We start from the raw sequence: 245,720 nt of genomic DNA, 5'->3' as shown, positions 1-245,720 counted from the left end.
TATTCTTGAATATGGCTCGAGTGTTGGGAATCCGTGCCAGGCCGGACTAAAGGAAGACGTTTAAGCAGTTCAGAAGTGGGCTGCTATATTTGTTACTGGTAGCTTCACACAAGACATAAATATTATGAAGATGCTTTGGGATCTCAAATGGAAATCCCTGGAGGGAAGGCGATGTTCTTTTCGAGAAACGGTACTACAGCCGCCTACATACACTGCGCATAAGGACCATGAAGGTAAGATATAAGAAATTAGGGCTAATGCGGAGGTAATAGTCTTTTTCCCTCGTTCTTTTTGCGAGTGGAACAGGAAAGAAAATGCCTGGTAATGGTGCAGATTACACACCGCCACTCACCGTACGGTGACTTGTGAAGTATCTGTGTAGATGTAGATGTAGATGTAGAACAGACACGATCACAAGCCCAGGAGAAGCACTGCAGTTATAGTCGTGCTGTCAGCAAAGGGATTCTCGTTGGTTGTCTGCTTCGACAGCCCATTAACTGTCCTAATAGATACATTTGTCATACATCCCACACTGATTTATGTGGTTATTTCATGAAGAGTTGCTTGCCTGCTAGCACTGAGAACTCTACGCAGTGGCTATCTGTCGTTAAGTGAGGGCTGTCGGCCAATAGACCGTGGTGAGCAGTAATGCCTCAAATGTGGTATTCTAGGCACATTCTTGACACTGTGGAGCTAGGAATGTTGTATCACCCAATGATTTCAGAAATAGAATATCCTATGCGTCTAGTTCCAACTACCATTCTGCGTTCAAAATCTGTTTATTTAAGTGGTGAGGCCACAATCACGTCGGAAACCTTTTGACATGAATCATCTGAGCACAAGTGACAGCTCCGCAAATGCACTGCTCTTTTTTGCCTTGTATTCTTCATGCCACTGCCATCTGTATATGTGTGTATTGTTATCCCATGCATTTTGTCACCCTTCAATGTACCCCTGTAAGTTTCACAACTGTTACCTGGTCTAAGATCAAGAACAGTGAACTTGGTGACGAAAACTAGTAGGAAATATTGACCGAAACATTCCTGTCAAAAAACCCATGATGTTGATTGTTGGTCTGCAGTAAGTTCAATGTAGCAATGAGGCTTAGGTTCACTACCAAATTGATGTATTATATTTAAAAAGTAAATGTGTCGTAATGTGAAGATGCAAACGCTGTGACCTACTTGTGTTAAACAATAGTAAACGTTTCTAATGCACAGTTCTTGCTACAGTTGGTATTGCTTGTTTAATTTTGTACATCTCTCGACCAGTAGTCGTCATCCATATTGAACCAATGTTCTAGCGCTTAGAAACGACAGCTAAATTCAGTGTCAGTAACAAAATACTTGTGAGAGTACTGAATGACAAGATTTGCATGGCAAAATACTTCAGTTTGTGACTTCACAGCGAGCTACCATCTAAATACACATATAGTACCACAGCTCATAGAAAGGAAGGCATTTTTCGAGCTGGCTTAGGAGAACCCTTAATAAAATCATCCTTTTGCACAGTCATAATTATGCCCAATGCACCTTGTCTTCTAGCTCACTGCAGTTCAGATAAACTCTTGTGTGGGCACACTGCTAATATTTTCACAGCAACAATCTAGTATGTGCAGCATGCAGGACTGTTCTGTAAAGGTTCGATGAGAGACACCTGTACGTGAAGTCAGGATAGTTGCTGGGAACCTGTCAAGCGTCAACGACGCTAACAAAACGTTAATAGATTCAATTATTTATTCCTAATCTTTCCAAGTCGTCCGTCTTTTGCACCAATCTCAGCAGGTATGTGTAGAATTATAGCAGATGCTTGTCCAGTCATCTAGCGATCGTACATTCAACTGAGGTTTAGTGACAGTTGGTGCCATGGCGGGTCACCAGCAAAGAGGTGCAGCCATTGCCCATCATGAAGTGTTCTCTGAAATGTCCTCAGTCCCACTCCAAATTCTGCGATGACCCTTGATGATCCAACTATGATGCACCTGGTGTCGATAGTCATGTGGCCGGTTGATCTTCTCCCCATCCCTGATAGGTTTCAGCACCTACAATTACCTGAGTGCTGTTACCTGTTGCTGGCTCCTGTGTTGAAGTTCAGTGCTGGCAGCACCTTGTGATGTGGTGTTGTTGAAAGAGAGTCAGTTCCCTTCCATCAGTACATGTTAGGCAGCGAGGAGGATGAAGTTCATCAGCTGAACGTCATCATCTCAAGCTCATCTTGAGCTGTTTCACAGACTGTGTTGGAGCATCTAGGACGTAGATTCTCTACAGTACAGCAATCATGGAATTGTGAATGGTGCTAATACCAACGATCAACTTGCGAGTTCAACGAGATTTGTGGTCTTTAAAGGAGACTGGCATTAAGTTTCTTTCATGAAGACTGCATATGTCTTCTGCTATATTTACTTAACAGGCTGTTAACTGCTGCTTGCTACGTGCTCTTGTGAAATAGAGTGAGCTTCTTGGAACATGTATTATGAGCTAACAAATATGCTTGTCTCATTCGTTTGGTTTTCTGTTGCAGCTTCCTTTCTGCTGAATGTGTATCCACAGTCGGCAGACAGTGTCATGGTTTAATGATCTGTTTTTGATATACTGGCTCGCACCTCTCTCTCTGGTATGCCTTGATTTTGCCTGTGTCAGTATGAATGAGTTTTAATAAAAATTTCCTAATTTCTTTCCCTTACTATTCTGTGTTGTTTAGGGGTATATTTTCGACATGTAGAGCTACCCGTACTTAATAAATATTCAAACACCCACTGAGAATATACTTGAACGGTTTATTATTTGGTATTACAGAAAAAGAAGCGCAGTTGCTATAGGTAACTTGTAAACAACAAAAACAGTAACCAAGGAAAGAATAAACATAAAAAACAAAAGCTATAACTCCAAGCAGTAGGCAACAACGTCATTCAGCGCTCCAAGCGGCGTATTCAATCTTGTCCGTTTACGCCATTCATTTGTTGCTGTTCAGTTATTGACTTTACCACACAACTGTATCTATGGATGGCGCGGACGGAACTAATGAAAGCGGACACAGCAGCTGACGTGAGTAGCGGTCGCTACAGGAGCCCTCTTGCCCCCTTGGTGAAAGCGGAGCGTGGTGCGCCTTCTCTGAACCTGGCCGGAAAGTGGACATGTCGTCCGGAGTGGGTGGTGCGTGTAGGTTCTGCATAGGTTGTTGTGGCGGCGGTGCTGGAAGTCGAGGTGTTGCATATGTCAGGCGTTGAGATCTTGACCATAAGGTGGGTGATGCCTCCTTGAAAATGTAAGCTGGCTTCACTCTGCTAAGAGACATGGTGGCCTGTTTGCGATTTACTATGGTGACCATGGTGTGTGTGTCTCTGCGCAAGACGCGATGGGGTCCAGTATTCAGTAGCCGAGTAGTGGCTGGACACAGTCTGTACGTAACAACTTTCGAGGTTGTTATGGACAAAAGTTGTTGGGCAACTATGGCTGGAGGCCTTTGTGGTTTGATTTGGCTTACATGTCCCCGTAACTTGCGAAGGAACTCTGGTTGGTCGTCCGTTTCTGACAGTAGGCCTGTGTCGACAAACTACCCTGATAGGTGCAGAGTCTCGCCATAAACCAATTCAGCTGCCGAGGACTCTATATCTGGTTTGTATGTGGCTCGTAGATCCAGCAGGGCTATGGGTAGTGCAGACGTCCAAGATGTCCCATGGCACATTAGGGCAGCCTTCAGCATTCGATGCCCACGTTCAAGCATGCCATTGCTGGCCGGATGATAACTGGTCGTTTTGTGATGGACGTAGCCAAAGGACTTCGTCAACTGTGTGAACAAAACGGACTCGAACTGTCGGCCTCTGTCGGTGGTGATATGGAGCGGACAGCCGAATTTCGCCAGCCATGTCGATGTGAAAGGAGTGGCTATTGTTTCCGCAGAGATGTTGTGCGTAGGTACTGCTTCAGGCCATCGCGTATATCTGTCAGTCATCGTGAATATGTACCGCTGGCCATCCGATGGAGGAAGTGGTTCTACCACATCAAGATGAACATGGGCGAAGCGTGAAGGAGTCTCCGGGAACTCTCTTAATGGGGGGTGAATGTGGCCAGTGATTTTACGAATTTGGCAACGCTGGCAAGTTCTCGTCCATTCGCGGCAGTCTCTTTCTATCCCTGGCCACACAAACTGCCGTGGCGCGCACAGCCATGCAAAATACAAAGGGCGGCTACCGCTGCAGAATAAGCCGCACCGGCAACGTAGTTCCGGCGCGTTCCGCCAGCCAGCACTAGAGGAGTTTCCCGCCATACATGAAAGCAGCCGCGGAATACGCATGCGCGCGAACCCTTTTTCCGACGCGGATGGTAATACGATGACATCAACATCCGCCAATCGGGTATCGCCAACGGCCGCCAATCGTCACGACAGAATCCGCGGAGGAAGACTAGAGCCGCCGGGTTAAATAGCCGGCAGGAAAAGAAACCGGCGTCATTCGACCCGCCGCGGACCGCCGCCAGGAGGAAACATCGCCGCAGCCGGATCGACCAGGTGCCCTCTTCAATACGCCAGTCTTCGAGCCGCAAGCGGCGCCCGTCTAACTCCTCGACATCCGTTGGAGAGCATCGAGAGAACACTACCAAAGAACGTAAAATCAGTTCAGTTATAAAAGTCAATTTTACTAAGGTTGAATATTCGTTTTTTGATACTAAATTTTGGGGCAGGAGAAAAGCCTTTTTATTTTCCAAAGAAGGTTAACTGTTGTAAAATTAAGTGGTGTCCTGGCTACACCTAATAAAGCAAATTTTATTATCACGTGGGTGTTGATCAGTGTATATAACACAAACCTTTGAGACACTTGCTTGAATGTCGACTGGACTCCTGGAACGCAAAGATTATGTAAAGACTCGAACACTGGCCACCGAAATGCAGCGGGAACAAAAGGGCGTGATCTGCCATGTGACACTTCACAGTACAATTTAATGTTCTCGCAAGGAATGTCGACTTGCTGTAACTTGAATGTTGCAGTGTCGTCATGCAAAATGGTGCGTACCTCGGAATCTTCTTTTTGCGCCCGGGAAAGCCCCATCATGTCCACAGGCTGTGAGACACTGGCGTCTCTAGAGAGGCAGTCCGCATCCACATTAGTGATGCCTAATATATGGCGGATGTCTGTAGTAAATTGGCTGTACTGCAGTGGAGATCAAGTGTCGCTGTTTCTCTTGAAGGCATACGTTAAACGCTTATGGTCGGTGTATATCACAAACTCTCGTGCTTCAACCTGTGGTCGAAAGTACTTGATTGCTTGATATATGGCTAAAAGTTCCCGATCATATGTGCTCCATCTTTATTGTGCAGGTGACAGCTTGTGTGAGAAATAAGACAGCGGCTACCAGGTATCGTCCAACCATTGTTAGAGGGCTGCACCAATGGCTAACTGAATGGCATTCACCACAAATGCCAGTGGAGCTTCGAGCTTCGGGTGCGCCAGCAGTGCTGCTTGGCTCTTTTTGGTAACTTCGAAAGCCGCATTCATCTCCTCGGTCCACTGCACAGGAGAACTGCTCTTACCCTTGGGACCAGCCAGTGCTGCCTTCAACGGCGCCTGTTGTTCGGTAGTGCGTCGTAAATGACAGCAGTAAAAATTGAGCATTCCTAAGTATCTGCGTAGCTCTTTTATTGTAGATGGTTTGGGTAATAGCAGTATGGCTTCAAATTTCTCAGTGAGTGGTAATGATCCTGATGAAGACATTCGATGACCCAGGAAGTCTACCTGATGTTGGCCAAACACACACTTAACTGTGTTTATCACCACGCCGTACTTCTCAAAAAGCTCAAAAATTTTTCTCAGGTGCTGGTCATAAGCTTGCTTTCATACAACCCAAATGGCGTTATAATAGCGGTCTTTGGAATGTCCTCTGTTGCCACGGTAACCATGGACTACTTGAGGGTCGGATGATACCTTCTCGTAACATTGTGTCGAATTCTGTTTTAGCAGTGGCGAGGCGTCGTGGAGCCAATCGTGTCGGCTGACAAGACGCAGGCGGCCCGTGCATAGTTTCTATGTCATTGACCGTATCGTGCAAAACTTGCTGTGGCAGGCCTGGAGGCCTCGTTAAGGTCGGTTGACTCACGCAGCAGCGAGCGATACTTCTCGTCCGCAACCTGTATAACCTTGATGTTGCATGTTCTGGCATCACGATGGCGCCCAGTGGTAACATTGTCTATTAGGCGGGAATTCGCTACAGCCGGTAGGAGCTGATCGTGAGCTAATAAATCTGCACCGATTATAGCTTCGGACACGTCTGCTACAGTAAAGACCCATGTGAATCGACGGAAGAGCCCAAAATTCAATTCTTCACGCCACGTCCATACGTCGCAATTGCCGAATAATTTGCGGCAGACAGGCTAAATGCAGTGGGTGGCCTGCAACTGTGCAGTGACGCTCTGGCCTGGATACTAAGGTCGGGCCCTATGTCTATTAAACACCTCCGGCCTGATACCCTGCCATTAATGAATAGGCGCCAGGATGTAGTTGAGCAGTCGGTGGCGCCTACGTCCGACCGCCGTTTGCATTTGGGTAGGAGCACGGGCTAGGGCACTTTTTAGCTTGCTCACCAGATCTTCTGTGGTACCAACAAGGGGTCGGACCAGCATCTGATACCGACTGAGTCGAGGAACGGCTCCTTGACCATTTGCAGCTACGTCCTATGTAGCAACTAGGACCTCCTTGTGACAACAGTGCGCCAATCTGTGCGCTTAGTTCATCAACTTTGGCGGACAGAGTCTCGTAATCTGCGCGGGAAACGGGAAGAGCCACGGACGCAACACTACCAGGCATTGTCACAGCACTGACCTGTTGGTCCGGAGCGATGGCATCTTGGGTGCGGTCGGCCATTTCCGCAACAGCGTCCAGGGACATCTCTGTCTGCGATGTTACGATTGCCTTTACCTGCGGCGGCAGACGGCTGCTCTATAGCGTACGCAGGATTGTCGGACACTGTTCCAGCTTACTGCGGAGGTGACGCAGGTACTGAGACGTTTTTCTATCGCCTATATCTACCTGAGTCAGCACTTGCCTGATACGGTCTTCCTGTGATGGTGCAACTCTACGAATAAGCTCAGTCTTTAATCTTTCGTATGCATTCTCGATCGGTTGTGCCGTGATTATGTCTTGAACTGCGGAAGCGTGGCGTTGCTCGAGCTGACTCACTATTAATACAAACTTAGTCGCATCCGCTGTAATTCCGGCATAGCAAAAGCTGGCTTCAATCTGAGCGAACCATAGAACCGGATCATGTGCCCATAACGGTGGGAGGCGAACATCCAGTCTCGATGTATGCAGGCGATTCCATTCTGTAAACGCTTTTGTCCCGGGACCGGTTTTCTCAGCGCAAATCACTTCGGGGTCACCACTGATGGGTATAATTTCGTCTTGTAGAGCTACCCGTACTTAATAAATATTCACACACGAACGGATAATCTACTTGAACGGTTTATTACTTGGTATTACAGAAATAGAAGCACAGTTACTATAGGTAACCTGTAAACAACAGAAACAGTAACCAAGGAACAGAATAAATATAAAAACAAAAGTTACAACTCGAACGAGTAGGCAACAACATTACTCAGCGCTCCAAGCGGCGGATTCAACCTTGGCGGTCTACGCCATTCATTTGTTGCCGTTCAGTCACCGACTTCGCGACACAGCTGTATTTATAGATGGCGCTAACGGAACTAACGTGTGCGGACACAGCAGTCGACGTGAGTAGCGGTCGCTAGGCTGTAAACATCCCTCCTTTAAAAAAATGCATTGTGATTTTTCTCTTTCTTTCACTTCTTATTAATTCACCGTTACCTGCCTTGTAATTGTACAAGAGTTACTTTATAACTGTTTTCTGGGTTGCTTCTCAACCTAAGTCTTGGCTTAATTAATCTATTTTGTTATTCCATCCTGGTTACATACATTGCTTACACTTCCCACTTATTACTAATTCATATCCATTCAACAGGTATCCGACAGATAGTTGACGCAGTTGAATGAGATATCTTAAGTGTTGTGACTTGGCAAGACAGCCAAGTCACTATGAGAGGAAGCCGAAAGTCACGCGTTAAGCTCACGCAGACTGGCGTGAGGTCTGGAACAGTTAAGGGAAATTTTAGTAGCAAATAAAGTACGCAGTTGATGTAATACTTAACTTTAATCCATAAGTGGTGTACATCGGTCTGACGGTACAGGCATAGCTATTGATAATGGCGCCTTGCTAGGTCGTAGCAAATGACGTAGCTGAAGGCTATGCTAACTATCGTCTCGGCAAATGAGAGCGTAATTTGTCAGTGAACCATTGATATTAACGTCGGCTGTACAACTGGGGCGAGTGCTAGTAAGTCTCTCTAGACCTGCCGTGTGGCGGCGCTCGGTGTGCAATCACTGACAGTGGCGACACGCGGGTCCGACGTATACTAATGGACCGCGGCCGATTTAAAGACTACCACCTTGCAAGTGTGGTGTCTGGCAGTGACACCACATTCCTCCCCCGCAAATCGGCGTATGGTTGTGTTATAAGGCTTCCGCCTGCCGTGGGGAGGACGTATGCGACGAGGTGGGGAGCCTAACAACAGGCGAGGCTGTGCCACCCGCACCCAGCCATTCGGTCCGAGGGAAGCTAGGAAACGCCTGAAAACCTAGTCCAGGGTGCACGCCAACATGCGGTGTATGCGCCCGTAGAGAGACAGGAGGGGCCGAAGGGTCGACCTCTATCGCGTCGGGCGAAGACGACACCTGGTCCGGAGCGGGCAAGAGTTCCATATCAGAGGACAGCTGGTCACGGGAAGCGATCGGCGGCGCGTGACCCATGGAGGCGCCCGGCGGTTGCAGCGACGCGTCCTTTGCGGGCGTCGCCGGCGGGAGAACAGGCGGCGGCGGCGGCGGCGCGTCGCAATGAGGCAAAATGGAAGGCAGCGTCGGTAACACCTGGGGATGAGACGAGCCAGTAGATGGGTCCCCAGGGCGCTGACCGAACGGCACCGTCGCTGAAAGCAGACGGGGAGCCCCAGAACCCGTGCGACGACGGAGGCGCAGCTGATTGAGATGCCGACGCACCTCACCTGAGGCCCCCAAAACCAGATACATAGCGCGGCCGAGGCAGCGAAGAATGCGCCCTGCGAGCCAACGCCGTGAACCGCGATAGTTGCGATAGTATACAACGTCGCCTGGAGCAAAAGCAGGTGGCTGCCGCTGCACAGGAACCTGAGGCGGTGGATGTAGCAAAGACATCAAGGTTCGATGAGGACGACCGTGGAGCAACTCAGCCGGCGGGCGACCATCGCGGGGCTGAGAGCGATACGAGGACAAGAAGAGCAATAACGCGTCCTCCCGAGAATGCGACTCTTTCAATTTCAACATCTGTGACTTGAAAGTCCTGACCAATTGTACAGCGGCACCGTTCGACTGTAGCGAAAACGGCGCGGACGTCAGATGTTGAATACCAATGGCCTTGCAGAATAACTGAAATTCTGCGGACATGAATTGTGGGCCATTGTCGGAAACAGTAGTCTGTGGAAGACCTTCAATGCAAAAGATAGCGGATAACGCTTGGATGGTGGCAGATGACGTCGTGGAAGACATCCGGACAACAAAAGGAAAATTACTGAAGGAATCGACCACAACCAACCATCGAGCATTCCAGAATGGACCAGCAAAATCGATGTGTAAGCGTTGCCAAGGGGAAGTGGCTTTCGGCCATGCAAAGAATTTCCGCGGCGGTGCGGATTGTTGTTCGGCACACGCCATGCAAGAAGAGCACATATTCGCAATCGCAGCATCGATTCCGAACCAAGTACAGTGCTGACGAGCAAGTTGTTTCGTGCGCACTATACCCCAATGTCCTTGGTGGAGAAGCCGTAAGACAGAGGACTGTAATGAACGTGGGACCACGACCCTGGACTGATCATTATCAGAACGCAACAGCAAAACACCACGTCGTACAAAAAGTCTCTCCTTGTGAGCAAAAAATCGGCGAACCAACGGATCCTCGATCCGTGACTTTGACAAGGGCCATTGCGTAGCAACAAAACGCAAAACGGTAGCAAGGACAGGGTCAGCAGCTGTGGCTGTAGCTACACGACGAAAATCAATCGGAAACGATTCGACCACGTCATCGGTTTCCGAATCAATGAACTTGCAAGCAAGTTCGTAAGAATCGAATGCACTATCCGCAGCAACAGGCAAACGGGACAACGCATCGGCGTGTCCGTGCTTAGCAGTGGACCGATACAAGATATCGTAGCGGTACTGCGAGAGGAAAATAGACCAGCGAATGAATTTCTGCGCTGTACGTGGAGGTACAGGCTTCTTCGGATGAAAAAGCGATGTCAAAGGTTTGTGGTCTGTGATGAAGGTAAAGTGACGACCATACAAGAAATCATGAAACTTAGTAACACCAAAGACGAGAGCCAAAGCTTATTTCTCAATCGGTGAATAATTTCTTTGCGCAGACGAGAGCAATTTGGACGCAAAGGCAATAGGGCGATCGTGCGAACCATCTTTGTGCGCAAGCACAGCACCGATCCCGAAATCCGATGCATCTACCATCAACAAAAGGGGCTTCTGGGGATCGAATGGCGTAAGGCAAGTATTGGAAAGCAACGCCGATTGCAACTGGCGAAAGGCGCGTTCGCATTCCGTCGTCCAGACGAACGGAACACCTTTACGGCGTAAGCGATGAAGCGGAGCTGAAATGGAAGAGGCATGTGGCAAATATCTGTGGTAATAATTAATTTTTCTCAGCACACTCTGTAGCTGCTTCAAATTCTGCGGCGAAGGCAATTCTTGTATGGCACGGAGGTGCTCGGGACTTGGATGTATGCCTTGGGCATTGATTACATGTCCAAGATAAGGTAAGTCACGAGCAAAAAACACACATTTGTCCTACCGCAAGCGAAGACGATTTTGTTGCAAGACCTGAAATAATGTTCTGAGATCGGCCAAATGTTCTTCTTCCGTATTTCTGGAGATCACAATATCGTCCAGATAGTTCGCTGCAGTAGGGACCGACGCACAAACAGTTTGCAGATATTGCTGAAACAAGGCAGGGGCGGATGCACACTCAAATGGCAGTCTTTTGAATCGGTACAAACCAAGATGCGTGTTAACCACCAAAACTCGCTGGGATTCGTCGTCCACTGGTATTTGCAAGTACGCATCTGCTAGGTCCAACTTCGAAAAATATTTACCCGGGCACAGTTTGTCAAAAAGATCTTCCGGGCGGGGTAAAGGATAAAGTTGCAATCACTAGTTGTGGATTCACTGTAGCTTTGAAGTCCACACAAAGTCTCAATTTACCGGAAGGTTTTGGCAAAATTACTAAGGGTGATGCCCAGAGAGAAGCCTGCACACGTTCAATTACACCTTGTGATTCCAAATCGTGTAACGTTCGTGCGACCTCATCACGCAATGCGTGGGGAACATTGCGCGCTCTGAAAAATTTCGGTTGCGTGTTTACTTTCAGTTCCAAATGTGGTTTATAGTTCTTAGCGCAACCTAGGCCTGGTGCAAAAATGTCTGCAAACTCTTCACATAGACGAGAAACACTAGCTGAAGGCACAGTCTGATTCACTGATAGGACCTGATTGACTATAGACAAGTTAAACAACTGAAATAAATCTAAACCAAACAAGTTCACTGCAGAAGAAGAACGAAGTAAGTAAAATGACACAAGTTTTGTTTGTCCCTTGTATGTTGCAAGAAGGCTGCACTGTCCTAACACAGGGATATTCTGACAGGAATAACTATTTAACTTAACATTTGCGGCACGCAACGGAGGTGTGCCCAGTTGTTTGTACGTGTCTTTATTGATCAATGAAACTGCAGCTCCGGTATCGAGCTGGAATGGGACCACGTTGCCATTAATGTCCAAGTCTACAAAAAGTTTATTGTCCTGCTGACGACAAGAGCGACTGTCTCGTGCAACGTGAACAGACACTGGTACAGAATCACTTGCGACTTGACGTGATTCCCTGCGACGTCGACGCTCACTTTTTGTGGGACGAACACACTGTTAGAAAGAGTGGCACTGGGCGGGGTGGAATTAACTACATGAATGTCTATGGGCGAAGGTTCACGAGCCTGAGTATTCTTGGTTCGATTCCAGCGCGAAGCAAAGGGCCTGGAACGGTTGTGAGTGTCCGATCTAAGCTTTTTCTGGCAAACACTCTGAACATGTCCTTTTTTATGACAGAAAAAGCACATAGCTTGGCGTGACGGACAATTGTCATGTGAATGTCTAATTGCACACTGCGGACATGATTTTAGCACTGCATTTGCTGGCTTGCACGGCACATGTAGCGGAGAGCTCGGCGGCAGTTGCGCGGACGGGCGCGAGGGCTGTTTACTACTGTTCCGTGCAGCACGCCCGGTGGGCCGGTTAATGTGACACACGGCTGGTGAAGTTTCAAATGATTCCTGAGCAAAGTCAAGTGTGTCCTGCCAATCCAATATGTCCATCACTTGTTGAAGGGAGGGATTGACTAGTTTCAAAATCTGTTCCCGTATATGAACATCAGAAACGTTCTGTGCAATTGCATCATGTACCATAGTATCTGAATAAGGGAGGCCATATTCACACTCAAAAGCACAATCCCTAGTAAGGCCTTGCAATGTGGCAACCCACTCCCTATTAGTTTGACCGGCTGTATGTTTTATACGAAAGAACGTATACCGTTTGGCAACTACATTGACTGAGTCTTTGAAATATGAATCTCATGCAGACAAAATTTCTTTGTAGGACAGAGTTGCTACGTCGCGTCGGGGAAACAATTTCACTATCACTCGGTATGTGGGTACACCGACACATGCTAATAAGAAAGGCTGCCGCTCGTTACCTTGAATTCTGTAGGCGGCGAGATGGAATCCAAATTGGCGTGACCACTCTGTCCAGCTTTCCAGTGCCGCAACAAAAGGAAGAAAAGGCGGTGCAACTGCGTGTTGTGGCTGTGGTAGCGGTGAAGCGGCGGCTGCCGCATCGTTTTGCAGTGCACGTTGACCCTGGACGAGCTGTCCCAGGGCATCCAATAAGGCCTGCGTCTGCTGATTCTACAAGCGATAAAATTCGGATAGTGTCTCTGGAGATTGTGGCGAAGCCATGACACAAGTAATTTAAGCAAGTATAAAGAAGACGCTTTTGAGACTCGTCGCCAAAATGTTGTGACTTGGCAAGACAGCCAAGTCACTATGAGAGGAAGCCGAAAGGCACGCGTTAAGCTCACGCAGACTGGCGTGAGGTCTGGAACACTTAAGGGAATTTTTAGTAGCAAATAAAGTATGTAGTTGATGTAATGCTCAACTTTAATCCATAAGTGGTGTACATTGGTCTGACGGTACAGGCATCACAAGTTAAATATCTATTGATAATGGCGCCTTGCTAGGTCATAGCAAATGACGTAGCTGAAGGCTATGCTATCGTCTCGGCAAATGAGAGCGTAATTTGTCAGTGAACCATTGCTATTAACGTCGCCTGTACAACTGGAGCGAGTGCTAGTAAGTCTCTCTAGACCTGCCGTGTGGCGGCGCTCGGTGTGCAATCACTGACAGTGGCGACACGCGGGTCCGACGTATACTAATGGACCGCGGCCGATTTAAAGGCTACCACCTAGCAAATGGGGTGTCTGGCGGTGACACCACATTAAGCTTGAAACAAAAGTAAGTTGCATAAATGAACACTAGAACTAAGATTATTCTTGTCTTTGATACACTGAAAATAACTGTATTTTGTCTGCGCTTCTAGCGACGTTGTATCACATGCTGCATTACTTGATTGACTGAAATTTCGGCCTTTTTCTGAAGTTAGTAGTTCGCCTATGGCTACTAGCAAAGTAGAATCTAAGGTACTTCCTCCAGCTAATACAGCATTGGTCAGGACAAGTTAATTATTCTTGTGCCATGGTGGTGGCTGCTCTTTCACAGCTGGTCCTATTAGTTAACAATCCATTGCCCTAGAATTCTATTTTCATTACCTTGATTGGTTTACACTTTTTATAGCCAGTGATAATTACTGTTTCAGATGTAAATGTAGAGAAAATCCAATGACTTCCAGTTTTCTGGAATTCTGGCAGAAAAGCTAAAACTTTTTTCTTGCACGCTACTGCTGCCATTTTTCCTGAGGAAAACCGCATTTTTACATGACTAGCTATTAGTTTCTATCACCCTTCTTGGACAAATAATAACATTACTTTTAATACAGTCTTTTAAATGTGCTACAGATATAATGCAATGAGCATCTGTCCACCTAAAAACTAATTCTTCGTTGGTTTTTATTTGTATCTATTTTCGAATTATATGGATTAAATTTTTGATATCTTCATCATTCACTGTTCCAAACACAATGTTAAGCAGTTCTCCTGTTGCATATAGCCAACCTCATTTTCTTGTGTATCAGCATTTGTGGTACTATTTTGTTAACTGTTGCAATTGAGTTTTCATTTTCTGATACAAGAGTTGTAGTTCATGAGAGAAAAGGAAGCGCCAGCAATCCTCTTCCTCCTTTATACTAGTAAACAAACACAGAACTTGACAAGTGAAGAAAACTAAGAGTAACCTACTCAGCTAGCAAAGACCATAAATGTATTTACTCGTGCATTGCCCAATATGTTCTTGCTTCTCTAAAGCTTTTGTTTTGGCACGCTTTAAGCTTTGCTAAATTTCTCTTAATTTTTCACCCTGTGAACCCACCTAAGGTTGAACTACATGAAAAAGTGATTGTATTGCTCACCAATATATTAAATCGTACAGTGAGAGGCCAGTTCTGGCATGAAACTTGGTATTATATGCACTGACGACAAAACTTAATTATGGACTCCAATCTGAATGTTTTGCTTGTATGTAATTGTTCAAAAAATGGCTCTGAGCACTATGAGACTTAACTGCTGTGGTCATCAGTTCCCTAGAACTTAGAACTACTTAAACCTAACTAACCTAAGGACATCACACATATCCATGCCCGAGGCAGGATTCGAACCTGCGACCATAGCAGTCATGGCGCTCCAGACTGTAGCGCCTAGAACTGCATGGCCACTCCAGCTGGCATGTATGTAATTCCTTAGCATTTTGGATAAAGTACGTTGACCATATTCTGGCTATGCATGTACTTCAGAATGGAACGAAATGGTATGTAAGTTCTTCGCTTTCAGTAAGCGATGTAGCTGTTTCATCAGTTCAGATACAAAATTAGTTCCCTGGTCTATAATAATGGTTTATGGCAAGATGGCGGTCTGGGGTGGGGGAAAATATCAGGAAAAGGACTGTGCCTGTGCTGGACATGAGTCTTTATTTTTCAGGCAATCTCTCCACGATGAGGTCTAGAGTCAAACTGACCTAGTACACAGTACTGCCACCAGAGTGTACTGTCATCCCTCCTGTGATGTAATCCAAGATGGTGCTCTGGATGGGTAAAATGGCGCAAAAATGACAGCCTGCGCTGGGCTGCTGGGGGCACTAAGGAGGGTGTACTCTACTTATTTTGGAACAATTTATTTAGGGATGGAGTGTATTTATCACACCGATACAGAACACACGTTCTGACATGCTTGGGGTCACGCCACACAGCCCACAGACCTATAAACTACTCCTAAAAAACACTAAGCAGCTCCTAAATTACCGAAATAATTTCAGTACAGGCATGCTAACTCCTCTTAAATAACGCATACTTCGCAAAATAATGCAACAGACTAGCAAACAATGTACACAGACACCGCCCACCACCCCCTGTCCACTAGATTACACAGGAGAATACTGACAGCCCTGCAAAGTGACACGGCCATCAGCTGTCAAACCACACACAGGTGCCCATTCGAGTCCTGCATGCATGAGGCAGTGACATCCCTTTCATACTTGGTACTTGAGAAATGCCTCTCGAAATATGTGTTAACCTAGTTACCGCTGCTGACACGACCAAACAGCAGCGACGACTTATTTAAAGAGTGCAGACGCTCCAAGGTGGGCTGCACATGAATGGGTTCGCTGCTACCCTCCCTCTACGTGCGGTCCAGTGAAGACACTGCAGAAATCCGTTCCAGAATAGCACAAGCGATTCTAACGGATCATGGGTGAAGTGTGGCTGATGCATCTCTACACATAGCTACTTACCATCACAAGCGCGTCTAGCAAAGTTCTCCATGTTATACTGAAGCCACATGGCTATCTAAAATATTAAACAAGTTGAACTGTAGTAAACTGCGTAGTCTCTCACAAATACTTAACGTGAGATTTTGTAGGAGATTTTGTGGTGTTTCAGCTTGTATGAACGGAAATTCTTGCCCTAAGAGAAGCTATTTATGAAAATAGCGCAGAATAGTATCGAATGCACTCTTCCCAGCGGACCAAACATGATACTCCGTACATCACGATTACCTTTCCTGCTTTTAACACACACAAACGTTCAGACCACTATGTAGAGACTCCTATATCCCAGCACAAAGGATGTCTTATCAATGAATCAAGCATTATGATTGGCTCTTATCTAATTTACCAACCGAATTACTGATGCCGCCAGTATCGAAGACCTACCTTTCCTTTCTCTCTGCAGACGAGACTTTCAGTGGTAAAATTATTTTGCACAGATCGCTAAATTGCATTGACAGTTAAACCTATAAAGTTGTCTATAGATCATCAAAAACAATATTAACATATTTACCAGTGTAACTGTTGTTGTTGTTGTTGCTGTTGTGGTCTTCAGTCCTGAGACTGGTTTGATGCAGCTCTCCAAACTACTCAATCCTGTGCAAGCTTCTTCATCTCCCAGCACTCACTGCAACCTATATCCTTCCGAATATGCTTAGTGTATTCATCTCTTGGTCTCCCTCTACGATTTTTACCCTCCACGCTGCCCTCAAATGCTAAATTTGTGATCCCTCGATGCCTTAGAACAAGTCCTACCAACTAGTCCCTTCTTCTTGTAAAGTTGTGCCACAAACTCCTCTTCTACCCAATTCTATTCAATACCTCTACATTAGTTATGTGATCTACCCATCTAATCTTCAGCATTCTTCTGTAGCACCACATTTCGAAAGCTTCTATTCTCTTCTTGTCTAAACTATTTGTCGTCCATGTTTCACTTCCATACATGGCTACACTCCATACAAAACCTTTCAGAAACGACTTCCTGACACTTAAACCTATACTCGATGTTAACAAATTTCTCTTCTTCAGAAACGCTTTCCTTGCCATTGCCAGTCTACATTTTATATCCTCTCTACTTCGACCATCATCAGTTATTTTGCTCCCCAAATAGCAAAACAGCTTTATTACTTTAAGTGTCTCATTTCCTAATCTAATTCCCTCAGTATCACCCGACTTAATTCGACTACATTCCATTATCCTCGTTTTGATTTTGTTGATGTTCATCTTATATCCTCCTTTCAAGACACTGTCCATTCCATTCAACTGCTCTTCAAAGTCCTTTAATGTCTCTGACAGAATTACCTCGAAGTTTTTATTTCTTCTCCATGGATTTTAATACGTACTCCGAATTTTCCTTTTGTTTCCTTTACTGCTTGCTCAATATACAGATTGAATAACATCGGGGAGAGGCTACAACCCTGTCTCACTACCTTCCCAACAGCAGCTTCCCTTTCATGTCTCTCGACTCTTATAACTACCATCTGGTTTTTGTACAAATTGTAAATAGCCTTTCGCTCCCTGTATTTTACCCCTGCCACCTTTACAATTTGAAAGAGAGTGTTCCAGTCAACATTTTCAAAAGCTTTCTGTAAGTCTACAAATGCTAGAAACATAGCTTTGCCTTTCCTTAATCTTTCTTCTAAGATAAATCGTGGGGTCAGTATTGCCTCGCGTGTTCCAATATTTCTACGGAATCCAAACTGATATTCCCCAAGGTTGGCTTCTACTAGTTTTTCCATTCGTCTGTAAAGAATTCACCTTAGTATTTTGCAGCTGTGGCTTATTAAACTGATTGTTCGGTAATTTTCACATCTGTCAACACCTGCTGTCTTTGGGATTGGAATTATTATATTCTTCTTGAAGTCTGAGGGTATTTTGCCTGTCTCATACATCTTGCTTACCAGATGGTTGAGTTTTGTCAGGACTGGTTCTCCCAAGGCTGTCAGTAGTTCTAATGGAATGTTGTCTACTCCCAGGGCCTTGTTTCGACTCAGGTCTTTCAGTGCTCTGTCAAACTCTTCACGCAGTATCATATCTCCCATTTCATCTTCATCTACATCCTCTTCCATTTCCATAATATTGTCCTCAAGTACATCGCCTTTGTATAGACCCTCTATATACTCCTTCCACCTTTCTGCTTTCCCTTCTTTGCTTACATCTGTCTTTCCATCTGAGCTCTTGTAACTACAATTGTAACTATAAATAAATATTATGACCGGTGCTATAGAGTGCAGACGCTCCAAACTGGGCCGCAAATGAATGGATTCGCTGCTACATGCGGTCTGGCGAAGACACCGCAGAAATCCGTTCCAGAATAGCACCAGCTCCTTTATCCCTCGCGATTGTCAAGGACCATGGGTGAAGTGTGGCTCATGCATCTCTACGTGTAGCAACTTACCATCGCAAGTGCATCTAGCAACGTTCTTCATGTTATACTGAAGCCACATGGCACAGGTAATGTCTCCTCGTGATGGTTGTGCTTGTGGAACGACTCTCAGTATCTATAGCACACATAATTTTCCATGTAAAAATTCTCTCTCATATCGTTGCAGTTATTGATGTGCTGAATATATATGTCCCTCACGATAGCACACACATCTTTTCTTGTCATGCCACAACATAAACCACAGTAGCTTTACAATACAATATATAAATATTTTACACAAACTCTGCAGTTATCGTTTATATCAGTTCAGAACTCAAAAAAAAAATAGTATGCCTATACTAATACCGCCATATTGCACCAGCAACTAAACCGCGCAAAGTGCCGCACATATTGTGAAATATGGAAACACTCTTACTCAAATAACTGCTCTCCTACTGAGAAGGGGAGCCTGAATATTAGAGTGTGAAACCGATCTAAAACCCAGCAATATATCACCACATACCGTGTCTATGTAGTAAACATACAATTCATAGCCTCCACCATACAAAATCATCCCTTTTACATCAGAAAGCCATCAGTGGATTGAAGTAACTCTCAGAACTGTTGTGCAAAGACTGGCCCATTTCCCCCTAGACACAAAAGCATTGCTGTTTCTGGTCTGACCCTGCTTCCCTGCTTGCTTTTTTCTATACCCATCTCCAGACTCTGGGATTACAAGAACAAGTATATTTTCGCATGGTTTGCACACGGCAGTATCCTATAGATCGCTCACTCAACATAATTCCGATGATGCAGACACGGAATTATGTGTCTACAAACCCGAAACTTTAGCTATGTGGAGTGTGATCTAGACCATTGAGTAACTGGAAAATTATCCCGTCTGAGAAGACCTTTACTCAGCAACTCGACACAAATAGAGGAAACTGACATTTCCACTCTCGAATACCAATTTCGGTGATGTAGTGGATTTCATATCATCCCTATAATTTACAAGGTCAATTAAAGTGTTTCTCATGTCTAGAGAACTGGCAAACATGTCTTTCATATGCTAGATGCACACACCACAATCGATCTCCTCTCAACTAACTAAAGGCGCGAAATGTGCAGAAGCAGTTAGCTGAACAAATTACATGGGCGGGAATAACGATCCAGCGCAAACGCACCTCCATATTGAATATCCTCAAATTTCCATGTGATCATGAAATCTATCCAACACATACTAAGTATTAGTTCGCTATTTGGTCATTTAGAGGACAACACAATTCATATACATTCATACTCTCCAACAGGCATCTCCTGTCTGACAGCTCCTACCATTAACGGGAAACGTGAATCACCCCAGCACAGGTCACCGGCACTGCAGGCCGAGCACGTACAGGTAGAATGTTTATCTTAAGAAATCGGGCACACATATATTACAACTAAAAGTTTCGATTGTGGTCTCAGCTGAACAACATTCGACAATGGGCGAAGCAACAGAAATGCAATCTGTTGATGGCTGGGGCTCTGGAAATAGAAATATCAGTACCATTCTTATGACTTGACTTACTATTCCCGTGCTATCACAGTACTCCACGTCAAATCCATACCTTCCTTACGACTGGACATAGTCATTTCCTTTACACATGTTGGAACGCAAACAAATAGTATATAAGCCTGATGTTCACATGTGAACATATCACGCATCCCCTACTGCTAAGTATAATACTTCGCCAATAACTGATTACCTACGATACAAAGTAATACTGAGAGAAAATCAAACCATGAGTGGACATGTCTCATAAGCTTTTCTTGCGAGTGGCACCAGTGTGTCCTAGAAAGATAGGTTTAACGGGAATATGTTAAAAAAACCTCTTTCCCACAACTACTATGTGTTACTGTTACAAGCGATCATGGTTCTACAGGTACACACAAGTATTCATGTTAAAAACTATACAGGCTTTATAAATCGAGGTACGACATTACCTCTGAATGAGGTGGTCTTTTGTCCAGACAAACACCGTGACGGCGATCACAGGAGAGTATAGTATCAGACCAGCACTCCGATTACACGTCGCCTATGGTGCAACCTCCTAATAAAATCCCTGAATTTTAGAAGTGAATAGGATAAGGAACGTGGTATATGAGAGGTATTTGCGTCACCCTCACGCCATCCGAGCTAGATATTTCTATAGTACGTTCAAGTCTCGATTTTACACCCAAGATGTGACAGGGGGGATGGAGTACATCGTATAAATCAAAGTTCGTTTACAGGAATGTGTTAAGTTTCATCACACATGGGATGGAAGTCCTCTGATGCCCGACAGATTTGCCATTAACGTTCGCAAGTAGACAGTGCTTTAAACTACTTAACGAGGTTCAAATGGCTCTAAGCACTATCGGGTTTAATACCTGACGTCATCAGTCCTCTAGACTTAGAACTGCTTAAACCTAAATAACCTAAGGCCATAACACACATCCATGTCCACGGCAGGATTCGGACCTGCGACCATAGCACAGTGCGGTTCCGGACTGAAGCCCCTAGAACCGCTAGGCCACCGTGGCCGGCTTAAACCACATGCAGAACACGTGGCTGTATACGAGTAGAATGCGGGCTATGTCACGCGACTGATGCATCCAGACAGAACAGTGGAAAAATTGACTTGCAGAGGCTTCGCCTTCTCTAGAATGCATCAGTGAATCATTAAATCCTACCCCGTTACAGTTCCATCTCAATCAATCACCCAGTCCACTCTCTGTTATCCTTTAAAGCAGACGGAAGTAAGTTTAGAGGTAAATGGTTGTCTGTCTTCCTGAAAAGCATCAAATACAGTAGTCAACTTGCATGTATCACTGGTACCTCAATAGACATACAGTATAATGCTGCCTTGACGGAAAAAAAATTACTGTCTCCCTGATTCCCTTTGTTTCAATGTCGACATTTTCACAGATTCATCAGGTTGCCACATATTTGTTCCCATGTACGAGGTGCATTCAAGTTCTAAGGCCTCCGATTTTTTTTCTAATTAACTACTCACCTGAAATCGATGAAACTGGCGTTATTTCACGACGTAATCGCCCTTCAGACGTACACATTTTTCACAACGCTGACGCCATGATTCCATGGCAGCGGCGAAGGCTTCTTTAGGAGTCTGTTCTGACCATTGGAAAATCGCTGAGGCAATAGCAGCACGGCTGGTGAATATGCGGCCACGGAGAGTGTCTTTCATTGTTGGAAAAAGCCAAGTCACTAGGAGCCAGGTCAGGTGAGTAGGGAGCACGAGGAATCACTTCAAAGTTGTTATCACGAAGAAAGTGTTGCGTAACGTTAGTTCGATGTGCGGGTGCGTTGTCTTGGTGAAACAGCACACGCGCAGCCCTTCCTGGACGTTTTTGTTGCAGTGCAGGAAGGAATTTATTCTTCAAAACATTTTCGTGGGATGCACCTGTTACCGTAGTGTCCTTTGGAACGCAATGGGTAAGGATTACGCCCTCGCTGTCCCAGAACATGGGCACCATCATTTTTTCAGCACTGGCGGTTACCCGAAATTTTTTTGGTGGCAGTGAATCTGTGTGCTTCCATTGAGCTGACTGGCGCTTTGTTTCTGGATTGAAAAATGGCATCCACGTCTCATCCATTGTCACAACCGACGAAAAGAAAGTCCCATTAATGCTGTCGTTGCGCGTCAACATTGCTTGGCAACATGCCACACGGGCAGCCATGTGGTCGTCCGTCAGCATTCGTGGCGCCCTCCTGGATGACACTTTTCACATTTTCAGGTCGTCATGCAGGATTGTGTGCACAGAACCCACAGAAATGCCAACTCTGGAGGCGATCTGTTCAACAGTCATTCAGCGATCCCCCAAAACAATTCTCTGCACTTTCTCAATCATGTCGTCAGACCGGCTTGTGCGAGCCCGAGGTTGTTTCGGTTTGTTGTCACATGATGTTCTGCCTTCATTAAACTGTCGCACCCACGAACGCACTTTCGACACATCCATAACTCCATCACCACATGTCTCCTTCAACTGTCGATGAATTTCAATTGGTTTCACACCACACAAATTCAGAAAATGAATAATTGCACGCTGTTCACTTAAGGAAAACGTCGCCATTTTAAGTATTTAAAACAGTTCTCATTCTTGCCACTGGCGGTAAAATTCCCTCTGCCGTACGGTGCTGCCATCTCTGGGACGTATTGACAATTAACACAGCCTCATTTTAAAACAATGCGCATGTTTCTATCTCCTTCCAGTCCAGAGAAAAAAATTGGAGGCTTTAGAACTTGAATGCACCTCGTACAAATTGTTCTGCGAAAACCAGAAGATACGCAAGTCATTCCTCAATTCCCCAACATTTTGAAGTATATGCGGGCAATATATACCTATTCCCTCGTTATTTTTCGCAATTCTGCCGACTTTATGTCAGATCTATCCATGTGATGATGACATAATCTCTCGTTCTGTGTTCTAAAATTGCTTGCAAATGTAGCACAGCTGCCAACGCCTAGCCCAAGTGCACTGATAGGGAGGTATAATATAGAACTGTACTCGACTGTATCAAGTCATCTCCACATTCGGAGAGAGTTTGCACTGTTTTCTGTATGTCTGTGTATATGCATGCCTCGCAGGCAGCTCCCAGGATCCAGTCCCCTCTGTCGAGGCAGCATTACATATATCTAGTAACAGTGATACACGCGAGTTGACTACTGTATTTATTGCTTTTCAGGAAGACAGAGAACCATTCACCTCTAGGATGGCCGTTGTGGCCGAGCGATTCTAGGTGCTTAGGTCTGGAACCGCGTGACCGCTATGGTCGCAGATTCGTATCCTGCCTCAGGCATGGATGTGTGTGATGTCCTTCAGTCAGTTTGGTTTAAGTAGTTCTAAGTTCTAGGGGACTGATGACCTAAGATGTTAAGTCCCATAGTGCTCATAGCCATTTGAACCATTCACCTCTTAAACTTACTTGCATCTGCGTTAAAGGATAACAGAGAGTGGATGGGGTGATCGATTGAGAAGAAACTTGACACATTCCTCTAAATGACCTTTGATTTATGTGATGTACTCCATCCCCCCTGTCGCATCTTGGGTGTAAAATGGAGACTTCAGCGTCATAACTATGTTAGCAATAGGTGCTTGTGAGGCTCTGCAATCCCTGTGTACACATTTACCTGATAGATGTGCTGCTTACAGAGTTAGTGACGGAATGGCTTCTAATCTTCACATGTCGGACACTGCTACTATGTGTTTATCTGTTTCCTTGTAGGCGGTATCATCTGCTACTAACGACCATTTTATATACGCCTGATGCAGGCATCGTATAATTTCTGAACCACGATCGAATGTGAACAGTGGACACTATACGTCTCTGGTAAGCTATATTGTGCTCTTATCAGGCAGAATAAATGTTTTACGGATGTGGTTTTTTAGTTTTACGGTTCGATAACATAGTTTATCGTAGAGAAACCGGGAAGAAGGATGTACATCATGCGCTTGAAAATTCCATACGACTGATAGGTTGGCAACGCAGGCGGTCTAACATTATAGCCCGTTTTAAGTGTAGCCTTAGCCGAGAGGTTCTAGGCGCTACAATCTGGAACCGCGCAACCGCTACGGTCGCAGGTTGGAATTTTGCCTCGGGCATCGATATGTATGATGTCCTTAGGTTAGATAGGGTTAAGTACTTCTACGTTCTAGGGGACTGATGACCTCAGATGTTAAGTCCCATAGTGCTCAGAGCCATTTGAACCATTTTGTAGCCTTAGGAGCGCGTGTGTTTATGTTCTCTCTTACCAATACCCTCCAGGTACCGATCCTAGACTCTAGAACAATACTGGAGCTCCATCGAGCATAAAAATCATTCGTTTCTTGTTCTTATCAAACATCAGCTATTACATCGCAACACTCTGAAATGTGTTACTATAATTCGATAAGGAGTGCTAAGCTCCTCGACATGGGCGCATCTCGAGAAATCTCGATCACTTGGATGGGTGAGGACTCGGAAACCTCCATTCATTCACGAGGCATGGAGTGTATCGGTCTTCTTCTGATCGGTTGCAGGTAAATTGGGTAATGGTGCTTTAGGGCGGGTTGGTCAATGACAGTGTGATGGGGGTCTTTCACTCTCTAAATTTACTCTAACACAGCGAGAATGCTCTGCGACTCTCATACGCAGAGAGATAGATCGTAAGTGCTGTCTGGTATACTTTGATGATTTATGTGTTTCAGAATTAACATGGAATTGACGTACTCTGCAGTCACCTATCTGCATTCGCAATGATGCTCGCAAAGTAGAGATGGGGCGGTTTAGCTATGATACTGAAATTTGGGAAACATGCTGTCACATCATAGGCTGGTGTTGAAATTACTGTACAATTGGTAAAATGTTTCACGCTATCAACTGTGATGCTTATTATTACAGTACATTGGTGGTGTCTTTTCCATCCCTGACTGACAGCGCTTGTTTGAGTTGGGGAAAGGGTTTTGGTGGATGGATAGCACCTTCTGGGGTGCATAGCACCAAAACAGTGATCGCGTACATGAGTGCAATATGAGGAATCAATCGAAATGGGACGCAGAGCTATCATCTGTTCCATCATTGTGACAGATGAGTTTAAATGTAAAGTTCGTCAATCACTTTCGGACTGGAAACTCTCCACAACGTCGCAAAACTCTTTTAATTTTCTTATGTCGTAACTTATTATTTAAAGCCGCCCAGTGTGTGGTGTGTTATGGTAGCCGCCGTAACAAAGTGGTTTACAGCGTGCCATGTCTAGTTTTCTGCTAGAGGCCTTGGATCACATAGTATTAATGTTAGTTTAGGACCTGACACACACCTCGAAGTCATAGCAGAAAAAGAAAATGTATGGCAGTGTACAAAGTGTGTTAGAGAATAATGTTTCAAACAACGACACAGGGTCACAAGGAGCGTCTCTTGCGACTTACAGTGTAGCCTGTGGGATATGGATCAAAAGCTGTATGTTTAATAGGATCGTTCTGCATAGGCAGCAGCAGCAGATTGACAGGTAAATTCTATGATGGACAGGGTATCCCATTAGGAATGCTATTCTGGGGAGGATCGCGAAATCTCTCTCTCCACGCTGGACCACACCGCAATTATACATCATCGCATGAGCGATGGGGGCTATAAGTGTTCTAAATCGCATGAAATTAGTGCAGTTTCTATAGTTCTTAACTTCTCTGTTGGGGGGGGGGGGGGGTAGAGAATAACGATGATGGCATGTTGGGATGTTAGATTTCAACGGACTCAGATCTGCTTCGGATTGTAGTATCTGTATCTACTTTTGGACATACCACATTGCGCGCATTTCCAATGAATGGTCAAAACACGCTCCTGTTGCACTAACTCAGTTCGTTCTGTTTCTACACGGGTTGTAGAAGGTGGTGGATATGTCTTTCTCAGACTTCTGCTAAGTTCTGACTTAAATTGGATCTACCCCATGGGGAAAGCTGTAGAAATGGGAGCAGTTGCAAAGATGCATAGGCGATGACTACACCACATTGGAATTTTTCTGTAGCAGCCACGTTCGAGAACAAAAAATGGTTCAAATGGCCCTGAGCACTATCGGACTTAACTTCTGAGGTCATCAGTCCCCTAGAACTCAGAACTACTTAAACCTAACTAACCTAAGGACATCACACACATCCATGCCCGAGGCAGGGTTCGAACCTGTGACAGCAGCGGTCACGCGGTTCCAGACTGTAGCGCCTAAAACCGCTCGGCCACTCCGGCCAGCCACGTTTCTGAAAGGTGAATCGTTTTGTGATATGAGAGTGCCAGAAATATGAGTGAGTAGTAGTTGTAATCATTAAATGAATTGTCAATAGGATCCAATTCGGGTACGTGCTTGAATGGAAAGACCTGATTCTAAATCATGGACATCATTCCCAGCGGAGAGTGTAACACTAGAGATCTGAGAATCTAGTGTACATTTTCTTATGACCTCAATCAGCAGATCATCTACTACTACTATTTGTGATCCCTCTCTATCAGTCATCGCCTATAAGTCAGTGCCTGTATCACCGAACCTCTGATATGGTATAGAGACAGGAAACGTTACAAGTACTATAGAAATATCTAGCTGGGGTGGCGTGAGGGAGTCACAAATACCTCTTACATACTAGATTCCTTAGCCGAATCACTTACAAAATTCAGGGATTTTATTATGAGGTTGCAGCACAGGCGATGTGTAATGAGAGTACTGGTCTGATACTGTACACTCCTGTGATCGCCATCACAGTATTTGTCTGGACAAAAAACCACCTCATTCAGAAGTAATGTTGTACCTCAATCTACTAACATGGATAATTGTGTGCACCTGTAGAACCATGAACGCTTGTGACAGTAACATATAGTAGTTATTGGGATCGAGATTTTTTTTAACATATTCCCATTAAACCTCTCTTTCTAGGACACACTGGTGCCACCTGCAAGAAAAACTTATGAGACATGTTCACTCAAGATTGATTTTCTCTGAGTATTATTTTGTATCATAGGTAATCAGTTATTGACGAAGTATTATACTTAGCAGTAGGGGGTGCGTGATATGTTCACATTTGAACATCAGGCTTATATAGTATGTGTTTCTGTTCCAAGATGTATAAAGGAAATGACTATGTCCAGTCGTAAGGAAGGTATGGTTTTGACGTGGAGTACTGTGATAGCACATTTAGTTGTAATATATATGTGCCCGATTTCTTAAGATAAACATTCTACCTGTACGTGCTCGGCCTGCAGCTCCGGTGACCTGTGCTGGGGTGATTCACGTTTTCGTTAATGGTAGGAGCTGTCAGACAGAGATGCCTGTTGGAGAGTAGAAATGTATATGAATTGTGTTGTCCTCTAGATGACCAAATAGAGAACTAATACTTAGTATGTGTTGGATAGCTTTCGTGATCGCGTGGAAATTTGAGGAGATTCAATATGGAGGTGCGTTTGCGCTGGATCGTTATTCTCGTCCATGTAATTTGTTCAACTGACTGCTTCTGCATATTTCGCCCCTTTAGTTAATTGAGAGGAAATCGATTGTGGTGTGTGCATCTAGCATATGGAAGACATGCTTGCCAGTTCTCTAGACATGAGACACATTTTAATTGACCTTGTAAATAATAGGGATGATATGGAATCTACTACATAACCGACATTGATATTCGAGAGTGGAAATATCAGTTTTCTCTATTTGTTTCGAGTCGCCGAGTAAATTTCTTTGTAGATGGGATAAGTTTCAAGTTACTCAATGGTCAAGAGCACACTCCACATAGCTAAAGTTTCGGGTTTGTAGACAAATGATTCCCTGTCTGCATCATTGGAATTATGTTGTGTGAGCGATCTGTGGGATACTGATGTGTGCCAACCATGCGAAAATATATTTGTTCTTATAACTGCATAGTCTGGAGATATGTATAGAAAAAAGCAAGCAGTCAAGCAGGTCCGGATCAGGAACAGTAACGCTTTTGTGTCTAGGGGGAAACAGGCCAGTCTTTTCACGACAGTTCTGAGAGTTACTTCGATCCACTGATGGCTTTCTGATATAAAAGGGATGATTTTGTATGGTGGAGGATATGGAATGTATGTGTACCACATCGCCACAGTGCAGGGTGATATATTGCTGGCTTGGAGATCGGTTTCACACTCTAATATTCAAGCTCTTGTCCTCAGTGGGAAAGAAATGTAATTGAGTAAGAGTCTTACCATATTTGACGATATGTGTGGCACTATGCGCGATTTAGTTTCTGGTGCAATATTGCGATAGTGTAAAACAGCTTTTTTACTGCTGAAAGTCACGTCTGTACTAAGACAGAAAAGGTGGACGGTGCTTCCCTAGGAGTGAGAAGAATCGTGACATACAGCTGGTGTGTGTGTAGGCATAATTTTTTCCGGTGCTGTACAGGTATAAAAGATAACTGCATTGTTTGTGTAAAATATTTATATATTGCATTGTAAAGTTACTGTGGCTTATGTTGTGTAAAATGTATACATATTGCATTGTAAAGTTACTGTGGTTTATGTTGTGGCATGAAAAGAGAAGATCCCTGCGTGTGTTATCGTTAGGGACGTGTAGACTCAGCACATCGATAACTGCAAGGGAATGAGAGAGACTTCTTACATGGAAAATTATATGCGCTATAGATACCGAGATTCGTTCCACATGCACAGCTTTCACGAGGAGACATTACCTATACATCGATCAGTGTTGGACTGTAGCAGCAATCGTAATATTTAAATGTAGTTACACTGATAAATAAGATCCTGGCTTCCAATACTCTTGTGAGTCCCGTATGTGTTTGGTGATCAGTAGAGAACTTTGCGGGTTTAGCTGTCAATGCAATTTAGCGATCTGTACAAAATAATTTTACCGCTGAAAGTCTTGTCGGCAGAATGAAGAAAATGTGGGTGCTTTGATATTGGCGGCATCGGTAATTCGGTGGGTAAATTGGATAAGAGCTAATCATAATGCTCGATTCATTCACAAGACATCCTCTGTACTGGGATACAGGAGTCTCTACATAGCGGTGGGAACGTTTGTATGTGTTGAAAGCAGAAAAGATAACACGTGATGGACGGGGTATCACGTTAGGACCGCTGGGAAGAGTGTATTCGATGCTATTCTGCTCTATTTTCGTAAACAGGTTCTGTAAGGGCAAGAATTTCCGTGCATACAAGCTGAGACATCACGAAAACTGCTACAAAAGCGCACATTACGTATTTGTGGGGGACTATGACATTTACTACAGTTCAACTTGTTTTATATATTAGATACTAATGTGGCTTCAGTATAACATGGAGAACATTGCTAGATGTACTTGCGATGGTAAGTAGCTATGCACGAGGAGGTGTCAGCCACATGTCATGCATGATCTGTTAGAATCGCTAGGGAGAAAGCAGCTTGTGCTATTCTGGAATGGTTTTCTGCAGCGTCTTCACCGGACTGCAGGTAGAGCGAGGGTAGCAGCGAACCAACGTTTGTGCGGCCCACTATGGAGCATCTGCACTCTGTAAATAAGTCTTCGCTCCTGTCCACTAGCGTCAGCAATGGTGCCTAGGTGAACATGTATTTCGAGAGGAATTTCTGAGGTACCAAGTATGAAATGGATGTTGCCACCTCATGCATGCGGGACTTGAACGGGAACAAAAAATGGTTCAAATCGCTCTGAGCACTATGGGTCTTAACATCTGAGGTCATCAGTCCGCTAGAACTTAGAACTACTTAAACCTAACTATCCTAAGGACGTCACACAGATCCATACCCGAGGCAGGATTCGAACATGCGACTGTAGCGATCGCGCGGCTCCAGAACGCAGCGCTTAGGACCACTCGGCCACTCCGGCCGGCCAAAGGGGACCCTTTGTGTGGTTTGACAGCTGATGGCTGCATCACTTCGCAGGGCTGTTGGTAACTTTCTGTGCGGTCTAGTGGACAGGTGGCAGTGGGTGGTGTCTGCATACATTGTTTGGGTCTCTGATGTATTGTTTTTAGAGCGGGTCTGTGGGCTGGGCTGTGCATTATTTGGATAGTTTACAAGTTGATTTTGTGTCTGCACATCTGTGGACTGCATTAGTTAGGTTGAGTTTGTGTGTCTGTGCTGAATTTACTTCGGTTATTTATGACCTGTTTGCGTGTCTGCAGAGCGCTTTTAGGAGTAGTTTACACGTCTGTGGGCTGTGTGGCGTGTCCCTAAGCATGTCAAAACGTGTGTTCTGTATCTGTGTTATAAATATACTCCATCCCTAAATAAATTGTTCCAAAATAAATAGAGTAGACTCCTTCCTTAGTCCCCCCAGCAGCCCAACACAGGCTGAGTCATTTTCGCACCATTTTCCCCCTCCAGACCACCATCTTCGATTACATCACAGAAGGGATGACGGCACCTTCTGGTGGCAGTACTGTGTACTAGGTCAGTTGCACTCTAGATATCTTGGTGGAGACACTGTCTGTCGCCATTTTCCACCACCATCTTGGATTACCTTACAGACAACAGCATCCTTTGGTGGCGGTACTGTGAACTAGGTCAGTTGGACTCCAGACCTTGTGGCGAACATACTTGATGGCTGTACTGTATGAATTTGTTTAAATAAAGGCTGGTGCATGCAAAATAAAGACTTATGTCTACCACTGATTGAGTCCTTTTCCCACGAATCCCTAGGAAGAGGTGGTGGTCAGGTGACTTAGGTTTGTCCAAATGCCCTTTTTTCTGTGACACTTTTTTAGCTTAGTAGAGATACACGAATTGACCTTTCTTTACCACCAAAATTCAAACTTGGCGCCAGTCCCTAGGAAGAGGTGGCGGTCAGATGATATAGGTTAGTGGGGGTAGCCCAAGTGACCTATCTTCCCGCGATTTTCTTAGGTTGGTATTGATAACCATGGTGTAATGCATTATCCTGTTCAAATTTGAACTTCCCACCATTTTCTGGGGGAGGGGATGGGTGTTACGTTAGTGGAGATAGCCAATTTGACCTATCTTCCCGCCAAAATTGAAACTTCCCATCAAAATCCGCCATCTTGAATGACATCATGGCCGCCATATTGGATGACGTCCTCTCTGCCATCTTGGATGATGTCATCGCCGCCATTTTGGATAATGGTACTTTTCGCCAGAAAATAGGTTGTCCCAATACTTATCCTGTGTGGACTCTAAGAAATCCCTGACTATACAAATGTTCAGTTTAATTTATAAATCATACTGTTGACCACTGCCTAGAATAAGGCTATTAAAACTATCCGATTTTTGTGTTGTCTGTCGCAGTTATCAAACCACAGAGGGTTTTGTTTTGCATTATATCATATGTGAGTTCCTTCAGAAGACAAAAGGTCACCTCATTTTCTTCGCGACCTGCAATGCAAGCACCCCAAAATCACAGGAAACTCTTGCAAGTAACTTCAGCATCAATGCAAACGTTAAAGGTCGATAGCTGACGACTGTAAAACATGTTGGAGTGAGTGAGCGTGGGCGTTCATAACACCTGCTGTGCTGATGGTTCATGTGTTACTTGAGGGCAACCATGTTGTAGCATCACCATCACAGCATTCTCCTGCTTCCTGAGACCCAACTCTCCTTTGGGCATAAAACGCAGCTTTTCTTGTCTCACTTCACATTTTGTTTTATCTTTTGGGCCGCATGTCGAACAAGTGTCAATTCGAGGGTAATGGCAGGAGTCTTAGGGAAACAATGTCTTAAAAATGATTCAATAAAATCACTGGTTGATGTCTGATTTGGGGTATAGTATTATTTTCTTGAAGATGCAGTACATACTCTAGATATTAAGATTAGGACTCAAATATTAGTTTGAAGATTTGTGCTGTTAATAGTGGCTTTCCTTCATAGGAAATGACGAAATTTGAGTCTTTAGAAGCTCACTGTCATGTTCAGTGTATTTCACTGAATGGATGTGGGTTTGTGGATTGTTACCCCTCTGATGTGAGAACGATCCCTTTTCTTTTGCTTTTTTTTCAATCAAAGTATAAACATGCTTTTGTACTAATACTAAGATATCTTTGAATATCTTCGCATGTACTTGAACGTGCCCACCATTCAAAGGTAAACAGTGTGTGACAGATATTTGTCCTTTGTTACGGAAGAACAGTCGGTATTAGGCAGATTTATTGGTTTTATCTGCACAATGTTGATTAAACCAAAAAGGAAATGAAGTTTAATTATTCAGTTTTGCTTGGAAGACACTGACTGCACCCTCTGTACGTGATTCTCTTCAAAACTATGTCAGCTACATTTCCATTTAGAAATGGCCTACACAAAAGAAGAATACAAATCGTTTAGATCATAATAAAACACAAAACCAGATGTTGCCACTGGATGTTACAGAGTAAACTTCATTACAGATGGCAGATAAGACTTACCAGTTTTTAAATAACAGACTTTGGAGATATTTTGTCGTACTAACAACCCATAGTACGTCACTACCGAATCAGTAACACTGTAATGAACGTTTGGCTATGTGGCAGGAGCTGTTAACTCAGTGACTTGTTGACTTACTCCCATATCTGTGCAAGCCCGAACAAAGTACAAGGGCCATCTTGCGCCTTTTGTAAGAACACAGTCGCTCACAACTTTGATATTCTGCCACTTCTATGCTGCTGGTGATGTGTCTTAGTACCATTTCGATAAAAAAACTCAAAAATTACTATTTTTTGACTTACTACATTTCCCATGTCAATGCCTCAAATGTGCTAAATTTGGCAGCAGTCATACACACGTACTGCCTCCTGTGAACTACACTTGATGTGTGTCGTGTCTTAGCATTACAGGGAACTGCTGAGATATAGCACCTAGTTTGGTTTCATTGTTTTTTTTTTAGTGTTCAAAGCTATGAGACATATGCATGAATGATAATCGCACAATGCTTTTGTTGCATAAGTGGACTGTAGTTTAACTGTTATTATGCATCATTATACGAATGTTTATAGCATTCATCCAATTTATAGCATTCGATGAGTGATATGCAAACCATGCAGTAATGTAATGGATGCTAGAAATAGGGGTGGGTATGTTACTTGTTGAAGTGTACCATAGATGCTTTTGGACAGATTGTGTGTGAGCCATAATGGGACATTATGTGCCTACTGTTGAGCCTTAAAACTGCGTTGTACCACCAGATGCGTACAGTGTGTACCAGCTACCAGATCATCATCTATCTAGGATACAATTTTTTTACCTGAAATAACAGTTTACAGGAGAAAATAACTAAAAGAATAGTTATTTTATGAGGAAATTTTAGACTTCACACACAATCACATCATTACTCTTAAACTGAATATTGTCAAACACTGATCTTCAGGAGTACTGAACCATTACTACAGTTTTTTCTGTGGTGGAAAATCTTGAGTTCGCATGATAATTATTGTAACACGATCCACAGCTAGAAAAGTTGGTAACTTTCTCGTCTCCCATTACCTTAATGTAAACTGCGTATCTACACAAATACAACAGTGTTTCTTGCAGTAAGTAGCTGCAACCATCCATCCCCAACGTTGATGGTGGTGATATTGTGACAACAAAGATTTTGTCTTCTGCGGTTCCTCCAGCATGTTGTGGAGTGCTGCATCGTGTCCTACTGCATGAGATACCTCTGTGATGACTTGTTGCCATCTACAAGAACAGCAACTGCTTGTTTTAGCACAAAACTGTTTACATCATCTTTAAATATTTGCAGGTCTACGAATAATATCCTTATTCTGAAAGGATGATAATGATGGCATTTAATCTTTTAATGCCATTGGATATGTAATGAAGCATCAAATGAAATGTTTCCTGTGCAAAGTGTTTGCAGACTACTTCTTCTTCCAAGTGCTTATGCATCAAGTAACCTGTACTAACATAATGCTAACAGCGAAAGTAACCCTTTCATGCACTCAGAGGCATGAATTGTGGTGGACGAGTGGTTATTCAGCATTCCTGCAACTGCCACATAGGTCCTCAGATGGATAAAAAGGAAGGGTAATACCCAAGTTGCACTTCCATGCAGCTGAGTAGAGTGAGAATCTTACTATTGCTGGTGGGTGTGGTCAAGGTGTGTTAATAACACATCATTACTGGAAATATTCCCGGTATTTAGAGAATCATGTAACATATATTTTTATACTGCATGCATATCGTGATCTCTGAGAGCTTCTCTGGCTGGTTGAAACCTGCAAGTGTTATGCTGGGTGCTTCCTGTTGGGCTGCTCCTATCTCCTGCATGTGGGCATATTCGGAACGCATGTATGTCGGTTAGCAGGCAGTGACCTGGAGGGGCCATTGGCGAAGATGACACAGGGAACAGTAACACCCCACCTCCTTTGCTCAGTGCTCCATCCGTGATTGTCAGCAGCTTGTATTCACTCTCGCTTTATCGGGATATGGCGCTCAAATGCTGAGGTTTTCTTGATAAGGTGCTGTAGGTCCTACATACATGAGAGACTGCACCAACCAATGTCTACCTCAGTCATGGCCCGAAGATGCCTCATGACAACAACTGACCTCAATTGTGTCTTCACAGATGGCTGCCAGGTAAGTCGAGTGTGGAGGGCTACGGTGTAGGTCTAAACTGGTAGATGTATCAAGTTAAAATTTATCTCTCATGCCAAGGCCTATAGTATTCTGGCAGTGTAAAAAATGTAAGCTTCTACATCAGTTCGCTCAAAAGACATGGCCACTTACATCCAATTTTTTGGTATCTTGTCATTATCGGTATCGGTAACAGGAAAAATTCTCGAAAATTTGGATTGGGGGAATGGATGAACCGCCTGTATACGTAATCAAGTTTGTTCAGATCCCTCAGTACGCGAGTCCTATTCCCAAGTATTAGAATTTTTTAATTTGTAGTAAATAAAGTGCTTGTCTGGTCTATTCAGCCTCTTTCTTAAAGTGCTCCTAAGTAGCAAAAACACCAGTCTTCAATAATCCCCTGCAGTATATTAGTGAATAACATCTCCATGTTCAGGAGACAGTTAATATCATACCTCCTAAGAGAACAGTAATGTATACATTTGTTCCTTTATGTTCTAGCTATCCTTGTACATTTTTCTTTCCACCAGACCTTCCTCATTTCACAGTATTGTTAAACGGTGCAGTCTCCTTAAATTTCCTTTCCCCACAAATCGTTATAGTAGGCAAAATTCATTTTGTACACCTTAAAATAATTTTTGTACCAGCCATTATCACTATTACTGTTATTATTGGCATTATTATTATTATAATTGTTATTATTACTGTCATCATTATTGTTATTGTTATTAGTATTATCACTAGTAGTAGTAGCAGCAGTACTAGCACAAATACTGCTAGTATTAACTTTATAAGCTCATAAGTCAATAGATACTTACCCACACTGTCACTATTGACATTAATTTAATACCATCTATTATATAAAAGTTGTTGTTTCCTAGGTAGCTATGATGAAAACTTGTGCTGTATGTGTGAAACCCCATCGGTTGTAACAGAGGGCCTGATGGCACATTCAGATCAAGTTAAATAAGAAAATAAATTATCATACTATATGTCGATACCACCCCATGGGCTATATAAGTTGGCAACTGAATTGCTAATATCAGACTGCGACTGTGGTCATACAGCACTCAGCAGATCCAATTTGAGCACACCTGCTGAGCCACAACTCCAGTGGCTCTGTACCATCAGCGCCCTCTGTCACCACAATAAAGGATGGCTGGCAAACAGCGAGATACTCCCACACGCAGTTGGAGAACTCTCCGCAATATGATGCTACACAGACACTGTCTAGTTGCTGCTGTGACACCGTTGTCTGTGCTCTGTTTAGAGAGCCTCTTACTTTTCCACATTGAGAGCTGGACTGTATTACTTGCTGCATTAATTGTAATGAGTCTTTGTCGACTTGGATAAATGCAAGTTAAATGAATCTTCTGTTTACAGTGTCAATTTGTTGCCTGACTATTTCTGCTCCTATTTGGCTTTCCTATGAGGACAGTCGCCACATGACTCCGTATCCCACCTCTCCTTACCACTGTGCACAAAGTTATACGCAGCATAAATAAAATAAATAAATACTCCCATCCTATGCTAGAAGTGGTAATGATTCTTGAATTAGATTTAGTACTTTTAGCAACGTGTTGTGAGTTCATTTTTTTCTCTATCATTTATTTACTAGTGCACTGCGGATGGTCTTCTACTGATGCACCATACACTGATAATGTACTGTTAATGCACACTTGCTATGTATTTTATGCAAATTGTTATTTATTTAATGTGGTATAGACCTGTATTTGCTATCACTATTTTGCAGAATACGCCATGACGTCATTAATTTATTGTATTTAACCACAAAATGCGACTTACCTCATAAACCAGTGTATATTCAATTAAACTAATTAGACACTTAGAGTTTTCGAGTAATTTCAAAGTCTTAAATCCATATTTTGAAATTAAATATTCTATTATTCCATACCTAATACAATTTTTACTAGCGCTTATACAGATGGAATATGTACTCTTCTCTTTTCCACAATAAAGCAATGATACAATAACAAGATGACAGACATGTAAGGAATTACTACCAAAAATATTGTTATTGCTTGTAGTTGTTAACAATGATTATACAATACATATGATTAACAACTGGAAGTTTGCAGTTTTCTTTTTACAGCCTTGTTTTTGTTATCAAAATTCCTCCTTCATAAATGATTTGGTAATGAGGAAATCTTATTGGAGCTAGTTACTAGTGTAAAATCTAAGCTGGTTATTTGAACGAAACTGACAACAGGGGTGTCAGTTGTTTGTCACGTTAGCCTCATCGCCTGGCAACACAGTAGAAGAGACAGGAACTTGGTCTGTGAGTGCTCTAATAACTGGAGCTCCATGTAACAGAGAAGACAAATATTCCATTGCAGTTTCAACCATCTCCAGTGCTGGTTCTGACCACGAGTAGAGTAGCCAGAGTAGCAGGCCATAGAAAAGTGTACGCACTATTACGTGCAACAAGTACATCCTAGAAAGAGTGTTATTTTAATTAGAAACTGTAGTTGCTAGATACTAATTACACTGAAAATATAATTACAGGGGGTAAAAAGAACACAGTTACCACATCTGTAAAACACAACAACAACAATAAGATTAACACAGTACCAATATACCATCCTCTGGTCCGGTGTAATCTGCAGTGTGGTGACCTATGGCGATTTGCTTTAGAAATGTTGTATTCCTAATTCAATTGAATATATTAATTTAAGTTACATAACTTGGACTATTTCCGTTGATATAAATTTATAATTTATCGTTAACTTTATGGGGAATGAAATGAAATTAGGAAACCCAAAACAATGGTAGCAATGGGAGTGGAACCAGAGACAATGAATTTTCAGTCAGTGTGCTTGACAGCTGGTCTTTGGTACTCCTTACGTGAACTGCCACTCGAAAATTCCTGATACTCCATTGCGAAAAACTTTAGAGAGATTAATCACTGTTGACACATTTAAGCACCTCGTCCTGTCCACTGTATCACTGCTGTGGATGACTTACTTTCAATATCAGTGAATAAAAACGTTTAAAGTATTTATAACATGAAATATGTAGCTCTTTGCGCTCTATCGTTTGCAAAAAACCTCGTTCCAATATACCGAGCCGCTTATGATATATGACGATTGTTATGACCACATGATTCCCAAAGTAAAGGAACAGAAGTGAGCGCGTAATACACAACTGGATACCAAAGATAAAAATAAATAACTCGATAACGAAGTAAGATATCGTTTTGCTCTCAATTATAAATAAAACTGTTAGATTTCATTTATAAGCCGGTCTCAGCACGGAATGCTGAGATCACGTCTGTGACAATTTTAGTCTTAAACTTTGTCACTAATAGTTCAATATTGCGAGGAAGATAGTAAAACGAAAAAAAAAGAAAGGAAATCGGAGCAGTGGGAATTGAATCCAACCTGAAAAACTGCTAGTCACTGCACTTATCCACTGGGGTATGGCACCGATATGTCAACCTTTTCTTCAAATCACCTCATACTCTAAGCTTGCACAATACTTTACGTGCAGTCCGTAAAGAAACATATGGGCCTGATTTTTTTTTTTGTGACAAACGTAACAGAAAATACGAGTTGCAGAGTGTGCTCTACGATATTTACGTGGTCACCAGCTGCCAGTGCTATGAACGAACAGAGCAAATGATTTTTCTTCGGAAAATTGGATGCATTGAAGTCAACAGAAACCACACTTTCCATCTATTCGTTACTTCTAGATAATGAACACTCACACAGCACAAGATCCACTCCACAGCACCAGCGTTCTGGATCGTCAAAGACAACTGTGGCTAAGAAGTTGGTAATTGCTGTATTATTAACTTGATTAAATAAGCGGGTTTTTAGTCTTGGATCAACAATTTCGGGCTACTCTTCAACGTAACGCACCTATTTTTATACATCTAAATCTATTTCATGCAAAACTACAGAGAAAGTGCTTGGTAGAGGCTACTTTTCTCTTTAACCCGCGTCTAGGTTTAGTCATGTTCCGCTTGCCGCGGTGGCTAAGCGTTTCTAGGCGCTGCAGTCCGGAACCGCGCGACTGCTACGGTCGCAGGTTCGAATCCTCCCTCGGGCATTGATGTGTGTGATGTCCTTAGGTTAGTGAGGTTTAAGTAGTTCTAACTTGTAGGGGACTGATGATCTCAGATGTTAAGTCTCATAGTGCTCAGAGCCATTTGAACCCATGTTTTATTCATATTCCACTTAACATTGAAAATGAGAAGTATGATCCGTTATGCTGTAAATGCCTGTTAAAAAGCTACTTTCAGTATTAAATTATTTATTTAATTTATTTCACTTGTCAGTTATTGCTGATGTATGAAAACGTTAGTATAGTGTACCAACAGCAAGGTTAGGTGGTACTGTCTTTGAAGCTTATGGCCTGTCATGAGTTTGCCTTGTAATGCAGTGTTGGCTCGAATGGAGCCGATAGCTGTGTTTGCTGCTCGGCGACACAGCTCGTGTTACTGAGGTTTCTCGTAGGCATTTCATATCCGCAAAGTTATTTCGTTTAACAATCGTGAGGTAATTGCATTATAAGGCTAAATTTTTACTCATTTGGGTATTAATGTAGCTCTGCCTACCGCGAGTGGAATTACTTTCGCATGCTGTTTCAAATTCTTTGTCTTGTGCTGTGAACAGCTACGAAGCCTGGCATAGAAATCGACTTGTCATTTAATGTGAAGCGTAGTAGACTTAACTCTTGACACTCTTTAGCACAGTGTAACTAATAAAATGTTTTGCTTCTTGTTGCGTATGGAACTTTGTTCATACCATGATCACGTATCCAACTTCTTCAATGTGTCTGTGCATTGCTAAGAGATCATGTAGCTCTCTGTTCACTTGACTTTTGATTCAGTTATATTACGTCGATTTAAAGTAATCCTTTTCATTTCTGATCCCCTGATAATTTATTTTATATTTAAAGGTATTAACACAATTTCTGTTGTACATACCGTACGTGAACGTGATTTGCGAAACACAACCTTTTCCCAATAACTGATTTGTGTGGTAATGCTCATATAATATTTTATATCAAAGATAGTATTTCCTAAACTGAAAAAGACATATTTTCCATTCTTTAAATGAATTTCACAACGCTGATGTAACCAAGAGATTCTAAGCGTGATTCCACAAAACTTTTTTTTATTCAGAGTTGTATATTTGGCCCTTATGTGCGGTTTACATTCCCAACGCACAGCAGTTGGCTTAGGTCGCATTGCTAAAACACATTCATTAGTGCTGGTATCTTAGAAAGTACTTTAATGTTGACCTGCATTGGGTGTGGTATTTTTGTACCTGTAATTTACCGTTCCGGTATTAATGGAAGTGTGTGCTGCTTAAAGAACTTTCATTTCTCACCTGTGCCATTCAAAGAACTTTCTTTTCTCAACCTGAATTCTGATTATTTTTTTGATGGGTCACAAATTTGTCTGTAGTAGGACACAGTTCTATGAATTCGAGGCTGTATGGGTTTTACTTCTAGTTGTAACCTCAATTTCTAATTGAACAGATGCCTTATACAGTCTCTGTGAAACCGATATGTAGAAACCTCAGAAACATTTGCAGTTTAATCACCGAAAATTCTCAATATTGCTACTTCGCATTTCATAATAAGTTTTTTAAGGTATTAGCTGTCAGTTTTGGCTTTCCAAAAATAAGGAAATACTGATGTTTAGTTTTTCATTGTCAGTATAGTAGTTCGAGAACAAGCCTGCATATTTTTCTCCATTTTGTGAACAAGGTGCAGTTCCCCAGTGAGATTTGCTTTAGCACTAACTGAGCATATCTATTCGCACCATTTGAAATTCTCATAGCTTTGATACCGTGAAGTGTTTGTATAACATAATTGGTACCAGATGTAATGTATGATGAACATGAATAAACAGGTGCAGGTGTCGGTAAGTACTTTCTTCGAAAAATTACCAATATAAACTAGCAAATACCAGTAACAGTTCAACACCAGATACATGTTAATTATAAGACTGTTATGTCCTAGCCAGTAATGCCAACCGAGCCCGCTGCCAAAAGGTTGGCAGCATCAAAGTTCGGACGCCGTCCGCATAAGCAGCGCCAGCGAGAGAGGAAATCGCCGCAAGTCTGCGCGCGCCACCGCTGGCTTCTGGCTTCTTAAGCGCTGGAGTCGCGAGCGCTAGGACAGTTCTGTATTCGCCGCTCAGTTGTATACTCGCCACCGAATTGTGTACTCGCTAGTCAGTTGTGTGTTCATCGCGGCAGAGTTGTTGTTTGTCGTCAGCCGACGCTGACCTAGCCGCTCCGACTCGAACCAGACAGATTTCTGTAGACACAGAGTTCACTACTGTGTTTCTGTATCTTCATGAATAAAGATAAGTACCGACTTTTACTTAATCTGAGTGTTTGGGCTTTCATCTTTCTGTTCACTGTTCCAGCGGACCGGTCGGCCCGCTATTAAAAGTGTGGCGGTGACTTCGTAAGCCATCTCTACAGCCAAGTGTTTGTCGCTACGAGCACCGCCACAAAACTGGCGACGAGGTCTTCCGAACTCGTGTGCAGGGCTGCTTCAACTTGTTCTTGTTATACTAATTATAGCGATAAACTTTTGGGGGCTGGTTTAATTTGTGTTCACTATGTCTGCCGAATTACAACAGTTGATCTTGTTACAGAGTCAGCAAATACAAAGTCTGGTGGACGCAATTGCCAAACAAGCGGCTAATCCTCCAACACAAAAGGAACAAGCACAGGCAGCACCACAGTTCCGTGCATTTGATTCATCCAGAGAAGAATGGAGCGAATATTTCGCGCAGTTGCAGGCGCACATGTCAGTCTACAAAATCACAGGTACTGAGCGGCAGCTTTATTTAATTTCCACTGCAGGCGTGGAAGTCTATCGACTACTTTGTAAGTTGTTCCCGGAATCCCAGCCAGAAGCTTTAGACTATGACGTTGTTGTTAACAAGCTTGCTGAGTATTTCGAGTCGAGAGTTCATGTGGCAGCAGCCAGATTCAAGTTCTTCAGATTAAAGAAACTGCCACATCAATCTAATAAACAGTGGTTAACAGATTTACGGGGCCTCACCCGTCAGTGCCGATTTAATTGTGTGTGTGGAGCTTCCTACAGTGATGTCATGCTACGAGACGCTATTACTCAAAACATTGCAGATTCTCGTATTCGTGCGGCTATCTTAAAGTTGCCTGACCCGTCATTAGAGACTGTGATGAACATCATTGAAGCCCAAGATACTTTTGACTATGCTGAGTGTGAGTTAGATCAGCCATGTATTTCTCAAATTGCCTGTGCTAAGCAAGTTATGTCACGCCCGCGGCCCCACCCGCAGAGTCAGACTGTAAACACTAGCCGGCCGCGGCGTGTTACACACATTCGTCAGCCGCGTGTGCAAAATGATAGAGTTAAATCTTGCCTCATCCTCGTGAACGTTGCCCGTTGAGAAACGCGGTTTGTCACTTTTGTCAAAGGAAAGGACACATCCAGACTGTTTGTTTGCGTAAACGCAAGAACAATTCTAGTGCTGCCCAGCCCATGGATATTCATGTTCTTCAAAGCCAGCCCGCCCAGAAGGTCGCGTTTAAAGACTCTTCCACGGTTCGTGTGGGTAATAAACTTGTTCGCAATAAGCCACCCACCCAGCCCTCTGCTATGCGACCCAAGCGTAATTCAAACGCTGTAAAAAGTAATGTACAGACTGCAAGTGAAGCGGGAGTTGTTGTTCCACCCGCCCAACCCACGAGTTGTCGTACGCAGCGAACACGCGCTAAACGCGCTGATTTTGTGTCTTCCGCCTCCACTGCACCGATCCAGAGACAGTGTAATAAACTATTTGTGAAGCTACGCATCCAGGATAAGACCTTCAATTTTCAATTAGACACTGGTGCGTCTGTGACTCTCATAAATAGTGCTACGTATGCGGCTATCGGCCGCCCTAAACTTTCAGCGGCAAAACATTCTTTGGCTACTTATAGTGGAGAACGAATTCCTGTGTTAGGTGTATGTAGCGTGCCAGCCACATTCCGTGGCAATACAAAAACAGTTTCATTCACAGTGCTCCGCGCTACAGACAGTGTAAACATTTTCGGATTGGACTGTTTTGATTTGTTTGGCCTGTCTATCCAAGACAATGTGTTGCAACTTAATTCTGTTGTTGTTCCTCAAGACAGCATAACCGATTTGTGTAAACGATACAGTGACATATTTAAAGACGAACTGGGTTGTGCTGCGAACTTTGCCGCTCATATTACGTTAAAAGATAATGCTCAGCCTCGATTTTGTCGTGCTCGTCCAGTGCCTCACGCCCTTCGGGCACCAGTAGAAGATGAACTTCGTCGTTGGCAAAACAACGGTGTTATTCAACCCGTTTCAGCGAGCCAGTGGGCTTCTCCCTTAGTTATTATAAAGAAACCGTCTGGCAAGTTACGTTTGTGTGCTGATTTTAAGTCGACAGTTAATCCTCAGACTGTCATTGATTCTTTTCTTTTGCCTAGACCGGACGAGCTGATGGATAAGTTAGGGGAAGCTCGTTTTTTTTCCAAAATTGATCTCCGTGAAGCATATTTGCAATTGCCCCTCGACGAGCAATCACAACAGTATTTTGTCATAAACACGTCGTTGGGGTTGTTCCGTTTTCTGCGTTTGCCTTTTGGTTGTGCGTCAGCTCCAGCTGTTTTTCAGCGTTTTTTGTCACAACTTCTGGCTAATGTGCCATCGTGTTGCAACTATTTAGACGATATTGTTGTGTCCGGTCGGACGCCTGCTGAACATTTCCGTAATTTGGAGTGTTTGTTTAAAGTGTTGTCTCAGGCAGGCCTGCGTTGCAACATCGATAAATGTTCATTTTTCCTTACGGAGATGGAGTATCTGGGACATGTTATTAATGCTCAAGGCATTCATCACTCCCAGTCACATTTGGTAGCTATTCGTGATTTGCCCGCCCCTCGCAATCTGCATGAATTGCAAGCAGTTCTTGGCAAATTGACATATTATATTAGGTTTATACCTAATGCATCACAGATTGCTGCACCGTTGCATCGTCTCCGCCGTAAGAATGTTCCGTTTGTGTGGTCAGCTGATTGCCAATCAGCCTTTCAGCAGCTTAAAGAGGCTTTATTGAATGATCGTTGTCTGGTCCATTACGACCCTAACAAGCCTCTGGTGTTAGCTTGTGATGCCTCTTCTTTCGGCCTCGGTGCTGTGTTGTCTCACCGAGTCGGTAACACCGAACGTCCTATTGCGTTCGCATCTAAATTGCTAAACAAAGCTCAGTGTAATTATAGCCAATTGGACAAGGAAGCGTTGGCTATTGTGTTCGGTGTCACAAAATTTCATCACTACCTCTATGGTAGACCATTCTATTTAGTAACAGATCACAAGCCCCTGACGTCACTGTTTCATCCGTCTAAACCAGTTCCTCAGCGGACAGCTCAGAGACTACAACGTTGGGCTCTTTTGTTATCACAATACCAGTATGAGATACTGTATCACCCTACGGCTCAGCATGCAAACGCTGACGCGCTTTCTAGATTACCGATTGCTGCGGATGATGTCTTCGATTCCTCTGAAGACTCTTGCCATCAGATTGACGCCGATGAGCATCAATTCCTCCGGGATTTTCCGATTGATTATCGTCAGGTGGCACGTGAGACAGCTACGGATCCTCATCTGAGTTTACTATTACGTTTTGTTCAACGTGGTTGGCCGTCCAAGGCAAAGGACATATCGGATCCTGTGGTTCGTCGCTATTATCCGCAACGTCATCTGTTGTCTGTTTCGCACGGAGTTTTGCTGTTACGCACCGAGAATGACCAGCTTCGTGTAGTGGTTCCCCAAGTGCTCCAATCCAAGGTCCTCGACTTGTAGCATCAAGGTCATTGGGGAGTGGTCCGCACCAAGCAGCTTGCCCGCCGTCATTGTACATGGATCGGCATTGATAAGCAGATTACGCAGATGTCTACAGATTGTTCGACGTGTGCGGAACTCCAAGCTGCTCCGCCTCAACGCTATTTTGAGTGGGCACGCCCTGCCGGTCCCTGGCAGCGAGTGCATATTGATTTCGCTGGTCCATATTGGAATTCTCGTTGGCTCATCGTGATAGATGCATTTAGTAATTTTCCGTTTGTGGTGCCCATGCAGTCTACAACGTCTGCACAAACTATACAGGCGTTGACTTCAATTTTTTGTATTGAGGGTCTTCCAGAAGTTTTAGTGTCTGACAATGGTCCACAATTTACCTCTGCTGACTTTGAAAGTTTTTGTTCTGCCAGTGGCATTCGCCATGTTCTTACTCCGCCGTTCCACCCTCAATCGAATGGTGCAGCGGAACGTTTTGTACGCACATCCAAGGATCATATGGACCGCCTTCGTGCTACGCACTCTCGTCAGCAGGCCCTCATCACGTTCCTGTCGTCGTACCGGACCACGCCACGCGACGGCCCTTCGCCTGCGGAGCTTCTCCACGGCCGTCGTCATCGCACCCGACTACGGTTGTTGCACCCCCCGGATCGACCCGCCGCTTCTGAGCATCGCACGCGTTTTCAGCGCAACGACGCCGTTTTTTTCAGAGTTTATCACGGTCGCCGTCGTTGGGAACGTGGTACCGTGATACGTGTCCAGGGTCGCGGTTTTTATACTGTTCAAGGTGCTACTGGGGTGCACAGGAGGCATCAGAACCAGTTGCGCCGCGCTGGCCGCCCGGATTCTGCCGCTCGTTCTTTGTCCACAGATTTGGTCCGCGGTGGGTTCCAGCCGCGCCTTCAGACTTCGCTGCCGCCCCCAGGGCAGCAGCAGCAGCAGCCGTCGCCGTTACCACGCCGAGAGCCCGTCCCGTTGATGCCTCCCGCGCAGCTTCATTCGGGAGCGCCCCAGGTGGTCGCTCCGGCGCCTGCGGTCCCTCTTCAGTCGCCACCGCCTTCGGAGCTGATGGACGTCGACCCTTCAGCCGGGCCGCCTTCCCAAGCGGTGGCTGTGCAGCCTGTCCTGCAGCCGCTTTCCTTGGGCACCCCCAAGGAGTCTGACACCGCAGCGCCTTGTCCGGCGCCCACTCAGCAGCCGTCGACGCAGCGTCAGGAGACGCTGCCTCTCTTCGTGGGTCCCGACGCCCCGTCGCGTCCAGTACCAGAAGCTGCGCCCGTGGTCACAGGCGTGCACCCTGACCTCGGTTTTCAGTCGGTGTTTCCCGAGGCCCCGCGCAGCCAATGCTGGGGTGCGGACCGGGGACTGCCACCGACAACAGTCTCCGCCCCGGTCTCTTCTGCTACGCCTGCGGCCAGACCCCTCCCCCGCCGTCGACGCTCGCCACGTCATTATTCAACGACGGTGCGGCGATTTGGGGGGGAGGAGTGTTATGTCCTAGCCAGTAATGCCAACCGAGCCCGCTGCCAAAAGGTTGGCAGCATCAAAGTTCGGACGCCGTCCGCATAAGCAGCGCCAGCGAGAGAGGAAATCGCCGCAAGTCTGCGCGCGCCACCGCTGGCTTCTGGCTTCTTAAGCGCTGGAGTCGCGAGCGCTAGGACAGTTCTGTATTCGCCGCTCAGTTGTATACTCGCCACCGAATTGTGTACTCGCTAGTCAGTTGTGTGTTCATCGCGGCAGAGTTGTTGTTTGTCGTCAGCCGACGCTGACCTAGCCGCTCCGACTCGAACCAGACAGATTTCTGTAGACACAGAGTTCACTACTGTGTTTCTGTATCTTCATGAATAAAGATAAGTACCGACTTTTACTTAATCTGAGTGTTTGGGCTTTCATCTTTCTGTTCACTGTTCCAGCGGACCGGTCGGCCCGCTATTAAAAGTGTGGCGGTGACTTCGTAAGCCATCTCTACAGCCAAGTGTTTGTCGCTACGAGCACCGACACAAAAAAGACGATATGCAGCAGCTCTCTGGAGAGAGGAAGCTGCGTCACTCAGTTTAACATACTTGCTGTGAGCATCGGTAGCACCCTGCAGTATGGTGTTACGTAATCCTGTGGGAAGCAGACATTATGAGAGTGGTGGCTGTAGTACAGTCTGCAGTTTTAAAATTCGAAATAGCAACCAGCCAAAAGTATGCTTCTAAAAATTATTTAAATCAAACTATTAACCAAGTTGGATATATTATAAATTCGTCTCTAATAGGTCGCAGATATCCTTTTCTTTACTGCTGCTGCTTAGTTTTATTGCCGTTTCTGGTACTGTGCACATGGGACTAGATTGCATCCTACATTAAAAATAGTAGGTATAGGCCCATATACCATATACATATATCTAAATACCATATATAGGCCCACTTTCCTGTATGATTTCCAACGTGTTCAAAAAGGATAATGTCAAAATTAGATTTTCCATCGACAATGAACTTCAATAACCCTACAGTAGTAGCGACTCCCAGACTCCGACGTTTTGAACTAATATCGGATGTGGCGAAGAAGAAAGTACTTTACTCTTTTCTTGTACCAGTCTTTTGTACGTAATGGAACAAAAGTGAGTAACACACTCGAAATATATTGATTTGTCTTTCAGTGAACTATGTGCTCTGTTAACCAAGTACTGTGGTTATCCGATACACCTTGTTGCAAGTAGGCAACAGTTTAATCAATCTCATAAACAACATGGACAGACTTATGTAGCGTGGGCTGCTGAGTTCAGGTTCTCGCACACCAGTGCAACTTCACATTTGTTGAATCTGCAACGTTTTCTGCACAGAATCGGTAATTCGTGATGTGGTTGTGCACCTAGCCCCCCACGAAAGTGAACTCAGAGTTAAAGCATGAGCCCCATCCGATCCTACTCTTAGTGAAGTTCTTAAGATTGATAAATGTTTTGACGTTGCTGCTGACACCCGTCACACTTTCACTAACGAAATGTAAGTGAAATAGTTATTCGCAACTACGAGCAACAGCCAGGTGATGACTTTTATTAATGTAAGTAAAGTCGTACGGAATGATTGTCTGCTAGACCTCATAGGGCAGGTTCAGCCACCTGCATTGGAAACGTGTTTACTATCCTACGCACACGTACGCACCTCTCCTTCATGAAATACTTTCGTTATGTGTTTAACTGTTTAATGTAGGTGTCTGTAAGCACCAAGGGGCAGCCAACATTAACGTCCACAGTCAATGGGGGTATCGCAGTCAACAGAGCTGCATGTCCTCACTCCACGAGACACTGTGAAGAGGTTCGGATTTTAACCCAGGACACTGGACAAAGACTGGTAATTGGGAGCACTGCGCCATCATCTCTCTTGTCTCCCTGCTGGAAAGCCAAAGGAAAAATTTCCAATAGCATACAGCATATGCGGTCAGTCACCCATCCAAGGACCAGCCATGGACAACTCCGCTTAACTTCATTGAAATGACTGCTACTGTTGCATCGAACGCGGCACTTCAATTGACATGCTTCTGATACATCATCTTCCTTTTACATCCTAAAGACTCACCAAAATTCGCAGTCGTCCAGATCGTAGGCATCTAGCGAGAGACTTAAGTATGCCGATGTTACTGTTCCCCCTCAGCATCGATTGCAACATTTAAAACCCTTCTGGTACCACAGAGGACCAAACGACCCCACAAGCACATCGGAAGTACATATCTCGCTTCTTTTAAAAACTATTATTTTCATAACTTATGACTTTCTCCCTGAGTCAGTTATATCTAATGATGTTTAGCTCAGTTTTATATTTACAGCACGTTAAGATTAATTCCGTATTTTTGGCACTGAGTACCTGTGGAGTCAATGTGATCCCATTATAAATTTATTTTTATTCATTGAATGTATTATTGATGAAAGTAAAATGATGAATGTTATATTGAAAATTGGAATATATGTTTTTATGTTAGTCCATTAAAATACAGCCGATATATCCGGTGTAAAAGGGCTAGTGTCTATATGACCACATTGGTATTCGGGGAAACAAAAATATCCTGGTAGAAGGAGGGTTAACACTGAATGGGAGGGTCACAAACGCCTTCGCCCTTCGACGTCGATACGTTGACGATGAAGCGCCAGTGATTGCCCGACTACGACAGACTTCATTCAGGGCGCTGTTGCCTATATCACGATACACAGTGTCATGTGGAAAGGGTCTGATACCTGACGGCTCTTTGTCAACAAGCTACTCCCCGACATGGACGAGTGACAGCACAATGCTCCACACAGCTGTGGCAGCTTCGCCAGCACCGCAGAAGCTGACACTAGCTCCTACTATTTCTTCCCATTCAGTGGAATTGTGACTGCACACCCTAGCTTTCATGTCATTAATCAGTGATGAAACGTATCAGCAGCTCACCTCACCCCTGGTGCAAGGATCCCAGTGACAGGTCGTACTGCCAAAACATTATTATTCTTCTTGGAAACAGTCGTTTGTGGTTAAGAACAAAAATGCCAAGCTCGTACCCACACTCTTAAAAGTGAAGTCGCCTAATACTGTTAACATTTTGGGCTTGCAATGAGGACGCATTGAAATAAGATTTTTGTAATTTTTTATACACTGACGGAAAAAAATCGCAATGCCAAGAATGAAAGTTGGCAGGTATAATTCTACAACTGAATGACGATCTCTATTCGAATTTCGCATCATTCTCATAATATTAGCGCTAGTAGCGTCACTAAGAGGTTGCAAATCAGCTTTGCTTTAAGTACACACTCTAACTGTCGTCATCGTTAGTTACTCACTCCACATGCCAGAACATTTTCTTTCATGCTGCTCTCATGATATATGATGCATTTGTAAACGTATGTATGTATGGTTGTGTGTGTGTGTGTGTGTGTGTGTGTGTGTGTGTGTGTATGTGTGCAACTCATTACAACGACACAACACTGTAATTTTGACTTCATGTGATAGACATAAGGAGACATGTAGCTTAAAATACATGTAAATGTGAGCGTTTTAAAAGATTTACGATTATAGAGGAAAGCAAATGCGGCTAATCTGACTAAAGCCATCAGAAAAAAAATCTAACACTCCTAAAATTGTACTATAAGATTTAAAATTAATATAAAATACATACCTCCTAATGTATCTCAAATCACTGGCTACGTTATCGACGCTCTCATTAAGAAGGTACAGCTTCGCTCCAATTAGCCCCTTTTTACAAAAGTCATACTGATCAACTTCATCAACATTAAAATAAAAGACTTCTTGATCCTCAGGAGCCATAGATGCATGCAGAGACGTAATATTTTTGTTGATAAATGTCCATTCGTGTACCACGTAATATCGCAACATGTTCTTGGCCGAATGTAAACGATTCTTTATGTGCACCAGGCTGGAAAAGCGAAGCAATTATCAGAGTAGATTTCTGAGCTGTAGTCAATTTTATCTGGATGCGCAGACATTTAAAATTCCATGTATAAGATAATGGTGGTAATCTCACGTATCTCAGCGACCTGATGGAAGTCTTAGTAGTGGATTGCGCTTAGGCGACTTGCGTCTCCCTAAAGTACCGCAGTTACGCTACCAGGAAAATGGGATCCACAGCTTAATGTGGAATGTGAATCTTCAAATCACTGACAGCTAAGAACTAGGTTAAAAACAGACTAAAATATCCATCAAAGATTCGATCGCACGATCTTTCTATTTCCAGTCTTGAGCTTTGAGATATATTTTCACTATTTCGAATTCCTTCCATCTTCCCACTGTAGCCGAAATCCGTGCTCACCACCTATGGCCTTCTCTAGTGTGCTGTCTCTATGAACATGTTCTTTTGCCTTAAAAGCTTCTTACTTAAATCGTCAAGCCGCCTGTTAAGTCCTTGTATTCCTTGGTTATCCCAAAATAATTAAAAGCAAAATCTCTTCTTTAACACTTCAGAACTCTTAGGGATCTCAAAGGTATTCATAAAATAATAAATAGAAATAAATATATAAACTTATCATTCAGAGATTAATTTCGAATCTTTACTGTAATTAAAAAAAGAAATAATCATTCTAAGAATTAAAAGTTCAGATTAACTAAAAAAAATTAAAAAAAGACGTATGACTACTTTTGGTGGAGGTGACAAGTTCTCTGCTGAATTAAAATCTTCCTGCCTACTGGTAATTCAACTGTAGAGCCAAGTTGGAAATTACATACGTTTTGTGTGTGGCCCTTCTGTTGATTCATAACGTTAAAAACTAAAATTGTTCTTAATAAAAGTTAAAAAAATCATATAGTACATTTACTTTCTTCTGATAATACAATTTCCAGGAAACTGTTGACCTCTCTTGTATTCTGTGTATTTTCTTGATAGTACCATGTTCTTCCGATAGGTACAATATGAAAGCTTGCTTTATTCCCATTTCTGTCTTCTGTGTGTAAGACACATACTGTCCAGTAATTCAAATGCAACTATGGATTTTTGGTTCACAGGATATCTGCAAAAAAACAAAAAAAAAGACAACTCCTCCGGAACAGGCCATGAAAGTCCAACGCTACCGACCGGCCGCCGTGTCATCCTCAGTCCACAGGTGTCACTGGATGTGGATATGGAGGGGCATGTGATCAGAACACCACTCTTCCAGCCGTACGTCAGTTTCCGAGAGCGGAGCCACTACTTCTCAATTAAGTATGTAAGTAGGCTGTTTATGTTTTCTCTATGTAAGTAGGCTGTTTACGTTTTCTTATTGGCAACGTTACGTAGCGCTCAATATGAAAATCACTGGCTGTGCTGTGTGCAGTCTGTGGCTAGTTTGCATTGTTGTCTGCCATTGTAGTGTTAGGCAGCTGGCTGTGAACAGCGCGTAGCGTTGCGCAGTTGGAGGTGAGCCGCCAGCAGTGGTGGATGTGGGGAGAGAGATGGCGGAGGTTTGTAATTTGTCATGAACTGATATATATATTATGACTTGTGATGATATTAAGGTAAATACATTGTTTGTTCTCTATTAATATCTTTCATTTGCTAACTATCCCTATCAGTAGTTAGTGCCTTCAGTAGTTTGAATCTTTTATTTAGCTGGCAGTAGTGGCGCTCGCTGTATTGCAGCAGCTTGAGCAGCGAAGATTTTTGTGAGGTAAGTGATTTGTGAAAGGTAATAGTTTAATGTTAGTCAGGGCCATTCTTTAGTAGGGAATTTTGAAAGTCAGATTGCGTTGCGCTAACAAAATATTGTGTGTCAGGTTAAGCACAGTCATGTAAAATTGTTCAAAGGGGACGTTTCATATGGCGACCCTGCCAGGACGACACAGTGCTGTATTTGTACATTCTTGCTTGTTAGTTGCACGATTACGTAACGACTATCAGGCTTACATACTTAGGACACATACTATATTGGTACTGCTAATGAGATTTTAATGCAACATTTTGGTTTACTTGAAAATACATTCTGGGTTTAAAGTACTTTCTGTGAGATACCAGATGACACAGAGGTTAGTTTATGTGACAGCTACACGATTTTTATCACGACGCTACTAATGAGTGACAATTTACAATGTTACTTTTGCGGTGTATCTGTTTTATATCTGCACAGTTTTCTGAATTCTTCTGGAAAGAAAAACATGTTTTAGTAGTAACTTTTGTGGTATAGCAACAATGAGACAGCCTTTTTCGTGGCACAACATTACGTTACTGTACAGTACTTTCTTCATCACGCCAATAAGCATTATAACTACGATATCTATACGCAAAGCATTTCACTTTTGTTTATCATGAGGTAAGTACATTGGCTTCTGCAGAACTTAGCTTTCGGAGGACGATAACTACGACACTTCCACAGAGATTATGTTGCAACAAGACGCACATTTAGCGCTACAGGACACGCATTTCAGTGATTAATTTTGTACTTAAAACATTTATTTTTAAAGATTTTTGAATTACAAAGAAAGTTTTCCGTGATATATTTCATTCCATTGGTGTAATCTGTAACACCTGAGGGTATAATTACATTAATCCTCAGGGGGGTACACGCTTACTTTGTGTACCATGTGTGTGGCAACCACAAGGAACCCTAGCTAATATGGTATTTGCTTATACAACTTTACACGTCGGTACCATATTTCTCTAACACAGAATTACACAGCTATCTGATTATTTGACAGAGAAACAAACATTCTTTTTACTACATCAGTGACACATGTTTACGTAATTACACCGTTGGATAACTTCACACTTACGAAATTGTATTTTGTCTGTACTGTGTGAACTCTTCATATTTTTTTGGAACCATTGTGATACTATGAGAGCTTTGAATGATGTATTTGGTAAAGGGATTATGATTTTTAAAGTACGTTTGAGGCAGATGACACTTTTGACATGAGCAGAGAATTTTTTTAATTATTGGAGGAAGCTACGACGATTTTGAGATTTGACTGAGGTGTTATGATGTTATTTTTACGACGACGATGTGTATTATGCTGCTGAGGTATGTTTACGATTAATAGGCTGAGGCTACTATATGAGTTATTTGATTATGCTTCATATTTATAATGACGAAATATTGACGAGTGTCGATGGATACGTATATGTGTAATAAGGTATGGAGTAATGAATAGTGGGTAGGGACTCTTGACTTGTGAAAAAGGATGTTGGAAACCAAGAATCGTACTTTAAGAGTTATGACATGTGTGAATGTATCACAATGCCACTGAACATTTTTTGGACACTGTTATATTTATAGGGTTTTGTTTCTACAGATTTGCAACGCTAATTCTTGACCTGTGAAATATTTTTATGTGAGGCTGTCACTGTAGCGGTAAATATTTCCGTAAGAAAGTTAAGTGACCACCTGCACGTAATGCGTCGCGGGCACCCAGCTGTGTCAGACGCCTGGAGAAAAAGCCATTATTGCGAGCCCTTTTCAGCGGCACAGGTAGAAAAAAAAAGAAAGGGAAGGCCATTGTACGCGCTACTGACATCTCCTTGTTGAAAGCATACTGTGGAGCTCGTAATTTATGATATTTACTGAAATGCCTAATGAAACGATGAGAAACATTTAACAGCTATTGTCTTGCTAGTTAAGAAAAATGCCATATGGCTTGCTTTATGTATTTATTTACACATTTTGTTTAATATCAAGTTTCTAGCTGCACTGCAGCAATGGTTAAAATAAAATTTAATATATGTACTAATATAAATATTTTATGCCTACAGATCCAGTAAATAATTTTATGATCCATCCAAAACAAATGAGGGAGCACAAAAAGAAATTTCCCTTCACAGGAATTGCATAAATAATTTTTTTACGATTTGGTAACTTATCTACTAGCGTAAGTTTTTGTGATGCATCACTCTAATGTTAAGATGTGACATAGGTATTAGACATGGCCATTTTAGTGTAATATTTTTTCTGCTTGCGCTATGTCATGTTTAGGTATAAGTTGCTGCTGTTTGCCAGGCATAGTGTTATTGAATTTGACTTTTGCTCATTTATGCTGCTAGCTTTGCCAATTTGCATTTTTTTGCATTGCTGTTTGTGTTGATTTGTTATGTGATGCTGCATTGCCTCGTCCGTTAGTTTAGCATCTGAGCTCAGTAGATTTAAGTTAGCTTAAGAGGGGGTAGCCTCTAAGAGAATGAGTTGCGATGAATTGGAAGAAATGCATTGAGAAAACAGGTTTAGGTAGGATTTTCTTGGAAATAAATGTTGAGGTAAGAAATGTGTGAACAAATAAATACAGAAAGCATGCTTAGATAGAATTTTTTTTGGTGGAAACAAAGGATGAAATAAGAGGAAAGATATATGAAGTTTTGGGTTGGACTGCAGTACCAAACGTTACACTGAAAACGAACCCTGTCCTTTCCTATTGGTGTTATCCCACTATGTGTTTGTGTACCCTTGAGTATTTGTTTTCTTCCTGTCTCTGTGTACTGTTTCATAGAATTTTTTTCTCTTCTAATACTAAGCTATATTCACTATGAGGAGGAATACTGTTATCCTCAAATATAAGTTGCATTAATAATATGTTATTTTCTTTGTAAAGTTGTTTACAATTCTGTTCTGTTTCAATGTTCATGTGTGAAATTAATGTTTCGAAAACTATTCTCATTATTTTATGTATGTACTTATGTCACTATTTTTGTAACACTCATGTATATGTTTATTTCTATTCTTTTGTAAAGCCTGTACTACAAATGTTATCTGTATTATTATGTTTTTAATTATGTATTTTGTACCTTTGTAATTGTATTCTTATGTTATAAAATTGTAATTGTCACCAGTTCATGACATTATTAACTTGTTAGTTACATTTCACTGCACACGTTTCTGTTGGTCATAGTACATGGACAATATGTGAGAAGTAGGGACTGATAGTGTTTGCACGTGTGTTAATAATTCAGCAAGGGACTGGATAACAGCATTGCTGGTTCTAAGGACAATTCCAAAAACGTTGTGAGTGCACAAGTGGTGGTTTATGGACTTGCTATATTCTCTGCAAGACTCTTCGATGGTGATTGTGCACCTGCACATTTGCAACAGATGGCTGCTGGCCGTCTCTACAAGGACTACAGTGGGTCTACATCTTTGATGGCCCACCAATACCGTAATCTCTACCAGGACTACAGTGGGTCTGCTCTGTGATGACCTACCTACCAATATTCATCAAAACTTCGACTGACTCTGCTGTGGGTTTGCTCTGTTGTGGACCAATACTTGTCTGCATGTCGAGAGTCAGCACTGTCTTTCCGTTGGAAGGACAACACTACTTCTTCAAGACTGCATGGAAATCCACTACTTCTGTGTGCATTTTCTTTTACTGCTCAGACTTTGAGAAAAACACTGCTATTCTCCTGTTATGTACGATTAGGACTGTCTTTATGGACTGTGAGAAAATTTGAGCTTTTGACCAACATAATATCAATAAGTGTGTGCATTTGATTTCTTTGTTATTGTAATTATGAAAAATTTTATCAAATCATTATTGGCCACTGCCCAATCCCATTTGTAAAATTTTTTGTGGGGAGCATGGGGGCTATGTAAGTAGGCTGTTTATGTTTTCTCTATGTAAGTAGGCTGTTTACGTTTTCTTATTGGCAACGTTACGTAGCGCTCAATATGAAAATCACTGGCTGTGCTGTGTGCAGTCTGTGGCTAGTTTGCATTGTTGTCTGCCATTGTAGTGTTAGGCAGCTGGCTGTGAACAGCGCGTAGCGTTGCGCAGTTGGAGGTGAGCCGCCAGCAGTGGTGGATGTGGGGAGAGAGATGGCGGAGGTTTGTAATTTGTCATGAACTGATATATATATTATGACTTGTGATGATATTAAGGTAAATACATTGTTTGTTCTCTATTAATATCTTTCATTTGCTAACTATCCCTATCAGTAGTTAGTGCCTTCAGTAGTTTGAATCTTTTATTTAGCTGGCAGTAGTGGCGCTCGCTGTATTGCAGCAGCTTGAGCAGCGAAGATTTTTGTGAGGTAAGTGATTTGTGAAAGGTAATAGTTTAATGTTAGTCAGGGCCATTCTTTAGTAGGGAATTTTGAAAGTCAGATTGCGTTGCGCTAACAAAATATTGTGTGTCAGGTTAAGCACAGTCATGTAAAATTGTTCAAAGGGGACGTTTCAAGTAGCTCCTCAGTTTGCCTCACAAGGGCTGAGTGCACCCCGCTTGCTAACAGTGCTCGGCAGACCGGATGGTCACCCATCCAAGTGCTAGCCCAGACCGTCAGCGCGTAAGTTCAGTGATCTAACGGGAACCAGTGTTACCACTGCGGCAAGGTCGTTGATAGGATAGCTGCAAGCTGCACTCTGCATTAATTACATGGTTGATACCTATTGTGAGTAGGGGGTCAGTAGAGGAATTAGCACTGCCTCCATTGTCGCTGTATCTGCCAAAGTTCATGGGTCAAAGCGGCAGTGGTGCCAGACCTCTAGAAAGGTTCAATGCCCTTCTTGACAAATGTCCTCAAACATTTATCCTTCAAGGCAATGCATCAATGTCCTCATAGTATCATCCTGGGACTACTAAGACCCTTTTGTCTTCATAACTTTCATTAGTAATAATCTATTTTCCAGTTACTGTAATTAATAGCATACTACTTTTATTGTCATTATTCAATGAGCAACCATAATTATTTATTTCCCAAAAATGCTGATTATCCTACAACAGTCCAACCATCAGACTGACTTGTGTACTGTACATCATTGGACAGGGTTGTATGCTGCCCATCTGCACACCTGGCATATGTCTAGCAGCTTCTTAAATAATTACATTTTCTGCAGTTTGTAGCAGGTTACTGTGCCCAATGACATTTCTGCAAGCACCCTATTATATAAGTCGTCCTCCATCACTATATACAATACTGGGGATATTTCTTACAATTTTACTTATTTTTCTAAAAAATATCCACTCTTTTTGAGATGATAAATAAGTAAGTAACAAGTAATGTAGTACATCATTTAAACAATTTACATATTGAAACAGTTGACAACCTACTATGGTGAGAAAATTATTACTTTACGTGGATAGATATGTGTGGACCATGTGATTAGGTGTATGTTAAACGAAACAATGGGTGATACACTACCAGCTCACCAGAGAGAAGACAGATAGCATGATATTACTGTGTGTATGGAAATAAATCGAGAATTAGGAACATTTCTACAGCCATGTTGTACTCATGAAGAGTACACAGAACATCAGTATTATGATGATCATGATGCTCAGTTTCTGGGCACTCAACTGTGCGGTCATCGGCACCCATACAAACTCCCAATTTTACACAGTCCATTTTAGTCACAAATGATGATTATGATGAAATGATGAGGACAACACAAACACCCAGTCCCTGGGCAGACAAAATCCCCAACCCGGCTGGGAATCGATCCTGGGACCCCATGATCCAGAGGCAACAACACTAGCCACTAGACGATGAGCTGCAGACATCAGTGTTATGATTTGAATAGGAATGCGAGTGAAAACACGCACTGTTGAACGAGGCCTTGACTACATAATCCACTTTTACACTATGGTTCACTGTAGGGTAGGAAGGTTATGAAGTTTTTATTATGCTGATCAATGTACATGCCAGTTAGGGGCCCCCACTTACACAGTTGTAGGGAGTGAGTGGGTGCACTACAGCTCCCAAGAGCTACAACAGAACATGGTAGATTGGACAGATAGCACTTTGCCACCAGTTGACGCCCACCTGAGATGCTGTCACTCTCATGACCGTCATCTGTCACTTCGCATCTGAGCAACATAGCCACCTATGGAGTCGACTAGAGATTAAGTGTGTGGAACAATTCTCTCAATAGAGTGTCTAACAGCAGCGGCAGCTTTTCTGGGATGATGGTGGATGGTGTGATAATTCCTCTGTCGTCACTAACATAAATATCACACAGAGGTTGTAGGAAGGAAATGAGAGATTAGATCACATGAAAACAGTCACTTTTCCTTACTCAGTATTATGTAGGCAGGAGACCACTAAATCTGTGCAAATAGCCCTCCACAATGTACAATAACATGTTTTGTGTATATATGCCGAAAAGTAGGTTTAATGCTCGAGGTGTGCCTAGCTTATTGCTCGAGGTGTGCCTAGCTTAGCATTACTACACACAGATCTATGAGATATGTAAGTATTTAGTGTCATTTCTCCCACGTGCTATTTGATGTTGTGTGGTGCAAAGTACATGTAATGTTTGATCCAGTTCCTTGTTCCACTGGTATGGAAAAAAATTTGTAAAAAACAGAAAGAAGAAACAGAAAGGCCTCTGACTAAATCTATGATGTTGGAGAAAGTAATATACTCTCTCCAATACGCCCAAGAGGAAAACTCTCTCCAACTTATTGTACCTCTCTTGCAGCAGTAATCGACTGTTTAGCATGTCAGTATAACGTTACAATTCCATTTCTGTTTCTCTTCATTGGATTTGTGTGTGGCACTTTATTACCATTTCTTATTTGAGTGGTATCAAACACAGTAGTTATAAATGGAATACTATGTTCATCTTTAGGCAGGGCACTTTTATGACACTGCCTCCCAACCACTAGAGGCATACTACAGTTTTCTGGGCACATTGCACACAATGCTGCTTGTTAGTTTGAAAAATGCATACTCTCATGCTATACGTCGAGAGAGGGACTGGAGTATAAACGCTTAATACGATCCGAGTAACCACAACCAGTCATGCTAGATGATATTATTAGCAGTAGTTCAAAGGAGGTGTCAAGATTGCAGTGTAGTCTTATGCAGTATTAAACTCTCTGGATGTTAGCTGTATCTATATAGAATATCTGTGTGTGGTGTTTCACCTTAACAAAAAATACCCAAGTACTTTGGCCATATACATATAATTAAGCAGCATATCTTGCTAATTCCAAAACAGGATTTCTAATTCATCTTAAGCTATACAGAATATCCAAAACACACGCCTGTCTTGTATGTGTGTGTGTGAAGTACCTTGCACATATAATAAACACCACTAAAACTACGAGTTTTTCTGCATTTAAATCAATGTACAGCATCTATCCTGTAGTAGATACAAACTTCTTGTATCCCAGATGTTCCTCATTTTTTTCATGAATTAAAATTTTAATGTGTTTTTTCAAGATTTTCAATATTATTACAAAATCTTCTGTATTTTACATATTTCCCACATTTTCCTGTATTCTCCGTGCAAATGTACAAGAATATATCTGTTTTTATTGCTTATCCTAACATGTTTCCCCCATCAATATAGAAGGAATCCACAAAGTGTCTGAAAGATTACTTGGGTGGTACATTATAGCTGGTACGCTTACTAATGGACTTGTGTGTATTTTTCTTTCATGCAATGCAGACTAATACAACTTAGTGGAGTGTAAAAGTTGTTGCAGGTGCGCTATTACTACTTCATGAAGCACCTGTTAATAGATGATACAGCTAATAGTTACAACAGTATTGTGTGCAGAGTACAATAAAACATTGTTTTTAACCCTATGTGAAAAAAGAGGAAGTACTGTCTGCCAAGTCTAAATTCTGACACTGCAATCACAATACCTTAATAGTGGTCAGTGTAGGTAAGAATTATAATTAGTATGTTACAGATGGTTAATGTGATACCAGGATCAGATATTTTCCTATGTAATACACAATATTGCCGCATCAAGTCGCGGTTTATAAATAGCTTTTTTTTGGGTATTCTCTAATGTGCTAAACCTAAAATAAGATTACAACATTATCCATCAAAATCACTGACGTTTGTATACATTTAAGCCAGTTCTCCACAGTGGACAACAGACAAGTCGTGCATAATCACACAGCTTTCTTGATCATTTCCCCACATATATTAAGTAACTACACATCACCATTCCTTCAGTTAATGGAGGAGATTGCATGAAAGTAGAATGGACGTATCATCTGTTTAGTGGTCATGGTACGAGTCCTACAAAAATCCATGAGTTACCTAAGAGACAGAAATAATGTCATTGAGAGACTACAGATACCGATCAGTTGCCCCATAACCACCCCTGCTGTCACCGCTGGTTATACGAAATGGAACAGATCCCCTCCAAAATTGCATTGTCTTCGCATAAACATACTCATCTGCAGATCATCAGGGTGAAGTATTGTTTAATAGCGTTTTTGTGGGTATTAATGCAATGGTTCCTATGCTGTCTGAAACATACTGCCAGGCTCGTTAGAGTGAAACAAGGCTTATAGTGTTTCGTTGGAATGAAAGCATGTACACATCTGAAAATAATAGCCGTAAATAAATGTATTCTTACTCCTATTTGGTGAAGCGTGTTACAGAAGTTAGCATAGCTGGATGGCTTCTGTTCATCACGCTAGTCTTCCAACCCGTGATATGAGTTATGCACGTAATAAATCTTTCTGCTGTTGATGTGTGATACGAATATCTCATTACGCATCTGGTCAGCTTGTCAGGTGATATATCAGCCCACGGTGAAAGAGCGTGTTAGACTCAGTTGGTGCTATCTCTCGAGAAGCAGCGAGCCCTTGAATCAATCAGCACATGTGAGTGGAGAGAGCGGTTAGCCACCCAATGGCTACCAATGACAGCAGCCACTATATCAGCGCTCATTGAGTGATGAACCACACTGCTGCGCATGTTTCATGTACACCGTCACGTGTAGATTATTTTATTTCTTTCTCCCCAGTCGTAACAAGTGAAAACATATGTGAAACGTGGAGTTAATCCATTCCGTTAACAATATATCATCCTGTCAATATGAGTAATACATGTACTCAGAGTAGTATATCATCAGCAGACCGACATTACTTCTTGGTACCGGCAGTGGTGGTGGCAGCGGCAGCAGTGGGGGCAGGGGCGGTGCAACTGCGACCCGCATGGCCTGGAATCTGTAGCAAGTTTTCTCAAGACAACATTATTTCCGCCAGTTACAAACATCTTGGATCTTCATTGATATCCCTCTTAGCATCAGGATTTTTTTTTATTTCACGAAGTTTTGCTGGGGGTCATAAAGACCTCAAGTAATTTCCACCTGATGTATTGGATAATTATAAAGAACTAATATGGACACATACATTACGGTGGTTCATCGTAACACTCATCATTTTATTTCCATAAATGTTACATTCAGAAAACAGGAAGAAATTTAGATTAGGGTCATACTGACCCACCAGTGCTCAGTACAACAAAACACAACTTTTAACGTATGCTAATTACAAAACTGAACAGAACATTATTGGAAGCTACTGTCTCAGAGGAAGCAACGCATATATTTTCAAAGTAGTAGCTTTGAAAACAAGAGAGAGTTATATGTAAGTCTGCAGGCTTTCGTGGCCAGTGCCACTAAATTTAAAATCTTTTGTGTTGTTAGGAAGCGTCATATTTCTTTCTAAAAAAATAATCGACGTTTCGACCCCTCTGCTGGGACTTCCCACGGGGTATTTCGGGGCTCACTATAGCTAGAAGACTGTCACTGTCGCGTTCACTTGTAAAGGGGAGTTCCACCGAGTTTGTGACTGGTGGTTAAAATTCTTGTGGCCACCATTGGTGGGCCATCGTCACAGGTTAATATTCCCGCGCTGATGCAGAAGAAGGGGCGTTATTGGCTAAACTCTTGTGGATACTATTGGTAGCCCACCGTTATTGGATAGAAAGGCACTATTCTACACATACGTTAGATAATGGTTATTGGTTGAGATGACGCAGCGTAACAACCCAGAAGTTTTTTTAACTTTAGTGACAATGGCTACGAAAGCCTGTAGACTTACATAGAACGCTCGTATGAGCAAGAGGTTTCTACCACCAGCAGAAGACTGGAAAACCTCCACAGAAGAAGAGGTAAATTACTAAGCGACCTGGCCTTTCTCTCCCGGTGTCGTGATAGTGACGTTATTCCCAAACCCGCCAGAATTAGCCACCATGTGCCGACAGTAAAAGCCAGGAGGATGTACCAAAGGGCGAGACAAGTACTTCTTCGTGAAAGAATCCAGCAATTACTCAGAGACTTGAATTATGCTGGCTCTGTTTTAACTGATCTGTCTTTTCACTGGCGGCAGCTCTCTCACCCCAGGACTGGGATAAAGCGGACTCATTAACGTTTGATCATTCAGCAAGGTTTTCGGATTTCAGTGCTATGAAACAAAAAGAGAAGTTCGAAAAGCTAGCGGTTAAAGTGCGCAAGGAAGACGCCACTGTGGACCCGAAACGAGTAGTGGTGAATCCCTCGTCAGAAGTACTCCATGAAGCTCCTGTTTAACTTCTGGCGAAGGTCTGAATTTCGCAACAACACCGAAGAGAATACCTGTTGAAGAAATCGTAAGTGCCGTCGAAGCACCCTTGTTTCACCTTCCGAAAGTGCAGGCCGAAGAAGTAAGACACCATGTGTCGAGAGTTCTACGGAAATCGTAATCTCTCAAAGGCAAAATATAGACGCAGGAAGGGGAAACTGTCATTGATCTCATGAGAAACGAAAGCATTTTTGTAACGAAATCGGATAAGGGGAATGTTACCGCTGTTTTGGACGCTGTGGATTATCACAGGAAGATGTGTATCGCAAGTTGAAAGCCGATCCGGCGAACAGAATCATTTGGAAAGTCAAAACCTGATGTCTGACTCCAGATTGGACAGCCATATTGCAAAGAATGTAACACCTCGAATACCTGTGTCGTGTCACCCAGAACGAGTGGACTGCCCAAGATACATAAAGAATCGGTTCCTGCGAGGCCTATCGTAGTGGCATTGACTGGACAACTTATTTTGTAGCACGTCATTTAACTGGCAAAGTGAGACGTCTATTTGGTAAAACAAATGCTTTTGTCAAAGATTCGAAACATTTTTTAGAAATTATACGCACACTGAAGATATCTGCAGGTGACATTTTTATTAGGTTCGATGTGATATTTTCATTACTAACATCCCAGTATCAGATACAATGGAGGTCATAAGGGAGAAAGTTGCTCCAGATGTTTGTGACTTAATTAAATTATGTCTTCGTTCGAGCTGTTTCCTCCTGGTCAGTTCTATGACCAGGCTGACGGCCTTGCTATGAACTCACCCATATCGTCAGTTGCAGCTGACATTCTTATGGAAGTTTTTGATCAACAGGCATTAAGTAGTGCTCCCTTGGAGTCTTCTTGTTGCCTCAGCTATCTGGTTGATACATTTGCTATATGGCCACATAGCGAAGAAGAACTTGATGCGTTCCACAATTTCTTAAATGAGATTCGCCACTGCATCAAATACCTTGGAGGTTGAGAGTGACATCGATCCCTCTTTCCCAGATGTGCTGCTATACAGAAGATTTGATGACACTCTAGGTTACAGAGTGTATAGAAAGCCGACCAACACAAACAGATGCCACTTCGCACCGCCACCCAGCCCAGAAGCAACCAATGCTCAAATCTCTGTTACCACGTGTCTTCCATAAAAGCGATGACGACAACCTGGAATCGGAGTCAGAATTTTTAAGAAGGACAATAGAGGCAAATGGCTATGGTTGTTGTTCAATCGTCTGGGCTTTTAGGGGGAATATTAATCACGCTAATAAGAATGACGAGGAACAGCCTTCTCACTCCGTTAGCTTACCATTCATTTCTGAGTCACTGATCACATATGCAGAATTGTAAAGAAAACTGGTGTCCAGCTTTCTTCCTTCAGTCAAAACAAAATAAAAGATCTTTTCTGACGAAAAAGGTCTGCATCTGATTGCCTTCACAATGCAGGCTTCTGTGAAGTGATATGTGGCTGTGGAAATGTATATTAGGGCGAAACAGGAAAAACTGTTAATGAACGCATTAGGGAACACGAACGGCACATGCGGCTAAAACAAAGTGTGAAATCGGCAGTAGCGGACCATCATGAGAACTGTGGCTGAGGTATCGATTTTGATAACATACGTGCACTGGCTAAGGAAACGAACATTCATAGAAGGAAGGTTCCAGAAGCGGTTGAAATTTACAAGAATTCACCTAATTTCAATAGAGAGGACGGACATAGGCTTCCGGCATCGTGTCTTCCCGCTATCAAGGAAGTGATTGTGCGGCCGTGGTGTGTGAGCAGTACAAACAATACGGTGAAAGTCACGTCGGAGGACAATAATACTCTGGGTAAACATTTCCCCTCTCTTGCTCTGTCCGTTTCGCATCTAGCCAGTGCTGATGGGCAACCAAAAGTAGAAGGTGGAATTTTAACCAGTAATCCTTCTCCAGCGTGGGTGTGGAATAGTGCGTTTCTATTCTATGACGATGGGCTACCAATAGTATCAACAAGAGTTTAGCTAATAACGTCCCTTCTTCTGCATAAGCGCTGGAATATTAGCCCATGACGATGGCCCACCATTGTTAGCCACAAGAATTTTAACCACTACTCCACCTTTTCCAGCACAAACTTGAGAAAACGCTCCTTTATAAGAGAACGCGACACTGGTCTAGAAATATTGGACAACGAAATATCTTGAAGAAGATCCCAGCAGAGGGGTCGAAATGTCAATTATTTTAGAAGGAAATATGACGCGGCCTAACAAACCAGAAGATTTTAACTTAAGAGAGACATATATTTTCAAGGTGTTTATGGGGGACATCTTGTGCCCACTCATACTAGGAAGGGTACAACAACAGTTAAGGCAAGAAATCCTAAAAATAGGTACAAAAACATTCGGAAAATAGTAGTTTCATTGGTGCAGGCGTTTGAAATGGTTCAAATGGCTCTGAGCACTATGCGACTTAACATCTGAGGTCATCAGTCCCCTAGAACTTAGAACTACTTAAACCTAACTAACCTAAGGACAACACATACATCCATGCCCGAGGCAGGATTCGAACTTGCGACCGTAGCGATCGTGCGGTTCCAGGCTGAAGCGCCACCCCGGCCGGCGAAAATGTGGCATGTGCTAAACTTTTTTTTTCCTTTCATCATTTCTTGGGGGTCGTCAGCGAGAAGAAATTTCATAAAGTCTGAAATTAAGTGTGAAACTTGTTGCAAATTCTAGGTACTCTCATTCTCGAATAGCGGCGGACCAAACAATGGCTATTCTCGCTTCGTGACCGAGCCAGGTGGCGCAGTGGTTAGCACATTGGACACACATTCTGGAGGATGACCGTTAAAACCCACGTCCGGCCATCCTGATTTAGGTTTTCTGTTCTACATCTACATCCATACTCCGCAAGCCACCTAAGGACGTGTGGCCGAGGGTACCTTGAGTACCTCTATCGGTCCTCCCTTCTATTCCAGTCTCGTATTGTTCGTGGATAGAAGGATTGTCGGTATACCTCTGTGTGGGCTCTAATCTCTGTGATTTTTATCCTCATGGTCTCTTCGCGAGATATACGTAGGAGGGAGCAATATACTGTTTGACTCCTCGGTGAAGGTATGTTCTCGAAACTTCAACAAAAGCCCGTACCGAGCTACTGAGCGTCTCTCCTGTAGTCTTCCATTGGAGTTTATCTGTCATCTCCGTAACGCTTTCGCGATTACTAAATGATCCTGTAACGAAGCGCGCTGCTCTCCGTTGGATCTTCTCTATCTCTTCTATCAACCCTATCTGGTACGGATCCCACACTACTGAGCAGTATTCAAGCAGTGGGCGAACAAGTGTACTGTAACCTACTTCCTTTGTTTTCGGATTCCATTTTCTTAGGATTCTTCCAATGAATCTCAGTCTGGCATCTGCTTTACCGACGATCAACTTTATATGATCATTCCATTTTAAATCACTCCTAATGCGTACTCCCAGATAATTTATGGAATTAACTGCTTCCAGTTGCTGACCTGCTTTATTGTAGCTAAATGATATGGGATCTTTCTTTCTATGTATTCACAGCACATTACACTTGTCTACATTCAGACACAATTGCCATACCCTGCACCATGCGTCAATTCGCCGCAGATCCTCCTGCATTTCAGTACAATTTTCCATTGTTACAACCTCTCGATACACCACAGTATCATCCGCAAAAAGCCTCAGTGAACTTCCGATGTCATCCACAAGGTCATTTATGTATATTGTGAATAGCAACGGTCCTATGACACTCCCCTGCGGCACACCTGAAATCACTCTTACTTCGGAAGACTTCTCTCCATTGAGAATGACATGCTGCGTTCTGTTATCTAGGAACTCTTCAATCCAATCACACAATTGGTCTGATAGTCCATATGCTCTTACTTTGTTCATTAAACGACTGTGGGGAACTGTATCGAACGCCTTGCGGAAGTCAAGAAACACGGCATCTACCTGTGAACCCGTATCTATGGCCCTCTGAGTCTCGTAGACGAATAGCGCGAGCTGGGTTTCACACGATGGTCTTTTTCGATACCCATGCTTGTTCCTACAGAGCAGATTTCTGGTTTCCAGAAAAGTCATTATACTCCAACATAATACGTGTTCCAAAATTCTACAACTGATCGACGTTAGAGATATAGGTCTATAGTTCTGCACATCTGTTCGACGTCCCTTCTTGAAAACGGAGATGACCTGTGCCCTTTGGAACGCTACGCTCTTATAGAGACCTACGGTACGCCGCTGCAAGAAGGGGGGCAAGTTCATTCGCGTACTCTGTGTAACATCGATCTGGTATCCCATCAGGTCCAGCGGCCTTTCCTCTTTTGAGTGATTTTAATTGTTTCTCTATCCCTCTGTCGTCTATTTCGATATCTACCATTTTGTCATCTGTGTCTAAAGAAGGAACTACAGTGCAGTCTTCCACTGTGAAACAGCTTTGGAAAAAGACATTTGGTATTTCGGCCTTTAGTCTGTCATCCTCTGTTTCAGTACCATTTTGGTCACAGAGTGTCTGGACATTTTGTTTTGATCCACCTGCCGCTTTGACATAAGACCAAAATTTCTCAGGATTTTCTGCCAAGTCAGTACATAGAACTTTACTTTCGAATTCATTGAACGCCTCTCGCATAGCCCTCCTCACACTACATTTCGCTTCGCGTAATTTTTGTTTGTCTGCAAGGCTTTGGCTATGTTTATGTTTGCTGTGAAGTTCCCTTTGCTTCCGCAGCAGTTTTCTAACTCGGTTGCTGTACCACGGTGGCTCTTTTCCATCTCTTACGATTTTGCTTGGCACATACTCATCTAACGCATATTGTACTATGGTTTTGAACTTTGTCCACTGATCCTTAACACTGTCTGTACTTAAAACAAAACTTTTGTGCTGAGCCATCAGGTACGTTGAAATCTGCTTTTTGTCACTTTTGCTAAACAGAAAAATCTTCCTATCTTTTTTAACATTTCTATTTACGGCTGAAACCATCGATGCAGTAACCACTTTATTATCGTTGATTCCCTGTTCTGCGTTAACTGTTTCAAATAGTTCGGGTCTGTTTGTCACCAGAAGGTCTAATATGTTATCGCCACGAGTCGGTTCGCTGTTTAACTGCTCAAGGTAGTTTTCAGATAAAGCACTTAAAAATATTTCACTCGATTCTTTGTCCCTGCCACCCGTTATGAACGTTTGCGTCTCCCAGTCTATATCCGGCAAATTAAAATCTCCACCCAGAACTATAACATGGTGGGGAAATCTACTCGAAATATTTTTCAAATTATCCTTCAGGTGCTCAGCCACAACAGCTGCTGAGCCAGGGGGCCTATAGAGACATCCAATTACCATGTCTGAGCCTGATTTAACCGTGACCTTCACCCAAATTATTTCACATTTCGGATCTCCGTCAATTTCCTTCGATACTATTGCATATCTTATCGCTATAAACACGCCTCCCCCTTCACTGTCCAGCCTGTCTCTGCGGTATACATTCCAATCTGAGTTTAGGATTTCATTACTATTTACATCTGGTTTCAGCCAACTTTCTGTCCCTAGTACTATATGGGCGTTGTGACCGTTTATTAATGAGAGCAGTTCTGGGACCTTTCTGTAGACGCTCCTGCAGTTTACTATTAGCACATTAATATTGTTATTCCTTGTTGCATTTTGTCTACTCCTACCTTGCTGCGTCTCAGGAGGCGTCTTGTCGGGCCTAGGGAGGGGATTCTCTAACCTAAAAAACCCCCATGTGCACTCCACACGTACTCCGCTACCCTTGTAGCCGCTTCCGGCGTGTAGTGCACGCCTGACCTATTCAGGGGGACCCTACATTTCTCCACCCGATAGCGGAGGTCGAGAAATTTGTACCCCAGATCTCCGCAGAATCGTCTGAGCCTCTGGTTTAAGCCTTCCACTCGGCTCCAAACCAGAGGACCGCGATCGGTTCTGGGAACGATACTACAAATAGTTAGCTCTGATTTCACCCCGCGAGCGAGGCTTTCCGCCTTCACCAATTCCGCCAACCGCCTGTACGAACTGAGGATGACCTCTGAACCCAGACGGCAGGAGTCATTGGTGCCGACATAAGCAGCAATTTGCAGTCGGGTGCACCCAGTGCTCTCTATCGCCGCCGACAGAGCCTCCTCCACATCTCCGATGAGACCCCCGGCAAGCAGACAGAGTGAACACTGGCCTTCTTCCCCGACCTTCCCGCTATTTCCCTAAGGGGCTCCATCACCCGCCTAACGTTGGAGCTCCCAATAACTAATAAACCTCTTCCCCCCTGTGCCTGCTCGGACCTTGCTGAAGGAGCGGCCACATGTCCACTCACAGGCAGAGCGGGCGATGCCACACGGCCAGCCTCCACATTTACCCTCCGCCTCGTGAGCCGCGAACGCCGCTGAACCCGCCACTCCCCTTGGGGAGAAGGTGGGCCAACCGCGCCCGTTACCCGCAGGGACAGTGGGTGAAGCATGTAACGCCTGGGGTGTACCATGCGACGCACCAGACTCCCCACTGTCGCTACACTCCAAGGCAGCAGCCTGAAGACGGCTGACCGCGGCCATCAACACATTCAGCTGTTCGCGAACAGTGGCCAGCTCCTCCTGCGTCCGTACACAGCAGTCACACATCCTATCCATCCTAAGAAACCAATTTACTGTAGAGAGTTAATCAACTTTTAACTAGACTGTTTATTCACTAAAGGCGGCTGATAGTTGACTGAACTGTGGTTACTAGACACTTCTTGTTGAAAACAATGAGATTAGCACTACCTTTCTCTGGACTGTATTCAAAACAGACACGAACACTACCGTCACAATGGCTGACTACAGGGACTCTCTCTGACTGTATTCAAAACAAACACGAAATCTATGGAACACTATTACTAGCACTCGACAATTAAAGCTTCCTAAAAGCAAAAACACACGGAAGAAGAAGTGACAAGTAAAAAAAAATACAGTTAATACTTAAATTAACGTAGCTCGCTGTACAGCAGACGCTTCAAGAAATGCCTGAATGGTTCCTTTGAAAGGTAACGCCCATAATCAGATGGGACTGATGACCTCGCTATTTGGTCCTCTCGCCCGAAACCAACCAACCAATCTCGCGTTTAGGGCTACACTCCTTTTCCACACCCACCCCTATCGGTTTGATAGGAGGGTGATTCTTACTCCCACAGTGATCCTTTACAAATTGAGACTCACATGGCCAGGCCACGGTTTTCCGATACGGTCACGACCCCAGGACGGTCACTGCAATCTGTGCTGAGCTGTTAGCTGAGACACTCATCACACGTTCCACATTTTCTATGGTTATTTCAACCAGTGCTGTATGTCTGTTAGCACTGACAACTCTACGCAAACGCCACTGCTACCTTCGTTAAGTGAAGGCCGTCGGCCACTGCGTTGTTCCTGGTGAGAGGCAACGCCAGAAGTAACTAAGGGTGTTGCGTATTATTGAGAAATGTAGACTACTGGCTACACGTAAAAGGAAAGAAGAAGTGAGTCGGGAACTGGTGGGGGTAGGGGAATACAGTGAGGCATTAGTGTACGTTATTGTTTCTAGTGATGATGATGTGTGGACGACTGATTACCTATTATCGATAAGCCAATATTGGTAGTTGGAGATTAAGATCATACCGGCGGCAAGGTTATTGGATGCAGTGCACAGGCTAATGTTACCGAAGGAAAGGCCGTGCCGTTTCGAAACAACAGTCCTAGCATTTGCCAGGAACGATTTACGGACCTCAGATCCGCCAGAGGTGGGTGCCAAGGAATAGCTAGGTACCTAGAAAGCAGAAATGGTTAGAAGTATACGTAATCTGAGTAGCTCTGGTTTTTACAAACCTCACGACAGGTCTAAAAAAGGAACCTAATCATCATGAATGATCACAGTACAGAAACGCGAATATGAACCGCTGAGGCTTTGGCTGACTCGACTAGGCTGGCTCCGTTGCAGTTCCCTGGTGGCGCCTCGCTCACGTGCGGTCGCGGCGTGTCTTCAAGACGGCTTTGGATTGGCGGGGCAGTCACGTGGTTTCCTGTGAACATCGGGAGGCCCAGAGAGGTTGACCCAAGCCGCGGTATGATACTCCTCCTGTCGGGCCATGACCCTCTTGCTACACACTTGCACCGTTTTGGCCTTTGAGAAAGTGGTACATGAGAATGGGGACATGTCTTCGATCCCCCAGACACGTAACACTACCATGTGCCACCCTTAAACACACGTAAGTCCGATGACAGAGTCGACGACAAAGGACAATCTTTAAGGAATCCATACAAATGGGGCATGCTTAACTGCATCACCGATAACGTATCGAGAGCGCTACACAAGACTCATAAGCCGTAACGACCACATACATACAAGATCATGACCACCCACCCACCTTACACCATCACGTGATGCATGGCACAAAAGTGATTCAAACACCGATATCGAAACGGATGAATGTTCAGACACAAGTGATAACACGAATAATAAAGTGTCACGATATGCAGATAGGTATACGGCATAGTAGAGATCACAAGGCCACAGAAATACTGAAAGTAATACATACGTGGAATTTAGAAATAATTTAGTAATAAGAAACAAAAAAAAAGAATTTTCTGTTGTTACAAAATAAAACATGTAATTCTTTGGTTCTCCAAACCGTTATTTTCAAACATCTAAATGTGTAAACATGTAAACCATGTAAGATGAAAACTGAAAACTTGTGAATTTTATAATATCCAAAATAGAAATACGTATACAGTATAATAAGACGCAACTTGACGAAAGCCCATCATTGATAAGATTCGGACCCCCTCCATGAACCATGGACCTTGCCGTTGGTGGGGAGGCTTGCGTGCCTCAGCGATACAGATGGCCGTACCGTAGGTGCAACCACAACGGAGGGGTATCTGTTGAGAGGCCAGACAAACATGTGGTTCCTGAAGAGGGGCAGCAGCCTTTTCAGCAGTTGCAGGGGCAACAGTCTGGATGATTGACTGATCTGGCCTTGAAACACTAACCAAACCGGCCTTGCTGTGCTGTTACTGCGAACGGCTGAAAGCAAGGGGAAACTACAGACATAATTTCTCCTGAGGGCATGCAGCTTTACTGTGTGGTTAAATGATGATGGCGTCCTCTTGCATAAAATATTCCGGAGGTAAAATGTCCCCCATTCGGATCTCCGGGCAGGGACAACTCAAGAGGATGTCGTTATCAGGAGAAAGAAAACTGGGATTCTACGGATCGGAGTGTGGAATGTCAGATCCCTTAATCGGGCAGGTAGGTTAGAAAATTTAAAAAGGGTAATGGATAGGTTGAAGTTAGATATAGTGGGAATTAGTGAAGTTCGGTGGCAGGAGGAACAAGACTTTTGGTCAGGTGAATACAGGGTTATAAATACAAAATCAAATAGGGGTAATGCAAGAGTAGGTTTAATAATGAATAAAAAATAGGAGTGAGGGTAAGCTACTACAAACAGCATAGTGAACGCATTATTGTGGCTAAGATAGACACGAAGCCCATGCCTACTACAGTAGTACAAGTTTACCTGCCTACTAGCTCTGCAGAGGATTAAGAAATTGATGAAATGTATGATGAGATAAAAGAAATTATTCAGGTAGTGAAGGGAGACGAAAATTTAATAGTCATGGGTGACTGGAATTCGAGAGTAGGAAAAGGGAGGGAAGGAAACATAGTAGGTAAATGTGGATTGGGGTTAAGAAATGAAAGAGGAAGTCGTCTGGTAGAATTTTGCACAGAGCACAACTTCATCATAGCTAACACTTGGTTCAAGAACAATAAAAGAAGGTTGTATACATGGAAGAATCCTGGAGATACTAGTAGGTATCAGATAGATTATATAATGGTAAGACAGAGATTTAGGAACCAGGTTTTAAATTGTAATTTCCAAGGGAATATGTGGACTCTGACCACAATCTATTGGTTATGACCTTTATACACTCCTGGAAATTGAAATAAGAACACCGTGAATTCATTTTCCCAGGAAGGGGAAACTTTATTGACACATTCCTAGGGTCAGATACATCACGTGATCACACTGACAGAACCACAGGCACATAGACACAGGCAACAGAGCATGCACAATGTCGGCACTAGTACAGTGTAAATCCACCTTTCACAGCAATGCAGGCTGCTATTCTCCCATGGAGACGATCGTAGAGATGCTGGATGTAGTCCTGTGGAACGGCTGCCATGCCATTTCCACCTGGCGCCTCAGTTCGACCAGCGTTCGTGCTGGACGTGCAGACCGCGTGAGACGACGCTTCATCCAGTCCCAAACATGCTCAATGGGGTACAGATCCGGAGATCTTGCTGGCCAGGGTAGTTGACTTACACCTTCTAGAGCACGTTGGGTGGCACGGGATACATGCGGACGTGCATTGTCCTGTTGGAACAGCAAGTTCCCTTGCCGGTCTAGGAATGGTAGAGCGATGGGTTCGATGACGGTTTGGATGTACCGTGCACTATTCAGTGTCCCCTCGACGATCACCAGTGGTGTACGGCCAGTGTAGGAGATCGCTCCCCACACCATGATGCCGGGTGTTGGCCCTGTGTGCCTCGGTCGTATGCAATCCTGATTGTGGCGCTCACCTGCACGGCGCCAAACACGCATACGACCATCATTGGCACCAAGGCAGAAGCGACTCTCATCGCTGAAGACGACACGTCTCCATTCGTCCCTCCATTCACGCCTGTCGCGACACCACCGGAGGCGGGCTGCACGATGTTGGGGCGTGAGCGGAAGACGGCCTAACGGTGTGCGGGACCGTAGCCCAGCTTCATGGAGACGGTTGCGAATGGTCGTCGCCGATACCCCAGGAGCAACAGTGTCCCTAATTTGCTGGGAAGTGGCGGTGCGGTCCCCTACGGCACTGCGTAGGATCCTACGGTCTTGGCGTGCATCCGTGCGTCGCTGCAGTCCGGTCCCAGGTCGACGGGCACGTGCACCTTCCGCCGACCACTGGCGACAACATCGATGTACTGTGGAGACCTCACGCCCCACGTGTTGAGCAATTCGGCGGTACGTCCACCCGGCCTCCCGCATGCCCACTATACGCCCTCGCTCAAAGTCCGTCAACTGCACATACGGTTCACGTCCACGCTGTCGCGGCATGCTACCAGTGTTAAAGACTGCGATGGAGCTCCGTATGCCACGGCAAACTGGCTGACACTGACGGCGGCGGTGCACAAATGCTGCGCAGCTAGCGCCATTCGACGGCCAACACCGCGGTTCCTGGTGTGTCCGCTGTGCCGTGCGTGTGATCATTGCTTGTACAGCCCTCTCGCAGTGTCCGGAGCAAGTATGGTGGGTCTGACACACCGGTGTCAATGTGTTCTTTTTTACATTTCCAGGAATGTATTAAAACTGAAGAAACTGCAAAAATGTGGGAATTTAAGGAGATGGGAACTGGATAAACTGAATAAACCAGAGTTGTACAGAGTTTCAGGGAGAGCATAAGGGAACAATTGACAATAATGGGGGAAAGAAATACAGTAGAAGAAGAATGGGTAGCTCTGAGGGATGAAGTAGTGAAGGCAGCAGACAATCAAGTAGGTAAAAAGACGAGGGCTAGTAGAAATCCTTGGGTAACAGAAGAAATATTGAATTTAATTGATGAAAGGAGAGAATACAAAAATGTATTAAATGAAATAGGCATAAAGGAATACAAACGTCTCAAAAATGAGATCGATAGGAAGTGCAAAATGGCTAAGCAGGGATGGCTAGTGGACAAATGTAAGGATGTAGAGGCTTATCTCACTAGGGGTAAGATAGATACTGCCTACAGGAAAATTAAAGAGACCTTTGGAGAAAAGAGAACCACTTGTATGAATATCAAGAGCTCAGATGGAAACCCAGTTCTAAGCAAAGAAAGGAAAGCAGAAAGGTGGAAGGAGTATGTAGAGGGTCTATACAAGTTCGATGTACGTGTGGACAATATTATAGAAATGGAAGAGGATGTAGATGAAGATGAAATGGGAGATACGATACTGCGTGAAAAGCTTGACAGAGTACTGAAAGACCTGAGTCCAAACAAGGCTCCGGGAGTAGACATCATTCCATTAGAACTACTGACGGGCTTGGGAGTGCCAGTACTGACAAAACTCTACCATCTGGTGAGCAAGATGTATGAGACAGGCGAAATACCCTCAGACTTCAAGAAGAATATAATAATTCCAATCCCAAGGAAAGCAGGTGTTGACAGATGTGAAAATTACTGAACTATCAGTTTAATAAGTCACAGCTGCAATATACTAACGCGAATTCCTTACAGACGAATGGAAAAAGTGGTAGAAGCCGACCTCGGGGAAGATCAGTTTGGATTCCGTGGAAATGTTGGAACACGTGAGGCAATACTGACCTTACGACTTATCTTAGAAGAAAGATTAAGGAAAGGCAATCCTACGTTCCTAGCATTTGTTGACTTTCTAGCATTTGAGAAAGCTTTTGACATTGTTGACTGGAATACTCTCTTTCAAACTCTAAAGGTGGCAGGGGTAAAATACAGGGAGCGAAAGGCTATTTGCAATTTGTACAGAAACCAGATGGCAGTTATATGGGGTACCACATACCACTGCAACGAGAAATTGCAAGAGGACCATTCTCCACGTCACAAGTCTGCATTTGTTCAGCAGCGGCTCTCCACGATTGGCATCAACGTCATGGACTGGCCGCCACGGCCCATGGAAAACATGTGGGCTGAGGTCGCCAGAACATTAATAGAGAACTGGCCACGAAACCAACCAACTACTGCGGACGCTCTTTGGGACTGCGTCCTGGAAGCCTGGGAGAAAGTTGCTTCTTCAGGCTGTTACGTCCGACGGCTTACACATTCTATACCAAGACGCATGATAGAAGTACAAAATAATGAAGGATTCTGGATGAAATATTAGAGTCCTTAACATGTTTTGTTATGTCTTCTTTTTCGTCATTTTTCCACATTGGGAGCTAGTGGAAGACCGCGTGACAACAGAAAAGATACAATATGGGTTAGTTTTCCTAAGAGTTGCCCTTTTAATTCAAGTGGGTTTCTTTTGAATATACAGTTTGTTAAATATTCTACTTTGATTTCATTTATACCCTGTCTAGATACTTACAAACTAATCAGTGTAGATGGACTCTGTCACAGTAGTTTTGGTTATTTCAGACACATCTCTCTCTTCCCCTCCATCCATGAATACACCCTCCGTCCTCCACACAATACACAAACGATTTAATGTTATGTTTACTCGTTGTTAATATCTCCTCTATTCTCTCTCTCACACTCTCTCTCTGACACCATCGCCGCAAGTGCCCTTCTATTCCATTCCCCCAAAACTTTATAAACAAATCTAGCGGTTTCCATTGACGCTACATTTTCTCTTTTAATTTCTGCTGTCTTTACTCTGTATCATTCCTCTTAACACTTATGAAACCGTATTCTTTGATCTCCCCTTCCCTATAACCCATTCTTCCTTCGGAAAACAGTCCCTCCTTATCTCTCGGTCCTAAGATAAAACGATCTGTGGCCCACTTCTAAGTAAGCAATACTTCGCAAACATTTCACGCTTATATTTCACTTCTACACTTCTATCAGCCAGCCGGGCTGGCCGAGCGGTTCTAGGCGCTATAGTCTGGGACAGCGCGACCGCTACGGCCGCAGGTTCGAATCCTGCCTCGGGCCTGGATGTGTGTGATGTCCTTAGGTTAGTTAGGTTTAAGTAGTTGTAAGTTCTAGGGGACTGATGACCTCAGTGCTCAGAGCCATTTGAACCTTTTTTTGAAATCCACTCCCAGATCCCGCCCTCCTTCCTGTTACCCTTCCCTTGACATCTGCATCAACATTCCAAATGAATACTCTGCAATTCATAATTATGTGTTTGGCAGGGGGTTGTGTGGTCTGGTGGATTAATCTTGTATTGATGTGTAAAACGTGTAGGTTCACATCTCACGTCAGGCGTAGATTTTTAACACACACAAGTTTCTTCACCCCTAGTAACGCGAAGTGCAGAACGCCAGTAAGCTCCGTAGTTCTATATCCACAGTAAAGATAACATCCCTTTGCTGCCGACTGGGGCAGAGCGGCATTCGTTTGAGCTGTGACAATGGAGAAACCCCGGAAGGCAGAGACTCGGTCACCAGCAAGTCGTCGTAAACTAGAAAACGTATTTCATTTAATGAAGAAATGGCCATGTTAGTACACAAGGCTCTTACTTTATTTGAAACTGAGACGTTGGAAATTGTGGTTCTGGACTGGGATTCAAATTCGATTTCACTTTCCCCAAGATTGCAAACTCTTCTAGGCCTCCTCGAAAGGCAACTGTCTGGTTTAGAATCCTGATCAGCACAAAATTTTCATTATTTCATATCAAGAACTCCGAACTACTAGTGAAAACTAGTTGCATTTTCAACGTCTCTTCGTGCGTTGTCAGCTGTAACGTGTTCGTTTCACCTCACAGCCACATGATGAGCTTTTTATCACATCATTACAAGATCAAACGTTTCCTTACATCTTTTCAAATTCAAACATTCCTCTCCGTCCTACTGGCGAAAACTGACTTGGGTTTGACGTTGTGTTCGTTGTGATCACCAACGACGATATGTTGTGGATTCAACTTCTAACTAGCAGAGTATTTTCCATCACATCATTGAAAGTACAAACATGCCACTCCTAGCTATTACTGGAAAAAAAATTTGATAGTTAAAGAGTCTTCATGACCACGTGTGCAGGGTTTGAATTCCATGCAGCACAGAACTTTTCGTCGCCTGATGTCTAGCTAAACACGCGCACATCTCGCTACTGGTGAACCAACAATAGCTATTTATGGTCTGTTCCTGGCTAGAAAACGACGGCGCTAGATGCTGGGTTCGAATCCCATACAGGCAAAATCAATTCTATCGTCATTTAAGGTTCCAACATCTCACTATTGGTGAAAACATTTGATATTTAACTTCTGATTTTACGTACTTCGTTAACAATCCTATTAGGTGTTGGGTTCGCATCCCTGTTACAAGCTTTACATGATGGCTTTTCAATTTTAAACATGAGTATACCGATTCCTTGTGAATGATACCATATTAAACGTCGTTGGGGGTAGTTCCCAGGAAGGTAACTGTTATGACAGGATTCTCAGTGCAGTACAAATATTATCGTCATTTATTTTCAGGATCTGAATTGATAACTGATACTGATGCAAACGTCTATACTTCACGTCTCCTTATGCTTCGTTATCGGGTCTCAATAAGGTACAAAGAAAACTTAGCTTAGTTAGCAATGGCTATAGGTGCTGGGTTTGAATCCGGATCCAGAACGACGACGTTGGTCAGGTCATTTAAAGTTCAAATTTGTGTACACTTAGCTGTTGACGAGAACAATGATATTACTGGTGATTCGCTGTTAATGTTGAGATTTCCGTAGAGTGCTTGGCCGCGCGAGATTTGCCGAGCGGTCTAACGCGCTGCGGTCATGGACTGTGCGGCTGGTCCCAGCGGAGGTTCGAGTCCTCCCTCGGGCATGGGTGTGTGTGTTTGTCCTTAGGATAATTTAGGTTAAGTAGTGTGTAAACTTAAGGACTGATGACCTTAGCAGTTAAGTCCCATAAGATTTCACACACATTTGAACATTTTTTTTAGAGTGCTTGTTGCCGTTATTCGCGTTTTTTTACTGGTTCGTCCAATATCAAGTTTCCAGAGCAACTCGAAGTTGAGCGACGTTCAGCACGGGGATGGAAAACCTTTTTGAGAGCGAAAATTTTTTTTCCAATTGCCGTACAGCTCCATATATCGTCTCAAGTATTTAATTTTGACTAAGGATTACTGTACGATATATGTAAAATAATCCGTTTTCTCAGAGCTTTTGGAATATCACTTGTTGTAATTAAGGTTAGTTTATTATGAGTGTTATGGAGTGTCTCATCGCTAAGAACGTGTTTTGTAATATGTTTTGTATGACGATTTTAGTTGACGCTTAGACTGACTGCGATAAAGATCTTTGGTCTCTAGTAGTCTCTTGCGGTACCCAGTGTGTGTAGTCAAACGACTGTACCCCACGGGGTTTTGGTGTTTAGAGGACCTGAAACACAGCTACGTTATGTTGGTTGTATTCGGCAGTGACACACTTTTTTTCCTGTCAAGTGTACATCACATCTACCTGTTTCCGTCCCGTTCAGATTATTCATTCGTGGTTCGTTGTTTTTCTTTTCTCTTAGGTGTATTATAAAGAAATATAGACGACTGGCAGTCTGTTATGAAACATTCGATATTGAAATTCTAATGACAGATCATTAGAGAAGTGGCTCAACCCTGGATTATGAAACATTGGGGAAGGAAATTGGCGATAGCTTTTTCAAAGATCCCATACTGGCATTTTCCTGGATATCAGTATTTGGCAGCCTACTATCGATAAGTCAGCACTGGTAATTGGAATTTAACGTCCTTACAGAGGCGAGCTGGTTGGAGGCAATGTAAAAACTAATATTACGGAAGGAGGAGTGATAACGCCATGCTCCTTTCCAAGGCACTATCTTTGCATTTGCCTGGAGTGATCTACAGAAGCCAAGGAATACCTAATTTGGTAAGGCTGCAGGGGTATTTGAATCACCATTCTCGCAAACCCAAATTCAACTCTGCACCACCACGCTGGGTAAGTCAATATGGAGACTGATGAAGGGTGAGGGAGCGCAGGTGAGGGATCAGAAACGTAGCTTATTGGGTGATGGAGAACGCCTGCCTGTTATTAATATGTCAATTTAGAGATTCAAGATAGTAGAATAGTGACGAAAGGGGGAGTGAGTGTAACAGAAATGGGAAGTGTACCTTATTGTATTATTGCAAGTTGCAGACGATTATCTACCTATTATCAATTAGGCAGTTTTGAGAGTTAGAGTTTAAGGTCCTGTCGACAGTGAAGACAATGGTGTCGGAGAGCAAGTTTGGATTACAAAAGTATAGGGAAGAATACTGACTGCGCCCTTTTCATACTTGAATTTGCCTGCAGCTATTTAGTTAAACCACAGAATTCCTTTACCTGGATGGCCAGACATTTATTTGAGCAATTATTCTCCAAAATTCTGGTCCATTCTGCAAATCTCTGTCCCACTTCATTCGGTGAGCCAACATGGAGGTAGAAGAAGGAGGAGCAGCATTAAACGTGTCGAGTCAGTGCAAGTGAGAGATAACAAGTGTGTCTTTTGTATCTTCAATTATTAAAAACTCCAACTGACTGCCTACATGTTATCGATAAGTTAATAAGGAGATTGAAGACGGAAGAGCACCAATGCAGGGGGTGAGCAAGTGTTGTGAGAATTCAGAAACGTAACGTACTGTCTGATGGCAAAATGTAGACGGCTGGCTACCTTTCATCAATAAGTCGATATGCAATATGAAGTTGGAAAAGGAGTGAAGAAATTGGTTGTAGCAGTATCCAACACTTCCTAAATAGTTAACTAATTATGGTGAGAGACGGAATGGCCCTGCCATTACTCCTTAGTGTGTCTGAATCGTCGTTTGCAAACTGTTGCGTGTGGAGGGTTACTCTGAGGAATTTGTAGTCAATATGTCTAGCAATTTTCTTCTTCCCTATATCGGTGGAATGCGACGTTTTCTTACCTTGTGTATTCTAATGTTGTCAAGATGTCCCCATTCGCCTTCTCTGCTGGCTACAGTTGCTAGCTTGCGTTCAATTAATGAAATGACAAGTGAGAAAATCACAACGCCACTATGATGAGAATCTCAAAATAAAGGGGTGTGGTCTTATTTTATTCTCTATCTAGGTCAACGAGAGGGATAATGTGACAACTTACAGTACAAAATTTTAATCTACTGGTACAATGAAAATTTCCGTAATACTCAGAATTCTTATGAAATAAATATTGGATAATTCTATAGCTCTAATCGAAAATATTTCTGAATACTCTCGCAATACTATCTGTAAGGAGAACAGGGAGGATTACTGACTTGATCAATAGATACTGTAGAACACGAGTGTTAGAATATGAAACGGTTACATTCTTGTGCTACATATCTTCTTGCATTGTACATACAAAATATATGTTATCATTAACTACCGCCAGACACAATGCCGACTGATGGCGCTGCGCAGTATCGAAGGTATGTGTATGAGCAGAGCAGAGGAGAATGGCGAATCATCGCTAACGGGGAAATCCACTGACAATGGTCAGGTTGTTTCAGGCAGGTGGCTGGAAACGAGCTTCTGAGAAAAGGGGAAGCTGGGTGACTTATTCTGAGCTATAGTCGCGATCATCTGAGGAAAATGGTTGAGAAATGGAGAAGCCAGAAGTAGGCGACAAGATGTGGTCGTCAGCGCCTCACAGCAGAAAGTGGACATCTGATGCTTGCCCACTCTGTAAAGCAGGTTACGTGACCATATGTGGCGTATCTGACTACAGTGCTGGTACAGACAGGCGCAAGTGCTTCGGACCAAACTGTTCAGTGCACATCGGTGAACGTGAGGATCCACAGCAGGTGACCTTAGCGTTGACCAAACGACATTGTCAATTACGACGCGGGGGAGGGGGGGGGGGAGGATCATTGACACTGGATCGTACACCAATGAAATGAAAACATGTCACCCAATCAGATGTATCACGTTTGTTGTTTGTGGTAGTAGTGTTCAGATACGCCAGTATCCAAGCTAACAGCTGTTGGAAACTGCCACCACACCACGGATGTGGGATTATGGGTGCAGTATTATGCTATGGTGGACATACCATGGCACCTGTGGTACTAACCACAGGCACCATGACACCCATGGCTCACGCGAACATTACTGTATGCTGGATGTCTTCCACGATGGTCATGGCATCTATCAGCAGGGTGATTGTCCTGTTATGAGGCTAGAATAGTGGTACAATGGTTAGAGGGACAGGATAGTTAAATGCTGGTGTTTTTACTACCAAATTCACCTGACCTGAAGGCGATGAAAAATGTCTGGGATGGTGTGGGTGCCAGTTCCATGCCCTCTAACCACTGGCCCGTAGCTGACCGGACTTTCGTGACTTGTGCCTTGACATCCAAATGTCACTTACGAACGGAAACCTACCAAGATTCTTTTCGAATTCATGCCACGCGGAATATCTGCTGTATTGCTTTCTACATGTGGATGAAGTTAAGCAAGAGGTCATAACTGGTCCGGGGACGGGGCTCACAACCCGAAGCACACGCCACATGACACTAAGCACTAACGAAGGACTGGGTCCCTTACTTCGATTGCACATAATTCATTAAGGTCAATCCAGCACATTTATTTCAAATAAGATAAATGAAGCTACATTTGAATCTGTCTGACATTAAACAGGAATAAAAAAAAAACAATTTTAATATCAGCTGATTTAGTGCGTGAAGCGCGACTTAAGCCAATAACCAGATAAACTAAACAATTCTCCGTAGTTCAAAGAAAGAGAAAAGCAAAATTGAATCAGTACCCCCCCCCCCCCACTAACATATATCCAAAAAACCTTATATTAAATGCCTTCCAGGCAACCAGTAACCGTCGCAGGAGTTTCACGATTAGCAAACAGCCCCAGCGTAACAAGCATCACACATGTGCTTACGTCCGAGCCACAACTCGCCAGTCTCACGGGCCGCCCCAAACCGACTGCCTCACGCCGTCCCGTGCGCCCCAGCCGAAAACACAAAGATGCTCATTCTCGGGGACGCACCAAAGATGATCGCTGATGATCGACCAGCGATCTGGCTCAATAACGTTTTGGCACATCAGAATCTCATTCCTTATGAGCCTAATAAAGATTCTTCGTTTTTCCTTCAATAATGTTGTCAGCGCTTGCCATTTCCAAGATTTAATTTACGTATTGTCATATTAAACAGCCAAAGGCTCATAAGTTCCATAAACTTTAAAACTGGTGCCAACACTCGAGAATCGTGTTACAATACATAGCTCACGATAATGATACCAGGATGGTCCATTGGAGCCGGCCGCTGTGGCTTTAGTCTAAAACCGCGAGACTGCTACGGTCGCAGGTTCGAATCCTGCCTCAGGCATGGATGTGTGTGATGTCCTTATGTTAGTTACGTTTAAGTAGTTCTAAGTTCTAGGGGACTGATGACCTCAGATGTTAAGTCCCATAGTGCTCAGAGCCATTTGAACCATTTTGTTCCATTTGATGACAGTCTATCTAAAGTGTACTGCCACAGTATGACACTAAATCACTATCATGATGAGTACTTGAGCGTATGTGTTTATACGTACAATGGTTTCCTTCCACAAAGACGGATGAAGAAGTCGAGAATATGTGCAGGCAAGACTTCGAGGAAGAAGTGGCAGATTGTGTACCACACGACTGAAGTCGTCACAATTGGCTGACAATACCACAAAATTGGTCGTAGAGGAACCTCCGTCGCATTTATCCTCTGCAGATTCTTCATGACGCCTCCCCAGGTGACGTAGTTCTGACGACCGTTAGTTATGTTGCAAACATACGGATTCGGCTGCCTGTAACAAACATCAAGTTAGTGTTGATAGTGGACCGTAAATTGCCCCAGTCTTGGGATAATTTTCATTGTTAGTGTTTAAAATGCTATTTTTCTTTTTTAGTGTTTAAAATATTTTCTATGATTTTATCTACACTACCGGTCATTAAAATTGGTACACCGGTACACCAAGAAGAAATGCAGATGATAAACGGATATTCATTGGACAAATGTATTATACTAGAACTGACTAGTGATTACATTTTCACGCAATTTGGGTGCATAGATCCTGAGTAATCAGTACCCAGAACAACCACCTCTGGCCGTAATAACGGTCTTGATACGCCTGGGTATTTGAGTCAAACAGAGCTTGGATGGCGTGTACAGGAACACCTGCCCATGCAGCTTCAACACGATACCACAGTTCATCGAGAGTAGTGACTGGCGTATTGTGACGAGCCAGTTGCTCGGCCACCATTGACCAGACGTTTTCAATTGGTGAGAGATATGGAGAATGTGCTGGCCAGGGCAGCAGTCGAACATTTTCTGTATCCAGAAAGGCTCGTACAGGACCTGCAACATGCGCTCGTGCATTATCCTGCTGAAATGTAGGGTTTCGCAGGGATCGAATGAAGCGTAGAGCCACGGGTCGTAACACATCAGAAATGTAACGTCCACTGTTCAAAGTGCCGTCAATGCGAACAACAGGTGACCGAGACGTGTAACCAATGGCACCCCATACCATCACGATGGGTGATACGCCAGTATAGCGATGACGAATACACGCTTTCAATGTATGTTCACCACGATGTCGCCAAACACTGATGTGACCATCATGATGCTGTAAACAGAACCTGGATTCATCCGAAAAAATGAAGTTTTACCGTTCGCACACGCAGGTTCGTCGTTGAGCACACCATCGGAGGCGCTCCTGTCTGTGATGCGGCGTCAAGAGTAACCGTAGCCATAGTATCCGAGCTGATACTCCGTACTGCTGCAAACGTCGTCGAACTGTTCGTGCAGATGGTTGTCTTGCAAACGTCTCCATCTGTTGACTCAGGAATCGAGACGTGGCTGCACGAACCGTTACAGCCATGCGGATAAGATGCCTGTCATCTCGACTACTAGTGATACGAGGCCGTCGGGATCCAGCACGGCGTTCCGTATTACCCTCCTGAACCCACCAATTCCATATGCTGCTGGATCTCGACCAACGCGAACAGCAATGTCGCGATACGATAAACCGCAATCACGACAGGCTACAATCCGACCTTTATCAAAGTCGGAAACGTGATGGTGCGCATTTAACCTCCTTGCACGAGACATCACAACAACGTTTCACCAGGCAACGCCGGTCAAGTGCTGTTTGTGTATGAGAAACCGGTTGGAAACTTTCCTCATATCAGCACGTTGTAGGTGTCGCCACCGGCGCCAACCTTGTGTGAATGCTCTGAAAAGGTAACCATTTGCATATCACAGCATCTTCCTGTCGCTTAAATTTCGCGTCTGTAGCACGTCATTTTCGTGGTGTAGCAATTTTAATGGCCAGTAGTGTACAAAAGTTACATTCACAAAAAATTTCATAATCATTATAAATTATGTATTCTTTTGATGAACAAGGCCTACTATGTTGGTTAGTAATGTCTGCTGGTATCTGGTTAATATCTCTTTTTTTCTTTTGCCTTTCGCCAACATCTCTGCAGGTTTGCCGTGGCTACTGTTAGAGCTGGCACAGATCATTTAAGGGGGTGACAAGATCCCATCCTCTCGCTACCTCGTTACCGACCAAGTGGATAGTGTGTGCAGTTTTACCCATGTGAAAGTCTTCCTAAACATTTGCGAATCGTGTATCTGAGGCGAGACCTGGGTACCAGCCCATCATTCACCTCGTGGGATGTGGGAAACGCCCTTAAGACCACATCCACACTGACTGGCACACCGTGCCTTGTCCCAATCATGAAAGCAGGGTGCTACAACGTGCGACTATCCAGGCGGGGGATGATATGTGATTAACCATTGTCTGGAAACAATCTTCTGGTTTACATTCGAAAAAAAATCTTATTCGCATCTCATACTGTTACTCCGTCACATTCACAATGAGTATTACCCCAAATGGTATTCAGTGAAGGCGGCTGGGGAATGATCAATGATTCGATTGCGTGTGAATAATGGACCTTATAAACCTTTTATTTGTATTAATTATGTGAAACCAGGGCTTGGAGGGAATATGTGGCTGTATTTGTCCATAATAGTTCCCGTTATTGCGTATCGAAGATACTCTGTTCTTCTGCATAATGTAATCCTCATGTTTGATGGTAGTAATAATGTTTTTAAGCATCCAGTCGTCGAATTTTTGATATATTTAATGTTGCATTTTGAAGTTTACGGCCAACGCAGCACACTAGCTTCATATTCAATTTCAGTTGAAGAGTCTTTTCAAAAGTATTACCACTGCGGATTATAGAAAAATATGAAACGAAGGAGGAAGTGTAGAATTGTTGCCAAGATCTTTAGAGATTGTTGATGGAAGGAAGAAGGAGGAGGATTCGAACAGAAGCCTGAATTTTGAGCAAAGACCCAGCCAGGTACTCGCCTCTAGTCGCTTGGAATGACAGAGAACCTAAGTGAGGGCGGCTCCACGTTGATGTGATGTCCGATTACGAATCCACTGTTCTATCGACTGCGGTAACTATAGTTTATCCTCCATTGGTAGGAGGGCCTATACAAGGGCAATGTACTTGAGGACAATATTATGGAAATGGAAGAGGATGTAGATGAAGATGAAATGGGAGATACGATACGGCGTGATGAGTTTGACAGAGCACTGAAAGACCTGAGTCGAAACAAGGCCCCGGGAGTAGACAACATTCCATTAGGGCTACTGACGGCCTTGGGAGAGCCAGTCATGACAAAACTCTACCATCTGGTGAGCAAGATGTATGAGACAGGCGAAATACCCTCAGACTTCAAGAAGAATATAATAATTCCGATCCCAAAGAAAGCAAGTGCTGACAGATGTGAAAATTACCGAACAGTCAGTTTAATAAGTCACAGATGGAAATACTAACTCGTATTCTCTACAGACGAATGGAAAAACTGGTAGAAGCTGACCTTGGGGAAAATCAGTTTGGATTCCGTAGAAATATTGGTACACGTGAGGCAATACTGACCCTACGACTTATCTTAGAAGCTAGATTAAGGAAAGACAAACCTACGTTTCTAGCATTTGTAGACATAGAGAAAGCTTTTGACAATGTTGACTAGAATACTCTCTTTCAAATTCTGAAGGTGGCAGGGGTAAAATACAGGGAGCGAAAGGCTATTTACAATTTGTACACAAACCAGATGGCAGATATAAGAGTCGAGGGGCATGAAAGGACAGCAGTGGTTGGGAAGGGAGTGGGACAGGGTTGTAGCCTATCCCTGGTGTTATTCAATCTGTATATTGAGCAAGCAGTGAAGGAAACAAAAGAAAATTTCGGAGTAGGTATTATAATCCATGGAGAAGAAATAAAAACTTTAAGGTTCGCCGATGACATTGTACTTCTGTCAGAGACAGCAAAGGACTTGGAAGAGCAGTTGAACGGAATGGACAGTGTCATGAAAGGAGGGTATAAGATGAACATCAACAAAAGGAAAACGAGGATAATGGAATGTAGTCGAATTAAATCGGTTGATGCTGAGGGAATTAGATTAGGAAATGAGACACTTAAAGTAGTAAAGGAGTTTTGCTATTTGGGGAGCAAAATAACTGATGATGGTCGAAGTAGAGAGGATATAAAATGTAGACTGGCAATGGAAAGGAAAGCGTTTCTGAAGAAGAGAAATTTGTTAACATCGAGTATTGATTTAAGTGTCAGGAATTCGTTTCTGAAAGTATTTGTATGGAGCGTAGCCGTGTATGGAAGTGAAACATGGATGATAACTAGTTTGGACAAGAAGAGAATAGAAGCTTTCGAAATGTGGTGCTACAGAAGAATGCTGAAGATTAGGTGGGTAGATCATATAACTAATGAGGAGGTATTGAATAGGATTGGGGAGAAGAGAGGTTTGTGGCACAACTTAACTAGAAGAAGGGATCGGTTGGTAGGACATGTTCTGAGGCATCAAGGGATCACCAGTTTCGTATTGGAGGGCAGCGTGGGGGGTAAAAACCGTAGAGGGAGACCAAGAGATGAATACACTAAACAGATTCAGAGGGATGTAGGTTGCAGTTGGTACTGGGTGATGAAGAAGTTTGCACAGGATAGAGTAGCATGGAGAGCTGCATCAAACCAGTCTCAGGACTGAAGACCACAACAACAACAATATGGTAGAAGAGTAATGCAAGCACTCCAGCCCAGTAACAGGGTACAAGCGGTTGAGATACAGTATCGTAGCGGCTGTTGAGATGAAGCTCACATCCTGGATTCAGCACTGGGAGAGTACACAGTCTGAGACTGCCTCCTCCTCCTTCCCTCCTCCCCTTCCCTCAAATAGCATACTGTCGCCCTCTCCTTCAATGCGCCACAGATACCTAATTTATACTATATAAAATGCGCTCTTCTTTTTGTTTCTTTCCTTACTTGTTATGCCTAATTAAATGCCGTATTTCAACTTATCAGCTTGGTCTGAGAGGGTGCGTGATTAGCCGAGCGGTCTCAGGCGCTGCAGTCATGGACTGTGCGGCTGGTCCCGGCGGAGGTTCGAGTCCTCTCTCGGGAATGGGTGTGTGTGTTTGTCCTTAGCATAATTTAGTTTAAGTAGTGTGTAAGCTTAGGGACTGATGACCTTAGCAGTTAAGTCCCATAAGATTTCACACATATTTGAACATTTTTTGGTCTTCTCCTCTTCCCAAAACCTCTTAATTCGCTGTATGTGGTTTGTTGCGCCCATCTGTTCACAGCTTTACAGCAGTCTTTCCAGCTTTTCTGCGAATATTGGATTGTCCGCATGCAAAACACCTTTTGGTTATTTACTTTTCCAAAGTAATTTCAACGAAACAATGCCATTACCTCTTGTTTACTTCATTCTTTTTACTTGAAACTCATTGCAAAATTTCTATGTTTGCTGCAGTCTTTCTCATCATAGAGGATCACCCGTTTGTTTATAGAGTTTTAGTTGCTCTAACAACACAAAAAAATCACAACGTTTCATAGTGACAGTAATCCAGTTTGTCTGTTGTACTGTTCTACAAAACACATTATACTTGTCAAGTGCCACATTATTACTTCCACATCTAAAATGTATGCAGAAGCATGTAAGCATTGACATACAAAATGTCTACATGTGCATATCTACATATATACTCCGCTAGCCACCAAGTGGTGTGTGGCGGAGGGCACAATTCGTGTCAAAGTCATATTTTACCCCGTCTGTTCCACTCGCTGATCGCGCGAGGGAAAACGACTGTCTGAACGCCTCAGTACGAGCTCTAATGTCCCTTATCTTTGAATGGTGATCATTGCGCGATTTGAAAGTTGGTGGTAATAATATATGCTCTACATCTTCGGCGAAGATGGGATTTCGGAATTTAGTCAGCAGCCCCTTCCGCTTAGCGCGCCGTCAATCTACAAGTGTGTCCCAACTTTCTATGAGATTTGTAACGCTCTCGCGATGGCTAAATGTACCAGTCACGAATCTTCCCGCTCTTCTTTGGACCTTCTCAATCTCTTGAATCAGACCCAACTGGTAAGGGTCCCATGCAGACGAACAATACTCTAAGACTGGACGAACTAACGTATTGTAAGCTATTTCCTCTGTTGAAGGACTGCGTCGCTTCAGGATTCTACCAATAAACCGCAGTCTAGAGTTCGTCTTGCCTGTTACTTGTGTAATCTGATCATTCCATTTGAGATCATTTCGAATAGTCACACCCAGATACTTGACGGGTGTTACCGCTTCCAAAGACTGGGCAATTTTGTACTCATACATTAACGGGGATTTTCGCCTTGTTATATGCAGTAGCTTACACTTACTAATATTACCGGTCATTACACCACGCATTTATTTTCTGCAAATCCTCAGTGATTTGTTCACAACTTTCGTGTGATACTACTTTCCTGTAGACTACAACATCATTGGCAAACAGTCTAATGCCGCTGTCAACACTATCAACCAGATCGTTTATGTAGATCGTAAAAAGCAGCGGACCTATTACACTGCCCTGGGGCACACCTGAAGTTACGCTTCTTTCTGTTGAAGTCACCCCATTCAGGACGACATACTGCTCCCTGTCTGTTAGAATACTATCTATCCAACCGCATATGTCATCGGATAGGCCATAAGCGCGCACCTTTGGAGCAAGCGACAGTGCGGAACTGAGTCGAACGCCTTTAGAAAGTCGAGAAATGTGGCATCAACGTGGGATCCGGTATCTAGAGCCTGTTGGGGACAGCTGTGTCTCGCATGACCGCTGTTTCCTAAAACAGTGCTGGTTTCTGCAGATGAGCTTCTCAGAGTCTAGAAAGGTCATTATGTCTGAACACAAAATATGTTCCATGATTCTACAACAAATCTATGTCAGTGAAATTGCCCGGTAATTATGTGCATCGGATTTTTTACCCTTTTTGTAGATTGCTATGACCTGAGCCTTCTTCCAGGCCCGTGGAACTTTCCGCTGTTCCAATGATATGTGAAAGAATCTGGATCCATGTGGAGCACGTGTTGATCTCACCGCGGACTTCTACACTGAGCCACACACAACAGATTTCATCAAAGTGTACGGGCCTGAAGATGGCGTTGACGCAACGTCGAAACTAGTAGTGAAGTAAATAAAAAATCTTAAGTACAGTTGGAGGAATTTCGTTTTTAATAAACATTATACTAGCTGTGTTCCACCTTTATCCAGTTTAAATTAGGATGTACGCAGATAAAATCTTACCGTGATACCGTCTGGGTCAGATGCCTTCCTAGCGACTAACGATCAGATACACTAAACACTACGTCAGCCATCCTTGCGTTTGTTCGATAATTGAAAGGGGGAATGGTGCTGCAGTCCTCTACTGTAAACGAGTTTTTCAAAGCTAGGTTTAGAATTTTGGTCTTCTGTTTATCATCATCCGTTACATTACCCGTACTGTCAGCAAGATAAGGTACTGAATTGTTTGTAGCGTTCATTGATTTAACGTACGACCAAAATTTTTTATCTGCAGATAAAAAAACATTGCTTTCAAATTCGTTAAAAGAATCTCTCATTGACTTTCTGACAGCTGCTTTCATTTCGCTTAATTTCTGTTTGTCAGCGGGGCAGTGACTACGTTTAAAACGACTGTGCAAAATACTCTGCTTTCTCAGCAACTTCCTAATATGTTTGTTGTACCAAGGTGGATCCTTTCCCTCCCCTATATTATTGCTAGGCACATACCTCTCTAGCACATGGTGGACAATACCTTTAAATTCCGACCAAAGTTGCTCAATATCTTTGTGTCCCGCTATGAATGCTTGGAGCTGACTATGAAGATATTCGTTAATGATAGTTTTATTTGCTTTTCCAAACAAGAAAACTCTACGCTGTTTCTTTAGTTGTTTGGCAACTTCCACTGACATAGAAGCCACAACGACTTTATAGTCGCTAATACCTTCTTCTAGATTAACTTCCTCAAAAGGATCAGGTATGTTTGTCCTAAGATATCTAATATGTTCCCATCTCTAGTTGGTTTACTAACCAATTGCTCATGGTTGTATGTTGACGGCCCTCCTAGAATAACATCACACGAGTTTTTGCTTCTGCCCCCTGTGATGAAAGTGTAATTTTTCCAGTCAATGGATGCCATTTTTAAGTCTCCACCTGTAACTAATTTATAATTTGGATATTTATTCCCTATTTACTCAAGATTTTCCCTGAAACCTTCTGCGACGATTGTTGCGGATGCTGGTGGTCTATAAAAACATCGTAATACAATAGTCAATCCTTGTCTGATTGACAGCTTTATCCAGACTGTAATTATTCAGACTTTCCAGACAAGGAGTTGCCATGTTGATTAATCAGGTTTCTGCCAGTTATTCGTGTCTTTCCTGCACGATATTTCAGCTGCTTGACTCGCAGTCTTCTTCAGGTGCTGTCTCATACTGCACGTGAAGAATACTGCGAGTCACGCAGTTGAAATATCGTGCAGGAAAGACGCCAATAGCCGGCAGAAACCCGATGAATCAACATTTATCCAGATTATTTCACAGTCCGACCTAGTATCGATCTCAACTGCGTTTAAATAACTTTCAACTGCAATGAACAAACCACTTCCTTAGCATCGGTCCTTTTCTTCCTAAACATTGTCCAAACCGAGTTCAAATTTTCACTGCTATTTATGCCTGGTATCAATCAGCTATCGGTACCTAATGCAATATTGGTATTGCTACTGTTGATTTCGGAGAGTATCTCGGAGATCTTGCTACAGACACTTCGACAATTTACTAACATGAAATTTAGCATATTTAAATCCTTTGGAATGATCTGTTTAGGCGAACCAACAATTTTTAAAGTTGGCACTCCCACATCAGTGCCACGAACTGGTAATTTTTCACGCCGACGGTTTGATTCCCGCTGGGATGAAACTAATCTAAAAAAAAACCATGTGCAGGCCACAAGTACTGTGCTACCCATATAGCTATTTCCTGTGTGTAGTGCACCCCTGATCTATCGAGGGGCGTCCTAAAACCTTCCACCCCATAGCGTAGGTTGAGGAATCTGCAACCATTTTCGTCACAGCCTCTGGTTTAGATTCTCCACTCGATTCCAAACCATAGGACCCCGGTCCACCCTGGGTGCGATGCTGCAGAGAGATGGTGGCCCCCATCGCCAATATAGCGAGCCGTCGAAAGGACCCAAAGATTTCCTCGAAACCCCAACAACAGGCATCGTTGGTGCCGATATTTGCAACAATCTGCAGCTGACTGCACCCTGCAAGCTCGATAGCCACCGGAAGAGCGTCTTCCACATCCCAGACAAGGCCCCCCGGCAAGCACACCAAGTGGATGTTGGACTTCTTCCCCGCCCTAGACGATATGTTCCTGAGGGACTCCACGTCCCGCCTAACATTGGAGCTCCCAATAACTAACAAACGCCTAACCCCACGTGCCTGTCCGCACCTTGCTGAAGGAGCGGCCACTATCCTGGAAGAAGCTGCATTCTGATCTGGCTCAGCCCCCCCCCCCCCCCTCCAGCATCAGAGAGCACACTTTATCTATTAGCAGAGTGCATGGGATTTGGCAGGAGCCTGCATCCCCCATACAACCTTCACCTTGCACCTTGAGGCTCGAGACCTCGACACAGTCCGCCACCCACACTGAGATGAGAGTGGGCAGGCCGGCTCAGTCGCACCTGAGATCGGCTCAGTGGCAGAGAGCTGTGACATCCCCCCCCCCTCCCCCCCCCCCCCCCCCCCCGTGCACATCTAGTACAGCAGAGGCTGCTCCAGGCACCCCATTCCCACCCAACACGTGCACTCTGGAGCTTGTTGACTGTGGCCACCAAAGCTTCCAGCTGCGTTTGGACTGTGGCCAGCTCCTCCTGCATCCGCAAACAACAGACACAGTCCCTATGCATCAAGCTAATAACTACAGCTACACTGTAGTTGGCAGAAAGGACATTCAATAATGAAAAACGTTAAAAATGTATGGTAGAAGCTAGATCTGGTGCTTATTTTCCTGCTAGGGGCTATCTAGTGAATACTAAAGAATAAGACAGTGACCTAGAGTAAACTGCTCTGGGTTATCTAGTGAATATTATTAACGAATTAAACAGTAACCTACGGTAAGTTACACCGACTGATTATCCTCGTATTTATAATGTAAACAAGCTTTTACGTGCACGCGAAAATGACCTAATAAATCTATAAAAACTGATACCTTAAATGTACCAAGTCTAAATGACAATATACGTGAATACTGAGTATTGTACACTGACAGATGCATATACAAAACAAAACCTTTAGCTAACAATCAGAGTTCAGAATGTAAAGCACAAATACGAACTCTATTTTTTAGGAACTGATGGGCTTACAGTACACTAAAGCCCACAAAAGCTAAGGAATTTAAGCAGACGGCGAGGTGAGTTTTAGTTTTCTGCTAACTAAACCGCATGTAAAAGGGCTCAGAAATTGTATTGTAACACTTATTTACTGAGATATTGTAGTGTAATTTACCACGTAATTTACGTTTGCTTAACTGTTAACGGTCGCAGGTTGCGCTAGTCAAACGTATACAAGTGAGGATAGAATTCACTGTCAGTATCACTATTCCTAATAAAATGTATAAAAACTGCTACCTTCAATGTACTGAATCTAAATGACACTAATAAACGCGAATACTGAGTATTTTTTTACAGTAACTTAAACTGATTAACTCTTGTGTTTATAATGTAAACAAACGTTTTCGTGCATGAGAAGAATGACCTAATAAAACTTATAAAAACTTCTACCTTCAATGTATTGAGTCTAAATCACACTAATAAACGCAAATACTGAGTATTGTGCACTGATTTAATTGTTAATCTCGCGTATTTAACGTCAGTTAAGAATGCAAACAAACATTTACGAACACGTGGACTGTCCTAAACAGGAACTTCGCTTATCTTATTCAGACGCAAATGAAATGTGAAACCTTCAATTTATCACGTCTAAATGACACTAATGCACGTAAATACTATATAATAGCGAAAACTATTAATTACTAGCTAAATCACTTATCTCGTAACGAAGCAAGCGAAAAGCGGGGCGTCAGGGTTGACATCTATGTCGATATCTATGTTATTATAATGTCTAATATTTCTGTGAAAAACACGTACACACACACACACACACACACACACACATACACACACACACACGAAATGTTTACGTCAATCCTCAAATTATTGTTTCCCCGTCCAAATAACCACCATAATTGGAGCCTAAAACATGACTCCGATCTCTCAATTTTTCTATAACAATACAACACACACGCAGATAAAAATAACGCGCTAAGCATGCAACTGTCACTTCATTTCAGGGATAAATATTGTTTCCGCGTGCAGATAAAAATAATGTGTTAAGCATTCGGCTGTAACTTCATTTCAGGCATAAATTTGGCTATGTCAAAAAACGATCCTGATCAAATCTGTAGCTGTGCTAAACAAATGTTCTGTTAAGTGATAGTTGACACATGCAAATAGACACTCTGAATTACTCCTTCAACTGTCAGTTACCAGAACAGAGCATATGATGTATAATTTACACTTAATACATAAAAAGCACTGTGAATTACCAAATGAAGTGGCATAATGCTATTTGCGAATTGTCTGTAACAGTTATCAAAATATGTCATGGTACTGACATTTCGAATGCAGCCTTACTTGAGGCTTTGCTACTGTTGGAACTTTCAGCATCTGCGGTGTTTAGAAATTTTTTCGGTAATCCTTCACCTCACTGAACACCATTTTAGGTGGGAAGATGATGATGCATCATATTGTATACTAGGAAAATATAATCGATGTTATTAATTGGATTACATAGTTTTTATTAAAGTTGTTTGGAGTACCACCCATAGTTGCATGTTTATCCATGGGCAATATTTTCCTTCGGCACTTTGACATGACAAACCGTAGAAAAACGATGCATTTTGAAAAAATGTTTAAAGCGTTGTGCCACTGAAACTGCATTAGTTCTGATACTCAGGGATAAGGATGTAATGCCGCAATTACGAAATGTAAAGACAAATGTAATCAAAGAGGATCATGGAAAAGATTCCACAAAGAGAGAAAATTTCTATATCTCAACACCAAGATAAAAGTTTTTATCAAATACATAACGATTTCGAGTACAAACCACATGTGGCACTACTGTCACAACATACTCGTAAGAGTTCTGTACATTAATAGTGGACAAAATAACACATGCGATTGTAGCTGCTCTACTGTAACAACTTAGAGTTTAAGCTGCTCTTATCGAAGAGCTTAGTTCATTTATTGTACCACACATTAAAGAACCTAAAAATTGTCTGTATTATGTATGGAAGTACATAAAAATCGTTCCTATAACATTACAAAACACACATGCAACTCCTGCTGATCTAACGTACATAATGTTGAAGGGGATGATTGGGTGACTGGAAAAACACACTGAAAATTCAAATAGTTTATTTTAAACAGTAAATAAGTCTGATGAACGTTCACAAAAGAATTTGGCCTGCTCCATAACACAATGATAATGGACATTTACTTCGCTAATAAGATGTTAACAAAAATAATTTTTCCAAACAGAGACAAGTTAGCGACTGCAACCATAGTTGATAATATTATTAGCTTAGAGCAAGTATCTTGGGGTAACTATCAAATTTTAACCTTAAAAATTATCGAAAGCAGGATTCTGAAATCTATAGTTATTATAATACAATTTAAGAAAGGTTGACAAGATTGGCTACTAATCAGTTCTGGATATATGGTGTTGGAATATTAGTCTGGCCTTCCTGTGGAAGCTGTATTGATGTTCACGTTTTTTCCAAACACATCAAAAACAAGTCAGGTTCATGGCCATACCCTTTCATAAATCAATATGTTTAAGCCTAATGTGCAACCATTACCTGAAACACAAATACTTTAAAAACTGAACAGACAAACGATTCTCGCAGCCTACAAAACAGTTCATGCACAGCTATATCGATATTGCAAGACCATCTATCAAGAAGCACATGTAATTTGATATAAGTCGCAGAGCAGTAGAAAATTACCCATTCACATATGAGTAACGATTACAAAGGGCTTACAAAGCGTCGTCCACAAATACACATTACAGGAAGGACTCAGCAAATTTGGCCTGCCCTATATAAACCAATTAACAGTGACACGCCAAAACATACCATGAACGTCAAGTCGAGGGCCATGCAATACATCATTATCGTATTACATTACGTTTACATTACATTTATCGTTTTCCATGGATCCCTTGGAGAGAAGTTTCTGGGATGCGGAAAGATTCAAAGTTTTTTTTTTTAAACTCAGACAAGTGGATATTGTATAATTCTAATGCAGACAGAGTTATGAGCTATAAACCTTGTGAAGATATTCATCGATGGAGTGGAAGGAGTTGGCCTACAGGAAGTTCTTTAATTCACTCTGAAACAGATCTTTATCACTTACATGACCTTTGATATGCTCTGGTAAGTTATTAAATATTTGAGTACCCATGTATTTGACTCCTTTTTGTACTAATGTTAAGCTTTTATAGTCCTTATACAGATTGTTTTTGGTTCTGGTATTACAATCACCTTTTGCACTATTTTGTGTAAAAAGAGACATATTGGAAATGACAAAGGGCATCAATGTGTATATGTACTGAGAAGTAGTAGTTAGAATACCAAGTTTCTTAAAGAGGTGTCTGAATGATGATCTAGGACTGACACCAAATATAATTCTAATGACTCATTTCTGAATTTTGAAAATGTTCTCTTTGTAAGAGGAGTTTCCCCAAAAGATGATTACATAACTCATTAGTGAATAGAAGCGGGCCAAATAAACTAACTTATTCATTTTTAAATCACGTATTTCTGCTATCATGCATACTGAAAATGTAGCTGAACTAAGGAGTTTCATTAAGTCTAGAATGTGCGTTTTCCAATTCAGGTTGTGGTCAATTTGTAGCCCTAATATTTTGACACTGTCTACAGCTTTAATTTCGTTATTTGAATACATTATACCTATAGGGTCAGGTACTCTTAGTGAGGTACTAAACTGTATGTACTGGGTCTTGTCCAAATTCAGTGACAATCCATTTGCTGTGAACCACCCTTTGATACTTACAAATACGTCATTAGCTGATTGCTCTGTGAGATCACAGGTACAGTTTTTTGTACCAATCTGCAAATAAAACAAAATTTGCGTTTTGTGACTGCGTATGGAAGGTCATTAATATATAATAGGAACAACAAGGAACTTAAAATAGAGCTTTGGGGCACACCTTGTCGGATGGTTTACTATTTTGAATGACTATTGTTATGTGGTAAGCCTGATACAGACACACACTGTTTTCCATTAAAAAGATAGAATGAGAACCATGAGCCTGCTACTCCTGTTACCCCACAATATTTTAACTTTTGTAGATGAATATCATGCTTTACACAATCAAAAGCTTTAGCCAGATCACAATATATTCCAGGTGATGATAACTTTTCATTTTTTGATTCTAATGTATCATCTGTGAAAGTGAATGTAGCTTGATCAGTTGGCAATCCTTTCCGAAATTCAAAATGATTGCAAATGAGAATATTTTTCTGTACTATGTGTTTATAAAGTCTATTGTACATAACCCTTTCAAACACTTCTGAAAGTATTGCCAGTAATGAAATGGGACAGAAGATTTCCACTGATGATTTGTCACCTTTTTTGTGTAATGGTTTGACAATAGCATATTTATGCATATTCTGATTTCATCATAACCACTGGAGCATTTAATAGGGTAGCTAATAATATAAGAAATCTCATTCAGTTAGGTAGGATATAGTTGAATTTTGTCAAACTTCTGTGGCTATGCATTTTTTAAATATTTTAAGCTGTCTTCTGAGGAACTGTGTTCCTGAAAGGAGGAAGTTGTTGAAAGTGTCTGTAATTTTGGGGATATGTCTAATAATTATTTATATTTAACATAACCTCTGCATTTTACTGGTTAGTTTTTCCTGTTCCACTTTTTACTATGTTCCATATAGTTTATACCTTGTTATTAGAGGCATTTACTTTTTCTTGATAATAAATACATTTTGAGGTTCTGATTACTTTGTTTAGAACTTTATAATATAATTTGTGATTTGTTTTAGCTCTCTAGTCATCGTTTTCCCTTGACATTAAGTACAGTCTTCTTTTCGTTTTACAAGATCTTTTATTCCATTTGTAATCCAAGGTTTTGAAACATTTAATCTATTTGCTTTGATTACTTTCTTAGGGAAGTAGTTTTGAATGTGATCTATGACTGATTTAGAGAAACAGTTATAGTTTTCATTTATCCTGGGTGAATTGTATACATCTTTCCAGTCTGTATTCCTCAAACAGTTTTTTATACCTTCAATTCTTATTTCATTCATTATTCGTATAGTTTCCCACTTCCTGTTATTAGTTGAATCAGATCCCACTATATTAAATGTAAGCAACTGGGCATCATGATCTGAAAGGCCATTAATTATTGGATTTATACTATGAATTTCTAGTGTGGTAGTATCTATGAAAACGTTATCAATAGCGGTGCTGTTGGTACACATAATCCTGGTTGGGAACTGTACTGAAGGAATGAGATTATAAGAAGTGGTAAGAGACGCTAGTATGGATCTTGAGTAAATATCCTCCAGAAAATTAAAATTAAAATCTGCACTTAACACGAGTTCATTATTTTTATAAGTTAAGAAATATAATACTACATGAAGCTGTTTAGTGAATAGCTGGAAATTACCAGTTGAAGTTCTGTATATAATGACTATAATTATTTTTGTTTTGTGTGTTTCTACTTGTGTGGCACATACTTCAAAATGCTGATCTCTACAGTATTTAAGAATGTCAGTGTTTTTATAATTGTGACCCTTTATAAGGTAGATGGCAACTCCTCCTTTCTCTGTCTCTTTTCTACAATACTTTGAAGCTAAGATATATCCTTCCATATTAAGGATTTCAATTTCAGTACCTAAATGATGTTCAGCAATACAAATAATATCAACAGGATTTGTGGACTGCAGCTCATCTAAGCAGATCTGAAATTCATTAATTTTGTTTTTTAAACCTTTGATATTTTTATGTAGTATATTAACTGGTACTTTATTTTGTCTTCACAAGTATTATGCTTAACACTTTCAGATACATCTTCTTTCAATATTGAATGTGTAGATAATGAGCTTAACCTAAAAAACTAATACTCCCATGAGTTGTAGTTTCCTCCCTTGAAGAATTTGCTATCAACCTAGCCAGATATCCTTCCCTATTCTATTGAGATGCAGGCCATGAGAAGTAAAACCGCACCTACCAATATCATGAATCGGTAAGGACATAGCAGATGTCACCGCACCTGGTGTCCAATTATATATGGCATTGGAACAGCTATTATCGACCACAGTGGTCCCTAGAAACAGTCGCAATAGCAACCACACTTACGACTCATGCTGCTACATATGTCTGTCACGCTCTCTCTCCAGGAAGCGGCGTGTGATCCACACTATCTAGTCATCTGAGGTACATGAGGGGCTAGTATAAACAACTGCATAGCCACTGCAGTCGTAGTACCGGCCTGACTGCCAACAAGAAGACACTGCCCTCTCTCTCTTCATGGCACACTTCGCATGCAAGAAACACGATGCCCTCTCCAACAACACGTCTTCATCACGGATCTTACTGAGTGGTAGTGCTGGCCTTGGCACAAGGAGAAACACATGCGAACAAGCAGTGCAAGCACAGTGACAACTGGATACACGACGCATATGCTGGCAGAGTCTTAACTAGCTCAGCTGAAATATGGTGACAGAAATTTACAGACCTCTAGCAATTCGACTGACCTTTCATACTACGATCTATATGCATGCAAAGTTTTAAATTTCACAATTTTTGGTCTGTTAAAAGTGTGAAACAATAATGAAACTAAGTTCGTTGAAAAGAGCAGCTTAAGCGGTAAGCCAAGTCAGTAGTGCTCTTATGCATGCAATGTGTATTTTTTAATGTTGCAGAACAATTATGAAATTAGAGCCACATATATTTGACACTTGAAATCTTTACATGTTTTGATAAATAATACAGACAAAATTATATTGGAAAAATGATCATTATTTCCTTTACGATCAGAGAACAGTAATTACGCTTGAGCATTATAATAAGCAAATAAATGTGTTTTGTACTCGAAATCTGAATATGTTTGACAAATAATTTTATTTTCGTCCAAAGGTTGTATTTTCGAGGTATTGATCTTTCCTCTCTTTCAAAACTTATCCATCATTGGCCTGGTCCATGGTGTGTATCTCGAAACTGTAATTGGAGCATTACTGGTTTATCCATGTGGGTTACGAAAATATGTAGTTTAGGAGACGCAACGCGTTAAATATCACATGAAAACGCATCACGTTTAGTTTGGCTTTTTGTGATACACTGTCAGAAAAATCTCATGGCAGTGGTTAAACATGCTATCATAGGTGGGTCCGAGGTTAATTTAAGAAAAAGTTACGTTATACAGTCATTTACCTCAATTATATTTGGAAATAATGTCGAACATGATGCATTACTTCCTCCCCTCTCCCATAAAATGGTGCTTAGTGAGAGGAAGGATTGCTGAAAAACTTTCAAAAATATATATTCTCAAGTAGGCCTAAATTTGGAGCCTCAAATATATTACAGACAATTTAGAAATGGAAACGGCATTGTGGCATTTCATTTCACAGTCCATATTCATGTTTTAGGTGTCAGTTATAAGTTACCTTATACATTAACTGCCCACTTGCAATCGTTGACAGAGTACTGTATTCACTGTGTCTATTGGCGTGTGTCAACTGTCACAGGTAGCCAGTTTACTGTATTTTTTAAGACAATATGTATATAGCACAGCTATAGGCTTTTTCAGCTTCCTTTCTGTATGTAGTGTCAATCATGCCAAAACTGAAGTGTCAGCTGCCTGCTTAGCATACTGTTTTTAACTGCATGTGTTTGGTACAGTTAAGAACAATTTAGATGTGGAAAGAGCGTTGGTGCACTCAATTCAAGAGTCCACAGTCATACTTCACCGATAATAGACATGAAACTAATATTTTGAATCACCTTAATAAACAATGTGTGTGTGTGTGTGTGTGTGTGCAAACGTGTGTGTGCAAACGTGTGTGTAAGAGAGAGAGAGAAAGAGTTTGTGTGTGTTTAGGAATTTTTGTAAACATTTTAAATACGGCAATAGCACTGTGACAAGCACTGTGCTGTGTATGCAGTCATATGATGCACAGTGATGGCAGCAGATGGCACCACCATCTGGGCAATCTCCACAGCAGGTACCACTCAGAGCTGGTCTGTCGCCACATGCATGGTGCTCATAGATGGAACCTATTTATGCTTCTGCCATTAGATTTTCAAGTAGTCAGCTCCATACACCTCTAGTTTTGTCAGCCACAACAGAGGGGGCTGATATCTCCACCCAGTTTTTTCTCCCCCAAAATAGAGCACAGATGGACATTATTCTGCCAGTCATGGGTAATGCAGACATAAAGGCACACGCATCCAGTTGCAGTCCCACTTTGCCTATTTGGAATTATCAGTTGCATTTGATCAGTTTGCACATTTCCAGTTGCACAGCCAACACAGAGCAACAGTTACTACTATTACAGCCAGCCACAATAAAACAGTGGATAGTAAATGCGAGGTATCAAAGTAATATTCGTATTCAGATCAAGAACACAAAACTGTTGGTTACTGCATTCCATACTGAACTTCTACAGGTTAGATAGTTCTCGTTGACTATGGTAGGTTATATTAGTGAACAAAGTTTTACTACATAGCCACACATAAATCACCACTCAAAGCGAAACATTTCGTTGTACACTATTCTAATAAATGCTGCTATTTGTTTTACGTTGTGTTGCCCGTATCTTTTATTACAGATCGCATAACATGCAAACTAACGGCCGCAAAAAACAACACTTTTTTGAATAATATCAGTTAATCACAACATAACATTTTACATTACTAAATAAGCATTGGAGTTTATTAATTCAATATTCGAGGCCACATCATACTCCGCAAGCCATTTAATATTGTGTGGCGGTGGGTACTTTTGGTACCACTATCTGATCCCTCCAACCCCGTTCCACTCGCGAATAGTGCGTGGGAAGTATGATTGTCGGTAAGCCTCTGTATTGGCTCTAATTTCTCGAATTGTCTCCTCTTCATCAATAAGCGAGATGTATGTGGGGAGAAGTAATATGTTGTCCGACTCCTCCTGAAAACTACTGTTCGAAATTTCAGTAGTAAATCTCTCCTTGAGGCACAACGCCTTTCTTTGTTTAACATCTCCGTAACGCTCTCTCGCCAGCTAAACGATCCCGCGACGAAACGAGCCGCTCTTCGTTGGATCTTATCTGTACCCTCTATCAGACCTACGTGATAGGGATCCCAGATAGATGAGCAATACTGAAGAATCTGGCGAATAAGCGCCTTATAAGCCACATCCTTCGTGGATTAGTTACATTTCCAAAGATTCTTCCAATGAGTCTGAGTCTGGTATGTGCTTTCCGCATTATCTGCTATACGTGGTCATTCCACTTAAGGTCGCTCTGGTTAGTTACGCCTACATATTTTACGGCTGACGCTGTCTCCAGCTGTTTGTCAGGAATAGTGTAGCTGAACAGTAATGTATATCTTTTCCTATGTAAGCGCAAAATGTTACATTTATTTACGTTCAGGGTCAACTGCCTGAGTCTCCACCATTCATCAGTTTCTGCAGGTCGTTCCGTAAATTCTTACTATTTTCTGGCGTTGCTACTTTGGTACAGACAATTGCATCATCTGCGAATAGCCTTAAAGAGCATCTGACGCTTTCTTCTACATCATTTATATATATTCTAAACAGGAACGGTCCTGTCACAGTTCCCTGTCGTATTCCAGATATTACCTTTACATCTGGTGATTTTGTTCCATTAAGAGCGACGTGTTGAGTTCTATCCGCAAGTCTTGAATCCAATCTCAAGTCTGCTCCAGTATGCCGTCTACTCGAATTTTTTTATCAAACGGATAGTAAATAGGAGTAATACGTACCTCGTTACTGCAACATGCCACGCCACTATGATGATGGCGTTAACCGTGCAGTCGACAGGTATGAGGTCTGATGCGATGTTGAGGTCTGCCATGAAAACCCGCACCACACCTTTCCCAACAGCTACGAGGAAGCCGATTGGTCCATTCATATTCGCTGCCCAGCCTTCTAGCGGCTCCTTCCAGGTCGATACCACTGTCGGAAAGAAAGTTTTTCAAAATAGCTCTTTCTTCAACTAGTGTTGGGTGCTATGAAATATATCCATTAAAGACTTGTGTGTAGAAATGGTTACGGGTTGTGTGCTGATTTTCGTCTCTTTCATTGAGGAAGAGAAGGACAATCGTGTACGAAACGTAAGAGATGGAAGTGAACATTCGAAGCTCGTAGGGTACTTGACGACATCTTAACACAGCAACCCTCCTCCAACTCCTGTAAGCAACAAACCGGGTAAGGAAGACAGGCGCCATTTGACCAGTGAGACAGGTGAGTGTGAGGGAAATAAAAAAGGTTAGTTTTACGATAGAGAATAAGAACGACACCTCATTGTGACTACCGATCTACATATATCGCATACTAGCTGAAGCAAACCCAGCATTGCCTACGTATTCATGTTGCCAATATTCTATTAGAAACGGAAAAAATGAACTGTGATTGTGGTGAAGTGCCGAAAAAAATTATTTTTCATGTGTCGCTGAAACACCTTTGAGATTATGGAACAATCATACAGAGCAATATGATTAATGGACAAGCTTACGGGTGCAGCATCCATATTAAGAAACATGATTACAGACAACTGCTGTACACTAGGGCGGCTACATCGCGTGTCTACAACGCGTTTTGTGTCTCCATGGCAACGCTTCTTTATACCTTCGTATACAGCTATAGTTTTCGCCTACAGCAGGTTGCGCTTCGCAATTGTAAGCTGGCAAAATGGTTGGCAGGTGTCAGGTATTGCCTTAAGTTGAGTCGTCTGTAGCAGTTTCTCAGCAGTAAAGAATGAACGTATTCAAACTTCATGCATTATGCGGGATTTTTCCACTCATTTAATTATTTATGACGCCATATCTTTTTTTTGTGTATTATGATGATACAACTTGTTAGGTGCGTTCAGTGGGACGTGGATTACGAGATTTTTTCACATTTTCTGTCCCCAGTTTCGCATCCTACCGACTACCTCTTCGGCACCACCTGTGGATACGATGGAGCTGCAGCCAACCCCTTCGTCCGCCGTGAACCCGCCGCTGCCGTAGTCATCGCCGGCCTCTCCAACTTTCGTCGGACCTGCTCAGGAAAAGGGCGGGTGCCCTTCGGGGGTTATCTGACCGAGGCTCCCGTCAGAGCGCTGGACGGAAATTGGGGCGCGGCCGGGGCTTCGGTGTCGGTCCCAGACATAGAGTGTAATTAATCACCATGTGTTTATCTTTGTTGCGTACTGATTGAGATGGAATATTAGGATATGAATTTCACCTTTTTAAGATCTTTAAAAAAAATATAGTTTCCATATCGCCATCGATAAATTGTGTTGAATATATTAATCATTTTAGTTCTTTTCAGCTTTTCTGTCCAATCAGTTCTATAGACCACTAAGTATATACTATTATTCCTATGATGGAATTTAATTTATTCGAGACATATAAGTCTCAACATTATCTTCAATAATGACAGAAACTGAAGAAATGCATAAATATTTGTGCAACAGCTGGGACTTGAACCTAGGTATCCTGCTTGGCAGGCAGATGTGCTAACCGTTACACTACCAAAGCATAATAGCAGACACATCTGCTCCGACAACGCTAGTCCATCGCCCTCCCTTACGCAAACTTCAATTCACCCCTTCAGCCTCTTTTCCCCTTCTTAAATCGTCAATATTCCTGAGGCTCTCCCGTGATTGACTTCCCCATTACGTACAAAGCTAGGGTGCTACATCAATACTGGAGAGGCTTGGTAATAATGACGCTTTAACAAAGGGGAATTAGGCTAAAGGCGTGTTAGGGAGAGCATTGGACTAGGATGGTCAATCCAGCTATTAGTTACACTGGTACAATACATAACAGCTAGCGCATCTGCCTATTAAGAAGAAGATCCATATTCAAGTCCTGGCTATGGCCTGGCTATTTTAATTCGTGTCTTGATATTATATCATTGTATAGTAATATGTCATATAGTTCAATAACAAATTTTAAATGCTGATTCACAGGCATTTCACTAGAAAATTGCTCCAAAGCGATACTTTTGCTTGTTAGGGCTGCCACTACAGGTTCAGCCCAGTGGTCCATACAGTTTAAAAATGGTGATGTTCTACGCAGTACTTATCGATATCATTGCCACAAGGGAGTTCATGCAGCAGCATTTATACATCGCTGCCTGGAAGGGATACCGAAATAAATGGGCCTGTCACAAAGTGATCCAGGCTCCCACTCACCAATGGACGGCCTGGCAATGACGATCGGCAGCCGGTCGGAGTACCTCGCCACCAGCTCCTCTGTCAGGTTCTTCGTAAAGGCGTACGTGTTTGGTAGGTTCCCCAACAACCTGTAACAACATTTATTTACATTCACTAATGTGCACATTATTCCACAATCATCTAGCTTGTCAGGAAAAACATTGTGATCACCTGCTTGATAGCCTGTTAGTCTACATTTAAAACACAGTACATAAGTGATTCTGCGTGACTTGTATTCGACAATTTCTTTATAGATTTTCAGAGCTGTGTAGCAACCTACGTGTATTCGAAGATTTTGCAGTTCCCGTAAATTACGGGCTGGTTGTTAGTGGGTTTACAGCAGGCATGACCCATGGGCCTCATCCACATACTTATTTAAGTTCGAAGGGCCCTCTCGTCGTGCAAAGTGACAACAACGCTCCTAGCGCATAAAGTCAGAACTACACGTCCGTGACATTAACGTTTGTATCGTAACGCACCAATAAGAATAGAACCGCTTTCCCGACACCCAACACCAGCAAATTATGTCTCAAAAGACGCGTTTTTGAGAGTACATTGATTTTATGTTCACTCCGCCTGAAAATGATTGCATTTATTTACTGGCTGTGAACACTGTTTCTTCACTTATGACGGTTTACACTTGCTATCTAAAATTCTGTTGCGACATTCTGCAATGGCACCTGTAAAGAAATAATGCTCACAGAAAGTAAACAAATGTAAACATATGAGGATGGCATGGCAGCAATCTTGATACGTCCTCATAGGAAAATAAGCACATGTAAACGCAACTGGTTTTAGCTAATTAATTATAAATTGTCAACAGTTCCAGCAGTTACAATGTTCCAATCCGTTCACAAAGGACAAGATACATTTACTAATCTTAATACGAGAAAGAGTAGAAAAACAAAATATATCAATGAGATAGGCAGTCTTAGTGAAGAGGCCATTAGGAGTAACTTTACAATTTTTGGAAACAGTCAGGTCATTCGTATTTTTGATACTTTGCATGTTAATTAACAACCATTTTTAAAATATTTGTTCAAAAATACTCTTGATGAATGACTGTATATTCATAGGTGTTTTTCTGTTACTCTAGACAAATTAAGCAGTCATTTCCTTGTTCACTATAAAAAAAAGTCCATGTACAAATGGTTCTAATGGCTCTGAGCACTATGGGACTTAACTTCTGGGGCCATCAGTCCCCTAGAACTACTTAAACCAACTAACCCAAGGACATCACACACATCCTTGCCCGAGGCAGGATTCTAACCTGCGATCATAGCGGTCGCGCGGCACCCGACTGAAACTCCTATAACGGCTCCGCCAATCCGGCCGGCAGTCCATGTACAGGGTGAGTCACTAACCATTGCCACCTAGAATAACTCCGAAAGTATGACAGTAGCTGAAAAGATTCTGAGCCAAAAGTTGCATGGGACAGTGGGCCATTATAAGACGTTGCATTTAATCTGCACTAGGAACGGAACTAGCCCTGTAGTTACCAGTGGAATCGACCTGGCGATTGGAGACCTGGGATCTGCATGGCCACACGTGGTTTTGAACTCAGATCGTCCAGAACGCAGGCCCAGTGCGTTGATCACAGCAACTCCTCGCAACCACCATCAGATTTCACGATAGAGAGGTGACACTTGAATATGGGTAAGAATCACGGACAGGCTGTACACAGGGAAATTAACCGTGCGCAGTGATTAGCACACTGGACTCGCATTCGATAGGACGACGGTTCGATCATCCTGATTTAGATTTCCCGTGATTTCCCTAAATTGCTTCAGGCAAGTGCCGGGATGGTTCCTTTGAAAGGGCACGACAGATTTCCTTCCGTCCCCATCCTTCCCTAATCCGATGGTACTGATGACCTTGCTATTTGGTCCCCTGCCCCAAATCAACCAACCAAACATATGCAACTCTTTCCCTACCTTCAATGAAGCCAGTGTAAGCTCAGTACCTGGTCACATGATATAGTACCTCAAAGTAGCTACACAATGCTCAGGTGGTACTATTGGGAACGATATGGAAAATGATCATCTCTTCCTTCAGCACGTGGATCGTCAAAACCACGCAATCTGCAAATAAAAAATCCATTGAAGCACAAAATCCAGCTGACTGGGCAACGTTGCTGGACTTGTGCAAGAACTCGCCATCACCCCTATTAGCAGCAAAGACTTTATGGACAACCACAACACAAAGATAATTAATCTCAAACTTTGCTCAAAGCGTGTGATGCATACGCGCCATTTGTCACGGCGAGGGAGCGAGGATGCATTTCTCAGCTTTAATATTGTGTTGCATGCCAACCTTGTATAGGGCAGTACAACCGGTAAAATATTCCAAGTCCGAGAGCGAAGTTATCTCGCCGCGTTAAGGCAATGTCAACACGAGGCGGCCGTAATGGAAATAATTCACCACCGACACTCGATCAGGGCATAACACATAGGCGTTTCTGGTGAGCCAGACTGGAGGCTTGTGCAGAGAGTAGTGGGTCAGAGCAGCCAAACAGGGTCATGTAACCTTAGTAATGCGACGAAAGAAATACTAAGGCGAATGCAAAAAACGGTACCAAGAGCTTTAACGAACCAGTTCTACTCTATAACAAACTCGTTAAGCAAGCACAGCAGAAAGAAAACCGTTGATACCTTCGTAATAGCAAGCCCTGTGCGATCATGACGAATGACGTCGGGTAAATATTAGCCATTACTTCCCTCCGTAAGTATCCCAGCAGTTTAGCTCGCAAGGCCATCTGTCAGATGGATTGATGGCGTACCTGACGTTCGCGCTCGATACCCTGACTGCACCGAAGTGACGTACGGCACAAGTCTGTTGTAGATTTCCTACACTCTGTGGAAAACAACAACCGCTACTGGGACAGATGGCTACCTCCCCATAATCACCAGTTGCTGTGGTCAGCACCACAGTCTGCCTTCGTCACAAAAGGGAGGACGTGGAGGTCCCTCCTTCCTACCAGGATCAAGATATCAGCGCTCCGGCTGACTGAATAGCGCCTACCTGGGCGGCAGACGAGTATCGCCGAACTTCACGGGTATACGGCAACCGTCATCGCAATGTAGAGTGAGAAACAGCATGTGATCAATAGGTCAAAGAGGTAAGGTTGTTAATAGTAACACATATGCATGATACTTCTTTTTGGTTGTACGCATGTCCTAGATGAAAGGCACTGAAGTACAGTAACAGTTACAACAGCAAAACATCAGTATCATGCCCTGAGTGGAAGTTCCACTTCTATATTCCACCTCCCTCCAGAGTCAGAAAAACAGTGATGACTTCTTGCAAGCCCTTCTGCTAAATCAGAAATTAGTGGGGAAGGAAACAGTGTGTGCCTCATGTGAAACGCCTAAAAACAACTCCCCACCTGTTTCCAGATCTGTCTTTAAAGGCAAAACAAAATGTGGCAAGTACCGTCTTTTCAGCATATGCATTATATTTCTCTTCCACATATACAAAAAAAAAAAAAAAATAGAAAGCATGCAGAATCAAGGAAACTGTAACGCATTATCTAAATCATGCGTTATCACTGTTGTCATCATACTTCATTTCCACATACCAACCAACAGGAAACAGATATGCAGATTCAAGAAACTCAAATGTAAGTGGTGTTGCCTCTCTGCACGTCTGTGCTACATAGATTACACTGGCTGCTCTGCACGTCTGTGCTGCATAGATTACACTGCCTGGCACAGTTATAGTTTCACACTGAATCAGCGTCTAATTCTCTACAGCATACCAGCAAGTCACGCAAGCTTCGATGACAGCGACTTACCGCACACAGCATCTTGTCAGGACACTGCCGGCCACCCACCACAGCTTCCAGTCCGAACGATCCGTTACAGGAAACGTGGTGATCTACATACTAAATTTTTTTGTTAAGGAAAACTTATGCATGGGAAATCAATCATGGTGAACTAGATCAAACCAGCTGGAAGACCAACAGAGATGACATCCAAATATTTTCAAAACATCGACATTTGTTTGCTAGTAGAAATGTGTTACACACAAAGGAGACAAACTGTAATGCATCACAAAGAGACAAAAGTCCTTTACTATAACATGAGTGCATCAGTGTCAGAATAAAACTATCTTCCTGGCTAATTATGATGTCTGTGTGAATGAAATTCCTTTTGTAAAACTTTTGATGCTATGTGTGAGTGCATGCATTGTGGAAACTTATTTACTAATAGTTTGTGTGAATGAAGTTCCGTGACGAACTTATTGGTATAAAAAGGAGGGGTACACAGTGTTATCAGCAGAGAAACAGTAACAGCAAAATTTGCTCGGACATAGAAGTCAACTAATCATTGGATATCGTGTAAGCAGCAAACCCATCAGGCAAAATTCAATTCTATGAAAGGTGCCCACATCTGTTGATTATGTGAAGCGAAAACGAGAAGGAACAACAAGCCCAGCCACACCTGGTCCAGATGTAGTTGACACGGGTTCGTCGTAAACAACATAGTAAAATCAGAAGTTGGATATTAGCACAATGAGTATGCACAGGGAAGTAAAAAGAATGGGGTGCGACGGTCGAGCAGCTCAACATAAGCCCAACATTTCTGTAATCTGTGCTAATAGTACTTGAGGTGCTGTAAAGAGCGAAGCCACTGAACACTGGATGACTGGACAGGTAAATCGCAATACACTCTGTGGCAATCCTTTGGATAATGTTGTCTGCCAACAATGAATTACGGAGGAGAAGGTAATATTAAAGTATGGGCGGGGTTTTTTTTCTTTTTTTTTTGTAGTTAGGATGTGATCCCCATACTGCGCTCAAGAAAACGTTGAATACAGAAAGAGATTAACACATTTTAAAATATGGAAACAGTAGAGGAACAGCTTAGTGATTATAGCTGCTTTGTATCAACATGTCAATGCACCCTGTCATAAAGCATCATGTGTGAGGCAATGGTTTGTGGACAACAACATTTCTAAAGTGGACCGGCTTGTCCAGAGTCCTGATGTCAATCAGACCGAAAATCTTTGTTATGAGTTACATTGCCAGCTTCCCTCCAGGCCTCAATGTCCAACATTCTCAGGATTTTGCTCTTCACGAAGTATGGGCTGTCATTCTTCTACAGACTTTCAGCCACCTCATTGGAAGCATCTATAGTAGAGATCAAGCCATCATAAAGATGAAGTATGGCTTCACATACTGCTTATGTCCACTATTGTAACTTTCTCTGCAGGTTGGAGAGAAATTAGTTACAGTTTTACTCTCTAACATGGCAGCAATGGGGAAGTATGCGGCATTGCATCTGGGGAACCTATGGCAAGGGATGAGATTCAAATTGATTAGGGAATTGAAATTGCAGGCGGAATGGTCGCGCCAATGTCACATGTTCCACTTGGATTTCTAGCAGGGTGCAGTACGTGAGGCCATGCTTAGCTGGCGTCTGTCTCGTCACGTTTTCCTCGCAATCGCTGACAGGTGGTTAGACATGGCGGCTTGGATTTTCGTAGCTGGACTTAAGAGCGATAGTTACAATTTTTTACCGCAAAATTGTTTTCATCCACTGTCATGGGTGTACCACATAGATGGAAAGAGGCAACACATTATATATTTGAGTTCTTTAAATGCTCATATCTTTTTTTTTGCTGTTGGAAACATATTCGCACAACTTGCAGATTTGTAAACGAGTCTCGTCGTTTGTATCACAAAGCATGCATACCTCTGACTTCATGCTCCTTCGAAATGTGGAAAAGCGAAATATGATGCTTGTATCGATAAGAGGCGACTTGCTGACAAGTCACATTTGTTGCCTATCACAACTTTTTGGCTCTCGATAGTGGAGAGTTATAAAAGCTGAATAGTCATTACCAGTAGTTTGTCAAATATGTGAGCATTATTGTAGTCTTCATAGTCATTGTCATTGTCATTGTTCAATGTGTTATCTTTTTTTGGATACAAAACTTAGATCCGATATGAATCACATACCACTTCTACTAATACATTTCCTATCTTGCTTATCTGTTACTTGTTGTAATACGAGAGACTACGGATTCTTGTGCTTACATGTTATGCAGCTTAAGTCATCTGGGCAAAGGGAGGAGTAAAAGGTGTTGGTGAAGGGTGAGCGCCATCTAATACTGAGCGCAAGATGTGTCAATACCAGAGCAGGAGCACTGGTACTGATTTATGTCGAGGACTGCACAATATACTTGCCGTCCAGATTCTTAATTATCAGTGATAGGGAACTTGACTTTCTCAACACACCTGCATAGTAACCGTGATATGTTGTGAGAGAGTGAACAACAAGGACACAGCTGATTTCGAAAATAGTGATATGAACTAACATATTTCTTTCAAATGTGTCTAGCAGAAGAACAGTTTGTCCGGAAACGGCAGTTATTATTCGGAGTGTATCATGCAGTGGAGCAATAAGAGGTATTAAAATATGTTTTCAAAAAGAAGAACGTTGTGGCTCCTTGTTTAATCTGGAAGAGTGTTTACTTCTCACATGAAAGGTCATTGGCTTTCACTGCGAACCAAACGCTTTTTCAGAAATTAATGTAAAAATAATACACATGCTTAAAACCGCTGCTCTGTTCTCTTTTACTGTGGGAATGTATTGTATTGTTCACGTCAATTATAATGCTGAGAAATACTTTTACTAACACGCTTTCCCTACAGTTGCCTACATCCAGAACAAAATTTTCACTGTGCAACGGAGTTTGTCCTGATATGAAACTTCCTGGCAGATTAAAACTGTGTGCCGGACCAACAGTCGAATTTGGCACCTTTGCCTGCGGAGGCAAAGGTCCAAGCTCGAGTCTCGGTATGGCATGCGATTTTAAACTGTCAGTAAGTTTCATATCAGCGCAAACTCCGTTGCAGAGTGAAAATTTTGCTCTGGGAACGTCCTGCAGGCTGTGGCTAAGTCATGTCTTAACACTGTCCTTTCTAACAGCAGTGCCAATCTGACAAGTTTCACAGCTTCTGCTAAGTCTGAAAGGTGGGAGACGTGGTGTTAGCAGAGGTAGTGTCGTGCTTGGGTAGTTCTGTCGGTAGAGTACTTGCTTGAGAGAGGCAAAGGTCAGTGTTGACATTTTTATATACCAATACATTGTTGATAATAATAATAATAATAACAATAAGATTAGTACTTAAACTATATTGTTTTAAAAATCTTAATAACAGTATTATTATTATTATTGTTATTATTATTACTTTATACAGAACTTAATACATGATTTTTTTTATTTTAGTATTCACATATGATAAATTTGGAACAACAGAATGTTTTCCATGAGACTTCTTTCTTAGAAAGCATTAACACATTATCTTTCTTTTCATACTCTCTTGTTACCACATTGATTTCAGTTGAGACCCAAATAGTCACAGAAATACTGGCAAAATCATCAACATGAAACAACAGTTTTCAATTCAGGCCTTCATATTTGTAAGCACTGTACATGCGACTGGGGCGAAATTTGAATAGATATCATCTTTCAGATGTAGAGACAATCCTTCCAACTTTCGTTTATGTCGCACAGCTTCTTCTTGGTGTAGCGATTTTTTTTCCTTCAGTAATACATTACATAAAACGTGACACAAAATGCAGTACAGTGCCTGTGGTGTCACCGCCAGACACCAAACGTGCTAGGTGGTAGCCTTTAAATCGGCCGCGGTCCGTTAGTATACGTCGGACCCGCGCGTCGCCACTGTCAGTGATTGCAGACCGAGCGCCGCCACACGGCAGGTCTAGGCTAGAGACTCCCTAGCACTTCACTTACTACATACGGTCTCATTTGCAGAGACGATAGCTCAGCATAGCCTTCAGCTACGTCATTTGCTACGACCTAGAAAGGCGCCATATTCAGTTACTATAATTATGAACAGATAATATTGTGAATCATGTACCGACAAGAGCGACGTTCCTCATTAATGGATTTAAGTTAAGTATCAAACTAATTACCTCCGCTTTCTGATTTCTAATTCCTTGTCATGTTCCAGACCTCACGTCAATATAGTTCTTCCCTCCTCACGGCAGCCTGCGTGAGCAAAAACGCGTGCATTTCGGCCTCCTCTAGTAACACGGTGTTGGCTCTTCTGCTAACACAACAGTGCCATTTCGATTTTATTAAGGCAGATACAGATAGATACCTGTTGCGTAATGAAAATGTCTGAAGTATCTACGTAAATTAAAACGATCTATTGATTGCAACAGATCATATTCCGAAAATTGCTGAAAACGGTGATTCTCTTTGTACACTGATAAACTAAAACATTATGACCACCGCCAATTCCTGGTGGTGTTGCGGCCACGTGATGCGGTAATAAAGACATGAAAGCGGAGGAAACACGGACGGAGAATCATTCTAGCGAAGGTATGGTCTGAAAATGAGGAAATCCGTTGAAATAAGCGACTTTGACAAAGGGCAGATTATATTATGCAGATTCTGTGAACGAATATCTTGAGAAAGGCGAAAGTGGTCGAATGTTCACGCTCTACTGTCGTGAACATCTAAGGAAAGGGACAGGAGGACAGTGAAATAACCACTAGGCGATAAATGGCTGGACGTCCACGACTCTTCACAGAGCGTGGGGGCTGGATGCTTTTCTGCCCTGTAAAGTAAGACAGATGGTGATCTGCAACATGTTTATCGAAAGAGCACAATGCTGGTACACGCACAAGTCTTTCGGAGCGCACTATTCACAGCACGTTGTCAAACAGGAAGCTTCACAGTAGACCGCCCCTACGTGTTGACCCTACGACATTGTCAGTTACGATTGCAGCGGGCACGGGATCATCGGGATTCGACCGTCGACCAATGGAAACGTGTCTGCTCTTCGGCTGCATCACATTTATGCTACTCTATGTCGTTGGTAGCCTCCACAAACACCGTCATCGATGTAAACGGCTACTCGAAACATGCAGCGCGCCACGGGCGCAGGCTGCTGGGAGCAATGTTATGCTGTGGGAGACACTCTCACTCGCTTGCATCGAAGACACGCTGACAGCTACGAACAACACACATCACTTCATGTTTGATGTGTTTCCCACGGCAATGTGTCTTCTCAGCAGTGTAACTAAGCGTGTCTCGGCGCCAGACCTGTGCTACAGTCGTTTGAGGGGCACTGCAGTGAACTCATGTTGATGTGTCGGCGACCAAATTGGCCTGATGTAAATCCCGTGGAATCCATCTGTGCCGCCACCGGGCGTCATCAGCAATTACGCAAATCAGTCGCCCGTTATTCACGCGAATTACATGACTTGTGCGTAGACGTCTAATGCCACACACCTCCTCAAACCTACCGACAAACCGTCGAATCTCTGATACGTAGAATCAATTATTTATTTCGTTCCAAAGATGGACACACACGCTATTAAGTTGGTGGCTGTAACCTCCCCCTCACTTATCGACCTTAATGACAGTGAAAAATTAAACCGCGTGTACCTAATGGAAATTTGGGAAAAGCAATCGTCACCGAAGTTAATCTGTCGGTAAAGAGGGAGGAAAGGGTTACATCTAAATGAAAGGAAATATGCAAATGAAACTGGTGGAAATTAATTTTGAAAAGGGGTAAAGTTAATGAAGAAAGTAAATGTGCGGCCGTTACGTTAACAATTAACTAGCGGTAATTAGATATTTGAGATTTGGGGGAAATTACAGTCGCCAGTCCTAAGGACAATTACTATAGTAACTGAAAAAGAAAGGTAATTACACATATAATTAGCACTAGAAGCGTGGCAACTGAAGGTTGACACGTGTAGTGTGAAAACTGAAAGTTTGTCAGAAGTAATAACTTTCGCTGCACTCTGACTTAATTTAGCAAAAGAATTAATAAAACCGGAAAACTGAAAGTTAATTTAGTGACTGAAATTAATAAGAAGCTTTCTTTCTTAAGCACATCGAAATTCAGTAAAATACGGTTAGTCTTGGACTACCTCAACAATCATTTCAAAAGCTACTTGAATCTACGCAATTTAGAAATAAGAGATTTAGCTTTGAACTTGAATTAAATGATTCTGAACAATTAACAATAGTAAAATTTAGTACGTACCAAGCTGAGCTGCAGCCACAGGTAAGCTAAAATACGGTAACAAAACTCGCACTCTTAATTTGTGCTTGTGTAATCTAAATATTGTAGCCACCTATGAATACTTAAACTGAACTTTGAAATTAAAGCAGTGAAATGGAATGATTGTACTTTAATGCTGGCGTCTGAATTTCAACGACACTCGGGTTCATTTCGGAAAAGGATGGGACCCTGCTTGGTAATGCAATTGGGACAATGAGCAACAAAAGTTCATGCTAAGTTGCTGTAATTTTGCGAGGCAAATGGAACAGTTTGAAAAGCTGAGGTCTTCCATACAGTTCTGAAACTTTACGTGCTTTTAGTCTTCCTTGTTGGTTGATTGAAGGTTTGAAGTCGTCGATCGAGGAGGTGGCGACAGTCGCTCATTGTCGGCCGTCGCTGTTGCAGAAGCTGGATGTTGGCGCGCCTTCTTCTCGACACGGCCGCCAGACGAAGCGGGCTCTTGATGTGCGCCAGCTAATGCTTCCCGTCCGCGACACCATGTCAGAAACTATCATCGCAAGTCGAGCGCAATTACATGCTGCCAAACCACGAAAGCGCGGCAACTCGCGGGAGCTTCACACAAGACACCTGCTCCACCGCACCACCCCAGCCAGACCCCCACTGCTCTGCCCGCGCTCCACGCGGCCGAGTTCACACTACCAAAGATCCTACACACTTTCGTTCTCCACACGACCTATCGATGTATTCGTTCGATAGTATAGTTTTCCCTAGGCCAGACCCAGTGTATAAATACAAATTATATTCACAAAACAAACCAATTATACATCGACATAAATGCGTATATATACAAATAGTAAAACAATTACAATACACAAAGACACACAAATGTTATATATTCAGGTAACAACGCAAGGAAAAAATTTTGGTACAATAGATGGAAATAGGAGGATATGCATTTCCGGCGTTACACGTGCCCCACATTGTCTGAGGATGTTCGTGTAACCTAAACAGACTCAGAAAATGTCCCAAAAAAGAAACAGCGGAAATGAATATGCTCAAAACATCAACAAAATTTAGCATTCGTTTAATTAACCATAAACCAATTTTTTGACCGTAATAATTGAGTGGAGACACTCCTAATCTTATTCCACTCTGTCATCCAACTCTTGTGGGACGAGACACGACGAATCTTGCTCGTGCTCCCCATTAACATCAACTGTTTCTAGTAAAGTCTGCCGGTTAGGGCCAGAACTTTATATCATTTCACAAACACTATCTTCCTGCGGGACGAGACGCGGCAAATTCTGCCCGCGCTCTCCAGAAATACTTCTCCCGTACAGGCCCCTATAATCTCTTAGTTCGTCGTATAAGCGACCGAACTGCCTTAACCAGACCTCATCCCACTCTGCATCCCCTCTCTCAATGACGGACGTGTTATCCGACATCTGATCTTCTCTGAACAATTGCGAATCATTCTTAAACTCAATCTCCAGTTCCGCTGTGGGTATTACAGCTGCCACTTTATAATCGATTTCCGGAACACTACTTAAATTGTTCTCACTGACAGTGAATGTACTTCCTACTGCCGTGTACACAGCTGTTCTACTACTTGTGGATGCACTCCTTTCTCCTAACACTGGCACACTATCCCGCCGTTGGTTATTCCACACGGAATTTTCATAACGACGACACCTGGGTTTTCTCCTGTTATTGGGCCGCCAAAATTTCTCCACGCCCGGTCGGCCCCTCACCGGCGCAGCTAATGGTTTCCCTGTCTCGTCCCAGCAGATACGCTCCCCGGATGCTGCTGAGGCGGCTGATCACACCCTCTAGCGTTATTACTATTCTGTGAAGCCCTTATGACGTTAGTATGATACTGGTCTCTGTCATTTCTGTTATTATTTGCATTCTACCGATTGTTATTACGGTCCGAACCATTATTGTTATTGCCGCCATGGTTGCGGTACGCATTATTCCCATGGTCATCGTTGTTGTGGTTGCTGTGGTACCCGTTGTTGTTAAAACGGCCTCTACCACTGTCGCGATTATTGCGCCAATTGTCCTCGTCCTCCACTCTTTCCAGGAAATCATTTATTGTCCTGTAATTGCTTCCTACGTAGCGTTTTGTATCATCTGGAAGCTTTTTGTAGAGTTCCCAGACTATTTCGGATTCCGTGCGGCGATCACGCAAATAATCCAACTTGCGGATCCAGCCCTCACAAAACTCCTTCATCGAACCGCGCGAATTCGCATCGAAAGTCCTCGATACGACAAATTCGCGCCAGACACTTTGCTGTTTTTGCTCTGACCAGTATTCAGCTAGAAACAAATTTTTATACTCGTCAAAAGTCAGGTTCGTAATGTTGAGGTTTAAGCCCCAACGCTTGGCATCACCAGCCAACACATCAATAACCGCATTAATTTTTCTCTCATTAGTCCATGATCTGGGTAAAACTCTTTCCAGTTTTTAATGAAATCCGTCGGGTGTATCCCGCCTTTTTTCAAGGGGTCGAACCGCTCCTCTTTCGTCAACAACTCCGAACTATGTGCACAGATTGGCACATAGCTCTGTTTTTCGCCAAGTTTCCTTTCTAATTCCGACACCCTCGTAATCACTTGGCAAGTGGTTGTCGCAAGCGTTTCCACTTCCCTCTTTTTCTCTTCGCAGGTATTAGCCTGCTTCGTCACTTCGGTATCTACTTCGGATACTAAAGCCTTTAAAGTTTCCACCTTCTGTTGATCCTCTTTTGTCACTAATTGAATTTGTTCCGTCACCTTATTCTCGACGATCGGAGCAACTGCGTCTCCTACACTTTTCTCGATTCTGCTAATTTCGGAATCAAAACTAGTATTTATACTCGCAATTTCCGCCTGAACGCCTATCATTTCCTGTTTAAGATTACCGATTTCGGTATTAATCACGACAATATCGTCTTTGATTTTATCAACTTTTGTGTTAACAACTTCAACATTGTTGTTAACAACATTAATAGCTTTGTTCTGATTGTCTAGCATCCGTTCAATTTTTTCAGACTGAGCTTCTTGCTTGGCAGCCTGAGCTTCTTGCTTGGCAGCCTGATCTTCTTGCCTGGCCGATTGACTCTTGATTTCGTTAATCAAAACATTCAATAAATCAGTTAAATTCCCGGAAACTACAGGTTTTACTTCCGTAGAGGCTTCCTCTTTAATTGTCCCCCCCGTATTCGTCATCAAGGGATTCATATTTGATTTTCACTTTCGATTCCGAAACATTTTCTAAAGTTTGGAATTCCATTTCTGCTCTTTGTTGCGTTTCGGCGGTCGCGTCTTTCATGCTAGCCGCCTGCCCCTGAATAATGGGTTCTGCGGTGCGCGTTTCCCACTGTTCGACCGATTGTTCCGTATCCAAGTCTACCAAATTTTGGTAATTGTTGCCTTCACTCATTTTAATAATTTTCAATATAAATAACAAATCTCAAATCTAATTAGGATTCCTCCCACTAATATTCTCGCTGACGTATCGACCATTTCGTAACCAGTACTTTGTTACGAGATTTGCACAATGCAAAATTCGTGTCCAGAACAAATTCAAATCTGAAGATTGTCCTGTCACGGCCGCCACGTGTAACCTCCCCCTCACTTATCGACCTTAATGACAGTGAAAAATTAAACCGCGTGTACCTAATGGAAATTTGGGAAAAGCAATCGTCACCGAAGTTAATCTGTCGGTAAAGAGGGAGGAAAGGGTTACACTAAATGAAAGGAAAAATGCAAATGAAACTGGTGGAAATTAATTTTGAAAAGGGGTAAAGTTAATGAAGAAAGTAAATGTGCGGCCGTTACGTTAACAATTGACTAGCGGTAATTAGATATTTGAGATTTGGGGGAAATTACAGTCGCCAGTCCTAAGGACAATTACTATAGTAACTGAAAAAGAAAGGTAATTACACATATAATTAGCACTAGAAGCGTGGCAACTGAAGGTTGACACGTGTAGTGTGAAAACTGAAAGTTTGTCAGAAGTAATAACTTTCGCTGCACTCTGACTTAATTTAGCAAAAGAATTAATAAAACCGGAAAACTGAAAGTTAATTTAGTGACTGAAATTAATAAGAAGCTTTCTTTCTTAAGCACATCGAAATTCAGTAAAATACGGTTAGTCTTGGACTACCTCAACAATCATTTCAAAAGCTACTTGAATCTACGCAATTTAGAAATAAGAGATTTAGCTTTGAACTTGAATTAAATGATTCTGAACAATTAACAATAGTAAAATTTAGTACGTACCAAGCTGAGCTGCAGTCACAGGTAAGCTAAAATACGGTAACAAAACTCGCACTCTTAATTTGTGCTTGTGTAATCTAAATATTGTAGCCAGCTATGAATACTTAAACTGAACTTTGAAATTAAAGCAGTGAAATGGAATGATTGTACTTTAATGCTGGCGTCTGAATTTCAACGACACTCGGGTTCATTTCGGAAAAGGAAGGGACTCTGCTTGGTAATGCAATTGGGACAATGAGCAACAAAAGTTCATGCTAAGTTGCTGTAATTTTGCGAGGCAAATGGAACAGTTTGAAAAGCTGAGGTCTGCCATACAGTTGTGAAACTTTACGTGCTTTTAGTCTTCCTTGTTGGTTGATTGAAGGTTTGAAGTCGTCGATCGAGGAGGTGGCGACAGTCACTCATTGTCGGCCGTCGCTGTTGCAGAAGCTGGATGTTGGCGCGCCTTCTTCTCGACACGGCCGCCAGACGAAACGGGCTCTTGATGTGCGCCAGCTAATGCTTCCCGTCCGCAACACGCAACACCATGTCAGAAACTATCATCGCAAGTCGAGCGCAATTACATGCTGCCAAACCCCGAAAGCGCGGCAACTCGCGGGAGCTTCACACAACACACCTGCTCCACTGCACCACCGCAGCCAGACCCCCACTGCTCTGCCCGCGCTCCACGCGGCCGAGTTCACACTACCAAAGATCCTACACACTTTCGTTCTCCACACGACCTATCGATGTATTCGTTCGATAGTATAGTTTTCCCTAGGCCAGACCCAGTGTATAAATACAAATTATATTCACAAAACAAACCAATTATACATCGACATAAATGCGTATATATACAAATAGTAAAACAATTACAATATACAAAGACACAGAAATGTTATATATTCGGGTAACAACATAAGGAAAAAATTATGGTACAATAGATGGAAATAGGAGGATATGCATTTCCGGCGTTACATGGCCATAAAGTTTTGGCTGGTCAGTGTATGTTTCTACCGTGTGACAGCATAAGATCACAAGTGACATGTGCTGTAAGGCGAATACGACTGTGACTTATTGTATATATACACTGAATCAGCCAGAACATTATGACCGTCTACCTGCTATCGATATAAACCCGCCCAGGTGATAGTAGCAACATCTGGAGGGGAATGACTGGTACTCAGACACAAGCGCCTTGCATGTGGTATCAGTGAGCGTGCTGTCTGTGTGTAGAATGGGGAAGGCACACGATATATCTGACTGAGCGCACATTGTGATGGCCCACAGGCTTGGAATGAGCATTTTGGAAACTGTGTGACTTGTCAGGTGTTCAAGGAGTGCTGTGGTGAGTGTCTTGAACGCATGGCGAAACCAATGTGAAACAACATCCAAACGCAGTGGGTCAGACGTCATAGGTTGGACAGACTGATAAAACAGTACAGGTGGCGAACTGTCGCGGGACTAACATCAGACTTTAATCATGGACAGAGCAAAACTGTAACTGAACACACACTGTACCCAACACTCCTACCGATGGGCCTCTGCAGCGATGACCCATGCCTGTGCAAATGTGAACATCACGACATCATCAACTACGACTGAAATGGGCATGTGACCATCGGCATTGAAAGGTGACCAATGAGAAGTCGCGAATCATTGGTCTTCCAGGGGAACAGCACCTTGACATCTCTATGATGCCAACTCCCTCCAGCAGCTTACCAACACCTCATTGCTTCCATGCCACAAACTGTCTACTAGTTAGGTGGTCATAACGTTTGGGCTGATCAGTATATGAAAATAAATTTCACTACTGGCCATTAAAATTGCTACAACCAAGAAGAAATGCAGATAATAAACGGGTATTCATTGGAGAAATATATTATACTAGAACTGACATGTGATTACATTTTCACGCAATTTGGGTGCATAGATCCTGAGAAATCAGTACCTAGAACAACCACCTCTGGCCGTAATAACGACCTTCACACACCTGGGCATCGCGTCAAACAGAGCCTGGATGGGGTGTACAGGTACAGCTGCCCATGCAGCTTCAACACGATACCACAGTTCATCAAGAGTAGTGACTGGCGTATTGTGACGAGCCAGTTGCTCGGCCACCATTGACCAGACGTTTTCAGTTGATGAGAGCTCTGGAGAATGTGCTGGCCAGGGCAGCAGTCGAACATTTTCTGTATCCAGAAAGGCCCGTACAGGACCTGAAACATGCGGTCGTGCATTATCCTGCTGAAATCTAGGGGTTTCGCAGGGATCGAATGAAGGGTAGAGCCACGGGTCTTAACACATCTGAAATGTAACGTCCACTGTTCAGTGCCGTCAATACGAACAAGAGGTAACCGAGACGTGTAACCAATGGCATCCCATACCATCACGACGGGTGATACACCAGTTTGGCGATGACGAATACACGCTTCCAAGGTGCGTTCACCGCGATATCTCCAAACACGGATGCGACCATCATGACGCTGTAAACAGAACCTGGATTCATCCGAAAAAATGACTTTTTGCCATCCGTGCACCCAGGTTCATCATTGAGTACACCATCACAGGCGCTCCTGTCTGTGGTGCAGCGTCAAGGATAACTGCAGCCATGGTCTCCGAGCTGATAGTCCATGCTGCTGCAAACGTCGTCGAACTGTTCGTGCAGATGGTTGTTGTCTTGCAAACGTCCCCATCTGTTGACTCAGGGATCAAGACGTTGCTGCACGATCCGTTACAGCAAGGCGGATAAGATGCGTGTCGTCTCGACTGCTAGTGATGCGAGGCCGTTGGGATCCAGCACGGCGTTCCGTATTACCCTTCTGAACGCACCGATTCCATATTCTACTAACACTCATTGGATCTCGACCAACGCGAGCAGTAATGTCGCGCTACAATAAACCGCAATCACGACAGGCTACAATCCGAGCTTTATCAAAGTCGGAAACGTGATGGTACGCATTTCTCCTCCTTACATGAGGAATCGGTTGGAAACTTTCCTCGTGTCAGCACGTTATAGGTGTCGTCACCGGCGCCAACCGTGTGTAAATGCTCTGGAAAGCTAATCATTTGCATATCACAGCATTTTCTTTTTGTCGGTTAAATTTCGCGTCTGCAGCACGTCATCTTCGTGGTGTAGCATTTTTAATGGACAGTAGTGTATATCTGGAGTGTTTTTATGTCTTCGTACGCTATGTAATATATTAAAATTTAAGCATGACACGAAGGTAAAATTTGCTAATTGTGATGAGGATAATCGAGAAAATGTGACGATATTGTACGTAACTTATATTATGTTGTGCACACACATGTCAGATGAAATTTAGTGTTGAGGTAAAACAGTTTTTACAGATTAGAAAGACAGAGACATAGAAGACTTACTCCGATGTATAAAACAGACGATTATGAAGCATATGTTGAAATATTGTACGTAATTTTATAATGTTGTGTACAAGTCTGAGACAAAACTGAATGATGAAGCAATCCGGAGAGAAATAGGAAATGTACTGAGGTGCATAAATCAGACAAAATTTGATGGAGGAAATATGAAAGTATTGTACCGTACATATTTTTTTGGTGTTCTGTACAAAAATGTGATATGAAATTTAACGTTGAGACAGTACAGTAGTTACACAGTGTGTATGTATGTGTGTGTGTGTATGTGTGTGTGTGTGTGTGTGTGTGTGTGTGTGTTTGTGTTTGCGTACTCAGTTCATTCAGTTACTTGTAACATGGCGCCAATTCAAGTGAGGCCTCGGTACATTTCCTCTCAACATGCAAATAATGTGTATCTTTGAGGAAGGCCACATTTTATGCAGTCAGAGGCAAATATGTTTGAACATGACGTTATTTCTACGCTATTAAAGTGAAGCGTACGCAATTTTTAGTATAGAAATACTGCATATCTCTGAATGTTACTCCATTTTTACGCAATTCAAATGATCGGTTGCCCTATCTTATTACTATGGTGTGATGGGCTGTAAACAGGAGGAGAAGGGGAAATGTAGGACAGAGAGAGATGAGGCCTGTCGTATGACTATCATGATGAAATCACTGACAAGGGTAATGACGTCGCTGATAAGAATGATAACTTCATTGATATGGGGAGTGGGGCTTGTAATGTCATTGCTCTAGATTGTCGGGTTTCTAGACCATTTACACTTTTAAATGTCATTTAATTGCAAATTTGATCCTGAATGCTTATTCGTTTTCTACTCCTGCAATTAACTTTATGCAATCATTTCATTTAAGGTAAGTTTGCCGGGCCTATGCGGAGAATGTTAGATTAGCCTACTTCATGTACCTTTATCTCTGGAACTAATGAAGACAACACTGTACAATTTTTACAGCTGTGTTATCCATGTTATTTATGTCTTCTGAACCAGAATTAAGAGATTAGGTAAAAAAGAAGGAGAGATGTATATGTATTTTCCATTATGCTATTTTTATTAGAAATAATTGTACACATATTGGCCTAGATGGCCTTCGATTCAAGTTATTGCTATGGTTGTGCTTCAGTAGGTACAATATATTACAATGAAATAGGTGGCAAAGTTTCATATAGCTATCACAAGTAGGCTTTGATATAAAGGAACATAAAGTATAAAAAATGTCATTTTGAGAAAATCAGATTTAAAGTATAAAATGATAAAAATTGACTTGTAATTTTAAATTAAGTCTCAAAACACCCAGTAGCATAATCAGCATCACCATCTTTGCCAGCTTCCTTCTCCAAAAGCTTCTTTCTTCTGATTGATCTTGGTTCTTTGGTGGTGAACTGAGCTGCACGCTGTGTCTTGGCGAATCTTATCTTCTTCAATAACTTCAAGCCCTTTACAGTATGGTAGCCTGGAGTAATGTTAAGATGTTTTAAAACTCTTCTTCTTCCCATATTTCCATCATTAAATGTTAATACAGCATCACTATCTCCCCATTTTAGTGTATTGAGCCCTAGAAAAACATTTTTGGGCACTCGTGTCCAGATAATGTTATTGAATGATTCATTAGGATTCTGTGTTCGCCCGTGTAGACACTTTCGGAAGAGGTATGGGTAAGCTAGGTCCCTATAAATTGGTTTTATTGCTTCCATAACAGCTTCAGGAACAGAGTTATTGTGTTCAAAAGACACTCCTGAAACTTCAGCACGATTCAGGTCCAGGTGGGGAGAGTGCATGTGTCGGTTTTCTGTCGGTTGAAAGTTTGTGGAAGTATGTGGCCCAGACTGCTTTCCTCATACTTTCTAAATAATTTCAGATATTTCTGATGGCCGTTCCGTAATGCTTCTAGAGCTGATTATTGTTTTATCAGTCAGTCGACCTGTAAGTGGCTTGTCATGGTGGTGCGAAGAGATCGTTTTAATTTTCTGAGACGTGTGCCCATCCTCTTTTGCACATGCACAACACATTCCAATTTCTTTATATTTTCATATGAGTTTGCTTCAACAACACTCCTATACGCCTTAGAATCTCCATCCCAAAGGAACTGGGTGTATCGTACATACCTTTCCTGCAGTGATCTGTTAAACATTTTCATTGCGGCATCGGTTTCCATTCCTCCGCTAGTTCCATCATAGCCGGCCGCGGTGGCCGTGCGGTTCTGGCACTGCAGTCCGGAACTGCGGGACTGCTACGGTCGCAGGTTCGAATCCTGCCTCGGGCATGGGTGTGTGTGATGTCCTTAGGTTAGTTAGGTTTAAGTAGTTCTAAGTTCTAGGGGACTTATGACCTAAGATGTTGAGTCCCATAGTGCTCAGAGCCATTTGAACCATTTGAACCATCATAATTTTCTGTCAGTTTTCATCATTTTTTCCATTTTTGTCATAGGAACTACAGCAATGTTTTGTAAGTGCCTCAAAATTAATTACTTTGACTGTGTCTACACTTGTCATTGTGGCAACTGAGTTTTTTGACGTGTGACCACGGTTTTGCCTTGTCCCATCAAACGTAACTGGTATATCAGTTTTGCCTTCGTTCACTTCAACAGCTTCATTTGTTGCAGCCTTCATTGACAGAGAAGCGACAGATTCAACAGCTTCTCCTATAACTTTAGTATACCTCTGAATTTTTGAAGGTGGTGGTGGTAGATTCATAACCAAAAAGAAATACTGACCTGCACTAATACCATTTCCGATAGCTCTCGTGGCATAGCTAAGTCTTGCATTTACCCCATAAAGATTATTGTTGAATTCATTTGACGTTACAAATGACTTTTTGTTGTCACTGCCAGTGCAAATAATAGCTATTGTCGTAGTGAGTCCTATTCTTGCTGGAATATCTTCTTCAATAATTACTTTTCCGCCACAAATATTACAGCACAATTTATCACACAACACCTGAATTAAAATGTTCATATCACTCAAAACATAGCCCAGACAAGGAGTACTATTTTCTAAATTATCCTGCAGTAATCGTAGTTCCTCGAATTGTTTATGTAATTTAGTTTTACTTGCATTGGGTGAGGTCACATCTCTCTTGTTCTCTGGTGGCACATCAAGGTTATTTGATTTTGCACTGATTTTGGGTTCCAAATCTTGAACAACACACGGTTTTACACTTCTAGTGTGTTGGTTTCCACCAAACTTACGTTTCTTGAATAGACTAGCACTTCTAGACATGTTTAAATTACGTCAAACTGCACCAGATTACGTCGGAAGTCACTGTTTCACTCAAAATTAACAAACAATTGCCAAGCGACTGCGAAATAACAGTGTGACTAACATCGAGCCCCACGTTTTTTTCTGTCAGAGATGAAAATCAAAGCCTTCTATAAAATGTAGTTTCCGAGATATTCACATACAAACAGATGCACGTCCGAAATTTGGTGATCTCGCAGATACGCATGTAAGACTTCAAAATTAAAAATAAAATACTTCTAAACGTCACACACAGATAATTTATGCACTATTTTGTGGAGGAAAGAGTATGTAATATTCTAGGGCATGTTTTGCAAAACGTGAAAATTTTCGAATTTTTGCCAGCAAACTCCCCTTAATTTTCTCTGTACACATACTCGAAGATACTTTTATGATGTGAATGGTTCTAGCGAAATGATTGGTCTGAGCGATCTACTTACTTGTGCACATTGTGTTACATTTTTCAATGTTTTTAGGCTGTGCAGATCTTCCTGCTACAATTTACTTGCATTGTGGCTTCTGTGTGTATGACAGCATCTTCATCAAAATCATCATGGAACTTCTGACTAGCTATTTATACATACTGAGAAAAGTAACGATTCAAAACACTTCCCTGACGTAGATGCAACGTTAGTTTTATGTTTCCATTCAGGATGACAGGCAGTGTCCTGTTTGCTAGAAACTCAGCAATCCAATCACAGAGCTGGTCTGATGTTCTTACGCTTGTACTTTGTTCATTAGGAGGCAGTACGGAAATGTATCGAATGCTTCCAGCAGTCAAGGAAGACAGTATCAAGGAGGCAGTACGGAATTGTATCGAATGCTTCCAGAAGTCAAGGAAGACGGTATCAACCTGAGTGCCAGTAAAATGAGATCGTCATGTCATGGATCAATAGAGCGAGCTGAGTTTCACACGTTCTTAGTTTTCGGAATTCCTGTTGTTTCCCAGAGAGGAAATTTTTAGTCTCCAGAAATGTCGTAAAACGTGAGAATAGAATATGTTTCAAACTTCAACAGCAGGCCGACCTTAGATACATTTGGCTATAATTTGGTGTGCCTGTACACACCCTTCATAGAAATGGGAATGACTCTCGCTTTTATCCAATCACTAGTAACACTTGGCTTCTCCAGCGACTTACGGTACACTTCTGCAGAAGACGACAACAAGATCTTTTCAATACTCTACGTATAATCATATCGGTACTTCCAGAAAACGTCTCCACAAGTCAAGCAGACAGCTTGTTGGAGCCCGATCGCAGAAATCTATCCCTCACAGATCGCCTTCGCCCCAGTACAAATGCCAATGATGTTCGTATTATTACATACACGTTACTACTCAAGAAGAACTTCGCTGTGGTCAACAATGCCCTCATAGAAGAGACAAACATGATGGCTACTAACTACTCAAATATCTTCTCCTCGCTTATGAAATTGCTAATTGGATTCATTAACACTACCCAGGACTCACACGCGAATTCTCCTAAATTATTGAGGATACTGGAGGACAGTGGTGTATCGTCTCCTCAAAATTTAAGTCCTAGCGTTGATGTACGTTTTTCCCTCATGACTCAGTGCTATTTCAATCTAATCATAAAGCCTTGCTTACCATATGAGCTACCATATCAGTAACTCCAACAATTTAAGTGTAACAAACTAGGTTTTTGCACTATTTAGCTAAACAACTACAATCCAGTAACTTAGTTTTAAATCACCAATAAATCAGCTCAGTGTAATCATTTGACGACATGCAAGTCACTGCAAGATAAGCTAAAAACTATCGATCGAATGCTACTTCCCTGCCTGGGGTTTTTCCGTGGTTTCCACTGGCTGTAAGGTGAAGTGCATGAACTACACCAATCACAAGAGGCTGTGTCCTTTTCTGAAACCCTTTTCAGTCCGAGCGCTTCATTCTTTGTCTCCCGTTTTAATTTTTCCCTCCTGGTTCTTGTGCTTATTGTATATTATGACTCTGTAGCTTACACACACGGGAATTCTAACTCCTTATAGCACTTCACATTGTCGAACGCTTTTTCTAGTTCGACGAATCCTATCTCACTGTCGTCCAACAGGTCCCCAGTTTCATCTCAATAAAAAACAAAATATCATTACCAACTGTTAGTTCCATACTCCCTTCGCCTCCATAGCTGAAGTGTCGGGGTGTCTGATGGCCATGCAATTGGCAGAGGAAGAATTCCCGGTACTGTGTTTTTCAATTGTGCAAACACTGGAATGGAGAACACTCAGCTTCTCGATACCAGTTGACACTTGGCTGAGAAGCATCAGTTGCAGCTGACACTGGCGGGGAGAGTGGGGTGCTCATCTCACGCTACTTCATACCACATTCTGATGACGCCATTGGCGAACGATGGCACGGTGGCGGGTCGTCGTTCATGGTCCTTAAGGGCTGAAAATGGAACTCATGAAGTTGATCACCTCAAGGCAGTCTGTTTGTGACCGTCAACCGCCATATAATTTTGACCATAATGGTTTGTAAAAGCTCTGCACGTGCATCTCTTCTGGTCCAACGAAATCGCCGATGATAACAAAAGAAATCTCTGAAATGGTGTTAAAGTTATAATAATGAGTTCATTCATAAAACTGTTCATGTCATTTCTCCGTCTATTGTCGTAGTGAGATAGGTAGTTCTTGATGTATCTACTTACCTTCAGTTACTGGGCATGTCCCGTAAGAACAAGGCCTACATCAAGGGAAGGGGGCTGTCAGGACCACAGAAGAGAATTCCAGTTGACATCCTTCTCTTTACATTGGCCAGATCGTGGTTCTGTCAGATACATTTAGGATGTAATCGAACACCATTCCAGAGAACACGAGACACCTCTTCATAATACCTGGGTACTATGTGAGGTGAGTGCCAACATTCGAACACGTTACGCAAACTGGTATAAGATTCTATGTGATTGCTGACTCGGTGTGATATTTTGTATAAGTGTTTGTTGCTATCTTGAATTTCAGAGCAACCAAAAGCCCACTGGTGGGTGTTATAATGTTTGGCTGATGAAATTAATTTTAATTATTCTAGATTACTAGCTATTTCACAACTGGAAAACTGAACTGTTTTTATTTCCTTACTTTGGTGTTATAAGCTCTAAAAGGTCGTCGTCCATTGACGAAACAATATTCATAATCTTTTCTGGGTCTGCTTTTGCTGGGTACAATTTTTCTTCAACGACTTGATGGTCTGAGTGGCAGAAGGAGGTCGAGATGTACAGGAATACCTGAAAAACAATATTTTTAAACAGTCTATTGGTAAAATTGTTTTATCAATACATGTTGTACTTATAAAGCAGTACGTGTTCCTGAAATAAAGGTAATTTTAAATACAAACAGAATTATTTTATTTAAATGGATACTCTGCCTAATGGAATCCTAGATCGAAAGTCATAACATGTAGTTTACTAACTTCCTCATGCATCACTGACAGTTTACACAGCGAAGTAGTTATGGAAGTAATGCAAGCTTTCAGGTTCTCAGAAGAGAAGGCAAAACTGTGTACACAGTTCTCGAAAAGGAAATTAAACTGAATATTAAGTTATCAAATTTTAATCCATTATTTAGTGTTGAAGCATTTTAATTTCACTAGTTACAGCTGTCCACACATTTTAAATCAGAATGTTTTTTTTTCACAAAAGAAGTGTTGATAAGTATCGTATCATACTTTGTTCTGACTTACTCCTGTTAATTAGATAAACCGGACAGTTCTGGACTTAAGGTAAGATCTCAGGAACGGCGACTTGGGTACATTTTACAATAACTTATTGTCTGGCTGTTTGAGGATTGTTGCAAAGCCATCACTGATTACAGAAGGAGTTGAAGTTATTGTTGAAGTTATTGAGCTGGAGCTGCAGGGAATTATAGGACGAATGGAGGGTGCGGTGGACCGCAGGGAAACTGGCGTGGTTAGCTTACTGATGAAAAAACAGGGAAGAGGGCTCTTATGGGAAGTTGGTTTTGTACAGGAGATAGAGCAGGAGTGTCAGGAGCGGTCTTGACGCATTCCTGCAGCGAGGACGAATATACTGGGGTGGTCACTGTTCACTATTGCCTAACATGGGCCATCAGTTACAAAGGATGCAATTTATCACTTGTTGTCGATTGGAACTACGTACCAGAACCCACCACGAGATTTAATGTCGTTTGGTGGCTTTACAAACACGTGGCTCAGTAAGGAATCATTCAAAAGGAAATAAAGGCCGAAAATAAGGAAATCCAATAGCATAAGCGGCTATGACAGAGGACGGATTTTTATTGTCCGACACTTAACATTCAAACAGTTTACATTCAAAGTGAATGAAAACAGGAGAAAATGGTATAAAGATATTCATCAGAAAAGGTAAAACTATGTATGTGGAAGAGCAATACCTATGAAATTTGATGAAATTGAAATTATTCTCACCTCTTCTTCTGAAGTTAGGAAAAAAATAAACTCATTCAAAATTAGAAGCTTGCATGGAATTGATGGCATCTCCAACAAAGTACTAAATGTTTATTCTAAACAGTTAAGTAGGATTTTCAGCCACATATGTAATAGCTCACCGAAATAGGACATTTTTATTTGATAGACTGAAATCTACTGTTGAACCATTGCATGAAAAGGGGGATTGGTCCAAAGCCAACAACTACCGCCCAGTCTCACTTCTGACACCTTTGCCAAAACTTATTGAAAATGTAATATGTTCAGGAGTAACTTCAAGTATTTGAAAAAATAAATTACCAACAAAATGCCAGTTTGGTGTTCAGAAAGGTTTTTCAACAAAAAATGCTCTATATGCTTTCCCTGATCAAATTTTGAATGCTCTGAGTAACCGAACATCACCAGTTGGGATTTTTGTGGTCTATGAATGGCTTTTTACTGTATAAATCATGGAATTCTTCTAGATAAACTTAAGTACTGTGGTATGAGTGGGACAGTGCCTAAATGAATTGATACATATTTAACTAGGATAGTGCAGAAGGTTAAACACACAGTTCACACAATGCGCAAAAATCAGAAGATTTCTCAGATTTGGGTGGTATCAAGAATGGGTCTGACAATGTTTAATATTGCGTCCCTTTCGGTTCTTAATGTATGCTAATGACATGCCAGTCTATATTCATGATGATGCAAATCTAGTTCTTTTTGCTGATGATACAAGTTTAGTAATAACAGCCAACAAACAGGAAATCGCTGAGGAATTTGAATATAATGTCCTGCAGAAAATTATTAACTGACTGTCAAAAATTTTGATAGAACACAGTATATTCAGATCTGTACAGTAAATGGTACAAAACCATTAATATAGAATTTGAAAAGAAGTCTGTAGCTAAGGAAGAATATTGCAAAATTTTGGGTGGGCACATTGATGGGGATTGAATTGGAAGAAACACATAGATGATTCCATACATTTTCTACTTCTGTGATTAACGTTATTGCAAATTTTGGTGATAAACATAGAAGTAAATTAGCTTACAGACCTGTTTTCATTTTCCGCTTTCATGTAGCATCATATTTTGGGTTAATTCATCAATAAGTAAAAACGCATTAATTGCACAAAACTTGTACTCAGAATAATCGCTGGATCCAAGATCATCTTGCAGACATTTATTTAAGGAGCTATGGGTATTCACAGTAGCTTCACAATTATATATATATATATATATATAGATATATATATAAAATTGTGAAGCTCCTGTGAATATCCATATATATATATATATATATATATATATTGTGAAGCTACTGTCAATATCGGTGTAAATATATATATTTATTTATGAATTTGGCCAGCTATGGACCGCATAAAAGTTAAGACTTATGGTGTTTCTTTTTCTTCTGTTTTTACCAGTATTTCTTCATTTTCTCGCCAACTGCTCATCTCTGCTCTTCTGTCCACACTGAGTCGAGGTTTCGGCTCATCTTCTTCATAGTTTGCGTTTCCTATCAGTAGCCTGTAGTGATTCCTGTCACGTATTATTTCTTCTGTAACACCTATTTTGTTGGCGTCTTGCTTTACTACTTCTATCCATCCTACAGTTTTTTTCAGCTTACTAACGTAATTAAAAATTTTCTTTGTAATCCGTGTTTCTTCCATTCTTTTTAAATGTCCATAAAATTTTAGCCGTCTCTTCCTCATTGTATCTGTGATCTTTTCTGTATTTTTGTATAAGTCTTCATTTCTCCTTTTAATCTACCTATTTTCCTTGTTTTTCTCAAGACGTAGAATTTTTCTTAGTATTATGTTAGGCACTCTGGTCCATACGTTGCTTGTGTCCTAATAACTGAATTATAATGTCTAATTTTCGCTTGTATGGATATTGATTTCTTATTGTAGTAGTTTTGTGTTAATTTATATACAAATTCTAACATTTTATTCTTTCTTTATTTGTTGTGTTATCCAGTCCATTGGCTTGGTTCCACTTGCCTAGGTATTTGAATCTATCAACTCTTTTAATTTTTCCATACTTTGTGTTCATACACTTTTCTGTATTATGTTTGTGTTCTATGTACTCGGGTTTTACATAGGATGTTTTTAGCCCAGTCTTTTCAGCAGTCTCGTGTAACAGATCACGCATAACTATTGTGTCTGTTAGGTTTTCAGTTATCAATGCCATATCCTCCGCAAAGGCTAAACATTTCACTTCAAATTTGTTCTTTCCTTCGCCCATTCTTATACCCTTTAAGGCTCTGTTTTTTAATGTGCTTTCCCATGTTTTTACTCTTTTATCTAAAACCAAGTTAAAGAGAATTGGGGAGAGTCCATCTCCTTGTCGAACTCCTGTTTTGATTTTGAATGGTTCAGAAATTTCGCCTTGAAACTTAATTCTTGATGTCGTATCTGTGAGCGTTTGTTCAAGTCTTCTGGTGTTTTCATCTATCCCTGATTCATAAAGTATCTGGAATAGTGTTTGTCTGTTAACTGAGCCATAGGCCTTCTTCAAGTCCACGAAAGTAACTACTATATATATTCCGTTATGAAATTTGTTATTAATAACCCATCCCAACACAGAAGCAATTGGAAGACAGTCTGAATTCACTACTTTGGCACAGAATTGGGTAAATTTATCTGCCACAAAAATCTCTGGTCACTTACCAAATAGCATTACAAGTCTGATAGATTGGAAACCAACATTTTAAAAGAAATTAAGAGAATTTCTGAATGACAACTCCTTCTACTGCAAAAGAAAGACTTGAATGATGGCATGTACAGAAATCTTTTGTTAAACTGACATATTCCACATCATTACAAAGTAGCATATTCATGATCTATGGATTAAGTATTAATGTAATCTAATCTAATCTAATCTAATCTAATCCATTCATAAGAATGAGCGTCTCCGAAACGTCAAAGCTGATCGGGTGTTTCGTAGCTACTACTGTGAGCATCTATGGGAAGTGGTTGAAAAAAGTAGAACTCATGATCAGGCGACAGGGTGTTGGACTTCCATGTAATTTACAGAACATGGAACTCCGATGCTTGGCCACTCTTTGAAGCAAGATTGGTGGTGGGCGATATGTGGCAGACCTAACGACGGAGTATAATTCTAATACAAGTATGTGTGTTTCAGCCCTCACTATTCAGTGCACATTTATGAATGTAGTCCTCTACAGGCGAAGAACTTTACATAATCAGATGTCGACCAACAAAGTTGTCAGTTACCATTGCGGTAGTCACAGGATCATCGAGACAGGACAGCGAAATAATGGCAATGGCTCGGTTGATCAGCTGAAACACAGTTTCTTGTTTCCCTAGGGCGATGGTCATGGTTCTGTGGGGAACGGCTGCACAAAACATGCAATGTGCCATGGACACATGCTAATAGGGTTACTACAAAGCTATGCTGGTCATTCACATGGACTCCATGGGACATGTGACAGTACTGACAGTAATCGTAGGGTCCATGAGAGCTGTAGACTATGTGAACTTGAATGTGGAGCACCACCTTCCCTTCAACTATGATGACCTCCCCCGCCCCCTCCCCAATGGCAATAGCATCTTGCATCAGGATAGCTTCCTTTGTTAGAAGGCCAGAATCGTCCGACAGTGGTTTGAGTAGCATGATAGTAATCATACATAGAAGTTTTGGCCACCAAATTTTTCTTATGTGAACCTGTGGAAATACTTCTGGCTCACTATTGGGCCCACGCCTCACGCCCAGAAAACACCGGCGCGTAATTTAACCGCATCACCAATGAATAGGCCTACTGAGGTCTTGTCGAATCGACCCCATGCACAATGGCTACTTCATTGCGTTCCAAATGTGGACCATTATGGCATTACTCAGAAAAACAAAGTGCTTGACAAAAAAGTGCAAAACCCAGACTAGGAGGAGGAGGAAACGAAATGAAATTTAAATGGTTTAGAGGGTATATGACATCATTTTAGTGATTACATAGTCTAGTCATTTTTGCAAAGAACATGGCAATATGTGCCCACTTATGAGTATGATACCACTGGCCTGGATACACACACTAATCTGGTTGGGAAAGATGTCATAGAGTCATTGGATCCTTTCCTGGGGGAATGCGGCTCACAACCACAGGGATATCATGAATCCGACACTGTGATGGAGTTGACGTTTGAATTGTGTCCATATATGTTCTGTTGGGGACAGGTGTATGTCCACACATTTTCTGTCAGTGACATGTGTATGTTGTTGGCCGCAGGAGTAACTTACTGTACCACAGACAGTTCATAGAGACACATGCCTCATACGAAAGGTCGTTGTCCTGATGAAAAATGGTATCATGATACTTCACAAGAGAGTTAACACATGATGCTGCAGGATGTTCATGGTTTATAATTGTGCTGTCACATTTCTACGAATAGATACCAATCAAGACTTGATTTCATATACAATGGTTCCCTAACCCATGATGGCAGGAGGAACAGCGTTTTGCCCCTCCAATACATTGGATGTAAGGGACCTCTCCCTAGGTCGTCACCAACTCGCAGAACCGCACGTCACTCACTAGCAGTCCTTAATTCTCGGTCACAGTGTCACCCCAGATGTGGCAAGTTGTGCTGTGGTATTAACTGCAGCCTACGTATGCGACACTAATTTCCTAGTCCAAATGCTACTAGTCCCCAACCAATGATGTGGGTTGGCACCGTTGAAGGGAGCTTTTTACCTATTCTCTGCTTGTAGGTACAGATGTCAAGGGGCTATGATGTGCTTGGTGTACTATACCATGATCCTAGCATTGTGGGGGTCAGATGCTGTCCACAGGAACCATGACGATGAGTATTTCCACGCAGTCCAACATCAGGCCAATAGCGTATCCCAATGCCCCACAAATCTGGAACCAACATGATTCAACTTGGAAGCCAAATGGAGACCCACAATGAGGCCCCTTTCTAACCCTGTCATGTGGTGATTCAGCTACTTCATGACAGTACACAGCATCTTCATGTCCTTCACTGTGATCGTGCCCTGGTAACAACAGCAAACATGAATAAAACTAATGCACACTGGTGACCATTGTGCTGGTCAAAAAGAATTGTAACTCTAATCATTTACATATCCGCTGGTTATGTGTACATGTATCAAGCTACAATGATGTATCACCATGTCTACAGCATGCTTCAATTGTTTTCAATGAGTGGCTCTTGGCTCATCGGTGTAAATACACTACCTTACTCTAAGAGCATGTTACGGCGTTTTACACATTCCTCAGACCTGCAGGTTGGGCAGCTGCTCGGCCAGCTGCAGCATGCGCTTCGTGCCCACCACGTTGGTGTTGACGGCCTTGCGCAGGCTGTCGATGAAGCGGACGCTGGCGGCGCAGTGGAAGACGACGCTGACGTCACGCTGCAGGGCAGCCAAGTCCTGCTCTGCCAGCCAGAAGTCCGGCGAGCTGACATCGCCGGAGATCACAGACAGATGGCGTGCGAAGTCGGGCCGCTCTCCTCGAAGCTTCGAGAACAGCTACACAAACAAACGTGGCACTGCTGACGACAGAGCGAATTCCATGTATATTCCGGTAAGCTGATGGATCGAAGACCATATAAAAGAAGATCTAAAGTCCCTAATCAGATTTGGTTCAATGAGTTGATGAAAAAAGTTATTTTAAAGACTTCTGGTTGAGAAGGGAGCAGGAGCAGTGAAATTCACACTGAATCCCGCAAGCTTGACTATGCTAGTGGCACTGACCATCATACTCTATTCAATATAGATTGTCATCGTCCAGTTGCTGTGTAACAAATGCAGAGTGTAAATTACGTCACCAAAAAGGGAAATAATAGCCTTCAGCACTCTAAATGTCGATTTTCTCTAACACCCTTGAACCTTTCCACTCACAGTGATTACAATCATTCACATATTATGGCATCTATGATTAGTAACGGACATTTATTAATCTAAACCAAAACCACATGCCGAGCTACGTGTCAAGACCACTACGTGGGGCGGCGGACTGGTTAACTTATTAATAATCATTATTAATCACAGGAGGAAATTGGAATTGTTGTAGATATTGTTCGCAGTCTTTTACGAGAGGTTGGCAACTATTTCTGTGGTCAGCCAGAAAGTGATCATAGTTCCTGGTCTGCAAGTACACATTCTTGTCTAGCCAACTGAAAGAAATGTTTCAATTCTTTGTTTGCTCAATTGGATCAGGACTATGATTATATCATTTAGCACCACTTATTTTTTCCTTAATAGGATGTGTTTAGGTAAAAATATTGACCTAATCAGTCTGAGACTTGACAGTTTAAACATTATTACACTAAGGCATTTGTTGACAGTGTCTGAAAATGCAACTTCAACTTTTAATTTCATTGTTAATTATGGTGCAATACTGGCTTGCTGCGCACAAACATGTTATGGTGACGTGGCGCTACTAGCAGTGAACTGGGGTAAGACCCGGCACACTCCTTATCTCTATAACGATACAGCGCTTGTTTCGCCACACCATCCCTTATTTAGTTTTCTGGAAAAATTTATTTTTGAACAAAATGAAATATTAGAAACAAGGTATGTTCTTATAGTTGACCTCTTTTAAATGAAATTGATTTTTATCAAAATTGCTTAAACAGTGCACATACAAATTATATATATATATATATATATATATATATATATATATATAGAGAGAGAGAGAGAGAGAGAGAGAGAGAGAGGGAGAGAGAGAGAGAGAGAGATAGAGAGAGAGAGAGAGAGAGAGAGAGTGTGAGAGAGAGAGAAACATGACATAATGGACTTATACAAATCATTTACATGTATTACATAGAAATAATAAAATTTTCTATAATTAGAAATTTTTTACGTATGTTTTTCAGTCTTTACATGACAGAGAAACACAATTTTTTTCACTTTTCAGTAGTCACATAATGCATCACTATCGTAGGCACCAATGTGAGCGTCCATACGACACTTTCCCTAAATCTTTAGAAGTAGGGGTGGGAATTAACTTATCCATAATTTTTTATTACGAAAATGAAAGGGGATGATTCACTGCAAAGATTGTGTCGTCCTTGCTTCCTTTTCCACTACAGCATGTAGGCTGCGTTTCATGAAGCCTGCATGCTCCTGAGGAACAGATAACATAGCCTAAGCTTCTGTTCTCAACTTAAAGGTAAGGGAGGACAAAACACATTTTATACTCGTATTTTACTTTCTTGTAATAGTTCAAGTAATCGAGAAGTTACCAGCAGCAATATCGGCAACAGGTTATATCCGAAAAAACAAGATTTTCTACTTCACTATTTAGCCTGAATCAAAGGCTTTATATTTATCTTTTCCTTTTTTTGCATAAACCATAGCTTTTATGCACTGAAGTTCAATTTATTTTCTTGGTTACCACACTTATAATCATTATTAGTCATAGGAGGAAATTGGAACCGTTGTAGATATTGTTCGCCGTCTTTTAAGAGCGCCTGGTAACTATTTCTGTTGTCAGCCAGAAAGCGACCATAGTTCCCAGTCTGCAAGTCCACGTTCTTGTGCAGCCCACTGAAAAAATGTTTCTGCTCTCTGTTTGCTCTGCTGGATCATGACTATGATTACAAATGTAGATTTTGAGTTCTAATTGGTACATATATTTTTTAAAGTTTCAAGCGCACAAGACTGTAACATTCATTATGTTCATACTGACATTAAATCTCTCTACCCTAAACAGCACTACGAGCAGTTCAGAGGCGACCTCCAAGGTAAGTTCCTACTAAATTGTCTTTCGCCATGACTACTGATAATTAATATAAATGGTCGCCATAAAAGTGAAAAATAATTGTCACCACTTGCCACTCGGATTTGTTATCATTACGGGCGACACACTAACAGTTACTTTTACGAAATCTAAGCGATCCAGGACGGTGTACAGTCCTTGCGAGTTCACTTTCTGTTATTCCTGAAAATAAGCGTTTTGTAACAGCCTGTTTCTGACGTCATGCGAGGCAGTGCGCACTCCTGCGTTTGACTGACGCGGGTCTTTCTTTGGCTGGGTGCGAAGTGAAGCCTCGTCTTGCCGAGGGACACCTGCTGTCATCCACCCTATGCGCACGGTAGCAGCCTCTAACGGCCGCTTTCGCGGACACACAATATTTAATAACAATGTTATGAATCAATTTAGAATCTTCGTAATTTTTTCATGCATGTAGATAAAATGGTTACAATCACAGAAAACGTTTTAGCTCTCGTGCATTAAAACTTTGCCTTCTAGAATTTTCAGAACGGAACTGACACTAGAACAAGACCTCTGAACTACAACTTTAAGAGACCTTGTATTGGTTGTTATTAACATCAAGGTCCTAAAACTAGTTATAGATATATTATTTAATTGGTTTCATGACGTGCTGTAACCAAAACTTTCTAGCATTAATATAACAGATACTTAATCTACCAGAAATAAGGACGTTTTTGTTCCAGATTTACTTTTCAGTAAATTACTCGAAAACTATTAGAAGTAGCTTAATGGGGTCATGTAGTTATTATTTTTATGATGAAGTGAAGCGTCATACAAATTTTCACATATATATGACGGTAGTATCTGTTCCCGAAAGAACAGTTACTGTGGATGACCATGCAGCTTCGCTAGAAATGAAATTATAATTAAATGGACACCCTAGCTGCAAACAGGCGTTTATGTACTTCATTGGGGACATGTTGAAAATGTGTGCCCTGACTGGGGCTCGAACCCGGGATCTCCTGCTTACATAGCAAACGCTCTATCCATCTGAGCCACCGCGGGCACAGAAGATAGTGCGTCTGCAGGGACTTATCCCTTGCACGCTCCCCGTGAGATCCACATTCCCAACATGTACACACCACTACATCTATTAGACGCACTACGAATGTCTCTGATTTCCTTCTAAATCGGTTGTCATGCACTTTAGAATTGATCGTACTAGTGTCCTTTGTGCCTTTTATCCTTTAAGGAATGTGTGATATTCCGAGAACCATTCCAGAAAAGCTCAGAGCTCCATCTCCTGCTCCTATACTTTACAAAGAACGATTAAGTTAACCACTACACAGCAAATGAATTATCGTTAAATTGAATTACTTCGCCATTTATGAAACCAACGCTATGGAAGCGAACCGATTGGCAGAAATATATGTGTGGAGGACGGCAGCGTTTGATGTCCGAACTCAAACAGAACCAGGCGATAAGAAGATGATTATTAAGAAGCTTTTTTTTTTTTTAAAAAAAAAGGTGGCACCAAAATACAAATGCTTAAAATCTTTGCAAGTAAACTGCTATTCAAAATAGTTGAAGAGAAAGAAAACCGTTTAAGAGAGGTAATATGGGAAGAGGGGGTTACAATGAGTATGGGCATTTCACCATTGTTAGTAGCTGAAAAGGTCTAGGTTGAGTAAGTTTACTAGATTGAGGAATAAGATTGAACACAATTAAAAGAAGGGTACATAAGCTTTCTCCCACACAAAACCAGGCAAGAACTCATCTTCATGCTTAGGATGGACAATCAATATCTACTCGAGAAGAAAGCAAGATCTTTCATGTGGCTTCATGAAACATGCATGTGACACAGTCCCAACGGCTGAGCCCTAGATGTCTATAGAGGAACGTAGCGAGGCATTTTACAGATCTTTTACGTGCTTTCATGCAAATTGCAGGATCTACCCAAGAGCTGTGAATTACGGATTCATGGGCGGAAATATGTTGCAGCAGTCGAACCCCGTTGAAGTTAGCGTTCCCTTGAAGAAGACTTGGTGATAGCAGCCTTCAGAAAACAAAACTTGAAACAAGATGTCAGTGGATGAAAGAGTTGAATAGGAGAGGAAACAAGTAAATGTTGGAAGAACCAAAACCATCGTTATAAACAAAAGTGAAGAAGTTGAAGGGAAGCAATCAGAGTAACATTTTAAACCTAAGTATGGAATATGGAGATAATATGACGTTCCAGGCACTGATCACTTAGTTCATGCTCCTACTTTTAGGTAACACCACTACTGGGCGAGGCACTCAGAGTGTGCTCTCCAAAGCCTAGGGCTCCTCTAGGCCTCTGCGATAGCTACACCAAAATAATTTCAACCCAAAGAACAAAGTACATCAAGTCTTCGCATACACTGACAAAAACAACTGTCATAAATATTACACCAATGTTGGTTTTGTAAATGTTACTAGCTGAGTGCCCAGAGTTGTCTGGGTGTGTATTTATTTTTATCTCTCCTCCTTTCCCCTCTCTTTACCCGCCTCCACCCACCCCCATCTCTGTCTACCCCCTCCTCCTCCCTTACCCCTATGTCCATCTTCCCTTGCCGCTCTCTCTGTCCCTCTCCTTCTCTTTCTTTCTCTGTCCATTTCCTCCTCTCTCTATCTCCTGCTCCTCTCACTGTGTCACTGTTTTCTCCACCGTCTCTCTGTCAATCTCGTCCCCTTCCCCTTCTTTCAAATTTCTAATCCCACCTCTCAGTTTATCTCCTTCCCCCATGTCTGTGTCCATTTCCTCTTTCCCCCTTTCTAACTGTCCTTCTTCACCTCCCACAGCCACTATCCACGTTATCACCGCTATCCCCCAGTATTTCGTTTCAGATAGTAAGCAATATGAGCGCTAAGTTTGGATGAAATCGATCCAGGGGTTTAGGAGTGGTATTTTATGCATGGTTTTTCACGAGTACGCGTTTGTACATATACATTACACATATATGTAACATATTTCAAACTTATTTGCACACATATTTCTCCTGCATTGCTAGCGAAATTCACCCTCCAGTTTCGTTTTCAAGCAGATCAATTTTAAGACGTCATATCTCCTAAACTATGTATCAGTTGGAAATGGAGTCAGCTGCAAATTAAAAGATCGTGCCTGGTGGGGCGACTTTACAGCAAGTACAGCGAAAATGTAGTCAGCGCTAAACTTGTTTCCTTTTACCATTTTGTGAGGGTATCAGCTAGAAAACTTCTCGCATAGGTTTGAAATTATGCGTAAGGTTTGTTGTCTCATTCTGAAATAATGGATGAATGTAGTCTGGATATTTGCGCGTCTTGAGGTACACTAAGTTTTCACTCATCGGGAGTAGACGGTTCTTAGCCCCACACGGGTTCTTGCCGGACAGTAAGTGTTACTTGTAGCAAGTTTTGTTGACATCCAACCAGTGCTTTAGCAGGAGATGTGGAACATACACAAATATATATGCACAGTGCGTAGTAGCCGAAAATGAGCGTATAACGATGCTACTCTGAAAAACTGCAACCAGAAGAATTTAACTTGTACAAGTGGCTATATGGTGACTCAATACTCGCCACTACACACACAGACATCCAGCGGTCTGTGCTGACGTTCTCTCCTTCTCTGCCTCTCTCTCTCTCTCTCTTTCTTTCTTTCTCTCGCTGCGCACTGTCTCATCTATACACACTGTTAATAATCCTCTATGCTCTCTCATCCGTTAACACCTCAAACTGCGTGAATTTCGTAATTCAGCCTCCCCTCCCCTCCTCTCCCGGCACTATATGAACTGCGCCGCGCAGAACAGAGGACACTTCCGACTCAAGTTTTCGACTGCAACGTACAGTACAATTCGGCACAGCGAATCCGCTCACCGCTCTTGGACTACAATATATTCGATTCGTGTTTGTTACTGAGTGCAGTTTTAATATTCGCAGTTTTCTGCGATATTATTCTATGTTGTCATATTGTAAAATTAAGCTGTTAATTTTGAAAGATGGACTGCAGTATTGGCTTTAAGGAGCAGCAACAAAATCTTGCATTTAAAGGTCACGGGTATTTCGCCAAGGTGATCAACCGCAAAGATTTCTAATCAAGACCACGACTTTCAAAAAGGTGATGTAACGACTTCAGGCTCCATGATTTCACGCAGTAAGATATCTAACGACTCACTAAAAGTGAAAAAAAACGAGAATATAAGAAATCTTACACCAGTCTCGAGTTTGTTGATTCTAACGGCTCTCCTTCCTGCAGTTTTCTATATGTTTACACGCAGTTCCGTGGTATCTGCTAAGAAGACTGATATTTGGAAACTGTAATCGCCGAATCCTTAGAAAATAACGAAGTACTTTTTTATACAAGAGGAAGAACAATTATTAAGATGTAAAAAAGTATGGCGTCTGTGACCCATACTGTAAATACAAAAGCCATGGAGGCATCACATTTGGTCGGCTATCGCCTTGCACAAGTGGGCGATGCACACACTGTCGCTGAGAATTTAATAAAACCATCTCTGGCAGACATAGCGCACGAAAAGATCTGCAAAGTATCTTTATACCGTATCAATTTCGGACGACCCTCTTTCAATAGAGAAATAGAAATGTTTATAATACTGATCCTGTTCGTTGGTGAGACAGCAGAATCCAGACTACATCAAAAAAGAATTAGCTGGCCTCCTTCACCCCAATAATTCGTCTTGAAAATAGATGAGTCGACTTGTATTGCTGCACTGGCCATCTTCCTAATAATTGTGCGATATCTATATAAACGTTCATATGGAGAAAACTTGCTTATCTGCGCTCTTCGTCCAACTACAATTACGGGAAAGAAGTTTTTTGACATGGTTAACTATTTATTTGAAATAAATCATCAGGACTGGAACGATTGTATCTGTATGATCGAGGCAAGGTAAATGACTGGTAAAACAGCTGGTGCGGTATCTCCAACAAAAAGTAAAGCGCCGCTGCTACAGGCAAGAGTCCGTGATAAAGAATATTCTGCCAAATCTAAAATCGTTTCTCTGTGAATCAGTAAAAAGAATCAGTTACATTAAATCACACTTTCTCCAGTACTGATAGTTTTCAGAATTATAAGAAGATTATGGGAGCAATCATAAAGACCTACTACCGACATTGAGGTCACTTGGATATCTCGAGCTAAGATCTTAGCAATATTATTCCAACTAAGAGCTTAATTACAAGCTTCTATGACTGACATTTCTTCCAATTTAAATGATCATTTGACTGATGTACGTTGGTAGTTCAGGCTAAGTTTGTTAGTTGCTCTGTTTGGAAAAGTTAATGAATTAATCGTAAATCTATCTTCACGTATAAAACAGACAACAGTTTTCAATAGTACTACTAATAAAATAGCTACCTTAAAAGACAGATCCTTGGATCATTAGTGTTGGTAATACACCATTAGAAAACTTATAATACCGACTGTGTTCGTTAGTGAGACATCAGAGTTATTAGATAAAATACTTGAAGAATTGGTCTTATGTCTCTATGATAGCTGAGCATGTTTTGAAACTTATTTTCCTGAAGAGCAGAAGTGAAAATAAATTATCGTACAGAATTTGCAGAATCTTTTTAAGAAATAACATCATATTCAAGCGTGCAATCATTATTCAAAACAATGTCACTTGATGATTTCCCCACGACTTCCCACACAAGCTGTGACTGTTCTTCTTCCATTTGCGGTACTACATTGATGTGGATTGGAATTTTCAGCGTATGCAGCTACAAAGACAAATTAGCCCCATAGACTGAATATTAAACATAACAAGCGTCTTCAACTATCTTCTATCAAGCCTGGCATTAAACAGTTGGTAAAAAATTAAAACAAAGAACGCTTCGTACCTCCTACTAAAGGGAAACAATTTTATTCATTTACAGTGGAATCAATACAGTGTAATCCTGTGTGTTGTGTCCTTATGTGTCGCTTCCTATGTTGTTGTAGAAGTCAATAGTGTATAATGTACGCAATTTTGTATGATGTTCATTAAATGGTTATAATGAAAGAGTTAACACAAAACAAGCTCCAGGTTCTTTAGGGTTCAGTAAAATATATATTATTACATCGCTAAAAATTTGGGAGCCTCTGGTCAACAAATTGCGATACACGAAGAAACGGTAAAGTGCAGAATTTTCAAGAAGCACAACTACGGAACAGATATTGGTTGATATCAAAGGACAAGACGATTTAAAGCAAAAACTGAAATCTTTCAAATAATGTGATGAGCAGTGAATGCATGTCATTAGATTTTACACCAGAAGCCTGGAGGGAGTGTTCCAAATGCCAGATCAGTCTCCGAAGTAGCAAAATTTATGTGTGACTTTTTTTTCAAATATTATGTTCTGTTAATTTTCAATATGATGATTGTTGCATTACATACTGTACGTTGAGAAATTCATATCAATATGTATTCAATTAACGTACTGTCTTACAATTTGTAATAGGAATAGTGTATCCAATGTTTTTAATATTGTCATCTTGCTTCACAGTCACTGTCATCTGGGTATACTGGCGGGACAAAACGACACTTCTGCATTAATTTCTAAAACTGACGAAAACAATTGCCATTATATTAAAACAAAATTTTATACAAGTAGGCACAATACAATAAAAGCCCATGTTAATGGTATGTGCAAAGAAACTTTTTCCGAAAACGAGTTAGTCTGATATGACAGTGTACCAGTACAGACTTTCCAATCTTTCTACCTAGAATGGTGTAACACTCACAACTATGTAACATGGCGTCAGAAGAGTTCCACTGATTTCAGTTTCTCTTCTGTCCGTTTGATTTCTGATTAACTATTCTATAATCTTCTCAAAATCTGCTGTTTATTCCATGAAACCGTCCCACATGAACATGGATCCTCTTGGCTGTGGTCATATCTACCTTGATTGTATGCCCTATGTGAACTTCCTCCTCTCCAGTATTTATTGGCATGTCCACTTCTCCCTCTGGCTCTCCTAATTCTCTGACCAACAACACGTCTTCCTATTCCCATTCTGTTTACAGTTCCCTCACTTACGTTGTCTGTCTTCTGGTGTTTAATGTGAGCTGAGAGTGGCGGAATTTACATTAATCGTATCCATTGTGGGCATAACCGGTACAATGCGGTGTCAAAGGTGATAAATGTATCTTACAGCTACTATAAATAATAATACCGACGGTACAAGCAAAGTTAACAGCATTCCAAAAGCAGTATTTATATTAGAACACCGGTCTGAGCCACGCTTGATAGCTGAGCAGCGATAGGAGTGTCCATAATCAATGCTTGACTTTTCCTCGCTGCCACTGATGATGAATGTCGGGTGTGTTATTGATGAAATACTTTGTGGGCCGGCATAGATAGACCAAAATGACGACAGCATCACAATTATGTTTGTTTTGGACGAAGTTTGAAATGAACCGACGGTTAAATTGCAAGCAACATGAATATGAAAACGTGAGTAGCAATTGCAATCTGAACTGTATGATCCCGAGAAAGATAAGTTTCAGGAGATTTCGAATATTTGTTGCCCATTAATCGGCAGATGCTTCGTCATGTGAATATTCGTTCCTTTTGGAGCTTGTTTTCACCCTAAGATAACATTCAGTATCTCTTTTGTTAATTTTTCTTAGATGCAGTGACACAGAATGTGTCAAAGCCAAGGAAACGGTCAATATCCAACAGTTTGTAAACAACGTCAAACAAGTTAAACCAAAATAATTACGGTTTTGCATCTTCCACGCTAAAGATTTTACATGCTTAATGTCAAATATTTAACATTTAAAGACATTTATAATCAGACGTCGCAAATTGTTTTATGTGCAGGAGTTTTATTCTTTAAGGAACTCTGGGTGAAGAGGTTAATAGTTTTCTTTAAGTCTGTACTACTAACTTTCTCTACAGTTAGATTCAGCCCATTCCACTATTCAAAAATTCTTCCATGCTTCCGCATGGCCCACCTCCGGCTGAAATTCCAATGTGGTATGACAATTCCTCCCAGGGTTCATCTAATCTCAAACCATAGTTTAAATGACCTGCAGTATATCTAAACTTAGTTAACAATTCCTCACGATGAGATCTTACAGTCTCCACATTCCTACCACAACCTTGAATACTTATAATATGTTTTATTAAACTTGCCTACTTTCACCAGATAAAATTTCGTAGAATATTTATGTATGAATTTTTTAGATGAATTAAAGTTGTTCTGCACCTTATATAATCCCTAAATGTGGCTCACGATTGTTAAAAGGATTTGCTCACTGCATCAAAGAAAAATTAACGAAAGAGATACTTAACGTTATCTTAGGGTGGAAACAAGCTCCAAAACGAACGAATATTCACATGACGAAGCATCTGCCGATTAATGGGCAACAAATATTCGAAATCTCCTGAAACTTATCTTTCTCGAGATCATACAGTTCAGATTGCAATTGCTACTCACGTTTTCATATTCATGTTGCTTGCAATTTAACCGTCAGTTCATTTCAAACTTTGACCAAAACAAACATAATTGTGAAGTTGTCGTCATTTGGTCTAGCTATGCCGGCCCACAAAGTATTTCATCAATAACACACGCGACATTCATCATCAGTGGCAGCGAGGAAAAGTCAAGCATTGATTATAGACCAGGGCCGGCCAGAAATTCTGCACGCGTGCGGTGCTCCTGCACGTGTGCAACTTCCGGGTCACAGCGTGCACGCCGCAGCCGTCAGCGTTCATGTAGTGCATGTTTCTACACACAGGTGTCGCTTTATCCACTTGCTGGGATACTCTATATTGGCGCATTATAGTGCTCTTTCCACAGCTTGCAAGCCAACCATGGGAAGGTATTTCGCGTATTAAACATTTAAAATACTGTCACAGTCTACTCATTGAGAAATTTACTTTTATGTTAACAGTTTAACCCAGTAAGACATGTAATACAGTTAACAACCGTGGGTTTTTATTAATGCAGCTTGACTGACGGCACGTAAATACGCGTAATGTTTTTGAGCTAGTATTTAAGAAAGAGAGCACTTAGCGACTTCTAACGAACCTTATTCACGATTTCAAATAACATTAAACTAATGCAAGGTTTTCTATAACTAATTCTCGGTGCTCTCAGTTACACTCACATAATTTCTGTCTCACTGACCTCTGAACAGAATGATAACCGCAGCCCTCTCGCTGATCACCTGTTATTTCGACACCATTACTGCTATATCTTTCATCAGTTCCGTCTGAAATCTGCATAATAACCGACAGTTAGATGAATGTTATGTTTTATCGACTTCAGCTGAGCGTAGCCCTTCACACATTAAAAAAAAAACCCTAAATGTAAGTACACATTGAAACAATCGGTTTAATGACCAGTTTTCCTCTTGCTTGTACCACATAAACAGGGAAGTGGAGCCGTCGCCGTTCATTTAGGACACATGTCTAATAACAGATGTCGCTGTCGCACACGTGCGCACATGTGCAGCGCTTCCGCACGTCTGCACACTGTGCAGCGTTTGGTCGGCCCTGTTATAGACACTCCCAGCGCTGCTCAGCTATCAAGCGCGGCGCAGATCGGTGTTCAAATATAAACACTGCTTTTGGAATGCTGTTAACTGTGCTTGTTAACTGTGCTTGTACCGTCGCTCTTGTTACTTATAGAAGCTGTAAGATACATTTACTACCTTTGATACCACATTGCACCTGTTATGCCCACAATGGATACGATTAATGCAAATTCCGCCACTCTCAGCTCACAGCAAAAGAGAGTTTCGTCGTAATATGCTCAAGGTAGAGGATAAAAATCTCAAATGTGGCGCCAGCATCCCTCCATCCAGAATGCACTACCCATAGCAAGCAGGCTAGTCAGCTAAGGCTGTAATATCGTTGTTGCAGTATGGCATGATGGTCAGGCCACTGTAGTGGTGACTTGAATCACCCCATGCCGGAACCCAGTGCTGCGCCCCTATAGCGTCTGTTACCAAAAGTGACGCCAGGTCATAAAAAAGCCAGGCCAAGCTCCTGTAAGTACTGATCACTCCGGCCTAGCTACGTCTCATCCGCAGTCGCCGCCTTCAATGAGACCTACCCCACTGCAGCAGTCGGTCCCACGTGGTACTCTCAGTTTCGTCTATGTCAAGCTGAATAATCTTGTATCGGCTATCCGCACATCACTGCTAGATCTAATGCTTCCAGGTCTCGAGTGGCTGCCTTCGAAAGAAGTACCTCCTTCCAGGAAGCCTCATCATGTGTCTGATTGTCCTCAATGTGTCCAACATGGCCATTTCATCTTCGTCTATGTCTATCTGCATCATCTACTAATTGGTGTCCATGCTTTGCTACTGGATATCATGCCTCCAGAGCTCGAATGGCGGCTATAAAAAGAGGTGCCATGTTTTGGATGACCTCATCTGGCTTCTGATCGTTGACCAGGTGTCCAGGGTTTGGGATCACTGTGCTACCCAAATTCCTGGGGTGTACTGAGACAGGCACATGATAACATGTTATTAGGACATAGGGGTCAAAGAACTGCTGAACGGCAGGTGCTAATCACTACTGGTAGCATATGAGCAAGCAGGATGTCAAGCAGCATATGAAAAACTTTGTATCATGTGCACACTGACCTGTGCTGAATCATCATTGTATTCCACTATAGAGATTACCTGCAGCCAATAACATATTTGAAATGATTGGTATGGACATCCTGGGACATTTTGAGAAAATGCTGGAAAAGAATCGCTATGTATTTATCATTACAGATTGGCTTTCACCCTAAGTGGGGATAGTAGCTATCCTAAATCAGCAACCCAACACATCGATATTGGCCGTGGTAAATAATTTATTGTTGAAGCTCAGTGTCCCAGAAAAATTAACTATAAATCACAGCAATAGTTTTGTATCAGAACTGATGAAACAGCTTTGTCATCTGCTGCATATTTGTAATTTAAGAAGCACTTGAGATTCACAGACCAATGCAGGAACAGAGTCAGCGCGTTGGACAATAAGGAAAACGTCAAGTCACTGTGTGAATAGCCATGACAACAATTGAGACTTCCTGTTACCATAAGCCATCACATGTTACTACAAAGTTTCAGAACAGTACAGGCCTATCGCCATATGAACCAGTATGTCGCCATAAAATGCCATCAATGTTGACGTGAATTACGTATAGGGTGGGGAAGAATGGAGAGCATGTAAAGAATTTCACAAACACGTTACAGGAGGGATGGAAATAGGCGTAGAAAGCAAATACAAAGGCCTCAAAACTTCAGGAACTAATGGGACAGTGCAGTGCAAAGGCAGTTGTTTACCAAGTAGGGCACTGAGTAATGTTGATGAGCCTGCAAAACATGAAGCGCAAAACAAAGAAATTCTTCACATGGTATCAGGATCCATGTCAATTAATTGAAATGACTTCAGCAGTGAACATTAGGCTGCAACATCCTAGTCATATGATGGTCATAAATGTTGGGCATGTCTGTACATTTCAGGGAACACTTGACTCTTGTACCATCATTGCCGGCGCCTGTCCAGAAATATTGGGGAGGAGATGGTAATTGGAAGGTAGTGCAACAGGTAGAACAGGCCATCCCCGAAAGTGCTACGTGCAGGTTACCATATGTGTCAAGACATAGGATATGCCCGATTTAAAAAGGATCGTTCACTATCAGTTTTGGGGACTTTATTTCTGGGGACTTCGTATTATTTTATAGGGTCTCATTCCAAGATCACTGAGCAGTTGGCAGTACGCACTCTTTACAAATCATCGACATCATCCTGAGACGACAGCCCTGGCATACATTAGTGTCAGCGGCGCCTATAATATCCAGTCATGAGCCGAAACATCATGACTACCGTCTTAATAGCGTACTAATATAGCTTTGGAATGTAATACAGCAGCAGTTCAGTGTGAGCTGGATTCGACAAATACTTGGTAGGTTTTTGGAGATACGTGGCACCAGGTACCTACGCATGGCTAACGTAAATTTTATAAATTATGGGCCAGTGTTTTGTGGGCACAGAGCAAACACCCGATAGTGTCCTACATACCTCCCATTGCATTCAGATCTTGCGACTTTGGCGGCCGTGACATCAACGTGGATTCACTATCGTGCTCGTCTACCCACCGTAACACTATTCTGGCCTTCTGATGTGATTGCTGGCAAATGTCAGCAACCTAGGGAAGACATCAAGGATGACGGAATCCAGGTGGTTCGGAGTAATGTTCAGACTGTCGACAGGTGTGACTGTGGTTTACATTATCACTAACGATCCCACGAAAATTTAGGTGAACGTCCCCAGAGCGTAAAACTGCCCATACCAGACTGCGTATGAGGTACGGTACATGTTATGTATAGCTATGCTTCAGGATGGTGGCGTATCTGGCCCAGCCCATCGACATGGTGTAACAATAATATGTCATCCAACAAAGCGACACGTTTTCATTGCTTCACGGTGCAATCTCGATGATCCCGTGCCCATCATAATCGTAACCGAAGATTTCGTTGGTAGACACAGGAACACGTGGGTGTTGTCTACAAAAGAGCACCATGTTAAACAATGTACCTAAACAGTGTGCTCTGAAAAAATTGTTCTTACACCAGTATTGTACTCTGTCGACAGATGTGCCATAAATCACCACCTATCCTGTTTTGTAGAGTGGGCAATCCTACAACCTGCACGTTCTGTGGTGTGGCATGGGTGTCCAACAGTTAGTGGCCTACTCCTAGTTTCACCTTTATTCAATGTGAGCCGCCCAAAAGTTTCGCTGTTTCTGAGGTGTTCGTTCCCAGACAGGAGGCCATAAAGCTCTACCTCATTGGATTTCCCCATTTGTGACCTGTATCATCACTAGAATGATTCTCCATTCGTCTCTGTTCAGCCTCTGAATCTTCTTTAATGCGTCATGTTCCCACAACGCCATGTCAATCAATATTGAAACGTCAGTATTCCACTGGGGAGTGCTTATAAAGTTTTGGTTCACCTGTGTAGTACATCAAAACAACAGGGACACTCACCACACTGGACACATATTCTTCCAACCTCTCTTGGGGGTCCCGTCCACTCTTTGGCCTCACCAGCATGTAGATAGTGCCAATGTCAGGGCAGGATCGCAGCAGCTTCTCCACGGTGACCATCCCCAGGAAGCCGGTGGCCCCTGTCACCAGCACCGACCGGCCGGCATACCACTTTGGCACTCGGGGTTCCGAACGCACATCCTGTCTTGCCACGGCAACCATTGGAGATATTTCTTCCTATAAAAAGGGGACATGGAATCAGAAAACGCTACTTACTTGAGTACCTTCTCTGAAGTTCTGAAAATACATTAGGGAAGGGTTATTCTCTACTTGTACAGAAGCCAGATTGCAGCTATAGGTTTCGAAGGACATGAAAGGGGAGCAGTAGTTGAGAAGGGAGTGACACAGGGTTGTAGGCTATCCTCAGCTTTATTCAGCTGGAACACTGAGCAGAAACCAAGGAGAAGTTCGGAAAGTCGATTACAGATTACAGAAAAGGTCAAAGACGTTTCACATTAGCAGACGGCTTTGTTATTCTGTCAGAGACAGGTAAGTACCTCGAAGAGCAGTTAAAGTTGGTGATTAGTGTCTTGCAAGAAGGATATGATAGCAATGTCAACAAAAATAAAAGATAAGCCATGGAATATATTCGAATTAAACCAGGCTATGCTGACACAAATAAAAATTAGGAAATGGGTGACTAAAATTATTAGTCGTGTTTTGCTGTTTGGACAGCAAATGAATTAATGGAGGTCGAAGTTGAGAAGAAATAAAATAGGACTGGCAGAAGGAGGAGAAATGTTTTAGAAAAAGAAAAAAACAAATGTGTAAACACCGAATATAAATTTGAATACTAGGCAGTCTTCTTTGAGCTATTTGTGTGGTGCGTGGCCTTGCCCTTAAGTGAAATCTGCGTGGTAAATAGTTCAGCCAAGAACAGAACAGAAGCTTTTTAAATTTGTTATGTGTGTTGATGGAGTAACTAATGAGTACGTACAGCGAATTGGTGACAAGACTCCTTTAAGTTGACGAAAATAGGTTACTGGTTGATATGACACAGTGTGAATCATCAAGAAATTGTCAGTTTGGGAAAGCGGGGAACAGAGGGCAGGGGAAGTAGTGTGCAAATTGTAGACAGAGATAAAGCCTTGAATATAGTAGGCACGTTCAAGTGGACGTGGGCTGCAGTAGATAGGCAGTGAAGAGGCTTGCACAGGAGATACCGACCACAGCAACAATGACTAAACCTGCGTCGTTCTAGTTTCAGTATGGAAGCGACAGTAATTCGAGAGGCTCACAAATTTGGTCCTAATATGAATTTCATAATCTATATTTGTATCACACTCAACAAATGTATTGTAATTGTAATTGAACTGGACGCTGTTTACATTTATTTTAATTCACAAAAATACCTCTAAAAAGATGTTTTTGGAGAAGTAAATCCAGGTTGTTTGCTCTGGCATACATATAAAATTTTTAGTGCTTGGAAAGTTTTTGGCACGGATCCCGTATGGCAAATCACGCAGCAAGGTCATTAATTGCTTCATTTTCAAAGAATTTATGATATGTTTTTCACAATTTCTTATTTTACAGGTCCGCCTTGATCACACAGATTTTTACACTTCCATTACCGGGTTCAGCTGCTGCCATCTTCCGATCGGTTACAAACAAAAACAGGGTGTAACAAACTAAATTCAATTTGCTGACGCTAAATCCATGAAAGGCCTGGTGTTATATAAAAAATAAAATGTATTTACGCGAGTAACAGCCATGTATACGAGCCGCACATACCATAAAATATTGTGATGTATGTATCAACGTCAAATTATGCGTGTAGGTACACAGTAAGTGCTGGTGATAATGAGGATGTGTCTGATATTTATACAAATGACTGATGCGAGCAGAAGGAACAATAGCTACGGTAGATGAATAACCAGTATCGCAAATGCAGTAGTTAAAATGCAGTATGCGTAGTCATTAATTAAAATTACTTCACATGGCAAAAGGAGCGTCTGACAATAAAACACGACCAATGTACAATACGTGGAATAAAGTCCACGTAAAAAGTGCAAACAGTAATAAAGTGAAGCTTCTAGCCTGGCAAAGTAAAACACACAATTGTGTAAAAGCCAGTAAAGAGTTTCAGAATAAAATCGTATCTATAAAACGAAATATTCCAGTACGACATATGTAAGTAGGCTGTTTAGGTTTTTATGTTGGTGACGCCACCTAGCGCTCTGTATGAAAATCGCTGACTGGGTTGTGTACAGTCTGTGGTTGGTTGGACTCATTGTTGGAATATTCGAATGTAGCGTTGGGCAGTTGCGTGTGAACAGCGCGTAGCTTTGGGCAGTTGGAGGTGAGCCGCCAGCAGTGGTGGATGTGGGGAGAGAGATGCCACAGTTTTGAGAGGACGTCTGTCCGTCAGAAAAAGGAAATTTGTTTAATTGGATGTCACAAATATATATGACTTTTGAACACAATTAAGGTAACTAGACTGTTTGTTCTCTATCAAAATCTTTCATTTGATAACTACACCTATCAGTAGTTAGTGCCTTCAGCTCAGCTGTTTGAAAATCAAGTAACGTAAGACTTTTTCCAGCACTGTCATTCTTAATTTTCAAAGGGGAAGTTTCACATACAATTAAACCGTAGCTGTAAGTGTAAGGTAATTAATGAAACAGTGACTATTAATGAAAGGCCGTAAAGGCGATCTTTGCGAAACACATCATTGCTGTCTTGCGCCGTCCACCATATTCACCCCACTTTGCCTCTAAACCATTTTTTCCTTTGCTAATGTCAAATCAGCGGTTACAGGGACGGTACACTGATCACCAGAACATTACGACCGCCGACGTACTATCGATATAAGCCCATGTAGGCGATAACAGTGTCACCTGGAGAGGAATGACATTTCGGAATCTGTGGTTGGTTCCTTCAACACGTGGCGAAATCAAGTGAATCCACGTCCAAGAGTCATGAGACCGGCCGGCCAACCCTCATTACAGATGTCAGACGTCATTGGCTGCATATTCAAAACAGGAGAGGCGACGAGCTTTGGAGGAGCTGAGACTTCAATGCCGGGCACAGTAGAAGTGCACCAAACACTCATGACATTGTCAACTATGGCTGAAATGGGCACGTCAGCATCGGCAATGGACTTCGACACAGTGACAGAGCGTTGCATGGTCTGATGAATCCCGACACGTTCTTCATCGTGCCGATGGGAGCGCGCGAATATGTCATCTTCAGAGGAACATCTTGACACTTGTATTGTGGGAAACAGACAAGCTGATGGCGGCTCATTTATTCTCTGGGGAATATTCACGTGGGCATTCATGGGTCCAGTCAAGCTCGTGCTAGGCACCATGACGGCCAAGGGGTGGCACATCCTTCATTACGATACGATCACGATTCCTGACGGCAGAGACATTTTGCAGTAAGATAATGGGCCATGTCACAAGACCAGGAGTGTGATGGAGTTGTTCGAGGAACGTAGTAGCGACTTCCAGTTGATGTGCTGGCCATCCAACTCGCCAGGTCTGAATCTCATCGTAAACATCTGAGATATGACTGAATTTTGCTTCAGAGCTCATCGCCCCCCTCCCCAGAATTTACCGGACTTAGATGACTTGTGTGTGCAACTATGGTGCCAACTCCCTCCAGCGACCTACGAAGGCCTCATTTTCATTGCTTTCAAGCCGTGATGCACTGCCACTGTTATCAGTGCCAATGTGGACATACTGGTTGTTAGAAAGGTGGTCATAATCTTCTTGCTGATCAATGTATTTGACACTGTGGAATTCAGTAAAGCAAAAGTGATGGAGCTTCTCAACAAGCTGACAGAAGCAGACTTCTAGCCCTGTCATGGAAAATTCGTATGGAGCATTGTAAGAATTGGCAAGGTGAGTATTTTCGAGGTGGTGTGTTTTGTATTGCCACTGATTATCAGTAAAATGTTTTGCAGCACCAATCCAGTTATTAAGTGGCCACAACACATAGCCAGCAGCCAAGCACCACAGAGTAAAGGTGGCAAAAGATGTATGCTACGATCTAAACTTGCTTCAGTACTCCTGGGCCAGCATGCTTGGGTTCAATTGCCATCGCCCACCATCTTCTGCCTGCCTGATGCAGACATGATGCTGTATGTTTATTTAAGGTTTTTAATAAAGGGTTCTGGCAACAAGGAAGGTGCCTATTTCGCTTGCCACATAGGGCAGCAAGCCACTCGCCCACACCTTTCTAATGACACACCTTTACAATTGGTACCAGAACATCTGTTTGAGGATGAAATGGCTGACTAATGGAGGGTATAAATGGAAAGAGTGCAGATGTAGTGGCAGCCCAGCCAGCGCAAGAATACAAGGGAGTACCGAGTTTAAATGTTTTGGGCCTGTTTGGCTGTGTTTTGCTCTTTATTTTCTTTATACTTAGTATACTGTATTTTTTGTGGCGGTATTAGGAATCCCGCTGCTGCTTAAATTTTGCTTAATAATCAGCACTGGTGGCCGAAGACTTCCGGCATAAGAAGTCACCCTCATTCTGCCAACGGCCTTGTCAAAGAGGGCGGAGGAGCGGATAGAGGTTCAGGGCACTCTCTTGTCCTAGGGGTCGGTAACTGCCCCTAAAGTCGCAAGAATCAGCAATGATCAACGGCATGGGGATGCAGAAGGCAATGGAAACCACTGCGTTAAAGACACGTAACGTGTATCCACAGGACATGTGCTCTGTAACTGAAGATTCCGGAATAGTCTGGGAGGGGACTGCCAAGAGGGAGGTTACCATGAGAAAAAGATAGTCAATGGAAGGATAACGTTCTACGAGTCGAGGCGTGGAACGTCAGAAGCTCGAACGTGGTAGGAAAACAAGAAAATCTGAAAGGGAAATGCAAAGGCGCAATCTAGATGTAGTAGGGGTCAGTGAAGTGAAGTGGAAAGAAGACTAGGATTTCTGATCAGATGAGTATCGGGTAATATCAACAGCAGCAGGAGTAGGACCCGCTATGAATAGGAAGGCAGGGCAGAGGGTGTGTTACTGTGAACAGCTCAGTGACAGGGTCGTTCTTATCAGAATCGACAGCAAACCAACACCGACAACGATAGTTCAGGTATACATGCCTACATCGCAAGCTGAAGATGAAGAGACAGAGAAAGTGTATGAGGACATTGTAAGGGTAATGCAGTATGTAAGGGGGGATGAAAATTTAATAGTCACGTCATGGATTATTGGAATGTAGTTGTAGGGGAAGGAGTAGAAGAAAAGTTTAAAGGAGAATATGGGCTTGGGACAAGGAATGAGAGAGGAGGAAGACTAATTGAGTTTCATGTAGTAATAGCGAATACTCTGTTCAAGAATAACAAGAGGAGGAGGTATACTTGGAAAATGCCGGTTGATACTGGAAGATTTCAGTTAAATTACATCATGGTCACACAGAGATTCCGAAATCAGATGCTACATTGTAAGGCGTACCCAGGAGCAGATATAGACTCAGATCACAATATAGTAGAGATGAAGAGTAGACTGAAATTTAAGACATTAGTCAGGAAGAATCAATATGGAATGAAGTGGGATACGGAATTATTAAGGAACACGAACAATTCGAGACTAGAATAGAAGGGAGAACCGATAGAGGTACTCAAGGTAACCTCCGTCACACACCGTCAAGTGGCTTGCGGAGTATGGATGTAGATGTAGATGTAGACAAGATAGGCTGAAGTTCTCTAAGGCTATAGATAGAGCAATAAGGAATAGCTCAGTAGCCAGTACAGTTGAAGAGGAATGAAAATTTCTTAAAAGGGCTATAACAGAAGCTGGAAAGGAAAGCACAGGTACCAAGAAGGAACTGTGAAGAAACCACGGGTAACAGAAGAAGTACTTCAATTGAGAGATGAAAGGAGGAAGTGCAAAAATGTTCCAAGAACCTCAGGAATACAGAAATACAAGTCACTGAGGAATGAAATAAGTAGGAGGTGATAGAAGAGATAGAGGATACAGTATTAGAATCAGAAATTAAAAGAGCTTTGGAGCACTTACGGTCATATAAGGCAGAAGGGATAGATAACATTCCATCAGAATTTCTAAAATGATTGGGGGAAGTGTCAACGAAGCGACTATTCACTTTGGTGTGTGGATTGTATGAGTCTGGCGACATACCATCTGACTTTGGAAAAAGACGGCAAGAGCTGACAAGTGCGGGAATTATCGCACAATCAGCTTAACAGCTCATGCATCCAAGTTGCTTACAAGAATAATGTACAGAAGAATGGAAAAGAAAATTAAGGATGTGCTAGATGACGATCAGTTTAGCTTTAGGAAAAGTGAAGGAACGAGAGAGGCAATTCTGACGTTGCGGTTAATAATGGAGGCAAGACTAAAGAAAAATCAAGACACGTTCATAGGATTTGTCGACCTGGAAAAAGCGTTCGACAATGTAAATGGTGGAAGATGTTCGAAATTCTAAAAAAAGTAGGGGTAAGCTAGAGGGAGAGACGGCTCATATACAAAATGTACAACAATGAAGAAGGAATAATAAAGAGTGGACGACCAAGAACTAAGTGCTCGTATTAAAAACGATGTAAGACAAGGATGCAGCCTTTTGCCTCTACTGTTCAATCTGTACATCGAGGAAGCAATGATGGAAATAAAAGAAAAAATCAGGAGTGGAATTAAAAAAGGATATAGTCACGTAGAAGGAGGTGTGATTAGATGAATGACGAACACTAACTTCACTTAACGAAGGTTTATTCAGCACTTGCACATGCAAGAGCGTGTAGTGAACTTACTCCGGCCAGACCACATACGGTACATATACAGTTACAGAACATTCCAGTACAATGATTCTTGTAATTTTTATATACTTCTAGAACGTACTCGAACAGCACAGAAAAATTAAAATTTTATAGTTGAGGTGAGTTATGAACTCTCGACCCTCCCCGCAACAGTGTAGTATCATAAGCACTACACCACGGTGATTGGGCTGCTCAGCTTCTTCTGCGACATTGCTCTCTCCTTAAGAGAACAGCGTCTCGGTGTTACGTCCTCCTAGTTCGGGAACGAGTCATCGGTCCTGCACACTTCAACTCCCGATGACTGATGTTCGCCCTGGCGGTGATCTTCATAGAACTTCCTTTGCCCCTACGCTCTTCGTCATCTTTCCGCTTGTTGCCTGTCGCTGGAGCTTCGAATTTACCCTGGGTTGCAGGATCCTTATAGAGCTTCATTCGAAGGACGTGGACCGCATCTCTGATCTTCCGTCGTCTTGTGTTTAGGTCAAAATCTTCAAATTCATAAGTAACATCAGACAACCGTTTTACAACCTTAAAAGGTCGAAGGTAACTCCTGAGGAGCCTGTCAGAGAGACCAACCTTCCGAACGGGAGTGAAGATCCAGACGAGGTCACCATGATGGTAGACAACAGGCCGGTGGCTCGCGTCATACCTTCGGCGATCGTTTTCTTGAGCCTGCAGCGTGCGGAGTCGAGCTAACTGCCGAACTTTCTCAGTTCTGGTTAACACCTGGGCGATGTAGTCGTCGTCCACGTCATCAGGATGTAACGGAAACACAGTGTCCATCGTCGTAGTCGCCTCACGCCCATGCACCAGCAAAATGGCGTAAATCCTGCGGTGTCTTGTTTGGCGGTGTTGTAGGCAAACGTCACGAAAGGTAGCACCCCATCCCAGTTGAGCTGCTCAACAATGACGAACATTGATAGCATGTGGGCCAAGGTCTTATTAAGGCGTTCAGTAAGCCATTTAGTTTGCGGATAATAGGCATTCGTCATGCGATGAGTAATATTGAGCCGACGGTTTATCTCTGTCACAAGATTCGATTGAAAAACATTCCCTCGATCCGTAATTAACGACCTTGGGGCACTGTGTTTTAATACAATCTCTTCCACGATGAATTTGGCTACCTCGAATGCTTCGGCTGTTTTCACGTCTTTTGTAATGGCCTAGCGTGTCAGATAATAAGTGCAAACAATAATCCATCTATTGCCACTAGGAACGTTGGAAATCGTACGAGGAGGTCGATCGCAACACGCTGGAAAGGTTTTTCGGCTGGTGGAATTGGTATGAGTCGGGTGGTTTTTGAGGAACTGCCTTTCTCCTCTGGCACTCTCTACAGTGCCACACATAGTGACGGACACTCCTAAGTAAACCCGGCCAGAAAAACCGCTTGCGGATCCTATCGTATGTCTTAATAAATCCTGAATGTCTGGGCTCAAGTGTGTCGTGGAATTTCTATAGAACATCTAAGCGCATGTGTTTAAGAATGAAAACGGACCAAAGTTTTCTTGCAAAGTAATCCATTAACTACCTTAAATTGTCCTTTCACATCCTCTGCCATGCGGTTCTAGGCGCTACAGTCTGGAACCGACAGACCGCTACGGTCGCAGGTTCGAATCCTGCCTCGGGTATGGATGTGTGTGATGTCCTTAGGTTAGTTAGGTTTAATTAGTTCTAAGTTCTAGGCGACTGATGACCTCAGAAGTTAAGTCGCATAGTGCTCAGAGGCATTTCACATCCTCTGACCGTTTTAAGGCAAGCATAATTTGAGATATCTTGGCGTCCTTTATCTGCTCAGCAGAGAGATCCTGGAATGCAGCTAGACAGTCACTATCCTCAAAGTTTTGATGGTGTTGCACAGGGTTTCTTGAGAGATAGTCGGCATCTTGGTGTTTTCTTCCACTTTTGTACTCTATGGTAATGTCATACTCTTGAAGACGTAGTGCCCACCTGGCGAGTCGTCCTGTTGGATCCTTAGCACCTGTCAACCAACAAAGTGAATGATGGTCTGTAACCACTGTGAATGGCCTTCCATAGAATACTCTCGAAATTTGCACAAGGCCCATATCACAGCAAGACATCCTCTTTCTGTAGTTGAGTAGTTTGTCTCGGCTTTTGCAAGTGCTCTAGAAGCAAAGGGTATAACCTTCTCTTTTCCATCCGAAATTTGCACCACAACAGCACCGATCCCATACGCACTGGCATCTGTGTGTAGTTCTGTAGGTGCTATCTCACCATACAGACCAGTACAGGGTCAGTCGTCAGAGCTTTACGCAGCACATCTAAAGAATCTTGTTGAGCACCTCCCCATATAAATTTAGCATCGGCTTTTAACAACTCTTGGAGTTGCCTGGCTTTGATACAAAAGCCTTTGATAAAACGATGGCAATAAGAACACAACCCGAGGAAGCTTCTCACATCTCTAATTTGTTTAGGAACAGGAAATTCCGTTATAGATCTCAACTTTTCTGGATCTGGCTGCACACCTTCGTTTGACACAAGGTGTCCAAGTATTTTGATTTCTTTTTCTCTAAAGAGACACTTCTTTTGGTTAAGTTTCAGTCTGCCTTGTTGGAGACTCTTAAGAACGGCCCTTAGTCTTTTTACGTGTTCGTCAAATGTCTCTGTGAACACTATAATGTCATCTAAATAACAAAGAAATCGTCCACTTCAGGTGACTTAGAAGATTATCCATCATCTGTTCAAAAGTTGCTCCTGCATTATACAAACCAAACGACATTACCTTAAACTCACACAGTCCCTCTGGCGTGACGAATGCAGTTTTCTCACGATCAGCCTCATCTACTTCGATTTGCCAGTATCCCGAGTTCTTGTCTATGGTTGAGAGAAACTTAGCCCCCTTCAGACAATCAACACACAAACGCCAACTGCCATCCTTCTTCCTGATGACAACCACTGGTGACGACCATGAGCTCTGCGAAGGCTGAATGATGTCATTCTTCATCATTTTCTCGTCGCGAATTATTCGACGCTCCGTTGCTGACAAATGGTATGCTCTCTGGCTTATTGGTTGATGGTCTCCAGTGCTAATCCGGTGCTTCACTGTCGATTTGTCTAATTTGCTCTTCACCTGTGGATTGAAGCATTCAGAGAACTCTTGAAGAATGACAAGTAGCTTCTTCTGTTGTTCCTTAGCGAGATCTGCCGATAGTCGAGCTAGAAGATAATGTAGTGGTAGCGCCAATTTCTCCCACAGACTCGGCATGGGAGGTTTCTATGACGATCAGCTGTTCTTCAATTAGCGGCTCAGCCTTTGCTACGCACATGCGTCTTTGAAGGATCTGCGGTTCTCGGCAACAGTTAACTATCCACCGAATCCGTTCTTAAACGAGACGATAGAGGCTCGGATGACCAAGTTATTCTTCAGTGGTATGCTTCCCTCACATTCCACTACAAGAGCCATGGATTGATGCATGGCGTGACACATGACAGTTACCTTTTTAGCACTGATTGCATGAATGATCAATTCATCCAGCACACATAGTCTCCACACACTCGGATGTGCGTCTTCCTGTCCACAGTATCTCATCTCGTGCAGTATAATCTTCGAGCGACCACAATCTATAATTGCTTTTAAAGCTTTTAAAAAGTCCCATCCGAGAATGACGACATGACTTCGCTTTTGTAAGACGATGAATTCTAAGGGCTTTGTATGGCCACTTATACCCACACGATAGACACATCATCCTGTAGATTTTACATGTTTCCCACTGGCCACTTTCAGCAGAGATGTTTTGCTGTCGACGAATACGGTTTTCGGCAACTGGCGACGGTACTCCTCCGAAATGACTGAATATGATGCTCCAGAGTCCACAAGAGCTTGGCCTAGTCGGCCGTATCCATGAGGATATCGACATAGTTTCCTATCATTTTTGCAGTGATCGAAGGCGGAGGATTTTTCTCTTCGGTGGCCTCACCTCCAAGGAAGGTCGTACCCTTTAGTTTTCCAGGTTGAGGCGGCTAGGTGATCGGCTGGAGCTTCTAAACGGCGATGGATACCTTGATCGGCTTGTTGGGGAGCGTCCTCTCTAGCGGCTAGCTTGCGGCGATGGTGACCTACGTATTCCTGCACCCACATCTTCTTGTTCATCTTCGTCGCCCTGGAGTTGGCGTCGGCTAAGATTGGTCTGCCGTCTTCTGGCTTGGACGTCATCAAATATCCGCCGCCTTTCTCGACAATAGCGCACCACATGTCCCGGTCTTCCGCATTGGAAACATACTGGTTGGTTATTCTGGGTCCTCCAGATCCTCATGCGGCGTTGTAGGAACGTAACTCCGCCTGGGTCTCGACTTTTTCACCATTTTGAAGCGAAATGAAGGACGAGAGGTTGGTTTCAATGTCTGTTCCACTTCCTACCTTATGACCTCTTGAAGCGTCTCGGTTTTATGCTCGCCGTGCAATCCAAGTGCCTTCTGAACTTCCTCTCTCACTATATGACGCAGAACACTTGTGAAATCAGTTCCTTCCTCCAACACAGATATCGATACAACGTTTGGAAGCTGTTAAAACTTCTTGCGTGTAATTCTTTTTTCATGCATTGTCTCGACTTACTGGCACCATTTTATGAAGTCGCCTGCTGTCGAAACCTCCTTCAGGAGTAGGGCTTGATAAATGTCCTCCACAACACCCTTCATGCGATGTGAAACCTTATCTTCCTCCTTCATTCTAGGATCCACTATTTTACACAACTCCAAGACGTCTTGAATGTAGGATGCTGTAGTTTTTCCTGGACGCTGTGCCCTGCACTTTAATTTATCTTCAGCCTTGCACTTCTGTCGTTGTGTGTCACCGAAATACATATGCAGTTCCGCCTGGAAAACTTCCCAGCTTGCGAACTTCTCCTCGTTCTTCTCATACCATTGCTTGGCAGTGCCCTCCAAGTAGAAAAATACGTTAACCAAACACACGGTGTCATCCCATTTGTTAAATTTGGCTATACGCCCACATACCTTTAGCCACTTGTTTGGATCTTGGATGGAAGGTTCTCATGTGGTGGCACACAGTTCATATCATCGTAATGTCCTCTTCTTCTTCTGTCCTGATCTGTTGAATGCGGCTCGAACTCGGGTTTCTCGCCACGTAAACGGCGGCTCTGTCGTGGCCTGATGGGTGCCTGTGTTGTCGATAATGTGCGCCATCACAAGTTCCAACACCCAGCGCCTCTACCAGAAGAATAAGTAGAAGAAGGTGCAATTAGATAAATGACAAACACTAACTTCACTTAACGAAGGTTTATTCAGCACTTGCATATACAAGAGCGTAGAGCGAACTGCCTCGAGCCAGAACACACACGGTATATATACAGTTATAGAACATTCCAGTACAATGATTCTTGACATTTGTAGATACTTCTAGAATGTACTCGAACCGAATGCAGACATTAAAACGGTACAGTTCGGGTGAGGTTTCAACTCACGGCCCCCCCATGCAACAGTCTAGTATCATAACCACTACACCACGGTGACTGCGCTACTCCGTTTCTTCTGCGACAATATCAGTCATTCGCTGATGACAGTGCTATCCTGAGTGAAAGTGAAGAAGAATTACATTTTCTGCTGAACGGTATGAACAGTCTAATGAGTATACAGTATGGACTGAGAGTAAATCGAAGAAAGACGGAGGTAATGAGAAGTAGTATAAATGAGAACAGCGAGAAACTTAACTTCAGGATTGATAGTGACGAAGTTGGTTGATTGGTTTAAAAGAGGGGGGAAGTGACCAAACTACGAGGTCATCGGTCCCTTGCTCCTAATAAAACAATGCCACAAGTGTCAGAATGAAACACACGAGAGATATAACACAAAACGGAAAGAAAGGAAAATCCAGAAGAACAAAGGAAACTCAACGAACACTAAAAGGAACAAAAGATTACAAGAAAACAACGGAGACGCTAGAAACAGAAGAGAGTAAAACAAGAAAGCAGATTACAGTGGCTGGCCGACCATGAGAATAAAAGGAAAACGCCAGCCACTGTGCAACACATTAAAAAATCCACCCTAAAAACACTAGGGTGGAAGAGACAGAGGGACGAAGGACATGCGCTAAAACTTAGATCAAATGATAAAACCCACCCTCACGAATAAAGCGTAAAACTAAATCAGCGAATGAGGCGTTGTCAGATAAAATGAGCGGCAACGAGTATGGTAACCCAAGATTCCGTCGCTGGTCCGTAAAGTGGGGCAGTGCACCAGAATATGCGCCACTGTCAACCGGGCGCCGCACCAACACTGAGGTGGGTCTTCACAATGCAAGAGGTAACCGAGGGTCGCCCAAGCGTGGCCAGTGCGGAGGCGGCCGAGGACAACTGATTCCCTGCGAGAGGCCGGCGTGGAAGACTTCCACACATTCCAAGTCTCCTTAATGACACGCAGTTTGTTGTGCGTACTGTTATGCCATTCCGTCTCCCAAAGCCGAAAAACCCTGCGACGTAAGTCAGAACGCAGATCAAGTTCAGGGATGCCCATCTCCAGAAGCGGTTCCCGCGTAGCCTGTTTGGCCAGCCTATCGACAAGCTCGTTGCCTGGGATGCCGACCTGTCCTAGTGTCCACCCAAACACCACTGAACGACGGGACCGGTCCAGGACATACGGACTCCTGGATGGACGCCACCAAAGGATGGCCAGGTCGATAGCTTGTAGGCTGCTCAAGGAGTCAGTACACAGGAGAAACGATTCCTCAGGGCATGAACGGATATACTGAAGTGTACGAGATATGGCCACCAGCTCTGAAGGGAATACACTGCAGCCATCAGGCAAGGAATGCTGTTGAATATGGCCTCTGTGGGCAAAGGCGAAGCCAATATTACCATTAGCCATCGAGCCGCCGTTGTAAACCACGTCAGAGCCCTGGAACACTTCAAGAATAGAGAGGAAGTGACAGCGGAGAACCGCAAGGTTAGCGGAGTCCTTAGGGCCACACGAAATGTCCAGGCGAAGCTTCTACCTACAGCTACACCACGGAGGTTTACGTGGGCGGACTCCAGTTGCACGCGAACTGCAATCATTAGCCCTGACATGGGCCGCCTATGCGGGAGGTGAACCGGCGTGGTTGGGAAAAGAAGACGGTAATTAGGGTGTTCAGGGGAGCTATGAATGTGTCTGATGACACGGCGGCCGGTGGGTACTTTGGGACTTCATGGCCTGTTCGGGCGGAGTTTAGCTTAGTTTACTTTACTGTAGTAGAATGCAGTGAGTAGAAGAAAACTGGCGTTTAAATCATTTATCAAACTTTTCTGGTAGCTCCTCGTATTAAATAGCACATTTAAATACAAATACACACACTATTATTAATCGAAGTCATTCAGTGTTTAATCTCATTGCTCTCTGCATAATAAAACCAACAACACTTCACTACGTAACGGTGGTGTCACAGTCGTTACACCACTGATGATGGCAGCTGTCTGAAACATACATGCCGGCCGGTGTGGCCGTGCGGTTAAAGGCGCTTCAGTCTGGAACCGCGTGACCGCTGCGGTCGCAGGTTCGAATCCTGCCTCGGGCATGGATGTGTATGATGTCCTTAGGTTAGTTAGGTTTAATTAGTTCTAAGTTCTAGGTGACTGATGACCTCAGAAGTTAAGTCGCATAGTGCTCAGAGCCATTTGAACCATTTTTTTGAAACATACACAGCCGATATGAAGTGTTCCTAATGGTGCAGACTTTTAATGATCAGTTCTTTGGGGTCGTCGGCCAACTTATCGAGTCCTTGTTGTTGCTGATCCATTGGTGGCTCACAGTATATTAATTTATGTAAGTGCCAATTGATATTGAGATCGGTACGCATGAGGCTCGAGGTGCCAACCCATAAAGCAAATACAAAAGCCTTTGTGGAAAAAGCTTGAGGTTCATTAGTCTAGAGTTTTCTCTACTCGTATCGTGTTCGGTTATGGGGAAAAAGTGGAGGTTTGGCAGAACGAGTGTCTGAAAACGTTTAGTTTCACGTTCTGGGGAACTATTTTCCTAAATTTGTGCAGGGTATAGAGACAAGCGGACGACGTCTTTCACGTGGTGACAGTAATTTTCATCCAGTGTAAGTGCTCATACAAATTCTTCACAGTTTTACCATTCGGTAATGAGATGCCGGCGACAAGAGTACGGGGCAGTTCTCCGAGGATTTCGCCCGATTGTACACTGAATACAAGTCCTCATCTGTATTATGGCAGTATTGACAACTTCACATAAGTAAGTTGGAGGAATAGAGTTTATAGTTACAGGATAGAGCCGACGAGACGGCGTGGCAGGAGAACAATAGAGGCTCGAGGACTGACTCCTGTGACACTTTTTGAGAGAACTTCCTTGCAGGACGACTTTTTACTTCCTCAGACGATGTGCTGACGAGTGTTTGTAATGGAACTCTCAGTCAATTTCAGGATACTGCACAAAAGTACGGTAAGCATTGGATGTAGGTTTCAGTAGTTATGCTTGGATGAACAGACATGTAAACGATATGGAACTTCCTGGCAGATTAAAGCTGTGTGCCGGACCGAGACCCGAACTCGGGGCCTTTGCCTTTCGTGTGCAAGTGCTCTACCAACTGAGCTGCCCAAGCATGACCCGTCCCAGCAGCTTCAATTCTACCAGTACCTCGTCTCCTACCTTCCGAACTCCACAGAAGCTCTTCTGCAACCCTAGCAGAACTATAACTCCTGGAAAAAAGGATAGGGTCTCAGAAGAGCTTCTGTGAAGTTTGGAAAGTAGGAGACGAGTTACTGGCGGAAGTAAAGCTGTGAAGCTGTGAGAACGGGGTGTGAGTCGTGCTTAGGTAGCTCAGATCGTAGAGCACTTGCCCGTAAAAGGCAAAGGTCCCGAGTTCGGGTCTCGGTCCGGCACACCGTTTTAATCTGCCACGAAAATTTCATAACAGCGCACACTCCGCTGCAGAGTGAAAATCACATTCTGTAAACTTCCTAAGATTACATCATGGGAAGCCGCCATTTATACCGATGATCCTATACAACGACGATTAGAGAAGGTGTATGTACAGTTACAACTTGGGAAGGGTTCACGTGTATTGACAGTCCCAAGGAACTCCATCACAGGAGATAACATGTACAGTTAAAGTATGGAAAATGGTCACATGTACTGACGTAGCCATTATCCACACAGAAACCAACAATGAAATTAATTTAAAATGGCTCAGAAAGGTATGTGAACTATCTACGACTGAATACTTTCGAGTCATTAATCCCTGCATCTGAATGCTCCAAAAACTTGTTCGCTTACTTTGGTCGAAGTTCACACAAAGGATTGATCTTCATTGTATAGATTCCCCACACATTTAATTGATTCTGTACCTGAACTACGATGTCTGAGTGCTGCTGAAAGAACCAAACTTTCACAAGGAACACCTAGGACGCTGGATAAGCCAATTAATCTGTATAAACCGTCTCTTAGACTGCGTTTTCACGATCTGATACTGAAAATTACAGGAAGGCTGCTCTGTATGAACCTAAGAACTTCTTCATGTGTAGTAGAGCCCTGGCCAAAAAAGAGGAACTGAATCCTGCAAAATGTTTCGTATGGTGTAGTTTATCCTGTGGGAAGCAAAACAGCAGAAGCCAAATGGTGCACCTCAGGGTAAACAATTTTGGTTCATAAGAGATGAGGCTATAAAGAGGTGCACTGTCAGATAATTTAGGAATGTTTCAGGAAGATGAGCTGAATAGGGATGTCAGTCCAGAATAATCGAAGCTAGGTCGTTCTGTGAATCCTAGCTCTACTAACAAGGGAACCTCCCCATCGCACCCCCTCAGATTCAGTTATAAGTTGGCACAGTGGATAGGCCTTGAAACACTGAACACAGGTCAATCGAAAATACAGGAAGAAGTTGTGTGGAACCATGAAAAAAATAAGCAAAATATACAAACTGAGTAGTCCATGCGCAAGATAGGCCATATCAAGGACAGCGTAAGCTCAGGAGCGCCGTGATCCCGTGGTTAGCGTGAGCAGCGGCGGAACGAGAGGTCCTTGGTTCAAGTCTCCCCTCTAGTGAAAAGTTTACCTTCTTTATTTTCGGAAAGTTATGATCTGTCCGTTCGTTCATTGATGTCTCTGTAATAAGTTTAGTGTCTATGTTTTGCGACCGCACCGCAAAACCTTGCGATTAGTAGACGAAAGGACGTGCCTCTTCAATATTCATTGACCTTGTTATTGAAGTCGCGAGTTACATTTGCAGAACTCATATTGCCCACGGAATACATCTCACGTATTTAATGCACTCTCGTCCAAAGTAACGAACAGTCAACTGCCAGGTAGGGAGCCTCGTTAGCAGGAATACTCTCTCTTCCGTGCGCTGTAGTTTCGATGTTTGTGTTAAGTGTAGCGTCCCCATACTACGGCGCAGTTACCTCGCATCGGACGGACGGACGGACGGACAGATAACAATTGTCTGAAAATAAAAAGTTAAACTTCTCACTCGAAGAAATACTTGAACCAAGGACCTCACGATCCGCAGCTGCTCACGCTAACCACGGGACAACGGCGCTCCTGAGCTCAGGTTATCCTTAATGTTGCCTACCTTGAGCATGGACTACTCAGTTTGTATATTTTGCTTATTTTTTTTCATAGTTCCACACAACTTCTTCCTGTTTTCTCGATTGATCTGTGTTCAGTTTTTCAAGGCCTATCCACTGTGCCAACTTATAACTAAATCTGAGGGTGGTGCGATGGGGAGGTTCCCTTGTAAGAGGAGGGTGTCATATGGAAAAGAACGTAATAGAGTGGACATGGAGAAGTTACTGGCGAAATAATGGGACATTTTTAACCTGCTTTAATCACTGTCAGCTACACCACTAGCGAAGGATAGAACGCTCACTGGGAACAAGTCACCTGCATACGAAAAACCATATTGAGTGCCACACCATTTGCATCCTTCTCATGGAGGAGTTTATTGATCAACAGCTCCAGGCTGGTATTTTATAAAAGAGCACCAGCCCCTCAGCGATATATGTAATCATTGTCCTAAAAAACGTCCCCAGATTATAAGAAAGCTTATGGGCTTTGCTCTGAAAACTGATTTTTGATGCAATGGACGGTTATGGATGCATAATGCCTACCCAGTGTGTAGCATTACAAAGATCTTGGACGGACCAGGACAATGGTGTTATGAAGTGGGTACCACCAGTTAAAAGTATCAGTAGAGGATCAACGCAAGAAAGGGTTTTCGGTTCCATTTAGTCACTACCAGTGTCATTGGATGGTACTTGGTTTGAGAAATGTACAGGCTGTTTACAATGCTGGCTAGATGGGGAGCCATGAGGTATGAGCCTGAAATTGTGCATTGTCTATCTAGACGATATCACTGTATTCTCCAAGGACCTCTAGGAGTATGTGGTGCATCTACGAAAAGTATTTCATAGGCTATGTATGAGATCATGGAAACTTAGTTTAGAAAACTGTATTACAGGAGTTGTGGTATTTTATGTGCCATTATTGGTCCATTACTTATACAAGCTCCTGAAGTAGTAAGTAAATTACAGTCATATCTAAGGTAACTAATTTTTATAGAAAATCTATTCCACAATTTGCATATGTAACAAGACCTCTTATGCTTCTATTAAGCGAGTAAAATGTCACTGGATTACAGACATGAAGGCATCGTTTGAATGATTGAAAGATTTACTGACCACTGGTCCTGTTCTCACTGTCTCTACAAAACAATTTTCAATATAATGTGATTTGAAAAACTAAATTCTAGCTGTGTTTTGAGCCAAGAGATAGATGGGAAAAACACCTAGTAGCCCATTCATCTAGAAATCTCAATAAAGTGAAGAAGACCTATTCAGCCATCGTAAAAGGAATGTTCACTAATTTTTACATCACTTACCTTTTGCTATACATACGGGTGACGTTTTGAGGTCATAAGCGATTACACAGCACTGAAATGGCTTTTGGGACTAAAATATTCAACCATTCAAGTGATCTTGCTTGGCTTTGCTGCTAAGAGAATTTGATTTTGAAATTGTATATCATCCAGAGAATGCTCATGGTAATGTAGATGCACATAGTCGCAAGCCGTGGACCACGACTGTCAACAGTTCACAAGACAACCACAATTCAGCTATGAAGATGGAGTGCTGTAGGAACAAATGACAGGCGGCTGTCGCGTAGTTGTGGCAGCAAGTTTATGGAAAAAAGTACTGAGGCAGGCTCACAATTTCATTTTGTCAGAGCATTATGGATGACATGTCATAGAGCGCAGCTTTGTGGAAAATTATTGGTGGCAGATGGGGCAAAAAGATGTAGAGCATTACGTAAAGAACTACATTCCCTTCCAATCATAGAGCCATCACCTACTTCAGGGTTAACGAGAAGAAGTGTCTGAAACACTGGCAGATCCTTGTGAAGTAGGAACGAATGTAGCTGATCAAAACACGGGAGAGAAAGCTAAAACTAGGTAACTAAGGCAGGATGTATCTGCAGGTATTCCGACCCATCGCTACAAACTGACACAGAATTTCCTATTCCCATACAGTTTCCTTTTCCTAGCTACAGTGAACTGAGGGTAGCAGTTCCAGCTCCTGTCGTCGAATGTAAGGCGAAGGAGAGTTTGAGAGACATCAACCTGTGGTGTTACTGAGCCTGTTGGCCAGGTACGAGTACAACGTGACAGAAGCTCTCAGAGCACATTCCTTGTGTAGTGAGGTATACTACTGACACAACAGTCAAACATGGTGATGTCAGAACATCAGTGAACATTAAGCATGGAATTTACCACATGGGCAGTAAAAAAGTGAGTTGCGAAACTACAGTCCCTGATGCAAGGCAAGATTGGGTTGAATTGCACTCCAGGGGAAGATTAGTTATTGCAGTCAGCTTCCGTACGTTTGCAGGAGTTGCCATCAAGGCCACACAGTTGATCCGCTAGTTTCGACAGAACAGGGGCTCGTTAGATACAGGTGCAAGAATCGTAACGACGGTATTAGGAATTGTAAATGTGGAAGACTTAAAAAGTACAAATATGGTGTTGCAACATGTACAAATGGATGTGGAACCAAGGAAGTATTAAACTGCACGTTACGGAGCTCAGAACTCTCGAAAATCACCTGGTGAAGAGCACTAGGCGGCTACATACTGTGGCCACCGTTCACATGACGCAAATAATGGAAAAGGACGTCACTGTAAATCACAATTTGGGCATTTCTAAGGACTGTCTGTATACTTTTGACGTCCTATTGACCGTCACAAGGCTCTTATGCACTCTCGCCGAACTTATCACCAACAGCCGCACTGAAACCATAGAATTGCCAGAACTAATCTTCCCTGCTGTTGATGGTCATGTGACCCAACAGTCTTACCTGTGAGACAGTTTTAAGGAATTACAAACTCGAACTGACTTACCAGCACCGTTAAAAATGGTAACACTGGCAGTATAGGAAGAATTCTTACCACTATACTACCATATGGTCAGTGTCGCCAGTTTACAAAAAGGGACCAGTTGAGAGACCAAGTACAGTACACTAACGCGTGCGGATTGTCACTTTGAGTATGAAGCCATCCGTCCCAGAATTACTACAGTGCTAAATGAGCAAGTCGCTGTCTACCCCACAAAACTGATGTGCATACTCCCTAAGATGTGCAAATGCACTCTCTGAGAAGCCTGCAACTGAGTGCCCCAGAGAAGTCATTACAAGCGAAAGAAATAGACAAGCGGTATTTCGATCCCCCAGTACTATCCCTTCATTATCGGTACAGGTGGATCGCACAGTGAGGCTCAGACTGAACCAGTCGACTCCATATTTCTGATGTAGCTGCCACTGGCATCTCCATGACTCGAACCATCGACTGCTGACTGTCTGGGCTCCTGGAAGCCAGCCCTCCACTGCCAGCACACCCACACACATCCAACCAGCTCAGCACCATCACTCCCCAACTCATTTCCAGGCGCTAGTCTACAACAATCTGCACAGTGTCAATGTTCCTTACGCTTGTAGATTACACAATTTGCAGTCCGTATCTTCACTAGAGTGATTACCCATTTACAGACTTTCCTTACCGCATAATGTCCCTGCAACATCACTAGGCAGCATTCAGTGAATACCCTCCTGGAAGATTACCCCTACCCTCCTGGAAGATTACTCCCCGGGAACTGTTGTGGCGACGAGTGCAACAGGTGCCAGCAGCTGCCTCCACAGCATACATCTCGGCGGTGGTAGCCCAGCCCACGCGAGGCGGGAATTCAAACCGGCCAGCTCACTAGCAGTTCAGCAGAGGGCTAAACCGGCAGCCGGGTCAGCAGCAGCTCCGAGGCTCGCACAGCCTAAGCTATATCCTGCTTCTGCCGAAATTATGTCTGAGCCAATCAAACAGAAGTGTCACTCTGCGAGACGACTATTTAGGCCAGCGCCGCAATGGCGGCTGGCAGTTCCAGTGCAGCCAGCTGTATCGCGTAAATCTTACCTGTACGCCCTACCACGATCGATTCCTCAGCTCTTCACTGTCACCCTGACATGAGATTTTGCCAAATTCGATGCCACCGGGTGGGGAGTATATGGTATTCATTTCTGTTATCTCTCCAACACTTGTAAAGTGTTGGTCTTAGTGCCTGTATCACAAACTACAGTACTGGCCATTAAAATTGCTACACCAAGAAGAAATTCAGATGATAAATGGGTATTCACTGCACAAATATATTATACTAGAACTGACATTCGATTACATTTTCACGCAGTTTGGGTGCATAGATCCTGAGAAATCAGTACCCACAAAAACCACCTCTGGCCCTAATAACGTCCTTGATACGCCTGAGCATTGACTCAAACAGAGCTTGGATGGCATGTACAGGTACAGCTGCCCTTGTAGCTTCAACACGATACCACAGTTCATTAAGAGTAGTGACTGGCGTATTGTGACGAGCCAGTTGCTCGGCCACCATTGACCAGACGTTTTCAATTGGTGAGAGATCTGGAGAATGTGCTGGCCAAGGCAGCAGTCGAACATTTTCTGTATCCAGAAAGGCTCGTACAGGACCTGCAACATCCGGTCGTGCATTATCCTGCTGAAATGTAGGGTTTTGCAGGGATCGAATGAAGGGTGGAGCCACGGGTCGTAACACATCTGAAATGTAACGTCCACTGTTCAAATTGCCATCAATGCGAACAAGAGGTGACCGAGACGTGTAACCAATAGCACTCCATACCATCATGCCGGATGATACGCCAGAATGGCGATGACGAATACACGCTTCCGATGTGCGTTCACCGCGATGTCGGCAAACACGGATGCGACCACCATGATTCTGTGAACAGAACCTGGATTCATCCGGAAAAATGACGTTTTGCCATTCCTTCACACAGGTTCGTCGTTGAGTACACCATCGCAGGCGCTCCTTTCTGTGATGGAGCATCAAGGGTAACCGAAGCCACGGTCTCCGAGCTGATAGTCCATGCTGCTGCAAACGTCCTCGAACTGTTCGTGCAGATGGTTGTTGTCCTGCAAACGTCCCCATCTGTTGACTCAGGGATCGAGACGTGGCTGCACGATCTGTTACAGCCATGCGGATAAGATGCCTGTCATCTCGATTGCTAGAGATACGAGGTCGTTGGGATCCAGCACGGCGTTTCGTATTACCCTCCTGAACCTATCGATTCCATATTCTGCTAACAGTAACTGGATCTCAACCAACACGAGCAGCAATGTCGCGATGCGATAAACCGCAATGGCGATAGGCTACAATCCGACCTTTATCAAAGTCGGAAACGTGATGGTACGCATTTCTCCTCCTTACACGAGGCATCACAACAACGTTTCACCAGGCAACGCCGGTCAACTGCTGTTTGTGTATGAGAAATCGGTTGGAAACATTCCTCATGTCAGCACGTTGTAGGTGTCGCAACCGGCGCCAGCCTAGTGTGAATGCTCTGAAAAGCTAATCATTTGCATATCGCAGCATCTTCTTCCTGTCGGTTAAATTTCGCGTATGCAGCACGTCATCTTCGTGGTGTAGCAATTTTAATGGCCAGTAGTGTACACTGATATAGAATTTAAAGCAGTCAATCTGTGACTTACTTTTTGTAACTCAGTTCATTCGATCATTCATGGAGTGAAGGTAGTTCTTTTTTTTACTTTCTTTTCTTCAGAAGTTACTTTTGTGTTAATACGGAATGTGACAAGTTATTTCCTGTGCTGCAAAATAAAACTGTTTTATGGTGTACCTAGTCAACGTTTCATGTGATTTAACTGAAGGAAGGAACATATCAAAAATTTCTAAAATGTGGATAAATATGGTATAGGACAGTAAGGACAAAAACTGGTTCTCATCGTGCAGACGCGATACTTGTTTTTACATGCTTAAACCAACTGAATTCGAAAGCTCCTTAGTTATCCAATTTCCATCGTGTCTCCCCATGAATTACTTAAGTAACATCTTTCCACCTACAAGAGTTCCACTTTCACTTGTTGTCGACACTTATATGTTCTAACATCTTCTAGTTTTCAATAACACTTCTTCCATGAAAGACTCTCCTTGTCTGCACGTGCAGCGCAATTGACAGGCTCACTCCTCGCACTCGACTTCCCACGTACAACTAATCTGGAAATCTAATAACGTTTTATTGTCAGCACGACTATGTTCAGTAAATTTGTGTATCCCAAAGAAGAAGGCCCTCGGTAGAGACACACGTGGTTACTGCGTGAAAGACTCTCATGGGTACAGATAATTCCAAAAGTGCTGATCCGCAGAATATATACGATTGAACGTAGCATCGAAAACAGCCATTAGCCCCTGGTGGATTGATCTCTGCTTACAGCGTGGAAAACGATCAGCAGTACTGATGATCCCAAAGAGCTTGGACCTAGTAGTGACATGAACACTTATCAGCCAGTACATTACGACCACCGACCTACTGCTGCTGTAAACCAACTAGGCGATAGCAGAGTCAATAGCAGCGTCACCTGGCTAGAAATGACTGCTGGTCTGACACACGCGCAATGCATGTAGTGTGAGCACGTTATCCATGTGCAGAATAGATAAGGTGTGCGATCTATTCAATTTGAATGAGGGCAGAATGTGATGGCCTGGAGGCTCGGCACGAATATTTAAAAACTGCACGACTCACCGCGTGTTCGAGGAGTGCTGTGACGAGCGTCTTCTACAGTTGGCGAAACCAAGTAGAAGTCACTTCCACACTTCGTGGGATTTGGCGGCCACCCCTCGTTACAGAAGTCAGCTGAGAAGAGAGGTAAAACAGGACAGGCAGGCGGAGCTAACCTCTTACTTTAACGCTGGGCACAATGCAAGAGTGTGATGGAGTGGTTCAAGGAACACAGTGGAGACTTCCAATTGATGTGATGCCCCCCCCCCCCCCCCCAACATGCCAGATTTGAACCTGAAGGAACACATCTGGGATGTGATTGAATGTGGCTTCAGAGCTCATCGCCCCCTCCCCAGAATTTACTGGAATTAGGTGACGTGTGTGCAACTCCCTCCAGTGTCCTACCACGGCCTCACTGCTTTCATGCCGTGATGCGTTGCTATTGTTATCCGTGCCAAAGGTGGACATACCGGTTATTAGGTACCTGATTGTAATGTTCTGGCTGATCAATGTATACTTACAGAATTGTATAATGTGGTATGTACTGACAATCCCAAAATCTGTTGCCCAGGTTACAGTGTGATATACGGTCATGTCGCACTGATGATCTAACAAACCAGGATCTCAGTCGATGCATCTTCACTTGAAACGTGAAACATGGTTGTGTGTATTGACGAATCCAAAGGAACCTGCTCCAGTGGCTACATGTATGTACCCTTCACCAACGGAAAATGTCACGTGTACTGATATCCACAAAGAACTTCATTCTCAGGAGATACGAGTGTCTTCACTTAAATGGGGCGAGAGGTCACATGAACTGACGACTGATAGGGTTACATATATTGATAATCCCAAAGAACTTCATCCACAGTAGATATGTAAAAGTTTAGAGTATGGAAGACAGTCGTATGTACTGATGTATCGCATATATCATGCTAGTGAGACATTTTCTTGAGTACTGCTCGAGTCTTTGGGATCCACACCAGATCAGATTAAAGGAAGACATCGAAGCAATTCAGAAGCAGTTGCTAGACTTCTTATCAGTAGATATGAACAACACACAAGTGCTATGGAGCTGCTCTAGGAGCACAAATAGGTATCCCTGGAGAGAAAACGTCGTTCTTTCGGAGGAACACTATTAAGAAAATTTAGAGAACCGGTATTTGAAGCTGGCTGCAGGAGGATTCTACTGCCGCCAACATAAATTTAACGTAAGGACCACAAAGATAAGATGTGGGAATACTGAGGCATGTAGATCGTCGTTTTTCCCTCGCTCTCTTTGCGAGTGGAACAGGGAAGGAAATGACTAGCAGTGAAACGGGGTAACCCCTGCCCTTACGATATGGTGGCTTGATGTGTATGTAAGTAGATATACATGTAGATGTATGTTTACACCATAGAAACTGGTCACATGTACTTATGATCTTATGATCCCAAACAAATTGTTACTCAGCAGACAAATTTATGCTTACCGCATGTGACTGTCAGTACAGTGCCTTTGTGAATTCCTAAGAATGAAACTGCTGAGATCATCGGTGCCTAGACTTACACTATTTAAACTAACTTATTATAACACACACACCCAAGCCCAGGGGAGGACTAGAAGCTCCGGCGGGAGGGGCCGCGAAATCCGTGACATGGCGCCTCAAACGGCGCAGTCACTCCGCATGGCGGACTGTCAGTACAATATTTACTAGCAACAGAACATCATGGCACTCAGTATATACGAATTCACTTGCAGTGTGGGAAGATGTCATGCGTGATGATGATTCCAAGAATGTGGCTAAAGGTAGATACGTATATGTCAGTAGCATGAAAAGTGGTCACATGTTTTGGTAATCCCATAGACCTTTGATCCCCACATGAACAGGTACTGATGGTACAAAGAATCTTGACAGCAAGTAGATATGTGTGTATGTATGACTTACAGCATGGGAAATGATACCATATACAGATTATCTCAAAGAACTCGGCTCCCAATGGAGATGTGTCTTTAGAGAATGGGAAATGATCACATACACTGACGATCACAAAGAAGTAGGATCTCAGACAGATATTGGTACACTTACAGAATGGAAAGCATTCACATTTACTGATGATTCCAAAGAACTCGAGTGGCAGCGTGTGCGTGTGTGCCTACAGCAAGTGAATTGGTCACATGTACTGATTAACGTAAGGACTTGGTTCCCAGTGGATATGTGCACACTTACAGCTTGGGAAGCAGTCATATGCTCTGACGATCCGAAATAAGAGGCTTCTAGTAGATAATTATACACTTACAGCTCATAAAGTGGTTACCTGTACTGTCGATTCCACAGGGCGTGATATCTAGTATATTTGGGCATGATTACATCATGGGAAGCGGTCATGTTCACTAGTGATCCTATGGAACCAAGCTTCCTGTAGGTGTGTGTACAGTTACAACCTGGGGATGCTTCACATGTATTGTCAGTCCCAAGGAACTCAGGTCACAGGAGATAACATATACAGTTAAAGCATGGAAAATAGTCACATGTACAGACATTCGCAATAATTTGACACCTGGTAGATATGTGTATACTTACAGCACGCAAAAAGGGTCACATGTACTTATGACCCCAAAGAACTTGTCGCCTAGTGTATTCATGTATGCTTACATCATGGGAAACGTTCACATGTTCTGATGACTCCAAAGAGCCAAGTTCTCTGGGATCATCAATTCACATGACCACTTTCCACACTGTATGCATACACGCATCTACTGGATAGCAAGTTCTTTGGTACCATCGGTGCAAGTGGCCCTTCCCGTGCTGTAAGTGTGAATGTTCCTGTGGGCAGCCAAGTTCTTGGGGATCATCAGAACATTTGACCACCATCCACGCTACAAAAATGCACGTATCTACTGGGAGGCACATTCCTTGAGACTACAAATCCACATGATGCCTTGCTGTATGAGATTGATCGGAACCGACTCAAAAACATACACAGAGTTTAATAGGGAACAGGATATGAAACAACGGCTTACTAGTGGTGAAAATGTGACCAGGTGCAGGTGCTGGCAGAAAAGTTGCATTCGGCACTAACGAGGAAACCATGAATAAAGTTAAACTGGCTCAAAAACGTATGTGATATACCTACCACTGAACAGAATTAGTCCTCAGACATCGTAGCTCAGTTATAGAATCAACTAAATCTGTGGAGAGGCTGTACACTGATGGCGATTCCTTTCTTTGAACTTCGACCCATCAGTGTGTTTTGGAGCTTTCTGCTGCAGAGATTAATGATTCTAAAGTATTCAGTCCTAGGTAGTTCACATGACTTACTGAGCCAGTTTAATTTCATTGGTGGTTTTTGTGTGGGTAGTAGCTACACCTTTATCTGCCGGCACCTCACATGTTCATAGTATTTAAAATTCCTCTGAGGGCCTTATTGGAGAAAAGATGCGTTTGATACGGACACCACCACTTGTCTGGTGTACTTTTATATTCACTGAGCTTGTCCACAGCAGCCAGTAGTGGATATGACTGCCCAGCGTGCGATTAACTGCGTACAAAAATCGCTTTTTGATGAGAAGCTGTGTGCCTCACCAAACCCATTACGAGACTTATAATACTTGAAGGACTTTTGGGACGCATAATTTTGTAACGACTGTATCTATAGTGTTCCAGTTTACTCGTCCGAACTCCTGGAATTAATAAAATAAATGATGTTTATAAATGCAGTAGAAACCCTGTAATTAACACAAATAACGTTCCAGTCACTGAATTCAAGGATATTTCCTTCCATATCGTCTATCCTGTGGAGTAGCTAATATGTTTTGGAAACAAGGAGCCGGCCGCTGTGGCCGAGCGGTTCTATGCGCTTCAGTCCGGAACCGCGCTGCTGCTACGGTCGCAGGTTCGAATTCTGCCTCAGGCATGGATGTGTGTGATGTTCTTAGGTTAGTTCGGCTCAAGTAGTTCTAAGGGACTGATGACCTCAGATGCTAAGTCCCATAGTGCTTAGAGCCATTTGAACCATTTGAAACAAGGAATTGAATAAATAACACAAAAATAATGCAGAAAAGTAGAGAGACGCTAATCACGTGTCTCCTGCTCTGAATACTCCAACTCCTTACTTAATCCGTTGCGTGCGTCATTACCCTTTCGAGGATAATTAGGCTACCGAGCCAGATTACACACGTTTTCTTTGTCCATGCGACTGTTTTTTTTCGGTACTACCATGAGTAACTGTTGACACTGGACAGGCTATATATTCGTTAGAGCATTGGTTGTAATGATACACTAAAAAAATCAAATTAATTAAAAATTTGTTATCTGCCCTTTCCCCCATGTCTGGAGTGTCTCCAGACATTTCTCCGGTCTGGAAACTCATTGACCGCAGTATAATTGTTTTCAGTGAAGACTCACGCTTCGATCTGAACACCAATGACCAGCTAAGACGAGTCTGTAGATGGCCCACACAGTGTTGGTATACTAACCTGACTGTCGCCTGCCTCATGGCCTGAGTGGTGGTCCGGGGTCCCATTTCATTTTGAAGCCAGACCGAGTTCTCATCTGTGGCACACTTACAGCATTGCAGTACGTGGACGATATCCTTCCTTCCATTTGGTGCCCGTCATGGCAAGCCATCCTGGGCTCACGTTCCAGCGAGATACTACCCTTCCCAACATAGCAAAATTTTCTACCATCTGTATGGATGCTTGGCAAACTCTACCGAGGCCAGCGAGATCGCCATATCCGTTCCCATTTGAGGATACTTAGAACATTACGTGAAGGGCCCACTACCGTATCGGGGGTTTGACGATCTGAAGCGTCAGTTACACAGAATCTGGCATGATATCCCTCAGGATGACATTCAACAATTCTATAAATCAATGCCAAGCGGTATAACTGCATGCATAAGGGCAGAGAAGGATGAAATCGTTATTGATTTTTCTAATTTGTAAAATCCTTTGTCTTGATTAATTCCTCTAATATTTACCCAATTCGGGTGGTTCCATCGTGATGCTTCTTTTTTTCTTGCACTGTATATATTTATGGATAGAATTTCACTGTCTTCGACTGTATCGCACAGAGGTCGTCCACTATAGAGCCCCACTGCTATCTACGTCCCCTTCCCTATAGCTTACGAGTTATAAGTGAGGCACATCAGTGTGGGGGTTTCAACTGTCGGACTGCAGCACTCCTACCGCACTGTGATCGATCACAATGGAGCTCCACCACTACAGTTGTTCGCTCGCCTGCAGCAAAATCTCCACAAGTATAGGTTAATAATTTGTGCATATTCTAGGCCAAACACAGCGAATACAGAGTTGATAAATTCAATTTCATATTTTATAGTCTGTGTGTGTGACATCATATGCGAAAAATTTGAGCATGTGTGTTAAATACTGCAGCAGAGATGTGATGTGTAGAGTGGGCGATGGACAATAGTAATAATAATAATAATAATAATAATAATAATAATAATAATAACAATTTCGTGTAGCTAAGTGACCTGGTGCAAGTCGTTCTATTGGACGACACTTTGGTGATTTAAGTGTCCCTAATCTAGCCCCAGTTATCCGACAAGGGAAAGGGGACCTGCAGTTTGATAAGGAATCTGAGCCAAGTGTCATTTCTGGTGATTTCACATATCGTTGATAGGGTTAACCTAACTTGAAATGAAGACGGTACAATCCGTGGTCCGACCGATATTCGATAACGCGACTTCTAGGATTGAACGAACGCTCTTTACCGCTAGAACAACAGACCCGAAATATACTTGGCCCTGGTGAAAACGCCAATGTATTATGTGAAAACCCTTAAAGTTTTTTTAAAATAAAAAGTTATGTTCTAATGAGTTCGTCCACACAGGGAGAAACCTCTTCTTCAACACGACAATGACCGACCATACACGAGCAGCTGCGACATATGCAACAATCTGATGCCTTGGGTTCACCGTCATCGATCTCCCTCCCTGAAGTCTCGACCTGGTCCCATCAGATTTTCATATGTTTCAAAACTTAAAGAACACCATAATGGAAATTCACTTTGACAGTGATGAAGTGGTGCAAGCAGAGATGTGCTTGTGGCTTAGTCAGCGAAATCAAAAATTCTACTATGACGGTATGACCAAACTGGTCTCTTGTTGGGAGCAATATATTGAGTATGTAGAGAATAAAATATATAGAAGCGTTAACGAGGTTTGTTTTACTTAAAAAGCATTAAGACCATTCAAATAAGAAATTCAGAGGCACTACTATTCAGAATGACCTCATATATACACACTGAAGTGACAAAAGTCTTTTGGAAGCGATAGGCACTTGTGAAGTGGCGGTAGTATCACGTACCAAAAGGGTAGTGCATTGGCTGAACTGCCATTAGCACTCAGATGGTTCTGTAAATGGTTTCCGTCTTAATTATGGCCGCACGGCTGCAATTAACAGACTTTGATCGCGAAATAGTAGTTAGAGCAAGACGCATGGGGCATTGCATTTCAGAAATCGTTAGGGAATTCAATGTCCAGTGGTGAGGGTGTGCCGAGAATACAGACTTCAGCCATTACCTCTCACAAAGGACAATCCAGCGGCCGGCGGCTTAACGATCGAGAGTAGTGGCATTTACTTAGAGTCATCAGTGGTAACAGACAACCAACACTGCGTGAAGTAACAGCAGAAATCAACGTGGGACGTACGACGAGCGTGTCCGTTAGGACAGAGCGGCGAAATTTGGCGTTAATGGCTTACAGCAGCAGACGACTGACTCTAGTGCCTTTGCTAGCAGAGCGAGATCGCCTGCAGCGTTTCTGTTGAGCTCGTGACTATAGCCGTCGGACGACAGACTTCTGGAAATCGTGTCCTGGTCAAATGTGTACCGATTTCATTTGTTAGGAGCTGATGGCGGGCTTGGAGTGTGGTGCAGACTCCACGAAGTCATGGACCCACCTCGTCAACAACGCACTGCGCAAGCTCGTGGTGACTCCATAATGGTCCATCTGAGCCGGTCACTGACTGGAAAGAGTCATGTTTCGCTACTTGGAGACCATTTGTAGACATTCATGGACTTCAAGTTCCCAAAAAAGTATGGAATTTTTATGGATGACAATGCGCCATGTCACCAGGCCTCAATTGTTTGCCATTCGTTTGAAGAATATTGTGGACATTTCGAGTGAACGGTTTGGCCATCCAGATCGAGAATATGAATGCCATCGACTTTTATAGGATATAATGGAGAAGTCAGTTTATGCACAAAATCGTGCACTGGAAACACTTTCACAATTATGGATGGCTATAGAGGCAGTATGGCTGAATATTTCTGCAGGGGACTTTCAACGACTTGTTGAGTCCATGCCACATCGAAATGCTGCACTAATACGAGCAAAAGGAGATCCGACACTGTCTTAGTAGGTATCCCATGACTTTTGTCACCCCATTGTGACAGTATGTGACGTATATGCCCGTTTCTTTTTGTTGCATTACTTAAAAGGTTAAATTTTGCGCCGCTAAGAGACTGTAGACCTTAGTAATTAACACAACGTTAAGTTCGATGCCTCTAGCCGTTCTTGAGGAAAAAGCGTTGTAACAGATGGACAAACAGATAGATAGACGACAAATGGCAAAAAAATGAAAAAAATTGTGATATAATTATAAATTAACAATTTTCGGATGTTTTTCTTTACTTGTACTGTAAAATCTTGATTCTTCCCAAAATTTGTTATTCTAGGTCAATAGCAAGTACCCTATGGGCTTTGGTGAGTTAGTAGGCGAGTTTCAAAATTTGTTGTGTACACTGACGAGCCGAAACAACATGACTACTGTGAGTCTTCAGTTTCTCCCGGCGTGCTTCTTGCTGGAACAGTCCACGGATGTACTGCCGGTCCATAGAGTCCAACGGGCACAATATTTCGGCGATCAGACGTCACCATCGTCAGGTGCACTGACGAAATGAGCTCCTGAGGGCGGGCGGCCGTCTTAACTTCCCTCCCCTCTCGAGGCGGAGGGGAGGGGATTGAAGACGGGCGCCTGCCCCCAGGAGGTCAGTTCGTCAGCGCGCCTGACGATGGCGACATGTCTGATGGCCGAAATATTGTGCCCGTTGGACACTGTGGACCGGCAGTACACCCGTGGACTGTTCCAGCAAAATGACCACTGCCCAACGCGACGTTGGATGCCTTCTGGTGGCGTTGCGGACAGGTGACGAGGTATCAAAGGTATGTAAGCGGAGCAGATGTGGACGGGGATCAACCTAGCTAAGATATGAGCTGCAAATGACAAAATCCATTGAAGTAAGCGACTTTTACAGAGGTCAGGTTCTTATTACGCAGAGCCTGTGAACGAGTATGTCGAAACCGGAGAAGATGGTCGAATGTTCACGTGCTACTGTCGCGAGTATCTGTGGAAAGAGGTAGGAGGACAGTCGTACTACCACTAGGCGCTAAATGATTGAACCTACACTGGGGTTCGGAGACTTGTCTGCTCTGTGGTATTTCTGCCGAAAGAGCACAGTGCTGGTGCACAGAAAGTGTTTCGGAGCACACTATTCATTCGTTATTGAGCAAGGAACTCCACAGACTATGTGTTCACGTGTTGACCCAATGACATTGTCAGTTACAATAATAACAGCCGCGGGAGCATTGGGATTGACCGTCGATCAGTGGAAACGTGTCGGCTCTTCAGCTTAATAACGTTTATGTTACACTATGTCGATGGTAGTCTCCACAAACGCCGTCATCGATGTAAACGGCGGCCCAGTAAGTGCAGCGCTCCCCGGACGCAGGCTGGTGGGAACAGTATTATGCTACGGGGGACAGTCTCCTGCTCTTCCATGGGACTTGTGGCAGTAATCTAAAACATGCTAACGGCTGAGAACAACACTTCATATTTGATGTCTTTCCCGACGGTGATGTATTTTTTCAGCAGTATAACTGTCCGTCTCTCGTAGACAGAACCATGTTACAGTGATTTGAGGTGCATTATAGTGATATCACATTGATGTGTCGGCGGCCATGTTCGCCTGATGTAAATCCTATAGAACCTATCTGGGTTGCTGTGGAGCACATATCAACGGCCCGTTATTTACGCGAGTTATATGACCTGTACGTAGACATCTAATGCCAGATATATCCTCAAACGTAACACCCAACTCTCGGGGCGATGATCCTCAGAATGAGAGACACAAAGACGGACAAACAAACCATTAAGCAGGTGGTCCAAATATTTTGGCTCATCAGCGTATGAAAAAAAAAAACTTTGATAGCGTTGACTTACAAGCTTACAATTTTTGCACCGCCAAGGGACGGTAGACCCCAGTACCTGATGTAAATTTCAACGTTATACCTTTACCTGTTCCTGAGAAAATAGGTTTTAAGTGTCGGCCAGACACAGAGATGGACTACAAAGTGACCCTGTAAGGGTTCCGTTTCTACCGATTGAGGTACAGAAGCCTGAAAGGTTTGACGTCTCGGCAGTCTAACCCGTACTACGTACCCAAAATCACGTCCTTCATTCGTAGGTGTCATGTTTCTAGTCTGTACAGATACATTGTTTAGAGCATAGTAATTAAGAATCTCATGATGGGTTTCTGAGCCCAATGCACAATCCCCAACCTGCAGGACCAAGTATTTTGTCTTCGATGTTTTTTTCCAGCCGCTTCGGAACACACATCTCTGTATTACAAGGTGGCAGCTATCAGCTTTTCGTCCAGTCCTGGTATTTTACAACCATTGTACCTGGCACATCACCGTTGTGTGCTTCTACCTGCACTCTATCTAAAATCAAAGCTCTGAGACTTCTTTTCATTGGAAGAATACGTTTCTTTGAAAACATCAGAGAAAAGATGAAACGCATTTCAGTGAGGACCTGGAAAATTAATTATTTAGATATAATAACCTGACGTGAAACCAGTGGCTAAGTGCTGCTGAAGCTTGTTAATAATAATTTTAAAAGTGTGTTGATCTGCAACTTCGTCTCGAGATTTAAGAGCTGTTTCCTTTCTGCTATTGTTTTATGATGTGGCACTTTGTTGCAAGATCAGGAGGGCTTTATTCTCGCTTACCTTTAAGATTTACATGTCTGCATCTATTCAACTAATGTCAGGATAGTGTTGGTCTTTCAACTTTTCCGGAACACTTTCAGAAAAACCAACATGAATTACATCAGACACAGATTTTGAATACATTAAGGTAAGAGACAAGAACAATCCTCACACTACAAGAATATTACTATATAAACAGGACCAAATAATAATACCTGCAATGTATGGTGGTCCATATGTGTGTAATCATACCGCTAAAGCGAATACAAGTGGATAAACGGAAACGAAAAGTCAAGCACAATGAAAAGAAAAGCTTGTGAGGTCATGTTACCAACATAGCCGCTATTTTGGAAGCAGCCAACTTGAATGCAACTCCTGATTTTCAAATGGAAAGGTGGCACTCGACATATCAAACACATATCCCATTACATAAGAGAAAGAAAGGCGCGTTTTGTTTGAGCATAGCTTAATTAATTCTCGAGCTGTGGCTGAGGTTTCTTTCTAACGTGTGATGTTATAGCTGATGTTGTTAAGACGTGGCAAATGCACTGACATGGTCCAGATATCAGCAGAGGGAAAAACTTGTCTTTTAACAGAGAAATTGAACCAGCGCCTTCCACACTGTATATGTAGAACTTTTTTTCCATTAGTTAATGTGCTTGTATTTTTTGCAAGTTGAATCCTGTTGCTGGTAGGTTGACTGTAATTGTGGGTGCGCCTTTAGAGAATCATCTAAATTGTTATTAGTATTGGACCTATGAGTTCTTCATTAGGTTACACACATGTGCTATTTCTACTGATGGTCAGTACCCACTACCCTTCCCCTGAGGAAATGATCACGGTCCTCCACCACCCATCACCCCCACTCACCCTCTCCTCCTCACCCCGTGGATCAATTGTTTCTAAGCCCCACCCACTTCATCTTAAAACTGGAGCGCTTCAGTGGGTGGAGCTGTGCGCCGTAGGGAGAGGAACATGGTGTAGCTGTTCGTCCATAAAAAATTGATTTTATTGTAATTATGTTAAGTAATGTCACCTGAGGTCTAGGGACTGGATAAAAGATAATAAGAAATTAAATTTATATTACGTGATATTCGTCACTCCAGGCGTCAGCAGGAAACACACAGGGAGATACGTAAGTACGCTCATTTTCCAATGTTCTCCGGATTTTTCCCTGTTGCCACAGTTTTATGTATTTTCCTAGAGTTGTAAAATATTTGTCATATTTTTCCACAGTGTAAACTTTTTCCCTTATTTTCCCACAATGTAAACCTTTTTTACTTATTTTCCCACGCTATCACCATATTACCGATTATCCCATAATATTTTTATAGTATCAATTACGTGAATTTCGTCCCACTGCCATCAACATCACATGAATGCTGTTTTGCGTCATTATGTTAAACTCATTTCGTTTACGTCATGAAACTCTAAATAAACTGGTGGTGAATGTTACGAGGTAAGACACAGTGACATTATAAATTACTAACTTCACTGCATATTATGCTAAATGGATGCGAATAGCGACGTAATTTATGGTATGAGACATTATGAGAGCCCAGTGTGTGGCTAAATTAATAACATCGTGACATATTATGCGAAATAGTGCTAAATATTAGAGAAATTTATGGTACAGGACACGATGACTACGTAGTGTGTGGCTAAATTAATGGTGGTACGGTGTATTACGTAAAATGGCGCAAATTTTTGTCCAGTAAGGTGTAAGTCTCAAATATATTCATTATCTAACGTAACATTGTTTCTGAATTTGATTCTTGCGAATTATTAGAGGTTTTTGTAAATGTTAGACATCCCATAGCTGTACGTGAATTGTGGACGGCCACCTAGCAGAAAAACCAGAGCTCCTGCTGACCTCTCCATACATCAATACTATGTGTTTTAAGATGAGAACAACATGTATGACACTAGTGTGCAACGTCATAGCATAATTATGAGGTTTAGCGCTTCTGGAAGAGAAGATACTGAGAAGGCCTGGCTTAGTCATGTATGAGATGAGGCAGGCTATGGCCAAACGCATCGTCGATGTGGACCTCGAAGACATGAGATTTCGGACTGGACAAGGATAGGAAAGGGAATTATTAAGGGAACAACATACACACTCACAACTGATTTACCAAAACGACAGGAAACCATTTTCCATTGTAGACAATGGCATTGAATGACTGAACTGGAGTACAAGTGGTACTGGAGTGACAGAAAAGAGCCAATGCGACTGTTGTGATAACAAAGCAACAATGGAACCGTCAACGAAACAAGTGCATAAATACGGTATGTACAACAATTAGCACGCTGCTACAGATTCACACCTAGATTACGAGGAACTCAGCTTTGCGTTCACTGGATCAATTGCCTCGAACGCACAAGTGGGATGTTAGCACGGAATGCCACCTATTGCCTGGCTGCGAACGAGGGAGCAGTTAAGAATGAAGCGAACCATCTCGTCAAGAATGATAGAAGTATTTACATGATTTAAACAATATGTATGTGAATCTTCTCTGACATTACGAACTTGGTGGCTGGCACAAAACGCATTGCTACGAAATGAAGTATTCGGTTAGCAGACCAGTAGTAACTAGCTAATGCCTACATGTTCAGCACCGGATATATATGGATGACTTTGCACATAAGCGTTGCTAACATTTTAAACGCCAAGCACTGTACTCCCATCCCTCTCTCTTTCTGTCAGAAGTAACAAAAAACAGTCTTCCCGTCCTCCCCAGAATCTTCCCGTCATATTTTTCTTGTTCTGTTCACCATAGGGAGTAGATCATCATGAAACATGGTCAACAGCAGAGATTACACAGAGCTCTGAGGCAGAGCAAAAAAGACGCATAATCACAATTAAACCTTCACAAAACTATATTGAAACATACACTCTTGCTAAATCACTCCTATAATATTATTAATATGTGACATCATAGTGTGTTAGAAACAGGGAATTACTATGTGATGAAATTTTCTAGGTGTACTAGAGGGCATGATCCCAACCACATCTGAGACATTTCATAAATTAGATACTGCAAGTATCTAACAACAAATACCCAGTTACTAAATATCTAGACTACATTATCACTGCACTATTAATATGCAATCTCATAGTATTAAAAACTATTAAACGCAAACAAAATCTTTTGATATTTTCATTATTTTAACTATCTGCTACGCTCAAAGGAAGACACGTGTAAGCCACAGTAACAGAAAAATGGTTCAGTCTGGGGAGCCCACTGATCTAAATGCTAATCATCACCTGAGATAGTGTAAAGTTCGATGCCACCGAACAGTGAATGACGGGAAATTAGGAGTGGTGGATCAAGCTGTATCGTGTGCGATAGGATGGAGAATAATATTCCTGAAATTGACTGGTCTGTCAAGAGCCGCATCCATAACGCATTGCATCATCTTTGTGATGTGTTACAACGTCACCTCCAGTCCAGACCCTTGCATCCAATGTCATTACCAGCCGAGTGTCACTTTAACGTCTATTTAACTAAAACACGTGATCTGCCAATTCCACAATACGAATGAAATGAAACATTTAAACTTGTATTTCAAAACTAATCGTTGATACTAAATTTATTATCACAAACCTGCTCCTACAGCCACTAAAGGACGAAGCTGAGACACGGCACATGAGGGACAGGAAGCCGTTCATTTAAGCGAACAGCAATGTGAATATATGGAAGGAATAGAAGGCCATCTCTTGAAGGAAGCAAAATTTTGTACAAACGCGAGCGTTGTCGTTAGTCCTCACGGTTAAATGCTGCTTCCGGAGTAACAAAAGTTACTCAAGTGCCTGAAGATTTAGAGTAAGTCCATTATTAGTTGCATACTCTCGTGTAACTATTACATCTATATTCTGGCCTATAGTATCTGATGCGTCGCAGTACAACAAAACTGTGCTGATTTGGGAGATGAACGTGGATGTATTTCCACTCTGTTTAGGCTTCAAGTATCGTACAAAACAAAGTCTGACATTCCACTAGCATGTTTAGATCCTTATTATAGGTCTAGTTGTATGATGATACTACGGTTAACCTGTGCAATATGTATCTGAGAACAAACTGCTCTTGAGTTTGTGGAAGGTCTGATCTTTGGTGTGTACTGTGACGGTTTTACTTACATTTTAAATTAGTGTTGATTATATTTCCATATGATATTTGAATGTAGTAAGTTTATTTCCCTAGACTGTCCTTTTTTCCTAACGTCGGCTTTAGTCGGTATTTATCTGGCGAGCAGCTGAAGTAACTCTTGTTTTCTGTGCAGGAGTGAATTGTCGAGTTCTGTTCTTGCGCAAGCAAACGGCTACGCTGTAATACTTGTCTGTGTAACAGCAGACCTTCGTTTGCTGAGTGCGTGCACTCGTTTTCAATCACGGCCTCTTGGAACCAGGGCCACTGTAAATCGCTTACCGATGGCTGGCTGACAGAGACGAATGAGTGTTTAGATAAACAGGAACTCCCCGGACATTTGTCTGGATCGAAACTGTATTCTCGAGTTGCAAACCTGACTGCGAATTTTATTTTGTTTGTCATACTTTGCTCTGTCGTCAGTCTGTGTGAGTGTTAATAATAGCACAAAAAAGTATAAGTTTATGGATCTGCGATAAGAAATCTTGCGTGATTTGGTATGGAATCTGGACCGGAGGACATTCCTTTCTTAGGTGATTTAAGCTGCTCTGCAGTACCTAGAATATCTATTTCTTAGTAGTTTGCAGTTGTTGATTCGAATTTTGCAATATTTACTTAGCCGTCTTGGGTGAAGGAATTACGAAAAACCGTTTTTAGCAAGTGCTCTCTAGTGGTGGAAAGTTCTAGTGTCGCAACGTACATGAATGACGACTTTCCCACTGGCACTGGAAATTTAAATCGTGAACTCCGGACAGTATTTATGCATTAAGTATGATGTCATGTAGTCTTAGGTTGCTTATGATTCGAAGGGTAGAGGGCTGTTAGGGTTCAAATGGTTCGAATGGCTCTGAGCACTATGGGACTTAACTTTTGAGGTCATCAGTCCCTTAGATATACTTAAATCTAACTAACCTAAGGACATCACACGCATCCATGCCCGAGGCAGGATTCGAACCTGCGACCGTAGCGATCGCGCGGTTCCAGACTGTAGGCTGTTAGGGAAGTAGGCTGGATTTTAAGGTGTGTGAGTGCCATTGTAGTAGTTTACAGAATATACGTGTTGAAAACAAGTATATGTGAAGAAAGTTGCACATGATCAAACTAGAACCTAGACCCATTTGCTCACAAAGCTTAGGACGATTGGTTGTACTTAGGTGTAGCGCTTAAGTATGATGAAATTATACACGCCACGGTAAGATCCAGGATCTTTAAACTCCAAGGCTCAGGACGATTGTTAAGCTTCCGATATTATGTAACCTTGTATTGTTTTAGGTCTAATGGGCTGTTCATTACATGGAACAATTTAAAGTAGGGTAAAGTAATTATGGTAGCACCTTGGCTGTACCAGAAGCAGCAAATTATCCTTACATATGTAACATTTCATCTGTGAGTAACCTCTACCATAAGCAAAACAGATTAATTACCTACATTTACGCGGATACTCTGCAAATCACACTCAAGTACTCGGCAGAGGGTTAATCGAACCAACTTCACAACAATTCTCAGTTATTCCAATCTCGAATAGCGAGCGGAGAAGACAAATAGCTATATCTTTCCGCACGAGCTCTGATTTCCCTTATTTTATTACGATGATAGTTTCTCCCTACGTATGTCGGCGTCAAAAAAATATTTTCGTATTCTAAGGAGAAATTTGGCGATTGAAATTTCGTGAGAAGACCTCGCCGCAACGAAAAACCCCTTATTTTGATTTTCACCCAAAATCCTGTATCATATCCGTGACACTCTCTCCCCTATTTCTCGATAAGACAGAACGTTGTGCCCTTCTCTAACTTTCTCGATGAATTCCGTTAATCTTACTGTTAGTTAAGGATCCCACACCTCGCGACAATACTTGGAGACACACAAGCGTAGTGTAGTCAGTTTCTTTAGTAGATCTGCTGCATCTTCTAAGTGTTCTGCCAATAAAACGCAGTCCTTAGGTCGCCTTCTCCACAACATTTGCTGTATGTTCTTTCCAATTTAAGTTGTTCGTAACTGTAATTTATAGGTATTTAGATGAATTTACGCTTTTAGATTTCACTGATTTAGCGTGTAATTAAAGTTTAATGGATTTCTTGTAGCACTCATGTGGATGCCCTCACACCTTTCATTATTTAGGGTCAGTTGCCAATTTTTGCACCATATAGATGCGTTACCTAAATTGTTTTGCAATTGGTTTTGTTCTTATGATGACTTTAGCAGACGATAAATGACAGCATCATCTGCAAATAACCTAAGATGTCTGCTCGGATTGTCTCCTAAATCGTTTATATATATAAGGAACAGCAGAGGGCCTACAACAACATCTTGGGGAACACCAGAAGTCACATCTATTTTACTCGAGGACTTTCCGTCAATTACCACGAAGTGTGACCTTTCTGAGAGGATATCATGAGTCTATTCGCAATTTGATTACAAGCCGCTTGTGAGGTGCGTTGTCGAAAGCCTGCTGGAAATCTAGAGGTACGAAATCAATTTGAAATCCCTTGTCGATAGCACTCAACACTTCGTGTGTGTAAAGAGCTAGTTATGTTGCACAAGAAATATGTTTTTTTAATCCCTGTCCTGTTGACTATGTGGCAATAAACCGTTCTCTTCGAGGTAATTCATTATTTTCAAATCCTGCTGCATATTGACGTTATTGCTTTTCTTTAATATTGGTGTGACCTGTGCAGCTTTCCAATCATTGGATACGGATCTTTGGTCTCTAGTGGTTGCATAAGTCTGTTAAATATGGAGGTAGTGAATCAGCATACGCTTATAAGAGCCTAATTGGTATACAATCTGCAGCGGAAGACTTGCTTTTATTAAGTGATTTAATTTGCTTCACTGCTCCAAGAACATCTATTTCTAGGTTACTCGTGTTGGCAGCTGTTCTTAATTGGAATTGTGCAAAATTTTGGAGAAAAAAAATTTCTGAAGAATTTTTGGAAGACTGTGTTTAGTATGCTTCAGCAGCACGGTCATCGATAGCATTTTCATTGATATTGCGCAAAGAAGACATTGATTGGGTCCTTCTGCTCGTATATTTTACGTAGAACGTGGTACTATTTGGATTTTCTGCCACGTTTCGAGACATGGTTTCGATGTGGAAACTATTATAAGCATCTCGCATTGAAGTCCGCGCTAAATTTCGAACTTCTGTAAAACATAGCCATTCTTGGGGATCAACTTCGTCGTTTGTTAACTTATTTGGTATAAATCTCTCAATTGTTGTCGATACTGTTTCTCTGAATTCAACCCATATCTGGTCTAAACTTACATTGTTAATTTGGAAGGAGTAGAGATTATCCCCCCCGCGGGCGTCGAGCGGATTTATACCTGTTTTTCAAAGAGATATATGTATTACTTTCTTTTATTGTTGGTGGATGTGGGAGTTACGTTATTCATTCTCACTACGACAACCTCATGTTGATTAACCCCTGAATCCGTTTTGATGCTCGTTATCAGCTCTGGATTATTTGCTGCTAAGAGGTCACGTGTGTTTTCACAACCGTTTACTATTCGAGTGGGCTCATGAACCACTTGCTGGAAATAATTGCCAGAGAATGCCTTTAGAACAAATCCAGATAATGTTTAATGCTTACCTCCGGCCTTAAACATGCATTTTGCCGGCCTGAGTAGCCGGGCGGTTCTAGGCGCTACAGTCTGGAACCGCACGACCGCTACGGTCGCAGGCTCGAATCCTGCCTCCGGCATGGATGTGTGTGATGTCCTTAGCTTAGTAAGGTTTAAGTAGTTCTAAGTTCTGGGGGACGGATGACCTCCGAAGTTAAGTCCCATAGCGCTCAGAGCCATAGTGCTCAGAGAAATGCATTTTCGCCAACTTATCGACGGTAAATTGAAGTCACCATCAACTATAATTCTAAGAGTTGGGTACGTGTATGTAATTAGACTGAAGTTCTCTTTGAACCTATCAGCGATTGTATCATCTGTGTTGGGAGGTCGATAAAAGGATCAAATTATTATTTTATTCCGGTTACCAAGAATTACCTCTAACGATGCTAACTCGCAGGAACCAACTACTTCAATTTCGCTAGAAGATAAAATACGTCTACCAACAACAAACACGCCACCACCAACTGTATTTACCCTATCATTCTCACCAACGTTAGGTCCTCCACGTAAATTATTAGCACTAGCTTCCCGCTACAAACATCACTGACATTCACATTTATGCTACTTTTAGGATTTTAATGTCAACAGACATTGTCCCATTTAAAAATTCGTAACTGTTGTATGAAACTGCACTTTCGCCAACGTCTCAAAATCTGTGTATTGGCAGCAAATACGCGCCTTTTGTTACAATTTCGTGCTGTCGAAATCGTTATCGACAGTGTCTTCCAGATCCGAAACGATTGCACTGCGTGTGTGAAGTGATTCACCCTCTGGACTCCCTACGTGGTGGAGTTGTGTGTACAGAACACAGGTTTGTTCTCTGCTGTACTTGAAAACTCTAGTCAGTTGTAACCAGGATAATTACTAACAATGTGCAAGACTAGGACGCTGCCTAGAACGACAAAGAGCAGACATTATTTGCGAATCAAGCAGCGAAAAAATTGAGCAAATGAGGAGAAAAAATTGAAAAGATGAGAAATGAAAACACCTCATTATTCTCAAAGGCATAAGGAGCAGTTACTTAGTAAATCTTTACTTACTTTGACGAAAGTAAACACATTATTCTCTGCTGTACTTGAAAACTCTGGTCAGTTGTAACCAGAACAGTTACTGCCAAGAGGAAAGACTAGGTGGCCGCCTGGGGAGACAAAATTTTAGGGACGGCGAAGGGCGGAAAAAATTATTTTCGAATCTGTTGTGTTGGTAGAAGAGCCAACACCGTGTTACTAGTGGAGGCCGAAATGCACGCGTTGTAGCTCACGCAGGCTGGCGTGAGGAGGGAAGAACTATACTGGCGTGAGGTCTGGAACATGACAAGGAATTAGAATTCAGAAAGCGGACGTAATTAGTTTGATACTTAACTTTAGTCCATTAATGAAGAACGTCGCCCTTTACGGTACATGATTCACAATATTATCTGCTCAGAATACATTCGTAGTAACTGGATATGGCGCCTTGCTAGGTCGTAGCAAATGACGTAGCTGAAGGCTATGCTAAACTGTCGTCTCTGTGTAGACAGTGAACCATTGCTAGCAAAGTCGGCTGTACAACTGGGACGAGTGCTAGGGAGTCTCTCTAGACTAGACCTGCCGTGTGGCGGCGCTCGGTCTGCAATCACTGATAGTGGCGACACGCGGGTCCGACGTGTACTAACGGACCGCGGCCGATTTAAAGGCTACTACCTAGCAAGTGTGGTGTCTGGCGGTGACACCACAGAATCAAACAGCAAATAATTTGACCAAATGAGGAGAAAAAATTAAAAAGATGAAAATTTAAAACACCGCATTGTTTTCAAGAGGGTGCGGAAACTGTCGAAACTGCTAACAATAGTGCCTTCCTGGTCCGAAATGACTGCAGTGCATGTGCTAGGTGATTCACCCTCTAGACTCCCTACATGGCGGAGTTGTGTACATATAACACAGGTTTCTTCTCTGCTGTACTTGAAAACTCTAGTCAGTTGTAACCAGGATAATTACTACCAATGTGCAAGACTAGCACGCCGCCTAGAGCGATAAAGATCAGACATTATTTGCGAATCAAGCAGTGAAAAAATTGACCAAATGAGGAGGAAAAATTGAAAAGATTAGAAATGAAAACACCTCATTGTTTTCAAGGGCATACGGAACAATTAATAAATCTTCACTTACTCTGACGAAAGTAAACAGATTGCCTCTACCTACCTCAAAACTATAGCAGCAGCTGCTGAGCACAAAACGGAAGTAGACTTTGATTCATCCATGTCGAGCGCTGGAACGGGGGCGTGGGCTTTCTTACGATCGTGTTGCGACTTGATTGATACCATACCTTCCTGAGTCCCTATCTTTGTTTTTGCCTCTGTTGATATTTGTCATGCGTCAAATGAACTGACGACTGTCGGCAGAAGATGAGGACGTTCGATCATATTAGTTTAATGATCAAAAGAATAATAGGATATTTGCATTGTTGTGCCGTTGTATGTTGGTGGTTTCGCAGGGGGCGGATGGATACTGGGAGAAACCGATGGTAGTATAAAAGAGTGTGCGTCATTTTTTTTCGATTCTCGCCTAGAGCGGAAAAACATCTAGCAACAGCCCTGGTTGTACCACAGTTACTTACACACTCTTCTGCACATTGTCATGTGTGATACTTTCTTGTTGCTTTCATCGAAATCGTTAAACACATATATTAACAATTTGTTGCAGCTACACTATTTGTTTTAAGGAGTTGAGTGCAAAGGCCTTGGGTAGGAATTCTACAAAAATAAAGGAAAGGAAAAAAATACCGCGACGCCAAGATGTGACTTACGTTCGGCGAGGGCAATGCAGCGACGTGAGGCGTACGACAGGCTTCACGGCAGTGATGTCAGTTCTTATCAAAACATCGATCTCCTCATTAGCATTCCGAGCAGTTCCGGTTGCGACATTAAAGCCGAATGCATTATACTTGTCGATGTATTGAGGTCAAACGCACCGGTCACAATATTAACATGCGGCAAGTGTCCTGGTTGCTTATGTATGCGCGATTCCAACCGGTGCCTTCTTTTAGTCGAGATATAGTCCAAAGTTTTTCTTTCATGAATTCTGTACAAAATCTCTTCTTCAGCAGTTCGATCTGCCCAAGTAAGCTTTAACATCGTTCCCTTATGGCACATTTCAAAAGTTTATATTCTCCTCTAACCTAAATCGTTCCTTGTCCGCACTTCACTTACGGAGAACGTAACGCTCCATACAAACAACTTCAAAAACTACTTCGTATCACTTAATTTTGTACTCTATGTTAACAATTTTCTCTTTTTCTGAAACTCTTTGCTTGCTGTTGTCAGTCTGCATTTTATATATTCTCTGTTTCGTCAGTCATCACTTATTTTACTAACCAAACAACAAAACCCATCTACCCCCTCATTTAATAATCTAATTCCTTCAGCATTGCTAATGTAACTCTGGTGCATTTCATTACCGTTGTTGCACTTTTGCTGTTATTCATCTTATAACCATTTTGCAAGATACTACCTGTTCCGTTCACCTGCTCTTCCAATCACTTACTGTCTCTCGCAAACCTGAAAGTTCCCAATTTTGTTCTTAATTTCCTACACTGCTTGCTCAAAGTGCAGACTGAATACTACCAGTGGTAGGCTGCAACTCTGTCTCACTCCCTTCTCAGTTACTGCTTCACTTTCATTTTCTTCAGCTCCTATAGCTCTAGTCTAGTTTCTGTACAAGTCATAGAAAGTTTTTCGTTTCCTGTGCTTTATCCCTATTTTCTAGAGAATTTCATAGTTGGTGCTGCAGTAAGCATTGTAAAAAATTTCTCTAAATCTGCGAATGTTGTTAATGTTGCTTTGCTTTTCTTCTATGTATCTTCTGAGATAAGTCGTAACGTCGGTATATCTCACGTTTCCTTACACCGCTCCGGAAAACTAAAATCATCTTCCCCGGGATCAAATTATACCAGTTTTTCGACTGATCTACAAGCACTTCTTGTCTGTACTGTACAACTATGAGTTTTATCATGTCACAGTCACCACTGATTACATTACCTCCCAAATCTAGTATTCTGTAAGCCGGAGGCCTCTTTGAAATTGTATTGTGACTTGGATGGTGTATAGCACTGTACTGTGTAGCGGAACGATCTGTTGTCGTTACACACGTACACCGGCCATCTCCAGACACATATTCACAGTACCTTTTCTGCTCCATTTTCATTCAGAGACTCGTCCCTCCAAATTTTCGGTTGTCTTAATGTTCATCTTAAATGACTTCTGAAGGGACCAATATGGATGCTGGATTTCCGTTCCCAAGAATAATTATTGCACCATAACCGTATTGGAAACTTGACTGGGTTGTCGAGTTACTACTTACTTCCTAAAATTGTGGTTAATGTGAATGACGACATTTTGCGTTAAGTGAGGTGTAGTGAATGTGAAATACATTACTGGCTATTAAAATTGCTACACCAAGAAGAAATACAGCTGATAAACGGGTATTCATTGGACAAATATATTATACTGGAACTGACATATTACATTTTCATGCAATTTGGGTGCATAGATCCTGAAAAATCAGTACCCACAACCACCACCTCTGGCCGTAATAACGGTCATGACACGCCTGGGCATTGAGTCAAACAGAGCTTGAATGGCTTGTATAGGTAGACAGCTTCAACACGATACCACAGTTCATCAAAAGTAGAGACTGGCGTATTGCGACGAGACAGTTGCTCGGCCACCATTGACCAGGCGTTTTCAATTGGTGAGAAATCTGGAGAATGTGCTGGCTAGGGCAGCAGGTGAACATTTTCTGTATCCAGAAAGGCCCGTATAGGACTTGCAACATGCGGTCGTGCATTATCCTGCTGAAATGTAGGGTTTCGCAGGGATCGAATGAAGGGTAGAGCCACGGGTCGTAACAGATCTGAAATGTAACGTCCACTGATCAAAGTGCCGTCAATGCGAACAAGAGGTGACTGAGACGTGTAACCAATGGCACCCAATACCATCATGCCGGGCGATGACGAATATACGCTTCCAATGTGCGTTCACTGCGATGTCAAACTCGGATGCGACCATCATGATGCTGTAAACAGAACCTGGATTCATCCGAAAAAATGACGTTTTGCCATTCGTGCACCCAGGTTCGTCGTTGAGTACACCATTGCAGTTGGTCCTGTCTGTGACACAGCGTCAAGGATAACCGCAGCCACGATCTCCGAGCTCATAGTCCATGCTGCTGCAAACGTCGTCGAACTGTTCGTGCAGATGGTTGTTGTCCTGCAAACGTCCCCATCTGTTGACTCAGGGATCGCGACGTGGCTGCACGATCCATTACAACCATGCGGATAAGATGCCTGTCATCTCGACTGCTAGTGATACGAGGCCGTTGGGATCCAGGACGGCGTTCCGTATTACCCTCCTGAACCCACCGATTCCATAGTCTGCTAACAGTCATTGGATCTCGACCAACGCGAGCAGCAATGTCGCGATACGATAAACCGCAATCGCGATAGGCTACAATCGGACGTTTATCAAAGTCGGAAACGTGATGGTACGCATTTCTCCTCCTTACGCGAGGCATCACAACAACGATTCACCAGGCGACGCCGGTCAACTGCTGTTTGTGTATGAGAAATCGGTTGGAAACTTTCCTCATGTCAGCACGTTGTAGGTGTCGCCACCGGCGCCAACCTTGTGTGAATGCTCTGAAAAGCTATTCATTTGCATATCACAGCATCTTCTTCCTGTCGGTTAAATTTCGCGTCTGTAGCACGTCATCTTCACGGTGTAGCAATTTTAATGGCTAGTAGTGTATTTGACTGACCAGGAAGAAATCTACTCCCTTTTGTAATCTAATTTAGTACTTATTTAAATAATATGTGTCTATTATTTTTAATTTTCGAGACAGTGACTTATGGAAAATTACCCAGTAACGTTATACTTCCAGGAGAGCGGTGTGCTGACCACATGCCCCTCCATATCCACATCCAGTGACTCTTGTGGACTGAGGATGACACGGAGGCTGATCGGTGCTGCTGGGACCTTCACGGCCTGTTCGGGCGAAGTTTAGTTTTTTAGTTTTTGGGTTGTGGTGACTCGTCGTTGAGAGGAGAACGTGAGTGAGCGATAGGAAGTGGACGAACTGTCGTGCACCGTGACCGCACTGGAGGAGGTTGGCCCCGCATTGGATGCACAATTTCACTGTAACACCCATTTTACTCGACATTCGAATAGTTTTGCTTAAATTTAAGTAGTGCTGCGATAGTAGGATGCATTTCTGAAGCGTTTTCGAGTAATCGAGATTCAAAGTTTTACGACCCTTTGGAATGCTGAAACTCCGTATAAGTGAGGTGGGGCGGCCGCCTTTTTTCCTGCAACTTGCTGCCGTCTGCATTTCAGGATTGGCTAACAGCGGGTCACCCGATATTTTTTGGCATATTTGGCCTTTACTTTGCTTGTGGCACGTAGGATTTATTGTGTGCTCTAGTAGGTTTTTGTTGAAGAATGCCAAAGTGCTGAGTCCCCAAGAGGTAAATTCCCCATCACATACCCTCAGATTTAGTGCTAAGATTGCCCAGTGGATAGGCCGTTGAAAACTGAACACAGATCAAGCAACAAAACAGGAAGAAGGTACAATGAATTGTGAAAAAATAAGGAAAATACAAACAGTGAACGGTGCAAGCACAAGATGTGCAAATCGAGAGAATTAGAAGAGCCACGGCATCGTGTTGATATCACAGAATTGGACCATTGGGGAGGGGGGCATCCGCGTTAAAATCTCTCTCGTGCCCTATTTTTTTCCACAAAATTATGAGCTGTCCGTCCGATCATTGACACGTCTGATCGCTGTATTCAGATTTGTCTCTGTGGTGTGGTGTAACGTCCGTTAGGAAAAGTGGTGTGTACGGAAATGACCTATAATAAAATTTGATTTTGCACAGATGCTCTAGCAGCAGTCGGAAAGAAGTGGCTCTCGAATGGAAACCGCAAACGTTTGATGAGAAGGGGCAACTCAATTGAGTACTCCACCGGGATCATCTTAACGATGCACGTTAACTTGTACACCTGGTTAGTGAATGACGTATGTCTCCTTGCCCGAGGAAGTGTTGAGTTGGGTTTTTTGGGTAAGAAGACCAGTCAGTGAGGTCATCGGTCTCATCGGATTATGGAAGAACGGGGAAGGAAGTCGGCCGTGACCTTTCAAAGGAACCATCCCGACATTTGCCTGGAGCGATGTAGGGAAATCACGGAAAACCTAAATCAGGATGGCCGGACACGGGACTGAACCGTCGTCCTCCTGAATGCGAGTCCAGTGTGCTAGCCACTGCGCCACCTCGCTCGGTGTTCCTTTGAATGTGAATGTGATCACTCTCAGGGACATCATGAAAACGTAATAGTTTGTCACATAACAAATGAACCCAACAGTTTCACTAAGACACAGTTTCCGTAACGCTCTAAAAAAATGTTTGTTTTTAGCGTTTTCGAAGTTTCGACTCTTGAATTCCTTCACATCCATTTATTCGTTGTTTTCATATCTGTTAGAGGTCTACGTGACATCTCACCTGCTCTCACGTTTCATCACATGTACTTGCGATGGTAATATATTCTTGCCACATGTTCTATAACCATTCTATAGAATGGGAATTGCCAAGACTACAGAAAGAAAACAGACTCCTCTGTGATCGAACGAACGCTTCATAACTTTCTGAAAAAAAGGGACGCGATTGGGATTTGAACATAGATATCCCGAGTTTCAGTCCAACATCGTGACCAAATAACCACGACGCCGTGGCTCTTCTAGTTCTCGAGCTTGCACCGTTCACTGTTTCTATTTGGGTTCATTATTCACAGCTCCTGATTTCATACGCGATACGTGTTCAGTTTTGGATGGGCTATCCACTGGGCCACCTTATCACTAAATATGAGTTGACGTGCGGTGAGGAGTTTCTTTTGTGAGATGTACTTTCGAAGACCAAAAGGTAGAAAAACTTCACAGGCTTCCTTCTGAAAGGAGCGGCGCAGTAACAAGTGGAATCCTGCTACAGAAAATCAGCAGGGCTGACCAGCAGACTACAAGGGAAGCTCAATTCTGTGCAATGAGCACAGTGAATGGTGAAATTTCATTTCTTTCGACAAAATATTGGCCGAGACATAACAGCCCAAAGTCCCCAGAAATTACCGCTCGCTCTGCCCCGAGTCGCGCATGTTGTGAATCAAGTGACTACATCTCGGTCATTATTTTTTCAACTAACTTTAAACTTTATCAGTCTCCATCAGGGACACGTGTGAATGCTCTCATATTTTCGTCGAAATCCGTGAAAGTCGAGCAGGGAGGCCTAAGTGTGTTGACATGGAACGAATGACCCACTGGTGCAATTCGTCCTTGTGGTCGTATTCGCCGTTCCATGCAATGAATCAAATCCATGTTCTAGAAGGCAGAAAAGTGAAAGTTAAGTCAGTTGTAGCGTGGCTGAATGAACATACAGTCTGTGAGTAGGATGTGTTCGTTCTTTCTGTAACAAGTTCGACATACTTTCACATTTAAACAAGTATTAAGAAAGGGCATATGACGTCACTAGTTATGTCACAACAATGCTTATGCTGTTGGGCCTAAAGGCTCTGCGTTCAACCCCCAGCATGTGGAGGTATCTTAATTTTCGGGTAAATTCGGCTGTGCGCAATGCTTCGAAACTCCCCTGTCGTCCTCCCCCTCCCCCGATCTTTACCACTATGGTCTTAGGTTCAAACCTCTCCAGCCCCAGGCACACTGCCCTCCAGGCCCTAGATTAGCCCTGCTCACAAAACAGTGTAATTGCCTCAATTTACTCTGTGTAAATGGCTTAGTCTGCATGTATTAGGTTGGTGCATAAGTTCGCAGCTTTTCTCTATATGATTTATAAGAACATAGATACACATAACAGAGACATTAGTCATCAATAATATATTCTCCTTCACTATTTACAACATTCTGCCAGCACTGACGAAACTTTCCCATTCCGCGACTGTAGTAATCACGTGGTTTGAGGTAAAGCACTCATCGAGCCATGTTGGCAGCGCATTGTCATTGGAGAGGTATGCTTGTCCTACAGTGATCTCCTATTATCAATTCACTTCAAAATGCTGCTTTTAAACACAACGAACATGCTAACATAGCGTGGTTCTAATTGTGTAAATACCGGTTTAGCATCAGGTAATGTCTGAGGTGTATGGCAACGGCCTTGCCGCAGTGGATACACCGGTTTCCGTGAGATCACGCAAAGTTAAGCGCTTTAGGGCGTGGTCGTCACTTGGATGGGTTACCATCCAGGCCGCCATACGCTGTTCCCATTTTTCGGGTCGCACTCAGCCTCGTAATGCGAATTGAGGGGCTACTCGACTGAATAGTAGCGCCTTGGATCAAGAATACCATCGTAAAGACCGGGAGAGCGGTGTGCTGACCCCACGCGCCTCCTATCCGCATCCTCCACTGAGGATGACACGGCGGTCGGATGGTCCCGGTAGGCCACTCGTGGCCTGAAGATGGAGTGTTTTCAGTGTCTGAGAGGTAACAGAAGAGATTGAAAATATTCATCGTAATATGGAATTGAAGCTCACTGACATCAAATGCGCAGAACTATACAGGCAAATGAACTACAATATTAGGTTGATGCCAATACAATATGATTTATCTCATCTTCTTGTGGACATCAGCACTATTGCAAGCAAGCCACAATCACCGACTTGTTTGGAACTCTTACATTGAAGTTATCATCATTAGAAGATTCTTCAATTTTTGTCTGTTTATATCACTCAAGTGTAGGTAATTTGTATTGGTTATATAGGGTATTATGGATTGCAACAGATTGACTAACTTGTTGGAAACAACAAGTGAAAACAGTTTTCGATGACGCTATGAACTATGTAGGTGAATATAGCTTACAATGTGATTTAGAACAGTGTATGTATGCGTGCAGTATCGAGATCTGCTACCATAACTTGTATGTTAAGTCAGTAGAATTTGCAGTTACAGGTGGTATACCTAAACATTTACTTCTGTTGGTTTCAACGTTATACAAGCGGAGTTGACAGGATATAAAAATCAGCTATTTAGGCAGTATTGCATGGATGAAAGGAAGAATGAATAATAATAAGAAACGTAGGTATGTTTTATTTCTGCATGAAAAAAACATTTTAATAAGACAAAGTTAACTTACATTATCTTTTTATTGGAACTGTTCCAATGCTAATATTAACAGCAGAAGCAAGAAACATATACAACTGTGAGGTACAGGTCATACAGTTCCACACAGACGCATTCACATGCACACACACACACACACACACACACACACACACGCACACACACACAAAACAAGTATGTTCAGTCATTCAATTAGCAGTGTCAGTATGGTAGGGTTTCAGTACCACACTCACAAATGACCCATTGACCCATTTACCGTCGTAACGGGACAGTCAGTCCTCCGTTGGAATATAGTCCATCATATGTTCTCACAATTCAAAATGCACTTGACTTACCATATGTGGGAAGGCATCCTCCCCGGCACTGTTATACAAACTCTTCAACTAATTCTCAACGGAAAGATTTTTTGTAGTTCCACAACTCCACATCTTTAGCCGGTCTAGGGCTTGAACGTGTCTGTACGGCATGTGCGCATTTTGAATGAAGATCAACAAACTCTTCCATCTGCTGGCCATTCATCTCGTCTTCTACGAGACCGATGACCTCATTGTTTGCTGGTGGTATGCCATAAGGATTATGTGGCGTGTGTGTGTGTGTGTGTGTGTGTGTGTGTGTGTGTGTGTGTGTGTGTGTGTCGGCTTGATAGGGATGATGGTTCAAGTCTGGTAGACACAGGTCGGCGTCCGTCAATCGCGACAACTCCGATCTGTAGCTGCTGAAACAAACTCCTTGCTTTGTTTGATTAGTTTCAGATACTATCTCCTTTTAACAGATATCCGCGTATCGACGGAGCAGCACGCCGGAATCTATAAGCGACCCTCGCTTACAATTTAAGCAATGGCGTTTACTGCCACACACAGCGACTGCACCATGCACCACTCGGTACCGCAACAACTCCCTTTATCTGAAACAATAAACCAAATATCCTTCTCGTGTTCGCGACGGGCTTATAAGCTTACGCAAAACTTGATAACAGTAGTTCCTTATGCCCGGTTGGCAAATGAATGTTCAAACGTAGGTAATATCTATAATTATAAATTCCACAATTCAAGCCGATGCCACATTATAGTCTTGCGAGGATGTTGACTTGTGAAGTCTTATAGCGTCGGTAAGGCGTCGTTACGGTGCTACTTCAACTACTCCTACGCCGTAAATCCAGAGATAAGGTATTCGCCAAATAACGTACAGAAGGCATCGTACTTGGATGTAACCTTACTGTTCCCTCTTAATAATGTCACTAAATCAACTTTAACTTCGGCGTTCTCTCAAGAAATAATTATTTGACAGTTATAAAGTTGCATTAAATGATGTAGCCGACACGAAACATTAAAGTTATATCTGAGTTTATTGCACGTCTGAATTATTTAACCACTTCACTTGAAAGCACACAGATCTGTCATTCAGGGAATTGAAGCTACTTGCATCAGGAATTCTGACATTGACTACAGCCTCCGACAACACGGCGTACCTGTGAATTCTTCAAGATCGCGTGTGGATGTTTCCTAAACAAGGCTATTTGTGGAGTTTATGTCCGCGTTTGGTGTATACTTCAGTGTTCGTGATTATCACAGATCACGACCGTTAAGTCCCAAAATTGATTAAGTATCACACGATTTATTTTTTCCATCACATATAATAACTGTTCCGTTGTCTGGCTAAACGGTAACTGTTATCTTACATCTGTTCAGAATTCTGACTAGTACGTCAAGACGACATTGGAAAAGCTTTAAAACCCCAGATCGGTCTGAAACAATCTAGTAGCTGTCAATAGGCGTACTGCAAGAGAGCGAATAAACACCTCCATTGAAGTTTTACATCGTAGGCGCAGCTCGATGCCGCTACAACTCTCTTCTTTGCTGAATATATATTTTGAATTCTTTATTTAGAGTTTCATGCTTCGTATCATCTGATAGTCTTTCATTTAGTTTTTTCCTTGCAATAAACGTTGTTAGTTACATAGTATTTTCTGTTAGTCAAACTTTCAGAAGTGTTAATATTTTGTTGCCAGTAGCTCCTGTGAAGACCAGAATAACTAATTTATTTTATATCTTTTGCTACCAAAAGGATGTCATTAGGGGCTCTAGATAGTTAGTTGGTTAGTTAGTTACATGTTCCATTGATCAATAGCAAGGAAAAACCATTATGATATGGAACGTGTCAAATGCACAGCAAATACGCACAGGAAACAAGTTTTTTTTTCTTTTTTCTTTTTTGTTTACATTATAGCGTTATACCTAAATATTTCTATTATCTATCCCATTCCCTTAAATGGCACAAAATACATATATTATATCTCCAGATTTATTTACTCATATTTAAGAATTTATCTATGGTATAGAAGGAGTTGTCAAGGAGGTATGATTTCAATTTGTTTTTGAAACTATTACTGATATCCGTCAGACAATTTATTTCATCTGTTAATTTATCAAAACGTTTAATAGCAGCATATTTTTTGCCCCTTTCTGTGCCAAAGATAGGTTAAGCGAAGGATTGTATAGCGCTTTCTTTTTTCTTGTATTGTAATCATGAATGTCGCTGCTGATTTTAAACTGGTCCATGTTGTTGAGAAAAAATTTCATTACTGAGTAAATGTACCGTCATCTGTTGTAAGAATTCTTAACCTTTTAAACAGATGCCTACAAGATGTGCGACTATGAATCCCACACATTATTCTAACTACTTTCTTTTGAGCAGTGAACACCTTTTTCCTAAGTGTTCAGCTGCCCCAGAATATTATTCCGTATGACATCAGAGAGTGGAAGTATGCAAAGTATGTTAGGTTACTAATTTCTATATCCTCAAAATTGGCAATCATTCTGATTGCAAAAAATGCTGAACCAAGTCGCTTTAGGAGATCCAAAATATGAATTTTCCAATTAAGATTCTCATCTATATGTACACCCAAAAACTTAGTATGCTCTACCTTGGCTACTGACTTCTTCTGATGTGTTTGGTTTCTTGAAGGAATTATACTTCTTGCAGCAGAAAATTGAATATACTGTGTTTTTTCAAAGTTTAGAGCAAGCCCATTCGCAGAAAACCAATTAATAACTTTTCTAAAGACCTTATTTGTATCATTTTCTATCGGACTTTCTTTTACTGGATTAATAATTTTACTTGTATCATCAGCAAACATTGTCAGTTCAGAATCTTGTTTCACATAAGAAGGGAGGTCATTTACATATATCAAGAACAGGAAGGGAAACATGATCGAACCTAGTGGTACACCTAATGTAATTTAACCCCAGTTAGATGAAGTGGCAAACTCCTTTGAATCACTTGAAGCATATAAAGAGACTTTTTGCTTCCTGTTCTGTAGATATGACCTAAACCACTCATATGCTATTCCATTTATACCATAGAATTGTAATTTTTCTAACATAACGTTAGATTATGTTTGGGGTATTATAATTAACAGCCTCAAACCTTGACATCTCAGTTTCATCAGGATTGCAACTTATTACTTCATGTGCATCATAGCTCTTCCCCTAATGAATGAAGCTGTGGGTATCCATAGAAAGTAACTTAGGGTATTTAAAATGAGGTTCGCGACCTTGAAACGAAACATGTCCATGTGAAGCTTAGACAGGCCTAATAAACCGCCATAGACAGGTTTCGTGAACTCTGTCGAAACCATCATATTGGAGTTTTGAGTTCAATTTCATTGCTTTCACAAAAACAATGATGAACTTTTGCAAGTACACAAGCTATTGTTTTTTTTTGTCATCCATACGTATTTCACCACAGTTGTGGCATCCTCAGTCCTTTTTTTGATAATTTTCTTGACACCCACACACACACACAAGTTAACGAATATGATACATCAAATATTATTGTCATTTAAATTATATGTGCTCTTCACCTTTTACTTTACATTGTGTATGTCCTGTGGGTGCGAACCAAACTGAGCCTTAAATACTACACAATCTCAAGTGAAAACATGAGGGATGTTTGAAAATCGTCTGCATCGAACTATTAATTTATTATGTAATCGTTAGAACGTATGTGATGGTAAAATTAGTGGCATATGCCCGTTTTTGGCCTTAGCATCGTAGTATTTTGCTCGTCCTTAGCTGTGACAAGTATGTATCGCACGTATTTTTTGTAGTTAACCTGAACCTGGGGCCACTGATAAAAGTTCAGGCTTAGGTATGGCGAATTATTTCGTGTAGTTTGTTATTCATGGTTTACATTTCTTATTTTGATAGTGTCTATTCACACTTTCTCCTGCTCGTTTGTAAATACTGCGTCCTGCTATATTGCTGCGTCTAGGATGCACAAATCATTCCGAAAATTTAATCTCTGATGCGCATCCGACTGTCGTTTGTTTACTGTTTTGCTTTGGTTTGACGTTCGCGAACTTTGATTCTGTTTCGTTTGTTCCCATTCTGAGGGCCTGTGTGCGTGTGCTGTATGTATATGTGTGTCTGTGTGTGTGTGTGTGTGTGTGTGTGTGTGTTTATGTGTGTGTATATGTGTGTATGTGTGTGTGTGTGTGTTTTATTTTGTGTTTTCCAGAAATTCGTTTAAAGTGTTGAATAGTGTTTCCTTATATAGTACTGCTTGGTCATTTATAAATTTTTTGCACTGTCTAAAAGCTGTCTGGCTGTGGTAATGCCCTTCTAATGTTAAAAACTGGTACAGATAGTTACTGTATTTTAGGATTTGGAGGTCTGTTCCTATTTCACTGGGTGGTAGCTGTTTTTCATGAGGTGATCTGCACTTTTGAGTTCTCTTAAATGTTATGAGTAGCTAATCTTGAAATTTCTACATGTCAGCCCAATGTATACTGAATTGCAGTCTTTTCAGGTAAGCTGGTATATATCTGCTTTGCTGATTTTATATGGGGTGGTGTTAGGTATTTTTAATCCTTTTGCAGAGTGTGTTCATTTTCTATGCCACATTTATACCTTGTTTCCTCGTGACATTTCCTATTCTGTGTGTTATTATGATATCAAATGTCCGAGTATCCCATGTTTTATCGTTGTTTGTGTTTTCTTTACCTTCTTTGCCTTGTGTGTTCTCTGTTGTGGCTCTAAGCACTGTGTGACTTAACATCTGTGGTCATCAGTCCCCTGGACTTGGAAGTACTTAAACTTGACTAACCTAAGGACATCACACACATCCATGCCTGAGGCAGGATTTGAACCTGCGACCTTAGCAGCCGCGTGGTTACGGACCGAAGCGCCTACAACAGCTCGACCACAGCGGCCGGCTGGTCTCTGTTGTGTCGTTGTTCCTCGCGTATTCTGTTGTGATACTGTTGAGTGTGTTTTCTATTTCACGGTTTAGTTTCTCAACAACATTTATTTTTCAACCATATTTTGTGGCAGTCTGCGTGGTTACGTTTAGTTCTTGTGTGTAGCCAACTTTGTCCATTCGAACTCTGTTCACTCTGTGTAGGAGGTACCTGAGGCTGGCCTGCTTGTGAGCTGTCGGGTGGTTTTCTGTGTTGTTTATAACTATGCTGGTTGATGTAGGTTTTCTGTACACTGAGAACCGGTGCTTGTGATTTTTATTTTCTATTTTTAGGGGTAGGAAATCTATTTTTGCACTCTTTCAGATTCCAGGTGAAGTACACCTTTGGGTGAACAGACTGATGCCTCTTTGTAACTGTAATAGCCGCTCATGTGTTACATCTAAGAAGCAAATTATCTCATCAATCTAAAGTTACCAATACATCACCAAAAGAAGTAATTGGTTGAATCGGTTGATAGGACGCATTCTGAGACATCAGGGATCACTAACTTAGTATTGGAAGGAAATATATGTGGTAAAAATCGTAGAGGGAGACTAAGAGATGACTAAAGGAAACATGTCCATAAGGATGTAAGTTGCAGTAGTTATTCGGAGATGAAGAGGCTTGCACAAGACAGAGTATAATGGAGAACTTCATCAAACCAGTCTTCGGACTAAAGACCACCACAACAACAAAAACAACATTGATCTTTATAGGCATTGCACACAGAAAATAGAGAATATGCGTGTGCAATATTTACAAATGTATAAATTTACATATTCTGGGGAACAAAGGTAATATGAATTGTAGGGAAAAGACGAAGAATATATAAATTGATACACCAAGAAAAATTCTTCTCAAGTTTGTCTTTTGACTTGAATATGAGCGACAGACTTTGCTTTCTACTCCTGATCCGTGATTTTTTATCACACAATCAATGAATGACAGAACACAGTTTTCCATGCACCCCGCAATCACAGCAGGAATCCTGAAGAGTAGCCTGCACACATGTCATCGCATCATTTTTGCGGCTTGTGCACTTTGTGGTCGCCACCTTTGCCTTAAGCCGAATCCATTAACCACTCTTGTATACAGGATAGTGAAGAAAACAGTAGTTTCCCACTTCCATCTCTCCCCATCTTGCACACACTTACAAGTTGTCTCTCCCATTTCGCATCTGATATGTCTGCGTCCCTCACTCTGGTGGAAGTACTAAGCGACTAGCAGCATCAAGTAAAGTAATTTACCGTGAAATGCGTCTTGGTGGCCCCTCTGAAAATCTCGCTTCTTGAATGCATCTCATAGCTAGCCACCTTTTTTTTGCTGTATGTGATTTATTTTAATCAGTAACATTAAATGTATATTTGCATTCTACCCACAATATTTGTGTTTCGAGACTGTTTTTATAGCATACATCACCTTCCTTTTGCACATTTCAATGCTGTACAGCCACGGTCACACCAGACCTTTCGACAGAACTCCTTAGTCTGCACGGGGTTACTTCCTGAGTATTTTGGTACTGGGTGCTCGTGATCTCCAATTGCTCGGTACAGAGTAAAATTCAAACCCTTCGTGATGTCCAGCTAGATAAATGATTTTATTTTCAAATCCCTTATATGTGACGGCCGAGTTAGTTTTTCACCATATAAGAGACCCAAGTACCAATTTCGTACAGATGTACTGCGGAAGTGGCGCCCCTCTCCTCAACGGTCCCACCGCCAGCCCACACACCTACTGTACTTTCTACAGTTCCTTTCTCTGCAAATTTCTCAGATTTATGATTTTGTTAGTAACTTTAATGTAGATAAAGTATTATTGATAACTATAATGAGGAAAAATGTTGCAAACAACAAATATAATTCATCATTTCAGGGTACTTCCTAAAAGTAATAGAAGTAAAATAATATGTAACTGTTCATGGAAACTATTGTACTTGGGTTTTAGTCTCACATGTAACAAATTTTATTTAATTTTCATTAATTAATAATAGCGCAAACATTATTAATTAGAGTGAAAGAACAAGGGATATAATTAAGAGTTGAGGAAACGTACCTTCACAGCAATGCTATGTGAGACACCTGCTAAACCTGTTGGGCAGAACAGGTGATTAGGATTGTGGAAAGGGCCAAATAAGAGTGGGGTCAGTTTCGCCTTGAAACTGAAATTTATTATAATCTAATAACACATTTACAACCAAAGCGGCACATAGCCGAACTTCTCCAACGACGGGTTTTAAACTCCCAATCTTTCACGGTTGAAGGACTCCAAACAAGAAATCTTAAAAAAATCGACAAGGTAATTTGAAGTGACTAAAGACACGCAGTTGCAATTACAAATAAAATAAATTATATAGGTTGAAAGCCTTAAGGCAATGGTGGATAGACAAACGGCTGAAGGCCCACAATAAAATTTTCAAGATTTCAAAATAAATGACCTTAACTTTTCAAACCCTCCCCATGAACCATGGACCTTGCCATTGGTGGGGAAGCTTGATGCCTCAGCGATACAGATAGCCGTACCGTAAGTGCAACCACAACAGAGGGGTATCTGTTGAGAGGCCAGACAAATGTGTGGTTCCTGAAGAGGGGCAGCAGCATTTTCAGTAGTTGCAGGGGCAACAGTTTGGATGGTTGCCTCGCCTTATAACACTCACCAAAACGGCCTTGCTGTGCTGGTACTAAGAATGGCTGAAAGCAAGGAGGAACTACAGCCGTAATTTTTCCCGAGGGCATCCAACTTTACTATATGGTTAAATGACGATGGCGTCCTCTTGGGTAAAATATTCCGGAGGTAAAATAGTCCCCCATTCGAATCTCCAGACGGGGACTACTCAGGAGGACGTTATTATCAGGAGAAAGAAAACTGGTGTTCTACGGATCGGACTGTGGAATGTCAGATCCCTTAATCAGGCAAGTAGGTTAGAAAATTTGAAAAGAGAAAAGGGTAGGTTAAAGTTGGATATTGTGGGAATCAGTGAAGTTCGGTGGCAGAAGGAACAAGATTTCTGGTCAGGTGAATACAGGGGCAGATATGGACTCTGACCACAATCTATTGGTTATGAACTGTAGAATAAAACTGAAAACCTGCAAAAAGGTGGAAATTTGAGGAGATGGGACCTGGATAAACAGAAAGATTCAGAGATTTTAGGGAGCTTCAGGGAGAGCATAAGGGAACAATTGACAAGAATGGGATAAAGAAATACAATAGAAGAAGAGTGGGTAGCTTTGAGAGAAGAAATAGTGAAGGTAGCGGAGGATCAAGTAGTTAAAAAGACGAGGGCTAATAGAAATCCTTGGGTAACAGAAGAGATATTGAATTTAATTGATGAAAGAAGAAAACATAAAAATGCAGTAAATGAAGCAGGCAAAAATGAATACAAACTTCTCAAAAATGAGATCGACAGAAAGTGCGAAATGGCTAAGCAGGGATGGTTAGCGGACAAATGTAAGGATGTAGAGGCGTATATCACTAGGGGTATGATTGATACTGCCTACAGCAAAATTAAAGAGACTTTTGCAGAAAAGAGAACCACTTGCATAAATATCAAGAGCTCAGATCGAAACCCAATTCTAAGAAAAGAAGGGAAAGCAGAAAAGTGGAAGGAGTATATAGAGGGCGGATAAAGGGCGATGTTCTTGAGGACAATATTATAGAAATGGAAGAGAAGGTAGATGAAGATGAAATTGGAGATATGATACTGTGTGAAGAAATTGACAGAACACTGAAAGACCTAAGTCGAAACGAGGCCCCAGGAGTAGACAACATCCCATTAAAACTAATGACAGCCTTGGGAGAACCAGGCCTAATAAAACTCTACCATCTAGTGAACAAGATGTATGAGACAGGCGAAACACCCTCAGATTTTATGAAGAATATAATATATCCAATTCCCAAGAAAGCAGGTGTTTACAGATGTGAAGATTACCGAACTATCAGTTTAATAAGCCACTGCTGCAAAATACTAACAAGAATTCTTTACAAATGGATGAAAAAACTGGCAGAAACCGACCTCGGGGAAGATCAGTTTGCATTCCATAGAAATGTTGGAACACGTGAGGCAATGCTGACCCTAAGACTTATCTTAGAAAATAGACTAAGGAAAGGCAAACCTACGTTCCTAGCATTTGTAGACTTAGAGTAAGCTTTTGAAAATGTTGACTGGAATACTCTCCTTTTGAAAATGTTGACTGGAATACTCTCTTTCAAATTTTGAATGTGGCAGGGGTGAAGTACAGGGAGCGATAGGCTATTTACAATTTGTACAGAAACCAGATGGCAGTTATAAGAGTAGAGGAGCATGAAAGGGAAGCAGTGGTTGGGAAGGGGGTGAGACATGGTTGTAGCCTATTGCAGATGTTATTCAATCTATATATTGAGCAAGCAGTAAAGGAAACAAAAGAAAAGTTCGAAATAGGAATTAAAATCCATGGAGAAGAAATAAAAACTTTGAGGTTCACAGAAGACATTGTAATTCTGTCAGAGACAGCAAAAGACCTGGAAGAGCAGCTGAACGGAATGGACAGTGTCTTGAAAGGTGGATATCAGATGAGAGCAGCATTCTTCATAACAGGTCAGAGAAAGAAAATGTTAGTGTAGTATTATTTAACTGGAGGAGTGTCTATCGAAAGATTGCACAACTAATTTCCTTTTTAACACCGCCAGCAGACTAGTAGGGACAGAAAACTGACTATAACCAGAAGACAACAGCCACGAAATTCTAAATTCCGAGTGGAATGTTAACTTCAAATATGCATTGAACACTAATGGCAGAGGCTCGTATATGACAATAAAAAAATACAGTAATAGCTTGTGAGAGTATGACAGACTCTGAAGTAATTTAGTTGAACACAAGTATGAAGGATGCATCAGGATGGTCATCAAATACTTGTAGAGACCCCATGCCTCAGCCACAGTAGTGGTGGAAGAGTTGAGAGAAAGCTTGGAGAATATTTTGCGTAAATTTCGTGGTAATATTACAGTTTTAGGTGGAGATTTTAACTTACCAGCTTTATACTGGGAGACTCAACAGGTTACAATGGGTAATAGGGATCACAATCCATTATACTTCTAGTAAAATACTCTGTAACTATACCCTGATTTTCAAGTGTGAAATCGTTGAATACTAAAAGTGAATTATGTTGGCATTGGTCCAGTGGTATAACTTCATCATTATTATCAATAAAGCAGTATTTGTGTCTTCAACTTTCTTAAACATTTTTATAAAATCTTGATATTTCGGTTGATCTAAACTTTTTGAATGAACATACAAGTGATTTATCATATTCCAGTTTAACCATCTTGAAACTAGAACATAGTTGTTAATCAGTAATATTGTTTTTCCACAGTCACTTGGACCTATTATAGCACGTCAAATAGAATTAGCTAAAAGCTAACCATGTTTATTTTTTTGATTTCTACTCTTTGAGTTCTTATTTTTGGTTCATAACCAGTTTTCGTTTAGTTAAATGCAATTTTATAAATATTGATTGAGTCACATACTTCAGTTGAGTGGTAAGTCATGTGTTCTCAAAAAAACGTTGACTGTACCTATGTGAGAAAGTTTTAATAATGTAGAACTAGTTGGTTACTATACAACATTTATAACTATAAATATTACACAAAAAATAACAGATTGTATTGTAATGGAGAACCGATAGAAATTCCTTTTGGCCAATATAGTTTAAAAAGTTTGGAAAAATTCATTCATTCAAAAAAGCCAAATATTTATAGTGAAGCAGATGGAATTTTGTATAGAATTATTATAGAGTGGGGTGGTAAATAATATACAAATATCGAAAATAGTACTGGGAGTCTACTTGGTTTTTTGCTCAAACTATTGAAGCTAATAAAAAACCATTGCTAATAATGTGCTTAAAATTAATCCATTTGAGTTAATTAATATTAATTTTAATTTAGCTGATGGGATGTTTGTGAAGCAACTGACCACTTTCAATTAGAAACAAATATTTTTGTTCCATTCAAGCCTAATAGCGAAGTTGGTGGACCAATTTTCATGAATTACATCATCCCATACTTATTCCAATTTTTGATACTGTGCAGGAATTAGAAACAACTGGAACTGATGAAGATGATCATTTAATTGCCTTCAATGGATCTTATGTGACAGATTTTTAGAAATATCATAATGAAATTTTGTGCATTAATAAATAATGAACAAAATAGGAAGCTTTCAATTCTACTCATTCCCCATGAATCAAAAAAGTAAAAATAATCTAAATATTCCTAACAAGAATACTGATTAATATAAATATTAGTGATGGATGGGTATATCCTAACTGTACTAAATTGTACTACTGCTTAAGCTGATGGAGAAGATCCCCCACCATATAATTAAAAATCCAATAAAAATTAATTATATGGCAAAGCTGTTGGCTTTGCCTTTTCTTTTGGCATCATTTTTGTGACATTTAATTTGACCTCTTGCTGATAAAATAAGGATGGAAGGACATATAATAATTAAAAAATAAAGAGTAAGAATAATGAGGTATTTCAGCCACTTCGATAAGTTATAAGGAAATCTTGTTGGATGGAGATCTTACTGCAATATTCACTTGGAGTACAAGTGCTGGAGATTCTATCCTAGATGGGCTGATTACAATGATGCTAGAATAGAAATAAAAGATACGTCGTTAAAGGAAGGGAAAATTATAGCTCAATCTGTTGAATTTTGTGTGGTTATTGTTAAATACGAATTAATTTATAAGACTGAACAACGAGAAGATATAATAAAAAATTCTAAAGTTCCTGTATCTGCTTATGAACTTCAAACAGTTATGGTAGCAGGATTAAAAGGGAAGAAATATTTCCTGTTAGGTAGCATGAAATTGATTCAGAACAGTGTACTTCTCCTCTTCACTACTCATTTGCTGCTGGGCGTCTTGTTCTTCATCATCGATCTCTTCCACATTCCTAGTGCCTGCAGTTGGGTCTTGTGTTATCTGTGACAATCCGTCTGCTAATGTTTCTTGTGATCCCTTCTTGTATATTATCTCAAAATCATATTCTGCCAGTTTGATCTTGAACTTCTGGAAACTTGACGACTGATGACTTACGTTCGCCAACCGTTTCAAGGATTTGTGATCAGTACATTCCATGCACATAAGGTCGATAGTTCTCACACTATGTCTAAGAGCTCTTGCTCGATCGTACTAGATCCTCTAGTGGTGTGGTTCAGCGTACTGAATGCGAAGGCTACTGGAAGATTCTGATCTAGTAAGGCAATGATCGACTGCTTGCTACTGTCTGTTGCAGTTATGAACTGCTTCATAAACTCAGGATAGTGTATATGACGGTTTAACTATTTTTTGTTTCAGTTCCTCGATAGCTGCGTCGATCACTCAAAGTTTTCTCCTTTCAGCAGTAATTCATATAACGGTTTTTATATCGCACGTCCTTGATAATACGACTTTTTAATGACACAGACCCTAGAAAGCTCTTTAAGTGCTTCGTGGTGCTGCGTTTTGGACACCTTTTCAACATCGTCACCGTCTGTGAGCGGGGTTTCAGTACTTCTGTTATAAATCGTTCCCCAAGTAAGTTACATCTTTGAGTAGGAATTTACACTTGTCAAGCTGCAATTTTATACTATGCATCATAACGTCACTAATACTTCTCCAATTCTGGCATTACGCTCTTCTAACATAGCTCCAAACACGACCACATCATTTAAATTGGCAAACATCTTCTGTTCCTGAAGTCTGGTTATTACTGTGTTCATCCATCTCTGAAAATTGGCTCCACTATATACGCTTCCTATTGCTAACCTTTTTTATTCGCAATGTACCTCTGAAGCAGAGAAGGCCGTTTTCTCTCCGTCGTCCTCATTCAGCAGTATCTGATTTTAATCGTTTGCAGAGTCTAAACTGTTGAATTACTTGGCTTTCACTAACATATCTAAAATATCATCAATGTGGCGTAACGGAAATAAAGTGCCAATACAAATGTCATTTAATCTTCGGTAGTCCGCCACTATTTTCCCCTTTTGATTTCTAGGAGCATCCGTATTTTGCAGAACCATTAATAAGAATTTTTACCTTGTGTTCAGCGTCATAATATCCTCACTTAACATAGCACCTGCCTCTCTTCTGGTTTCAACTTAATTTCATGCTACATGGTCTGAGGTTACATTAATCTGTCTCATGGCAGGTAAAATACACAATTCAGTAATCGACGTCCTTTCTTCCTTGTGCAAGAGATCCACTCGAACGAACTACGTCTGAACTGAAGCTCAGTGCGATATATCCGCCCCCACCCCCAATATAAAAGCAGTATATTTTCTGGAATCAGGAGTGACTGCCATTTGCCAAAACAAATTTGCCAAGTCGATCGTGAAAAAGTTCTTAGCATCTAAAAATATCTGTAACTGTTCCTATAAATATTCTGGTTTAGTGCGTACTGGTAGCATAATTTCATTTATGGCACATGCATCCAACACCACTCTAATGTTTCCGTTAGGTTTCTTGACAACAAGTAATGGACTACAGTAAGAAGATGTGGAAGGTTCGATGATTTTCCACTATAACATCTGTTCTTTGAGATAATAGTACATTACAGGTTTCGTCATAGAAAATTTGGTGAGAGCTGACTTCAATTTTATAAAAATATATATTTTAATGGCACCTGGTCGCTTATTAAAGACCTATATATACTTAGATAATATTTGATAAAGCTCATTGCTTTCATCACCAGTAATATCAGTGGTTTCACTTATGGATAATCAGTGTTTTCAAATCATCATATTCTATATCTGGTGCGAGTGTCTGTATATTTGTTTCGTCGCTCTCTTGCAAAAATTGAATTTTGTACCCTGTACAATACTTGTCATGTTTGAGAGTCCTGGTATCCAAGTCAATCGTGATTTCACTATCCTTATGTCTAAGAAAACATTTACGTTTCGAGAAGTCAATAATACTGTCCTCACATAACGTATCTAAACCTATAATACAATTAGTAATTAGATTCTGGACGACGAGAAATGGCCGTTGTACTGTTCAATTACCTATCTTAATGGTCACAAAAACCTGTTTCGTAACTCTACTAGACTTATTACCTACGGCAGTTAAAATCTTACACTTCTGCACAGGAAACTCTGGTACACTTTCAAATTTAGTCATTTTCTGATAGAAAGTATACGACAAAACACAGCCACCGCTGTGTCCAAAAGAATACTGATTGGAATACCTCCTACTATACCAGTAGTTGTAGCTAAAACTGTTTCACTGCTAGATGAACGACATTGTGTACTTTCCTGCTATAGTTCATCAGATAAGCTCTCATCATGAACATAGCGTTTAAATAACAGTGGTTGCTGTTTGAAACTATTTGGTACATAATCATTGTGTTGTTCATCAGTGGGTGTATCAAACAATGATTTTATTTTGAAGTCGCAGCCCAAACATTTTTCAGCCAAGACCTGAGGTACAGCAGTGACTGTCTTTAGCTTGGCATCGTCGTAATAGGTGCAGGTGATGACACAGGCGGAGGTGAGTTTCATTTGACGCTTCAGTTATGTTTCCATTAGGGTATTGTGTATTCTACTCTTCAATCTGTTGTGGATTTTGTGGTCGAGCACCTTGACTTACCTGCTGATTTGTGGGTAAAGTCCAAATTTGATTTTTTACAGGCTGTGGTGTAATTTGTCTGATGTTGTACTGGGGAGGTGGACCTGAATTTTGGTACGCATTGCCGTTGTTACTGTTCGAGTTTTGCTGTTTATTTCGTACAGGTTGATAATTGTCTCTTGTACCGAGTGCGATCAAAATTTGGCCAAGAAAGCACTTTCAGATTGCTCATATGTCATGCATCTGTCGTTCCCATTTTCAAGAAGGGTCATAAATCAGATGCGAATAATTATAGGCCTATTTCGCTTACGTCAATCTGTTGTAGAATAATGGAACATGTTTTGTGTTCTCGTATTATGACGTTCTTAGATAATACAAATCTCCTTCATCATAACCAACATGGATTCCGCAAACAGAGATCATGTGAAACTCAGCTCGCCCTATTTGCCCAAGAAATTCACAGTGCCGTAGACACTGGCGAGCAGATTGATGCCGTATTCCTGGACTTCAGGAAGGCATTTGATACGGTTCCGCACTTACGTTTAGTGAAAAAAATACGAGCTTACGGAATATCGGACCAGGTTTGTGATTGGATTGAGGATTTCCTAGAAGAAAGAACACAACATGTCATTCTTAACGGTTCAAAATCTGCAGATGTAGAGGTAATTTCGGGAGTACCGCAAGGAAGCGTGATAGGACCTTTATTGTTTACAATATACATAAATGACTTAGTTGACAACATCGGTAGCTCCGTGAGGCTATTTGCAGATGACACGGTTGTCTACAAGAAAGTAGCAACATCAGAAGACTCCTACGTACTCCAGGAAGACCTGCAGAGGATTAATGCATGGTGCGACAGCTGGCAGCTTTCCCTAAACGTAGATAAATGTAATATAATGCGCATACATAGGGGCAGAAATCCATTCCAGTACGATTATGCCATAGGTGGTAAATCATTGGAAGCGGTAACGACCGTAAAATACTTAGGAGTTACTATCCGGAGCGATCTGAAGTGGAATGATCACATAAAACAAATAGTGGGAAAAGCAGGCGCCAGGTTGAGATTCATAGAAAGAATTCTAAGAAAATGTGACTCATCGACGAAAGAAGTAGCTTACAAAACGCTTGTTCGTCCGATTCTTGAGTATTGCTCATCAGTATGGGACCCTTACCAGGTTGGATTAATAGAAGAGATAGACATGATCCAGCGAAAAGCAGCGCGATTCGTCATGGGGACATTTAGTCAGCGCGAGAGCGTTACGGAGATGCTGAACAAGCTCCAGTGGCGGACACTTCAAGAAAGGCGTTACGCAATACGGAGAGGTTTATTATCGAAATTACGAGAGAGCACATTCCGGGAAGAGATGGGCAACATATTACTACCGCCCACATATATCTCGCGTAATGATCACAACGAAAAGATCCGAGAAATTAGAGCAAATACGGAGACTTACAAGCAGTCGTTCTTCCCACGCACAATTCGTGAATGGAACAGGGAAGGGGGGATCAGATAGTGGTACAATAAGTACCCTCCGCCTCACACCGTAAGGTGGCTCGCGGAGTATAGATGTAGATGTAGATGTTTCGTTATAGGCCCAGACAGCTCCGTCATCCTGGATGTAACCTACAACGTAAGAAATTCTCTTTCGGTCACTCCATCATCTTGCGAACGCATTTCTAAACGCTTGCAGAAAAATTACTGGATGTACAGTACGTTTTTCTGGAATGAAAGGTTGAAATTGTCGATGTTTAATCAGACTTTCTTCTTTGACACTGTAATGTTTATTGCTTACAGTGTAATTGTTGTAGTGATCGACTGGTGAATGGAAAGGAATGTACTGCCCATAAATGTACGATTGTAATTAGGGGTCATGTGTGCGGGAGTGTTGCTGTGAGGTGTGTGTTGTGTGCGGAGGATACGTGGCATACATGTATCTGTTTCCATCACCAAAGCGAGCTATTTGATTATTAGCATTACTACAGCCAGATCGTATGTCATCGTTAAGTTCCTTCTGTTGTGTTACGTTGGATTGAGCGTTCCTCATTTATGACATGTTTATTATTTTTGACAAATTCGGCTACGGTATCGTGCACAACAGTCGGTAATTTTTCCTGTATACATTGGCCAAAATATTTATTCTTCTGATCAACTCAGTCATGAAATACTTTATTTATGTTGGCAAAATGGTTATCAGTGTAATTACAGTTTGTCAGTAAGGTGTTTATCCATAGTGTTAACTTTGCCTTCAATTTCAGTAATGCATGTTTCTATTGAGCCATGAACTGACGGATAAGATTTGACATATGTGCCAAGAGCTCCTCACCGCATGTAGCGTTTAAATATTTGACTTCAGTTTGAATATCTTTTACGTCTTTTGGGGGTTTTTTCCTGCTGAAAGTCAGGTTCGGACACTTGACCATTCAGTCTCGTGTTAATCTTTATCTACTCTTTCACACAAAGTGTCATTACAAGTTTTAAGTGCTCTTAATTCAGCCTTAATCTCATCATGTCGCGTTTTTAAAACTGACTTGTATTTGTCAATTTTTTCTTTGTTTTCAGTCATCTGATTTTCTATTGATGTTATGTGACCACTGTTTTCAGTTACATGATTTTGTATTGATGTCATGTGATTTTTGTTCTCAGTCATCTGATTTTGTATCGATGCTATGTGATTTTTGTTCTCAGTCATATGCTTGATAATAGTGTCAAACGTGTTGGCAGTATTTGTCAACTGAAGCTGCTCTACCCCCGCCACGTCGTTTGACATGATGTCACGGACAAGAATGGGCTCTGAGCTATTTGACTAGTGGTCGGTCTATTTAGAAAATTTCCGCCACTAGGCATGTTAACTGCTGATAGATCGTTGCTATTGGAGTCAAGTCTGGAGTCATTGTCCATGTTTTATCCATTGTCCAAGTTCTTCATGCAACAAAGAGAATCAATATAGCAAATATAATAAAAGGTCCAGACACGAAGTCGCCAGTTTGGTTTATCGTGGCTTTTCCTGTCAGGTTTGAGAATATCAGAGAACAGACAAATAATAATAGGTAATGATAATACCATGTGCTTAATTTACACAAACTTTGCGCGCTTGACAATGGCTTTTTGTGTAAGGTCCGTCAATTGTAAGTTAGATCCTGAGTGATTTTTCTGAAAATATTTCGTTATCCGACTTTGTAGACTGAATAACTTCAAAGATTTGACTCGTGCTCGACCATTTGTAACACGGAACCTTTAGCCACGCCAAGACGCCGTTTAACAATATCTTGCAACACAAATGAAACACAAGATTAAATAATATTACTATATTCAATAATATTATACTAAATTAAATTACATAGACCCGTTAATACCGTGGCTGTGTGCAACTATGAGTACGCCTAGTGATATTCCGTCTCAATAAAATAGAATAATGGCGATGTGCCAAATAATTATCTGTAGCGATGGCAGATATGTGTCGTATCTCGACAGCTACGTGAACCAAAAAGGTGCCGTCCTCTCGCCAAGACAATTGAACTGCGTAATCATTCTAATGTTTCGGCGGTTGCTCACCACAGTCGACACAACCGCTTATACTAATTAATATCTGAAGTGATTCTTTATTTATATTCTGAACTCACATCCCCGTTTTCGCAATACAGGGTGATTCAAAAAGAATACCACAACTTTAAAAATGTGTATTTAATGAAAGAAACATAATATTACCTTCTGTTATACATCATTACAAAGAGTATTTAAAAAGGTTTTTATTCACTCAAAAACAAATTCAGAGATGTTCAATATGGCCCCCTCCAGACACTCGAGCAATATCAACCCGATACTCCAACTCGTTCCACACTCTCTGTAGTGTATCAGGCGTAACAGTTTGGATAGCTGCTGTTATTTCTCGTTTCAAATCATCAATGGTAGCTGGGAGAGGTGGCCGAAACACCATATCCTTAACATACCCCCATAAGAAAAAATCGCAGGGGGTAAGACCAGGGCTTCTTGGAGGCCAGTGATGAAGTGCTCTGTCATGGGCTGCCTGGCGGCCGATCCATCGCCTCGGGTACGTGACGTTCAGGTAGTTACGGACAGATAAGTGCCAATGTGGTGGCGCTCCATCCTGCTGAAATATGAATTGTTGTGCTTCTTGTTCGAGCTGAGGGAACAGCCAATTCTCTAACATCTCCAGATACTGTAGTCCAGTTACAGTAACACCTTCGAAGAAAAAGGGACCAAAAACTTTATTGGCTGAAATGGCACAGAAAACGTTCACTTTAGGCGAGTCACGTTCATACTGAGTTGTTTCCCGCGGATTCTCAGTGCCCCATATACAGACATTGTGACGGTTGACTTTCCCGTTAGTGTGGAAAGTTGCTTCATCACTAAACACAATCTTTGAAACGAAAGATTCATCTGTTTCCATTTGAGCAAGCGCCTCAAGCGAACAAATGTACAACTAAATGAAACTTTATAGCTCCCTTAATTCGCCGACAGATAGTGCTTAGCTCTGCCTTTTGTCGTTGCAGAGTTTTAAATTCCTAAACTTATGGTATTCTTTTTGAATCACCCTGTATATCCACGCCCATCTCGCAAATGTTCCTTTAAAGGGCACGCGGCGAGCTGTGGTGGAACTAACATCAGACTTTAATGCTGGGCACGCATTGCCCTGAATAGCCCTAACGATTAGCCCCTGCAGCCGATTGCCCGTGCATATGTCAATGTTATCACCACGACATCGGTAACTTTGACTGAAATGGGCACATGACCATCGGCACTGGACATTGGCCAGTGGTGGAGCATTGCACGGTCTGATGAATCTTGATGCCTTCTTCATCCCGCCGATGGGAGGGCGCGAAATCGTCCCCTTAATGGCGATCATACTTCCCGACGACAGTAGCATTTTTCAACACGAACAAGATAATGCGGCATGTCACAAGGCCAGGAGTGTGACAGAGTGGTTCGAGGAACACAGTGGTGAGTTTCAGTTGATGTGCTGGCCCCTCAACTGTCCAGATCTGAACCTGATCGAATACACCTGGGATGTGGCTGAACGTGGTGCAGAGACCATTGCCCGCCCCCTCCCCTGCATTTACGGGAACTAGGTGACTTGTGTGCGTAGATGTGATGCCAGCTACCATAGGCGACCTACCAAGGGCTGATATATTCCATGACACGCAGTGTCGCTACTGTTATCTGTGCCAAAGTTGGACATAGCGGGAATTAGGTAGGTAGTCCTAATGTTCCGACTGATCTGTATATCTCTTCTGGTTTCTCGCATTGGAAGCCTGACTTCTCTGTTGGCTTAAGTCTGATCCTGCCTTAACTCCTTCTGGTACCTCCAGTGTAGCATTTGCCCTCTCCACACGTTTCTCTCAGCATGGTTCTCTCCTGGTCTGAAGGCTCCCCCCATTCGGCTCTAGTTCCATCTGGAACCATACTAGTGTACCCTTGACACACAGCGTTTTCGACGCGTAATCTGTGATTACTCTTAAACTATTGTAAACGTCCCTGCCTAAAATTCCTTCATATGGGACACCTAACTAGTCCTCCACCACCTGAGACTTGGGTTCCATACAAACATCTATCCGCACCTTATATTTACGGAATCATTCCTGCCCATGCGGTCGACTGAATACAACTTTGCGGCCCCGATCGACTGCCTACTTATGCACTTATTTCGTTTCCCTGTTTCTTATTATTTGTATTTACTCAACTAGCATTGCCATTGTGCTGTCGGACTATATAGCCTGGTTCTTTACACAACATATCACTAATATCGTCTGATCAAACGGCCCTGTATGCCCTTTAAGATCGCATCGACGACACACCCCTGGTTGCTTGCTTCCAATTTTCCTGTGGAGACATGTACATATAGTTTCCTCTAGCCTTCTCAGAGGCAGTAGAGGCTGCGGTGCGGTTTTCTCTGCTCCACTGCCACTTGGCCTGGTGCCGTCTATTTTACTGACGTGCTTCTCAATAATGCAGTTCGTTGCATGATACCCTCTTTACACCTGAAACATTGCCGGTACCGTACGCCATCTTCCACGGCAATCGATGCTAACGTTATACCTCCGCGATAAATTTTTGATAGCTGTGACCGTGATATAAGCTAATGGAAACAGAACAATCAAACTGGGATTCGTTTCCGAAACACTCCAGTAAAGTACAGCCAACAGTAAACGATGGGGCAGCAGCAGACGTTCTCCCGGCACAAAAGTAAGTTGTAACATTACATATTAAAACCTGTCGCCAGCCTAATTAGGCATTCTTGTGTCTAGCAACATGATAAAGCAGCAGGCAGTGCTAAGGCTAACCTAACCTTCCTTGACATACACTAAAATCTTTCCTTACATCTGTTCCCACTACAACACAGTAACCAAACCTTGCAGATAAATGTTCTACTAACAAACAAATGGCCACTGACATAGTAAACAGTAACGCATGCAACTCAACAACACGTACCTTAAATGAAGTAGGTGTAGCAGTTTATAAAACCAATTACCGACACACATGAAGCTATTTGCAACACTAAACAGGGAAAAGTTTCAAATGATTCTAAATTGAAATTAGGGGGTCTGCTAATGATCATAAGGTACAACTTCATTGCTTAGTACAGGGTCTCTATGCCTGTGCGTTAACCAGTGTGCATTAGAATAGATAACACAGTAAATAGTTCTTTCTTAAACTCTGTTTGAGGCAACGAAGATCTAACTACAGTGGCTCTAAAGGAGTCTTTGCATTGCTTCATTAGCTAACTAGCCTAGTAAATGAGGACCCTTAAACTTTCACTGTTTGAAGAACCATGCTCATTAACAAAACTACACCAGTTTCTATGAGAAATGGTATGTATTCTTATCATTAATTGTTGGTTAAGTAAAGCGCAACAAACTATAACTCTTTAAATATCAAATGTTCTTTCATAAGCAGTCTTTTGACTTACTCAAAATTATGATTGGCTGTGCAAATACAGGGTGTTTCAAAAATGACCGGTATATTTGAAACGGCAATAAAAACTAAAAGAGCAGCGATAGAAATACACCGTTTGTTGCAATATGCTTGGGACAACAGTACATTTTCAGGTGGACAAACTTACGAAATTACAGTAGTTACAATTTTCAACAACAGATGGCGCTGCAAGTGATGTGAAAGATATAGAAGACAATGCAGTCTGTGGGTGCGCCATTCTGTACGTCGTCTTTCTGCTGTAAGCGTGTGCTGTTCACAACGTGCAAGTGTGCTGTAGACAACATGGTTTATTCCTTAGAACAGAGGACTTTTCTGGAATTCCACCGCCTAGAACACAGTGTTGTTGCAACAAGACGAAGTTTTCAACGGAGGTTTAATGTAACCAAAGGACCGAAAAGCGATACAATAAAGGATCTGTTTGAAAAATTTCAATGGACTGGGAACGTGACGGATGAACGTGCTGGAAAGGTAGGGCGACCACGTATGGCAACCACAGAGGGCAACGCGCAGCTAGTGCAGCAGGTGATCCAACAGCGGCCTCGGGTTTCCGTTCGCTGTGTTGCAGCTGCGGTCCAAATGACGCCAACGTCCACGTATCGTCTCATGCGCCAGAGTTTACACCTCTATCCATACAAAATTCAAACGCGGCAACCCCTCAGCGCCGCTACCATTGCTGCACGAGAGACATTCGCTAACGATATAGTGCACAGGATTGATGACGGCGATATGTATGTGGGCAGCATTTGGTTTACTGACGAAGCTTATTTTTACCTGGACGGCTTCGTCAATAAACAGAACTGGCGCATATGGGGAATCGAAAAGCCCCATGTTGCAGTCCCATCGTCCCTGCATCCTCAAAAAGTACTGGTCTGGGCCGCCATTTCTTCCAAAGGAATCATTGGCCCATTTTTCAGATCCGAAACGATTACTGCTTCACGCTATCTGGACATTCTTCGTGAATTTGTGGCGGTACAAACTGCCTTAGACGACACTGCGAACACCTCGTGGTTTATGCAAGATGGTGCCCGGCCACATCGCACGGCCGACGTCTTTAATTTCCTGAATGAATATTTCGTTGATCGTGTGATTGCTTTGGGCTATCCGAAACATACAGGAGGCGGCGTGGATTGGCCTCCCTATTCGCCAGACATGAACCCCTGTGACTTCTTTCTGTGGGGACACTTGAAAGACCAGGTGTACCGCCAGAATCCAGAAACAATTGAACAGCTGAAGCAGTACATCTCATCTGCATGTGAAGCCATTCCGCCAGACACGTTGTCAAAGGTTTCGGGTAATTTCATTCAGAGACTACGCCATATTATTGCTACGCATGGTGGATATGTGGAAAATATCGTACTATAGAGTTTCCCAGATCGCAGCGCCATCTGTTGTTGAAAATTGTAACTACTGTAATTTCGAAAGTTTGTCTGCCTGAAAATGTACTGTTGTCCCAAGCATATTACAACAAACGGTGTATTTCTATCGCTGCTCGTTTAGTTTTTATTACCGTTTCAAATATACCGGTCATTTTTGAAACACCCTGTAACAACACAACGTTAAATTTAATTTCAGCCACTTTCTTATAATAAATAAGGATGCTCATAATTAAATTTACTAGGATAGGAATCCAGTCCAGTTTTGTGATTTGGTATAATAACGGGTATAAGACAGAAATTTTAATAATACCACGATTATTATTAAAGTCAAGCAATTTTCACAAATAAGTGGTCCATTTACAGAGTGCCAAGTACAAAACAATTTATTGGACGGCTGGTGGCACTGGTGGCGTAATTTGCAGTGGCTGTTAACCTGGCAGCGATGCAGTCATGGCAATACTGTTGCTCTCGCCCTATTATTGATCTTCTTGCTGTCGGGGTAGGGCCAAAAACCGTGCCATGATAACGGTATCACGAATTACAGCATCAGAGGCGCATAAATACTGCCCTTGAGCTGTTCTGTCCTCAAAACTCATGGAATATGAGCCACTATGACCCGCTACTCCTAGCGACGAGTAGCCACTTGCGCGCCAACCACATCTTTTCCACTTCCGTAGCTGCAGGGCTTCCTCACATCTTTTACATTCAACCCTATGTTCCCGATTGACCAAGTCATTTACAATACATTACATAACAATCATTCCATTAGTTATTTAAATCTACAAGCATAATTTAAGAAAAACATCGTTCAAACGTTTCACATAACTGAAACATGTATACATAGTAAAAGAATTTTCATGACAGATACAACATTATACGTAATCAATACTACAAATTGACGTAGAAATATCGACACCGATACAAAATAAGTCGAAAATAGGTCTTACAGTCTCTCAGCTGACTGTATTCACTAAACTTCTCTTTACAAGAGGCAATTGATGCGTCTTCTATTAATGCTAGATCTACTGCACGTGCTAATGTTAAATCCTGTCCTCATGCTCTTTGATTCACTCCATGGATACTGCTCGCGCCAGCTTCCCAATTAGAGCGTGGCTAAGTGAAAAGAATTCAAATCCCAAGAGATTGCCGACTATTTATGGCCGAAAAAATTGTTCACGAAGCGGTCAATGTTGTTACGGGAAAGTAGGGAGCAATGTTCTATGATTGCCCAAAGCTTGGGTGAAATCAATTTACATTTCACGAACTAATTAGGGGGACAATTCCACTTTTTGTTAAGACGTTAATCGTTCGGGACTTAAGAGTTCTATTCAAGTTCCTCATAGTGGTTAGTAATCATGGTGCGAAAGATTAGAAGCAAGAGAACGATTCAGCAATTGTGCACTAACGGATCGATCACTTCACTGTAAGCAGATAATAAACAAGGTGTTTCACAATTCATGTTACACACTTCTAGAGATAAAATTTTACACAGAATGTCCGGAAATGTAATAACATCAAAGTTATATGCGCCGACGCCTGTAAATGTATCTATACAGTGTGGTTTTGGCCGATGTGGAAAATCTATCGCTAGTAAGCCCTGGACGTGCTGTAAGTGATATAGGTAGTAACAGTTTTCATGGAGAATGTTCACATCGGCGCATCGTTCAACCGGCATAGGCGGTACTGACACGGTGGTCCGCTTCCACAGTGTTCATCACATTTTCCTGCAGGTCTAGTGCCCAAACATTTTGGGTACGTCCTTCACGACTTCCTGCTTTCTGAAACGTCCCTGTATCAGACCAACGGCGAAACACTGTTGCAAAAATTGAATTCTGCGGTTGTTGTCAGTGAGGATAGGTCCCCTGATACAACCGCGCTGCCCGCCGCTGTTGCCATTTGCCTTTCAGCAAGAAAAGAGCATGTCGGCAAGCTCTCGATTCGAATATGGAACCATTGTGTACAGCGCTGTATCACACCCATTGCAAGGTGAATCACAAAGAGTAGTGAATCGGACACAACATTATCGATCACTGTGGCAGGAGAGGACGCCAGGGCATGACGTATGAGGAACAGTACCGCCCTCTTGGAGGAAACCGTGCTGAGTGTAACCGTGGCCGCTTGGTATAGCGCGTATTAAACTGCAGCCTCTGTAACAATAAACGGTCTCAAGCATGGAAGTCAGTTAGACTCTTTATGGTTTACATCCTCTCACCGATCAGAGTTTGCACACGGTGGAAAAAAACACCTTGTTAGATGGTGATTCCGTGATGATGTTACAAACTTTGTAGGATGATTCAGAAGTATGAAGTCAACAACTAGTAACAACTAGCCAAACGGTACACCCGCGTCACTGCAAGATACATCCTTTACAACGATAGCGAAACGTCTGAAAGATAACTAGGCTGCCAAACCCAATCACATAGCCTCAGCAATTGCGAATTTTGAAGCCCTGGCATCTCCTAAGTCAATGTAATTAACAGAGCGATAACGTCTGCAATGCGGATGTATCTCGAAAACGGCACCTATAAGTATTAGAAGAGAAATGAATTTATCTGGTGTTCGAAGATGTGTGGCGTTGAGGTCGGCGAAAACCTAACAACGTAGGTACTGCGTAACGACGTGGGGTTCCGGCCATGGCACAGAAGAAACATGTTAGCGCTCCAGCTCAGGAAACACCATTGGTTCACTCAGTTTAAGATAGCCTGTTGACAAACAACCAAATCCAGTATCGATTAAGAGAAAGCAAACGACAACCACAACTCCAGGAACCATAGACCATATCAATAAGAAAATAGCGGTTAAGACCTCAAAATCCGAAACTTAAGTGAAGTTCACAACTCGAAGCTGAAGCTTGCCAGTTCAAAAGGGGGTCAGACTTCAGCACAGTGAAACCGGCTTCAACACTCTCATCGGTCTGAAACGTGCCAGAGCTAGCTAACCAGGCTACGCACGAAGATGGCACTCGAAGCCGCGGATTCAAATCGGACCACAAATATGCTCAGCAATCACTCGCTGGACTCCGTATGCAAGATGCTTGTGCGGAAGCTCACCTTACTCGCCGGGACGACCTCTGACACCGTCCTGCTCGCTCCGTTACTGCTCCCCAACTCACCACTCCAGAACAGGCCCCATCTCTGTAACCTCGAGTAAAGATCTTAGTGGCCTCAAACTAGGGGGACATCCCACCACAGATCGAGCTAGTGGCACCATGAATTCGAAAGGCGACGGCAGCAGCCCCGCCAAGATTCAACCTGCCCTCTTAAACCAATGCACCCCAGCCTGACCTACAGAAGAAGAAATGAAAAGTTGAATAACGGGCTTAAGTTGAATAAGTTGCACCCTGAGTACCATGAGAAACAAGTTAACCGGACCCAAAATTTTGATGATAGAGCATGAGCGTACGAAACGCGGAGTGAACTTCCCGAGCTTGGCACCACCCCCACCTGAAGGACACAGTTCTTCACAGAAACTTATATCCTACCTCGCCCTGAAAGGGATCTCTGTTCCTATTATATCACCGTGCCTGGTGGTGGTGGGCTAACCTATGTTATTTCTGGCCCGTTCCCAATTTTCCCAAAGATCTTCAGGAATAACGGATGAAGGCAGGAGGTCATTGATGTCCCACAAGCTGGATACAGGGGAAGTTCCCCTGTGAGATATGCAAACAAGAGAGTGGCAGGAACTGCCTTGGATGCTTCGTGCTGTGCAGTGTTTAATGCAAAATTGAGGAAAGGTAAGATGGAGACTTACGATGGTAAATAATCATAACTGACTTGTTATTCACTCTCTTGGAAATAGATGCCTTGGGATAATATGGCGTGGTGCTTAGGTGTTTAACAGCGTTGTAAAAGAAAAACTGATTAAACTGATCGGAAACAAACGCCAGAGCGTTATTACTAACAAGAGCTGTAGGGGATACAAACCAACTGAATATGTTGTTCAGATGTGTAATGGTAATGGCCACCGTGACTCAACTACTAGGGATTATTCGTACAAACCTGGAAAACACGTCAACAACCACCAGAACATATTGGCTCCCGTTCTTGGTAGGAGGAGGCGTAGGCGGCCCTACATAATCGGTAAATTTGTCCATAGGGTTCTCGTTGCTCTCGAATTGTAACGACCCCTTCGGACGACTATTAGTGGGTTTAGTCTTCTTACAGGCTACACACTAATAGCCTGATATCTGTATACAACGTGGGTCAATTGAAGTGAGCCTTAACCTTTCCCAAGGTTCTATAAAGGCCCTGATGCCCTACCACTAGAGAATTATGAAAATAATGGAGAACGGGAGGCACCAGCTCCTGAGGCAAACGAATTTTAAAATCTCCCCTTTGTTAACAAGTTTACATAGTATGACATTCCTGATGGAGTAGTCACTAACCTCTCCACCGGATATGAATTCCTTTTTTAATCGACCGCTCAATGGATCTTGATACCTGTTTTGTAAATAAAACTGCCTTTTCCTGCTGCTATTTAATTTATGTATCCCATACGCGTTTCGCCTTTTCCTGTTCTAAGGCATCATCAGTGGGACCTACAATGATACAGTTTTGTTAGTTTTAGATAATTAAACAGTTCACGTCGCGATTTTTTTTGTAAACGTTTGCTGCTGGGAATGGCCACACAAACAAACTTGATCTTGATACTATTTGGTTTTAAGGTCACAAGCAACTGGGAAACTTCCACTAAAATGGCTGACACAGCCAGGTGAGACACACTTACGTCCTTATTCCGGACACTCCCCTCCTCCTGAAACACGCGACTGGGGGCGTCAGCGACTTGGTTGTCAGATCGCTTTATGCGTCGCACTTTGAAATGAAACGTGGAGATGTGGACCGTCGACCTGCCAGTCATACCAGATTTCCTGGGTAGAGCCAATACCCAACCTAGCACCTGATTGTCCCTATCGAGATCAAACTCCCAAACTCCCTACTCTCAAGATAGATTCCTAAAAATCTTAGCACATACTTTAGCGTTGCCTCAGATGCAATGACGCACTGTAAACAACAGGTTGTGACTGACTGCTACGAGTGACAATTACCTGAGCTCTCCGAACCGACGAATTCGGAGATAAGAGGCAGCACTTGATGGAGGAGGCAGAAACAGACGAATCTGCTACGCCTGTCCATCAGAACTGAAGAAAAAAACGGCTCATCCCTGTAAGGCGTGCAAAAAGCCTATTGGTCTACATAGTACTAGTGCAAAAACTGTGGCTAATGTTGTGCTATTACAATTTTTTATTGTATTATTAAAATACGTAGTTTGTATGTCATATTACTCAGAATATGCTATAATTTATCGTTTTAAAGAGTGATTTGTAATATAAACAAGTTTTATTGTTTATTTTATTCATATTGCGTCGTTTCTGCTTGGCTCATGTTCGTAAAACATTTTGTGAAATGGCAAGAGAAGATTATCAAAAACTGAATAGCGTATCGTATTGATGCTTGTACGACGCCTACGCACCTACGCTGTAGGGCAAAATCAATACGTCGTCAGTGACATGCTAAGGCCTCCCACGGTCTACAATGCTTTTGTGATAGCGTCCGTTGTAAGCAGTACGCGCTGTGGGAACGCTGTCCACGAGGACTCAACGTGGCTTGGCGTATATCCAGCAGACATCCGGAACAGCAACTGCCCAAGGTCAGCCAGTTTAATAGCTTTTGTTTGTTTGAGTCATCTGTTTTATGACTGGTTTTGTGCAGCCCGCCACGAATTCCTCTCCTGTGACAACCTCTTCATCTCAGAGCAGTGCTTGCAACCTACGTTTTCAATCATTTGCTGGATGTATTCCAGTCTCTGTCTTCCTCTACAGTTTTTTGCCTCTGCAGCTACCTCTAGTACCATGGAAGTCATTCCCTGATGTCTTAACAATGTCCTGTCATCCTGTCCCTTTTCATTGTGTCTTCCACATGTTACTTTCCTTTGCATTTTTGCGCAGAACCACCTCATTCCTTACCTTATCAGTCCACCTAATTTTCAGCATTCGCCTGTAGCGCTACATTCAAATGCTTTGATTCTCTTCTGGTCCCGTTTTCCCACAGCCCATATCTCACTGCCATACAATGTCGTGCTCCACACACACACACACATTCTCAGAAATTTCTTCCTCAAATTACGGCCTATGTTTGATAGTAGTAGAATCTTCGTGGTCAGGAATGCTCTTTTTGCAATTACTGGTCTGCTTTTCATGTTCTTGCTTCGTCCATCACTGATTATTTTGCTAATGTTAAGTTTCTCCCTTTTCTCATTTCTGCTACATCTCATTACTTCCCTCTTTCTTGGATTTGCTCTCAATCCATATTCTGTACTCATCAGAGTGTTCTTTCCATTCAGCATATCATGTCATTCTTCTTCACTTTCATTCAGAATAGCAATGTCTTTAGCGAATCGTATCATTTATGTCCTTTCACCTTAAATTTTATTTCCATCATTGCTTCTCCGGTGTACAGACTGAACAGTATGGGTGAAAGAGTACATCCCTGTTTTACACACTATTTAATACGAGCGCTTCGTTCTTCGTCTCTCACTCTTAAGGTTCCCTCTTGCTTCTTTCTACATTGTACATTACCCGGTTTTCCTAATAGCTTAACCCTAATTTTCTGAGAATTTCGAACCATTTTCCAGGTCGACAGATACTACGAACGTGCCTTGATTTTTCTTTAGTCTTGCTCAATTTATCAATTGCAACGTCAGAATTGTGTCTCTGGTGCCTTTACCGTTCCTACATCGAAACTGATCGTCATCTAAGACACTCTCAATTTTCCGTTCTTCAGTATATTATTCTTGTCAATAACTTTCATGCATGAGCTGTTAAGCTGATTGTACGATAATTGTCGCACTTGTCAACCCTTGCAGTCTTGGGAATTGTGTGGATGATATTTGCCGAAAGTCAGATGGTATGGTATGTACACACCAACGCCAATAGTCTTTTTTTTTCCGCTCCCCCCAATGATTTTAGAAATTCTGATGAAATGTTATCTATACCTTCTGCTTTATTTGACCTTAAGTTATCTGAAGATTAAATTCTGATTCTAATACTGAACCCCCTACCTCTTCTAAATCGACTCCTGTTTCTTCTATCTCGTGAGACAAGTCTTCCCGCTCATAGATGCCTTCAATGTCATATTTCCACCTAGCCTCTCTCTCCTCTGCATTTAACGTTGGAATTACCGTTGCACTGTTAATGGTACCACCCTTGCATTTAATTTCACCGAAGGTTGTTTTGACTTTCCTGTATGCTGAGTCAGTCCTTCGGACAATCATTGCTCTTTCGATTTCTTCAAGTTTTCCATGTAACCACTTCGTCTTAGCTTTCTTTCACTTCCTATTTGTTTCATTCTTCAGCGACATGTATTTCTGTATTCCTGAGTTTTCCTGAACATTTTTATACATCCTTCTTCCACCGATCAACTAAAGTATTTCTTCTGTTACCCATGGTTTCTTCGCAGTTAACATTCTTTGTACCTATGTTTTTCTTTCAATTTTTATGATTGCCCTTTTTAGAGACTTCCAGTCCTGCGGTTTCATTACGAGAGGGAATACCAGAGTGGAAATAAAATTCTGGAAAAAGTTTCCTGCATCCTGTTGATAATCCCAATCTGACTGCGTACCCCCACCACCTTATGGCGCAAGTCGAGGAACCTGCAGCCATATGGTCACAGAACCGTCCAAGCCTCTGATTCAGACCCTACCAGAGGTCCGCAATCAGTCCTGTCGACTATGCTCCAAGTGGGGAGCCCTGATTTCATCTCGAAAGCATGACTGTCAGCCTTTATGAATACACATAGCCATTCAAAAATAAAGACAATCTCCTCTAATCCAAAGCGACGCAAATCATTGGGCCCGACATGAGCCACCACCTGCAGTTGCCTCCACCTTGTGCTCATCATGACATCTCGAAGGACCCATTCCACGTGTGGAGTGATTACACCCGGTATGCACGTACAGTGCACCTTTGTTTAAGATACCAAAGTTGTATCCTGTTCACATTCAAGGACGATACAGTGATGTATCAACCAGACGACAAAGCAATGAACATTGACTAAGAATTCCAAAGATATCTAATACAGTCTGAAAATCGATTTACGCAATGGCAGGTCAAAGTAAATATCAACAAATGTTAAGCGGCTGTTTATATGACAATAAGACAGAATTTAGAAGCAACTTCGCGATTGTTCAATGGAAACATTCCATGAAACGCGTCTACCAAATATGACTTGGAGAAAACCCCTTACCTTTGAGGAACACATAACAGAAACAGCGTATGAAGCAAAGGGTGCGTTAACTGTCTCGTATCGTTTAAAAAACGGAATATCATTCCTACATGAATCTATAGTGAAAGGAGTAATGCTGTACGACTAACCAATATGGGGACACGTCCTGGTTGAAAGCATTATCAAAACCGAGACACTGTGAACAACTTTAGTTGCTCAATGATTTGTTAGAATCGTGACCTTCTATGACGCCCCATAAGTTAAAACTGTTTGAGAAGAGATTCACTGCCTGTCGCAGAGCTTTTACGCCAAACGATCTTAAAAGGCCAACACGTCGCCTATCCTCATGTGATATCCGCGACCAGTGAAAGTGTGGAAGCCGAAGGTTGTGCTGGGGCCGCTTCAGTAGTATAAAAAATTTATTTGACGACCAGAACTACAAATATCGTTTCAGTCATTTATACCTGGATTCACACAAGTCGTACATGTTTATAGCACCAGTACTGTTCTGTAACTGTTGGCACTCAGATACCATAGAGACTTTTGATAATATTTATTATGTACTGCAAGGTTCCATTTGGGGCCGACACTGTTTACCATACAGGATGAATCATCTAAAACTTGAACAACAAATATTTCTATAAAGGAAGGTGCCGTTGTTATGTGGATTTCACAGATTGGAATGGTGACAGGGGCCCAACTATGAAGTCATACACAGTGTGATATGCGTTTCATACATGTACTTATGTTGAAGAGGTACAGATATTTGAAAGTACCAACGCCTAGCGATAATATCACAATCAAAGTAGACTACATTAGAATTTCAGTGGTGTTTGCTGCAAGAATCTAGTGCAAGCAGTTTACGATGTATCGTAGTTTGATCATTTTAAACGCCGACATTTATTTGTTTCACGTTGTAACAAAAACTAATGTCAATTTCACATGGGTGCATATGAGCAGCCCTGCGCACGTCTCCGGAGGTGTGTTGTTAAATGGGACATTGCATAGGACAAGCGAAAGACTAACAAATGTTAATGCAGTACCTATTTTTTTTTTTCACAAGAGGTGGAGCCCCTCCACGCCCACACCGGCATGATGGCCAACACAAAAAGGTCTACTGCCATCTCTGCATAAGGGTTAGTATTCACTAAAGTGAGGTGTCGCAGGATGTGGGTACTGCGATGTTTGCGTACGTCTGGTTAGGATTAACCATTAATACGCGCTCATCTGGAGATAGATTGGTCGAAATCTGACAAAGGGTAGTGGTTTGAAGGGCAGAGGAAAAAAAGTGCCAAGGCAAGAGCCAAGGGAAAAAAACCTCTGCGAAAGTTAGGTCGGGCGGCAAGAGCAGTAGCGGTTGTCTTGCTGCCTGCGATAGGCTGTGCAAGGATAGGCTTTGTTAGTAGTGGGTATCATGCATGTCGATACCTTGACGTTGTGCGTTTGTGCTGCTCGGCGGCTGGCGCTGTGTGCTGGTACAGAGTCCTCGTTCAGCGTCCTGCAACCTGCAACAGTTATGTTTGTTATCGGTCTTGTGTCCGATAGGTCATATACCGGAGGCACAGTGTGAGGGAGTGTTGGCAGATTGTTCGTGCGTCTGTGGGCGAGCTCGTCGGTGTCCGTGCTGTGGCCTGTTGGTCGGCTCTAATAGCAGCTGGTAGTTGCCAGTCAGTATTGCTGATAAGCAGGGGCTTACCGACGTTTGTCGCTGTTTGTGTATGTTAGTTTACCATAGGTGGTTATGCCCTAGCTAGCAGTGTCTTTGGTCGCTTGTGTTTCCACCTGTGGTTGTGACAATGCAGTACCTCTGTCACGCCTGATATTTAAAGAACCAATGCACGCTGAAAGATTGTGCTCAAAATGACCACCACCAGCGTCAGAATCAGCTTGCAGTCTGCCAGGCAACGATTGCTGCACACATTGCAGCATTCCAGAGAAAACTGCATCGCAGGCAGCCGTAACATACACTTTCATATTATCTGTAATGGATTGAGGAGGTTGTATAAGTTGACGTTTATTGCGATATCTTTCGCCGTACACGATACGCGAACTAACGGCATACTTCCTGCATTCACCATAAACCATGAGCATGTCAGCTTTTCTCCCACTGGGAAATACCGCCTGTCAAGCACTTGCTGCTACGTCCACTATGCCACAATAACTGACAGTATCGTTGCAATGAATTCACTGTGTACACATAGCACAATGTAAAAGAATATATCTCCACCTGGCATCCAAGCAACAACATGGAACAAACCGCTGTCAGTCTTTCCAATGTTTACGATACGATGTAACTTACTTGTACTAGCTTCCCACAACGAACACCACTGACATTCATATTTATGCGTCTTTTAAGATTTTAATAGCAGCGGGTACTGTCCCACTTAAAAATTCAGCCATGTTTAAAATCTTAAAATTTGAATATTTCATAACTATTGTACAAAACTGCTCTTTCGCCAACGTCTCAAAATCTGTGTATTGGCTGCAGATACGCTTCTTTGGTTACAATTCAGTTCTGTCGAAACTGCTAGTGCCTTCCTAGTCCGAAGGTGTGTACAAATAACACAGGTTTATTCTCTGCTGTACTTGAAAACTCTAGTCAGTTGTAACCAGGATAATTACTACTAATGTGCATGACTAGGCGGCTGCCTAGAACGACAAAGGGCAGAAAAAATTATTTTCGAATCAAACAGCCAAAAAATTGACCAAATCAGGAGGAAAAATTGAAAAGATGAAAAATGAAAACACCGCACTGTTTTCAAGGACATACGGAAGAATTACTTAATAAATCTTCACTTACTTTGACGAAAGCAAAAACATTGCCTCTACCTACCTCAAAATTATAGCAGCAGCTACTGAGTACAAGACAGAAGCAAACTTTGATTCATCTATGTCGAGCGCTAGAACGGAGTCGTGCGCTGGCTTACGATCATGTTGCGACTTTGTTGATGTCATACCTCCCTGAGTCCCTCTTTTCCTTTTTGGCTCTGCTGAACAATTGTCGTGTGTCAGTTTAATTGACGTCTGTCGCCAGAAAATGATAACGTTTGGTCATATTAGTTTAATGATTGAAAGTATAATAGGAGATTTTCGTTGTTGTGCCGTTGTATGATGCTGGTGGCGGAGGGGTCGGGTCGATACTGGGGAAACCGATGATGGTAAGAAAGAAGGGGCGTCATTTTTCAGATCTCGCCTAGAGCGACAAAACATCTAGCAAGGCCCTTGTTGTGATAAAATTACTTATGCATTCTTCTGTTCATTTTCATGTGTGAGTCATTCTTGTTGCTTTCATTGAAAATGCTAAGCGCGTATATTTTATATTTATTGCAGTTATAGATTTTTTATGAAGTTGAGGGCGAATGCTTTGGGTATAGGAATCTGACAAAAGTGAAGTGAAGGAAAGAAAAAAATGCCGTGACGCCAAGATGCGACCTACATTCGGTGGGAGCAAAGCAGCGCTGTGAGGCATACGACAGGCTTCACGGCAGTGACGTCAGTACTCGTCGAAATCTCGACCTCCTGCGATCAGCACTTCCGGTTGCGTAACTCAAGCTGAATGTGTTACCCTTGTCAATGCACTGAGCTCAAACACACGACTCATTGTATTAACATGCAGAAAACTTCCTGGATGATTTAGTATTTGTCATTCCAACCGAACCAATCTTTTCGTCGAGTTATTCCTCAAACTTATCCTTTCATGAATTCTGTACAGTATACCTTCTTTAGCATTTCCATCTGCCCAACAAAGCTACAACACTCTTCTGCTACGGTACATTTCAAAAGCTTATATTCTCCTCTAGCTTGAATCGCTCCTTGTCCTAGCAGCACTAACGGATAACGTAACGCCCCATACAAATAACTTCAAAAACTATTTCGTAACACTTAATTTTGTACTCGATGTTAAGAATTTTCTGAAACGCTTTTCTTGCTGTTATCAGTCTGTATTCTCTGTCTTGTCATTCATGAGTTGTTTTGCTAAACGAACAGCAGATCTTATATACCACCTTTAGTTTCTCATTTACAAATCTAATTCCTTCAGTATCGCTTAATGTAATTCGAGTACATTTCCATTACCCTTGATGCACTTTTGGTGTTATTCATCTTATAACCTGTCTGCAAGTATTCTGTTCCGTTCATCTGCTCTCCCAAATACATTCAGTCTCTTACATGATCTCAGAGACATCGTCAAATCTCAAAGTTCCAAATTATTTTCTTGCTTTCCGGCGCTGCTTGCTCAATGTCCAGATTGAGTGCTACCAGTGGTAGGCTGCAAACCTGGCTCACTCCCTCCTCACATTCTGCTTCACTGCTTCAACTCCTGTAACTGCAGTCTGGTTTCTGTACAAGTCATAGAAAACTTTTCGCTTCCTGTGCTTTATTCCTGCTTCCTGCAGAATTTCATAGTTTGTGGTGCAGTAAACATTGTAAAAATTTCTCTACTTCAGCAAATGTTGTAAATGTAGCTTTTCTTTTCTTCTGTATATCTTATAAGTCTCACCTTTTCTTACACTGCTCCAGAAAACTAAACCGATCTTCCCCGAGGTCTAATTCTATCAGTTTTTCCACAGTTCTGTACACACTTCGTGTCTGTATTTTATAACCATAAGTTTCATCACGTCAGAATGACCACTCATTACGTTTGTTTCTCCTTTCAGTTCTAATAACCTGTCAGCTGTTTGCCACTTCCTGCCCTCTTTGGTCACATAAACATTCATATACAAGGTGAACATTAATAAAACCTGACTCGAAATGGAGGAAAAAGGTCCTATGAACAAGTGTCCGGAAATGCGTCGTTGCCACGGCGCTGTCGAATGAATGTTCCTCTGTACACGTGCCGTGTGTTCCTTGCGTGTTGCAGGCTGAGAGATTGATGCAGCCTACTGTAAGCAGCAGAACTGTCCGGTATTAAATTTGGGGAAAGCCGAGATACTGTTTCTGTACGGCCAAGCAGATACCAAAAAACTTCCCCCACAGACACCAACCAATTCACACAACATTTCAAGCCCTTTCTGGGCGTTTGTGTGATAATGGGTCTCTTCAGACAGATGAACGTGCAGGGAGGCGTCGGATTGTACCGATACCAGATTTGGAGGCCGTGTTCTACAGGATATTGAGAGGAAGAGAAGCTCCGGGCAAGTCGGCCGCCAGCATGATGTAAGCCGGAGTACGATTATTTGTATTCCGTATGACAGCCGCTACTATCCATATCACCTGCAAAGAGTGCAAGCATTACAGGGCTATTACAAATGATTGAAGCGATTTCATAAATTCACTGTAGCTCCATTCATTGACATATGGTAACGACACACTACAGATACGTAGAAAAACTCATAAAGTTTTGTTCGGCTGAAGCCGCACTTCAGGTTTCTGCCGCCAGAGCGCTCGAGAGCGCAGTGAGACAAAATGGCGACAGGAGCCGAGAAAGCGTATGTCGTGCTTGAAATGCACTCACATCAGTCAGTCATAACAGTGCAACGACACTTCATGACGAAGTTCAACAAAGATCCACCAACTGCTAACTCCATTCGGCGATGGTATGCGCAGTTTAAAGCTTCTGGATGCCTCTGTAAGGGGAAATCAACGAGTCGGCCTGCAGTGAGCGAAGAAACGGTTGAACGCGTGCGGGCAAGTTTCACGCGTAGCCCGCGGAAGTCGACGAATAAAGCAAGCAGGGAGCTAAACGTACCACAGCCGACGGTTTGGAAAATCTTACGGAAAAGGCTAAAGCAGAAGCCTTACCGTTTACAATTGCTACAAGCCTTGACACCCGATGACAAATTCAAACGCTTTGAATTTTCGGCGCAGTTGCAACAGCTCATGGAAGAGGATGCATTCAGTGCGAAACTTGTTTTCAGTGATGAAGCAACATTTTTTCTTAATGGTGAAGTGAACAGACACAATGTGCGAATCTGGGCGGTAGAGAATCCTCACGCATTCGTGCAGCAAATTCGCAATTCACCAAAAGTTAACGTGTTTTGTGAAATCTCAAGGTTTAAAGTTTGCGGCCCCTTTTTCTTCTGCGAAAAAAACCTTACAGGACACGTGTATCTGGACATGCTGGAAAATTGGCTCACCATCATGATGTTCGGCATTTCTTAAACAGGAGATTGGAAAACCGATGGATCGGTCGTGGTGGAGATCATGATCAGCAATTCATGTCATGGCCTCCACGCTCTCCCGACTTAACCCCATGCGATTTCTTTCTGTGGGGTTATGTGAAAGGTTCAGTGTTTAAACCTCCTCTACCAAGAAACGTGCCAGAACGGCGAGCTCGCATCAACGATGCTTTCGAACTCATTGATGGGGACGTGCTGCGCCGACTGTGGGAGGAACTTGATTATCGGCTTGATGTCTGCCGAATCGCTAAAGGGGCACATACCGAACATTTGTGAATGCCTAAAAAAACCTTTTCAAGTTTTTGTATGTGTGTGCAAAGCAGTGTGAAAATATCTCAAATAATAAAGTTATTGCAGAGCTGTGAAATCGCTTCAATCATTTGCAATAACCCTGTATAAGCATCGGATTTCCCTCTACAGAATGATTTTGTCGACGGTTTTTCACTAGACCATCACAATTACGAGATACTGAAGAAGCAACATTAACCACAACCGCCATCATCAATCTGTGTAATCGTCGTCTGTGGGCTACAGACAATGTTCGGCGAATGGTTGAGGCAAGTCATCAGCATCGGTTCAGCATCAATGTGTTGGCAGGGTTTCTTGGCAGCCACATACTTGGACCTGTCATTATTCCACACCGCCTAGACCGAGGAACGTAGCTGGACCTCCTGCAGAATATCTGGCTGCGCTGACTCATAATGTGCCTGGCCATATGCCAGGTTAAGTGGTTTCTGCATGACGGAGCACCACCAGACCTCTATATTACAGTTCGCCAACACCTCAAAGGCATCCTCCTTGGACGTTGGATATGACTCTGGGGCTGCTAGATCACTCTACTGGAACACCCTGGGTTCTTACGTCCAGGGGCATCTGAAAAGCGTTGTGTATGCTGAACGAGTTCTTGATGTGCAGACCCTTCAACGGCGTTTTCACGTCACCTGTGACGCTATTCAGACACGGGGTAGAACGTGCGAAAGAGTGCGGCAGTCCATGATGCGACGCGTCAACGTGTACATTGCATCCTACGGAGGCCACTTGGAACATCTGTTGTGACGTGGATGGTATGTAACTCTGTACTGTGTTCCGGAACGATTTGTTCTCGCTACACACATACACCGACCATCTCCAGACATATGTTCATAGGACCTTTTTTCCTCCATTTCCAATCACTGTTTTGTCCCTCTAGATTGTCGCTTGTCTTAGGGTTCACCTGTATGCATTCTGAAGGGCCCTGTATGACCTCCGGATTTCGGTTCCCAAGAATAATTATCGCATCCACGTAAACTCCCAACTGTACTGGAAACTTGACTGAGTTGTCGAGTTACTACTGACTTCGTAAAATGATAGGTAATGTTAATGAAGCCACTTTGCGTGAAGTGATGTGAAGTGTAGTAAATGTCAAATATTTGACTACCCAGGACGTAATTTACCTAATTCAGTACTTATTTAAATAACATGTGTCTACTGTTTTCGATTCTCGAGAGAGTGACTTAGGGAAAATTATCTAATAGCTAGCCGATCGTTTAGCGTTGGCGATGGTGGCGACGCGTAGTTGAGAGGCATCCACTGGAGAAAGTGAGTGAGCGAAGGGAAGTGAACGAACTGTCGTGCACCGTGAGCGCACAGCAGGAGGTTCGCCTCGCATTGGATGCACAACTCCTCTGGATCACCCGCTTTGCTCGTCAGTTTGTAATGTCTCTTGCAGCGGTCTCTCCGCGATATTTTCAGAAATTTTATAAATTATATAACTCAGTATATATCTCGAAATATCTCTTCTTATCTTACCGATTATCAATGCAAAGTAGTTTCAAGCCCAATTATTCCTTGGAGCGTCCATTTACTCCATGGTATAGCTTCTTTGCTATCTATGTTTTCTCTTGGGAAAAGAATGAAGGACTTCTTGCCGATTAGTCGTGAAAGAAGGATGTATATGTATGTATTGTTGAGCTAGTCGCCATCTTGATGAGATTCTGTATGAGAAGGAATTTAATACATCAGCTAAACTAAAGCAAGTGTGTTCGCGTATTATTTAACTGATTATTATTGACAGTGTCTGCTAACTACGTTGTGTTGCACGGGATCAGTGGGGAACGTCTGATTTACACTGGACGAACCTGCCGTTTTGTATGCTCAAGATATCCAGTTACTTCAAATAAATAGGCTAACACGGTCTTACCAGCAGATCTCCGGTCTTCCCCATGTGATCACCGAAAGTTAATAATTATTACAAATGTTTTCAGGAGATCGACTGACAATTTTCGTCGCACCGAGACTTCGAAATGGCTTCACTGCCTTATGGAATTTAAGTTAAGCTCAATTTAATCAGGATATAACAGTATTGAACTGTGTGAATGTGATAAGCCTGCCTTGTGAATGAAAATTCCCTTAACATACGCATGTTTTTACTATACTGATCAGTGAAGCTAAATCAGGCCGGTGTGAGAGAGGTTTTAAAATTTTAGATCCCACACAAAATATATTAAAAGTTGTACACTTTTGCTTGGATTTAAGAAGTTCTGCGCCAGTACTATGCGCTTCAGAAGCGTTTTCGCGAAATCGAGGTTCATAGTTTTACGATCATTTGAATGCTAAACCTTCGTATACGCGAGGTTGGGCCACCTTTTCCCCTGCCATTTGTCGCCGTCTGCATTTCAGGATTGGCTAACATCGGGTCATCCGATAATTTCTGCCTTATTTGGTCTTTATTTAGATTGTGGTACGTATGATTTACTGTGTGTTCTAGGAGGCTTTCTGTTGAAGAATGCCAAAGTGCTGACTTCTCACAAGGAAAACTCCCCATCCTACACCCTCAGATTTAGTGTTAAGATTGCTCAGTGGCCGTTAAAATCTGACCACAGATCATGCATGAAAACAGAAATAAAGTGTAAGGAACTGTGAAAAAACAAGCAAAATACAGTGAATGTTCCAAGCTCAACATGAGCAAATCGAGAGAATTAGAAGGGCCACGTCATCGTGTTGATGTTGTCACTGTGATGGACAATTGGGACATCCGGGTGAAAATCTCACTCGTGTCTCACTTTTTTCCACAAAATTATCAGTTGTCCGTCTGGTCATTGACACGTCTGATAGCTTTGACGTAACGTCCGTTTGCAAAAGTGAAGGGACCTATAGTGAAATTTGATTCCGCACAAGGGCTCTGTCAGCAGTTGAAAAGAAGTGGCTCTCGAATGGAAACCGTAAACGTTTGATTACAAGGCGACAAGTCAGCTGACCATCCACTGGGCCATCTTACCAGTAAATACACTCCTGGAATTGAAATAAGAACACCGTGAATTCATTGTCCCAGGAAGGGGAAACTTTATTGACACATTCCTGGGGTCAGATACATCACATGATCACACTGACAGAACCACAGGCACATAGACACAGGCAACAGAGCATGCACAATGTCGGCACTAGTACAGTGTATATCCACCTTTCGCAGCAATGCAGGCTGCTATTCTCCCATGGAGACGATAGTAGAGATGCTGGATGTAGTCCTGTGGAACGGCTTGCCATGCCATTTCCACCTGGCGCCTCAGTTGGACCAGCGTTCGTGCTGGACGTGCAGACCGCGTGAGACGACGCTTCATCCAGTCCCAAACATGCTCAATGGGGGACAGATCCGGAGATCTTGCTGGCCAGGGTAGTTGACTTACACCTTCTAGAGCACGTTGGGTGGCACGGGATACATGCGGACGTGCATTGTCCTGTTGAAACAGCAGGTTCCCTTGCCGGTCTAGGAATGGTAGAACGATGGGTTCGATGACGGTTTGGATGTACCGTGCACTATTCAGTGTCCCCTCGACGATCACCAGTGGTGTACGGCCAGTGTAGGAGATCGCTCCCCACACCATGAAGCCGGGTGTTGGCCCTGTGTGCCTCGGTCGTATGCAGTCCTGATTGTGGCACTCACCTGCACGGCGCCAAACACGCATACGACCATCATTGGCACCAAGGCAGAAGCGACTCTCATCGCTGAAGACGACACGTCTCCATTCGTCCCTCCATTCACGCCTGTCGCGACACCAGTGGAGGCAGGCTGCACGATGTTGGGGCGTGAGTGGAAGACGGCCTAACGGTGTGCGGGACCGTAGCCCAGCTTCATGGAGACGGTTGCGAATGGTCCTCGCCGATACCCCAGGATCAACAGTGTCCCTAATTTGCTGGGAAGTGGCGGTGCGGTCCCCTACGGCACTGCGTAGGATCCTACGGTCTTGGCGTGCATCCGTGCGTCGCTGCGGTCCGGTCCCAGGTCGACGGGCACGTGCACCTTCCGCCGACCACTGGCGACAACATCGATGTACTGTGGAGACCTCACGCCCCACGTGTTGTGCAATTCGGCGGTACGTCCACCCGGCCTCCCGCATGCCCACTATACGCCCTCGCTCAAAGTCCGTCAACTGCACATACGGTTCACGTCCACGCTGTCACGGCATGCTACCAGTGTTAAAGACTGCGATGGAGCTCCGTATGCCACGGCAAACTGGCTGACACTGAAGGCGGCGGTGCACAAATGCTGCGCAGCTAGCGCCATTCGACGGCCAACACCGCGGTTCCTGGTGTGTCCGCTGTGCCGTGCGTGTGATCATTGCTTGTACAGCCCTCTCGCAGTGTCCGGAGCAAGTATGGTGGGTCTGACACACCGGTGTCAATGTGTTCTTTTTTCCATTTCCATGAGTGTATGAGTTGGCGTGCAATGGGGATTTCTCTTGTCAGATGTACTTTCGAAGATCAAAAGGTAGGAAAACTTCACAGGCTTCCTTCTGAAAGGAGAGAGGCATTAGCAAGTGGAATCTTGCTACAGAAAATCAGCGGAGCTGACCGGCAACCTACAAAGGAAGCTCGATTCTGTGAAGTGAGCACCGTAAATGGTAAAATTTGATTTCTTTCAACAAAATATTGCCCGAGATACAACAGCCGAAAGCCGCCAGAAATTCACGCTCGCTCTTCGCAAAGTCGAGCATGCAGTCAAACAGGTGACTATATCCTGGCCAGTATTTTTTCGACGAACGTTAAACTTTACCAGTCTTCATCATAGACGCATGCGAAAACTTTCATAAATTTTCGCTGAAATACGTGAAGGTCGAGCAGGGGGACCTAGGTGTGTTGACATGGAATGACCCGCTGATGCAATTCCTTGTCGTGGACGTCTCGGCCATACCATGCAACGAATCAAATCTATATTCAAGAAGGCAAAAAGCTTGAAGTTTAGTCAATTGCTGCGTGGTTGATTGATCATACTGTCTGTAAGTACGATTTGTTTGTTCGTTCTGGAACAAGCTCGACATACTTTCACAAGTTATTACACAGCAAAGCTTAAGCTGTTGGCCCTAATGTTTATGGGATCAACTGTCAGCATGTGGAGGTGTTTTAATTTTCATGTTATTTAATCAAAGTTCCGCAGCAACGTTGAAAGTAAGCACTTACACGGAACGTCACAGCACACAGACCACAGACAATGCCCCGCCAACCACCACATCTCTGCCAAACTAACCCCAGCCTGCTGCCCTCCAGGCCCTAGGTGCCACTGTACATATCACAAAAAACTAGTGCAATTCTCTCAATTTACTCGTTGTAAATAGCTTAATCTGCATGAATTAGGTTGCTACGTAAGGTCACAATTTTTTCCCCATAAGTTTTATTATCGCACATATACACATAACAGAGTCTTTAGTCGTCAATAATATATTTTCCTTCACTATTTACAACAGTCTGCCAGCACCGGGGGAACTTTCCTATTCCGCGATTGTAGTAGTCAAGTTGTTTTGAGGTGAAGATGTCATCGAACTATTTACACAGTGCACTGTCATTGGAGAAGTATACAAGTCCTACAGTGA

At 42.4% G+C, this 245,720-nt stretch overlaps 1 protein-coding gene across 1 annotated transcript; it reads right to left on the bottom strand.

Moving 5' to 3' along the window:
* Window positions 1-36,621: 36,621 nt before the first annotated feature.
* On the bottom strand, window positions 36,622-195,066 carry LOC124712463 (fatty acyl-CoA reductase 1-like). Its single transcript, XM_047242759.1, has 9 exons — window positions 195,031-195,066; window positions 150,650-150,886; window positions 135,209-135,457; window positions 128,624-128,769; window positions 104,628-104,737; window positions 102,208-102,400; window positions 82,285-82,527; window positions 49,487-49,744; window positions 36,622-36,974 (listed from the first exon to the last, which is right to left on the bottom strand). Exons 2-9 carry the CDS (start codon window positions 150,869-150,871, stop codon window positions 36,755-36,757), a joined length of 1,641 nt encoding a protein of 546 aa, XP_047098715.1. The 5' UTR covers window positions 150,872-150,886; window positions 195,031-195,066; the 3' UTR covers window positions 36,622-36,754.
* Between the last annotated feature and the right edge of the window lie 50,654 nt (window positions 195,067-245,720).

Source organism: Schistocerca piceifrons, chromosome 8, assembly GCF_021461385.2.
Source record: "Schistocerca piceifrons isolate TAMUIC-IGC-003096 chromosome 8, iqSchPice1.1, whole genome shotgun sequence".
NCBI lineage: Eukaryota > Metazoa > Arthropoda > Insecta > Orthoptera > Acrididae > Schistocerca > Schistocerca piceifrons.
Note: the sequence above shows the minus strand (reverse complement) of the source record. Positions and strands in the feature narration are given on the sequence as shown.

Bases quoted from the DNA above. Each gene is read 5' to 3' on its own strand.
- LOC124712463 (XM_047242759.1), bottom strand. From the start codon at position 150,871: ATGGTTGCCGTGGCAAGACAGGATGTGCGTTCGGAACCCCGAGTGCCA. The intron at 128,770-135,208 runs GTCTGAGGAATG...ATTGTTTTTCAG, and splicing joins AGCAGCTGCCCAACCTGCAG to GTATTCCTGTACATCTCGAC. The intron at 102,401-104,627 runs GTGAGTGGGAGC...TCTTTCCGACAG, and splicing joins CATTGCCAGGCCGTCCATTG to TGGTATCGACCTGGAAGGAG.